General features: G+C 49.2%; 3 protein-coding genes across 11 annotated transcripts in view; 1 reads left to right on the plus strand and 2 right to left on the minus strand.

The window, feature by feature from the left end:
* The first annotated feature begins 9,425 nt into the window (after positions 1-9,425).
* Positions 9,426-145,300, plus strand: LOC140404390 (uncharacterized). Of its 3 annotated transcripts, XM_072492841.1 has the most exons (33): positions 9,426-9,625; positions 22,894-23,036; positions 31,351-31,672; positions 32,383-32,480; positions 42,947-43,079; positions 48,428-48,553; positions 55,813-55,938; positions 56,937-57,041; positions 58,019-58,207; positions 60,604-60,842; positions 63,072-63,279; positions 65,220-65,296; positions 68,670-68,766; positions 68,867-68,934; positions 69,087-69,150; positions 70,010-70,150; positions 72,010-72,092; positions 74,703-74,761; positions 80,556-80,616; positions 82,709-82,826; positions 92,735-92,776; positions 94,593-94,724; positions 97,581-97,640; positions 103,020-103,093; positions 105,855-105,939; positions 107,312-107,385; positions 108,167-108,231; positions 117,081-117,163; positions 131,213-131,311; positions 134,101-134,217; positions 135,295-135,450; positions 138,131-138,191; positions 138,328-145,300. In XM_072492841.1, exons 1-33 carry the CDS (start codon positions 9,461-9,463, stop codon positions 138,921-138,923), a joined length of 4,266 nt encoding a protein of 1,421 aa, XP_072348942.1. In that variant the 5' UTR covers positions 9,426-9,460; the 3' UTR covers positions 138,924-145,300. The 3 variants fall into 3 exon arrangements, with proteins under 3 accessions (XP_072348942.1, XP_072348943.1, XP_072348944.1); XM_072492842.1 differs by lacking the exon at positions 97,581-97,640; XM_072492843.1 differs by lacking the exon at positions 48,428-48,553.
* Positions 145,301-151,577: 6,277 nt separating this feature from the next.
* On the minus strand, positions 151,578-234,690 carry LOC140404391 (synaptotagmin-4). 2 transcript variants are annotated; one of them, XM_072492845.1, is made up of 5 exons: positions 234,282-234,690; positions 163,890-164,794; positions 157,887-158,043; positions 155,376-155,542; positions 151,578-152,417 (listed from the first exon to the last, which is right to left on the minus strand). In XM_072492845.1, coding segments are annotated over exons 1-5 (1,380 nt in total). In that variant the 5' UTR covers positions 234,283-234,690; the 3' UTR covers positions 151,578-152,267. The 2 variants fall into 2 exon arrangements, with proteins under 2 accessions (XP_072348946.1, XP_072348945.1); XM_072492844.1 differs by lacking the exon at positions 234,282-234,690 and adding an exon at positions 178,462-178,574.
* A 47,447-nt stretch (positions 234,691-282,137) lies between these two features.
* Positions 282,138-288,358, minus strand: part of LOC140404392 (AT-rich interactive domain-containing protein 3A-like) — a 231,627-nt gene continuing 225,406 nt past the window's right edge. For all 6 annotated transcript variants that reach the window (XM_072492848.1, XM_072492851.1, XM_072492847.1 and 3 more), the window contains 2 exons: positions 284,812-284,901; positions 282,138-282,899 (listed from right to left, as the gene is read on the minus strand). In XM_072492848.1, the coding sequence (XP_072348949.1) occupies positions 282,760-282,899; positions 284,812-284,901 (230 nt within the window). In that variant the 3' untranslated portion in view covers positions 282,138-282,759. The remainder of the gene's footprint in view (positions 282,900-284,811; positions 284,902-288,358) is intronic.

Raw genomic sequence — 288,358 nt, forward strand, 5'->3', positions numbered from 1 at the left:
TCTTTCGCACTCTTTCGGCTCGTCCGATACTCCAAATAGTGCTAACCCCCAGCTCGGCTTAACCTGGGTGTTCACCACCTTAGACATACCCCTCGCAATACCCCTCCAGAACCCATCCAGTGCCGGGCACGCCCAGAACATATGGGTATGATTTGCTGGGCTCCCCGAGCACCTCCCACACCTGTCTTCCACCCCAAAGAACCTGCTCAGCCTCGCCCCTGCCATATGCGCTCTGTGAAGAACCTTAAATTGTATCAGGCCCAGCCTGGCGCAAGAGGAAGAATTAACCCGACCCTGGGCGTCCGCCCACGTACCCTCGCCTATCTCCTCCCCAAGCTCCTCCTCCCTTTAGCTCCTCCATCGAGGTCTCCTCCTCTTCCTGCATCTCCTGGTAGATCGCCGAGACCCTGCCCTCTCCAACCCACACCCCCGCGAGCACCCTATCCTGGATCCTGAGTGCTGGAAGCAGCGGGACCTCCCTCACCTGCCGTCTTACAAACACCCTTACCTGCATGTATCTGAAGGCATTTCCGGGGGGAAGCCTGAATTTTTACTCCAGCGTCTCAAGACTCGCAAACGTCCCATCTAAAAACAGGTCCCCCATCCTTCTAATTCCTGCCCTGTGCCAGCTCAGGAACCCTCCATCCATTCTCCCCGGGACGAACCAATGGTTCTCCCGGATCGGGGACCAAACCAAAGCCTCTGCCTCACCCCTGTGGCGCCTCCACTGCCCCCAAATTTTCAAAGTCGCCGCCACCACCGGACTCGTGGTGTACCTAGTCGGCGGGAGCGGCAGCGGTGCTGTCACCAGCGCTCCCAGACTTGTGCCCACACAGGACACCATCTCCAGCCTCTTCCACGCTGCCCCTTTCCTCTCCATTACCCACTTGCGTATCATCGCCACATTGGCAGCCCAGTAATACCCACACAGATTAGGTAACGCTAACCCTTCTCTGTTCCAGAAACACCCTTCTCACCCTCGGGGTCTTTTTCACTCACACAAATCCAATGATACTCCTACTGACCCGCTTAAAAAAGGCCTTAGGGATCAGGATAGGGAGGCACTGGAATATAAAAAGGAACCTCGGGAGCACCATTATCTTCACCGACTGTACCCTACCCGCCAAGGAGAGTGGCAGCATATCCCACCTTTTAAACTCCTCCTCCATCTGCTCCACCAGCCTCGTCAATTTGAGCTTGTGGAGGGCCCCCAGCTCCTGGCCACCTGGATCCCCAGGTACCGAAAACTCCTTTCCGCCCTCTTCAGTGGAAGCTCGTCTATCCCCCTTCGCTGGTCCCCTGGGTGTACCACGAAGAGCTCACTCTTCCCCAAGTTGAGCTTATACCCGGAAAAGTCCCCAAATTCCCTGAGGATCCGCATCACCTCCGGCATCCCCCCCACTGGGTCCGCCACATACAGTAACAGGTCATCGGCATACAACAAAACCCGGTGTTCCTCCCCACTCCGGACCAGCCCCCTCCAGTTCCTGGACTCCCTTAGAGCCATAGCCAAAGGCTCAATTGCCAATGCAAATAGCAAGGGGGATAGGGGGCACCCCTGCCTCGTCCCCCTGTACAGCTGGAAGTATTCCGACCACTTCCTATTCGTGGCCACACTCGCCACCGGGGCTTCGTAAAGTAGCCGAACCTAACTAATGAACCCCTCCCTGAACCCAAACCTCCTCAGCACTTCCCAGAGGTACCCCTACTCCACCCTATCGAAGGCCATCACCACGTCCATCACCGCCACTATCTCCGCTTCCCCCTCCACTGTAGGCATGATTACGTTAAGGAGCCTCCGCACATTGGTATTCAGCTGCCTTCCCTTAACAAAACCCGTCTGGTCCTCGTGAATCACCCCCGGGACACAGCCCTCAATTCTGGTAGCCAACACCTTCGCTAACAGCTTCGCGTCCACGTTGAGGAGAGAGATTGGCCTATATGACCCACACTGTAATGGGTCCTTGTCCCGCTTCAAGATCAGTGCCCTGGACATCGTCGGGGGTAGGGTCCCCCCTCCCTCGCCTCATTGAAAGTCCTCACTAATATAGGGCCCAGCAGGTCCATGTACTTCCGGTAAAATTCCACCGGGAACCCATCTGGCCCCGGTGCCTTCCCCGCCTGCATACTCCCCAGCCCCTTAGTCAGCTCCTCCAGCCCTACCGGTGCCCCAAGCCCAGCCACCTGCTCCTCCACCCTCGGGAACCTCAGTCGATCCAAAAATCGACGCATCCCCCCCTCCTCCGTCGGGGGCTCAGACCTATACAGCCCCCCATAAAAGTCTCTAAATACCCCATTTATTCCCACCGCACTCCGCACCGTGTTCCCCCTTTATCCCTAACTCCCCCAATCTCCCTCGCTGCCTCCCGCTTCCGAAGCTGGTGTGCCAACATCCGGCTAGCCTTCTCCCCGTACTCATACACCGCCCCTTCCCTTTCCTCCACTTTTTCCCGTACCAGCCTCCCCGAACAGGCGCCGGAATGTGGCGACTAGGGGCTTTTCACAGTAACTTCATTTGAAGCCTACTTGTGACAATAAGCGATTTTCATTTCATTTCATTTTTTTCATTTCACTGCTCCTCTGCCTTCTTCGTGGTCAACAGGTCGAACTCGGCCTGGAGGCTTCGTCGCTCCTTGAGGAGTCCCTCCTCGGGGACCTCTGCATACCTCCTATCCACCCTTAAAATCTCCCCCACCAATCTCTCCCTCTCTGTCCTCTCCTTCTTTTCCTTGTGGGCCCTAGTGGAGATTAGCTCTCCCCTAATCACCGCCTTCAGCGCCTCCCAGACCACCCCCACCTGCACCTCCCCATTATCGTTAGCCTCTAGATAGCTTTCAATGCACCCCCGGATCTGCACGCTCACTTCCTCATCCGCCAACCAGCCCACATCCAGGCGCCACAGCGGGCGCTGATCCCTCTCCTCCCCTAGCTCCAGCTACACCTAATGCGGGGCATGGTCTGAGATGGCTATGGCCGAATACTCCGTGCCCTCCACCCTCGGAATTAGTGCCCTGCTTATAACGAAGAAGTCTATCCAGGAGTAGGCTTTACGGACGTGGGGAAAAAAAGAAAATTCCCTGGCCCCCGGCTTGACAAACCTCCATGGGTCCACTCCTCCCATCTGGTCCATAAACCCCCTCAGCACCTTGGCCGCTGCTGGCCTCTTACCCGTCCTGGACCTGGAGCGGTCCAATGCTGGATCCAGTACCATGTTGAAGCCCCCCCCCCCCATTATCAAGCTCCCTGCCTCCAGGTCCGGAATCCGGCCCAACATGCGCCACATAAATCGGCATCGTCCCAATTCGGGGCATATACATTCACCAAGACCACCCGCACCCCTTGCAGCTTACCACTCACCATCATATACCTACCTCCATTATCTGCCACGATGTTCAGCGCCTCAAACGCCACCCGCTTCCCCACCAAAATCGCCACCCCTCGATTCTTTGCGTCCAATCCCGAATGGAAAACCTGCCCTACCCACCCCTTTCTCAGCCTGACCTGATCTGCCACCCTCAAATGCATCTCCTGGAGCATAACCACGTCTGCCTTCAGTCCCTTCAGGTGCGCGAACACACGGGACCTCTTGACCGGCCCATTCAGGCCACTCACATTCCAAGTTATCAGCCGAATGAGGGGGCTTCCCGCCCTTCCCCCTGCCGACTAGCCATCCCCTTTTCTAGGCCAGCCACGTGCCCATGCCTCCCGCACTCTCCATTCCCCCCAGCGGCAGACCCCCGCCCCGACTCTCTCTCCGAGCTCCAGCTCACCTTTGGCCAATGCAGCAGCAACCCAGTTGGTCAGGGAGGAAGTGGTCAAGGGAACCGTGGTTTACTAACGCAGTCGAAACACTTGTCAAGAGGAAGAAGGAGACTTATGTAAAGATGAGACATGAAGGTTCAGTTAGGGCGCTCGAGAGTTACAAGTTAGTTAGGAAGGACCTAAAGAGAGAGCTAAGAAGAGCCAGGAGGGGACATGAGGTGTCTTTGGCAAGTAGGATCAAGAATAACCCTAAAGCTTTCTATAGATATGTCAGGAATAAAAGAATGACTAGGGTAAGAGTAGGGCCAGTCAAGGACAGTAGTGGGAAGTTGTGCTTGGAGTCCGAGGAGATAGGAGAGGTGCTAAATGAATATTTTTCGTCGGTATTCACACAGGAAAAAGACAATGTTGTCGAGGAGAATACTAAGATCCAGGCTACTAGACAGAAGGGCTTGAGGCTTATAAGGAGGAGCAATTCTGGAAAGTGTGAAAATAGATAAGTCACCTGGGCCGGATGGGATTTATCCTAGGATTCTCTGGGAAGCTAGGGAGGAGATTGCTGAGCCTTTGGCCTTGAAGATAGCAATTGTTGTCCCCTTGTTCAAGAAGGGGAGTAGAGATAACCCCGGTAACTATAGACCAATGAGCCTTACTTCAATTGTGGGCAAAATCTTGGAAAGGTTTATAAGAGATAGGATGTATAATCATCTGGAAAGGAATAATTTGATTAGAGATAGTCAACACGGTTTTGTGAAGGGTAGGTCGTGCCTCACAAACCTTATAGAGTTCTTTGAGAAGGTGACCAAACAGGTGGATGAGGGTAAAGCAGTTGATGTGGTGTATATGGATTTCAGTAAAGCGTTTGATAAGGTTCCCCATGGTAGGCTACTGCAGAAAATACGGAGGCATGGGATTCAGGGTGATTTATCAGTTTGGATCAGAAATTGGCTAGCTGGAAGAAGACAAAGGGGGGTGGTTGATGGGAAATGTTCAGACTGGAGTCCAGTTACTCGTGGTGTACCACAAGGATCTGTTTTGGGGCCACTGATGTTTGTCATTTTTATAAATGACCTGGAGGAGGGCGTAGAAGGATGGGTGAGTAAATTTGCAGATGACACTAAAGTCGGTGGAGTTGTGGACAGTGCGGAAGGATGTTACAAGTTACAGAGGGACATAGATAAGCTGCAGCGCTGGGCTGAGAGGTGGCAAATGGAGTTTAATGCAGAAAAGTGTGAGGTGATTCATTTTGGAAGGAATAACAGGAAGACAGAGTACTGGGCTAATGGTAAGATTCTTGGCAGTGTGGATGAGCAGAGAGATCTCGGTGTCCATGTACATAGATCCCTGAAAGTTGCCACCCAGGTTGAGAGGGTTGTTAAGAAGGCGTACGGTGTGTTAGCTTTTATTGGTAGAGGGATTGAGTTTAGGAGCCATGAGGTCATGTTGCAGCTATACAACACTTTGGTGCGGCCGCATTTGGAGTATTGCGTGCAATTCTGGTCGCCGCATTATAGGAAGGATGTGGAAGCATTGGAAAGGGTGCAGAGGAGATTTACCAGAATGTTGCCTGGTATGGAGGGAAGATCTTATGAGGAAAGGCTGAGGGACATGAGGCTGTTTTCGTTGGAGAGAAGAAGGTTAAGAGGTGACTTAATTGAGGCATACAAGATGATCAGAGGATTGGATAGGGTGGACAGTAAGAGCCTTTTTCCTCGGATGGTGATGTCTAGCACGAGGGGACATACCTTTAAATTGAGGGGAGATAGATATAAGACAGATGTCAGAGGTAGGTTCTTTACTCAGAGAGTAGTAAGGGCATGGAATGCCCTGCCTGCAACAGTAGTGGACTCTCCAACATTAAGGACATTCAAATGGTCATTGGATAGACATATGAACAATAAGGGAATAGTGTAGATGGGCTTTAGAATGGTTTCACATGTCGGCGCAACATCGAGGGCCAGGGGCCTGTACTGCGCTGTAATGTTCTATCTATCTATCTTCTATTTTTCTGATGCAGAACCGCCTTAGCCCGATTGTAGCCGGCCCTCTTCTTGGCCACCTCCGCGCTCCAGTCCTGGTATATACGGACCTCTGCATTCTCCCACCTGCTGCTCCGCTCCTTTTTTGCCCATCTTAGGACACATTCCCTGTCCACCAAGCGGTGGAACCGCACCAATACCGCCCGCGGCGACTCGTTAGACTTGGGCCTCCCCGTCAGGACTCGGTGGGCCCATCCAGCTCCAGAGGCCTCGGGAAGGCACCCGCGCCCATCAACGTGTTCAGCATCATGACCACATATGCTCCAGCATCCGACCCCTCCACTCCTTCCGGGAGACCCAGAATCCGCAGATTCTTCCTCCTCGACCGATTCTCCATATCCTTGAACTTCTGCATTTTTTATGCAGCGCCTCGTGCGCCTCCACCTTCACCGCCAGGCTCAATATCTCGTCCTCATTCTCCGAGGCCTTCTGCCGCACCTCCCGGATCGCCGACCCTTGGGCCTTCTGGGTCTCGACCAGTTAGTCGATCGAAGCCTTCATCGGTTCCAGCAGCTCTGCTTTCAGTTCCGTGAAGCAGCGCTTGAGAAACTCCTGCTGCACCTTGTGCCCACGCTGCCTGGTCTCCACCCGCCGCCATCTTGGCTTTCCTCCCTCGCACTTTTCGCTGCACCAGAATTACTTTTTTCTCCACTCCTGGTCCAATCCATACAGTGCCGGGGACATCGTACTGTCACCTTCCCACACAGGGAACCGTCGAACAAATGCCGCTGGGGCCCCTCAAAAGAGCCCAAAAGTCCGTTTCTAGCGGGAGCTGCCGAACATGCGACTTAGCTCAGCATAGCCGCAACCGGAAGTCCCTAACTCCAGGTGGGGAAATTCCAGGTGTTCCCACGTGTCTGCTGCCCTTGTCCTTCTAGTGGTTGGGGGTTTGGAAGGTGCTGCCAAAGAAGCTTTGCTGAGTTGCAGTACACCTTGCAAATGGTACACATGGCTGCTACTGTGTGTCAGTGGTGGAGGGAGTGAATGTTGAAAGCGGTGCCAATCATGTGGGCTGCTTTGTCCTGGATGGTGTCGAGCTTCTGGAGTGTGGTTGGAGCCACTCTCATCCAGGCAAGTGGAGAATATTCCATCACAATCCTGACTTGCACCTTGCAGATGGTGGACAGGCTTTGTGGATTCAGGAGGTGAGTTACCCTCCTAAGAATTCCCACCCTCTGACCTCTTGCAGTTAAAGGATACATATGGTTGGTCCAGTTCAGTTTCTGCTCAATGGTAACCCCCAGGATGTTGATAGTGGTGGATTCAGTGATGGTGATGCCATTGAAAGTCAATGGGAGATGGTTAAAATCATAGAATCCCTACAGTGCAGAAGAAGACCATTCAGCCCACTGAGTCTGCACCATCCCTCTGAAAAAGTACCCTACCTAGACCCTTGTCCCCACCCTATCCCCAAAACCCCACCTAATCTTTTGGACACTGGGACAATTTAGCATGGCCAATCCATCTAACCTTCACATCTTTGGGCTGTGGGAGGAAACTGGAGCACTCGGAGGAAACCCATGCAGACGGTCACCCAAGGTCGGAATCAAACCTGGTCCCTGGTGCTGTGAGGCAGCAGTGCGAACCACTGTGCCACCGTGCTGCCATTCTCTCTTGTTGGAGACGATCTTCACTGGCACTTCAGTATCAGCCCAAGCCTGAATGTTGTCCAGGCCTTGCTGCATGTGGGCATGCACTGCTTCAGTATCTGAGGAGTCACTGACATAGCTTTACAAAGCCAAAGTGTGACTCAAGTCTGACTCCAGAGCAAACCACACTGATATTACCTTTGAAAAATGAGTGATTTCCCAGACATGTGGTAGACTGTAAGGTAAAGGGGAGTCTTCAGACCTTGAAGGGTTGAATTGTCACAAACGACCCAATTCCATGCAAGACATATCAGTAAACTGAGCAATGCGGTAATGAATGCAACTTGTAAAAAATACAGGTGTTGGGGGCTATGTAGAGGGCATTGTGAAATGTCACTCACCACCCTGACTTGGAAATGTATCACCGTTCCTTCAGTGTCGCTGGGGCAACATCCTGGAACTCTCTCCCTAAAAGCACAGTGAATGTACCTACACTTGAGGGACTGCAGCGGTTCAAGAAAGCAAGTCACCACCACCTTCTGAAGGGCAACTAGGGATGGGCAATAAATGCTGGCCTAACCAGCGACGCCCACATCCAGTCAATTAATTGTTCCACTGTATGTCAGTGTCAGCTATGGGTGGGTGAATAGCCGTGGTCACATTGGGAGATCAAGACATAGACATATAGACATAGAACATACAGTGCCGAAGGAGGCCTTTCGACCCATCAAGTCTGCACCGACCCACTTACGCCCTCACTTCCATCTACCCCCAGAACCCAGTAACCCCTCCGAACGCATTTTGGTCACGAAGGGCAATTTATCCTGGCCAATCCACCTAACCTGCACGTCTTTGGACTGTGGGAGGAAACCGGAGCACCCGGAGGAAACCCACGCAGACACGGGGAGAACGTGCAGACTCCGCACAGTGACCCAGCAGGGAATCGAACCTGGGACCCTGGCGCTGTGAAGCCACAGTGCTAATCACTTGTGCTACCGTGCTGCCCTTTGCTACCGTGCTGCCCTTATAATGATTGAACCTGCAGATTTGTTCCTCTACATCATTTCCACGAGTTGGCGGTCTATAAACGACACCTTTTTATTCCTTCGCTCCATTCAAATTGATTCTGTTCTTGAACCCTCTGAGGCATTCCCTTTCTCCAACACTTCTCCAACACTTCAATGCTCTCCTTAATCAACACCGCCCCCTCCTCCTTTTCTAAGACCCATTCGAGAACCTGAGAACGACATTCATAGCTGGTACTCTGATGTAGCACCAAGGGAGTGCGGCACTGCCAGAGGTGCAGTCTTTTGTCTGAGATGCTCTGCCTCCCCCTCCAAGGTGGATGTTAAAGATCCCATGGCATTAGTTTGAGGAAGGGCAGGGGTGTTCTCCTGTGATACGAGGGAAGGGGGGCAAGGTAACTAAGAAACAGCCGGTTGGCTACCACGATCATCATCATCACGTTGCTGCTTTGTACAAACCGGGCCTCCCGAGTCCACAAGAGTGACTTCCCTGAGCTGGACAGGGAGGGAAGGGCAAGTCTTATTTGATGTGAGGGGCGAAATTCCCGCCGTTCCCCGCGCCGCCGGGGGCTGGCCGCGCAGGCGCAGTCCGCCTGAAATCACAAGGACGCTGGATACATTGTAACTGAAAGTTACCGTTTCCAAGTGGATGCGTTGTCGCGGGGTTCGAGGGAAAGTATCCAGTGTCTGGGATACTGTGAAACTCACTGTAAACGGGGAGGGGGAGACAGACCACCTCAAAACCTGCCACAAAGAACCCGGGAGGGAGGGGAAACTGGGGGGGTCTAGCTGCAGTTGCGGCTGTGTTTCTGGTAACTGTGGACGCGGAAGGCGGGGTATTTCAAAGTGAACAACAGAAGAATGATTCCTTCCAGGAGTGGCAGGGGTTTTGATTTGAAGCGTCTTTCATGGAGTTGGGAATAGGGAGGAAGAGAGTGGCAGGCGGGTTTGGGAGCTGATTGTTCCCTCCCGGATTGCTGCATGTGGGTTTGTTTGGGGTTCAACCCCCCCCCCCCCCCCCCCCCGGGCAGCGCGTAATTGACAAATGGTTGATTTCAGCACAAGGCGGTGGGACCGGCGACAGGGGCTGGGGGCAAGCGGGAGTTGGCACGGTCAAGGGCTCCTGCCGTCCCCACCCCTCACCCTCTCCGAGCTGGCCAGGAGCCCCGAAGGACTGCACAGGGCCAGGAGTTCTCCCCTCCGATTTCAGGTAATGAACATTTTCTGAATGTTTCTCTCCCCCCCCCAAATCATCTTTGGCAATGATCAACTGTGTAAGTGGTGGTTACCTGGGGGAGTGACCAAATTATACCTCAACTTCTGAAATCGTGGGTCTGGCACCTTGGTCGATGGTAGCGCTGAAGTAGTAACTACCTGGAGCTGTCACATTTGGCAGCGAGGTGTGGTAATGCGACTGTACAAGTAATCAAGAGGCCCAGGCTATTGGGGCAAGGATTTTAACTCCCGCCATGGAATTTATCATGGGCGGCACAGTAGCACAGTGATTAGCACTTTTGTTTTACAGCGCCAGGGTCCCAGGTTCGATTCCCGCTTGGGTCACTGTCTGTGCGGAGTCTGCACGTTCTCCCCGTGTCTGCGTGGGTTTCCTCCGGGTGCTCCAGTTTCCGCCCACAAGTCCCGAAATATGTACTTGTTAGGTGAATTGCACATTCTGAATTCTGCCTCAGTGTACCCGAACAGGTGCGGGAGTGTGGCGACTAGAGGGGTTTCACAATAACTTCATTGCAATGTTAATGTAAACCTACTTGTGACACTAATAAAGATTATTATTACCGCGTCTTTCCTTTCCTCACCTGCTGTATGTAAAGCACGTGCCTACCGTTAGATATGAGCAGTATCTGTTTATGGGTTTATTCAGAAGAGGCAGGAAATTGAATATGTAACCTGGAGGAAACGAACCAATTGCAATATTCCATATGTTGCTCTGGATAAGACCAGCTGACACAGGACGAGATGTGTTATATAACGTGATCTAACCCAACACCTATCTAGCCATGTTGTATATATATCTTGTATATGTTATGTTGGAAAAAGCTTCTGTCTTACCCCAATTGGATAGAGGCTAGGTTTTTTTTCTAATGCTTGCATACAAACATCATGTCTGTTTGCGTTTTTGCAGATTGTTTTTTGAGACACAACGTTCTAATTTAGATCTTTCACAATTAGTGGACACGGTCTCATGTTTCAGGATGACAATGTTGGTCACCTTACTGGTTGTTATATCGCATGCAGCACTCACCATCAGGATTGCAATGGTTCAAGAAGGCAGCTCCCCGTCACCTCCTCGAGGGAACATAGACAGTCAGTCCTGCAAGCCTGTCCCGCCATTTAGTGAGATTATGGTTGATGTGTGACCTAACTCCATATACCTGCTTTTGGCCCATCTCCCTTAATATGTTTTCTAAACAAAAATCTAACTTGGATTTAAAATTAACAACTTTTCCAGCTTCAGCTGCTATTTATGGGAGAGAGTTCCAAACCTCTACCATCCTTTGAGTGAATAAGTGCTTCCTAACATCTCTCTTGGATGATCTGGTTCTAATTTTGAGACTAGTTTTAGAATCTCCAACCAGTGGAAATAGTTTATCTTTATCTGCCCTGTCTTTCCCTGTTAATATCTTGAATACTTCAATCAGATCACCCCTTAACCATCTAAAGTTTAGCAAAAACAGGCCTAATTTGTGTAATCTCTCCTTGTAACTCGACCCCTGTAAATCCAGGCATCATTTTAGTAAACCTACGTTGCACTCCCTGCAAGGCCAAAATATCCTTCCTAAGGTGTGGTGCCCAGAACTGCTCACAGTGACTCCCAAGTGGGGTCTAACCAGGGCTGTGTATAGCTGCAGCATAGCCTCTTTCTCTAGATATAAACCCGAGGAAGGAGCAGTGCTCCGAAAGCTAGTGATTTAAAACAAACCTGTTGGACTATGAAACGAAAGAGAAAGTGATGGAAAATCTCAGCAGGTCTGATAGCATCTGTAGGGAGAGAAAAGAGTAACGTTTCGAGTCCAATGACTCTTTGTCAAAGCCTGTTTGCCTACCCTGTTGGACTTTAACCTGGTGTTGTAAGACTTCTTATTGTGCTTAACCCAGGCAACGCCGGCACCTCCACTTCTAGATATAAAGGCTAACATTCCATTAGCCTTTCTGATTATTTTCTGCTCTTGTTCCTTGCATTTTAAGGATCTATGGAACCCCCAAGTCTCTTTGGACATCCACTGTACCTAACCTCTTTCCATTCAGAAAGTACTCTGCTCTATACTTTCCTTCGTCTGAAATGGATAACCTCACACTTGCTTACATTGAATTCCACCTGCCACAATTCTGCCCATTCACCGAGTCTGTCAATATCATCGTGCAATTCTATGCGATCGCCGAGGCTGTCTACAATGCCGCCTAACTTTGTATCATCAGCAAATTTGGATCTGGGACTTTCTGTGCCATCATCTAAGTCATTAATGAATAATGTGAATGGGCAACAAGGAATGGGCAATACGTGTCAGTCTTGTCAACAATGGCAATGAATGAATTAAAAAATTTTTTAAAAAATCACTCGCTTTGTTTTTAAGCGAAGATCATCCATTTGCATTAACGATATGAGCAGGTCGCATGAGGTTTGCTACAGTGTCAGCTCTTCATTGCACCCTCTATTCGAAAGAAACGTGCCCTCGGGCATTTTACTTGACTGACCGAACCCTATTAACCAAGAGTACGGGGTGTACAAATTCTATTGGTTGTTGCAGCATTGACCTACGAAACAAATTAGGAGCAGGAGCTGGCCACTCGGCCCATCGAGCCCATTCCGCCATTGAATAAGATCATGGCTGATCGGTTTGTAAATTCACCTCCACGTTCCCACTTTATTTATTTTCAGCTTCAAGGCCCTGGCTAATTCGGCAATGTATCTGTTCTGTATTCGGACCTTGTGCCAGTCAAGGTGTTCATTTTAAAAAGTTTGATTCCCAATCCTCTGTGGCCATCACTGGCAAAGCCTACATTTATTGCCCCTGAGAAGGTAGTGTTGAGCTGCCCTCTTGAACTGCTGTGGTGCATGCAATGGCTGTGTTCTGAGGAAGGGAGTTTCCGGATTTTGACCCAGCATTGACGGAGGAATGACCAATATATTTCCAAGATAGGATGGTGTGTCACTAGGAGACCTCGCATGTGGTGGTGTTCCAATCTGTTTCCTACCTAGGTGGTACAGAGATGTATGTGGGTTTTGCAGGTGCTGTTTGTAGAAGTCTTGGTGAGCTACTTTAGTCCACCCTGTAGGTGTTACACACTCTGCCGGTGATAGAGGGAGTGGATGTTGAGGGTGGTGGATGGGGCACCAGTCAAATGGGGCTGCTTTGTCCAGGATGGTGTCGAGCCTCTTGAGTGTTGTTGGAGCTGCGCTCATCCAGGCAAGTGGGGAGTATTCCATCACACTCCTGACTCGTGCCTTGTAGATGGTTGACAGGCTTTGGGAAGTGTTAAGTCGAACTACTAGCTGTAGAATTTCCAAACTGTGATCATAAAATTTACAGAGCAGAAGGAGGCTATTCGGCCCATCAAGTCTGCACCGGCTCTTGAAATGAGCACCCTACTTAAGCCCACGCCTCCACCCTCTCCCTGTAACCCAGTAACCCCACCTAACCTTTTTGGACATTAAAGGCTATTTAGCATGGCCAATCCACCTAACCTGCACATCTTTGGACTGTGGGAGGAAACCGGAGCACCTGGAGGAAACCCACGCACACACGGGGAGAACGTGCAGACTCCGCACAGACAGTGACCCAAGCCGGGAATCGAACCTTGGACCCTGGAGTTGTGAAGCAACCGTGCTAACCACTATGCTACCATGCTGTGATCTGCTCTTGTAGCCGCAGTGTTTAAATGGCTGGTCCAGTTAAGTTTCTGGTCAATGGTGGCGCCTAAAATATCGATGGCGGGTTTCAATTACAGTAATGCCATTGACTGGTGGTTGCACATTGCTTGTCGGAGATGGCCACTGCCTGGCACGAATGTTGCCTGCCACTTGTCAGACAATGTGACGCTGAGGGTTTTTGAAAGCTCCCCATATCTAGGCTTCGCAATCACCAGAAATCTGTCACTGATGCTGAAATCGGCACACGAGTCACAGAGGCTGCAAACTGAGTGAGAGTGTAGAATAACTAAGAACACCAAACTGAGTGTACCAAGCCTGAGGCCTCCGAGCACTCGTCTACACTACTGAGGCCTGGACAACAGATGCCAGTCAGAAGAAAAGGCTGGCCAGTTTCCACCTTCGCTATTTACAGTGTCTTTTGGTCGGACAAGGTCACCAGCTCGGGTCCTGGAGTGAGCCATTTCCATCTTCATATGCTTATTGCTAAGTCAATGATGTCTGTGCTGGCTCGGTCACGTTCATTGGATAGACGATGCCTGTGGACCCAAAGACCTTCTGTCCGGTGAACTGGCCATTGGGCTATGACCCCTTTGGTGTCCATCCCTCAACTCCAAGGACGCCGTCAAAGTGAGATGTGAAGATGGGTGGACACTGAAAACTGGGTGATAGCCGCTGGTGACCCTGACCTCCGCACGCTGACTGTTTGGAAAGGAATTGGAGGAAGCAAGCAGAAATGCGGCACGGTAACACAGTGGTTAGCTCTGTTGCTTCACAACTCCAGGTCCCAGGTTCGATTCCCGGCTTGGGCCACTGTCTGTGCAGAGTCTGCACGTTCTTCACGTGTCTGCGTGGGTTTCCTCCGGGTGCTCCGGTTTCCTCCCACAGTCCAAAGATGTGCAGGTTAGGTGGATTGGCCAATTTCCCCTTGGTGTCCAAAAACGGTTAGGTGGGGTTACTGGGTTATGGGGACAGGGTGGAGGTGTGGGCTTAAGTAGGGTGCTCTTTCCAGGAGCTGGTGCAGAGTCGACGGGCCAAATGGCCTCCTTCTGCACTGTACATTCTATGAATCTATGAAACGAGCGGCTCAGCTGATCGACAAGAGAAGACAGTGATGGGCAAATCGGCGCACCTTCTCGGCCCATAGTCTCCCTCGGCTGTAAGTGCGGCAGAGTCTGCCATGACAAAATGGGTCTCCTAAACCACCATGCTTAACACGGAACAGCCCCACCTTTGACCTTCTAATGGGAGAGAAGGTCAGTGATGAAGCATCTGGCCTGAGGAGCACATGCAGCAGAGTCCCGGAGGTGAGATGCTTGGCCTCCAAAAGCTACAACCATCTTCTTTACTCGGGCATTTAGATGTTACAGTTGGTCAAATACTGCCTCGTGTATGAGGAGCGCTTGAGGGCCTGTACTAGATGGAGTTTAGACAGGATGGATCTCATTGAAACTTGCAGGATACTGCGAGGCCTGGATAGAGTGGACGTGGAGAGGATGTTTCCACATGTAGGAAAAACCAGAAGCAGAGGACACCATCTCAGACTAAAGGGACGATCCTTTAAAACAGAGATGAGGAATTTCTTCAGCCAGCGGGTGGTGAATCTGTGGAACTCATTGCCAAATCACTGAGTGTCTTTAAGACCGAGGTAGGTAGATTCTTGATTCAGGGGTGATGGGGAGTGATGTGTTAGGCAGGTTGGTTCGGTGTGGACCGCACTTGATGCAGTGATGCTAGAAACAGACCTCTTAACACTGGAGAAGATCCAACACGGTTTTATTGAACGATAGAACTAATCTACATATTCAGCTGTGGGTCGACACTATACTGAACTGACTGGAGACCTTGTAGTAGCCTGACCAGACTTACTAGCTACCGCATGGTGTTCGCACTGTGCTAGCTCGTGGACTCTGACTGTCTCAGTGGCTGGGTCCCGAGAGAGCGGGATACCTAGTGCCCTCTGGCTTTATAGTGGTAGTGTCCTGTCTGGTGCTTACTGGTCATCCTGTGTGTCAATCACTGCCTGTCTGCACCTCATTATCTACATGAGTGGATATTATGATAGGGAGAAGGCAGCAGAATGGGGATGAGAAACATATCAGCCGCAATTGAATGGCGGAGCAGACGTGATGGGTCAAATGGCCTAATTCTGCGCCTATGTCTTACATAGAACATAGAAAAAACAGCACAGAACAGGCCCTTCGGCCCACGATGTTGTGCCGAACCGTTGTCCTAGATTAATCATAGATTATCATAGAATTTACAGTGCAGAAGGAGGCCATTCGGCCATTTGAGTCTGCACCGGCTCTTGGAAAGAGAACCCTACCCAAGGTCAACACCTCCACCCAACACTAAGGGCAATTTTGGACACTAAGGGCAATTTATCATGGCCAATCCACCTAACCTGCACATCTTTGGACTGTGGGAGGAAACCGGAGCACCCGGAGGAAACCCACGCGCACACGGGGAGGATGTGCAGACTCCGCAGACAGTGACCCAAGCCGGAATCGAACCTGGGACCCTGGAGCTGTGAAGCAATTGTGCTAGCCACAATGCTACCGTGCTACCCTTAAGAACAAATTAATCTACACTATATCATTCTACAGTAATCCATGTACCTGTCCAATAGCTGCTTGAAGGTCCCTAATGTTTCCGACTCAACTACTTCCACAGGCAGTGCATTCCATGCCCCCACTACTCTCTGGGTAAAGAACCTACCTCTGATATCCCTCCTATATCTTCCACCATTCACCTTAAATTTATGTCCCCTTGTAATTGTTTGTTCCACCTGGGGAAAAAGTCTCGGACTGTCTACTTTATCTATTCCCCTGATCATCTTATAAACCTCTATCAAGTCGCCCCACATCCTTCTCCGTTCTAATGAGAAAAGGCCTAGCACCCTCAACCTTTCCTTGTAAGACCTACTCTCCATTCCAGGCAACATCCTGGTAAATCTCCTTTGCATTTTTTCCAAAGCTTCCACATCCTTCCTAAAACGAGGCAACCAGAACTGTACACAGTAGTCCAAATGTGGCCTTACCAAAGTTTTGTACAGCTGCATCATCACCTCACGGCTCTTAAATTCAATCCCTCTGTTAATGAACGCTAGCACACCATTGGCCTTCTTCACAGCTCTACCCACTTGAGTGGCAACTTTTAAAGATGTATGAACATAGATCCCAATATCTCTCTGCTCCTCCACATTGCCAAGAACTCTACCGTTAACCCTGTATTCCGCATTCATATTTGTCCTTCCAAAATGGACAACCTCACACTTTTCAGGGTTAAACTCCATCTGCCACTTCTCAGCCCAGCCCTGCATCCTATCTATGTCTCTTTGCAGCCGACAACAGCCCTCCTCACTATCCACAACTCCACCAATCTTCGTATCGTCTGCAAATTCCCTCATCCAAGTCATTAATGAAAATCACAAACAGCAGAGGACCAAGAACTGATCCCTGCGGTATGCCACTGGTGGGATCCAGGCTGAATATTTGCCATCCACCACCACTCTATGACTTCTATTGGTTAGCCAGTTCGTTATCCAACTGGCCAAATTTCCCACTATCCCATGCCTCCTTACTCTTCTGGTGTCAACAGCGGTTACTCGCCTCAGATCTGGAATTCCGCTCTTGCGTCCATTTCTTTTTGGACTAGGACTGTAATAAAGTCTGGAGAACAGTGGCACCTAAACGTCTTCTGAGCTGAGCGTCAAAGCTCGAGGCAGCTTACTCCACCACAGCCACACCTAGGTTACGGTTACTTGTTGCAAATATTGCTCAACCGCAGTTTAAGTTGTAGATCTTCAAAGGGTGAATAGTATGCCGCAGATGCCAATTTATTGTCATGCATGGAAGGTTGTATGCAAGGTTACTGTTGCAAAGGCCAGAGTGTTCCTTGTAAAGCACTTCATCAGCCAGCATTAAGTAAATGTTCAGTGTTTCCAATTTGCATTGTCATTGTACCTTTGATGAAAAATCACCCTTTATTGAAAGCACCTTGCACTGCCAACAGGGCTGTGCTCCTATGAATGCATTAGAATAGCATATGTGCATCTGTGCTTTAGAAAATTGTTATACTGATTGAGCAGTTTCCTTCCCTCACTGACATCTCCTGCTCAGTGGGGAACTCAGTTGCCTCCCAAGTAAAAAGGTTGTTGGTTCAAGTCCCACTCTAGGTACTCGAGCACAAATATCTCGGCTAACACTCTGGTACTGTACTGAAAGAAGGGCTGCACTGTCGGAGGTGCTGTCTTTCGGATGAGGATTTAAAACGAGGCCTTGTCTTGGGTACGCACGAGGAATCCCATGGCGCTACTTTGAAGCAAAAACAGGGAAGTTCTCCCTGCTGTTCTGGCCAAATCCTGCCCTATAACCCACCAAAATAAAATTACATTCCTATTTTCAATAAATCAAATAACCAATTAAACTAAATCAAATAAACTGAGGGATAAATTAAATGGGCAAATGGATACTGTATGAAATAAAAAGCAAATGAAACTTAAAAACATTAAACCAAAATATAATAGGGTCAAAAAGGCACCCCAGTCCCCATGGTGCATGGAAGGAAACAAAATTATATTGTTGTTTGTGGGGCTTAATGTGTGCAAATTGGCTGTGCATTCCCCACATTACAAGCGACCTACACTTCATGGACAGGAAAGCCCTTTGGGATATCACGCAGCTGTGGAAGTCACTCCAGAATTGCAAGTTTGTCTTTTTTTCCTCCACAGCTTGTCTCGATCGCTAGCCAAAGAAAAACTCTGTTCCATTGCACACTTCTACCTACTGTTCAAAGTGTGAGGCTCTGAGAGAAAAGCAGATGAATTAGGATAATTTGGTGACCAGAAGCTTGATGGTCAAGGATGATAGGAAAAAAGGGTTTAGCGAGGAGGGGTTCAGGTTTTGCTCAGTATTGGGATCAAGTAACACTGGAAGAGGACATTCAGCCTGATGTCTATGCTGCCACTTGAAAGAAAAATCTAATTACTCCTCTGCTCTTTGCCCCCCCCCTCCTTCCCCCCACCAGCCCTGCAAACTTTACTTATCCGTTTCCCCTTCGAAAGTTATTCATAGCATCATAGAATTCACAGTACAGAAGGAGGCCATTCAGCCCATCGAGTCCACACCGGCCCTTGGAAAGAGCACCCTACCCAAGCCCATGCCTCCACCCTATCCCAGTAATCCCACCTTACCTTTTGGACACTAAGGGCAATTTAGCGTGGCCAATCCACCTAACTCTCACATCTTTGGACTGCGGGAGGCAATCGGAGCACCCGGAAGAAATTGCTGGGTCTGCTGTCACCACTATCTCAGGCAAAGTATTGCAGATCCAAACCCATGGTGTAAAACACATTCTTCTAATCCGTGGCTCTTTGGTCAGTTATCTTAAACCTGTATACTCCGGCTCCCAACAATCCTGCCAGTCGATCCATTTATCCCCCCCCCCCCCTTATTAAATGCCGAAACAAACCCTTTGAGAACCAGGGAATGAAAGATTAGGACTGCAAGGTTTTGCAACAGTTGGGATTTCAGTGCAGTGACGATACGCTGAAGAGCATGTGGAGCTTGTGGTTGTTAGGGACGAACCTGGAAGACATCCAAAACCTAGTGGGGTGTGAGTGGGGGGGGAGCGAGAGGAGTGTTGAATGATCTGATGTTTCGAACTAGAATTTTTAATGTATAAACCTTCCATGGGGCTAACTGTTGACTTGGTGAGCAAAGACTAGAAAGATGTGTTGCTTTGGTTACAGTGGTTGCTATAACAACCAGTTGGATGATTCAGGGACTGTCATGAAATCCCAAATTATTTTTTAAAGCCAAGGATAAACGATGTAGCTTTTTATTTAAAAAAAAATAAAAATCTCTGGTTTATTGTCCTCTAGACTGGAGTCCATTCTCAAAACATTAACAGGCCATGACCACTTTTGAGATTTGATTCAGATGTTCAAAATCATGATGGGGCCTGGACAGATAGCGAAAAACTGTTACAGTTCACGAGCGGGTATGTATTGAAAGGTGATTTGCAAAGAAGGCAAATGTGATGTGTGAGACCAAGTGGAATACAAGAGCAGGGATGTACTGCTGAGGCTGTATAAGGCTCTGGTCAGACCCATTTGGAATATTGTGAGCAGTTTTGGGCCCCGTATCTAAGGAAGGATGTGCTGGGGCCTTGGAAAGGGTCCAGAGGAGGTTCACAAGAATGATCCCTGGATTGAATAGCTTGTCGCATGAGGAACGGTTGAGGACTCTGGGTCTGTACTCGTTGGAGTTTAGAAGGATGAGGGGGGTTCTTATTGAAATGTGCAGGATACTGCGAGGCCTGGATAGAGTGGACGTGGAGAGGATGTTTCCACTTGTAGGAAAAACTAGAACCAGAGAGCACAACCTAAGACTGAAGGAACAATCCTTTAAAACAGAGATGAGGAGGAATTTCTTCAGCCAGAGGGTGGTGAATCTGTGAAACTCTTTGCTGCAGAATGCTGGGGAGGCCAAATCACTGAATGTCTTTAGGGGTGAGATAGATAGGTTCCTGATTAATAAGGGGATCAGGGGTTATGGAGAGAAGGCGGGAGAATGGGGTTGAGAAAAATATCAGACATGATTGAATGGTGGAGCAGACTCAATGGGCTGAGTGGCCTAATTCTGGTCCTATGTCTTATCATCTTATGGTCTTATGATTGAATGGCAGGGCAGACTCGATGGGCCGAGTGGTCTAATTCTGCTCCTATGTCTTATGGTCCAGGTCTGGAATGCATAGCCTGGAGGTGTGGTGGAGGCAATATCAATCGCATTCAAGAGGGCATTAGATTGTGTGCAGGGGACATGGGGAAAAGGCAGGGAAACGGCGCAAAGTAAATAATGCCCATTTGACAAGTGGACACGATGATCTGAAGGCCAGGCTTGTGTTGAGCATGGACTCATTGACCAATATGCCTGAGCATTTACAGATATTGTTGGCAGGCTGTTTGACTGTGGCGAGGCGTCACATCATGGGAGACCGTCTCCTGTGCACGTGCACACTTACAAATTCTCCATCAGGGATCACTGGGTGACTATCGGGCATGGAGTCTGGATTTTCCATCTTCCTTGCCGCTTCCTTGCCGAGGAGTGCTGCGATTGATTGGCGTATTCCATTGCTGTCTCGGATTAGATCAATTTAACTCCATTAAACCTGGGGTCTCGCTGGTCTGTGATCTTCAGGACAGCCCCGCGTGGTACAAAGATCTATTGAGCCACTGGGGAACTCCGATGAAGTTCCTGATAGCGGAGACCCGCACAGGTTTGTCAGACACGGCTGGCTAAATGTGGCAATGATTGAAATCCAGCGATAACCATCTTGGCAGGTGTAGGCATGTTAATAGATATTTGAATTCTTGTGGTTAACCCTTCATTTTCCAATTATTTTGCCATGGTATTGTCTCAACGAGAAAAACACTCTATTTTATTTATAAAGATCGTGTGCGATGATATACATCTATGTACCCAGAGCATCGCTCATGCACTAAAGGAAATCATCTCTTCCGCTGATGTCCTTGGGTAACGCCAAAGTGTGTTCACCAGTGAACTCGAGGAACATAATAAAACGCAAGAACAGTCGGCCATCAGGCTGCACAGTGGTTGGCACTGCTGCCTCACAGCTCCAGGGACCCCAGTTCAATTCTGGCCTCGGGTGACTGTCCGTGTGGAGTCTGCACGTTCTCCCCGTGTCTGCGTGGGTTTCCTCCGGGTGCTCCGGTTTCCACCCACAGCCCAAAATGTGCAGGTTAGGTGGATTAGCCATGCTAAATTGCCCCTTTGTGTCCAAAGAAGATAAGATAGGGTTACGGGGATAGTGTGGAGGAGTGGGCCTAGATAGGGTACTCTTTATTAGGGTCGGTGCAGATTTGATGGCCCTCTATAATTCTATAACTAAATTCTATAATTCTATGCATCCCCCTCACACTCCAACTCTCCCATTGTATCATCCAGTCCCTAATGCCTCCGTTGGGCATATTTCTTCCCGAGGTCTGTTTTCAATTGACCTTTCACAGATTTTAAATTTCATGCCCTTTGGTCCCACTAGCCGGTTTTGCTTTAATGTTCCGTGGGTTCCCCTTACTGAACTGTGCACCGAATTTATTGCAGACACCGAATGAAGTCCTGCCCTGCCTCGCATCCTTCGAGACTGATGTGTGAAGCTCAACATTTATCATGGAGATGTAATATAACGCATTGCTGTGCCACATACCTGTGACACCGCTACGCCACTCCCCAATCTGATCAGAATCGTCACCAAGGGATCATTCGCCCATTGTGTCAGTGCTGGCTGTTTGAAGGAGCTATCCAAATTAGTTTCGCATACCTAAGCAGCGGCTTAATGAGCTGCTGATTTGCTTGACACTTCACCCCAACACACATTGGGCCCTGCCCAGCGTGCAACCCCGTGGCGCCTCCTTTCAGTTGGCTGTCTGTCACACCTGTCGGTAAGCATGAGCGTGCTATTTGACTGGGGGGGGGGTTAGGGGGAGAGGAGGTATCCCTCATGGCCACACCTCTGATCTGTATGTCGTCCAACAGCTCCACACTTTCCAATTGTCCAGCAAAATAATGGTTGGGACTGGAACCCGACTGAATTTAAACACCTCCCCCACACTGCGTCCCGTCCCCCACCCTGCCCTGGCCACCTCCAGCTCAGGGGTGCCGAGTCCACTTCAACCCTACCTGCTCCCCAATACCGATCCCCTTGCACTGTAGGATGGATAGTGCACAATAGAATCATAGAATGTATAGAAGCATAGAATTTACAGTGCAGAAGGAGGCCATTTGGCCCATCAAGTCTGTACTGGCCCCTTGGAAAGAGCACCCTACTTTTTATTTTATAAATTTAGAGTATCCAATTCATTCTTTCCAATTAAGGGGCAATTTAGCGTGGCCAATCCACCTACCTTGCACATCTTTGGGTTGTGGCGGCGAAACCCACGCAAACACGGGGAGAATGTGCAAACCCCACACGGTGACCCAGAGCCGGGATCGAACCTGGCACCTCAGCGGCGTGAGGCAGCAGTGCTAACCACTGTGCCACCGATCTGCCCAAGCGCACCCTACTTAAGCCCACGCCTCCACCCTATCCCTGTAACCCAGTAGCCCGACCTAACCTTTTGGACACGAAGGGGCAATTTAGCGCGGCCAATCCACCTAGCCTCCGCATCTTTGGACTGTGGGAGGAAGCCGGAGCACCCGGAGGAAAACCACGCAGACCCGGGGGGGAGAGAGTGCAAACTCCACACAGACAGTCACCCGAGGCCGGAATTGAACCCAGGACCCCGGAGCTGTGAGGCAGCAGTGCTAACCACTGCGCCACCATGCCGGACCGCAGCCAAATGTGTGAGAACCTCAGCGTGTGCTGTGGCGAGTCTTTAGTAATAATTTGTCTCCCTATTTTGACCATGTTATGTAAGCAGTGTGGCTTTAAATAAGCTGGCAAGCTGTCATTTTGATACTGTGTGCACGGAAGCCAATAGCATCTGACTCTGAGCTGGTGTGGGAGGAAGATCTGCTGAGGGCTGAACATCTCCTCGTCGATTTAATCTAAGCCCCTTCCTTTTGTTTTAGGACTCCCTGCCCGAGGACCTGGAATGCTTCGATCCGCTCTGCCCCTGCCGTGGTGTGAGGGTGCCGGGGTCTGTTAACCCATCACGAGAGGAGCCCCTGCCATTAGCACGGAGGCTTTTTTATGATCCGTCTGATGGCGTCAGGTAGGGAGCGTGGATTCGACGGACAATTCCGCTGTGTTGCTGACATGTATCATTATTTTTTTGATTCCTGCTTCAATTTGTCCCAGGAAATTAAAGCAATCAAATTTGTGATCTCTCCCCGTCATCTCTTCCCTTCCATAAGCAGCCGAAACCGAAGTAAACAGGGCCAGTAAAGATTTAGCATGACTTGCTTTTGGGAAGGAGTTAACAGCAAGGCAGTAGGGGTTGTGTAAAGGGGCATGACTGAGCTGGGGCAAGGCAGCCAGAGAGGGGCGTATCGTCCAGTTGACACAGGCATGGGAAGAGATGCAGCGGTTTCTTTTGTCGAGGTTTATCTAGCAGCTCGGTGACGCAGGACTCTGTGCCCCAGTGTTTCCAGTCACGCGCACCCAGATGTGCATCAACCGCTGCTGGGGGACCATTAGCTCGGCGAAAGATGCCCTTTAGCCTCCCAGCCCAAAGAGTTGTGGACGGTCAGGTGTTGCAAGATTCGGGGCCACGTGCTGAGGGGCGGGTCCCCAAGCACGGGTTAGCCGCCACAGAGGCTCAATAGGGAAAGGTGACCGTTCTGCGTCCGTCCATCATGAGAGGCTGCATGCCCTGTCAAACCCCCTCAGGCCCACACATTTGATAGTAAATCTAACCTGTAATTGTAAATGCAGTGTGGCACCTCAACAGAGCCACATGCTATGTTGAAAGAAATTGAGCAGTATTGCACAAAATGAAATGTCAAATTTGAACGGTTACGTAACATACCCTATCGATAACATTTTAGAAGTACATTTTTAGACAAATGGAACTCCCAGTGCCTGAACTGAGGGGGGAGGGGCTTACTGTCGGGGAATGCCATCTTTTGGGTGCGACATTCAAGCTAAGCCCCATGTGCCCCCGGGGCGCTATTTTGAGGAGAGCAGGAACGTTTTCCCAGCGATCCGACCAATATTTATCCCTCGCTCCACGTCGCTCAAAGCAGCTCATAATCCTGCGGGTGACACGGCGGCACAGTGGTTAGCACTGCTGCCTCACAGTGCCAGGGACCCGGGTTCGATTCCCGCCTCGGGTGACTGTGCGGTGTCAGCACGTCCTCACCCCGTGTGTGCTTGGGTTTCCTCCGGGTGCTCTGGTTTCCTCCCACGGTCCAAAGGTGTACGGTTTAGGTGGACTGGTCATGCCAAATTGCCCGTTAGTGCGCAAAGATGTGTTCGGAGATAGGGCCTAGGTCGGGCGCTCTATCCGACAGCCGGTACAGACCTGATGGGCTCAGTGGCCTCCTTCTGCACCGTAGCCATTCTATGTTTGTGGGAGCTTGCTGTGCACAGATTGGCTGCCACGTATGTGGCACGACAATAGTGACTGCACTCAGAGGAGAGTAAAAATGATTCACTGGCTGTGCAGGGATTTGGAGACCCCTGAGGTTGTAAAAGGTCCTGTATAAATGCAGATTCATGAGCCAAAGTCAGTATTGGATGGGTTGCTTTGGATCGAAGGCTGTGATCAATACTTGCTGGACTGGCTGATTCATCTGGGCCGGTGGATATCAAGCAATAGTCACTGTGATCATTAAATCATTTGGCAGACAAACAGTAAAACCAACTCCCAGAGTACTGCTCTTCTTTTCTCCAGGACCAGTCCGAATAAAACTGAATGTGACACGTTATTTATATAATGATTATCAAGGAGCCAATTTGCCTTGTGATGCCCTTTGATATCCATCTTCCCTCCTGAGGAACCCTCGATGCAAAATCTTGTAAGTAATTCTGCAACTCAACCGCTTGTTACTGAGGAGCGTGTCCGCCCATTCCCCAGTGGGAAATGGAGACCATCCCACAGTCCCAAGTCACCATTAACCTTTCTGCCCAACATTAAACTACCGCTTTTTTTCAAAATAAGTGTTTCTAATTTAACACTAATATTTCTGGCACTAACACTCGACGCAGGAAGGTGCTGAACTGTGGAATTCTTTGCCCTTTGCTCTGGAGATTTCCCCTGGCACCAGTGGCCTCCCAGCCCATTGCCCTCGCAGCCAATGTTCATACTGCGTGTGCCAGTCAGGGGCGGCACGGTGGCGCAGTGGTTAGCACTTCTGCCTCACGGGGCCGAGGACCCGGGTTCGATCCCGGCTCTGGGTCACTGTCCGTGTGGAGTTTGCACATTCTCCCCGTGTCTGCGTGGGTCTCGCCCCCACAACCCAAAGATGTGCAGGGTGGGTGGATTGGCCGTGCTAAATTGCCCCTTAATTGGAAAAAAAAAAGAATTGGGCACTTAAAATGTTTTTAAAATATCTTTGGGTTGTGGGGGTGAGACCCACGCAGACACTGGGAGAATGTGCAAGCTCCACACGGACAGTGACCCGGGGCCGGGACTCGAACTCTGGTCCTCGGTGTCATGAGGCAGCGGCGCTAACCACTGCGCCACCGTGCTGCCCGTCCCACAACCCAAAGATGTACAGGGTAGAAGGATTGGCCGCGCTAAAGTGCCCCTTAATTTAAAAAGAAATGTGCGTGCCAGTCCGGCAATGGTTGGTGGGCTATTCAACCTTGGAAGGCATCAGAGCTGAGCCCTCTTGTTGTTGCCCCCGTTTAGAGCAGACAGAGAGGGGCAAAGCCGTGGAGGGATTTGAAAATGAGGATGAGTGCTTTTAAAATCGAGACTGATGCCGGACTTGCAGCCTTCCCTATCCACACCCCTGCCCCCCCAACCCCTCCTCGTTCAAGAAGCTCCGATGACTTTATCCAAATATTTGCCCACCTCTCCTCAAGGGAGGCAGTGTTGAATTTATTTTGCCTGATATCACACTGTTGGAACAATTCGGAACTTTTAAGGATGCTTAATGGAAATCGGCAGACTACCAGCCGATATTGACCAGCGCGCACAAGTGATTGGCGGGTGAGACTTGTTGGGAGTTTGTTTCAATTTATTTTGTTTGGTTTGAAAGATTGTTTTCTCTAGCCGGGGAGTTTAAAACCCCGGGGGAGTGGAGTGGAGTGGAGTGGGGGGGGGGTGGGGGTGGGGTGGGGAGGGGGGGGGGGGGGGGGTGGGGGGGGGGGGGGGGTGGTGGTCGGGGGGGGGGGGGGGACTGGGGGCAGGGCGCAGTCCCAGGATAAGGGGGATTGGGAGCGATCATTTGGGACTGAGATGGGGAGAAATTCTTTGCTCGAAGGGTGGTGAATCTTTGGAATTCTCCATCCCAGAGTGTTGTGGGTTCTCCATATATTTAAGGCTAGGATAGGCAGTCTTTTCGTCTTTTTATATTCTTTTAGGCAGAGGAGTTGTTGACAATTAGGTAGCCGTCCGATGAGAAGTGGGATGCAAGATGTTGCCGACTATGTTACTGATAAATACGAAGCATACTCAGAATCATTATTACGGCAGGAGGTTAAATGATCATTTCTGCCCTCTCGATGAGGCTTCACTAGGCTTAGATTGTTACCATAGTGACAGCGGAATCGTGACTCTAAATGGAACGGTTGCCAAACACAAGTCCAGTGGCCCCGGGCAGTTAGTTTTCAATTGGTTTCAAAGGTGAAGCCCTTCACATGGAGAACTGTACCTCAGAATGCACACAATTTGCTGCAATTCGAGATTAAAAGTGGCTGTGGCCTCGGATTGTGCTGACATTTTGAGTCCTACAAATGGGCTTGCTTGTTCACCCGCCGAAAGTTTAGGATCGAGAAGACTGGAGAATTGTCCTTCGCGCCTGTAGGTGACAACAGTGAAGAGTGCGTGCAATCTGTTTGCGCTTAAGCTTGGTATGGAGCTCATGATGAATGCCATACCATATTGTTGGTTATAGTGGGTCACGCGATGATGATGTGTTTCTTTCACATTGCACATCAGCCAAGCGAAGTTAATTAATGAGGTCTGTGCGCTCAGAATTAGCTCTTTGACTGAAGAATGGCTAGAATGCTGGACCCGCTGCCACTAGGGTCGATGGATGGAGTTTGTTTATTGTCAGGTGTACCGAGGTACAGTGAAAAGTATTTTCCTGCGAGCAGCTCAAACAGATCATTAAGTACATGAAAAGAAAATGAAATAAAAAGAAAATACATAATAGGGCAACACAAGGTCCACAATGTAACTACATTGACACCAGCATCGGGTGAAGCACACAGGGGTGTCGTGTTAATGAGGTCAGTCTATAAGAGGGTCGTTTAGGAGTCTGGTAACAATGGGGAAGAAGCTGTTTTTGAATCTGTTTGTGTGTGTTCTCAGACTTTTGTATCTCCTGCCTGATGGACAAAGTTGGAAGAGTGAGTAAGCCGGGTAGGAGGGGTCTTTGATTATGCTGCCCGCTTTCCCCAGGCAGCGGGAGGTGTAGATGGAGTCAATGGATGGGAGGCAGGTTCATGTGATGGACTGGGCAGTGTTCACGACTCTCTGAAGTTTCTTGCGGTCCTGGACTGAGCAGTTGCCATACCAGGCTGTGATGCAGCCCGATAGGATACTTTCTGTAAAAGTTGGTAAGAGTCAGTGTGGACATGCAGAATTTCCTTAGTTTCCTGAGGAAGTATTGACACTGTTGTGCTTCCTTGGTGATAGCAGCATTGACGTGGGTGGACCAGGACAGATTTTTGGAGATGTGCACCCCTCGGAATTTGAAGCTGTTTACCATCTCCACCTCGGCCCCGCTAATGCAGACAAGGGGTGTGTACAGTACTTTGCTTCCTGAAGTCAATGACCAGCTCTGTAATTTTGCTGGCATTGAGAGATAGATGGTTGTCGTGACTGGCACGGATACACTTAAGGGGCAGCTGGGCAACCCGATGTCGGAGAAGAGACTTGTATTTGTGGCCTTTAACGGCCACAGAATACCCCCAAGCATGTTCCAGCCAGTGGAGTCCTCTTTGAAGTGTGGTGGCTATTGCGATGTAGGAAACGCAGCAGTCGATTTGCACTGAGCAAGCCCACTCAAGCTAGCAATGTGACAATGACCAGGTCATCTGCTTCTGTTATACTGATTGAGGGATGCTTATTGGGTCGGACGCCAGGGAATAAAAGCGGGACGGTCTGACCCAGTCATTGCACAATTCATTCTGTGAGCTGGATTGAGCTGTGAGCGCTATACAGGTGCCGGAATGTGGCAACTAGGGGCTTTTCACAATAACTTCATTTGAAGCCTACTTGTGACAATAAGCGATTTTCATTTCATACCTGTGAGCAAGGCGATGGGAGCAAGGATGATGCTATTGAGCCCCTTTAGCCTATTTGGCAATTCACTTAGATTATCACTAATCTGTATATTAACTCCATTTACCCGCCTTAATTCCATAACCCGAACAATTCTTCAATCTCAATTTGGCTATTTTCAGTTGACCCCCAATTCTCAGTTCGAGTGGGTTTCACATTTTCGATACCCTTTCATATGGGGAAGTACTTACCCTGACTCTAATTTTAACGTTAGGCTCCCTAGTGGGGAAAGTTTCTGTCATTGCTCTCTGAACATCGTTAATTATCATAAACACCTCAATGAGATTACCCCGAAATCTTGCATACTCGAGTGAATACAAGCATTTTAAAAATCTTTTTCATGGGATGTGTGTCACCAGTCAGGACAGAATTTGGTCCCCTCCCATAATTGCCCTTGAACTGAATCATAGAATTTACAGTGCAGAAAGAGGCCATTTGGCCCAGCGAGTCTGCACCGGCTCTTGGAAAGGGTATTCTACTTAAGCCCCTGCCCCCGTAACTCAGGAACCCTACCTAACCTAAGGACAATTTTTGCACGGCCAATCCACCTAGCCTGCACATCTTTGAACTGTGGGAGGAAACCGGAGCACCCGGAGGAAACCCACGCAGACACGGAGAGAACGTGCAGACCCCGCACAGACAGTGATCCAAGCCGGGAATCGAACCTGGGACCCTGGAGCTGTGAAGCAACTATGCTAACCACTGAGCTACCGTGCCATGACTGGCTTGCAAGGCCAATTCAGCGGGCAGGTTGGATGAGCTGTGGGGTCGAATGGCGGCCAGACAGGGTAAGGGCATACGTGAACCCAATTGGCGATAGTTTCATGGCCACCATTGCTGAGAGTTTTCCATTTTAGGTTTCCTGCGACACCTAATATTCCAATTGCCAATGTCCCGTTATTCCAATAGCTGGAGGGGCTGGTTTAGCACAGTGGGCTAAACAGCTGGCTTGTATTGCAGAACAAGGCCAGCAGCGCGGGTTCAATTCCCGTACCAGCCTCCCTGAACAGGCGCCGGAATGTGGCTACTAGGGGCTTTTGACAGTAACTTCATTGAAGCCTACTTGTGAAAATAAGCGATTATTATTATTATTTATTATTATTATCTACTAATGGTGTAATCAAACCAGCTTCCTTGGTGGGATTTGAACCCGTATCTCACAGCCTGGGCTTCTGGATTACTGGCCCAGTGACTTAACCACTAAACCAGCATCTCTATCCAATCTGCCCTCCTAATTTAACCCCTTTAGCCCAAGATTAAGATACTTGTTTGATCTATATCAGAATTAATAATAATAATCTTTATTGTCACAAGTAGGCTGAAATTAACACTGCAATGAAGTTACTGTGGAAAGCCCCTAGCCGCCACATTCCGGCGCCTGTTCGGGTACACAGAGGGAGAATTCAGAATGTCCAATTCACCTAACAAGCTTGTCTTTAGACTGTGGGAGGAAACCGGAGCACCCGGATGAAACCCACGCAGACACGAGGGAGAACGTGCAGACTCCGCACAGACAGTGACCCCAGCTGGGAATCGAATCTGGGATCCTGGCGCTGTGAAGCAACAGTGCTGCCCCTAATAGCATTCTTGTTTAACTGAGGCTGATGAAGGAAAATCTTTGAATGTATCAGTCAGCCTCCCAATAGAAATATGTTTTTTCTGTGTTTAATTAGCTGATCTTGTCTCGGGTGGAAGTGACAGCATTGATGCAATTATTTTCAGCGACCATGGCTCGAGCAGAGAATATTTGGTCAGCCCGTCTTCATTTTCCCGCTGTCCAGTGACCTTGGCTGGAAAGTAATAATGCATCGCCATCATGGTGAGAATCTGCTCTGGCTTCACTATGGTGCCATTAATGGCCAGGTTTCTCATTGATCCTCATTCTCGAGGTTGATGTGTGAACATTGCGTGTTGGAGCCAGATATCGGATAACCGGAGGAACCAGAACCCAGCTTCCCTCTCAGACAACTGCTCGTCTGTCAAATGGAGTCACTTTAGAACAGAGATGAGAAATTTCTTCAGCCAGAGAGTGGTGGGTCTGTGGAATTCATTGTCACAGAGGGCGGTGGAGGCCGGGACGTTGAGTGTCTTTAAGACAGAAGTTGATAAATTCTTGATTTCTCGAGGAATTAAGGGCTATGGAGAGAGAGCGGGTAAATGGAGTCAAAATCAGCCATGATTGAATGGTGGAGCGGACTCGATGGGCCGAATGGCCTTACTTCCGCTCCTATGTCTTATGGTCTCAAATGGAGGTCTGGAGGCCTCGAAGGAGCAAATTGCCAGCTCAGGCTCAGGTGGTAGCCCCCTCGCCTCAGAATCACCAGGTTCTGGGTTCAAGTCCAACTCCAGAGCTTGAGCACAGAAATTGAGGTGGACATTAAGTGCAGCACCGAGAGAGTGGTGTGCTGTTGCAGGTTCCCTCCACTCCGACAGTATCTCCCGCTCCGGCAGTTCTCTACACTCAGACACTGGCCCCCGCTCCGACAGTTCCCTACGCTACAACAGTATCTTCCGCTCCGGCAGTTCCCTACACTCCGACACTGGTCCCCGCTCCGGCAGTTCCCTACACTCCGACACTGGTTCCCGCTCCGGCAGTTCCCTCCACTCCGACAGCAGCCCCGCTCTGCAGTGGTGTAGTGGTAATGTCACTGGACTCGTAATCCAGAGTACTCTGGGGTCGCAGGTTCAAACCCCACCACTGTATTCAATAAAATATCTGGAATTAAAACAAGTCTAACGATGACCTTGACACCATTGTCGATTGTCGTAAAACCCCATCTGGTTCACTAATGTCCTTTAGGGAAGGAAACCTGCCGTCCTTACCCGGTCCGGCTGACCTTGTACTGCAGACCCACAGCAACGTGGTTAACTCTTAACTGTCCCTTAAAGGGCAATTAGGGATGGTCAATAAATGCTCGCCCAGCCAGCGACAGTCTCCCCCTGCTCCGGCAGCCTCCTGTTGGAAAGTATTTGTTGGTTAGAGAGCACTTTGAGATGTCTCGCGATAGTAAAAGGCACTGTGCAAGTCCAAGTCTGTTTCGAATACAGTGCCAACATTTGTTGCCAACACACTAACGGTTGTTCCTTGCCTTCACCTGACATTGTGCCCCTCCTGTTTCTCTGCTAGCGCCCCTCTCACAAATGGAGCAGTGGACCTTGGGCCCTATGATTGGATGACAGCCAGAAGACGGTACTCTTTATCCCGCCTCCCGGACACCTCCCAAGCCGATGATCCTCTCCGCTCGTCCTCTCCAGGGCTGACTGTGGGCCACTCCGACGTTAACCTCAAGGCCTGCCTTTTCGACAGCGGGAAAAGGCGAGCACAGTTGGTGGACCGCCTGAAAGAGGCGCATGTCCTGATCGAGGGGCAGTCTGTGGAACTGCGGAAACGCGAGGATCAACTGCTGGAAAGCAAGGCCAAGATTGAGTTGCTGTCTGTCAAGCAGAAAGTGAGTGGCGTTTTGTTTTCTCTCCGATACATTGAAAGTGTATTTTCAAATTTAATTAGTGCTGTGGGAAAGTTCAAAACTAGGTCCAAATCGTGACTTTCACCATCTAGAAGGACAAGGGCAGCAGATACCTAGGAACACCACCACCTGGAGGTTCCTCTCCAAGTCACTCACCATCCTGGCTTGGAAATATATCACCGTTGCTTCACTGTCGCTGAGTCAAAATCCCAGGACTCCCTCCCTAACAGCACCGTGGGTGTGCCTACACCATGCGGTCTACAGCGGTTCAAGAAGACGGCCATCACCACCTTCCCAAGGGCAATTCGGGGTGAGCAATAAATACTAGCAATGCCCACATCCACTGCAATGAAGTTACTATGAAACGCCCCTAGCCGCCACACTGTTCGGGTACACTGAGGGAGAATTCAGAATGTCCAATTCACCTAACCACGTCTTTCCGGACTTGTGGGAGGAAATCGGAGCACCCGGAGGAAACCCACGCAGACACGGGGAGAACGTGCAGACTCCGCGCAGACAGTGACCCAAGCCGGGAATCGAACCTGGGTCCCTGGCGCTGTGAAGCAACAGTGCTAACCACTGTGCCACCGTGCCGCCCCTAACAACTTCAGCACGAAGTTGTAGAGAAACTTCATTCCCCAGAGAATTTCTTTTTTGCTTGTGAGTTGATTGTTCTTATTTTTCATTTTTAGCAATTGGAAAATTCTATTTCTCATCTCGAAGGGGAGAAGAACATGCTGGAAATGTCGCGACTTGAAGATCAAAAGAAAAGTGGAGCCCTGCAAAATAAGTAAGACTGGTAAATGTGTTGTGTGTAGCTCTGTGTCTGTGGGTAGAGGCCCAGCCCATTGTCTCAACGCTGCTCATTGCTGGAGCAATCTGAGACAAGTTACACAACCCCTGTGCTCTGCTCAAAGCTTTGACTCTTTGAGCCTTACAGCACAGAAGGAGGCCATTTAGTCCATTGGGCCTGTGCTAGCTCTTTGAAAGAGTTATCCAATTAAGTCCCACTCCCTGGCTCTTCCCCCATAGCCCTGAGAATCTTTATCTTTGCAAGTATTTATCCAATCCCCTTTGCAAGCTCCTATTGAAACTTTCAAGCAGCTCATGAAAGATCATCGTAAGTTTTTTGTTTTGAAAAAAATCTCCTCCTCTCTGGTATTTTTAAAAACCTTTCTTCCCTGGTTAGCAACCCAACCTCCAGAGGAAATATATTTTCCTTTGTTGCGCTATCAAAATGGCTCATAAAGGGCGGCACGATAGCACCGTGGTTAGCACTGTTGTTTCACAACTCCAGGGTCCCAGGTTCGATTCTGTGCGGAGTCTGCACGCTCTCCCCGTGTCTGCGTTGGTTTCCTCCGGGTGCTCCGGTTTCCTCCCACAGTCCAAAGATGTGCTTTGTCCTGGATAGTGTTCAGCTCCTGAAGTGTTGTTGCTGCTTCATTCATCCAGGCAAGTGGCGAGTATTCCAACACACTCCTGACCTTGAGCCTTGTAGGTGGTGGACAGGCTTTGGGATGTCAGGAGTTACCAGCTGCAAGATTCCTAGCCTCTGACCTGCTCTAGTAGCCAGAGTGTTGATATGAAAAAGAACAAAGAAAATTAAGGAACAGGCCCTTCGGCCCTCCCAGCCTGCGCCGATCCAGATCCTTTATCTAAACCTGTCTTCTATTTTCCAAGGATCTACTTCCCTCTGTTCCCCGCCCGTTCATATATCTGTCTAGATGCATCTTAAATGATGCTATCGTGCCCGCCTCTACCACCTCCGCTGGCAAAGCGTTCCAGGCACCCACCACCCTCTGCGTAAAAAAACTTTCCACGCACATCTCCCTTAAACTTTCCCCCTCTCACCTTGAAATCGTGACCCCTTGTAATTGACACCCCCACTCTTGGAAAAAGCTTGCTGCTATCCACCCTGTCCATACCTCTCATAATTTTGTAGACCTAAATCAGGTCCCCCCTCAACCTCCGTCTTTCCAACGAAAACAATCCTAATCTACTCAACCGTTCTTCATAGCTAGCACCCTCCATATCAGGCAACATCCTGGTGAACCTCCTCTGCACCCTCTCTAAAGCATCCACATCCTTCTGGTAATGTGGCGACCAGAACTGCACGCAGTTTTCCAAATGTGGCCTAACCAAAGTCCTATACAACAGTAACATGACCTGCTGACTCTTGTACTCAATACCCCGTCCGATGAAGGCAAGCATGCTGTATGCCTTCTTGACCACTCTATCGACCTGCGTTGCCACTTTCAGGGTGCAATGGGCCTGAACTCCCAGATCTCTCTGTACATCAATTTTCCCCAGGGCTCTTCCATTGACCGTATAGTCCGCTCTTGAATTAGGTCTTCCAAAATGCATCACCTCGCATTTGCCTGGATTGAACTCCATCTGCCATTTCTCTGCCCAACTCTCCAATCTATCTATATTTTGCTGTATTCTCTGACAGCCCACCTCGCTATCTGCAACTCCACCAATCTTAGTATCATCTGCAAACTTGCTAATGAGACCACCTATACCTTCGTTCAGATCATTTATGTGTATCACAAACAACAGTGGTCCAAGCACGGATCGCTGTGGAACACCACTAGTCACTTTTCTCCATTTTGAGAAACTCCCTTCCACCACTACTCTCTGTCTCCTGTTGCCCAGCCAGTTCTTTATCCATCTAGCTAGTACACCCTAAACCCCATAAGACATCACTTTTTCCATCAACCTGCCATGGGAAACTTTATCAAATGCCTTACTGAAGTCCATGTATATGACATCTACAGCCCTTCCCTCATCAATTAACTTTGTCACTTCCTCAAAGAATTCTATTAGGTTTGTAAGACATGACCTTCCCTGCACAAAACCATGCTGCCTATCACTGATAAGTCTATTTTCTTCCAAATGTGAAAATATCCTATCCCTCAGTATCTTCTCCAACAGTTTGCCTACCACGGACGTCAAGCTCACAGGTCTATAATTCCCTGGATTATCCCTGTTACCCTTCTTAAACAAAGGGGCAACATTAGCAATTCTCCAGTCCTCCGGGACCTCACCCGTGCTCAAGGATGCTGCAAAGATATCTGTTAAGGCCCCAGCTATTTCTTCCCTCGCTTCCCTCAGTAACCTGGGATAGATCCCATCCGGACCTGGGGACTTGTCCAATTTAATGCCAATTAGAATACCCAAAACTTCCCCCTTCCTAATGCTGACTTGACCTTGAGTATTTAAACATCCATCCTTAGCCTCAACATCCGTCATGTCCCTCTCCTTGGTGAATACAGATGCAAAGTACTCATTAAGAATCTCACCCATTTCCTCTGACTCCATGCATAAATTCCCTCTTTTGTCTTTGAGTGGGCCAATCCTTTCTCTCGTCACCCTCTTGCTCCTTATATATGAATAAAAGGCTTTGGGATTTTCCTTAACCCTGTTAGCCAAAGATATTTCATGACCCCTTTTAGCCCTCTTTATTGCGCGTTTGAGATTTGTCCTACTTTCCCGATATTCCTCCAAAGCTTCATCAGTTTTAAGTTGCCTAGATCTTATAGGGACAGTGTGGCTCTGAGGCAGAGCAGACAGGGAGAAGTTGCTGAACACAGTGGGTCTGGTGGCCTGAAGTGCATATGTTTTAATGCAAGAAGTATTACGGGTAATGCAGATGAACTTAGAGCTTGGATTAGTACTTGGAACTATGATGTTGTTGCCATTACAGAGACCTGGTTGAGGGAAGGGCAGGATTGGCAGCTAAGCGGTCCAGGATTTAGATGGTTCAGGCGGGATGGAGGGGGATGTAAAAGGGGTGGCGGAGTTGCGCTACTGGTTAGGGAGGATATCACAGCTGTACTACGGGAGGACACCTCAGAGGGCAGTGAGGCTATATGGGTAGAGATCAGGAATAAGAAGGGTGCAGTCACAATGTTGGGGGTTTACTACAGGCCTCCCAACAGCCAGCGGGAGATAGAGGAGCAGATAGGTAGACAGATTTTGGAAAAGAGTAAAAACAACAGGGTTGTGGTGATAGGAAACTTCAACTTCCCCAATATTGACTGGGACTCACTTAGTGCCGGGGCTTAGACGGGGCAGTTTGTAAGGAGCATCCAGGAGGGCTTCTTAAAACAATATGTAGACAGTCCAACTAGGGAAGGGGCGGGACTGGACCTGGTATTGGGGAATGAGCCCAGCCAGGTAGTAGAAGTTTCAGTAGGAGAGCATTTCGGGAACAGTGACCACAATTCAGTAAGTTTTAAAGTGCTGGTGGACAAGGATAAGAGTGGTCCTAGGATGAATGTGCTAAATTGGGGGAAGGCTAATTATAACAATATTAGGTGGGAACTGAAGAACCTAGATTGGGGGCGGATGTTTGAGGGCAAATCAACATCTGACATGTGGGAGGCTTTCAAGTGTCAGTTGAAAGGAATTCAGGACTGGCATGTTCCTGTGAGGAAGAAGGATAAATACAGCAATTTTCGGGAACCTTGGATAACGAGAGATGTTGTAGGCCTCGTCAAAAAGAAAAATGAGGCATTTGTCAGGGCTAAAAGGCTGGGAACAGATGAAGCCTGTGTGGAATATAAGGAAAGTAGGAAGGAACTTAAGCAAGGAGTCAGGAGGGCTAGAAGGGGTCACAAAAAGTCATTGGCAAATAGGGTTAAGGAAAATCCCAAGGCTTGTTACACATACATAAAAAGCAAGAGGGTAGCCAGGGAAAGGGTTGGCCCTCTGAAGGATAGGCAAGGGAATCTATGTGTGGAGCCAGAGGAAATGGGCGAGGTACTAAATGAATACTTTGCATCAGTATTCACCAAAGAGAAGGAATTGGTAGGTGTTGAGTCTGGAGAAGGGTGTGTAGATAGCCTGGGTCACATTGAGATCCAAAAAGACGAGGTGTTGGGCGTCTTAAAAAATATTAAGGTAGATAAGTCCCCAGGGCCTGATGGGATCTACCCCAGATTACTGAAGGAGGCTGGAGAGGAAATTGCTGAGGCCTTGACAGAAATCTTTCGATCCTCACTGTCTTCAGGTGATGTCCCGGAGGACTGGAGAATAGCCAATGTTGTTTCTCTGTTTAAGAAGGGTAGCAAGGATAATCCAGGGAACTACAGGCCGGTGAGCCTTACTTCAGTGGTAGGGAAATTACTGGAGAGAATTCTTCGAGACAGGATATACTCCCATTTGGAAGCAAATGGACGTATGAGTGAGAGGCAGCATGGTTTTGTGAAGGGGAGGTCATGTCTCACTAACTTGATAGAGTTTTTCGAGGAGGTCACAAAGATGATTGATGCAGGTAGGGCAGTGGATGTTGTCTATATGGACTTCAGTAAGGCCTTTGACAAGGTCCCTCTGTTGCTCTTTCTAGCTTTATTCTATTTGCTCTGTTTCGGTCACCTTTGCTCATGAGTCGCCAGGCATCTTTATGATACCGCCACGTGGTTCAAGTTTAGGTTATGATTTATGACACAGCACACCGCTGAGTAAGGATTAAAACAACGGTCATTTATTATATACAACAAGCAATATTAATACCCTAATACTACTTTCTATATAACAAACCTATCACTACTGCCCAATACTTAACTTAGGAAGAGCCCACCAGGTCAGGGAAACAAATGGCTTGCCCAATCAAATCTGGCCCGCGGGATTCAAAAGGGCTGCTACAGGTGGCTAGGTGTCTCTACTGGATAGCGATCGTTGGATTCACACTTACTGCTACCGGTGGCTGGTCTCCCGAAGGTCTCGAGCAGGCGAAGATGAGAGAGAGAGAGATCTGAACTTGGACCTTTACTTTTATGGGGCCCAGGGGCTTCCCGCCTCCCGGGGCGGCCCTTGACCCTGAGTCCCAAGTGATTGGATTCTGTCCCCAATCTCTGGGGTCGATGTGTCCAATGTAGATAGCCTGGGTCACATTGAGATCCAAAAAGACGAGGTGTTGGGCGTCTTAAAAAATATTAAGGTAGATAAGTCCCCAGGGCAATTCCTTGATCGGGGGGTGGTCGCTCACCTGTCTTTGTTTCGGCCACTGCAGGCGCCGACAGGTCTGGCCTGGTATTCAATTGCTAATATGTTGCAATTGTTCCCGGGGATAGCCAATTTAACTGTGGATGTCTGAGTTGATTAGGTGTAAACAGTCCTGAATGAAACTGCAGATACCTGGGTTGAAGGGCTGTTGATAGCCCAGAGTATCGATCTGGGCTATGTTCCCAGAGCTGAACATGCGAACCTGTCTGCAGCTGCCTGCTTGTGTCTTCTTGGCTGCTTTTCCCAGCAGTTTTTCGGGTTAGCCATATTAAACTGGGTTTTGGCCAGATTAATCGGAACGCAGCCATTTTACATGGCTACACCTCATGGTAGACTAGTACAAAAGGTGAAGTCACACGGGATCAGGGGTGAGCTGGCAAGGTGGATACAGAACTGGCTAGGTCATAGAAGGCAGAGAGTAGGAATGGAAGGATGCTTTTCTAATTGGAGGGCTGTGATCAGTGGTGTTGCGCAGGGATCAGTGCTGGGACCTTTGCTGTTTGTTGTATATATAAATGATTTGGAGGAAAATGTAACTGGTCTGATTAGTAAGTTTGCAGACGACACAAAGGTTGGTGGAATTGCAGATACCGATGAGGACTGTCAGAGGATACAGCAGGATTTAGATTGTTTGGAGACTTGGGCGGAGAGATGGCAGATGGAGTTTAATCCGGACAAATGTGAGGTAATGCATTTTGGAAGGTCTAATGCAGGTAGGGAATATACAGTGAATGGTAGAACCCTCAAGAGTATTGAAAGTCAGAGAGATCTAGGAGAACAGGTCCACAGGTCACTGAAAGGGGCAACACAGGTGGAGAAGGTAGTCAAGAAGGTATACGGCATGCTTGCCTTCATTGGCCGGGGCATTGAATATAAGAATTGGCAAGTCATGTTGCAGCTGTATAGAACCTTAGTTAGGCCACACTTGGAGTATAGTGTTCAATTCTGGTCGCCACACTACCAGAAGGATGTGGAGGCTTTAGAGAGGGTGCAGAAGAGATTTACCAGAATGTTGCCTGGTATGGAGGGCATTAGCTATGAGGAGCAGTTGAATAAACTCGGTTTGTTCTCACTGGAACGACGGAGGTTGAGGGGCGACCTGATCGAGGTCTACAAAATTATGAGGGGCATAGACAGAGTGGATAGTCAGAGGCTTTTCCCCGGGGTAGAGGGGTCAATTACTAGGGGGCATAGGTTTAAGGTGAGAGGGGCAAGGTTTAGAGTAGATGTACGAGGCAAGTTTTTTACACAGAGGGTAGTGGGTGCCTGGAACTTGCTACCGGAGGAGGTGGTGGAAGCAGGAACGATAGTGACATTTAAGGGGCATCTTGACATGAATAGGATGGGAATAGAGGGATACGGACCCAGGAAGTGCAGAAGATTGTAGTTTAGTCGGGCAGCATGGTCGGCACGGGCTTGGAGGGCCGAAGGGCCTGTTCCTGTGCTGTACATTTCTTTGTTCTTTGTTCTTATGTATGCTTCCTTTTTCATCTTAGCTAGTCTCACAATTCCACCCATCACCCCATGGTTCCCTAATCTTGCCATTTCTATCCCTCATTTTCACAGGGACATGTCTGTCCTGCACTCGAATCAACCTTTCCTTAAAAGACTCTCACATTTCAAATGTGGATTTACCCTTAAACAGCTGCTCCCAATCCACATTCCCTAGCTCCTGCCGAATTTTGTTATACTTGGCCTTTCCCCAATTTAGCACTCTTCCTTTAGGACCACTCTCGTCTTTGCCCATGAGTATTCTAAAATTTACGGAATTGTGATCGCTATTCCCAAAGTAATCACTGACTGAAACTTCAACCACCTGGCCGGGATCATTCCCCAATACCAGACCCAGGATGGCCCCTTCCCGAGTTGGACTATTTACATACTGCTCTAAAAAAAATCTCCTGGATGCTCCTTACAAATTCTGCTCCATCCACGCCTCCAACACGACATGAGTCCCATTCAATGTTGGGGAAGTTAAAATCTCCCATCACGACCACCCCATTCCTATATTTTTCAATAATCTGTCTACATATTTGTACCTCTACTTCACGTTCGCTTTTGGGAGGCATGTAGTAAAGTCCCAACAATGTTGCTGCACCCTTCCTATTTCTTAGCTCTACTCGTATTGCCTCAGTGCTCGAATCCTCCATCGTGCCCTCCTTAATCACAGCTGTGATATCATCTCTGACCAGTAATGCAACTCTTCCACCCCTTTTACCTCCCTCTCTATCCTCCTGAAGCATCTATAGCCTGGGATATTTAGTTGCCAGTCTTGCCCTTCCCTCAACCAAATCTCAGTAATACCAATAACATTATACTCCCAGGTACTAATCCAAGCCCTAAGTTCATCTGCCTTACCTGCTACACTTCTCGCATTGAAACACATGCACCTCAGACCACCTGTCCCTTTGCGTTCATCATCTGTTCCCTGTCTACTCTTCCCCTTAGTCACATTGAGTTTATTATCTAGTACCTTACTGGCTTTAGTTGCTGCCTCTTTACTGACCACTAACTTCCTAATCTGGTTCCCATTCCCCTGCCACATTAGTTTAAAACCTCCCCAACAGTGTTAGCAAAAGCACCCCCTAGGACATTGGTTCCAGTCCTGCCCAGGTGTAGACCATCCGATTTGTAATGGTCCCACTGCCCCCAGCAGCGGTTCCAATGTCCCAAAAATCTGAACCCCTCCCCCCTGCACCATCTCTCAAGCCACGTATTCATTCTGACTATTCTTGAATTTCTACTCTGACTGTCTCGTGGCACTGGTAGCAATCTGAGATTACTATCTTTGAGGTCCTACTTTTTAACTTAACTCCTAACTCCCTAAATTCTGATTGTAGGACCTCATCCCGCTTTTTACCTATATCGCTGGTGCCTATATGCACCATGACAACTGGCTGTTCACCCTCCCCCTTCAGTATGTCCTGCAGCCGATCTGAGACATCCCTGACCCGTGCACCCGGGAGGCAACATACCATTCGGGAGTCTCGTTTTCGACCACAGAAACGGCTGTCTACTCCCCTTCCAATTGAATCCCCTCTGACTATAGCCCTGCCAGTCTTTTTCCTGCCCTTCTGTGCAGCAGAGCCAGCCACGGTGCCATGAACCTGGCTACTACTGCCTTCTCCTGGTGAGTCATCTCCCCCAGCAGTATCCAAAACGGTACACCTGTTTTGGAGGGAGATGACCGCAGGGGACACCTGCACTGCCTTCCTGCTCTTTCTCTGCCTTTTGGTCACCCATTCCCTGTCTCCCTCACCAATCCTAATCTGCGGTGTGACCAACTCACTGAACGTGCTATCCACGACCACCTCAGCATCGCGGATGCTCCAAAGTGAGTCCATCCGCAGCTCCAGAGCCGTCATGCGGTCTAACAGGAGCTGCAGCTGGACACACTTCCCACACACGAAGGAGTCAGGGGCATCGGCCGCGTCCCTGAACTGCCACATTGAGCACGAGGAGCATAACACGGGTCTGGGATCTCCTGCCATTTTTCCACTTTATCTTAACTGATTACAAATATAATATCAAATAATGAATAAGTGAAAGGAATAAAGATTTTACTTAACAATCACAATACTTACCAATACACAATGAGTTAAATTCCTCCCAGCTACTGCTAATTGGAGCACTTTCCTTACCAGCCAATCAGATCACTGCTTTGCTGTGATGTCACTCTTCAAGGTAAGTTTTTAAAGAGGAAAACTTACCTTCCCGACAGACCCCTGGCCACTGCTCCTGCCTAAAATCTGAAGGCCGCTTCTCCGGCAACTGTGTCCCCACTCTCCTCACGCTCTTTTATCCTGTGTCCCCGCTGCTCTCCTAGTGCTCTTTTATCCTGTGTCCCCGCCGCTCTCCTCGCGCTATTTCACTGAGTCCCCGCCCCTCTCCTCGCGCTCTTTCACTGCAGGCTGTGATGTCACAGTTCAACTTCTTTCCACTACTACCTGCCCTCGAGTCTCCCTCTTGATCTTTACTCGGCTGGGATCCTTACAGTGATTGTCTTTTTTTTTTGGTTAGAGGGGGAGGTAGGGAGGGAAACACTGAAGAAGTGTTTCGGGTTTAACTGTCACTTGACAACAGCTCCTCCACAAACCACCTTCAAGATACGTTGACCGCAATGCACTGATGCAAATTTTCCCTACAACAGCCAATCAGCAGCTCCTTTTTACTGCCCTCTGCTGGATGCTTGCCTTGACTTGAACGCCTAGGGTGTCTTGCTCAGGTACACTTTCTGGATGCAGTGACCGTAATGCACTGATGCAAATTTTCCCTGCAACAGCCAATCAGCAGCTCCTCTCTACTACCCTCTGCTGGGTAGTCCAGTTCAGATTCTGGTCAATGGTAACCCCACAGGCTGTTGAGAGTGGAGGATTCAGCCATGGTAATGCCATTGAGTGACAAGGGACGGTGGTTGGAGTCTCTCTTGTTGGAGATGGGCATTGCCCGGCACTTGTGTGACATGAGTGCTACTTGACACTTAGCCCAAGCTTGAAGCAGTTATCAAAGTACTGCACTTTAAGATGTTGCAATGTAGGAAATGGCAGCCAATTTGCTGCAAACAGTAACGTGATAATGAGCAGCTCATCTGTTTTGTAGTATTATAATATTAATAACATCTTTATTATTCTCACAAGTGGGCTTACATTAACACTGCAATGACGTTACTGTGAAAATCTCCTCGTCGCCACACTCTGTCGCCTGTTCGGGTACACTGAGGGAGAATTCAGAATGTCCAATTCATCAAACAGCACGTCTTTCAGGACTTGTGGGAGGAAACCGGAGCACCCGGAAAAAACCCATGCTGACACGGGGAGAACGTGCAGACTCCACACAGACAGTGACCCAAGCCGAGAATCGAACCTGGGACTCGTTGGGGAATAAATATTTGGCCTGGACGCTGGGGATAAGTCCCTACTGTTCAAAGTAGTGTCACAGGATTTTGTCTCTGCATCTGAGAGAGCAGAGAAGGTTTTGGTTTAACATGCCAGCTGGAAGACAGCAGCTCTGAGAGTGCAGCATTCCCTCAGTGCTGCAAGGGGTAGGTCAACATGGATTAGATGCTCAGGTCCCTGGGGAGGGACGGGGACGGGGGGGTGGGGACTCGAACCCAAGCGTTCCTGCCTCGAGGTAAGAGTGCGACTCACTAAACCCGGAACGATACCTGACAAGGGAGTATTAAGTTCTCTGTCCGGCAGCCAATGTACTATTCCTGAGCAATGAAAAAAATCTGTTTGTTCTGTTCAGGGTTTCACATCTGGAGGCTGAAATGGCGAAAACAAAATCGTCACTGGATTTGATCAGCCACAGCCACGGGACTAACCCGTCGCAGACCTCCCTGTTCTCCTTGACAAAATTGGAAGATGGGCCACTGAAGCAGGTGAGCACTGTAAAGGCGGTTTATCACTGCAACCATTGTCATGTTTGATCGTTAGCGAGCTGATCTGCCTTGTGCAGGGGCATTGTTGGGGGCCACGCGGTGAGTCCTGTGAACGGTTTTGGGCCCCTCACTAACATTGATTGCAGTCCGTTCGAAGACTCACTTGGCTGACGGGTCTGTCCCGTGAGAAAGACAAAGCAGGTTGGGCCTCTTTGCTGTTTGGGAGAATGAGAAATGATCTTATTGAAACATATAAAATGTTTCAAAGGGCGGGCTCGACTGGATCGATGCTGAAAGATGTTTCCTCTCGTGGGGGGGGGGGGGGGGGGGGGGGGGGGGGGGTCTAGAAATAGGGACCACAATTTCAAATTAAGGGGCTCCTCTTCTTTTTAAGATGGGGAGGAGGGGCGCAGTGGTTAGCACTGGGACTGCGGTGCTGAGGACCCGTGTTCGAATCCCGGCCCTGGGTCACTGTCCATGTGGGGAGTTTGCACATTCTCCCCATGTCTGCGTGGGTTTCACCCCCACAACCCAAAGATGGGCTGGTTTAGCTCAGTGGGCTGGACAGCTGGTTTGTGATGCAGAACAAGGCCAGCAGCGCGGGTTTAATTCCCGTACTAGCTTACCCGAACAGGCGCCGGAATGTGGCGACTAGGGGCTTTTCACAGTAACTTCATACTTGTGATAATAAAAGGTTATTATTTTTAAAAAATATTTAGAGTACCCGATTAAATTTGTTTTCCAATTAAGGGACAATTTAGCGTGGACAATCCACCTGCCCTGCACATCTTTGGGTTGTGGGTGTGAAACCCACGCAGATACGGGGAGAATGTGCAAACTCCACACGGACAGTGACCCAGGGCCGGGATTCAAACCCGGGTCCTCAGTGCAGCAGTTCCAGTGCTAACCACTGCGCCACATGCCGCCTATAAAAGGTTATTATTAGGTGTGCTAGTTAGGTGGATTGGCCACACTAAATTGCCCCATAATCTGAAAAATAAAAATAATTGGCTACTCTAAATTAATAAAAAGAACAGAAAAAGTTTTAAGATGGGTTTGAGGAGGAATTTCTTCTCTCGGAGGCTATTAGCGTGTCGAATTCTCTCCCGCAGTGAGCATTGGAGGCTGGGTCTTTGAATGTATTCAGGGTTGAGGTGGACCGATTTTTGAGTGTCCTGTGGGGGGGGACAGGCAGGTAAGTGGAAACCACAATCAGATCAGACCTGACTGGCGGAACAGCTTTGAGGGGCTAGAATGACCGACCCTTATTCCTTATGATCGTATGACCGAGTATTTAGAGGGGAGGGGTTAAAGGGCAAGGGTTAATTGGGCTAGAGCTGCACAAAGGTCATCCAGAACCCATTTGAAAATGCACCTCCTGTCTTTTAAATGAATGCATTTGCTACGGATTCTACAGTCTCCATTTCTGCACCCTCTCTAAAGCCTCCACGTCCTTTTGGTAGTGTGGCGACCAGAATTGAACACTTGGGGTATAGTGGTCAATTCTGGTGGCCACACTACCAGAAGGACGTGGAGCCTTTAGAGAGGGTGCAGAAGGGATTTACCAGGATGTTGCCTGGTATGGAGGGCATTAGCTACGAGGAGCGGTTGAATAAACTCGGTTTGTTCTCACAGGAACGACGGAGGTTGAGGGGCGACCTGATAGAGGTCTACAAAATTACGAGGGGCATAGACAGAGTGGATAGTCAGAGGCTTTTTCCCAGGGCGGAGGGGTCAATTACTAGGGGGCATAGGTTTAAGGTGCGAGGGGCAAGGTTTAGAGGAGATGTACGAGGCAAGTTTTTTTACACAGAGGGTAGTGGGTGCCTGGAACTCGCTGCCGGGGGAGGTGGTGGAAGCAGGGCCGATAGTGATGTTTAAGGGGCATCTTGACAAATACAGGAATAGGATGGGAATAGAGGGATACGGACCCAGGAAGTGCAGAAGATTTTAGTTTAGTCGGGTAGCATGGTCGGCGCAGGTTTGGAGGGCCGAAGGGCCTGTTCCTGTGCTGTACTTTTCTTTGTTCTTTGTATTTCTTTTTAAAAAAATTTAAAGCAGGCAATTATTTTTTTCCAATTAACGGCCAATTTAGCATGGCCAATCCACCGAACCTGCACATCTTTTTGGTTGTGGAGGTGAAACATACGCAGACACGGGGAGAGTTCTTTGTATTTCTAACGGGGACTATCCGCATCAGCCTGCCATGCTGCAGGTATAGCTCCCAGCAGCCTGATCGCATCCGAGGCCTGCCGCTGGAGCACGGAGGAGGGGGAGGGGGATAGTGAATCTGCTTTCCTTCGCGATTGGGACTCTGGTACAGGAATGAAGCTGGCTATCTGCGCCGACTCTGCCCGCCCATTAACGTGGTTGGGCAGAGCAGGAGCAAAGTCGGGGTGCATTTTGCCCCGTGCACAAGCTGATGGACGCTTGTCACTCCCTCCCCCTCAAAGCGGGGCTGGTTTCGCACAGTGGGCTAGATAGGTGGTTTGTAATGCAGAACAATGCCAGCAGCGCAGGTTCAATTCCCGTACCAGCCTCCCCGAACAGGCGCCGGAATGTGGTGACTAGGGGTTTTTCACAGTAACTTCATTGAAGCCTACTTGTGACAATAAGTGATTATTATTATTGTTATTTATCAACTTATTGGTGAATTCATACAGCTGCCTCATGGCACTTTACCAATTATTGAATTGTAGTCACTGTTGTAATGTAGGATATGCAGCAGCCCAGTAAGATCCCACAAATGGCAATATTATAATGGCCAGGTGTACTGTTTATTTGTGATGTCGATTGATAGGATAAATGTTGGTTGTTTAGCACAGGACTAAATCGCTGGCTTTTAAAGCAGACCAAGGCAGGCCAGCAGCACGGTTCGATTCCCGTAACAGCCTCCCTGAACAGGCGCCAGAATGTGGCGACTAGGGGCTTTTCACAGTAACTTCATTTGAAGCCTACTTGTGACAATAAGCGATTTTCATTTCATTTCATTTTCAAATAGTGCCACGGGATGGTTTGCTCCCAGCCCGGCAGGCAACTGGGATCTTGGTTCGCCCGATAGACAGAACCTCCGACAGTGCTGCACTCCCTCAACACTGGGATTTATCCTAAGATTCTCTGGGAAGCTAGAGAGGAGATTGCTGAGTCTTTGGCTTTGATCTTTAAGTCATCTTTGACTGCAGGAATAATGCCAGAAGACTGGAGGATAGCAAATGTTGTCCCCTTATTCAAGAAGGGGAGTAGAGACAACCCCGGTAACTATAGACCAGTGAGCCTTACTTCTGTTGTGGGCAAAATCTTGGAAAGGTTTATAAGAGATAGGATGAATAATCATCTGGAAAGGAATAATTTGATTAGAGATAGTCAACACGGTTTTGTGAAGGTTAGGTCGTGCCTCACAAACCTTATAGAGTTCTTTGAGAAGGTGACCAAACAGGTGGATGAGGGTAAAGTAGTTGATGTGGTGTATATGAATTTCAGTAAAGCGTTTGATAAGGTTCCCCACGGTAGGCTACTACAGCAAATACGGAGGCATGGGATTCAGGTTGATTTAGCAATTTGGATCAGAAATTGGCTAGCAGGAAGAAGACAAAGGGTGATGGTTGATGGGAAATGTTCAGACTGGAGTCCAGTTACTAGTGGTGTACCACAAGGATCTGTTTTGGGGTCACTGCTGTTTGTCATTTTTATAAATGACCTGGAAGAGGGCGTAGAAGGATGGGTGAGTAAATTTGCAGATGACACTAAAGTCGGTGGAGTTGTGGACAGTGCGGAAGGATGTTACAAGTTACAGAGGGACATAGATAAGCTGCAGCGCTGGGCTGAGAGGTGGCAAATGGAGTTTAATGCAGAAAAGTGGAAGGAATAACAGGAAGACAGAGTACTGGGCTAATGGTAAGATTCTTGGCAGTGTGGATGAGCAGAGAGATCTCGGTGTCCATGTACATAGATCCCTGAAAGTTGCCACCCAGGTTGAGAGGGTTGTTAAGAAGGATTATGGTGTGTTAGCTTTTATTGGTAGAGGAATTGAGTTTCGGAGCCATGAGGTCATGTTGCAGCTGTACAAAATTCTTGTGCGGCCGCATTTGGAGTATTGCGTACAATTCTGGTCGCCGCATTATAGGAAGGATGTGGAAGTATTGGAAAGGGTGCAGAGGAGGTTTACCAGAATGTTGCCTGGTATGGAGGGAAGATCTTATGAGGGAAGGCTGAGGGACTTGAGGCTGTTTTCGTTAGAGAGAAGAAGGTTAAGAGGTAACTTAATTGAGACATACAAGATGATCAGAGGATTGGATAGGTGGACAGTGAGAGCCATTTTCCTCAGATGGTGATGTCTAGCACGAGGGGACAGAGCTTTAAATTGAGGGGAGATAGATATAGGACAGATGTCAGAGGTAGGTTCTTTGCTCAGAGAGTAGTCAGGGCGTGGAATGCCCTGCCTGCAACAGTAGTGGACTCGCCAACACTAAGGGCATTCAAATGGTCATTGGATAGACATATGGACGATAAGGGAATAGTGTAGATGGGCTTTAGAGTGGTTTCACAGGTCGGCGCAACATCGAGGGCCGAAGGGCCTGTACTGCGCTGTAATGTTCTATGTTCTACTGCGCCAGAGCATCGGTGTCGATTTGTGATCCCTGGCATGGACTTGAACCGGGAATCTGGCGGCTAGGAGGCTGGCGCCCTGAGCTGGTGCGTGCTGGCAGGCTCATGGCTCGCTTCGTTCCCCAGCCCTGTCCAACATCCGGGCACGTCCACGCAGACTAAATGGCCCCGTCTGTTTGGCTTTGCTCCTCAGTTTGAGCGTCAAAGGCAACGACAATGGCCCTAACTCCGCCCTGTCTGAAACGAGGGCAGGCCAGACAATTGCTCAGTCCATGCTGACAAGCATGTAAGTCATCAATGAGTCACCAGAGATTGCCCAACTGTGCTTAACAAGTATGTCAAGTTCCTCATTAGCTGCAATAGCACCCCCCTAAGGTCTTATTTCTGTTATTCAGCTTTGTTAAGGTAATCCTACCTTGCAGAGCAAGTGAGGAGGGTTTGTGTCTTTTTCTGGAGGGCAGCCTGTTCATACACAGCCAGGCATGTTGAGACTTGTTCCTCCTGAAAAAGGCTGACCTGCTGGGCTTCAGCATTCTCTGGCAAGCAGAGAAGCGCCGTGTCGTTTGCAATGAAAACCTAATTTTAATCGTCTACATCTAGATTTTGATCAACTCTTGACTTGCAATTTTTTTTGGTTTTTGTTGTTGTTGTGTGCTCTTAACCCCCTCACCCCCCATCGCCCTCTTTGCTGTTTCTTTCATTCTCTCCGGGGCTTTGGGGGTGTGGGGTGCGGGGTTCGTCAGGGGAAGGACCGCTTGTTACGGGAGCTGCAGTCTGTACGGGAGACTCTCCGTGTTTACCAGGATCGGATGAGGAGCCTAGAGGAGGAGCGCGATAAAGCTAGCGAAGACTTTCGGAACTTTCGGGAGGTGGGTCAGCTTTTTACGTGATGTCCCGTTGTCGGGGTCTTTTTTGGGTTTCCTAAAATGCTGCGCTACATAAGGACGTCAGCCCCAAGAACAAATTACCCAATAACCTGCAAATGTATCCCATTTCCTATTCAATACATATCCAATTCCCTCGTCCAATTTGGTACAAAATAAGCAATGCACTCTAGATCCTATTAATGATGTAAATTCCCTCTGTATCTCCTCTGCTATGTTTACTAATTGTCTTTGAAATCTGTGTCCTCTGGTTACTGATCATCCTGCCATGGAAATGAAATGAAATGAATGAAAATCGCTTATTGTCACAAGTAGGCTTCAAATGAAGTTACTGTGAAAAGCCCCTAGTCGCCACATTCCGGCGCCTGTTCGGGGAGGCTGTTACAGGAATCGAACCGTGCTGCTGGCCTGCCTTGGTCTGCTTTCAAAGCCAGCGATTTAGCCCTGTGCTAAACAGTATCTCCACAGTATACAGACCGTTAGACATAGGAGCAGAATTAGGCCACTTGGCCCATCAAGTCTGCTCCGCCATTCAATCATGGCTGATATTTTTCTCATCCCCATTCTTCTGCCTTCTCCCCATAACCCCTGATCCCCTTATTAATCGAGAACCTATCAACCTCTGTCTTAAAGACACTCAGGGATTTGGCCTCATCAGCCTTCTGTGGCAAAGGGTTCCACAGATTCACCACCCTTTGGCTGAAAACATTCCTCCTCATCTCTGTTTTAAAGGGTCGTCTCTTCAGTCTGAGGCTGTGCCCTCGGGTTCTAGTTTTTCCTACAAGTGGAAACATCCTCTCCACATGCACTATCCCGGCCTCTCAGTATCCTGTAAATTTCAATAGAATCCCCCCTCATCCTTCTAAACTCCAACAAGTACAGACCCAGAGTCCTCAGCCGCTCCACATATGGGACCCTCTCTGTCTCCAGTGATTCCTGAAAGAGCCCCACCAACGCCTCAAAAATCTCTTCAGCTATCTGGTCCAGGTAATTTATCCACCTCCAGTCCTTTCAGTTTCCCCAGAATCTTCTCCTTACTGATGGCCACTGCACTCACCTCTGTCCCCTGATTCTCCTGAAGTTCTGGCATCCCACTGGTGTCTTGCACTGTGAAAACTGATGCAAAGTAATTATTCAATTCCTCTGCCATTTCTTTGTTTCCTATTACAACTTCTCCAGCCTAATTTTCCAGTGGTCCAATGTCTATTCTTGCCTCTCTCTTTTATATATTGAAAAAACTCTTGCAATCTTCTTTTACATTACTAGCTAGCTTACACTCATATTTATTTCATCTTCTCCCCACTTATTGTTTTTTTTTTTTAGTTGTCCTCTGCTTGCTTTTAAAGGCTTCCTAATCCTCTGGCTTCCCACTAATGCTCGCCACCTTGTATGCTTTTTCTTTTTCTTTTATGCTGTCCTTGACTTCCCTCGACAGCCATGAATGCCTCGTCCTCCCCTTAGCATGTTTCCTCCTCCTTGGGATGAATTTCTGTGTGTCTCTCAAATAACCCCCAAAAACTCCTGCCATTGCTGTTCCACTGTCTTCCCTGCTAGGCTCCTTGTCCAATCAACTCTGGCCAGCTCCTCCCTCATGTCTTTGTAGTTGCCCTTATTTAATTGTAATACCGTTACATCTGATTGCAGCTTCTCTCCCTCAAACTGCAGGGTAAATTCTATCATATTGTGGTCACTGCCCCCTAAGGGTTCCTTCACCTTAAGTTTCCTAATCAAGTCTGCCTCATTACACATCACCAAATCCAGAATTACTTGTCCCCTAGTGGGCTCTGTCACAAACTGCTCCAAACAAATATCTTAGACATTCCGCAAATTCCTTTTCTGGGATCCACACCGACTTGATTTTCCCAGTCCACCTGCATATTGGAGTTCCCCATAATTATTGTAATATTGCCTTTCTTGTATGCCTTTTCTATCTCCTGATTAATTTTCTTTAAAAAAAATTTTTTTTTTTTATTCTCCTCCATTTTCACATTTTCTCCCACATTTACATCCATCAACAATAATCAGCAAGATATGTCAGTCCCCATAATAACAACAACGATCCCATCTACCCACCAACCCCCAAACCTCAACCCACATGTTTACATAAACAAATGACAAAAAGGAATCAGGGATTACCCGTAGTCACACTTAATCTTACACAGCTCCCACCCCCCCACCCCAAGTCTCCAGCTCCTCCCGTCCACGGCCTCTTGTAAAACTCCTCCCCCTACCCTCGGTTCCTTCCCCCCCAACTTTCCACCCCGGCTAGACCACTCGTACCCTGTTCTGCCACGCTCCGATGGCCGCAGCCCCTCCCCCCACCTCACTCCCGTTCACTAGCCGGCACACACTGGCCAGCGTGGAGGCCCCCGCCCGGGTCCCTTTCCCACTTGCCAGGCCCCAGGAAAGCCCAAAGATCCCCTTTTAGCACACAAACCCCACCTATCCACCTACACCCCAATGAACTCTCATTTTGAGTGAAAGTTCCGTCCCTTCCCTTGTCCAAATATATACCACCTTGGCTCCTTTAATCTCTACACCCGCGTGCAGTGATACAAAAAAGAAGAAAATACAGTCATGAGGTTACATCGGCACATGGCCATTCCTCAATTTGTCAGTTCTGCCACAGTCCTTCTGCTTTCGCAAACTCCTCCGCTGCTTCCGCCGTTCCAAAATAAAAGTCCCTGAGCTTGTAAGTCACCCTCAGCTTCGCTGGATATACAATGCCGCACCGCACCTTGCTAATGTACAGTGCCCTCTTCACCCGGTTGAAGGCAGCCCGCCTCCTTGTCAGCTCCACCGTAAAGTCCTGGTATGCACGTACACCAGCTCCAGACCACTGCATCACCCGCATCTGCTTGGCCCAGCTCAGGACCTTCTCCTTCACACTGTACCTACGGAAGCACAGAATCACTGCCCTTGGCGGCTCACTCGCCTTTGGTACAGGCCTCCACGACCGATGAGCCCAATCCAGTTCATATCGGGAGGGGTCCTCCCCCTCCCCCAGTAGTTTTGCCAGCATCGCGGCAAAATACTCAGTCGGCTTTGGTCCTTCAACACCTTCGGGCAGCCCCACAATCCTCAAGTTCTGTCGCCTGGATCTATTTTCCAGGTCTTCCATTAATCCTCGCAGATCCTTGTTAGTATCCTTCACCTTCCGCATCTCTTTCCCCATCGAGGCAAGTTGATCACCGTGCTGCAATAACATCTCCTTCACTTCCTTCAGCGCCTCCCCTTGCTCTCGCACCTCCGCCACTGCGCTCGCCACCTCCGTCCTCACCGGGGAAACCGCCTCCTCCACCAGCACACTCAAAACCTCCCTCATCTCCTTCCTCACCGTCTCCATGCATTTCGCAATCTGCGCCAACTGCTTTTCAAATTCCGCAGCCATCACCGTGGTTATTTCTTCAGCCGTAAGCAGTGCGGCCTTCCCTGGTGCTCCAGCCTCCATTTTTCCTGGTGACCCCGCGGTGACCTTTCCACTCCCCGACGGACCTCCAGCTGGTTTTTTTTTCGGCCGTTTTTTTGCTCACCCTCGACACTTTTCTTTGGGGTTATTTTCCCTCCTGTGTCTTCTCAGTGCCTCCTCCGTGCCTTCCCCCTGCTTCTGCCGCCTCCGCGGACCCTGGGACCGGGCTTAAAGCCCCGAAATTGCCGTTCACGAGCGGGGGCTCTCCATTGTGCGGCTGCCTCCCGCCCGCCGTCACCGGAAGTCCTCCTGATATATTTTCTGCCCCACATCCTGACTACTCCTAGGGGGCCTGCAATTCCTCAACTTTACCCAAACAGATTCTATGCCTTCTGATCCTATATCGCTCCTTGCTATCGATTTAAGTTAATTCCTTACTAACAATGCAACCCCGCCCCCTTTGCCCATCTGCCTGTCCTTGCGATAGGACACATATCCTTGGATATTTAGATCCCAGCCCTGATCCCCTTTCAGCCATGTCTCTGTGATGCACGCAACATCATACACGCCAATTTCAATGTTTTTATAATCTTTATTGTCACAAGTAGGCTTACATTAACACTGCAATGAAAGTTACTGTGAACAGCCCCTAGTCGCCACACTCCGGTGCCTGTTCGGGTACACAAGAGAGAGAATTCAGAATGTCCAAGTCACCTCACGAACACCTCTTTGGGACTGTGGGAGGAAACCGGAGCGCCCGGAGGAAACCCACACAGACCCGGGGAGAACGTGCAGACTCCGCACAGACAGTGACCCAAGCCGGGAATCGAACCTGGGACCCTGGAGCTGCGAAGCAACAGTGCTAACCACTGTGCTACCGTGCTGCCCAATGTGCACAACAAGCTCATTTACTTGCCCCATCTCTGTCTTCATGGCCTCCTCGAGTTTGTGGAGCTCCTTCTCTTCAGGCTTTTTTGTTGCCTTTTCTGTTCTTCCGGCCCCGGAGCTGCTGCTTGGCATGTCTTGTCCGGAGGGTGTTGGAGGAAGGTAAGGGGTGTCTTCTCCCGATTTAAGCGGACTATTTTGGGCTTAAAGTGCCTAATTCCAAGATGAGAGTCACCTTCCTTGCGGTCCACGCAGCACGTCCCCACCACCGGAACATCCAGGTGGTTTTTAAAGGATGTGAGGCAACCCGCCTCTGCCACCCTCCCAGGCAGCGCGTTCCAGACCCGCCTCTACCACCCTCCCAGGCAGCGCGTTCCAGACCCGCCTCTACCACCCTCCCAGGCAGCGCGTTCCAGACCCGCCTCTACCACCCTCCCAGGCAGCGCGTTCCAGACCCACCTCTACCCCCCTCCCAGGCAGCGCGTTCCAGACCCGCCTCTACCACCCTCCCAGGCAGCGCGTTCCAGACCGTCACCACCCTCTGGGTAAAAACTCTTTTCCTCACATCCCCCCTAAACCTCCTGCCCCTCACCTTGAACACTGTGTCCCCTCGTGACTAACCCTTCAACTAAGGGGAGGAGCTGCTATCTATCCAGCCTGTCCATGCCCTCATAATCTTGTGCACCTCGAACAGGTCACCCCCTCAGTCTTCTCTGCTCCAGCGAAAACCACCCTAGCGTATCCAACCTTCTCTTCATAACTTAAGGGTGCTCTTTCAGAGGGTCAGTGCAGACTCGATGGGCCAAATGGCCTCCTGCAGTGTAGGAATTCATGTGGTTCTAATGTTATCATTTATTGTGAGGGTAATTTATTACAAAAGTATATAGAACACTAATGAGACCACATCTGGAGTATTGGTCACCTTATTTAAGGAAGGATGTTAATGCGTTAGAACCCGTTCAGGTTTACTGGACTCATACCTGGAATGGCCAGGTTGACTTATGAGGAAAGGTTGGACAGGTGAGGCTTGTATCCGCTGGAGTTTAGAAGAATAAGAGGCGACTTGATTGAGACATACAAGATCCTGAGGGGCATTGACAAAGTACATAGATGCATAGACATATAGAGAAGAGGAGCAGGAGGAGGCCTTTTGGCCCTTCGAGCCTGCTCCACCATTCATCACGATCATGGCTAATCATCCAATTCAGTAGCCTAATCCTGCTTTCTCCCCATAGCCTTTGATCCCATTCTCCCCAAGTGCTACATCCAGCCGCCGCTTGAATATATTCAAAGTTTTAGCAGCAACTACTTCCTGTGGTAATGAATTCCACAGGCTCACCACTCTTTGGGTGAAGAAATGTCTCCTTTTCTCTGTCCGAAATGGTTTAACCTGAATCCTCAGGCTGTGACCCCTGGTTCTGGACACACCCATCATTGGTAGCATCTTCCCTGCATCTACCCTGTCTAGTCCTGTTAGAATTTTATACGTCTCTATGCGATCCCCCCTCATTCTTCTGAACTCCAGCGAGAACAATCCCAACCTAGTCAATCTCTCCTCATATGACAGTCCCACCATCCCTGGAATCAGTCTGGTAAACCTTCGCTGCACTCCCTCGAGAGCAAGAACATCCTTCCTCAGAGAAGGAGACCAAAACTGCACACAATACTCCAAGTGTGTCCTCACCAAGGCCCTGTGTAATTGCAGCAACACATCCCTGCTTCTATACTCAAAACCTCTTGCAATGAAGGCCAACATACCTTTAGCCTTCTTTACCGCCTGCTGCATCTGCATGTTTACCTTCAGCGACTGGTGCACAAGGACACCCAGGTCCCGCTGCACACTCCCCTCTCCCAATTTACAACCATTCAGGTCATAATCTGCCTTCCTGTTTTTGCTTCCAAAATGAATAACCTCACAATTATCCAAATTATACTGCATCTGCCATTGGTTTGCCCACTCGCCCAACCAATCCAGATCTTGCTGTAGGATCCCTGAATCCTCGTCACAATTCACCCTTCCACCTAATTTGGTTTAATCTGCAAACTTTGAGATGTTACATTTTGTTCCCTCATCCAAATCATTAATATATATTGTGAATAGCTGGGGTCTTAGCACCCATCCCTGTGGTACCCCACTAGTTACTGCCTGCCAATTTGAAAAGGACCCATTAATCCCTACTCTTTGTTTCCTCTCCGCCAACCAGTTTTCTATCCACCTCAATACATTTCCCCCAATCCCATGCGCCTTAATTTTGCACAATAATCTCTTATGCGGGACTTTGTCAAACGCCTTCTAAAAGTCCAAATATACCACATCGACTGGCTCCCCCTTGTCGACTGTACTGGTTACCTCGTCAAAGAATTCCAACAGATTTGTCAAGCATGATTTCCCCTTCATAAATCCATGCTGACTCTGACTGATCCTGCCACTGCTTTCTAAATGTTCCGCTATAAAGTCCTTGATAATGGATTCAAGCATTTTCCCCACTACCGATGTTAGGCTTGGAGATGGATGTGGAAAGGATGCTTCCTCTTGTGGGAGAATCTAGAACTAGGGATCACTGTTTAAAAATAAGGGATCCCCCATTTAAAACTGAGATGACGTGAAATTGTTTTCCCTGAGGATTGTACGTCTTTGAAACTCTTACTGAAAGTGTGGTGGAAGCAGAGTCTCTGTATAGTAGAGGTGGATAGATTCTTGGTAAGAATGGGGGTGATTGGTTATCGCGGGTAGGCGGGATGCAGATCTGGGGTTACTATCAAATCAGCTACAATCTTATTAACTGGCGGGCAGGCTCGAGGGGCTGAATGGCCTCCTCCCACTCCTTGTTCATATGCTTTGTATATAATATAATATAATATGTTACACAATTGACATGTACTTTAACTATAAAAGCACAGATTGTCCATGGAACTGTCTCAATTTATCTTACGAGTTTCCTTCATTCAGGTTCAACATTCGGTGCTCATGAAAACCAATGAGGCCAATCAAAGGCTGACCGATTCCTTGCGAGTACAGACGGGCCTACACGATGAGGTGAATGAGCTGCGTCTCAAGTACAGCAAAGCCAGTCTGGTAAATACACTTATTGACAAAGTATTACTCTAAGACGGTGTTTTTCAAACTATTTTTTAACCTGGGACCCGTTTTTACCAACTGACCATCCTTCGCGACCCACGCCGGCCGACCTTCGCGACCCACGCCGGCCGACCTTCGCGGCCCACCATTTCCTCTTCCCTTTAATGCGAGAAGCGAGCGTGGGCTTATATTCTGTTGTCTAGAGTAGCGAAGAATGAGAAATGACCTTAAGAATTACTTAACTCAAAGCATTGTGAATCTTTTTAATCTCTAAAATTCACTATCAAAGAGAGTTCTGCAGACTCAGCCATTGAGAATATTCAAGACAGATGCAGTAAGACTGAATTGAATTTTTAAAACAGTCTTCTGGGTCAGCGCGCTGATGTCAGGAGGAGGCGGTGTACCTCTCTGGTCTCCGGGCATGCACACTGATGAGCGGGCACGCATGCACAGCGCGCCCGCATTCTTAAAGCCGGTTGCAGCGGCCGTTGCGCCTGAATTCCCATGATCGGGAATGCCGCAACGGATGCTTCCGCGACCCTCCCGCCACCCGCCCGTGGGTCGTGACCCCCATTTTGAAAATGCCTGCTCTAAGGGCTGTCAAAGTGTCCCAGTGGCTGGGCCGAGTTGCAGAACGCTTGGGCAGTGTCTCGCTCTCTTCCTCTTCACTCGCGGCTGCTTCCATCCCCACGGAACCTGTTCTCCATTTGGGCTCGCCGGGTAATGGTAAGGGATCGCTAACTTTGCTCTGCCGCTCGAAAAGCCCAGGGGGAGGTGAAGGACCGGAGACTCACCTGAGTCCTTGTTCACGTCCGAGCCTCCATCTCCCCACGCAGCACAATGGCCCTTTCGAAAATAGAAGGGTGGGGGATGGTGGGGGGGGGCCGGGTTGGGGGGGGGGCGGTATCCGATTGCCCAAGGGTTTGTCCGAGGGGGGATGATTGTGGGAAGCTATGCCCCCATCTCACCTGCACAACGTCCACCTGTCCTTGCAGGAGAAGGATGTGCTCTCCTCGAAATCGGTGAGACTGGAAGAGAGCGTTGCCAACCTGAGGACACAACTAACAAGTGCTGCGACAAAGAAAGAACGGTTCCTGCAGGTACAATTTTATTGTGGACATGTTTTTCCACGGAGTATAATTTAATCAGAGAGAAGGAGGTCAAAGTCTACCCACTGGGCCATTTTGGCTTACATTAACGCTGCAATGAAGTTACTGTAAAAATCCCCTAGTCGCCACACTCCGGCGCCTGTTCGGGTACACTGAGGGAGAATTCAGAATATCCAAATTACCCAATAGCATGTCTTTTGGGACTTGTGGGAGGAAACCGGAGCACCCGGAGGAAACCCACGCAGACACGGGAAGAACGTGCAGACTCCGCGCAGTGACCCAAGCCGGGAATCGAACATGGGACCCTGGCGCTGTGAAGCCTTAGTGTTAACCGCTATGCTACTGTGCTGCCCATGGTATTATTATGGCTGAGTGTGTCTATGATATCCCCAGAAAATAGTACATGTGAAGTAAAAAGAAGAAATGATCACCTGAAAATCTTGCTATTATTTTGTTGGCGGTGTCATAATATATATCTATGTATACAATGGAGTGCAGACAGGCAGTGATTGACACACAGGATGACCAGTAAGCACAAAGAACAGAGCAGCCAATCACCAGACAGGACACAACCACTATAAAGCCAAAGGGCACCAGTTTTCCCCCTCTCTCTCGGGACCCAGCCTCTGAGACAGTCAGAGCTCGTGAGCTAGCCAGTGCCTACACCATGTGGTAGCTAGGTTAGTCTGGTCAGGCTAGTGTCAGGTCTCCAGTCAAGTCAGCATAGTGTCAACCCACAGTTGAACATGTATAATAGTTTGGATGTTGAATAAAATCGTGTTGCATTTTATCAACTGTTGGAGGTCTGTCTCTCGCTACACTGCATCAAGTGCAGTTCACCTCGACCCAGTCTACCCAACACATCATGGTACCAGCTGAGTGACCCAACACATCAGGCGGGGAGGGTGTGACGTCGGAGAAACGTTGACATAATGGTTTAGCGAGTGTTGGTTTCCCACATGTTACAGGAGAAGCTGGATTTACACAAGCAGGTTCAGCACTTGACCCTCGAGTTGGAGCGAGCCCTGAGGGGGAGGGAAGGCTTCGATGACCAGGTCGCTGATCTCCACACGGAGTTGGTGAGCACCAAATCTCAGGCCAACAGACAAGACCAGGAGAAGGTCTTACTGAAGGAAAAACTAGCAGCCGTCAAACAGGTATGCCGTCTGTCCTTTATTAAAAATAAATATTGAATGTAGCAATGCAGGTTCATAATGATACATTTAAAAACAAAAGTCAACCAAAACACCAGGGTTCAATATTAGAGGGACAGAACTGAACAGCAGAGAAGTTCTAAACTTGCATCAAATCTTTGGTTAGGCCACATTTGATGTGGGCAATGTCTGGCACGGTGGTTAGCACTGCTGCCACATAGCATAGAACATAGAACATAGAAAAATACAGCACAGAACATGCCCTTCGGCCCACGATGTTGTGCCGAACCTTTGTCCTAGATTAATCATAGATTATCATAGAATTTACAGTGCAGAAGGAGGCAATTCGGCCCATTGAGTCTGCACCTGCTCTTGGAAAGAGCACTCCACCCAAGGTCAACACCTCCACCCAACACTAAGGGCAATTTTGGACACTAAGGGCAATTTATCATGGCCAATCCACCTAACCTGCACATCTTTGGACTGTGGGAGGAAACCGGAGCACCCGGAGGAAACCCACGCGCACACGGGGAGGATGTGCAGACTCCGCAGACAGTGACCCAAGCCGGAATCGAACCTGGGACCCTGGAGCTGTGAAGCAATTGTGCTATCCACAATGCTACCGTGCTGCCCTTAAGAACAAATTAATCTACACTATATCATTTAACCGTAATCCATGGTAATCCATGTACCTGTCCAATAGCTGCTTGAAGGTCCCTAATGTTTCCGACTCAACTACTTCCACAGGCAGTGCATTCCATGCCCCCACTACTCTCTGGGTAAAAAACCTACCTCTGACACCCCCCCCCCCCCCCCCCCCCCCCTATATCTTCCACCATTCACCTTAAATTTATGTCCCCTTGTAATGGTTTGTTCCACTTGGGGGAAAAAGTCTCTGACTGTCTACTCTATCTATTGCCCTGATCATAGCAGCAGGGACTTGGGTTCAATTCCGGCTTCGGGTGACTGTGTTGACGTGGGTTTCCTCCGGGTGCTCCGGTTTCCTCTCACAGTCCAAAGATGTGCAGGTTAGGTAGATCGGCCATGCTAAATTTCCCCTGAGTGTCCAAAGGATGTGTGCAGGTGAGGTAAGATTATGGGGTTACAGAGATCAGGCGGGGGGGGGGGGGGGGGGGGGGGGGGCGCATGAGTAGGGCGCTCTTTCAGAGAGTCGGTGCAGGCTTGATGGGCCGAATGGCCGCCTCCTGCACTTTAAGAATTCTAGGTTTCTATTCTAGGTTTCTATTGACTGAGCACAGTTCCGGCCACCACATTACAGGAATGATGTGGATGAGATTTGGGGGAACATTGCAAGGCAGGACTGAGAGATTATAGATATTAGGATGGATTGAACAGGCTGGGTTCTTTTCTCTGGGAAAGTGAAGTGTGAGGGGCGATTTGGTAGAAGTCTTCATAATTATAAAACTGGCTGAAATGGCAGGTCTCCAGCGGATCGGGGGAAACAAAACTAAGTGTCATAAATATCGGATAGTCACTTAACATCTGTAGGGCGAGAAAACAGAGTTAATGCTTTGAGGCCCTCTAACTCTTCCTCAGAACTAAAGAGAGAGAAATTATGATTATATATAAGAGGGGGTGGGACAACTGGAGCAGTGATTGGTGGGAGCTGGGAGAGATTGTAACAACGATGTAGCAAAGCTCAAGAACAAGTGACAGATGGCCCAGTGGGGGAGTTTTTTTTTGTTGCATCGGAACAAAAAAAAATGCTTGGGATAGTATAAAATAAAGGTAAAGATGGAGGAGAAAGGTCACCGTCTAAACGTTGAGTCCTGAGAGCTGTGACATGCCTAATTTGGAAGATGAAATGCTGCTCTTCCAGTTAGCGTTGGGCTTCACTGGAGCGTTGCAGCAGGCCAAAGGCTGACACGTGGGCATGGAGAGGAAGGTGCGGAGTCAAAGTGGCGAGCAACAGGAAGGTTGGGGTCATGCCTGCAGGCTGATCGAAGGTGTTCCGAAAAGTGGTCACCCTGTCTGAGTTCACTCTCCCCAGTGTAGAGGAGACCACATTGGGAGCAGCGACTACAGGAGACCAAACTGAAGGCGGTGCAAGTGAAAAGTTGCTTAACCTGGAAATGGAACGTACTGCCATATTGGTTGAGACGACCGAGATGGGTGTATTTACAGGGAAGCTGTGGGAACACATGAGGGAGAAAGGACTAGAAGGATATGTTGGCGGGGTTGGATGAAGGTGGGTGGGAGGAGGTTCACATGGAGCATAATCGCAAGCATGGAATCGGATGGGCTGAATGGCCTGTTTCTCTGCTGTAAATCCCATGGGAATGTATTGTAATCCTCCCTCTACGTAGCTGACACCCGTTTATCCAGCATTCTGAGCACCGCTGGCCGCCGCCACCTCACCGTGCTCTTTCCCTTGCCAGGTGAACGAGAAGCTCACCTCCGAGCTCGGCGAGTCCCGCCGGCGATTGGAGCTGTGCCAGGACCAGCTCCACCAGCTGCAGGCCGAGAAGAAGATCGTCAGCAATCAGATCGAAGCTCTGGAAACGGAGCGTGGCCAGCTGGTCAGCGAGAAAGAGATGTTGCTGACCGCCGTGCAGTCAGATGACAAAGCGCATGAGGACGAGCTTCTCGCTCTGAGGCAAAACTGCAAGGAGCTCTGGTAAATATGGGACGTTGGTCGGGGAAATCCAGTGCGGACAATGGCAATCATCTATTTTTCCCAGTAAATTGTGTGAAGAATGAGTCTGTCTTCCCAGCACATACAACAACAACATTTTATAGACGGGAGATGGTGGAGTAGCGGTGATGTTATAGGAATAGTGATCCAGAGACCCAGGGATCGCGGGTTCAAATCCCACCACGGCAGCTGGCGGAATTAAAATTCAATTAAAAACCGCATCTGGTTCACCATCACAGAATAATACAGTGCCAAAGAGGCCCTTCGAGTCTGCACCCACACATGAAAAACACCTGACCTGCCTGCCTAATCCCACTTGCCAGCACTTGGCCCGTAGCCTTGAATGTTGTGATGTGCCAATTGCTCATCCAGGTACTTTTTAAAGGATGTGAGGCAACCCGCCTCTACCCCTCTCCCAGGCAGCGCGTTCCAGACCGTCACCACCCTCTGGGTAAAAATGTTTTTCCTCAAATCCTCACTAAGCTTCCTGCCCCTCACCTTGAACTTGAGTCCCCTCGCGACTGACCCTTCAACTAAGGGGAACAGCTGCTCCCTATCCACCCTGTCCATGCCCCTCATAATCTCGTCCACCTCGATCAGGTCGCCCCTCAGTCTTCATTGCTCCAGCGAAAACCACCCAAGCCTATCCAACCGCTCTTCATAACTTAAATGTTCCACCCCAGGCACCATCCTGGTGAATCACCTCTGCACCACATCCAGTGCAATCACATCCTTCCTATAATTTGGTGACCAGAATTGCACACAGTACTCCAGCTGATGTGTTATGGATCCAGACCAGAACCCCAATTTTGATTAAGATCCTGGACTAGAACCCAGCAATTTGCGTTTGGTAAAAGTGTGAATAAATGCTATTACACCACAGGACTGACAACACTGACCAGTAGACAGCTTTTATATTAAAACAAACTTTAATTTGAACACCGAATTAAGCACATTAGCAACAAAGAAATAGCTTTACAGTTAACAGGTACAACATCTTAACTTGCTTCCTGAAATCTGCCTCTACATTCCAATTAAGCAAACTCATATATGTTGTTATGGGCCAGGGTTTAGAGAACCCCAAAAGTGTATCATGGAGTTCATCTGACCCACAACTTTTAATAGATTGTGGTATGGGGAGCACACGGCCCACTCTACAGGTGTGGGACAGCAGAAATGGAAAAGTATTTTTTAAAGCAAAACAATGTTTATTCTATGAACTCAAGTTAACCTTTTTAAAACATACAGTGAACATCTTCGCAACCATCAATTCAAATATAACTCCCAAAGAATACAACACCAAGTAATCCTTAAGCAGGCCTTTTAACTTCCAAAAGACTTTTTAAAAAAACCTTTAAACAGAAGCACACCAGGTTAAAGTCACTACTGAGAGCAGTTATTAGTTTTACATCACCAAAGGATCGATTTACAGTCTTTAGATTACAGAGAGAGAGACTCCTACACCTTCTGGCTGTGACTGCAGCTATCCAACTCTGAAAACGAAACTAAAACACACCCTGCAGCAAACAGCCTAAAACGAAAGTAAAAAGCTGACAGACCGCCCAGCTCCACCCACACTCTGACATCACTGATAAACACCCATTTCTTAAAGGTGCTCGCACGTGACAATGTATAAAGTTAACAACTTGGTTTTACTTGTTGCTCTTGGTGCAGAGTCCATGGAGAGAGAAGCGTTTTGGGACCGGACTGAAAATTAGCTGCCTTTACAGGCAAAGCTGGCCCTTCCCATTAGCTATTTTGTTACACTCAAAGCACACAGCATTCATATGTCTCCTGTTACAGGATATGCGTTGACTCTAAAATGAACTGATCATTAAACTGACCCTCGCATGACGAGGTGGAGGTGACAGATCCCATGGCGCCATTTTGAAGGAAAGTTGGCCCTCGTGTCCTGACCCAATATTTATCACTCAATCAACGTCACAAAGAAAGAGAGTCTCTGGTCATTTATCACATTGCTACTTCTGGGAGCTTGCTGTGTGCAAATTGGCTTCCTTGTTTCCTACTTCACAGGAATGATGACAACGGCACTTTGGGATGCCCAGTTAGACATGCGAAGTATGATGTAAATACAAGTCTACTTCTTTCTGTCACTCCATAAATGGTTGTTAACCAGCCACTCGCCATAATTGCGACTGTCCATCAGTGTTGAACCTTTCCGATTCACACCCTGGTTTTTCTTTTCCTCAGGGCCTCTGAAGCTGACTTGAGGGAGCACCGGGGGTGCCTGGAGGCGGAGTTGGAGAGGAAGGCCGAGGAACTTGCTGCAATTACTCTGGAGCAGCATCAAGTAGCTCAACACTGGAAGGAGAAATGGCAAGAGACTGCCGAGGCTCTGAAAGCCAAGGAAAAGGAACTGCACTTGGCGACTGTGAAACCACAGGGAAAGAATGAGAAGGTATGGCCATTTTACCGGGAGAGCAACAGTTGGCTTATGTCCAGGGGAGACGTTTACCTGAACGGTTTCAGTGGTAAAACGATCGTACTGACACTATACTGAGGCATGTGCAATAGGGGTCAACCAACTAAACCACCATAATTCACTGATGTGCTGTGTAAGGTTCTGTTTTATTAATATGTTGAAGTGTTGCGGTTATACAGACCTCAGTCAGATATCCTGTTAGGATTTTGATCAGACCAATTGTTAAAATTATTTTGGGTTATCAATGACAACAGGGGGAGGAGACGATGGCGGAATGATAGAATCATAGAATTTACAGTGCAGAAGGAGGCCATTCGGCCCATTGAGTCTGCACTGGCCCTTGGAAAGAGCACCCTACTGAAGCCCACACTTCCACCCTATCCCCGTAACCGAGTAACCCCACCTACCCTAAGAGAAATTTAGCATGGCCAGTTCACCTAACCCGCACATCTTTGGCCTGTGGGAGGAAACCGGAGCACCCGGAGGAAACCCACGCAGACACCGGGAGAACGTGCAGACTCCACACAGTGATCCAGCGGGGAATCGAACACGGGATCCTGGCGCTGTGAAGCAACGGTGCTGACCACCGTGCTACTCTACCGCCCATAATGATAATTCACAGTGCTAGAAAGGCAGCTGCCTTTAAGGGTAAACCAGGACTTGCTTCAGAGTGAATGGAGAGCGGGTGACGTTCATTGAAAGACTGCTTCAATTGAAGAATTGGAGATTTCCCCAGTTGGGGAGGCCCTTGGACAGGGAGAGGATCCAGAAGGGAAGAGTGGAAACTAGTGGAACTGCAGCTTCGCAATAAAACAGTTGTGAATCATCGAAATATCTGCTGCCTAATTCGGTAAATGGCTATTCACCTGTGTAACAATAATGTCACTGGGCTGGTAAGCTAGAAGGCCAGGCTAATGACCTGGGAATATGGGTTCAAATCCCGCCACGGCAACTGGTGGAATTAGAATTTGATTAATAAAATCTGGAATTGAAAACTAGCCTCCGTAATGGTGACATTTTGAAGTATCATCGATTGTCGTTTTAAAACCCGTCTGCTTCCGAACTGAGTGACATGCTCATCCACTTCAAAGGGCGCTTAGGAGCCAACCATATTGCTGTGTTACATATAAATCAGCATTAGTCAGTACAGTAAGTGAAGTCACCACAGTCCCAGATGACCACTGGCTGCGTTCCCCTTTGAGGGGGTAGAGCTGACTGGTGGCGATTTAACCGGAGGATCACCGCACCTCAGGTGAGGGGCAAGGTTGAGAAGGCGGAGCCTTCATCAATAACCTCAGCCAGGTACGGGAATCGAACCCACTCTGTTGGCCTTGCTCTGCATCACGTACCAGGTGTCCAGTCAACTGAGCTAAACCGGAGGGAGGAAATCAGTACTACGTAAAGTAGCATAAAGGGTTAATGTAAAATATGTAGTCTACATCATTGTTGACTTAGGATCACATGATAACAGGGCACGGAGAGCGATGGTTCTATGTTGAGTCTCGTGCAGAGTGCACCTTGTAAATAGCTAGCATAATGTTCAATACAAGGTAGAGTTTGCTCACCGTATTTCCTCCAGCCTTGTCTTTGAGTCCAGATCCATAACTACCGCTTTCCGGATTGAAAAAAACAACAGTAACAGAATCGACTGATTTCCGTCCCTAAAGGTAACCACTTTGGGTTTTTAATGTCTATCTGACAGCTACGCGGTCGCGTTTACTGTCACCAACGTTTCATTTCCAAATGGCAAATTCCCAAAGCGGGATCTATAATTCACATTCTCGAGATTTACTGGCCCATTGCCAGCCCGCCGCTGTACCCTCAACATTTAGGTTTTGGGTTAAAAGCGAGGTAGGACCTGTTTCGGACGACTGTCGGCTTTTTCTTTTTGAGATGGAACCTTTACTCCTTTGCAGGCTGACCTGTCGGGGGGTTGTGAGAGTTTTGCGGCTGACCTGGAAGAGCTGTTGGAGCTGAGGGCCACATTAACCAGGTACAATTGCGTCAGTCACGAAGAGGCTTTCAAATGTCACTTCTGTCTTTGTTAGTGATGTTGCATAGCTTCGAGAACTCTGACCTGTAGAGGTTTTTATTAAAATCACTGTTGACAGTACTTTGCTGCAACGTTAATAATGATTTTGGTCATGACAAGTCGCATATAAATTACAGCTCTGAAACAGAGTGTCCCGCTCATCTGTGTTTGTATTCTGCACAAGTCCTCTCAGAATATCCTTCTATTTTTTTCTCCCTTGTATGTTTATCTCTCACCCCCTTAAAGCCATCTCTGCGACTCACCTCAACTCAATATTGTAGCAGGTTCCATAGCCTCGCCCTCCCTGGGTAAAGAGACTATCCCCAATTTCATATTGGGTTTATAAGCGACCATCTTATATTCATGGCCCTCAGTTATGCACTCCCCCACAAGCAGTGACATTTTCTCCATGTCTACCCTATCAAACCCTGTTCATAATTTTAAAAGCCGCTTGTAGGAGAATCCAGAGCTGGGGGGGGTCACTGTTTAAAAATAAGGGGTCATTTAAGAGAGGGATGAGGAGAAATTATTTTTTCTAAGGGCTGTGAGTATCCGAAACTCTCTTCCTCAAAAGGTGGTAGAACGAGAATCTTTTTTAAGGCAGTCAGCTACAGTTGTATAGAACCTTGGTAAGGCCGCCCTTGGAATATTGCGCACATTTCTGCTCGCCACACGACCAGAAGGATGTGGAGGCTTTGGAGAGGATGCAGAGGAGGTTTACCAGGATGTTGCCTGGTCTGGAGGGTGTTAGCTATGCGGAGAGGCTGAATAGACTCGGACTGTTTTCATTAGAACGACAGAGGTTGAGGGGCGACCTGATAGAGGTCTACAAGATTATGAGGGGCATGGATAGAATGGATGGGCAGGCACTCTTTCCCAGGGTGGGGAGGGTCAGTCAGGAGGGGGCATAGGTTTAAGGTCCGTGGGGCAAAGTTTAGAGGAGATGTGCGAGGCAGGTTTTTTACGCAGAGGGTGGTGAGTGCCTGGAACGCATTGCCAGGGGAGGTTGTGGAAGCAGATACATTTACGGAGTTCAAAAGGCATCTCGACAAACACATGGATAGGATGGTTCTAGAGGGATATGGCACAAGGGAGTGCTGAGGGTTTTGGCCAAGGATGGTACAGGCTTGGAGGGCCTGTTCCCGTGCTGTATTGTTCTTTGTTCTTGACTAACAAGGGGGTTGGAAGGCTATCGGGGGTCGTGAATAGTGGAGCAGGCTTGAGGGGCTGAGTGGCCTACTTCTAATTGGTATGTTGGTCGCGTGTTCTTCACCATCCTCTACTTTCTCTTTCCTTGTGAACAGAATTGCAATCTACTCGGCCTTTCAGGGTAGCTGTCTGAATAGGTTTAGAATCAATTGATTTCTAACTTGGTAAAAGAATGGGAACAAAGTTTGTGTAAAATGAGGCTGATGGGGTTCAATAGAGCAATGGCCACATTGTCAAATCATCAACAGCTCGATGTTTGAAAGTAAATCGCTGCGTTATTTGTCTGTTGTTTCATTCAAGAAAATATTTTCCCCCCAAATACCCAATTAATGGGAAATGTGTCCCCTGCCAGTGTACACATTTTATTCCATTTCCAGGGCATCTGATTGCTTTGACTGCCATCAGTTTTCTCTCGTGTTTTAAAAAAAAATGTAAGCACCCAATTTGTTTTTTTTCCAATTAAGGGGCAATTTAGCGTGGCCAATCCACCTAGCCTGCACCTCTTTGGGTTGTGAGGGCGAAACCCACGCAGACACGGGGAGAATGTGCAAACTCCACACGGAGAGTGCCCCAGAGCCGGGATCGAACCCGGATCCTCAGCGCCGTGAGGCAGCAGTGCTAGCCACTGCGTCACCGTGCCGCCCAGATTTTCTCTATTGGTATCTCGTTGCAGTTCTCTCGAGCATCCACCACCTCCTTCGAGCACCAGTCTACAATTGAACCGTCACACCGCTCTAACTCCTCATCCACTATTTCATAGATCTTCTCACAGTGAAGACTTTCCTTTTTGTTGAATGAGGTGACTGGTGTCCACGTCGACACAGACCACTATGTCCCTTCAGGGTCCGCAATCGGTGGTGAACGATATCGGGATTGGGGTGCAGGGTGGCACCTTTTTGGGTTCGATGGGACCACTTCCTTGGAAGGCGAGGAACTAAATGGAATTTGAGAAAATGGGTATATAAGTCGCTGGAAGGGTGGGTGAAAATCCAAATGGTGGACAGGGTTTCATTTCTATTGGAATAGAATACAAATATTGGGGAGTTAGTGTGAATTTTCTTTTGAACCTTGGGCCAGGCCATGCTTGCAGGATGCGATCCAAAGAGAGACATGATGTGCTGGTTGAGTGGATTGGCCATGCTAAATTGCTCTTTCGTGTCCAGGGATGTGGAGGTTAGGTTAAAGGGTTATTGGGATAGGGCGGAGAAGTGGGCTTGGGTGGATTGCTCTTTCAGAGGGTCGTTGCAGATTCGATAGGCCGAATGGCCTCCTTCTGCACTGCAGGGATTCTTTGAGTTCCTGTTTCCCAATTATAAAAAAGGGAGAAATTGCAGGAAATATTTAGAAGATGTCACCAGAATTGAGAAGATGTGACCACCAAGAAAGGCTTTCTTAAAAACTGTACATCGAAACGTTTATTTGGAAAGTACTTTGAACGTGATGAGACGTTATAAAGAAAGGTTTCAGGGCAACACGGTGGCGCATTGGTTAGCACTGCTGCCTCACGGCGCCGGGGTCCCAGGTTCGATCCCGGCTCTGGGTCACTGTCCGTGTGGAGTTTGCACATTCTCCCCGTGTTTGCGTGGGTTTCACCCCCACAACCCAAAGATGTGCAGGCTAGGTGGATTGGCCATGCTAAATTGCCCCTTAATTGGAAAAAATGAATTGGGTGCTCTAAATTTAGAAAAAGAAACGTTTGACACCGAGTGACATAAGGCGGGTAGACAAAAGCTTGGTCAATGAAGTCGGTTTTCAGGAGCATCTTTTGGGAAGAAAGGGGTGTGGAGAGTTTTAGAGAGAGAATTCCTGAGCTTGAAGCAGAGGCAGCCAGAGCTGGGAAAAGGAAATGTTGGAGGCACATAATTGGCTGTGGTGTCCCGACACACAACACCCTGATTGGCTGCGGTGTCCCGACACATAACACCCTGATTGGCTGTGGTGTCCCGACACATAACACCCTGATTGGCTGTGGTGTCCCGACACACAACACCCTGATTGGCTGGGGGGCACTTGGGGACGTCCAGGAACTGAGGTGACTTGGCGCCACCATCAGTTTGACCTTTTGATAGCTGGTGCGCTGGTGCGACCCGGGCTGTGATTGGTCACCTTCCTCTCCTGGTTTCAGAATGACGGCGGAGAGGGTGCAATCGAGAAAGCAGCAAGAGGAGAGTGAGCGAATCATTCACCTCCTCCAGCTCCAGAGAGACATCAACAGCGAGTCGGTAAGTATCACCGCCTGCAGCCCGTTGAGCGAACTTTCCATTTCGACTGATCGCTGGTTCATCGCCTGTCTCCCTTTCACCCCCCCCTGCCCCATGCCAGACGCTGCAAGGTTCTCCGAGTTTCGCCGGTAAGCTGGACGATCTCCACGTTGAACTCCAGCGGAGCCGGTAAGTTCCTGAATCCACGATGGGCGATTCGCCCTCTCTCCTTTCGCTGTGAAGTTTGAATTGAAGGGGTTGGGGGTTGGGGGCGGGGTCTTGGTGGAAAAATCAAGGGGTTGAAGTGAAGACATTTACAAATTCCTCTTGTTTTCACGCAGTGACAGAATACATGAACTCGAGAAAGAGAAGGTTGAGATGGAAAAGGAGTTGAAGAAATTTAAGGTAATCTGTGGAAAGAAAAACGCAAGTCGGTTTGGAATAATTGTCCTTATCGATGTGACCCAGTGATAACTCCGCATTATAATGGTGAGAGTGCGTGTGTGTCCTTGGGCTCGGGTATGAGTGCCCATACCCATGTGTGCAGGGGCACATCTGTCCACAATATATTTTCAGGACTGTACCTGATTACATTGATTTCCCAACTTCTTTCTCGACGCAAAAGAACAAAATACCGCAGGCACTGGAAATCTGAAATAAAAATAAAAATTGCGAGAAATACTCAGCAGGGACGTTTCACGTCGAAATGACCTTTCATCGGAACCAACCAATTTAAGATGGTCAGTTGAGTTCACAACATGGCTCATTTACACTTGCTGGAAGCGACATAGGTTCGTACACGCGGACCCGTTCCATGCAAACAAAAGAAATATGATCAAGCTTCATATCTGTCCTGAATTAGCCGCAGCTCGGGCAGCCTATAGTTTCCTGTTGCATTGGCCGTGACCAATCAGAGGCAACATGCCAACCAATCAGCATCCTTTTCTCCTGAAGTATAAATTGCCGTGATTGTTTGAAATTTGGCATTCTTGGATTTTTCCTGATGACTGCAAGGCTTAAACCTTCGGAAACATGCCCCTCTTTCCAGCAATATTCAAATTGATCAGTTGTTAATCCTAAACGTGAGATTGATAGATATTTGTCAACCAAAGACATTGAAGGCTATTGGTACAAAGGTGGCGAGATGAGTTCAATCATAGATAAGCCACAATCCCACTGAATGGTAGAACAGGTTCGAGGGGCTGAATGGTCCACTCCTTCGCCTATTTGGTGTGTGTAACCTGACAGCTCCCTCTGTTTTCAGTTGGAGAGTACACCTCTCGCCCGTGTGGAGCTGCACGCCTGCAAACAAGAGCTGGAGCTTGAGAAGATTCGGAGCCAAAAGCTGCAACATCAGGTTTGCGATCTGAAAAGGACCACCCAGCTCCAGAACCAGTCAAGCCAGGTACGTACCCACTCTGCCCTTGAGAATCCTCGGAGCCCGTACCCAGGGAAATGCCAGCAGAGCAATCATGCAAAGTAAATGAAGTTTTCATTAAAGTATTAGGGCGGCATGGTGGCACAGTGGTTAGCACTGTTACCCCACAGCGCCAGGGACCCGGGTTCAATTCCAGCCTGTGCGGAATCTGCACGTTCTCCCTGTGTCTGTGTGCATTTCCTCTGGGTGCTCCGGTTTTCTCCCACAGTCCAAAGATGTGCAAGTTAGGTGGATTGGCCGTGCTAAATTGCCCCTTGGTTAGGTGGGGTTACTGGGATAGGATGGAGGCGTGGGTTTAAGTCGGGTGCTCTTTCAAGAGCTGGTGCAGACTCGATGGGCCGAATGGCCTCCTTGTGCACTGCACATTGTATGATTCTATGACCGTTTGTGTGGAGTTTGTACTTTCTCCCTATGTCTGCGTGGGTTTCCTCCGGGTGCTCCGGTTTCCTCCCACAGTCCAAAGATGTGCAGGTTATTTGAATTAGCCATGATAAATTGCCTTAGTTTCCAAAGGCTTAGAGGTGGGGTTGCTGGGGTAGGATAGGGGAGTGACCTCGATAGGGTTCTCTTTCAGAGGGTCGGTGCAGATCCGATGGGCCGAATGGCCTCCTTCTGCACTGTAGGGATTCTATGATATTCTCATAAGAAATCAAATTAAAAATAAAATGAGACCCATATAACGCACTATCATGATGAAGTGGGGAAAGGTGATGTAGTGGTAATGTCACTGGGCTACTAATCCAGAGGCCAAGGGCTAATACTCTGGGGGACATGGGTTCAAATCCCACCACGGCAGCTGGTGGAATATAAATTTGATTAATAAAACTGGAATTAAAAAGCTAGTCTCAGTAATGGTGACCATGAAACCATTGGCGATTGTCATAAAAAAACATTCTGGTTCACTAAAGTCCTTTAGGGAAGGAAGGAAATCGGCCGCCCTTACCCGGTCTGGCCGACACGTGACTCCAGACCCACAGCAATGTGGTTGACTCTTACCAGCCCCTCTGAAATGGCCGAGCGAGACACTCAGTTCAAGGGCAATTAGAGACGTGCAAAAAAGCAGATCACCAAATACCCCAAAGTGCTTCTTTGAAGGAAAAGTGCTGTCATGTAGGATCTGTGGCAGCTGATTTTGTGCACCGTAAGATCCCACGGATCAACAAAGTGATCCTGCTTTATCTGTTTTCGGGATGTTGATCGAGGGAGAAATATAACCCCGTGTAATATCGGAGCTGTGCAGATACTGGGTCAGCACATCAGCTCGGCTGCGTGACTTTGAATAATGTGTCGGATGTCTTATGCCCCCCTTGGAAGGGAGTAAACAGAGGATGTTGTGCTCCACTCTCTGGAGCGCGTCTCCGACCCCCCAACATTCCAGACTGGGAAGGATCATGAGCGTCGCAGTTCCTCCGCATAACCGGGACAGCTCGGTTGGATTGCCAGGATGGCTCGGTCTTCCGTATTTCTGGCGTTAGCTGGTGGGGCTCGACGGGCAGGACCTGGGTGGCCTCATTAAGTCCTGGGCCGGTATTTGAGCCTTGGGTCATCACCGCTGAAACGAGATACCCCGCTCGTGATCTTGCTGTGCTCAAACTGGCTGCCGCCTATCCTGAATTGCGGAAGTGACTGCGCTTCCAAAAAAAAAAGCTAGCGAGCATCCCAAGGATGAGATGGGCGCAATATAAATGCAAGTCTTTCTCGGCGGCAAGCCAAAGATCCCTCTTTTGCCTTTGGCGTACGGGAGGGGCTGAAGAGGGTCTCTTTGATCAACAGAATGGGTTGGGTGCTGCCCTCCGTCTATAACCGCTTGTTGGATTGCTTCGCAGGCTGCAGCGGCCCACCAGGTTCGAAGGAGGCAGATTGCGGCGTCGGAGGGGAAACCGTTTTGCCTGGATCCCGATGGCATCTGGTCCGTTCCGTTTAACAAATATAATTCTAATTCACTTGCTTTACTATCATGTGTTAACGGTGCTAACTCTACTATTGAACATCGCCCTTATCATGCTTTAAATGTCAAGAGTGTATCTGGCGAGCTCTAATGTATGACAGACAAATGGAATAAAAGGGTTGGCACACTCTAATGAATCATACCTTTCTCCATCGGGTCCTGTTGGGTGAGACAACATTTCGCGTCAATAACTGCTCATCCTTTATTGGCTTTCGTGCTTTGAAATGATTGAGTAACCCGACTTCATTTGTTCCCCCAACTCAGATGTTGCCACTCGGAGAGTTCCAATCATAAAACGGCGGGAGCAATTGTTTCTGGTATTCCCATTATTTGCAAGGCGTTAGTGTAGGCCCAACCCTTTTGATTGAACTCTATGGACCACTCACCATCCTGACCTGGGAATATATCGGCCATTTCCTTCACTGTCGCTGGGTTGTCGAGCTCCTGGGACTCCCTCCCTGACAGCACTGTGGGTGCACCTCTACCGCATGGGGCTGCAGCGGTCCAAGATGGCGGCTCTCCACCAGCTGTGCGAGGGCAATTGGGTTTGGGCAATAAATGCTGGGGATGGGGGGGGGGGGGGGGGGGTGTCTTGTGGTGCAGTGGGTAGTGTCCTTGCCCCTGAGCCGGAAGCTTGGGGTTGCGCCCCCCCATCCCGGACTTGACAGCCGAGGAAGGTACGTTGATAACGTGGCCAAATATTTCCAAACACAAGATGGCTGGCAGTAAGGGGGGGCCTGGTCAGCCGTGCTTGATGTGGAGTGACACCCCTCAAGCTATAAGCCTCTGGCGATCGGCTAGCGACCTGTTCCAGGAAAAGTCGAGCGATGGCGACAGACGCAAGTATATGCTCTCTCTACCTCGTGTGCCTGGAGGCACCTGAACAGACATGGAATAAATCCTGGCCGAACTAACGCCCACACCTCATGAATGAATCTAATAAATACAATCAATCAGCTCTCTCCGCTTTCTCATTGTCTCCCTCCCATTACTGCTCCTCTTTGAGTCTTCCGCTTTTCACTTGCCTTCCTACTCCTTCTGTTCTCCCTCTCTCTTGCATCTCCCCCTCTCTCTCACATCTCCCCCTCTCTCCCGCGTCTGCCCCTCTCTCCCGCGTCTGCCCCTCTCTCTCACATCTCCCCCTCTCTCTCACATGTCCCCCTCTCTCACGCGTCTCCCCCTCTCTCTCGCATCTCCCCCTCTCTCTCACATCTCCCCCTCTCTCCCGCGTCTGCCCCTCTCTCTCGCGTCTGCCCCTCTCTCGCGTCTGCCCCTCTCTCTCGCGTCTGCCCCTCTCGCGTCTGCCCCTCTCTCTCGCGTCTGCCCCTCTCTCTCGCGTTTCCCCCTCTCTCTCGCGTCTCCCCCTCTCTCTCGCGTCTGCCCCTCTCTCTCGCGTCTGCCCCTCTCTCTCGCGTCTCCTCCTCTCTCTCGCGACTCCCCCTCTCTCTCGCATCTCCTCCTCTCTCTCGCATCTCCTCCTCTCTCGCATCTCCCCCTCTCTCTCGCGTCTCCCCCTCTCTCTCGCGTCTCCCCCTCTCTCTCGCATCTCCTCCTCTCTCTCGCGTCTCCCCCCCTCTCTCTCACGTCTCCCCCTCCTCTCTCTCACGTCTCCCCCTCCTCTCGCATCTCCCCCTCTCTCACGCGTCTCCCCCTCTCTCTCGCGTCTCCCCCTCTCTCTCGCGTCTCCCCCTCTCTCTCGCCTCCCCCTCTCTCTCGCGTCTCCCCCTCTCTCTCGCGTCTCCCCCTCTCTCTCGCGTCTCCCTCTCTCTCTCGCGTCTCCCCCTCTCTCTCGCGTCTCCCCCTCTCTCTCGCGTCTCCCCCTCTCTCTCGCGTCTCCCCCTCTCTCTCGCGTCTCCCCCTCTCTCTCGCGTCTCCCCCTCTCTCTCGCGTCTCCCCCTCTCTCTCGCATCTCCCCCCTCTCTCTCGCGTCTCCCCCGCTCTCTCTCGCGTCTCCCCCTCTCTCTCGCGTCTCCCCCTCTCGCGTCTCCCCCTCTCTCTCGCGTCTCCCTCTCCTCTCTCTCGCGTCTCCCCCTCCTCTCTCTCGCGTCTCCCCCCTCTCTCTCGCGTCTCCCCCCTCTCTTGCGTCTCCCCCTCCTCTCTCTCGCGTCTCCCCCTCCTCTCTCTCGCGTCTCCCCCCTCTCTCTCGTGTCTCCCCCCTCTCTCTCGCGTCTCCCCCCTCTCTCTCGCGTCTCCCCCCTCTCTCTCGCGTCTCCCCCCCCTCTCTCTCGCGTCTCCCTCTCTCGCGTCTCCCCCCTCTCTCTCGCGTCTCCCTCTCTCGCGTCTCCCCCCCCCTCTCTCGCGTCTCCCCCCCTCTCTCGCGTCTCCCCCCCTCTCTCGCGTCTCCCCCCCCTCTCTCGCGTCTCCCCCCCCTCTCTCTCGCGTCTCCCCCCTCTCTTTTGCATCTCCCCCTCTCTTTTGTCTATCTGCCGCACGTACTCTGTTTGCTTGTCACTTCTTTACTTCTCTTCCCTTGTTCTTTTCTTTGTCTTCCTTTTCCTCTGTCACGCTCTCTCTATTTGAATTGCTGAACATATTCGCTAATACAATCTGCTTATTGTCTTATCTTGCCAGCACTAAGGACAATGAAGACACAATGTCATTTGAAGGTCACCTTCCCTCACAGATGGCAGGTAGGTATTTTATATTTTGCATAAAAGATTCCTCAAGGGGAAATTTGTTATCAGTATATTTGCCCTTTTAAAATCTACACAATGTTGCTTCTCTGAAAGGCCTTTCAGTTCAGAATTGATGAGGGTTAATCATTTTTTATAAGTCACTCATTACTCTCTGTGAAATAATTAATGGCAATGGTCACTGTGATTAAATTGTCATGTTTTCTATTCTATACTTTTTGCAGTAATGTTATTAAAACCTGGGGTAAGTTGCATACAGACCAGAGCTGTGATTAATGTGCCGTAAATGTGAGGTAATCATTGATTTTTCAGGTGAAGTGTTCTGCAAATAGATCTTGAGAACCATTTTCTTATTTACAGATAGCTAGCTAATAGAATATTGTTTAAAATAAAAGCGTTTACTGCCGACACTGGAATCTGAAACAAAAGCAGAAATATAGTGGATAATCTCAGCAGGTCTGACGGTATCTGTGGAGAGAAAGGGGAGGTACCGTTTTGAGTCTGGATGCTTCCTTGTCAAAGCCCTTGTTTAATTTGAAGGATCCCTGGAGTGCAGATAATATATGAGGGGTATTGTATTTGGTCCTGGCTAAACAAGAAAGGGAGATCGTGTAAGAAGGGAGACCAAAGAATGCCTTATGCTTTGGGTACAGATGATGTAATTAATGGGAGGAGCCACGTCTGCCTGAAAAGTCAGATGGTCCGAGAACTCTCATCTGAACAGGGGTATTTCAGTTTGGCCCTGAATAGTTCTCCCTCCATAGATTCTGCACAAAGAAAAGCAAGTAGAAACCTGGTTGTTAACTTTATTCACGAGTGGTATTTGAAATATATTGTTTTGCTTAATTGGAATGTAGTGGCAGGTTTAGGAAGTAAGATAAGGTTTTCTCTTTTGAACTGTTGTAACTGTTTACTGTAAATCTATTTCTTTGTTGCTAATGTGGTTAATTCAGTGATTAAATTAAAGTTTGTTTTAACATAAAATATACCTTTTAGTCAGTGCTATCACTCCCATGATGCAGTATCATTACCTCATAGTTTTACAAATTGAAAATAGTTAGGTCCTTTTCCGGGATCCTAACCGTCACAAAAGAAAGATTGAACTTGCATTCATGTAGCACCTTTCACATTTTCAGAACATGCTGCTGCACTTTACAGTTACTGAACTGTATTTGACATGTAGTCACCATTGGAATATAGGCAACACAGTAGTCAATCTTCACTCAGCCACCCCCACAGAAAGTAATGTGAGAAATGAGCAGATAATCTGTTTCTTTTGCGTGATGTTGGTCAAGAGGTGCGGGCACTGGGCAGAACTTCCTGCTCTTCTGCAAATGGTGCCATTGGATCTTCTATGTCCACCCAAGAAGGCAGGTTGGGGCCTCTGTCTAACATGACTGTCTGAAAGACGCCACCACTGACGGTCAGCACTCCCTCATTGGCAGTGTCAGCCCTGGCAGTTTGTGTTCGGGTATCCGGAGCGGGAATCGGACTCGTGACCTTCTGACTCGAAAGTGAGATAGTTTCTTTAATTGAGCCATGGTGGAAGGGGCGGCGTAAATGCCTGGATGCAGCCTGTTCCAAGATGGAGCCCCCCCCCCACTCTGCAGTGGATCTCTGGCCAGCAGTGGTGACCATCAGGCATCGGAGCAGAAGTAGGCCATTCAGCCCGTCGAGTCTGCTCCACCACTGAACGCGATCACGACCGATTTGATACGATAACGATGCCCAAAGGCATCAAGATGGTGGGCAGTGGGGAGAATCCCAATTCGAGAATGATCCCAGCGGCGCTAACCATCGAGGTCCATTATCGCATTGCCGTTTATGGGAGCTTGCCGCGGCAAATGCGATGCGAGGGAGAACGTTTTCGCTCAGCGAGTGGCCGGTGTTCTGGAAAGCGCTGCCTGGAAGTGTGGTGGAGGAGGGTTCAATCGAGGCCTCCAAGAGGGCGTTGGATGATTTGTGAAGGGGGTACAGAGAAAAGCAGGGGGGTGGCATTAAGCCACGATACCCGTGGCTGCACCTTTTATTTAAAAAAAAAAAGAATTATCGCTCATCGACTGCAAAGCACTTTGCGATGTCCTGTGGTTGTGAAAAGTGCGATATGATTGCAATAAATGAATAAAGGCAAGTCTTTGAAAATGAAAAAAGTGAAATAACAATCACTTATTGTCACAAGTAGGCTTCAAATGACGTTAAGTTACTGTGACAAGCCCCTAGTCGCCACATTCCGGCACCTGTTTGGGGAGGCTGGTACGGGAATTGAACCGTGCTGCTGGCCTGCCTTGGTCTGCTTTCAAAGCCAGCGATTTAGCCCTGTGCTAAACCCTATTAAATGAATTAACATAGAATTTACAGTGCAGAAGGAGGCCATTCGGCCCATCGAGACTGCACCGGCTCTTGGAAAGAGCACCCTACCCAAGGTCAACACCTCCACCCGATCCCCATAACCCAGTAACCCCATCCAACACTAAGGGCAATTTTGGACACCAAGGGCAATCTATCACGGCCAATCCACCTAACCTGCACATCTTTGGACTGTGGGAGGAAACCGGAGCATCCGGAGGAAACCCACGCACACACGGGGAGGATGTGCAGACTCCGCACAGACAGTGACCCAAGCCGGAATCGACCCTGGGACCCTGGAGCTGTGAAGCAATTGTGCTATCCACAATGCTACCGTGCTGCCCAAAAAGAATTGACACTTTTTTTTTGATAAAATGAATGACTAGAGAGGATGATTTTTCTCTTGCAGAAAGCTGTGTATCCTTTGTGGAAGTACTTTAAAAAAAAATTTTTAATTAAAAATCTTTCCTCCCCCTGGTTTCTTGGTCCAATGTTATCTGCTCCGACTAGGGTCGCCACTATCACTTTCTCAATCCCCATCTTCAGCCTCTGGTGTTAGGTTGCTGCTGTTGCCTGAAAGTGGCAGCAGGTGGCAGCACCGCTCAGCATTCGCTCGAGGTACCTGCAGAACATTGTGTGTGTGTGTGTGTGTGTGAGTGTGTAAGAGAGGTTTCCTGCTTCCAGCTGGGGGTTTGTTGTCCAGGTAACCTGAAGAAAACTTCAAATTCTCCTTCAACAATCCACTTGACTTTCCTCCGGCTCCACCCCCTGACCCCCGACTTCCCTTCCCTCTTGTCCATCTCCCTTCCCTGCTAAAAGGTACCCAGTCTAACGCCGGCATCTCCACATCATTGCTGAAAGGAAGATCGAGCTAACATTCAGCAGTGGGAATCCGATTGTATTTACCCTCTTCCACGGCCAAGGGGCATATCTGGGGGTAGTGCTCACAAATCTACTGTTGTAGAGAATGATACAATGAACTCCGGTTGGAGGATTCACCTGGAAACTTTTTTTTCCCGCGTGACGTCTGTGGAGGAGGACATTTGGTCAGAGGACACTGCCGAGAATGCCCCTGTTCCTCTTCAAACTGCTCCCTTGGGCTCCTTTCTCTTCACCTCAGGGGGCAGACGGAGACCTGGGTTTAGCATCCCTCAAGACAGCTCGACCCCGGAGTGGCGAACACTCCGAGCCGTTCCCGTTTCCGAAACAAGACCAGGAGAGCTCCCACATCTCCCTGGAAAATGCCAAAGCCTTGCCTGAACATCTTGGCCGACGGTCTAGACCAGACCAGCAAAGCTACGAGAATCATCTCCGAGTGCTGTTTGTCCGGCCTCTCCTGGAGACGGGGGCCGTTTACCCCTGGATATGTTACCTCCTCGCGCATTGTAGCCAATCAAAGCAACTTTTTTTTGAGGAAGTTATATTTATTGAGATTTTGCATTTCAAAGAGTTATGCAGCAGAAGTCACAAAATAAACCATCCCCATGCACATGAGCACAGAGTGTAACCAGGTCACAATTCGCTCGATACGATCATTAGACAGGATTAGATATTCCGATAGCAGGGGCAGCACGGTGGCGCAGTAGTTAGCACTGCTGCCTCACGGCACCGAGGTCCCAGGTTCGAATCCCGGCCCTGGGTCACGGCCCGTGTGGAGTTTGCACATTCTCCCCGTGTTTGCGTGGGTCTCGCCCCCACAACCCAAAGATGTGCAGGGTAGGTGGATTTATAAACACGTTCGGGTTACGATCATGCCAAGGGGGCCTCCCAGAGAGAGAACAACGAGGAGGAGAACCATAGAATCTCTACAGTGCAGAAGGAGGCCATTCGGCCCACCAAGTCTGCACCGAGCCTCCGAAAGAGCACACTCCCTAGGCCCACTCCCCCGCCCTATCCCCGTAACCCCACCTAACCTTTGGACACTAAGGGGCAATTTAGCATGACCAATCCACCTAACCTGCACATCTTTGGACTGTGGGTGGAAACCGGAGCACCCGGAGGAAACCCACGCACACACGGGGAGGATGTGCAGACTCCGCACGGACACTCAAGGCAGGAATTGAACCTGGGTCCCTGATGCTGTGAGGCAGCAGTGCTAACCACTGTGCCACCCTGCCGCCAACAAGGGAATGGGAGCCAAATGCCCCTCCTGAATTCCGAACCCACCCATGAAGAGAGAGAGAGAGAAAAGAAACTCTGCCTCAAGTGGGAGTCGGAAAGAGCTCCGTCCTCCCCAGGATAAAGTCATTCTGCCCAGGCCATCGCAGGATAAAGACATGGATTCTTAAATTCAATCATTCTTTACTTTGTTTCTTTTTGAGTTAATTCCAGAAAGAAACCAGGAACGGATTAGCTCGAACTGGGAGGGCTATCCTCAATCTCAGAGAGGATGTAACAAACCTACCAACCAAACACCCACTCACCCCTCTCTCTCTCTCTCTCTCTCTCTCTCTCACTCTCTCTCCACCCCCGCTGTCCTCTCTCACCCTCCCTCATCCTCCCCAATAACCACGAGGAGTGAAACTGTCCACAAATCACATTCCTCGTAATTGACTCAATATAATCCTGCTAGGCCGGGATAATCAACGGCACGGGCCTGTCACGCTGACATTTCACACCTCCCTCCAGGAGATAAGACAGCATCAAATATTCAACATGATCGCCAGGAGGCGAGGTCCAGGATTACAGAAGAACCACGGGGCCATTTGCAAGATAAAGACACCTTCCATACTGCACAAGACGGCGGAGGATAAGGCAGGATCGACGAATGCTCTTCAGGATCTCTCGAGGATTCCAATGATCGAGGCATCACTTCCACCCGGTCCTCTCCGACACCCAGGCCGTGCACAGCCTAGGCCCCAGCTGGGGGCCATGACTCAACCGGCTAGGCCACCTCCAACCCCTCGCAACAGGCATTTGGAACATGGTCAATTTATCGATGGGCCAGACGACCTCTGGCCTCGAAGACTGGATTTGTTGCGCTCCATCGAATCAGGATTCAAGCACGAGGGTATAGTCCAAATCTTTGAAATTAGGAAACACTTATATTTGCACACAAACAGGCTTTTGGAGTTTGGAACTTTTTCCATAAATAGTAATTGATGCCAAACTGTTAATTCAAAGCTGTTGTTGATAGATTTTTGAATGCGTAAGGACTTTAGGGATCTGGTAATTAAATGGAGCTCGGTTCCAGATCGGTTAAGATCTCGCTGAATGACTGGAGAGTCTCGAGGGGCTGAATACTGGGTTACGGAGATAGGGTAGATACGTGGGCTTCAGTAGGGTGCTCTTTGTAAGGGCCAGTGCAGACTCGATGGGCCGAATGGCCTCCTTCTGCACTGTAAATTCCATGATTCTATGAAAGGCCTCCTCCTGTTCCCGTGCATATGCATTGTTGAGGGATGTGTGTTCAGAGTATTACTGACATCTTTGTCCTGTTTTGCAGACAAGGCGATGCCAGAAATTCACATCAACGACCAAAAGCGCTGCGTTCTCTCAATGCACAGGTAACTAGCATTAAACTAACAAGCCGCCGAGAGGATTCGAACACATCGTCCAGGAGAGATTTTGGTGTGAGATAGGGATAGCAAAAAAAATCCACACCCCTCACTGTAACACTCTGATATACCCCACACCCCTCACTGTAACACTCTGATATACTCCACACCCCTCACTGTAACACTCAGATATACCCCGCACCCCTCACTGTAACACTGCTATACCCCGCACCCCTCACTGTAACACTCTGATATACCCCACACCCCTCACTGTAACACTCTGATATACTCCACACCCCTCACTGTAACACTCTGATATACGCCACACCCCTCACTGTAACGCTGATACACACCACACCCCTCACTAACACTCTGATATACCCCACACCCCTCACTGTAACACTCTGATATACCCCACACCCCTCATTGTAACATTCTGATATACCCCACACCCCTCACTGTAGCACTCTGATATGCACCACACCCTCAGTGTAACACTCTGATATACCCCACACCCCTCACTCTAACACTCTGACATACCCAGCACCCCTCACTGTAATACTGATATACCCCACACCCCTCTCTGTAACACTCTGATATACCCACACCCCTCACTGTAACACTGATATACCCCACACCCCTCACTGTAACACTGATATACCCCACACCCATCACTGTAGCACTCTGATATGCACCACACCCTCAGTGTAATACTGATACACCCAACACCCCTCACTGTAACACTCTAATGTACACCACACCCTCACTGTAATACTGATACACCCCACACCCCTCACTGTAACACTCTGATATACCCCACACCCCTCACTGTAACACTCTGATATACCCCACACCCCTCACTGTAACACTCTGACATACCCCACACCCCTCACTGTAACACTCTGATACACCCCACACCCTTCACTGTAACACTCTGATACACCCCACACCCCTCACTGTAACACTCTGATATACCCCACACCCCTCACTGTAACACTGATATACCCCACACCCCTCACTGTAACACTCTGATACACCCCACACCCTTCACTGTAACACTCTGATACACCCCACACCCCTCACTGTAACACTCTGACATAGCCCACACTCCTCACTGTAACACTCTGACATACCCCACACCCCTCACTGTAACACTCTGATACAACCCACATCCCTTATTGTAACACTCTGATAAACCCCACACCCTCACTGCAACACTCTGATATACCCCACACCCCTCACTGTAACACTCTGATATACTCCACACCCCTCACTGTAACACGCTGATACACTCCACACCCCTCACTGTAACACGCTGATACACTCCACACCCCTCACTGTAACACTCAGATATACCCCACACCCCTCACTGTAACACTGATATACCCCGCACCCCTCACTGTAACACTGATATACCCCACACTCCTCACTGTAACACTGATATACCCCACACCCCTCACTGTAACACTCTGATATGCACCACACCCTCAGTGTAATACTGATACACCCAACACCCCTCACTGTACCACAAATAACCCCACACCCCTCACTGTAACGCTCTAATGTACCCCACACCCCTCACTGTAACACTGATATACCCCACACCCCTCACTGTAGCACTCTGATATACCCCACACCCCTCACTGTAGCACTCTGATATGCACCACACCCCTCTCTGTAACACTCTGATATACCCCACACCCTCAGTGTAATACTGATACACCCCACACCCCTCATTGTAACACTCTGATATGCACCACACCCCTCACTGTAACACTGATATACCCCACACCCCTCACTGTAACACTGATATACCCCACACCCCTCACTGTAACACTCTAATGTACACCACACCCTCACTGTAACACTGATATACCCCACACCCTCACTGTAACACTGATACACCCCACACCCCTCACTGTACCACTCTGATATACACCACACCCCTCACTGGTAAACTCTCTAATACAATACAATGCAAATAATCAAACACCTGTCTTTATAGAAATGACTTGGTTTTGTGTCAAAAGTTTAAATTTGGATCTTTGCAAAATGCTAAAGCAATTTCTCTACCGTTAACTAATAATGTGATCTCTTCCAGCCAACCCGTGCGTTTACCACAGGAGCTGCTGCCTCAGGTCGCTTCTCTCCTGCAAGAGCTTAAAGATGCCAAAGTTATTCAAAGGCAGCAGAACGCCATTATCCAGGGCCTGAGGGAGGTGAGTGAAAAGTGTCGAGGTGGAGGGAAATAGTGATTTGACGCAGAATCGATTGGTCTCCCTCCTGTGGCCAAAACACGATTGTCTGAAATACTCCCTGTCTTTAAGTCAACATTTCGATTTTCTAACCCCCACCCCCCCTCTCCCAATACCCTTTGATTTTCATTGACTGGAATTTGTTTTGAGGGGGGTCGATCACGAGATTTCGGAGCAGGAGTTATCCATTCAGCTCCTCCAGCCTGCTCTGCCATTCGATATATCATGTCCGATCTGCTTGTGGTCTTCTGACTGTTCCCCCCCACCCACCTCCCATTGCCCCCGCCTCCCTTGTCGATCAAAAATCCGTCTAACCCAGCCTTTAATAAATTCAGTAGACCAGCAGCACCCATGCGGAAGAGCGTTCTTTGAAAAAAAAAATTAAAACAAAATTATTCGGGCATTTATGTAAACAAACGCGGAAGAAAATTCCACGGACTAACCACTCTCTGAGAGAACTTAAGGGGCGGGATTCTCCGACCCCCCGCCGGGTCGGAGAATCGCCGGGGGCTGGCGTGAATCCCGACCCTGCCGGTTGCCGAATTCTCCGGCACCGGATATTCGGCGGGGGCGGGAATCGCGCCGTGCCAGTTGGCGCCCCCCCCCCCGGCGATTCTCCGGCCCGGATGGGCCGAAGTCCCGCTGCTGGAATGCCTGTCCCGCCAGCGTGGATTAAATCACCTCTCTTACCGGCGGGACAAGGCGGCGTGGGTGGGCTCCAGGGTCCTGGGAGGGCGCGGGGCGATCTGGCCCCGGGGGTGCCCCCACGGTGGCCTGGCCCGCGATCGGGGCCCACCGATCCGCGGGCGGGCCTGTGCCGTGGGGGCACTCTTTTCCTTCCGCCTTCAGCGGAAGAGACCCCCTCCACTGCGCATGCGCGGGGATGCTGTGAGCGGCCGCTGACGCTCCCGCGCATGCGCCGCCCGGCAATGTCATTTCAGCGCCAGCTGGCAGGGCACCAAAGGCCTTTCCCGCCAGCTGGCGGGGCGGAAATCAGTCCGCCGCGGGCCTAGCCCCTCAAGATTAGGGCTCGGTCCCTCAAGAGGCGCAGGATTCCGCACCTTTGGGGCGGCGTGATGCCGGACTGATTTGCGCCGTTTTTGGCACCGGTCGGCGGACATCACGCCGATTACGGAGAATTTCGCCCACGGTTTTCCTCATCTCCGTCGTAAACGGGAGATGCCTAGTTTTCAAATCATGTAACCTCCTAATCACTGAGTAAATTAGCAATTGAACAAGTTGCTTTTCCATTTTTGAGTATTGAGCCTCTTGATGATTGCTTTGATGAGGATGTTGTGATTCTGCAAAGGGATACAGTTCGATTGGGTGACTGGGCGAAAATCTGGCAAATGGAGTTTAATGTGAGATAAGTGTGAGGTTGTGCACTTCGGTAGGAGGAATCGAAAGGTAGATTATTATCTAAATGGAGAGAGACAGCAGGTGAGTGAAGTACAGAGGGATCTAGGTGCTCCAGTGCACGAATCACAGAAAGCTAGCAGGCAGGTCCCACAAGTAGTTAAGGCAAATGTCATTGTGGCCTTCATTGCAAAGAGGTTGAAGTTTAAGAATAGGGAGGTTTTGTTGCAATTGTACCTGGTGCTGATGAGGTCTCACCTGGAATACGGCGCACAGTTCTGGTCTCCTTACCTAGAAAAGGATACAGTAGCGGGGCGGCATGGTAGCACAGTGGTTAGCACTGTGGCTTCACAGTGCCAAGGTCCCAGGTCTGATTCCTGGCTTGGGACACTGGCTGTGCGGAGTCTGCACGTTCTCCCCTTGTCTGTGTGGGTTTCCCCCGGGTGCTCCGGTTTCCTCCCACAAGTCCCGAAAGATCGTGCTGTTAGGTAATTTGGACATTCTGAACTCTCCCTCTGTGTACCCAAACAGGCGCCGGAGTGTGGCGACTAGGTGCTTTTCACAGTAACTTAATTGCAGTGTTAATGTAAGCCTACTTGTGGCAGTAAAGATAAAGGTTATTCTATTCTATTCTGACTTTAGTTGATAACACTCCTATCTGGTGCCTCTATAAAAAGTTTTGTTGCAGTGACGGTAACGTTCCACAGGGTGGCTTACCGTTTGGTACAGGAAGTTTTTAAAATATAAATTTAGAATACCCAATTCATTTTTTCCGATTAAAGGGCAATTTAGTGTGGCCAATCCACCTAGCCTGCACATCTTTGGGTTGTGGGGGTGAAACCCACGCAGACACGGGGAGAATGTGCAAACTCCACACAGACAGTGACCCAGAGACGGGATCGAACCCCTGGGACCTTGGCGCCGTGAGGCACCAGGGCTAACCCACTGTGCCACCGTGCTGCCCTATTGGTACAGGAAGTTGCAGGAAATATTATTATTGTAACATTTAAGGCAGTACAAAGGAGATTCAGCAGGCTATTTCCTGGGATGAGTGGGTTGTCCTATCAAGAGAGACTGAATAGCCTGGGTCTGTATTCCTTGGAGTTTAGAAGAGTGAGAGGTGACCTTATTCACACAAAGAGGATCCTGAGCAGGCTTGACAGGGTAGATGTTGAGACGTTTTCAGTGGGAGAGTCTCGATCAAGGGGACAAAGCCACAAGATAAAGGGCCGGTCATTTAATAATAATAAGCTTTTATTGTCACCAGTATGAAGTCACTGTGAAAAGCCCCTAGTCGCCACGTTCTGGCGCCTGTTCAGGTAAGCTGGTACAGGAACTGAGATGCGTAGAAATTCCTTCTCACTGAGGATCTCTGGAATATCCTGCCCCGGAGGCTGGTGGAGGCTGGATCTTTAGAAGTAATTAAAGTGGAGGTGGATAAATATTTGACAGATCGAGGGATAGAGGGCTAAGGGGAAATGGGGCAGGAAAGGAGTTGAGGCTGGCATTGATCAGCCAGGATCATACCCATGGCCTACTCTTGATTCTATTTCTTGTGCTCTTGTCTTTTAGTCTCGAGTCTTTTAGTCTCGAGTCTTTTAGTATTGTTTGAGTATTGGGTTGGTCTCTCAAACTTGGTATAGAGAAGCTCGGTCCATTTATCCAGTAGGTCCCTGCAGGCCTCAAATCAATTGCAAACTAATTGTTGTACAATTCCGCTGTCTTTGCTTTCACTTCATGTATTGATCATTCTTTTGCAAATATCTCACACCGGGTTCGGAGCTGGACAATTAGCCCATTTCAAAATTCCCTCCCTGAACCTTTCTGTCTCTCGAAGACCCTCTCCAAACTCTTTAAAGAAAAAACAATCTAACTTTTTTTGACCCAAGTTTTCAGTTGTCGATTCAGTATCAAATTCTGTTTCATAATGCTCCTCTGAACGAACCTGGTTGCAATGCCCTCTCTGACTATCTTGGTGCAGTGTGTGGGTGATTTTGTTTCAGTGTGTGGCCCTTCTGTTTAAAGGGGCCAAATTGTGCATGACCTGTTTGGGGACTTTGGGGTTGCCGCACGACTTTGAGGGAACGTTGCTTTACAGGTTTGGCGGCTTCAAAAGGCACTATGCAAATGCAAGTCATTTACCTTGTGGCAAAAGAGATTGAGTTGACATTGGAACAAGGGGGTTTCAAGGTTAACAACAGGCTTAGATAAGTAGTCAAAGATAAGCTGATCCCATTGGCCGATGGTACACGCACCAGGGACACCGATTTAAGGTTTGAGGAGAGAGATGGGGCGTGGGGGGGTGGATGTTGGGGATGGGTGTGGGGTGTGGGGGGGGGAGGCTGGGGGGAGGTTGGGGATGGGGGAGGGGGGGATGGGGTGGGGGTGGCAGGGGAGGTTGGGGTGGGGAGGTTGGGGATGGGGGGGGGGAGGTTGGGGATGGAGTGGAGGAGGTTGGGATGGGGATGGGGGTGGGGGGAGTTTGGGGTGGGGATGGGGATGTGGGGGGGGATGGGGGAAGGTTGGGGTGGGGATGGGGTGGGGGGAGTTTGGGGATGGGGGGGAGTTTGGGGATGGGGGGAGTTTGGGGATGGGGGGGAGTTTGGGGATGGGGGGGAGTTTGGGGATGGGGGGGAGTTTGGGGATGGGGGGGAGGTTGGAGATGGCAGGATGGGGGGGAGGTTGGGGTGAGGATGGGGGGGGAGGTTGGGGTGAGGATGGGGGGGGAGGTTGGGGTGAGGATGGGGGGAGGTTGGGGTGAGGATGGGGGGGGAGGTTGGGGTGAGGATGGGGGGGGGAGGTCGGGGTGGGGATGGGGGGGGGAGGTTGGGGTGGGGATAGTCAAAGATAAGGTGATCCCATTGGCCGATGGTACATGCACCAGGGACACCGATTTAAGGTTTGAGGAGAGAGATGGGGCATGTGGAGGGGGGGGATGTTGGGGATGGGTGTGGGGGGGAGGTTGGGGATGGGGGAGGGGGGGATGGGGTGGGGGTGGCAGGGGATGTTGGGGTGGGGAGGTTGGGGATGGGGGGGGAGGTTGGGGATGGGGTGGGGGGAGGTTGTGATGAGTATGGGTGTGGGGGGAGTTTGGGGTGGGGATGGGGATGTGGATGTGGGGTGGGGATGGGGGAAGGTTGGGGTGGGGATGGGGTGGGGTGGAGGTTGGGGATGGGGGGGGGGAGGTTGGTGTGGGGATGGGGCGGGAGGTTGGGGTGGGGATTGGGGGGGGAGGTTGGGGTGGGGATGGGGGGGAGGTTGGGGTGGGGATGGGGGGGGGATGTTGGGGTGGGGATGGGGAGGTTGGGGTGGGGATGGGGAGGTTGGGGTGGGGATATGGGGGGGAGGTTGGGGGGGGAGGTTGAGGTGAGGATGGGGGGGAGGCTGGGGTGGGGACGGGGGGGGAGGTTGGGGTGGGGACGGGGGGAGGTTGGGGTGGGGACGGGGGGGGGAAGGTTGGGGTGGGGATGGGGGAGGTTGGGGGAGGGATGGGGGGGAAAGGGGGGGTGGGGGGGAGGTTGGGGTGGGGATGGGGGGGAGGTTGGGGTGGGGATGGGGGGGGAGGTTGGGGTGGGGATGGTGGGGAGGTTGGGGTGGGGATGGGGGGAGGTTGGGGTGGGGATGGGGGGGAGGTTGGGGTGGGGATGGGGGGGAGGTTGGGGTGGGGATGGGGGGGTGGTTGGGGTGAGGATGGGGGGAGGTTGGGGTGGGGATGGGGGGGGAGGTTGAGGTGGGGATGGGGGGGAGGTTGGGGTGGGGATGGGGTGGGGTGAAGGTTGGGGATGGGGGGGGGGAGGTTGGTGTGGGGATGGGGCGGGAGGTTGGGGTGGGGATTGGGGGGGAGGTTGGGGTGGGGATGGGGGGGGAGGTTGGGGTGGGGATGGGGGGGGGATGTTGGGGTGGGGATGGGGGAGGTTGGGGTGGGGATGGGGGGAGGTTGGGGTGGGGATATGGGGGGGAGGTTGGGGGGGAGGTTGAGGTGAGGATGGGTGGAGGCTGGGGTGGGGACGGGGGGGAGGTTGGGGTGGGGACGGGGGGGGAAGGTTGGGGTGGGGATGGGGGGAGGTTGGGGGAGGGATGGGGGGGAAAGGGGGGGTGGGGGGGAGGTTGGGGTGTGGAGGGGGAGGTTGGGTGGGGATGGGGGGGAGGTTGGGGTGGGGATGGGGGGGAGGTTGGGGTGGGGATGGGGGGGGAGGTTGGGGTGGGGATGGGGGGGAGGTTGGGGTGGGGATGGGGGGGTGGTTGGGGTGAGGATGGGGGGGGAGGTTGGGGTGGGGATGGGGGGGGAGGTTGGGGTGGGGATGGGGGGGGAGGTTTGGGTGGGGATGGGGGGAGGTTGGGGTGGGGATGGGGGGGAGGTTGGGGTGGGGATGGGGGGGAGGTTGGGGTGGGGATATGGGGGGAGGTTGGGGGGGAGGTTGAGGTGAGGATGGGGGGGAGGCTGGGGTGGGGACGGGGGGGGAGGTTGGGGTGGGGACGGGGGGGAGGTTGGGGTGGGGACGGGGGGGAAGGTTGGGGTGGGGATGGGGGGGAAAGGGGGGGTGGGGGGGAGGTTGGGGTGTGGAGGGGGAGGTTGGGGTGGGGATGGGGGGGGAGGTTGGGGTGGGGATGGGGGGGAGGTTGGGGTGGGGGTGGGGAGGTTGGGGTGGGGATGGGGGAGGTTGAGGATGGGGGAGGTTGGGGATGGGGGTTGGGGGAGGTGGTATTGGGGGGGGATGGGGCTGCGGTGTGGGGATGGGGGGAGGGTGGGGATGGGGATGCGGGGATGGTGGGTTGGGGATGGGGGGGAATGGGGTGGGGGTGGAGATGGGGGGGAGGTTGGGGATGGGAGGCAGGTTGGGGAGTTTTGGGATGGGAGGGGGAGGTTGGGGATGGGAGGGGGAGGTTGGGGCTGGGAGGGGGGCTGGGGATGGGAGGGTTGGGGTGGGAGAGTGGGGGAGGTTGGGGATGGGAGAGGGGGGAGGTTGGGGATGGGAGATGGGGGAGGTTGGGGATGGGGGGTTGGGGATGGGAGTGGGGGAGGTTGGGGATGGGGGGTTGGGGATGGGAGAGGGGGGATGGAGGAGGTTGGGGATGGGGTGGGCGGAGGTTTGGGATGGGGATGGGGATGGGGGGAGGTTGTGGATGGGGGTTGGGTGGAGGAAGGTTGGGGATGGGGGGGAGGTTGGGGATGGGAGGAGGAAGGATGGGGGGTGGTTGGGGATGGGGTGTGGGAGGTTTGGGATGGGGTGGGGGGAGGTTGGGGATGGGGAGTTGTTGGGGAAGGGGGAGGTTGGGGAAGGGGGGAGGTTGGGGAAGGGGGGAGGTTGGGGATGGGGGGAGGTTGGGGATGGGGGGAGGTTGGGGATATGGGGAGGTTGGGGATGAGGGGAGGTTGGGGATGAGGGGAGGTTGGGGATGAGGGGAGGTTGGGGATGAGGGGAGGTTGGGGATGGGGGGAGGTTGGGGATGGGGGGAGGTTGGTGTTGGGGGGAGGTTGGTGTTGGGGGGAGGTTGGTGTTGGGGGGAGGTTGGTGTTGGGGGGAGGTTGGTGTTGGGGGGAGGTTGGTGTTGGGGGGAGGTTGGTGTTGGGGGGAGGTTGGTGTTGGGGGGAGGTTGGTGTTGGGGGGAGGTTGGTGTTGGGCGGAGGTTGGTGTTGGGGGAGTTTTGGGATAGGGGGGCGGGGAAGGTTGGGGGGCGGTGGGAGGTTGGGGATGCGAGGAAGAACATTTTTTTAATGCAGAAAGTGCTAACCACCTGGAGCTCTCTGCCAAGGAGGGCAATGGAAGTGGGGACGGTCAAAAATTTCAATTGGATATTGGAGGGAAATAAACTTGCAGAGCTACAGGGATAAAACAGAGCAATAGTATTGAATGGGTTGTTCTGCAGAGAGCTAGCATGGAATCGATGGCCCGATAGGCCACAATTAATGCTGTAATGCAAGTTCTTGTCATGAATCAGTTAGTCAAGTGTAGTGTTTGAAACGCGAGGATTGGGACTGAGTGCTATGATAGAATATTCCCATCAATCAAGTTCACGGGGAGATGTTCCTGAGTTCAAATGCCCAATGACCACAGCCTTCTGGGCAAGTGTATCTCTGCATTGAAATAAGTCTGGAAACAGGAAATTAAAAGGATGTACTTGGGTGTTTTGGGGGAGACGGGGAATATTGACGCTCCCCTCCTTTAGGTTCTCCAGTCGGATGATGGAGAGAAGTTGTTTGAGGTGAGAGCAGTTCCCACCCTCCGAGGGAAAGGCAGCCGATGGTCATCTGGGACTCTGGCAACTTTACTTACTTCACCTACCAGCAGATGTGTCTAATGCTGTGTGATCAGGGAGTTAGTTCGTTCAGTGCCCAGAGTCACTGTTGCGGATGACAAATCGAACAAATTTTTGGTCAGGACATATTTCTGAGCTGCCACTCGGAATGAAAAGGTTTTGTCGAGTCTATCCTCGTAGTGGATCTGGATAATTCGGAGGCTCATATTGATATTGATTCCATAGTTTGGACTGCAGGTATTTGGAGTGGGAGACAGACTGCGCACAGGTCTAGCAGATGGAGCCAGGGGAGTTGCAACCAAAGGCCAATCAATCAGCCTGCCAGCGGCCGAACACAGCGATTGCATGTTGAGTGAAATCGCACTCATCGATCAGAACGCTGCGTGCTTAGCAAGCGGAAAACCCGGTGGCCCTGGGACGGGGCGCAGTTCGTTTCTGTCAACAGTGCTTTTCTCTGCGGGGTGGAGGAGCAGTGGGCTGACATGAAAAGAATAAGCAAACCTGCGCTGAACCTTGAGGGGTTTCTTTGGTCTGTTGGCTCTGTTGAAGGTGCCTTTCCCACTTGCACGATTTAAGTAAGAGGTCAACCACCAAGGTCACAGTAAGCCAGCCCATGTTAGTGAGCTTCTGTGATCCCTGGCAACTCACAAAGTTCACAAAGTTGTGGGAAAAGTGGCAACTTTTACATTAGAATCATTGGGTCTGATTTTAACCCATTCAGAAGCCTTCCAGCTGCATGGCGTTAAAAACCGGGATGTTTAGTAATTACAGGCCATTCAGCCCATCCAGCCTGTGTGGGTGCTAGCCTTTTTTCAGATGTCTCCTCTCCATGCCACGGTCCTATTCCCAGAAAGGTCGTGGAGATTAGTGTGCCAATGAAATCAAATTGTTTCGTTTACTCTTAATGTGTCCCAAGACCCCACCAAGGGATTGGGGCCTTTGATGAATGGGTTTGTCTAATGACATGAACAGCAAGCTGATGGACAGTGTAACCGGCTGTGCGGTGCAAGAGCCCACACTGGGGAAGATCCTCACTGCTTTGGTCGGCCGTTTAAAGGATCGCAGGGTGGTTAGCACTGCTGCCTCACAGTGCCAGGGACCCGGGTTCAATTCCGGCCTTGGGTGACTGTCTGTGCGGAGATTGCACTTTCTCCCGTGTCTGCGTGGGTTTCCTCCGGGTGCTCCGGTTTCCTCCCACAGTCCAAAGATGTTCAGGTTAGGTGGACTAGCCATGATAAGGCAATGTTGAGACAATGGTACAAACAGAGATCAGCACTCGAAATGCAATCGGGGAGGAAGTGTTATGGGCCAGGGTTTAGAGAACCCCAAAGTGTATCATGGAGTTCAGCTGACCCACAACTTTTAATAGATTGTGGTATGGGGAGCATACGGCCCACTCTACAGGTGTGGTACAGCAGAATGGAAAAGTATTTTTTAAAGCAAAACAATGTTTATTCTATGAACTCAAGTTAATCTTTTTGAAACATACAGTGAACATCTTAGCAACCATTAATTCAAATACAACCCCCAAAGAATACATCACTAAGTAATCCTTAATAACTTCCCAAACAACATCCAGAAGACAAAAGAAACACCTTTTAACAGAAGCACATCAGGTTTACATTCACTACTGAGAACATTTATAATTCTGAATTGACCAAATGATCAAGAGATAGTCTTTTCATGGCAGAGAGAACAGCAGTACACTTGCTCTGTCTGGCTTCAGCTCCAACACTGGAAACAAAACTAAAACACCCCCTGCATCAAACAGCCTAAAACAAAAGTAAAAAGCTGACAGACAGCCCAGCTCCACCCACACTCTGACATCACTGATAAACACCCATTTCTTAAAGGTACATTTCTTAAACACCCATTTCTTAAAGGTACTCTCACATGACAGAAGGCTCTTGCAACGTCTGATATCCTCCCATTGAATGTCTTACCTTAAAACACCCAACAGGCACTATCGCTGAGGGTGCCCCGCAATGGCAGCTGAACCATAACATTGATCTGCACTTAAAGCAAATCATAAACTCCACATCGTGACCATTTGGTATGAAAATCAGAGGTGCCAGATTACCCAGGGAAAGATTTCTTAAATGTTATTTAATTTTTTTTTAAATTAAAGTTTATTTTTATATTTCAATGTAAAATTAAAATTGAATGTCAAATAATTTTTTTAAAATTTAATTAACATTTTTTATTTGTAATTTTTTTTCCTTTTCTTATTTTCTGATCCTGTTCTTATCTCGGTCTAGGAACTGGAAGAAGCCAATTTAAGCAAACCAGGAGAAATTAAGGTAAGTGCCTGATGTCGTTTTGAAAGAATTGCTGTCTCTTACTGTAACAAAAGGAACAGATATGATCACATAAACATCTATCTGTGCCCACACAAGACTGGTCAGAGAGCAGTCAGGATTTTTGCAATGCACTGTTGCCTTATCGACTGGGATGTGGAAGAGTAAGAGTTTGAAACGTTGAAGTTCCTACAGTGCAGAATGAGGCCATTCGACCCATCAAGTCTGCACCTACACTTTGAAAGACCACCCTTCCTCGGCCCAATCCGCCGTCCTATTCCTACAAACCTACCCGAAGGGGCAATTTAGCATGGCCATCTTTGGGTGGTGGTATTGACAGGGTGGATGTGGAGAGTATGTTTCCTCTTGCGGGGTAATCTAGTATTAGTGGGGTCACTGTTTAAAAGTAAGAGGTTCCCATTTAAGACGGTGATGAGGAGAAATTATTTCTCCGAGGGTCGTGAGTCTCAGAAACTCTCTTCCTCAAAAGGCACTGGAGGCAGAGTCTTTGAATATTTTTAAGGCCAAGCAGGATAGGTTCCTGATGAGCCAGGGAGAGAAAGGCCATCGGGGGTTAGTGGGAGTTTACAATCCGATCAGCCATGATTGTCATAATATACACCAGTATATCATGGTACAGACACACACACTGATGGACATGCAGTGGGACCAATCAGCATACACAACACCGCAGCCAGTCACCAGTGAGAGCACACGCACTATAAAGACAGGGGACAGGAGAGTTCCCGCTCATTCTAGTAGCAGCCAGCTCGGAGCACAGAGCTCACAGCCTGCAACACAGACATTCACCATGTGCTGAGTGCATCACCTGGTTAGGACTAGGCAAGGGTCAACAATTAAAGCTGGTATTGCATTTACCCACAGTTCAAGTATGTTAATATAGTTAACCTCATAATAAAATAGAGTTGCACCACTTCCAGTGTTGGTGACCTGTTTGTGATCCAGAACACCCAACACATCAATGATCTTACTGAATGGTGGAGCAGGCTCGAGGGGCCCAGTGACCTACTCCTACTCCTAAATCGTCTGTTCCTATTCAAAAATCTTTTACATAAGAACTACTCGCTGCTAATTCTTTTGAAAATAGGTTTCATTTGATGTCCACCTCTGCTTCCACTTCAGCCAATGCTGCTTGAGTTGGCTTGTGTGAACTGGAATCTTGCATAAACATCATGAAACAGTAAATAAATTAGGAGCAGGGGTGGACCATTCGGCCCATTGAGCCTTCTGTCCGTTCAAGCGGATCGCGGTTGATCATCTACCGCTGCCATTTTCCCCCAATCTACTGATTTCTGATAAAAAGCAAATTACTGTGGATCCTGGAATCTGAAACCCAAACAGAAAACGCTGGACCATCTCAGCAGTCTGACAGCATCCCTTGGAGAGAGAACGGAGCTAACGTTTCGAGTCTGGATCTACATCTTGCTCCCCGCCAGTGATGGAATCCCGGTATCGGGTCCAAAAATCTTTGTTCTGCTCAGGGATGTTGGGACTTCTATTTCTGCTGATGTCTTGTTCTGTATTTTCATCAACTGGTCCCACGGGAGGGTTGATAGGGGGAGGGAGGGGCGTGCAGGGGATCACGAGCGGGGGGGGGGGGGGGTGCATGGGATCACGAGGGGGGGGGGACTGGCGGGGCAAGGGGGCGGTCCGGGGTGGGGGAGAGGAGGAGTGGGGTCTGATTAGATAGCTCTTTCAAAGGGCTAGCACAGGCCCCGTGAACTGAAATGCCTCCTTTGGTTCTGTGTTCTGATCCTAACTCTGCCTGCGCCGTTTGAACTGGTGCTTGTATTTGCAGGCCTCGCTGGAAGAAGTGGACGGCGAGCTCTTCCTGGTGCGAGAGGAGTTGCAGAAGGTTTGGGACATGCTGCACATTCGGAATAGCGAGCTGGAGGAACAGCACCAGGAACTGGAATCCGCCAGGGGCCAGGTCAGAACGTACAGCTGGTAGAGAGAGGGTGGGAGATTTCCGTTCGCTCCTCGCACCAGAGGGCAGAAGGACGGTCACAGGAACAGGAGGAGGCCATCCATCCCCTTGAGCTTTTTTTTGTTTAAACCAAATAAAACCTTCTTGGAATGAGGGCACGGCTGGTGAGGCCAAACCAATCGCTAATTACCCTCCTGAGCGTTGTGATAGATCATTTCAGAGGGTAGCTAACCGCATTGCTGTGGGTCTGGAGTCACATGTAAGCCAGGCCGGGTAAGGGTGGCAGATTTCCTTCCCAAAAGGGCCGACCAGATGGGTTTTTACAACAATCGGTGATGGTCAGACGGTCACCATTAGCTTTCAATTCCAGATTTAATTAATTGAATTTGAATCCCCCCAGCTGCCGTGGTGGGATTTGAACCCATGTCCCTGGAACATTAACCTGGCTCTCTGGATTACCAATCCAGTAACACAATTGCTGTGGTACCCATCCCCTGTTCTGCTCGTCAATGACTGATCTGCATCGTAACCTCCATCTATTGGCCTCGGCGCCATTACTCTTGTCCAACAAGAGGTTATTAATCTCAGATTTGAAATTTTCAATTGATCCCCTTCCCCAGCCCCAACAACCTCTTGGGGGGAGCAGCGTGTGGGCGGCACGGTAGCACAGTGGTTAGCACTGTTGCTTCACAGTGCCAGGCTCCCAGGTTCGATTCCCGGCACAGCTATGGCACAGAAAGAAACCATTCAGCCCATTGTATCTGCACCAGTTGAGAAAGAAAACCGTAGAATAAAACTAGCCGCCCGTCCCAATCCCACCCACCAGCACCCGGTGCGAGGCCTTGCAGGTTACAGCACCTGCAGAGCAGATCCAGGTACGTTTTCAGTGAGCTAAGGGTTTCATTTTTGGTTTTATTTATGGGATGCGGGGGTCACCGGCTGGGAAAGCATTTATTGCCCATCCCTAACCGCCCTCCATTTCAGAGGGTTGGAGAGTCTGTAGGTCTGGAGTCACATGTAGGCCAGGCCAGGATGGCAGGTCGGAGAAGCAAATGGGGTTTTCCCGCAATCGACACTGGTTTCGGTCGACTCTTAATTCCCAATTTTTATTGAATTCGAATTTCACCACCGGCCGTGGCGGAATTTGAACCCGTGTCTCCAGATCCTGTCCTAGGCCTCTGGATTACCAGTCTTATTGATTAGCCGAGTGACATCTATGCTCCCCTAATACCTCCACCAACAAACTAGGCAGCGAACTCCAGCCGGCCCCCCAACACCCTGGGTGAAGACGTTTTTCTTCTATGAGGCCCCCCCCCCTCCCGCCCCCCAAAAGCCGTGACTGACGAATGACATGAATCGTGGGTGTAAAGTTTGCATGTGGTGCAAGGGGTGACCCATTTCCCCTCAGAATATCCAATCGTGACTTACAATTCCACAGTGCCCTGTCCCATCGCCCCCAACGCATCTGAAAGTGACTTAACTTATGGGTATAGTGATTACCACTGTAAGAACGAGGTAGTCGGAGAATTTTAATAACCTCGGGCTTTAACTAACTCATTTTTCGCATTGGGACAAATGCTCGGGTTATTACCTCCATTCTCTCCACCTGTCCGCAAGTATTTTCCTCCTCTTTCCCACACTGGCTGGTTGCCGAGGTTTGGCTCCGTAGTCCCCCGTGGCATTTGAAATTTGCCGCCCTTTCCTGAAGCCGGTCTCGGCCGTCGATGTTGGCAGCCATGCAGGAGGCATCGTGACTAGGCCCAAGCCTTTGGCCAACACAAAGCCATTGAGTTGTGCGTTTTCCAGCCGTGGCCACTAGGTGGCAGCCTGCCTGGAATTGTAGCCTGAAGCAAGATGGGGGTAATGGAGGTAGGTGGCACTGCCAATGGCTGAGGCTTGATGATGTTGTGATCGTGTGGGTGTCTTGGGATTCGACATGTATAAAGGACTGCCTTTAGGGGAAGGGTAGTCACCCAGATTTTATACTAGCTGCTTGGTTATTGTACGGCACTAGTTGTACTTAATCATTAACATGGCTAATATTTGGCAAGAGTAGGACGAGGTGAATTGTAGAGAGACACCACCGACACGATGGACCGAATGGCTTCCTCCTGTGCTGTACCCGTCCTATAATCTCGTTAAACCCATGTGCAGGAGTCAGAGTTTGAGCCGTTCGGTTAGCAGTGGGCGACACCCTTGTGTTGCCACCGCATCCAATCGCAAGACCCCTCTGGTTCAGAATAAAAGACCATGAGAAATAGGAGCAGGAGGGGGCCATTCGGCCCCTCGAGCCTGCTCCGCCATTCGGCAATGTCATGGTTGACCTGATTGTGGCCTCGACTCCACTTGCCTGCCTGTCCCACATAACCCCTGCCTCCCTTGTCAACCGGAAATGCGCCTAAGTCAGCCTGGAATATATTCAGTGACCCACAGCCCCCACTGCGCTCTTTGGGGGGGGGGGGATTCCGAAGACTAACGACGCTCTGATAGAAGAAATTCCCCCTCATCTCCATCTTAAGTGGGAGACCCCCTTATTTTTAAATCGTTCTAGATGCCCCCAGGAAGAAAAACATCCTTATCAACATCTACCCTGTCAATGCCCCCTCAGGCTCTTGTATGTTTCAGTCAGATCACCACTCAATCTTCTCAACTCCAATGCCTGTCAGCCAAATCTGCAATCCAATTTTGGGCCTTCTGATTAGGACCCCATTCAGCCAATGACTATTCCGGCTTTCCTTGGTGGATGCTGAAGGAATTTTACTCATTTGTTGCCTGACTAAATTAATGTCCAAGGGAAAAAGAAGAAAAAAAAAAAACCCTGTCTCTCCCTTTGTTTTCTCTGTTGGTCTTCTGTGTTAGGTTGATTATTGGATGGTGAAGAGTTCATTGATGACTGTCGGGAATGGCCCCAAGTATACAGTGAGACAACATTACAATGATTCTCTTTGACTCTCACTTTCTCTCTCTATAACTGATCCGATGGCACAGGCATAATTTCAAAAGCTACCGATGTCATGTGTCAAGTGTACTCTGCATGAAATCCTAATTCAACAAAACCTGGACGCCAGTGGTTAATTTTCTTGCCCAGAACTTCTGGCGTGCCTCTTTTTCAATTTCTCTTGGCCTCCTCATTTATTACAGTCAACTCCATCGAGACTTCCCGTCGCCAAAGACCCTGAGGAAATAATTTATTTCCAAAACATCTCGAGGACTGTCAAAAAGGCAGTGCACCAGTTGTACCAATTCTGTTTGTGGTATTATGGGCCAGGGCTCAGAAACCTCAAAGTGGATTATGAAGCTCACCTGACCTATAACTTTTATGTTGAATTTGGCTAGGATGAGCATAGAATCATAGAATTTACAGTGCAGAAGGAGACCATTCGGCCCATCAATTCTGCACCGACCCCACTTAAGCTCACCCCATTCCAGTAACCCCACCTAATCTTTTTTGGACACTAAGGACAATTTATCATGGCCAATCCTCCTAACCTGCACATCTTTTGACTGTGGGAGGAAACCCACGCACACACAGGGAGAACGTGCAGACTCCGCACAGACAGTGACCCAAGCCGGGAATCGAGCCTGGGACGCTGGAGCTGCGAAGCAACTGTGCTAACCACTGTTCTACCATGCTGTCCTTTGTGGTACCATGCCGCCCTAGCATAAGAGCCTTCACTTCAGATATGATTCATCAGACTTCCTCGGCGCTTTTATCAAAACAAAGTTTATTATAGGAATGTAGTTAACATATATAAAACAAGAATTTGTTATCAATTACAAACATGAAACAACAGCTACAGTAATCTATGTATATAAGTCTTAATGAATCCCCCTTAGTAACTGTTCCAATTCAATATGAAATCCAATAAACCAAAACCCTTTTCAAGGGCGTGGCCCAGCACACGGTAACCTCACTTGAATGGGGCTGGTCCTTTCCATGAGATTCTGATCCAGTGGCAACCAGCAGATTCAAAACTCCTTCTGGGAAGCAACTCTATCTTTAAAGTTACCAAGGCAGTTTGTCACACCCAATGTGCTTTCAAGTTCATGGGAACAGCTTTAAAATTAAAAACAGAGACAACAGGGAAACTTCTTGCAGTCCAAAGCAAGAAACCAAAACTGAAACCCAAACACTAAAACCCTCTCTCACCTGACAGCCACAGCCCAGCTCCACCCACAAATGACATCACTGAAGCCGTGCTACAAGCCATGTGGTAAGAACAAAACCTTTCTTAAAGGGACATTCACATGACAGTGGGCATACAGCCCAAGTTGTCTGGAACTTGAATGTTAGGTGTTTGCTACTTATCCTCCACTAGAGGTTCCCAGGATTTCTCAGCAATTGCCCAGAAAGGTCAAACTTCCGTTGGGCAATTACTCTGTTGTGGAAGCTACGCGAAAATGCAATTTGAGTTGCAAACGTTACCCAGGAAATTTTTTAAGAATTAAAACCACTTCTAACTCCCGAGATATTTATAGTACTGCCATCGATCCCTCCCTCCCCCGCAACTATCCCCCCAACCACCAATAAGCCCCCACTCAACCAGCTACCCTTCCGACCACGCCACCCTCTCCCGATCGCCCGATTCCACCCAGCTGTCTGGCTGCCCCCATCCCATCCCGCCCATTCCACCCTCTTATCGTACAAACTTACCTGCTTTATGGCAGTTCATGCTGCAAAAACGAGGGGGTGGCTTCCTTACCTCTGCTGCCCCCGACACAAGGCCTTGTGAATTCACTGCAGTCGGCCATTCTCGCCTGGTCCGAGTAAGAATGTCCGGACTTCAGGGCTTCAACACTAGGAGCGGAGTGGCAATCTGACTGTGTCACTCCACAGACGTTCAGGACCAATATCTTTTGTTTGACTGGGCATTACTGAGAAAACATTTGAATTGACATACTCCTTTAAAGAAACATTACCTTCCCCTTTAATTCAGGATTTTAGTCTGAATTTATTAAGGATTAAAGCTGAATGTAATGCAAAAAAAAGAACTGATGTTTTAAAAATGTTATACATCTTAATTTATACACTTTCCCCCCACAATTCCCTTGTTCATTTTGCCTCTTCCCAATCTCTCTTTCATTCTCATTGGCTCTTTCTCTTACTCTCTTTCACTTATTAATCTTCTTTTCCTCGCTCTTCCCTCACTTGTTCCCTCCCTCCCTTCCCACACTCGTTCCCTCCCTCCCCTCACTCATTCCCTCCTTCCCTCCCCTCACTCGTTCCCTCCCTCCCTTCCCCCACTCATTCCCTCCCTTCCCTCACTCGTTCTCTCACTCGTTCTCTTACTCGTTCCCTCACTCGTTCCCTCACTCGTTCCCTCCCTCCCTTCCCTCACTCGTTCCCTCCCTCCCTTCCCTCACTCGTTCCCTCCCCCACTCGTTTCCTCCCTTCCTCACTCGTTCCCTCCCTTCCTCACTTGTTCCCTCCCTTCCTCACTTGTTCCCTCCCTTCCTCACTCGTTCCCTCCCTTCCTCACTCGTTCCCTCCCTTCCTCACTCGTTCCCTCCCTTCCTCACTCGTTCCCTCCCTTCCTCACTCGTTCCCCCCCCTTCCTCACTCGTTCCCTCCCTTCGCTCACTCGTTCCCTCCCTTCGCTCACTCGTTCCCTCCCTTCGCTCACTCGTTCCCTCCCTTCCCTAACTTGTTCCTTCCCTCACTCGTACCTTCCCTCCCTTCCCTCACTCGTTCCCTCCCTTCCCTCACTCGTTCCCTCCCTCCCTATCCTCACTCGTTCCCTCCCTCCCTTTCCCCCCTCCCTTCCCTCATTCATTCCCTCCCTTCCCTCACTCGTTCCCTCCCTTCCCTCACTCGTTCCTTCCCTCCCTTCCCTCACTCGATCCTTCCGTCACTCGTTCCTTCCCTCACTCGTTCCCTCACTCTTTTCAGGAAGGTAATTCCAAAGACAAACTCCCCTCGAAGAGAGAAACATTTCTCCTCTTCTCCATTTTAAATGGAGGACCTCTTACTTTTAAACAGTGACCCCTGGTTCTAGATTCTCCCACAAGAGGAAACATCCTCTCCAGAACCACCTTGTCAATACCCCTCAGGATCGTGTACGTTTCAATCAAGTCGCCTCTTACTCTTCCAAACCCTAGTGGACGCAAGTCTAGACTGTCCAACTTTCCTCATACGGCAACCAAACTTGCTCATTCCCGGTATTAATCCAATAAACCTTCTCTGAACTGCTTCCAAAACATTTACATCCATACCTTTTCTTACTCGTTGGAATGTATCTATTCCGTATATTCTGAAATATCCGCTTGAATGTTTGCCGTTGCCTCTCTATTGATATAATTTGCCTGTTTGCTTTAGCTAGCTCTTCTTTCATATCTTCATAATTACCCTTCTGCAAAAGGACCCACTCCTCCCGCCCTCACCCTCGAACTTTAAAATCCAATCGTGCTCTGGCCGCTGCCACCTCGGGGTGCCTTCGCTATGAGATAATTAATTACTCCCATCATGCTGCACAGTGCCAGGACTCGTGCAGCCTGCTCTCTGGTTGGCTCCAGAACAAGCTCTTCCTCACTCTTCACTCCTTGCCTCCTTTTCCTCCTCCACTTTGTTTATCTGTTCCTTTTTAAAATATTTGGAGGAACTCTTACTCTCGTTTTTTTATATCGCTGGCTAACTTTCTCTCATACTCTAATTTTTCCTCCTTATTTTCTTTTAGTCATCCTTTGCTGCTCCTTATATTCTGTCCAATCTTCTGACCACCTTTCCTGACTGCACAATTATGTACTTTTTCTATCAGTTTGATACTATCTTTAACCTTTCCAGTTAATCAGTGATGATGCATCCATCCCCCTTAAATGTTTGCCACTGCATCTCTATTGATCTATCCCTGAACCTATTTTGCCTGAAATTCCCTCACAAATAGCACTGGCACTGTGTCGTACAATTGTTTTTATTTTCTGGCCTTTATTCTTTTTTTTTCAGAAATATTTTTATTGAAGGCTTTTTTCATATATACTAAATTACATAAGCCAAACCTTGGCAACAGGTAACAAAACTAACAATCCACCCTTCCCATTTGACCCCCCCCACTCCCCACCCTCCGACCCTACACCCCCCTGCCACCCTAAGCCCGCCTCCTTTTTCCCCCTTGTAATGGGCCATGGTTTATGGAACCCCAAAGTGTATCATGGAGTTCACCTGACCCACAACTTTTACTAGATTGTGGTATGGGGAGCACACGGCCCACTCTGCAGGTGTGGTACAGCAGAAATGGAAAAGTATTTTTAAAAGCAAAACAATGTTTATTCTATGAACTCAAGTTAACCTTTTTAAAACATACAGTGAACATCTTAGCAACCATTAATTCAAATACAACCCCCAAAGAATACAACACTAAGTAATCCTTCAAGCTTTCCTTTTAACATCCATACGACTTAAAAACAAAACCTTTAACAGAAGCACATCAGGTTAAAGTCACTTAGACAATGACTATTGGATGATCACAACCAACCCTCTTCTCATCTGACATCCTCACACTTTCCAGTAAGTTGACTCCGGATCAATCAGAAAGGCTGTATTAGTTGTTTGTCCCCCTCCTATTCCAGCCTTTCCACCATTGCTCAAAGTGAGCTACACTTAACCCTATGTCCTACAGGTCAATATCCATTTATTGAATAACGCAGCAGAAGACATTCTTTAAAAAAAAATTTAGAGTACCCAATTCATTTTTTCCAATTAAGGAGCAAATTAGCCTGGCCAATCCACCTACCCTGCACATCTTTGGGTTGTGGGGGTGAGACTCCCGTAGACACTGGGAGAATGTGCAAACTCCACACGGACAGTGACCCAGAGCCGGGATCAAACCTGGGACCTCGGCGCCGTCAGGCATCAGGGCTAACCCACTGCGCCACCGTGCTGCCCCAGCAGAAGACATTCTAATGGTTCACAACCGTTTCATTGCGAAACTACAGTTCGGTACACGCCCACTGGTTTCCTCTCTACCCTCCTGGATTCTCTCCTTGTCCAGAAGCAATGCCCCAACTGGGCATAAACCCAGCTCTTAAATACAAACCAGTGCGTATCACCTTGCTCTCAATTCACTCTGAAGCTAGTGCTGGTTTATTCTTAAAGGGATCTGCATTTCTAACATCTCTCTGAGGATTTAACTGGGACCCATAACCATACAGGTCAGTATTTATCCATCTCAGCCATCAGTGAGAGTCAACCAGTCTCTATTTGGCCAAAATCACACATGCCCGTCAAAACCCACAGGTAATTTGATTTTGACGTCGGGTCTAGTCTCTCTGAAATTAACAGTGCACGTTTTTGCTCCCCCACAGTATACAGAATGTAGCTCAGAGAATCAGAGACTGGAGTTCCTGGTCACTTCGCTGAAGCAACAAATTTCAGAAAAGTAAGTCGAGGCTTTTAAAAAAAATTAATTTAGAGCACTCAATTATTTTTCCCCAATTAAGGGGCAATTTAGCGTGGCCAATCCACCTAGCTTGCACCTCTTTGGGTTGTGGGGGCGAAACCCACGCGCACACGGGGAGAATGTGCAAACACCGCACGGACAGTGACCCGGGGCTGGGATCGAACCCAGGTCCTTGGCGCGTGAGGCTGCAGTGCTAACCACTGCACCGCCATGCCACCCCATAAGTTGAGTCAATCATAACGCTTCACCCCCATCTCATTGCGTTATTGCGTGGAAAGTGTGTCAGAACTGTCTAGAAAATTCTGCGTGTTGTTTCTCCTCGTACGTGGGGTGGAGCCTAAGCTCTCGGATTCAAACCGGTGGATTTAAGATGCTTACAGGTTGTGGAGCAATAACGTTTCTTTTGCTAATGGCCTACTTTAAGAACGGTTTCTCCGAATGTCAGTGAGTGAATTAGCACAGCTCAGTCAAAGGAATCAATGCTGCTGTTGGATTAATATTAACTGAATGACTCATCTGTCCAAAGTAATTTGAATATTAATCTCCTAGAGTAAACGCTGGAGAAAAATCACAGGGACATCAGAAAAAGTGACTTTGTTTTTCAATTCCTTGGAAAACGTCTCTCTGTTGTAAATATATTGGTGACAGAGAGAGTTGTTTTACCGGGTGGTTGGCGCCATGAGGTCATGTGAGGAAACTTCCAGAATTACATCCAAACGGAGCTGGTGGCCCAGTTCCAACTAGGCTACCGGCCTAAATGGGTTATCAAACTCTATCCTGAGGAAAAGGCAAGAAAGACATCAGCTATTATCCAGCTTTCCTGGCATGGCGAATTCCACGTTTGATGTGACGTACAGGTGTAATGTTCAATTGTTTGATGTTTGATTATGCGAGTCTGGCAACTGATCTGTGCTCACTGTGCTTGATTGGTTACGCCTGGGTGTTGACTCAGCGTTGAAGTGAACAGGCACCACAGAGGCTATAAATAGCTGGAGCTAGGATAAGCCCGAGTGCAGACATTTTGTGATTGCGGAGTTTTCATAAACACCGTGAATGAGCTTGTTGCACGTTTTCTGTGCCGTTTTCACAATGTTCTGAGATTTCTGAAATTCACAACAAATTGGAAAGAAGGCACTTCCAGTCTTAACTATCAGGAGGACAATGCACGAGGCTGAGTAACCAGTAACGGGAGATTATTGTATAAATTGCCCTCTGCATATCCCAGATAATGGCAAGTCTTTCTTCACTGGAGAACAATGCTTTGAATGGTGGGGGTCGTATTGGAGTGACCGGTGAACCAGTCTGATTGGGTAGCCAGGAGCGATACAAATGTGCAGGTATGGATTATGCGAGTGTGAAATACAAATGCCTGAAATATGCGTCCTGGCAGCATATGACCGAGGAGGGACAATGACCTCAATAGTGGGGACATAGCCCTTGAAAATCAGGATTGGCTGGTCACCCTGGATGTAACCTACACGTGTCACTAGCGATCCCCAATTCATTTCCAGCAGCCGCATCATAGGTCACTTCTTCAGCTATGCCCATGTCGACGTGGCCCTGGTGTTAATGCTGCGCAGAAATCATTGCGAAGCCTGGGTGACAGGTAAACACCTATAGGCCCCGAGATTGGAAAGTGCAGGAAGGCAAGTAAATTGAGAAGTAGTATCAAGCTTCGAGTGTTAAGAGCCTTGCTGCATGGAATAGTGAGGAACCATGGAAGCCATTGGAAAGGGTGCAGAGGAGATTTACCAGGATGTTGTCTGGTATGGAGGGAAGATCTGATGAGGAAAGGCTTGAGGCTGTTTTCGTTAGAGAGAAGAAGGTTAAGAGGTGACTTATTTGAGGCATACAAGATGATCAGAAGATTAGATAGGGTGGACAGTGAGAGCCTTTTTCCTCGGATGATGATGTCTAGCACGAGGGGACATAGCTTTAAATTGAGGGGAGATAGATACAGGACCGATATCGGTAGTAGGTTCTTTACTCAGAGAGTAGTAAGGGCGTGGAATGCCCTGCCTGGAACAGTAGTGGACTTGCCAACATTAAGGGCACTTAAATGGTCATTGGATAAACATACGGATGATAATGGAATAGTGTAGATGGGCTTTAGATTGGTTTGACAGGTCAGCGCAACATCGAGGGCCGAAGGGCCTGTACTGCGCTGTAATGTTCTATGTTCTATGGAATGGGGAGGGAGGCGGGGGACAGCATCCGACCCTTGGTGCCTGGGGGAAACAAGAGCTAATTGGTTCATTCAATTCCCTTGGACTGTGCTGGAGGTACGGAACATTGGTTTATCATGCTGCTAGCCATGAATGGTCTTGTCCATGTTGTCTATTTTGGAAGATGAGTCCAGAAAGGTTATTGACTTCACATCAGGGGTTGAAGAAAATTGGAGAGGATGTTGAACTCTGGAGAACCCCTGGCCATCTCTTAAAAGTTCTGTTTCTTCATTGTCGCTGGGGCAAAATCCTGCGACGTTCTACCTAACAGCACAGTGGGAATACCTTCTAAACGCAGATGGCACAGTTCAGAAAGAAGGTTTACCACCACCTTCTCAAGGACCACCAGGGCTGGGCAATAAACACCAGCAACACCTCCAAAATAAATATTCTAAAAGTCTTGGCAGTAACCTCGTGGCTGGGGAGTGATGACCACAGACGCACATCTCAAGAGGTGATATATTGCTCCAGGATGTTTGACTAACTGGGTATGAATCTCCTTTCTGTGGCCACAGGGAACAAGCATTGAGACAACTCGGGAGGCTCCGAAATACTGAGAAGACTGAACTAGAAATTAAGATTTCATCATTGGAGTTGAAGGTTTGTTACTTACATTTTACTTCCCCTCCTTGTGTTTCTCCATTCTGTGATGCATTCTCTCCCTCTGTCTCTGACAGTGCTGATGCATAGTAGGATTGGGTAGCATGGGTTCTGCAGCTGTCCATGAGCTGGCCAATTTCCGTGAACGCGGGCGATTTGGCCATGGTGGGGGTGGCTATCGTAGCCAAGACTGATGGCTGGTCTCGCCCCCAGGTCCACACATGCTCAGAATTGGGGATAGGGTTTATGATTCCAGGTAAAAGTATGGAACCTTAAAATAGTCACTTTGATGGTGGACTCAAAGTCGGAGTGCCAGGTATCTACTTACAAGTCCTGTCGAGGGAAGTTGTGCAATTGAAACCGGGTCGATTGGTAGACTTTGGGGGCTGGATTCTCCGATTCTGTGGCTATGTCCCCACGCCAGCTTGGGAACGGCAGACAAAATGGCACAAAACGGCCACTGATTCCCCGTTTTGCTGGGGGCCAGCAGGACGATAGCACAGAGCACCCGGCTCTAGCTGCCGTTACACCCCGGAGAATTGCCGGGCCTGTGGCCGCGCATGCACACGGCGGCGGCCGCGCCGTGCTACATGGCGGACGCAGTCCGCGGACCCGGCCCGCGAAATAGTGCCCCCCCTTTGGCTGGCTCGCGCGCCCCAGACCGCCCCCCCTCCCCACAGTGCCCCCCAGCCCCGAATAATGACCGCCCCCCCCTGCCCGCAGACCGGCTCTCCCCCGACTGTGGCGGCGCTGGACTGAGTCCGTAGCCGCCACGCCGAGTTCCCGACGGATGAGACCATGAAAGACCCACGCCTTCGGGAACTCTGCCGGTCGGGGACGGAGCATCGGGAGCCGGGCCTCAAATGTCCTGAGGCCGTCAATATGTGGGGCAGCGTTGTCTCCGAGTACGCGGCTTTGGAGGGGGCGAAGCATCGTGAAATCGGCGCCGTCCCCGATTCTGACGTAAGTTTGGATTCTCTGGCAGACTGCCGAACGGGATTTCGGCGACGGCACCCTTGAGAAACCAGCCCTGGGTCTTTTGAGTTCCTCCAAACCTGAAATCTCGCGCTCCTCCAATTCAGGCCTTGCATCCATCCCTGATTCATAACCACTCCGCCATTTATGACCGTGCCTTCAGCTACCTGGGCCCTGGGTCCTCTTCCTCCACACTCCTTAAAAAACTTACCTCTTGTGACCAAGCATTTGGTCACCTGACCTATTATCACCTGGTGTGTCTCAGTGTCAAACCCTGCTCCTGTGTGGTACCTGGGCAGATCTGACACATTTTTAGGGCGGCAGCCTAAACGCGAGTTGTGGAAATTGATGGTGTGTGATCCCGGAAGGATGCCGATCTGTCCTTGTTGTTTTGCAGTTGGCAGAGGTGGACGTTTTGGAAGAGATTCGGCAACAGAGGAGCCATGGCGAAGAGTCTGAGAAGCAGCAGAGGTGGGGCTGTGAGTCATAACGCTCCCCCCCACCCCCCCACCCCAAACCCTAGACAGAAGGTCCAATGATCAGGAAACGTGGCAGGCAATTTGCACTCCGCAATATCTCACACTGGCCAGATTGTTCAGCTGTTGGGTTGAGTATTAAATTGTTGGCCAGGGCAGTTTGGAGAACCCTTCTTTGAAATAGTGTCTTGGGGCCCACCTGGGAGGTCAGGCAAGGCTGTCTGATGTCTAATCTGAAAGACCCCCATCCCTGCCAGCGCAGCACTGCATTTGTGGTTCAGTCTTGATGTCTAGTCTCTGGAGCGAGGTTTAAACTCTTATATCCTAACCAACAGCTGGACCTGCCCGAAATGCGAGTTGAAAAGCTCAACAGTTCTTGGCTTGACAAAACCAAAATGCCCAATCCTAACCTGTCATGTTCTGCACAATAATAATCGTTATTGCCACAAGTAGGCTTACATTAACACTGCAATGAAGTTACTGATAAAAATCCCCTCGTCGCCACATTCCGGCGCCTGTTCGGGTTCACTGAGGGAGAATTTAGAATGTCCAATTCACCTAACAAGCACGAAACCGGAGCCCCCGGAGGAAACCCACGCAGACACGGGGAGAACGTGCAGACTCCGCACAGACAGTGACACATGCTAGGAATCGAACTCGGGTCCCTGGCGCTGTGAAGCAACAGTGCTAACCACTGTGTTACCGTGCCACACCATCACTGGAAGTAATTTCTATCCCATCAGAAAGTGTTAACTCTTCGCTTCCTTCCATTGCAGTTGCCCCCTTCAGAAATGCACTCGTTGCGACTCCTTCCTGGAACAGATGAGCACCAAATTGCAAGGTACAGTTTGTGCGATTTACACCCTGGGTAACACTCTCTTATCTCCCTCCTCTTTAACTCCTGACTCCATGGCCGACACACAATACTGGCTGGATATCCCTGCCATGAAATCGGATGGTTCTGGTCCTGTGTTATTGTGGTTCCAGCGTCACTGTTATATTGTGCATTTTTCCATAAGACCATAAGACATTGGAGCAGAATTAGGCCACTCGGCCCATCGTGTCTGCTCCGCCATTCAATCATGGCTGATATTGAGGGCGGCATGTGGCGCAGTGGATAGCACTGGGACTGCGGCGCTGAGGACCCGGGTTCGAATCCCGGCCCTGAGTCACTCTCCGTGTGGAGTTTGCACATTCTCCCCGTGTCTGCGTGGGTTTCACCCCCACAACCCAAAGATGTGCAGGATAGGTGGATTGGCCACGCTAAATTGCCCCTTAATTGGGAAAAAAATAAATAAATAATCGAAATTTTTATTTTTTTAAAATCATGGCTGACATTTTTCTCATCCCCATTCTCCTGCCTTCTCCCATAACACCTGATCCCCTTACATAGAACATAGAACATAGAACGATACAGTGCAGTACAGGCCCTTCGGCCCACGATGTTGCACCGACATGGGAAGTCAAAAAACAAAAGCCATCTAACCTACACTATGCCATTATCATCCATATGCTTATCCAATAAACTTTTAAATGCCCTCAATGTTGGCGAGTTCACTACTGTTGCAGGTAGGGCACTCCACGGCCTCACCACTCTTTGCGTAAAGAACCTACCTCTGACCTCTGTCCTATATCTATTACCCCGCAGTTTAAGGCTATGTCCCCTCGTGCTAGCCATTTCCATCCGCGGGAGAAGGCTCTCACTGTCCATCCTATCTAACCCCCTGATCATTTTGTATGCCTCTATTAAGTCTCCTCTTAACCTTCTTCTCTCTAACGAAAACAACCTCAAGTCCATCAGCCTTTCCTCATAAGATTTTCCCTCCATACCAGGCAACATCCTGGTAAATCTCCTCTGCACCCATTCCAAAGCTTCCACATCCTTCCAAAATTAGGTGACCAGAACTGTACGCAATACTCCAAATGCGGCCGTACCAGAGTTTTGTACAGCTGCAACATGACCTCATGACTCCGGAACTCAATCCCTCTACCAATAAAGGCCAATACTCCATAGACCTTCTTCACAACCCTATCAACCTGGGTGGCAACTTTCAGGGATCTATGTACATGGACACCGAGATCCCTCTGCTCATCCACACTTCCAAGAACTTTACCATTAGCCAAATATTCCGCATTCCTGTTATTCCTTCCAAAGTGAATCACCTCACACTTCTCTACATTAAACTCCATTTGCCACCTCTCAGCCCAGCTCTGCAGCTTATCTATGTCCCTCTGTAACCTGCTACATCCTTCCGTACTGTCGACACCACCGACTTTAGTGTCGTCTGCAAATTTACTCACCCACCCTTCTGCGCCCTCCTCTAGGTCATTTATAAAAATGACAAACAGCAATGGCCCCAGAACAGATCCTGTGGTACGCCACTTGTAACTGAACTCCATTCTGAACATTTCCCATCAACCACCACCCTCTGTCTTCTTTCAGCTAGCCAATTTCTGATCCACATCTCTAAATCACCCTCAATCCCCAGCCTCCGTATTTTCTGCAAGAGCCTACCGTGGGGAACCTTATCAAACGCTTTACTGAAATCCATATACACCACATCAACTGCTCTACCCTCGTCTACCTGTTCAGTCACCTTCTCAAAGAACTCGATAAGGTTTGTGAGGCATGACCTACCCTTTACAAAGCCATGCTGACTATCCCTAATCATATTATTCCTATCTAGATGATTATAAATCTTGTCTCTTATAATCCCCTCCAAGACTTTACCCACAATAGACGTGAGGCTCACCGGCCTATAGTTGCCGGGGTTGTCTCTACTCCCCTTTTTGAACAAAGGGACCACATTTGCTATCCTCCAGTCCTCTGGCACTATTCCTGTAGCCGATGATGACATAAAAATCAAAGCCAAAGGCTCAGCAATCTCTTCCCTGGCTTCCCAGAGAATCCTAGGATAAATCCCATCGGGCCCCAGGGACTTATCTATTTTCAGCCTGTCCAGAATTGCCAACACCTCTTCCCTACGTACCTCAATGCCATCTATTCTAATAGCCTAGGTCTCAGCATTCTCCTCCACAACATTCTCTTTTTCCTGAGTGAATACTGACGAAAAATATTCATTTAGTATCTCGCCTATCTCTTCAGACTCCACACACAACTTCCCATCCCTGTCCTTGACTGGCCCTACTCTTACCCTAGTCATTCTTTTATTCCTGACATACCTATAGAAAGCTTTTGGGTTTTCCTTGATCCTACCTGCCAAATACTTCTCATGTCCCCTCCTTGCTCGTCTTAGCTCTCTCTTTAGATCCTTCCTCGCTACCTTGTAACTATCAAGCGTCCCAACTGAAACTTCACACTTCATCTTCACATAGGCCTCCTTCTTCCTCTTAAGAAGAGATTCCACTTCTTTGGTAAACCACGGTTCCCTCGCTCGACGCCTTCCTCCCTGCCTGACCGGTACGTACTTATCAAGAACACGCAGTGGCTGTTCCTTGAACAAGCTCCACATATCCAGTGTGCCCAACACTTGCAGCCTACTTCTCCAACCTACCCCTCCCAAGTCATGTCTAATGGCATCATAATTGCCCTTCCCCCAGCTATAACTCTTGCCATGCGGGGTATACTTATCCCTTTCCATCACGAACGTAAACGTCACCGAATTGTGGTCACTGTCCCCAAAGTGCTCACCTACCTCCAAATCTAACATCTGGCCTGGTTCATTACCCAAAACCAAATCCAATGTGGCCTCGCCTCTTGTTGGCCTGTCAACATATTGTGTCAGGAAACCCTCCTGCACACATTGTACAAAAAACGACCCATCTAATGTACTCAAACTATATCTTTTCCAGTCAATATTTGGAACGTTAAAGTCTCCCATAATAACTACCCTGTTACTTTCGCTCTTATCCAGAATCATCTTCGCCATCCTTTCCTCTACATCCCTAGAACTATTTGGAGGCCTATAGAAAACTCCCAACAGGGTGACCTCTCCTTTCCTGTTTCTAACCTCAGCCCATACTACCTCGGAAGAAGAGTCCCCATCTAGCATCCTCTCCGCCACCGTAATACTGTTCTTGACTAGCAGCGCCACACCTCCCCCTAGAATCATAGAATCATAGAATCATAGAAGTTTACAGCATGGAAACAGGCCCTTCGGCCCAACCAGTCCATGCCGCCCAGTTTTTTACCATTAAGCTAGTCCCAGTTGCCCGCACTTGGCCCATAACCCTCTATACCCATCTTACCCATGTAACCATCTAAATGCTTTTTGAAAGACACAATTGTACCCGCTTCTACTACTACCTCTGGCAGCCCATTCCAGACACTCACTACCCTCTGAGTGAAGAAATTGCCCCTCTGGGCCCTTCTGAATCTCTCCCCTCTCACCTTAAACCTATGCCCTCTAGTTTTAGACTCCCCTACCTTTGGGAAAAGATGTTGACTATCTACCTTATCTATGCCCCTCATTATTTTATAGACCTCTATAAGATCACCCCTAAGCCTCCTACGCTCCAGGGAAAAAAGTCCCAGTCTATCCAGCCTCTCCTTATAACTCAAACCATCAAGTCCCGGCAACATCCTAGTAAATCTTTTCTGCACTCTTTCTAGTTTAATAATATCCTTTCTATAATAGGGTGACCAGAACTGCACACAGTATTCCAAGTGTGGCCGTACCAATGTCTTGTACAACTTCAACAAGACGTCCCAACTCCTATATTCAATGTTCTGACCAATGAAACCAAGCATGCCGAATGCCTTCTTCACCACTCTGTCCACCTGCGACTCCACCTTCAAGGAGCTATGAACCTGTACTCCTAGATCTCTTTGTTCTATAACTCTCCCCAACGCCATACCATTAACTGAGTAGGTCCTGGCCTGATTCGATCTGCCAAAATGCATCACCTCACATTTATCTAAATTAAACTCCATCTGCCATTCGTCGGCCCACTGGCCTAATTGATCAAGATCCCGTTGCAATCCTAGATAACCTTCTTCACTATCCACTATGCCACCAATCTTGGTGTCATCTGCAAACTTACTAACCATGCCTCCTAAATTCTCATCCAAATCATTAATATAAATCACAAATAACAGTGGACCCAGCACCGATCCCTGAGGCACACCACTGGTCACAGGCCTCCAGTTTGAAAAACAACCCTCTACAACCACCCTCTGCCTTCTGTCGTCCAGCCAATTTTGAATCCAATTGGCAACCTCACCCTGGATCCCGTGAGCTTTAACCTTCTGCAACAACCTACCATGCGGTACCTTGTCAAAGGCTTTGCTAAAGTCCATGTAGACAACGTCTACTGCACTACCCTCATCTACCTTCTTGGTCACTCCCTCAAAAAACTCAATCAAATTTGTGAGACATGATTTTCCACGCACAAAGCCATGCTGACTGCCCCGAATCAGTCCTTGCCTCTCTAAATGCTTGTAGATCCTGTCTCTCAGAATACCTTCTAGCAACTTACCTACTACAGACGTTAGGCTCACTGGTCTGTAGTTCCCAGGCTTTTCCCTGCTGCCCTTCTTAAACAAGGGCACAACATTCGCCACTCTCCAATCTTCAGGCACCTCACCTGTGGCTGCCGATGATTCAAATATCTCGGTTAGGGGACCCGCAATTTCCTCCCTAGCCTCCCACAACATCCTGGGATACATTTCATCAGGTCCCGGGGATTTATCTACCTTGATGCGCTTTAAGACTTCCAGCACCTCCTCCTCTGTAATATGCACACTTCTCAAGACATCACTATTTATTTCCCTTAGTTTCCTAACATCCATGCCTTTCTCCACCGTGAATACCGATGAGAAATATTCATTCAGGATCTCACCCAACTCTTGTGGCTCTGCACATAAATGCCCTTGTTGATCCTTAAGAGGCCCTACTCTGTCCCTAGTTACTCTTTTCCCCTTTATGTATCTGTAGAATCTCTTTGGATTCTCCCTTGCATTATTTGCCAAAGCAATTTCATGTCCCCTTTTTGCCCTCCTGATTTCCCTCTTAACTCTATTTCGACAATCTCTATACTCTTCAAGGGATCTACTTGATCCCAGTTGCTTATGTACGTCATATGCCTCCTTCTTCTTTTTGACCAGAGTCTCAATATCTCGAGTCATCCAGGGTTCCCTACTTCTACCAGCCTTGCCCTTCACTCTAAAGGGAATGTGCTTACCCTGCACCCTGGTTAACACATTTTTAAAAGCCTCCCATTTACCAGCCGTCCCTTTGTCTGCCAATAGTCTCCCCCAATCTACCTCTGCAAGTTCCTGTCTGATACCATCAAAATTGGCCTTGCCCCAATTAAGAATTTTAACTCTTGGGCCAGACCTATCATTCTCCATAGCTATCTTAAAACTAATGGAATTATGGTCACTTGTCCCAAAGTGATCCCTCACTAGCACTTCTATCACTTGCCCTTCCTTATTTCCCAAGACGAGGTCAAGTTTTGCCCCCTCTCTAGTCGGTCCATCCACATACTGAATGAGAAATTCCTCCTGAATACACTCAACAAATTTCCCTCCATCCAAGCCCCTAATGCTATGACTGTCCCAGTCAATGTTGGGAAAGTTAAAGTCCCCTACTACTACCACCCTATTATTCTTGCAGCTATCTGTAATCTCCTTACATATTTGCTCCTCAATTTCCCGCTGACTATTTGGGGGCCTGTAGTACAGTCCTACCAAGGTGATCTCTCCCTTCTTATTTTTCAGTTCCACCCATATAGACTCAGTGGGCGAACCCTCGGACATATCCCCTCTAAGTACTGCCGTGATGTTCTCCCTAATCAAAAACGCCACTCCCCCTCCTCTCTTACCTCCTGTTCTATCCTTTCTATAGCATCTGTAGCCCGGAACATTGAGCTGCCAGTCCTGCCCCTCCCTTAGCCATGTTTCAGTCATAGCTATAATATCCCAGTCCCATGTGCCCGTCCATGCCCTGAGTTCATCCGCTTTGCCCGTCAGGCCCCTTGCATTGAAATAAATGCAGTTTAATGTAGACCTTCCTTGCTCTCTGCCCTGCTTTCTCTGGTCATGCTTTACACACTCTCCCTTCCTGCCTTTTGTTTCTGTCCCCACTGACTTCCTACATCGGTTCCCATCCCCCTGGCACATTAGTTTAAACCCTCCCCAACTGCACTAGCAAACACCCCCCCGAGAACATTGGTTCCGGTCCCACCCAGATGCAGACCGTCCGATTTGTACAGGTCCCACCTCCCCCAGAATCGGTCCCAATGTCCCAGGAATTTGAAACCCTCCCTCTTGCACCATCTCTCAAGCCACGTATTCATCCTAGCTATCCTGTCATTCCTACTCTGACTATCACGTGGCACTGGTAGCAATCCTGAGATTACTACCTTTGAGGTCCTACTTTTTAGTTTAACTCCTAACTCCCTAAATTCAGCTTGTAGGACCTCATCCCGTTTTTTACCTATATCGTTGGTGCCTATATGCACCACGACAGCTGGCTGTTCACCCTCCCCCTCCAGAATGCCCTGCAGCCGCTCCGAGACATCCTTGACCCTTGCACCAGGGAGGCAACATACCAACCTGGATTCTCGTTTGCGTCTGCAGAAACGCCTGTCTATTCCCCTTACAATTGAATCCCCTATCACTATAGCTCTGCCACTCTTTTTCCCGCCCTTCTGTGCAGCAGAGCCAGCCACGGTGCCATGAACCTGGCTGCTGCCATCTTCCCGTGGTGAGCCATCTCCCCCAACAGTTTCCAAAACGGTAAATCTGTTTTGGAGGGAGATGACCGCAGGGGATCCCTGCACTGCCTTCCTACTCTTCCTCTGTCTGTTGGTCACCCTTTCCCTATCTGCCTCAGTAATTTTAATCTGCGGTGTGACCAACTCACTGAATGTGCTTTCCACAACTTCCTCAGCATCGCGGATGCTCCAAAGTGAGTCCATCCGCAGCTCCAGAGCCGTCAAGCGGTCTAACAGGAGCTGCAGTTGGACACACTTCTTGCAGATGAAGGAGTCAGGGACACCAGAAGGGTCCCTGACTTGCCACATCTCACAAGAGGAGCATGACACGGGTCTGAGCTCTCCTGCCATGACTTAAACCTGAAGTTAAATTTGAACTACACTACACAGCTAGGAGAAAGTCAAAGAGAGAGAAATCACTTACCAGTTACAAGCCAAACACTTACCTGCTGGCTGTGATGTAGTTGCTCCAGAGACTCCCTCACAGGTCTGCTTCTCTGCACCTACTTCAGGTGAGCACCAAATTCCCTTAACTAGTTAATTACTTTACTTAATTAAATTTTTTTTTTTTTTTTTTTTTTGTCACTCCCCTCTTACCCGAACTCAGCCTTACCCAAACTCAGATACACTCTGTTTGCCTTCAGCACTCTGTTTCTAAAGGCACTTCAGCCACACCCTTTGTATCCTTCCTGATTTACAGTCAGCCAATAGGCCTGCTCCCAAAACTGATCTCTCTCCCGAACAGCTGACCTGCAAGGTAAGGAAGTGGTTATGCAGTACTTACCTCACCCACAGCGCGCCCTTTTAAACTGTCCCCTCTGCCTCGCAGCTCCCGCGCTTTTTGAAACTCCCGCGCTGTTTCCAAGGTCCTGGCTCCCTCTCTCTCCCGAACAGCTGACCTGCAAGGTAAGGAAGTGGTTACCTTTGCCTCCTTCTCTGAGCTTACTAAAACTAAAACACCTAAACCCCGGAACCTGCAACATCCATTCCTGTCCCTGCTCTATCCATGTCTCCGAAATGGCCACAACATCGAAGTCCCAGGTACCAACCCACGCTGCCAGTTCCCCTACCTTATTTCGTATACTCCTGGCATTGAAGTAGACACACTTCAAACCACCTACCTGAACACTGGCCCCCTCCTGCGAAGTCAAATCTGTGCTCCTGACCTTTATACTCTTATTAACCAAGAACCTATCTATCTCTGGCTTAAAGACACTCAGTGATTTGGCCTCCACAGCCTTCTGCGGCAAAGAGTTCCACAGACTCACCACCTTCTGGCTGAAGAAATTCCTTCTCATCTCTGTTTTAAAGGATCGTCCCTTTAGTCTGAGATGGTGTCCTCTGGTTCTAGTTTTTCCTACAAGTTCTGCCATCCTTACCCTACATGTGAGCCCAGAGCCACAGCAATGTGATTGGCTCTCAATTGCCCTTTGAAATGGCCCAGCAGTGGAATGTGGTCGGCCTGTTTATTATAATAATAATAATCTTTATTATTGTCACAAGCAGGCTTACATTAACACTGCAATGAAGTTACTGTGAAAATCCCCTAGTCGCCACACTCCGGCGCCTGTTCGGGGACACAGAGGGAGAATTCAGAATGTCCAATTCACCCAACAAGCACGTCTTTCTGGACTTGTGGGAGGAAACGGGAGCACCCGGAGGAAACCCACGCAGACACGAGGGAGAATGTGCAGACTCCGCACAGACAGTGAACCAAGCCGGGAATCGAACCTGGGGCCCTGGCGCTGTGAAGCAACAGTGCTAACCACTGTGCAGGAGGCCAAGTGTTTTTTCATCATTTGCATCCACTCAGAAACCAGCACTAACTCTTGCCCGATATAAATTTTGAATTCGAATCATATTCAACGAAGATAGAAATTTGAGGGTTGCTGACCTGGTGCATATCACTTTCCCGACTTGTCGCCTCGAAACCGCTTTTCCGACATGCTTTTTTTACGACCATCTGTGTTTAGATTTTTACAAACCCCGAGTGTTTCTTCTGTTCCTCAGATTACAGCGCCAAAAATAGCGAACTCCAGGAAGAGAGAAACACAGCTCTGAAATCGTTGAATGATGTGCAGGTTCTCACACAGGTAGGTGGAACTCCATTGCAGATCTTGATTGGGAACCTCCCCCAGCTTGCGATGGCTCTGGTTTTCATACAAGTACAAGGAACGGGCCAACATCATTCTTTTCAACTCCAGAGAATATAAGCCCAATTTTACTCATCATCGGACAACACAGTCTTTTTTTAAAAAAAAACATTTTACAGTGTGTGGGCATTGCTGTCTAGACCAGCATTTATTTCCCATTCCTAGTTGTGGTGATGAGCTGCCTTCTTGAGCCGCTGCAGTCCATATGGCGTAGGTACACCCACAGTGCTGTTAGAATGGGAGTTTGAGGTTTTTGACCCAACGACAGTGAAGGAACTGCCGATTATATTTCCAAGTCAGGGTGGTGAGTGACTTGGAGGCGAATCTCCAGGTGGTGAGGTTCCCAGGTATCTGCCACCCATGTCCTTCTAGATGGTAGTGGTCGTGGGTTTGGAAGGTGCTGCCTAAGGAGCCTTGGTGAGTTCCGGCAGTGCACCTTGTAGATGGAACACACGGCTGCTACTGTGCGTCGGTGGAGGGAGTGAATGTTTGTGGAAGGGGAAGCAATCAAACAGGCTGCTTTGTCCTAGATGATGTTGAGCTTCTTGAGTGTTGTTGGAGCTGCACTCATCCAGGCAAGTGGAGAGTATTCCATCACGCTCCTGACTTGTGCCTTGTAGACAGATTTTTGGGGAGACAGGAGGCAAGATCCTTGCCACAGGATTCCTCGCCTCTGGCCTGCTCTTGTAGCCACAGTATTTATATGGTTAGTCCTGCTCAGTGTCCCAGGGGCAAATTTAGTGAACCTTCATTGTATCGCCTCCAAAGCAAATATTTCCTTTCTTAAATATGGAAACCAAAACTGCACACAGTATTCCAGGTCTGGTCTATCCAAAGCCTTGTACAATTGTAGAAAAACGCAAGGGAAACTGGCAGGTACATTAGTGAGTCTGGTGCTTCATGGGCTGTGACATCGGAATTGGCTCTTTAATGCGTCATCTACAAGGCTCAAATATCCTTCTTCCATTGGCCACCCCTTAGTATATTCCACAATTCCCCAATGTTGCACTCAATGCCACCTGTACCAATGTAGCAGAGGCCTTAAATCTGCTGCAAATGTTGCGGGCACATCAGAACGAGGGGTCAGTGCTGGTGATTGTGGTACCCACCAGGTAGGGGTTTGGACACAGCCGGTGAGTGATTGGGGGGGGGGGGGGGGGATGTTGGTTTGCTATTCACATTTTTTCAGGTTAATTTAATTGGTGGTTCTTTCGAATTTCATTGGTCTGAGGCTTTTGTTCCATGCTGTCTTCCCTCTGGAATTTCCTCTGTCTACCTCCTTCTGGGTGCGAGGGAGGCTCATGTGAAGCATGGACACAGGATCCGAGGTTTCTCCACAAACCGGAGACTGATGTGTTGGGTGTTCTGGATCACATACAGGTCACCAACACTTGAAGTAGTGCAACACTATTTTATTAAAAGGTTAACTATTTAAACATACTTGAACTGTGGGTTAATGCGATACTAGCTTTAACTAAAGAGCTTTGCCTTGTCCTAACCAGTCGATGCACTCAGCACATGGTGAATGTCTGTGTTGCAGGCTGTGAACTCTGTCCTCCTAGCTAGCTGCTACTCGAATGAGCGGGAACTCTGATGTTCCTTGTCTTATAGTGCGTGTGCTCTAACTGGTGATTGGCTGCGGTGTTGTGTATGTTGATTGGTCCCACTGTGTGTCCATCAGTGTGCGTCTGCACCATGATATACTGGTGTATATTATGACGGAGACAATTTGGCTCATCTTGTCCATGGCCTCTCTCTCTCTCTCTCTCTCTCTGTCTGGCTCTCTGCCTGTCTCTCTCTCTCTCTGTCGCTCTCTCTCAGTCTCTCTCTCTGTCACTCTCTCTGTCACTCTCTGTCTGTGCTCTCTCTCTCTCTGTGCTCTCTCTCTCTCTGCCTCCTATCTCTTTTTCATTAAATTTAGAATACCCAATTCATTTTTTTCCAATTAAAGGGCAATTTAGCGTGGCAAATCCACCGAGCCTGCATATCTTTGGGTTGTGGGGGCAAAACCCACGCAAACATGGGGAGAATGTGCAAACTCCACATGGACAGTGACCCAGAGCCGGGATCGAACCTGGGACCTCGGTGATGTGAGGCTCCTGATATGGGGAATACACACGCCCTGTATAAAACCAGAGGACCATGAACTGTGTGCTGGTTCCGGTAGTGGAGTAACTGCTCTATACTCTTGTTCTGTTGCATTAAACCTTTTTCCTTTGACCCAACCTGTTTAGCTTGATGCGGACTCCTCACCGGACCTTATAACACCCCTAACCCTTCACATTATTGTTAATCAGAAACCTATCAACCTCTACCATAAATATGCTGAGCTTCCACGGCAATCCGGGATAGAGAATTCCAAAGATTCACAACCATCTGCGTGTAAATAAATTTTTCCTCATCTCTATTCTAAGTGGCGCATGCCCCCTCTTATTTTTAAATTGTGCCCCCTGGTTCCTGACTCCCCAACCAAGGGGAGTCTATTCCTGTTAGAATTCTGTGTCCCTTCACCATTTTGCGACAAAAGAGTCCTTGAACAGGGTGACAATGGCTTTAAAGTGAATCTCCTTCCATCTTCCCACTCGTCACAAAAGCGGGGGATCAAAGTTATGCAAAGGTTTGATGTAGTCACCAAAGGCCCCTAATTACCTTTGATCTCGTCAACAACCCCACTGTTTGTAGTTGCGATGAGAAGTGGTGAGAATGGACGTTGGGCTGAGGAGGCTTTAGCCTCTGAACACAGTCACGCGTCTTCTAATTAAGCTCGAATATCCGAGTCTATGCCTCGCAATTTAAATACCCAAGCTTATTCCTGGCTACGTAAAACGTTGAATAAATAAAACGTTAAGAATCAGCAGAAATCCTCATCCACCACTCGCAACATTTTGGATGACCTCAATTTATCCCATTTGTCCGCTTGCCGTTCTTCAAACTTCATTGGAAAGTTCAATATATTTATAAAGTTTATTGACCCCTGTAGGAGATCCAGCCTGTCTAATGCTTAAACCTGAATAATCATATCAGATATGAGGCAGCGCGGTAGCATTGTGGGGCAGCACGGTAGCATTGTGGATAGCACAATTGCTTCACAACTCCAGGGTCCCAGGTTCGATTCCGGCTTGGGTCACTGTCTGTGTGGAGTCTGCACATCCTCCCCTTGTGTGCGTGGGTTTCCTCTGGGTGCTCCGGCTTCCTCCCACAGTCCAAAGATGTGCAGGTTAGGTGGATTGGCCATGATAAATTGCCCTTCGTGTCCAAAATTGTCCTTAGTGTTGGGTGGGGTTACTGGGTTATGGGGATAGGGCGGAGGTGTTGATCTTGGGTAGGGTGCTCTTTCCAAGAGCCGGTGCAGACTCGATGGGCCGAATGGCCTCCTTCTGCAGTGTAAATTCTATGATAATCTATGATAAGTGACCTTTCCTGTTGCCCACCCCCCCACTCTAATCCGGCCTTGCTATTGCTGCTACAGCCTCTGCCCCTGATGCTGTCACACTTTGCGTATTCAGTCCCACCGTCAACCCATTAGATACGAGATGATGATGTGGATGGCAGTGTCACTGGGCTATAGCCCCTGTCTAATGCTCCGGAGGCTATAATGGGTGGAATTTGAATTCAGTTAATAAATCTGGAATTGAAAGCCAGTCGCAGTAATGGTGATCATGAAATAATCTTCCTTTTTTAAAATAAAAGGAGTACCCAATTATATTTTTCAATTAAGGGGCAATTTAGCGTGGCCAATCCACCGACCCTGCTCATCTCTGGGTTGTGGGGGTGAAACCCACACAGACATGGGGAGAATGTGCAAACTCCACACGGACAGTGACCCAGGGCCGGGATTCGAACCCGGGTCCTCAGCGCTGTAGGCAACCGTGCTAACCACTGCCCCACCGTGCTACCCTGAAATAATCTTTAGTAAATGAAATGAAATGAAAATTGCTTATTGTCACAAGTAGGCTTCAAATGAAGTTACTGTGAAAAGCCCCTAGTCGCCACATTCCGGCGCCTGTTCGGGGAGACTGGTACGGGAATTGAACCGTGCTGCTGGCCTGCCTTGGTCTGCTTTAAAAGCCAGCGATTTAGCCCAGTGTTCTAAACCAGCCCCAGGTATTATTGTCACAACTAGGCTTACATTAACACTGCAATGAAGTTACTGTGAAAATCCCCTAGTGCCCACATTCTGGCCCCTGTTTGTGTACACTGAGGGAGAATTCAAAGCCTTGCAGGGAGTAACTAAGGGTTTATGTGCACCAAACTATTTCTGGACTTAATATAATCAGAAACCTGTCAAATGCCTGTGGCTTCTTTGTGATTTATACAACATTTAAACCCCTTTTTTTCCCCCAAAGAAAAGGTTGGTACTGATCCAGTGGCTTTTATAGCCTCCAGACATCCCATAGAATCAGATGGTCAACTTTCTGATGTGTAGTCACTGTTGTGATGTAGGAATCGCAGCAGCCACGCTGGGCACAGCAAGCTCCCAAAAGCAACAGTGATTTGTTTGTGTGCTGACTGAGGGATATCTAATGGCCGTGTGTAGGGACTCTTATCTTACCATCTAATAAGAATCGGTAGTCCGGTTGGTGAGAGGTGTCTAAATACGACTTCATTGTTGTCAATTACAAACAGTGATTGGCTACAGTGCGGAACAAGGGGCCAAACAAAGCAAATACATGAGCAAGAGCAGCATAGGGCATCATGAATGGTGTTCTTACAGGGAACAGATCAGTCCGAGGGGGAGTCGTTGAGGAGTCTTGTAGCTGTGGGGAAGAAGCTGTTCCTATGTCTGGATGTGCGGGTCTTCAGACTTCTGTACCTTCTGTCTGATGGAAGGGTCTGGAAGAGGGCAATGCCTGGGTGGGAGGGGTCTCTGACAATGCTGTCTGCCTTCCTGAGGCAGCGGGAGGTGTAGACAGAATCAATGTGGGGGTGGCAAGCTTGTGTGATGCGTTGGGCTGAGATCACCACACTGCAGTTCAATAACAGGTTTCTGACATTCTCTAATTCTACATTGAGAACAAACTAATTCAAATTACTGCAGCTTAACTCTCCATCATCCTATTACTGTACTAAAGACGCGAGAATAGGAAAAGACTTATTGACAATCTGAACTTAAAGCAGTGAGTACTGGAAATAATACTAATAATCTTTATTAGTGTCACAAGTAGGCTTACATTAACACTTCAATCAAGTTACTGTGAAAATCCCCTAGTTGTCACATTCCAGCGCCTGTTCGGGTACACGGAGGGAGAATTCAGAATGTCTAATTCACCTAACGAGCACGTCTTTCGAGATTTGTGGGAGGAAACCGGAGCACCCGCTGGAAATCCACGCAGAGATGGGTAGAATATGCAGACCCCGCACAGACAGTGACCCAAGCCAGGAATCAAACCTGGATCTCTAGTGCTGTGAAGCAACAGTGCTAACTACTGTGCTCCCGTGCCACAGCCAGTAGAAAGAAAAAGTGTTTTTAAATTAAATTTAGAGTACTCAATTCAATTTTTCCAATTAAGGGGCAATTTAGCGTGGCCAATCCACCTACCCTGCACATTTTTGGGTTGTGGGGGCAAAACCCACGCAAACACGGGGAGAATGTGCAAACTCCACACAGACAGTGACCCAGAGCCAGGATCGAACCTGGGACCTCGGTGCCGTGAGACTGCAGTACTAACCCACTGCGCCACCTTGCTGCCTGCAACATGGGATTTTTATTCTTTCATGGGAGGAGGGGGCTTCGGGCAAGGCCGGCATTTATTACCCATCCCTAATTGCCCCTTGAGAAGATGGTGGTGAACAACCTTTTTGAACCGCTGCAGTAATGTAGGTACAGCCACTGTGCTGTTCGGGAGGGAGTTTCAGGAAGTTGATCAGAGTGCGGCTTGGAGAGTAATCTGCAGGTGGTGGGGCCCCCATGTGTCTGCTGCCCTTGTCCTTATAGGTGGCAGCCTTTGGGGCTTTGGAAAGTCACAGGAACCATGGTGAGTTCCTGCAGTGTATCTTGAAGATGAGACACACAGCTGCCTCTGCCAGTGTCGGAGCGAGTGGGTGTTTATTGTGGTGGAAAAGGTGCCAATCAAGAGGGTTGTTTTGTCCTGGATGGTATTGAGCTTCTTGAGTGTTGTTGGAGCTGCACTCATCCAGGCAAGTGAAGAGCATTCCATCACACTCCTGACTTGTGCTTTGTAGATGGTTGTCAGGCTTTGAGGAGTCAGGAGGTGAGTCAATTGCTGTAGAATTCCCAGCATCTGACCTGCTCTTGTAGCCACAGTATTTCTGATGGCTGGTACAGTTCAGTTTCTGGTCAATGGTAACCCCAGAATTTTGATAGGACTACAGTCGTATGGAGACCAGAAGGGGTCAGAATTGCAGGTTCCAATTCCCGAGGAAAGAAGGACTTGCATTTATATTGCACTTTTCATGACCACCGGATGTTTCAAAACTCTCCACAACCAATTAATTACTTTTTAAAGTTATAATGTTGGAAACTAATTAGCATTGAGCAAACTACCGCAAGATGCAATGTGCTCATAAACAGGTAATCTGGAGGGGGTTTCTGGGATGTTGATTGAGTGAGAAATAATGTCCAGGACACTGAAGATAACTTCCCTGTTCCTCTTCACAATGGGATCTTTTATATCCACCCAAGCAGACAGATTGATTTAATGTCTCATTCAAAAGATGGCATCTCGATGGAACTAGCACTCCCTCAGTATCGCAATGGAGCGTCAGCCTTGATTTTTGCACTCGAGCCCTGGAGCGGGACTTGAACCTGGAGCCTGGTGAGCCAGAGACAAAGCTGCTACCAACTGAGTGATGGCTGACACCCAACTGGACATTAGTGAACCAGTTTGGTTCCTAATCGAATGGTGCCAACACCGTTTGAACTTTTTTTCCATTGCCGCCGTCCCCTAATTAAATCCATGGTGTGATCTGACCCCTGGGGCCTTTGAACCATAATCACGATCCCAATGGAGGCACTCTCCAATAGACAGGCTCCTGTAAATTAATTGGGTACTTAAAATTTTTTTTAAACCCCAAAGAAATCCCCTGTTGTACAGTTGGTTCTTCATGTTCTCTGATTAAAACCAATGGTCACCAGGTTCTCAGGGTAGCTCCGAACTGGCGACAGATATGGGCTTATTAGTGTTAACTGTGTCCTTGGGACAAATAGAACATAGAACATAGAACAGTACAGCACAGAACAGGCCCTTCGGCCCTCGATGTTGTGCCGAGCTTTGTCCGAAACCAAGATCAAGCTATCCCACTCCCTGTCATTCTGGTGTGCTCCATGTGCCTATCCAATAACCGCTTGAAAGTTCCTAAAGTGTCCGACTCCACTATCACAGCAGGCAGTCCATTCCCCACCCTAACCACTCTCCGAGTAAAGAACCTACCTCGGACATCCCTCCTATATCTCCCACCCCGGAGCTTATAGTTATGCCCCCTTGTAACAGCTACATCCACCCGAGGAAATAGTCTCTGAACGTCCACTCAATCTATCCCCCTCATTATCTTATTAAGTCGCCTCTCATCCTCCTCCGCTCCAAAGAGAAAAGCCCTAGCTCCCTCAACCTTTCCTCATAAGACCTATCCTGCAAACCAGGCAGCATCCTGGTAAATCTCCTTTGCACCCTTTCCAATGCTTCTACATCCTTCCTATAGTGAGGTGACCAGAACTGCTCACAATACTGCAAATGTGGTCTCACCAGGGTCATGTATAGTTGCAGCATAACCCCGCGGCTCTTAAACTCAAGCCCCCTGTTAATAAACGCTAACACACTATAGGCCTTCTTTACGGCTCTATCCACTTGAGTGGCAACCTTCAGAGATCTGTGGACATGAACCCCAAGATCTCTCTGTTCCTCCACATGCCTCAGAACCTTGCCGTTGACCCTGTAATCCGCATTCAAATTTTTTCTACCAAAATGAATCACCTCGCACTTATCAGGGTTAAACTCCATCTGCCCTTTTTCGGCCCAGCTCTGCATCCTATCAATGTCTCTTTGCAATGTTAAACAACAACAATGTTAAATGTTTTCTCTTTTCTAACTCTTGACGCACCTATGGTGCAGAAAATGTTGGATAAACACTTGATATCCGTGTATGCTATAGAGCTGTGTGCCAATGAAAGGGTTAACAATCAGTGGGAGTATCTGATGCTGCTGTAGAATGCCTATCAAAGCAATCTTAGTCATTTTATATTGGGATGCTTGAGAAAGTGCAGCATAATATTGATAATTAGGGGACTGTGTTCTTGTATAGATGCGAACATAACCCCATCAGCGGAGGATGTTTAATACATTAACTTCTGGGCTCACGGGGGAGGTTTGATAATGGATTCGCTCTGACAGCTAAAACAATGCAGCCGAGTCTCGTTATTGCAAATGAGTACATTGACATTTCAAACCTCTTTTTACCTGAATGATTCACTAATCTAACTGGAAGCTCTATGGCGTTAGTCACTTTATTGTGTGCGGTGGTAAGGAGACAAATTACCCTTCAGACATTTTGTGTTGTTGCTCTGTGACCTGCAGTAGTCTTTTGAGTTGTGTGTCGAGGTCTCTGTCAGTGATTTCCACCCCCGCCCCCCCCCCCCCCCCCCTCAATCCACCTCCCATCTCTCCTGAAAACTCTCCAAAGGCACCGGCAAACTCCATTGATTCCCCCAAATGAGTGGGCAAGTGTGCGCTGTGATTGACTGCAGGCTATTTGAATGCGCATGCTCGATCACGTTCCCCGCCAACCCACTCCGAAACCTTTGGCCGCTGTTACTTTGCACTGTCTCCCTAAATCCCTCGCCCCTTGCTGCACCTAGTCCTCACCTTCGAAAGGAGCTTGTAAACCCATCTCTTCCTCCCTACCCCCTATCATTGCCCAGTTCCGGATTCCTAGCTGCCCCCAGTCTCTGAAGTGCCTTGGGGTACTTTGCTAAAGGTAAGAATACTTTAATTTTCGATAGTACTTTGAACAACAGTAGCGTAGGCCTTGGCATAGTGGTGTTGTCACTGGACTAGCCGTCCAGAGATCAGGGTAATGCTCTGAGGACCTGGTTCGAATCCCACCAGGGCAGATGGTGGAATTTGATTTCAATAAAAAAAGATCTGGAATTAAACGTCTAATGACCAGCCTGAAACCATTGTCAATTGTCATAAAAAACAGCTGGTTTACTAATGTCCTTTAGGGAAGGAAATCTGCCGTCCTTACCCGGTCTGCCTACATGTGACTCCAGACCCACAGCAATGTGGGTTGACTCTTAGATGCCCCCAGTGATGGGCAATAAATGCTGATCCAGCCAGCAACGCCCACATTTCGAAGGGCTTTGAAGCCCGGTAGCACAGTGGTTAGCACAGTTGCTTCACAGCACCAGGGTCCCAGGTTCGATTCCTGGCTTCGGTCACTGTCTGTGCGGAGTCTGCACGTTCTCCCCGTGTCTGCGTGGGTTTCCTCCGGGTGCTCCGGTTTCCTCCCACAGTCCAAAGATGTGCAGGTTAGGTGGATTAGCCAGGCTAAATTGCCCTTGGTGTCCTAAAAAAAAAGGTTAGCTAGGGTTACGGGGATAGGGTGGAGGTGTGGGCTTAAGTAGGGTGCTCTTTCCAAGAGCCGGTGCAGACTCGATGGGCCGAATGGCTTCCTTATGCTCTGTAAATTTTTTAAATCTATGATGATTCTATGAAAGCCAATGAAGTACTATTTTTTAAACATAGTGTAGTCACTGCTCTAATGTAGGAAATGCAAAACATTCCACCAAACAGGAAATGCTTTTGGGAATGTTGATTATGGGATAAATATTGGCCAGGATGCCAGGGATCGCTCTCCTGCTCTTCCTCAAAGCAAGTGTGATGAGATCCACCCAAATAGGCAGGTAGGGCCTTGGGTTTAGTGTCACATCCAAATGATGGTGCCTCTGGCAGTACAGCACTCCCTCCGTACTGCATTGGAGAGTCGGCCTGAGACTGTGCTCGAGCCCTGGAGTGGGACTTGAACCCAGAACTTTGTGATTCAGAGGCCAGGGAGCTAGCAGTTACCTACGCTGTGCTATGTCAAGGATGCCCTTTTGCCTTAGGCGCAGATGGCACCTCTACATTTGTGCTTGACAGCGGGGAGTCGCTTGAGTAACAATCCCTTCCAGAATCATTGGTTAATTTTTTATTTTCTCTTGCCTTGCTGAAGGGCATGAGGTCAATGAAAACTTGACCACCCCCCCCTCTCCTGTCCCCTCAACCCCTGCAGCTGAAGCAAGCTCGCCCACCTTCACGCGAGGCTGAACCTGCGACATTTCTGTCAGTATGACTGAGTTCTGCAGGGAATAATCCCTCTGTGCATTGGGTCGACAGAGGAGCTGTCGGAGCTGTGGTTAGTCATTGCTGATCGTCTCTGCAGCAAAGCTAATGGTTCAGAGAATCTAATTCTATTCCAGTTGTTCAACAGAAACGGAGCATCGAGCAATCTGCCTGAATTGCTGTTCTGATTAACTGTTTCACGGAGCTTCTTTTCCAGTTCTGAAAGTTTTTTGGGGAAACTTTTCTGCTGTTTGAAGCACTGGGGAGGGAGGAACTCACCTGAATGGTCAGACTCAAAATATTAAGTTAGTTACAAAGGAAGGAAAAATCATTTTTCTTTAAAGCAGGTGACCAAATGCCCAAGATTCGAAAGACATTCGGTACTCCAAAAGGTTTGTTTCCTCTACTTAATTCCGGTGATCCGTGCAAATGGGATAAGCACTTGGCCCTGGCTATTGTTTTGTTTTTAAAATTGCAGTTCGCTGCCGTTGTGACTAATTTACTCAAAGCACTCCCCCTTTTTCTGAATCTGGTAGCACATTAGCAAAGCCAAGAATTTGAACTTGCATGGAATTCCCCTCCAAAATACTGAGATGCAGAGTTAAATGTCCCTTAACAAATGCACCCCCCCCCCCACCCATTTCCCACCGCTGTAGCGGGATCCCCTTTTACCTCCACCCCCGTGGGCTTCTACCAGGCTTGGCACCCCGTCGCCCAAGCCCCACCACTGCCCGGGTGATCCTCTCTCTCTCCGGTGGATTCTCTTCCACCTGCGCCTGCTTCACCTGAGCAGCGCCCCCAAGAGAGAGAGGAAAGGAAAACCTCTGCCCACCTGTACCTGGCAGCCTTTCCTGAGTGAGCGGGTTCGAATCGCCCAGGGATTTCCCTCAGTTCTCGACACCGGATTTATGGTAAGGAGTATTTTAATAGAGTGACTTGGCTAGAGCTCGTTGGTGAGGGATTGAAGGAATTGAGACAGACTCTAATTCCAAAATTCAAACACATATATTTATTAATTGCCCAGATCAACCACAACCAAATACAGAAAACACACAATTATCTTATACTTTAATGACTATTACTATGGAAGGAATACTATCGCAGCACAACGTAAAACTTACATACACAATTTTAGCAATCTTTTAAAAGGACAAAATAGGAGCATGCACCCCCTTTCCCCAAAGCCTCAACCGTACTCCACAAGTCCCGGGAGCTTCGCAAGCTGCTGCGGGATACTTACAATCCAAGGCTGATGTTGTAGGAGCAGAGAGTTCAGCACGAGCAGAAGATCCTAAGAGATCGAATAGCCGTTTGACCACCCTTTTTATCGTCCAAAATCCAAGTTTTTTTCGCTCCAGTCCAGCTTCTTTTGTGTGAGCATGTCAGTTAGCATTTCAAAGTTCCCGCAGGTTCCGCCCCTTCTCCTGATAGGTCCAGGTAGCCAGCTCCAGTCTCCGGGCAGTTTCCCTCCAGGGTAAACTGCTTCCTGCCCGCTCCATTGTCCGGGGAGATCGCAATCTTCCACACCTCGTTAAGAAGATGGGATTTTCGAGTCTGCCATTCGCTCGAGATTGCTGCCATTATGACCTGATTATGCTGATGAGTTTTTCAGCTCCGATGGAGACAAGGTCATTATCATATGTAAGGAGTTCTTACCAACACATTGTTTCTTGGCTGGGGGAGTTTCAGGGCTATTAGCATTCCCATTGTGCTCTTTGCTGATCCAATTAGTGCTGTCTGTCTACTGATGAGTTGTAAGTCCGGGGGGGGGTTGCTGCAAACATTCCTTTCACACTCACAGACAGCCCTGCAAGCCAAGCTTGCTGGGAAAATTTTGGCCAAGAAAGGTGTCCATTTTACAGTTTCTGAGGTTAAAGTCCGGTTTTGCAGTTCAAGGGGACCAGGGGTTGCCCGAGATTCTTACTCCGCCGACTGCGTCATTCTCGGGCACAAATTCATGTGCATAGCGCCCTTCGCTACCCCAAGAGGTTCTCATGGGAGTGTCTCTTTAAGAATGGTATGTGTCTTATCACATGCCTTTGGTGATGTCATTTTGGGGGTGGAGCTGAGCTGTGGCTGTGAGTTGTTTTTTTTTGAGTTCCATTTTTAGTTTGACTGCTGTGCGCTCAAAGGGAGAAAGAATTTTTTTTTTCCAGCCTTGCTATGGCTTTGTTTTAAAGAGTTGTTCCAGTTTGAAAAGAAACATCGATTATCGCTAACTGCTTTGGTAACTTAAAAAGTATAGTTTGCTTTCCGGAAGGAGTTTATATCTACTGGTGAGACGAGGTCAGAATCTCAGGGAAAGCCAGTCTTATTCAAGTGAGAATGTAGTGCTGGGCCACGCCCTTGAAAAAGGGGTTTTGGTTTATTGGATTTTTTTTAAAAATTGGAACAGTTAAGGGGGAATTCATTAGGTGTTATACATAGATTACTGTCGCTGTGTGGTGTCTTTATGTTTGTAATTGATGAGAATTCTTGCTGTGTGTTTATATACATACATACATATATTTTTATATATATATTGTTATTTATACAACACTCAGTAATCCTTTAAGCTTTCCTTTTAACATCCATAAGACTTAACACCCTTTACCAGAAGCACATCAGGTTAAAGTCACTACTGTTATTAGTTTTAAATCACCAGGATCGATTTACAGTCTTTAGATTATAGAGAGAGACTCTAATACACCTTCTGGCTGTGACTGCAGCTATCCAGCTCTGAAAACTAAACTAAAACACACCCTGCAGCAAACAGCCTAAAACAAAAGTAAAAAGCTGACAGACAGCTCAGCTCCACCCACTCTCTGACATCACTGCAATAGTAAACAACCATTTCTTAAAGGTAATCTCTCTACAGATATTTATATACACACCCATTTATAAACACCCATTTCTTAAAGGTACTCTCACATGACAATATATTTTATATATATATACATATAATAAATATATATATAATATATATGTTAACTAAGTTCTTAGAATAAAGCTTATTTAGATTAACGTGTCTAGGAAAACTGGTGAATCACACCTGAAGTGAAGCTCTTGTGCTCATCCTAGTCAAATTCAATATAAATGTTGTAGGTCACTTTGGAGTTTCTAAGCCCTGGCCCATAACAAAATCTCCAGCCTGTGTCGCCCTGTTGAAGTGTAGTCGCTGTGGCAACGTAGGGAGTGCATTTATTCTTTGATGGGATGTTGGGGGCGTCACCGCTAATGCAAGAGTTGCTCTTGAACTGAGTGTCTCGCTGGGGCCATTTCAGAGGGCGGTTAAGAGTCAACCACCTTGCTGTGGGTCTGGAGTCCACCGGTAGGCCAGACCAGGTAAGGGCGGCAGATTTCCTTCCCTAAAAGGAGCATTCATGAACCAGATGGGTTTTTATGACGATCCACAATGGGCAGCGAATACTGGCCCTGCTCTCGAGACCCACATGAAAGAAGAAGTGGAAAATAATCGGTGTTCCGTGTGGACTCTATGCGTGTCTGCACAGCAGGCCGGAAGGTCCTGCACAAACTCTCCCGTTGAAGACACCGCTCCAAACAATTTAAAGCTACCAAACACTGAGATGAACAGGCTGCACATAGAAACAAAATACATTTTTTTGAGGGACGTTGGTGTCAGTTCAATAATTGGGTCGCTTTTGATGACCTTTGACTGAGCAATTAATTGGAACGAGATTGCAGAGGTCACCTCTACTCATCTGTTTTGAAGGGGCTGGAGGAGACGATGAAGCTGGAAGAGCATTTCTCGCAAACTCTCCAGAGGGAGAACCAGAGCTTCAGCAGATGCAGCCGGCTAATGACTGATCAGGTAAGGGCCTCCGCAAATATTCCTCGGCTGAGCAATCTTTGAAGACTTCCAGCGGGTGACCCACGTGAGCTATTAGCCTGAGAAACCCGATCAACTTTGGCCCGTTGCCGATGATCACTCGCGTTGAACTGGCGTGTCTCATGCGGCCATTCCTCCGATCACCTCCCAAAGGGGAAGAGCAGGAGGTGGAGGGAGCGAAAAGTTGGAAAACAGGCTGGCGCCAAAGAAACGGATAAAGAAGAGAGATTTTGGAGGAATGGGGAAACGTGGCCAGCAAAATGGCCTTGCGAGGGAGTTCTGCAATCATCAGGCATTGTGACTGAAGGTGTCCGCCCCCCCCCCCCCCCCCCCCGCCCCCCCGTGCTCTCTTTCCTCACCCCCCCAACCCCAGAGTGGGGGGAGGGACCAAGTGATAGAGCAAGGACGGAAGGATGGTGGCTCTGAGCTGCGTTCAAACATTGTCTCAGGACAAAGTTGCAGTTCCGCTACGGTCTTTACTGGGACTAGGCTAGATAACGGAGAAGGGGAGGGGGGGGGGGGGGGATCTTATTGCACTATTCAGGAAGGAAAATGGCACAGAGTCAGAAAATTGTATTCCCTCCAAATAATAACGAAATGTGGCCATTCACACGCCATTGGTCGCCTTATTTAAGGCCAGCATTTGTTGCCCATCCCTAATTGCCGTTGAACTGAGTGGCTTGCTGAGCTACTTCAGGGTAGTTAAGAGTCAACCACATTGCCTTGGGTCACATGTCAGCCAGATAGAGAGTTGACCCCATGGCCCCAAATCATTATCCTGGGCTTGTGGCTTACTAGCCGTGTGACATTACCACTAGCCACCATCTCCCCCAAAACGCACTTGCGTCGGAGGCAATTTGGAGAGGTTTATTAGGTCGATCCCTGGGGTGAGGTTAGATGGAGGAAAGGTTGAGTAGGTTGGGCTTATGCTCTTTAGCATTTAAAGGAATGAGACTTGACTTTAATGAAACGTATAAGATTCTGAAGAGACTCGACAAACTGGATACTGAGAAGATGTGGAGCAGTCTAGAACTAGGGGGCACGGGTTTCAAAATAACAGTTCTCCCATTTAAGACTGAGGAGTCATTAATCTTCGGAATTCTTCACCCAGAGCGCGGAGGAGGCTGGACCATTGATGCATTCCAGGTGAGTTAGTCAGACTTTTAATCAACAAGGGAGTTGAGCGTTTATGGGATCACGCAGGAAAGTGGAGTTAAGGCCCCAGTCGTGTGAGCCATGGTGGTGAAGCAGGCTCGAGGGGCCAAATGGCCTGCTCCTGTTGTTGTGGATTGCTCCAGCAATATACTGGGGGGAGGGGGTGGAGGAAGATAGCACATCACCCTGCAAACCACGTCACCACTAAGACGACTGACTCTGTCCCGCTGGCCCACCCCCTCCCCCCGAGAGACTCTTCTGCTCCTCAGTGGGGCAGGTGTCCAGCTCTCTGGAGCTGCCGGCCTATCTGATAGGCCCCAAAGTGCTGGCAGTGCCAAGAGGCCTCGAGTGGCAGATGCTGGGATTGCAGCTGAAGAGAGAAGCCTCGGGCCTAGAATCCTCCGGAGCAGGTAGGTCCGAGGTATTGGGGCCGGCAGGGTTTGGGAGTGTTAGGGACAGGGGCAGTCATGGGTGGGAGGGTGGGTTCAAGGGAGAGAGCGGGTAGGAAGGTGGGGGTCTCAGTGGGGCAGACCTGTGAGCGGCAAAACCTGAAGCGTCACCCCCACCCCCAACCCCACTTCCTTCCCGCCATTTAACCACTTGAAGTTACAAATCTGATTTCCCGTTCCCGCCCTGCCACTCATGCTTTGGGCAGCCTATTAATAGGGTCACTCAGGCGTGGTGACAAGCCTAATTGAATTTTTAAATAAAAATTTTTTTTTTAAATCCCCAGCTAATGACAAATTTAGCGCGGCCAATCCACCTAACCTGCACATCTTTGGGTTGTGGGGGTGAAACACACGCAAACACGAGGAGAATGTGCAAACTCCACATGGGCCTAATTGAATCTTAAATGTGTCATTATGTGCAGACTCACAGATAATGATATACAGGCAGGCATTGACAAGTAGCTAATGGACACAGAGAACAGACATGACCAATAAGCAGGCAGGACACTCAGGGGTGGGATCTGCTCTTTCCACGGATGAACATCGAGAGAGTCAGTCAAGGGTGTTATTACAATCTCACACCTCCACCACGTGGCTAAGAGTTAATCTGGTTCAGTCGGACAGAGTAACCACACTTAAGTTAGCAGAGAGTCGAACTCACAGAGAACTGTGCTACCTGTGCTATTAGTTCAATAAACCTGATTGAACTAACTTCAAGGTCGGGAGTATATTTTTGATCTAAGCTGCAGCCGGTTGCAGCCAGTGTTATACCAGTGTACCTAACACGGCAAAATGGTAATGTAAATAGGGCGGGCAAGCGTCGATTGTGGTGCCAGCCCGCACCTCATATCGGGGTGAGCGGGAAGGTGGTGGGATGGGCGCTCGGGCGTGCCTCCAATCCCCCTCCCCACAGGAAACCCTGGAGGCGCACAAAATTCCGCTGAATGGGCAGAACGGCTGCCTTCTTTGCTGTAAATGTTCTGATTCTGGTACAAGCGAGGTGCGATTTAATTGCATGTTCCAGTTGAGATTGTTGAGTTACTGAGCATTCATTCTGGGTGGCGGGTGGGAGAGGCGGGGGTGGAGAGGGGACAAACACTTCTTTTGCATCGGGTTTATCAACAACATTAAAGCGGTTATCATAATTTTCCTCCCTTTATCAAACAGTTGGCCACTTTGGTGAACGAGCAAGAGGATTTGACAAAAGTTTACAAGAAGCTCCCGGAGAACAGGAAAGGCAATGCCTCTCTTGAATACTGGGCTCCCAGATCGCATCTCGTTCAGGTAAACATGCTCCGTAATGTCTAATGCAAACCTCTTAAGCAAGCAATAGTTCCAACTTACCATTAGATGTTTTTAAAAAATCCTCACTCAAAGTGACAAAACGGAATGTTTAGAAGGGAATGAGCACTTTTATTAATCCCCCCTTTGATAAAGTGAACAGCCACTGTGAGCTCAATGGGCAGGCTCACTTTCATTGCGAAAGGTGGGACACAGGGACTAGGTTACATCACGATGTTGTCTGCAGGCAGTCGCTCATTGTCCCAGGCACTTCAGAGTTCCTTTTGACGGGTTTGCAACACTGCGGGAGGGGATCACGCTCAGCTGTTGTTGAATATGGATCTTCCAGGGCATCACGTTGGTGCAGTGGTTAGCACTGCTCCCTTACGGCGCCGAGGACCCGGGTTCGATCCCGGCCCTGGGTCACTGTCCGTGTCGGGCTTGCACATTCTCCCCGTGTCTTGCGTGGGTCTCACCCCCACAACCCAAAGATGTACAGCGTAGGTGGATTGGCCACGCTAAATTGGCGGCACGGTAGCAGAGTGGCTTCACAGCTCCAGAGTCCCAGGTTCGATTCCCGGCTTGGGTCACTGTCTGTGCGGAGTCTGCACGTTCTCCCCGTGTGTGCGTGGGTTTCCTCCGGGTGCTCCGGTTTCCCCCCACAGTCCCAATGCGCAGGTTAGGTGGATTGGCCGCGCTAAATTGCTCACAGTGTCCAAAAAAAGGGTTGGGTGGGGTTACTGGGTTGCGGGGATGGGGTGGAGATGTGGGCTTGGGTGGGGTGCTCTTTCCGGGAGCGGAGGGTGGACCCGATGGACTGAGTGGCCTACTTCTGCACTGCAAATTCTATGATTCTATGAAACTGCCCCTTAATTGGGACAAAAAAAATGAATTGGACTCCCGGCTGATTCTATTTTGCTTTCCTGGGTGTTGAGGGTCTCCGTCACTCTGCAGGCACCATCCTGCCCCGTAGCTGCGTCAATGCGGTGTCTCAGGCCAGAGGACCGACTTGGCACCCGCCTACTCTGCACAGGCCTCGCGTGATTAACTTGCTGCTCTCTCCCTCTCTCCGCGTGGCAGAATGTGGTGGAAATGGTGAAATCCCAGGAGGGGCAGCAGCTGCAACTGGAGGAAGAGAATCAGCGGCTGAAAGAGGCCCAGGGCTTCCTGAGCTTTCAGAAGCTGGAGGAGGAGATTCACAGCCTGCAGCGACACCTGGATTCCAAAACAGAAAAGGTAACCGCAACATTCTCCGAAATCTGCCAAGCGACCAGCAAAGTGTCTGGAGTCAGGATCCATTGTTACACTGCTGTTATGGGCCAGGGTTTAGAGAACCCCAAAGTGTATGATGGAGTTCACCTGACCCACAACCTTTAAGAGATTGTGGTATGGGGAGCACACGGCCCACTCTCCAGGTGTGGGACAGCAGAAATGGAAAAGTATTTTTTAAAGCAAAACAATGTTTATTCTATGAACGCAAGTTAATCTTTTTGAAACATACAGTGAACATCTTAGCAACCATCAATTCAAATACAACCCCAAAAGAATACAACACTAAGTAATCCTTTAAGCTTTCCCTTTTAACATCCATAAGACTTAAAACACCTTTTACCAGAAGCACATCAGGTTAAAGTCGCTACTGTTATTAATTTTAAATCACCAGGATCGATTTACAGTCTTTAGATTACAGAGAGAGATTCATACACCTTCTGGCTGTGACTGCAGCTATCCAGCTCTGAAAACGAAACTAAAACCCACCCTGCAGCAAACAGTCTAAAACGAAAGTAAAAAGCTGACTGACAGCCCAGCTCCACCCACTCACTGACATCACTGCAGTAATAAACACCCATTTCTTAAAGGTACCCCGTCTACAGATATTTATATACACACCCATTTATAAACACCCATTTCTTAAAGGTACTCTCACATGACACTGCTGTCGGCAATATATTCTTGATCTTTTCAGCTTTTCTAACAAAACGTTCTTCAAAGAATCCAAGTGCGAAAACCCTGACCATTGAGGGGTTCTGACCAAAGGTTGGCTTCCCAGGTGTTAGAACCCAGAAAGCCAGTTGATGAAGGGTGAGACCGGAGCCAATTTTTACTGTGTCTTGCATTTATTTGCAGGCTGAAATATCACAAGCATACACCTCCGAACCCAACCACTCCAGAGCTTGGATAGGTGTCTCTTTGTATGTGCTGCCGTGAAACCCCAATTAATGCAATTAAATGCAATTAACATGCACTTTAATTGGCGGCTGAGCATACACATGCCACAATCCTAAACTTTGGAATTCTCTCCCTAAACCTCTCCACCTTTTAGCCTTGCTTTCCCCCTTTAAGACTCTCCTTAAAACCTACCTTCGACCAAGCTTTAGGTCCTCTGTCCGAATATCTCCTTGGGTAGTTCAGCATTGTATGATGCTGCTCCTGTGAATTGCCTTGGGACATGTTACTATGTTAAAACTGTGATTATAAGTACACCGTATGTATGTAATATACGTGTGCAAACATGTGAATCCGGAGGAGTGGGCCATTCGGCCCCTCAAGCCTGCTCCGCCATTGGTTTATCAGGCTGTGGCCTCACTGGCACTATCCTGCCTACCAGCCCGATACACCTAGGCTCTTGACTAACGAGGGAATCAATCTACCTCTGCCTTATTAAATATTCAGTGACCCCGCTGCGACCACTCTCTGGGGAAGAGAGTTCCACAGACTCACCACTGTCACAGAGAGAAAAGCTCTCCTCATCTCCATCTTAACTGGGAGCCTGCCTATTAAATGGTGTTCCTTAGTTCTGGATCTGTATGTGTACATGTATGTGTGTATATAAATATAGTGGTGTTTTCAGGATGGATGTCGTAGTGTTCACAAAGACCACAGAAGCTAAGTTCATTAACGAAGCTAACATTTATTTGCACAACTTTTAAATTAAGCTCGACCACTTACTCCTATTGTAAACAATAATTACAGTAACCTGCACTCTACTAACACTAGCCTCTACACTCTTCCTCTAACTGTACTCTATCCTCTCTAGATCTCTCCTTTGCACTCTACTCCAGCCTTCACTCTCTCCCAGAAGTCTGAGAGTCAGTGCTTTCTATAGTACTTCATCTAGCCCCATCTAGTGGTTAATTGTAACATGACATTAACTCTTTTTACACTGAACATTTCGATAATGTCACATATATATGTGTGTGTGTGTATAATATATATATATATATATTTGTGTGTATATTATTACGGGCCAGGATTTGGAGAACCCCAAAGTGTATCATGGAGTTATCCCGACCCGTAACTTTTAATAGATTGTGGTTATGGGGAGCACAAAGGCTCACTTTACAGGTATGGTGCAACAGAGAGCTAAAGTACTTTTAAATTAAAACAATGTTTATTTATAAATCCAGTTAACACTTTATAAACCCACAGTAAACATCGTAACAACTATCAACACCAATAATCCCCACAAAGAATACAGTACTCTATAAGTAACCCTTAATCGTTCCTTGCAGCATCCATAAGACAAATACCCTCTTCAACACAGACATCAGGATTAAATTCTCTATTGAGAGCAGTTATCACTTTTAAATTAGCAAGTGATTTGAAGACATTCCTTTCATGCAGAAAGAAGTCAGAGTTACACCTGGTTTTGCCAGATGCAACTCCCAATCTGCAAAACTAAACTAAACACACCCTGTAGCTGCGCGCTCAAAGCGAAAGTAAAACAGACCGACAGCCCAGCTCCACCCACACTCTGACATCATTGCAGCGGTTTGATAACACCCATTTTTTAAAAGTACACCCACTACAGCTATTTGATAAACACCCATTTCTTAAAGGTACTCTCACATGACAATATATATATAAAACAGTAAGTTACTTGATTGACTTGTCGAGCTGCATAATCTCATTCTAGATGTCCACTATGGCATGCGAGATGGAAGCATTGAGGGAGAAGAACGAATGCCTCATGAAAGGTAAACCTGCTTCCATTTTCTTCCTTTGTTGGATGGCTTGCTACCATTTCCTTTAAGGCTGGTGCTGACCTTTGACACTGTCTTTCTCTCTTCCCCCCCCCCCCCCCCCCCCCCCACCCCGCCTGCCCCCCAACAGCAAACGTAAAGGATTGGCAGCAGGTTCAGAGTCTGAGGGAACAAAGTAAAGACTCGTTTGTTGCTACACCGGAATCTGTGGCTGTTTCCAGGCTATCCGATGGGCAGCCCTCCAATCCGTGGGCGAGGCATTTGCTGCAGGGGCTTCAGCCTGCCAACCAAAGGGACAGAGACCCTCCCCCGCGCCAAATGGGGGACATGGCCTTTCCTACGGCGACCAACGCCCCCAGCGTGAGGGATGAGCCACTGTGCTTGGCCTCTGCGCTGCCTGGCCAAGGCGCCCTTAACTCTCAAAGTGCTCCCCGCACTGAAGCCTGGCTGAGCGGGATTTCAGCAAGCCAACTGCAGCCAAACCATTCACCAGCCCAGTCGTCAGCCGCTTTGACCCAAAGCAGGACTCCGTCTCCGCCCAGGTCCAACTGTCCGGACCCACCACTGAACGTGAGCAGGTCATCGCTTGATTTCTCCTCGGCTTCGGAAGGTCCAAGTGAGGACGAGAAGGCGCAGGGGAGGACAATGCCATCGGCAATGAAATGTTCACTGCTGTTGTCCCCTCGACCCTTTCGGTTGCACAGGATGAACAGGAATAAAAAATGACAGCCTTTGGAAGAATCAGAGATATTTTTAAAAGAAACTTGCATAATTATTGTATTTTTGAAGCACAGAGAAATGATTGGAACTTGTTGAGAGGCCCGGTCTCTATGTAATAATGTATGACATCGATATAATGGAGCATTTTGTTTTGGAAGGGCTCCGTCTACTCCAGTGCACCTTTGAGTTTGTTTGCGAAGCAGATAGATTTGGCAGATGTTTTTCCATCTTGATGAACTGCGGCAGCCTTTGTGAATGAGTGAGCCTGAGTTGCATCAAAAACGTTGGATTCTGCGACGCGCGTGTCAGCGAGGAGCAAAGCTTCAAAGTTACAGGAAACTGGCTTTGGCAAGTTGGTTATAAAGTGTCTGTAAATGACTGCGGTTCGCATGGCAATTATCCGCCGTTTGCATCACTGAATTCTCTTTGTCGTCCCTTATTGACCCCCTCCGCTGTTGGCTCTGAACTCTACGTTCTCCCTGGGTCCGTGGGGGCTGGGGAATAGGGCCGCAGTTCTATGGCACGCTTGCCGGGTGGTTAAGGAATTATGTGACTGGCGGGTTGTCCCTCTGCAAATTAACCAAATGGACCCATAGATATTTTGATTGTGACGGGCTGAATGGCCCCCTCCTGTGCTGTAATGACTCTGCCTCTAAAGCCCTGTGTGGTCGAGCAAAATGCGGACCAACAGTTGGCAGAATTGAGTTAAATGGCTCCATTGGACGGGGCGTCGAGTAGAAAAACTGGCAAGGCATGCTACACTTGTATAGAACCTTGGTAAAACCGCGCTTGGAATATTGCGCGCAATCCTGGTCGCCACACCACCAGCAGGATGTGGAGGCTCTGGAGAGGACGGGAAGGAGGTTTACCAGGATGTTGCCTGGTCTTGAGGGTGTTAGCTATGTGGAGAAACTGAATAGACTCGGACTGTTTTCATTAGAACGACGGAGGCTGAGGGGGGTGACCTGATAGAGGCCTACAAGATTAGGAGGGGCATGGATAGAGTGGATGGGCAGGCACTCTTTCCCAGGGTGGAGGGGTCAGTCACCAGGGGGCATAGGTTTAAGGTCCATGAGGCAAAGTTTAGAGGAGATGTGCGAGGCAGGATTTTTACACAGAGGGTGGTGAGTGCCTGGAATGAGTTGCCAGGGGAGGTTGTGGAAACAGATACATTAACGGTGTTCAAAATGCACCTTGACAAACACATGGATAGGATGGGTATAGAGGGATACGGCACGAGGAAGTGCTGAGGGTTTTGGCCAAGGGTGGTACAGGCTTGGAGGGCCGAAGGGCCTGTTCCTGTGCTGTATTGTTTTTTGATCTTTTGTAATGTTAATGTTGCTGGTATGTCACCTAAAGCTACCCTTCTGTTGCCTTGGTACCGTTGCTGGTCTACAGGGCAACACCAAGCTTGTCTTTATAAAGCAGATGTAACATGGGAAAATATTCCATCACTTCTCAGAATGTAATCCGATAAATGTTGACACTGCGCCAAAGAAGGAGGTGCTGTTTTAGGAGGGCGGACTAAAGGTTTGGTGAAAAAGGTAGGTGGGCTTTAAAGGAAGAGGTACAGGGAGGTTCAAGGAGGAAATTCTAGAGTTTAGGACCTTTACAAGTAAAGGCAGAACCACCATTATTTAGGTAAGTAAAGCTTGGGAGGTCAGATTGAGGTCAGTGCAGAGTTCCTGGGAGGGTTGCACACTGGATAAGTATATGGGGTCAGGGAAGATGGATGAATTTGACTGCATGGGCGAGTTTTTAAATGTGAAGTTGTAGAGATCGGGAATGCAAGTCAATCAGCCAATACAGTGTGGGGGTGTGTGGGATGGAATATATGGAGGCAAATTTTGCGTGGTGGGTGGAAGATGGGAGGCCGGCCAGGAAAGACTTGTCGTCAAGTCACTCCTCGATTTAAAAAGTAAGGACCCAAGGCATTGGGTGAGTCTTTCATCTGCCCATGTGTTGAAGTAGGGACTGAGTCGGCCAATATTACAGTGGTGAAAGTTGACGGTCTTTCCGATATGTGCTTAGAAACCGCTCGCGGTTAAAGGGTGCACTGAGGGTGCGAGAGGTTGGAATGGTGCAGGTGGGGAGCTGGTGGTGGGGTAACTGTTGAAGACTTTGTCCTTCAGTGTTTAACTGGAGGAGATGGGATCTCCAGCAGAATGTGGGATAAACCGCGTGTTCTGACAGAGAAGCCGCTCAACTGTGGAGTGCAGTGCCATTGGATAAAGCTGCTTTTTGAATATGCCGTTTAATACACGGATGGCCCAGTCTTGCTTTACTGTATTGATGGGTCTTTGGCAATGAATGAGAAATTACTCAGTAAAAATGATTACAGATAGATAAAGATCAAACCGATCTTTGCCAGTCCAACATGAATAATAACGATACATCCAACAGCCATCCCGCCAATCAACTTGAATGGGTATATGTTTTTCTCTACGTTTTCAGTCATGTCTTTTCGAGAGCTATGGTGGTGCCAGTCTTCTTGTACTGAAGCTCTGTCTGCCTGTTCAGAATAATGTGAGGGGCACGAGTCATTTTGCTGTTTTGTTCGCTCAAATGTGCTGAGTATCACTTGTCACCCCCCCCCGCCCCACCCCACCCACACCTCCCGTAAATTGACCAGTTCGCCATTTGCCTCCGCAGTGGTTCCTGGGGCATTCGCGATGTGCAAATTAGCTGCCGGGTTGGCCGGTGTAAGTGACTGCGCCTCAGAACGGTTCGTTGGATGTTGGGGCAACTCGAGGGCGTGAAAGGTGCCACAGAAAATGAAAGTTTGCCCTTTCTGGGCCACGCAGGTTTGCACAGAATGTGGCTTTAGGGGATCACACCCAGCTTCGTGGTATTTTATCCCCAATGGTGCCAACTTGCCCGTGATCACTAGAAAAATGATGAAAAGCAGGAATCCAAATTGCAGCAAACTTAAATTGATAACTGTATGAAATGGATTCATGCCAGATAATCCCTCTAGGACAATCCTATGGTTTGCAATTTAAAACAATATATATTTCATGGGATATGGATGACACTGGAAAGGGCAGCATTTGCTGCCTCTCTAATTTCCCTTGAACTGAGTGCCTTGCCATCGCCATTCCAGAGGGGAGAGCCAACCACCTTGCTGCGGGTCTGATGTCACATGTAGGCAGGCCAGACAAGGATGGCAGATTTCCTCCCCTAAAGGGGCATTAAACGAGCACAGATGGGCTTATTAGGCAATCGACAACAATGTCGCGGTCGTCAGTCAGACTTTTAATTCCAGATTTTTATTGAATTCAAATTCCACTCCCGGGCATGGTGGGATTCGAATCCAGGTTCCCAGAGCATTGCCCCCCCCCCCCCCCCCCCAAAAATCCAGAATGCAGTGTGTGAAGGAGACGAGGGAGGCTGGGATGGTTTGCCCCCGGAGCAGAGAAGGTTACGGGGTGATTTATTGGCGGTGCCCAAAATGATGCGGGATTATTTTTTTTTTTTTTTTTAATTTTTAATAGAATTTACAGTGCAGAAGGAGGCCTTTCGGCCCATCGAGTCTGCACCGGCTCTTGGAAAAAGCACCCTACCCAAGGTCAACACAACCACCCTATCCCCATAACCCAGTAACCCCACCCAACACTAAGGGCAATTTTGGACACTAAGGGCAATTTATCATGGCCAATCCACCTAACCTGCACATCTTTGGACTGTGGGAGGAAACCGGAGCACCCGGAGGAAACCCACGCACACACGGGGAGGATGTGCAGACTCCGCACAGACAGTGACCCAAGCCGGAATCGAACCTGGGACCCTGGAGCTGTGAAGCAATTGTGCTATCCACAAGGCTACCGTGCTGCCCTATGGTAGAGTCATGAGGGTAAAACTGTTTCCACTGCCGTTAGCCATAGGATTCACAGTTAAGCGATTTGGCTAAAGGACTGTTGGGGAAGGGGGGGGGGGGGTGGGGGGAGAGGAGAATCCGTTTCGCCCAGGCGCTGTTCCGATCTGGAATACCGCTCCCTGAAAGGGTGTCAGAAGTGGGTTCAACAGGAGTTGGATAAATGCTTGAAAAGGACATGATCCATTGATAGGAAAATGAGGGAAGGGGAGTGGATCTAACTGGATGACTTCTGAATAGCCGGTAAGGAACGCCGGGCCGAATGGCATCCTTCTATGCTGTACGATTGTATGTAATATTACCCGTGAAACCCCGTGCGAATGACACACTCTTGACTCTTGCACCAGCTCGCTGGGAGACGGCAATCCAATACGACTGGTTGGTTGTACCCCTCATTGATGGATTGATTTGTTAGCTCAGAGAGTTGGGGATTATGGAGCCCAGGCTGGTGGACAGAGTTCAGATACAAATCAACCGTGAGCCCATTGAATGGTGGAAGAGGCTCAAGCTGCTGAACGGACTCCTCCTGTACCCGCATTGCCAGGGTGTTAATCGTACGCACGTGCACCCGTGTACCAGGCAACTAAAATAAAATAGCGATTAGTGAAGTTATGCTTCCCTGGTTTACAATTCCTACGTGCCAATCTAATTCTTTTTTAAGTTCAAACTGTAGGACCTCTCAGCTCAGTGATGAAAGAAGGTTGCAATAATTGACTTTTGTTCTTCCTCCTGCTGTGAAGGGATGAAGCTTCTGCCAATGGAAGCAATCTGCCACCGATAACCCCAATCAGCCCTAACAGTGCCTGTTTGGTGCATTCCTGGCTTAATAGGCTACAGTTCTCTTTTGTTCTGAGTTGACTAGCCTGTAGAAGGCGCAACCAGCGGATTCCAACTACTGTTAGTGCAAGCACTAGAAGGGCCGAGTGGCCTACCGCTCCTGATTCGTACGTTCTTAATGCTTTTCTTATTGGGCAGCCAGGTGAGCCGTTCGGTTAACCTTGATGGTAAAATGGAGGAAATTATACACCCTTGATGATGACGCCTGAGTTGCAAGTCCCTAATGAACTGCTGATCTTCTCACTCAAGCTAGTGTTAGTTCCCAGTGTTTTTAAGATTCTCTTCCCCCCCCCCCCACCCCCCCCCCCAATCCCCTGCTTTCCAAAAATAAATTCCACCCACCTCCCAAACTCAACGTAACAGCATCTTCATGATAAATGACGGGATGTAACTGATCACAGAATCGTTACAGCGCAAGAGGAGGCCATTCAGCCCATCGTGACTGTACCAGCTCTCCAAACGAGCATCGTGACTTAGTGCCACCCCCCTGCCTCTTCCCTGGACACCGTCTCTCTCCAAGCAATCATCTGATGTGGCACGGTAGCACAGTGGCTAGCACTGCTGCTTCGCCGCGCCAGGGTCCCGGGTTTGATTCCCGGCTTGGGTCCCTGTCTGTGCGGAGTCTGCACGTTCTCCCCGTGTCTGCGTGGGTTTCCTCCGGGTGCTCCGGGTTTTTCCAAGAAGTCCCGAAAGACGTGCTTGTTAGGTGAATTGGACATTCTGAATTTTCCCTCTGTGTACCCGAACAGACGCCGGAATGTGGCGACTGGGGGCTTTTCACAGTAACTTCATTGCAGTGTTAAAGTAAGCCTACTTGTGACAATAATAAAGATCATTAATAATGCCCTCTTGAATGCCTTAATTGAACATGGAGAATCCATACTCTCTAACCATCCTTTCATAAAATACACATATCACACATTTATTTATAAAGATCTAGATACTAAAAAATCTAGTAATTCAAAGTCTTGGACAGAGTTTGCAATTCAATTTAACGGACTGGGATAAAGTAAATCACTTTTTTTTCTCTCTCTCCAATTCCCCGTTAATAAAATTGAGGGAATTCTTTGCTTTGAGCTATGCAATCACATGAGAAAGTTGTTCAAAGAACTGCGAATAATGGGACATTTTCCTTTTGGATGAATTTTGCTTTTTGCTGCAGGCAATTGTGCAATGTTGGGGCACATGATTGTCCTCAACTGGAACACTGTCAATTTAATGTCGCAATGGGGTGAGGGGTATCGAAGTTCTATCCAAAAAGGAGTTAATCTGACACACACACATGCCGCACGCACCCTCACTGTCACACATACACCCACACACCAGGAATTGTGACTGAGTGAAGCATAAATTCTTAATTTGAAATTTACTTCCATTTGCCACGCAGGCTGGTACATAGTTTGCCCTTTCACATATGTCAAAATGGGAACAGAAATGGACCATTCAGCCTCTCGAGTCTGCTCCACCAATCATTGAAGTCATGTTTGCGACAATCATACTGGTGATGAAATGTGTGCTTGATTGCTTTTATATTGTAAAGGTACAGAATTGGCATGAGATTTTTTTTTGTAATTGTGTTATATACTTAATAACCAGAGCTGTATCTATATTGATGTATCATATTGTGTTTTACTGAACTATTCATTGCTTTATGATAAAATGCTGGATAATATTCATGCAAGTAATTTTAGTTTTCTTTTCCCATCTCCTGAAGTTGACACCTTGCACTTGGAAGCAAAATATGACTTTTTAATGCCCTACATATACTTCATGTCGGATGTTCTTTTCATTCCTGGGATATGGGCATCATTAGCTGAATAAGCATTTGTTGCCTGTCCCTCATTACCCTTGAACTGCGTGGCTTGCTGAGAGACCATTTCAGAGTTAACCACATTGCTGTGGGCCTGGAGTCACGTGTAGGCCAGACCGCGTAAGGACGGCAGATTTCCTTCCCTGAAGGGGCAAGGCTGAACCCGGTGGGTTTTTCTGACAATTGATCATAGAAATTACAGTGCAGAAGGAGGCCATTCGACCCATCGAGTCTACACCAGCCCCTGAAAGAGCACCCTACCTAAGCCCACACCTGTACCCTGTCCCAGTAACCCAGCAATGCCACCTAACCTTTGGACACTACATTGAGCGTGACCAATCCACCTAACCTGCACATGCTTGGACTGTGGGAGGAAACCGGAGCACCCGGAGGAAACCCACGCAGACACGGGGAGAACGTGCAGACTCCGCACAGACAGGGACCCAAGCCGGGAGTCGAACCCGGGTCCCCAGCCGCTGTGAAGCAACAGGGCCAACCACTGTGCTACCGTGCCGCAATGATCGATGAAACGATGATCGTTTCATTACCGACGACTAGCTTTCAATTCCAGATTTATTCATTGAATTCAAACTCTGCCATCTGCTGCGGTGGGGTTTGAACCCCACATCTTCCGAGCGTTAGCCTGAGCCTCTGGTCCAGTTATGTTACCACCGCACCACCATCTTCCCCTCCTGTTGCAAGGTTGAAAATCTAGATTTGTTTCTGACGTCATTTTAGACCCACATATATATTTGGCTCCACTCTCTCTCCCATTCGCCCTCGGGATTAAGATGATATCCTGCTTGCTGTTAAATGAAGGAGAGTGGGGCGCCTGCTCGGGCACTGTATAAAGTCATTGCTGTTCGTGACCCTAACAACCATAATTCCTCTATTTCTTTCTTCTCCCTATTGTATTTCAAACTTTTTGATACCTGAATCGTTGTTGTTGTGCTTCCCAGCACCTGGTATAAGGCTCAAATGTTACCGCTATGTAACAGCGAGTGGAATATATTTGGACGTGTGCCATCCCAGCACAGAATCTGTGCAGAACTGTTAAACAGCAAATCGCGTTTATTGCCCCTTTTAATGCGGGTGTGAAATTCTCACTCACGTGTGAGGACTTGGAGCCAGCGAGGGTGAGATGTACACCTGGAGGGACCCATTCCTGACCGAGGCATCTTTTTCATTTGCAGATACCACCTGGTCCTTTTAATCTGCTGGACTGGCTCTGGGAACCTAAAGAATGTTTCCGAGAGGAGTTTTCCAAAGCTTTGTATCTCCTCTAGGCTTTGGGGAGGAGTGGAGGGTCGTATATATAACTAAGTGTCGAGGCTTACTTTGATGTCACTTTTCTCCCCCATTTAACATCTTTTACGCTTCTGTGAGAACCCCTTACCCTCCACCTCCATTGGTTAAACGAGCACAAATTTCTCCACTTTCCACTTGTTTCAATCTCTAGACATTGGAGGCCATTGTGGCTATTCTCTATCCCCCCATTGGCTGGAATGGTTTCCTTTTCGGATGGTGATGATAAAGGCGAGTGCTGTCCTCACTTATTTCCATTCGGAAAGCAAATTGATGCAATGGTTTGGGGGGGGGGGGGGAGAGGGTGTATAATATAACCAAAATGATTGAGGTTGGAGTCGGAGATGCAAAGACAGCAGGACCAAGAGGACAGGGAAGGAATGGCCCATTTGACTGGCACAGCGGTGCTGCATTACCCACCTGACACCGAGTTGTGGATGACCCTTCTGCTGCTCAAGGCCAGCTCAATCGTAGACATCCACCTTAACCCCCCCCCCCCCCCACGAGAAACACTGATGTCTAACTCAATTCATAAATACGGTGTGCAAACGTGATACCAAACTTGTTTGATCTTCGATACAGTGGGGGGGGGGACGTAAGAATTACAGGAGCGAAGGGGGGGGGGAAGGTGGAGTATATCACGGAGAATGCAGGAAGGAGAGAAATGGTGGAGATCAACTTGTTCCTCAATTTTAAAATGTTTCCTTGGGACATGGGTGTGGCCTGCATTTGTTGCCCATCCCGAATTGTCCTTGGACTCTATGATTCTAACTGGATGGCTTGAGTGTGCTGCTGGCGGACCGGAGGACCCCACCGACGGGAGAGTTAAAAGTCAACTGCATTGCTGCGGGCCTGGAGTCGCGTGCAGGCCAGACCGGGTAAGGACGGACGATTTCCCTTCCCTGCAGGACATTAGTTTTTACGACAATGGCTTCGTGGTCACCATGATTGGAGACTAGCTTTCAGTGCCGGGTTGATTAACTGAATTTAAATTCTCTCGGCTGCTGTGGTGCATGACCCAGAAGCCTGGGCCTCTGGATTTCTAATCCAGTGACCTCGCCAACACGTCATTGTCTCCATTGATTGGTTTCCCCGACCATTTCGGAAGGAAGTTAATAGACGGCTATTTTGCTGTGGGTGACATGTCGGCTGGACCACGTAAGGATGGCAATTTTCCTTCCCCCCCCAAAAGGCCTTGCTGAACCAGATGGTCCTTTACAACAATCAGTGATTGTTGTCAATGGCCACCATTACTCAGACTGGTGTTACATTCCAGAGTTTATTATTGATTTTAAATTCCGTCAGATGCTGTGGTGGGATTTAGACCTGTGCCCTGAGAGCATGAACCTGGGCCTCTGGATTAATAGGCCACGGCACCACTCAACCAGTAAGGGGCTGGTTTAGCACACTGGGCTAAATAGCTGGCTTGTAATGCAGAACAAGCAGCGCGGGTTCAATTCCCGTACTGGCCTCCCCGAACAGGTGCCGGAATGTGGCAACTAGGGGCTTTCCACAGCAACTTCATTGAAGCCTACTTGTGACAATAAGCGATTTTTATTATTATCATTTACCCCGCCCACTTTTATTAATCATAGTTATTCCTGCTGGAAGTTTTTTGTGTCCATCTTGGGTGTGAACAACATCAGGCTTGGGTTTCAGGCCGTTTAATGCTCACTTCTAGGCCAGTTGGTTACATAGCAGAGGACAGGAGTAAGACATAGAATCATAGAATTTACAGTGCAGAAGGAGGTCATTCGGCCCATCGAGTCTGCGTTGGCCCTTGGAAAAAGCACCCTCCTGTTGCCCACACCTCCACCCTATGAAAGATCTGCAGCGGAATTCTCCGTCGGTGGGAATCCCCCGGTCCGCCAGAAGCGCACCCACGCCCGCCCATCTCCCGACGGCGTGGGGTGGCCGCAATGGGAGAATCCCGCTGCCGGCAGGGGCACGCAGTGATGCAAAGTGGGGCTGGCGGACCGGAGAATCCCACCCCTGTACTCTTGTGGGCGGCACGGCAGCACAGTGGCTCGCACTGCTGCTTCACAGCGCCAGGGTCCCGGGTTCAATTCCCGGCTTGGGTCACTGTCTGTGCGGAGTCTGCACGTTCTCCCCGTGTCTGCGTGGGTTTCCTCCGGGCGCTCCGGTTTCCTCCCGCAAGTCCCGAAAGACGTGCTTGTTAGGTGAATTGGACATTCTGAACTCTCCCTCTGTGTACCCGAACAGGTGCCGGAGTGTGGCGACTAGGGGCTTTTCACAGTAACTTCATTGCAGTGTTAATGTGAGGCTCCTTGTGACAATAATAAAGATTATTATTAATTAATATGCATCAGGAAATGGGAGAATCAAAACTCAGGAAACAAGCCTAAATTGATGTGCGCTACACAGGGACCTCTGTGGACAGGGAAATGCACTTGACAAGTCAAGAGGCAAAATTTGCATTTTTTAAGATTTAATTTTGAGACAACATTTACACAAAATATTGGTGAAGTAAACAACCTATAAGCAAGGCTTCAAAAATATACATATATATACATATACTGACCACAATCATTCACTTTTTAAAATTGATATCTGGTTGACAGGATGCTTAGCTATCAATGACCAATCAACAAACACATTTGATATTTCTATTAGTGAGCCAGTTAAGCCTGTGATATTTACATTCTCTAAGTGAGCATAATGTGGAATAAATAATCACCACTGCATGCTGTCAGTCACTTAATGGACCCTGTCGCTGGCACAAATAGATGGCAGTGACTTGGGAGAAGGAACGGGTTGTAATCACGAGGGGCTCTCTGTAATCCAGCCGGGTCAATTCTTTCCCAATCGCTTTGGGCAATGCATCCGGCAGAAGGTGTGTCATTGTTCTATTTGGGAATGGAGGACTTGAGGAGCAGGTCTCGACCGTTTGACCCTTTTGAGTCTGTTCCACCATTCGATAAGATCGCGAACGATCGGAGTGTGGTCTCGACTCCACTTCCGTGTCTGTCCCTGCGTAACCTTCGACCCCCTTGCCAATCAAAAATCCGCCCAACTCAGTCTTGAATAAATTCAAGTGACCCAGCCTTCTCTGCTGACTGGGGAAGAGAGTTCCACAGGCGAATGGCCATTGGAGGGCTGGGGGGGGGCTCTTATTTTTAAAATGTGTCCCCAAGTTCTCGTCAGCCCCACAACAAGAAACATACTCTGATATCAAATCCCCTCAGGGTCTTGTAACTTTCAATCCATCTAAAATCCAATGGTTATAGGCCCAATCTGTTCAACGTTCTTCATTGGACAAGCCTATCGTGCCAGGAATGAGTAGAGTGAACTTTCTCTAAACTGCTTCTAACTCAATTATATCCAGGTTCAAATAAGGAGATCATAAGTGGGACCAGTACTCCAGACATGGTCTCACCAAAACCCTGTACAACTGCAGTAAAATATCCCTACTTTTATATTCCATTCCCCATGCAATAAACACCAACAATCCATTTACCTTGCTAATCACTTCTTGTTCTTGCATACTAACTTTGTGCACCAGGACACAGGTGACACAGCGATTAGCACTGCTGCCTCACAGTGCCCGGGGACGGGTTCTCCTTACCGGCCTTGGGTGACTGCCTGTGTGGAGTTTGCACTTTCTCCCCGTGTGTGCGTGGGTTTCCTCAGGGTGCCCCTGTTTGCCCCCCACAGTCCAAAGATGTGCACGTTAGGTGGATTGGCCATGCTAAATTGTCCTTCAGTGTCCAAAATGTTGGGTGGGGTTACGGGGATGGGGAGGGGGAGTAGACCAAGGTGTAGAGAGGGTTTGTGCAGTCTCCATGGGCCAACTGTACTGTAGGCATTCTATGACACCCAGATTCCTCTGTATCGCTGAGTTATGGAATCATTCTCTATTTAACTAGCACACGTTAAAAGAAAATCTTCCTGTCATTTATCAAAAGAAGTCTTTCTATATAATCTGACATGGCAGCTTAAGATACGAGTTGCCATCGACTATTAAAAATATCAAGAGTACCAGATTGTACTGGGCATTCGGCCCTAAGCTTTGTTATTCCTATCAGTAGCATAACCAATCCACCTAACCTGAACTGTGGGAGGAAACCGGAGCACCCGGAGGAAACCCACGCAGACACTGGGAGAACGTGTAAACTCCACGCAGACATTGATCCAAGTCGGGAATCGAACCTGGGACCCTGGTGCTGTGAAGCGACAGTGCTAACCACTGTGCTACTGTGCTGCCCTGGATGTGACACCAGTCTGCAATGGGTAAGTAAAGCTCCTGTAATGCTGAATGACGCTATTAAACTGCAAATCGCTCCCAAATCGCTACCAGCTCCCAATGAAGAGATAGATGGCAATAATTTACCTGTGTTTGTAAAACTAAAGAACATTAAAAAAAAACCCAGCTCTAATTTGTTTATGATTGTAATTTGTTCATAATTGAGCTTTGAAAGGATTAATGTTCTTTAACCGTAGGTGTGTGCTATCTCTTATTGGATGTTTATCTCGGGTCAGTTGGACCTGATATTAGTTGATAACACTTGCCTAGTGCCTCTATAAAATCTTTTGTTGTAGTGACGGTAACATTCCACAAGGTGGCGTACCGTTTGGTACGGGAAGTTGTAGAAAATGTGGTTTTCCTGCCCAACCTTCCAACTTGCATTAAACATGAGCTCATCCAGAACGCCACTGGTTGAATCCACTGAGCCTCATTCATCCATCATCCTAGTTTTCAAGTCCCTCCATGGCCTCGTCACTCCCCATGTCTCTAATCTCCTCCAGCCTGACAACGCAATGATGCATTTGCGCTCCCCCCCCCCCCCCCCCCCCAATTCATTCACATCCATGATTTGTGCTCGTGCCCCGGCCTCCCTCCCCCCGTCAACATTGCGGACGATGGACTATGTATCTTCAGCTGCCAAGGCCCTAAATTCTGGCATTCTCTCCGCCTTTCTTTTCCCCTTACCTTCTAAAAGTAACCTAACCCTGGGCACAGCTCTCCTGATGCGTCCAGAGGTGGTCTTCTGTCAAATTTTGGTTGGTGACGCTCTTGCGAAGCGCCTTTGAAATGCTTCACTCTGTTAAAGGTGCTATGTCAATTCAAGTTGATGTTGTGGTCATGTTCCCCCCCCATGCAACCCCCCCCCCCAACAACCAACCACATTACAACCGCATGATATATTTATTTCACTCTGTGAAGAATGTCTTTTTCAGCAGTTCTCAAACGCTTTCAATCTCCCAGTGTAGGATCAGCAGCGGCAAATACGTTTACAGTGCAGACTGTGGCCCTCTGGTGTCAAAGCTCAGCTGATCATGTGCCCCTTAGCAACCAGCCATCAGTGACAAAATGGCTGCCAACGGTTACCACGCATGTAGGCCTAGGTCAGGGAAGCGAGAGAGTCTGGAACTGTTTACCTTGCTCCTGCAACACTAAGCTCCTAAAGGACATAGGGTTTTTAGCACATTGGTTTTCTTACGTTTCACTGAATAGGTTAAGAGGAGTTGGGGGATATACAAAACACATGCGTACGAGGTGTATCTAGAAAGTGTCCGGCTGGATGGTGTGCCATCTGGCCGATTCCACGTGCCCCCGGCTGGACATCTCCTTCCAATGCGTCCGTCCCGTCTCTGAAGCATTTGCGCCGATGAGCACGTGGCCAAGGGCGCCGCTGCGGGTGTAAATGCGACCCTAGAAATCAAGAAAAAAAGACACTTGCATCGAGTGAACCTGCACTGGATCCAGCTTTCCACTCCTTCACAAAACTTGTGCTTATCAAAGTCGGGAAGAATGGCGCCAAACGCGAGAACGCCATGCGTCCGTTCCGAGGCTATGCCCACATGCCGACGTCCCTGAGGGGGCAAGTCCAAAGTGTCTCCAGCTACGGCCCAAGGCCTTTAACGAACGCTCGGCAACACTGGGACCTGCCTCTGTGTAGTTGATAAGAAAGGAAAAATTACGGTTTTAATAAGTTCAATCAGAACGTGGAGTTATTTTAATGAGATGGTGCTAGAATTGAAGAATTTGTGGAAAATGGGTTGGGGGTGGGGGTGGGGGTGGGGGGGGCTGCAGGATAGGATGGTTGGTTGTCCTGTGTCTGAATGGACAGATGACAACCCCTTCGTAAATAAAACTGCAAAAGAAAACAAACTGGGTCCTCGGTCTGAACAAACTGCTCTAAATTTATTTTAAAAAAGAAAGAAAAAACAAAACAGTCCCCGTAATAAGAATTCAATATCTGGAAGACCATAAATGATACACCTTCCAAATTCCCAATATGCACTCATGTCACAAAAGATTCTTCCATGAGGAGCACAAATTTGATAAGAATTCCATTCTCGGATATTCACCCCTCCTCCAGGAAACCATCAGGGGCTGAACCCTCCACGGGTGGGAACCTCCGTTTCTCCAGCAGCGCACTCACGCCCGCGGATTTCCCAACGACGTAGGGGTGCCAACAATGGGAAACCCCATTGGCCGGCTGCGGGGACAGAGAATCTCCGCTACCCACCGGGGGCGCGCTGCACCCGCAAAATAGGTGCAGCGGGTTGCAGTATCCTGCCCGATTTTCCTTTCAGCTGTTTAGTTCATTTGAATAGGGTGTTGGTGAGGCCACACCTGGAGTATTGTGGGCAGTTTTGGTGTCCTGATCTGAGGGAAGGATGTTCTTGCTATGGAGGGAGTGCAGCGAAAGTCTGCCAGGCTGATTCCTGGGATGGCGGGACTGTCATATGAGGAGAGACTGAGTCGGTTCGGATTGTATTCATTGGAGTTTAGAAGAGTGAGAGGGGATCTCATAGAAACTTACAAAATTCTCACAGGATTAGACAGGGTAGATTCAGGAAGAATGTTCCCGATGGTGGAGGAAGTCCAGAACTAGTTTGAGGATAAGGGGGTTAAACTTTTAGGACTGAGATGAGGAGAAATTTCTTCACCCAGAGAGTGGTGTATCTATGGAATTCACTACCACAGAAAGTAGTTGAGGCCAAAATGTTGTGTTACTTCAAGAAGGAATTGGGGCTAATGGGATCAAGGGGATTTGGGGGAAGGCGGGATAAGGGTATTGAACTTGATGATCAGCCATGATCATAATGAATGGCTGAGCAGGCTCGAAGGGCCGAATGGCCTCCTCCTGCTTCTATATTCTATGTATGAAGCTGACAATGGACTGATGCTTCTGCAGCACATTTGTTGCAACTGTATCAAACCATCGCATCCTATCTGCCATGAACTAACTTCTTGACTGTATCAAATTCCTAATTAAAAGCCTTCATCCTTAATTCTACAATTACAATGTGGTTCTATTCTATGATGACCCTGCCATCCGGGATCTTTACTCTTGTAAGATAATAATGTTATTCGACCCTATGAAGATTGCTGAAAAGAGAGACAATTTGCCAAAGCTTTTTTGTCTCGAACTCATCAAGACAAATGCAAGAAAGCCAAACAAAATGCCCACTGTTAGATGTAATTCCCCAATTGGGGCAGCGCTTGCTGAACAATCATGAGTGCGCCGACAGCTACACTAACAAACGATTTAAGATAATCAATTGAGCTTGTAGTGTGGCTTATTTGCCAGAAGTGATATACATTCAAAAACAAGGCTACATTCTCTTCAAACAACAGGAATATGTTCACGCTTTACACCTTTTTCGAATTACCTGGGAAGCTTGAGGAACATATTGTCCGCCGTGGCAAAGCCTCGGTCAATCAGAATCAAGTTGTCAACTAATCAGGACCCTTTTCTGCTGTCGTATAAATTGTCGTGGTTGTTTGAAATTTGGCATTCTTGTGTTTGTCCCGATGAGTGGGTGGCACAGTGGCAAGGGTGGCAGTGTGGTTAGTACTGCTGCCTCACAGCGCCAGGGACCCAGATTAGATTGCAGACTTGGGTGACTGTGTGGAGTTTGCACTTTCTCCCCAGTGTCTGCGTGGGTTTCCTCCGGGTGCTCCAGTTTCCTCCCACAGTCCAAAGATGTGTAGGTTAGGTGGATTGGACATGCTAAAATTGCCCCTTCGTGTCCAAAGGATGGATGGGGTTCTGGGGATGAGGCAGGGGAGTGGGTGTATGTGTTCCTTCAGAGGGATTCTAGGAGTACGAGATGAAAACTGCCATAGCCCCCATGAGACAAAGCTTAAACAAAGGCCCAAGACAGTGACCGGTGAGACCTATTCTCCCAGTAGGGCCTACACTGGGAGTGCGATGCTGTGTAAAGTTTAACCTGAATATATGTAAATAACCTTTTCACAGTAACTTTATTGCCGTGTTAATGTAAGCCTACTTGTGACACTAATAAAGATTATTATAAAAAGTCCACCTTTGTTTCTGACAGTTTCCTTTGGAGGATTATGAAAAGCTTCAGCACCATGTCTCTCTTTCAACAATATTCTAGTTCTGTGCTGCCAAATCTCTGAATCCCGACCCTGACACTAACCACTGTTCATAAGATCGTCATGTTCCGATGGGGAAAGAGCGAGATCTGTTTGCGTTGTTCCACTAATTGGCCTTTGTGCCCTTAAATTGGGTCAATTTGGCTGCATGGTTTCACAACATTGAGCCTACCAACCTTGGCTGGACAAGACCTAATGTTGGGCGTTAAGCTGTTCAAAGCGACAAGTTAGACACATTTAGTTTGCCACTGCCCTTACCTGCATGACTATAAACTCCAAAGAGAGCTGCAGACCTTCAATGTCTCCCGGAGGGACGTCAAACAGAAATGGGGCGTTCCACACTGGGTTGTAGCCGCTTGCCGTTTTGGTTTCCTTTGTTGAGAGGACTTTGCCACCTTGGTGGAGGTTTATAATGACATAGTGATCTACAAAGGAAGATAGGGAGACGAGCAATGGCGGATACCTTATTAATCAGTGGGTTAAGCACGCACCCCTACCCCCCCAGCCCCAGTCCAGCCACCCAATGGGGAGGATTAACTCATTCGCTGCATCGTTTGGCACTAAGACACTCGTCCTCTGAAACGGCGAACGTCAGCACCGAGGGCATCAACCATTATCCTCAACAACTCAGATCACCCCAAATGCCTGAAAACACAATGGCCGAATACTTAGTGACAAGCACGCCCTGGGTGAAGGCGGCAGCTGAGCACCGGAGCTGTCTATCCCTTGCTGCTTCTGCGAAGCGCACTGCGTCGTCTAACTCGCGTTTGGCGGCCGTCCAGTTTTCACGCCATCCGAATTATCCAATTGATTGACACCCTGTAAATTTGAACTGGTTCCGTTAAGCGCTACACTGGCGGATTACTGAAGGGTGGTTGGAGAAAATGCCCCTTGGGCCTATCTCAAACAAAGCAACTTGACCAGGAAAAGCTGGTGAGCAAACCCGTTCAGGCGAGCTGACGGAAGTACACGTGTGGGAATAGACCTGACCACTGCTGAGGCGCCCACTGTTTGCGGGAGTATTGGTCACCTGAGATGAGGTATCACAGCGTGACCATTACTGGTGCGATTGTCCTCGAGTGAGGACTCACCCTCAGGTGGAGAGAATGAATTATCATAGAATTTACAGTGCAGAAGGAGGCCATTCGGCCCATCGAGTCTGCACCGGCTCTTGGAAAGAGCATCCTACCCAAGATCAACCACCTCCACCTTATCCCCATAACCCAGTAACCCCACCCAGCACTAAGGGCAATTTTGGACACCAAGGGCAATTTATCATGGCCAATCCACCTAACCTGCACATCTTTGGACTGTGGGAGGAAACCGGAGCACCCGGAGGAAACCCACGCACACACGGGGAGAACGTGCAGACTCCGCACAGACAGTGACCCAAGCCGGAATCGAACCTGGGACCCTGGAGCTGTGAAGCAATTGTGCTATCCACAATGCTACCGTGCTGATTTGAAAAAATATATGCACACTCTGCAATTTAAATTTTTGCGTAAACGGCGCCTGCTCACCCCCAGCTTCCATCACCCCGTGACTGGCGCCACTTCCATCAGCTTCCTTGTTCGGAGACTCAGACTCCACCTCTCTCCTTCGCCTCTTTCTCCCTCTTTAAGACCTAACTCTTTGACCAAGATTTCGATCATGTTATCTTATGTAGCCTCAGCGTCAGATTTTGCTTCGTAACGTTTTTGTTTGGGGCCTTGGGAACATTTGGCTTCATTCCAGGCCCTGTATCAATGTGAGCTGTTTTTCACACCAGGGAGAAGACATGTGTGAACGCCGTGTAGCTGTAGTTAATATCCCAAGCGTGTTGAGAGGCCTGAATTTTTGTTGTGACGTGTGCACCAAAGTCGGGAAGGGCCCAATCTCTCCTCGGCTGACGTACCTCCAAGAGGCCATTTTCTCAATCGGTCTGTTTATCTCGCTGGCTTCCCTGTCTGTCATGACCAAGAAAGTTTAGAGACAGAGAGACAGGCACACAAAATTGGGAATGTTCCTTCTAGCCAAAGGCCCAAAATGTTCTTTAACAGTGATACACTATGTTCAGTTTTGGTCACCTTGCCAGAGGAAAGATGTTATTAAACTGGAGAGAGTGCAGAAGAGATTCACAAGGATGTTGCCAGGACTCGAGGGACTGGGTTACAGGGAGAGATTGGACCGGCTAGGACTTTTTTCTTTGGCGCGTCAGAGACTGCGGGGTGATCTTATAGAGGTGTACAAGATCATGAGAGGCATGGGTAAGGTGAATGCACTCAGTCCTTTTCCCAGTGTTGGGGAATCGAGAGCTAGAGGGCAACAGGTTTAAGTTAAGAGGGGAAAGAATTCATGGGAACCCGAGGAGCAACTTTTTTTTTTTTTACACAGAGGGTGGTACGTGTGTGGAATGAGCTGCCGAAGGAAGTGGTGGAGGCAGGGACATCGGCAACATTTAAAAGGCATTTGGACAGATACATGGAGAGGAAAGGTTTAGAGAGGGATAGGGGCCAAATGTAGGCAAATGGTGTTAGCTTAGATGGGCTTTATGGTTGGCATGGACCAGAGTGGGCCGAACGGCTGTCTCCGTGCCGTAGATTCTATAATTCAGTAACAAGGAGAGTTTTAGAGAGGCATTTTGATATAGAAACTAGTTGCCTGCTTGAACTAACTTGGCACAGACTGACTGTCTGTGCTGGAACGGTTAAATTCGAGGCCCACCTGATATTAGGAATCGGCCTAATTTTACACCAGGGCAGTGACCTGCAGACCCCTGCAACCTCTCACCTGGTGAGCCTGGCATGCGGGTCAGCTTGCCCAGGGTCTCGGCCTTTCGAACCAGGACCTTGATTCGGTTAGCCAGGGTCTGGTACTGGAGTAGGATGAAGAGTTGGCCCAGCAACTTGCTGCTTGTTGGATCCACCACGTCCTGCGAGCTGAGACACTGAAAATAATGCAAGGATTCTTAGTTATGATGGAAACATTAAAGCGACTCAAAGCACGGAAGGCGGCCACTTGGCCCATCGCGCTATGCTGGCTCCTTGAAAATCCCATCATGCTCTATGCTCAATGATCCCACCTCACTGATTTGCAACCAATAGGCTCCTCAACCTCATAAAGCTATTTATGGAATCAACATCTCTTTTTTTTTTTTGGATCGATGTCTCCAAACCTTGACACACGAATAAAAATGGTTGCCTTGTTTCCCTTCTGGATCTTTTGCCAAAGATTTTTATTTCCGACCTTGAGTTATTGACTAACATACTGGAGGAAATAAGTTTTCTCCAGGTTCTGGGCGGCATGGTGGCACAATGTTTATCACTGCTGCCTCACAGCGCCAGGGACCCGGGTTTGATTCTGGCCTTCTGGTGACTGTGTGGAGTTTGCACATTCTCATCGTGCCTGCGTGAGTTTTCTTCCTGTACCCCGATTTCCTCCCACAGTCCAAAGATGTGCAGGATAGGTTACAGGGATGGCGAGGGGGAGTGGGCCTAGTTAGAGTGTTCTTTGGAGGGTTGGTGCAGACTTGATGGGCCGAATGGCACTGTAGGAATGATATGGATTCTCTATCATAATTTCTTGTCATCCTGAAAACCTCAATTAGTGCCCCCTTAACCTTCTCTATTTTAATGCATATGAGAGTTAGTGGGGTGGCACAGTGGTTAGCACTGCTGCTTCACGGTGCCAGAGACCCGGGTTTAATTCCGGCCTTGGGCAACTGACCGTATGGAGTTTGCACATTCTCCCTGTGTCCGCATGCTCCGGTTTCCCTCCACTGTCCAAAGATGTGAAGGTTAGGTGGATTGGATATGCTACAATTTCCCTAGGAGGGGTTACATGGATAGGATGGGGGATTGGACCTAGGTAGGATGCTCTTGCAGAGGATCAGTGCAGACTCGATGGGCTGAATGGCCTTGTTCTGCACTGTAGGGATTCTATGAGGTTGAGGATCGTATTAGATTATCGAAGCGCTATATAATGTTGCAAAGAATAGTTTGAGGATTTGGAATGTTTTAGAAACCAACAAAGTTGATAAAAAGGGAGAAACGTAGACTGAGAGAGGAACCTGACCCGGAATATATCAACTGATTAAAAGAGCTTCCACAAGTATATTGAAAGGAAGAGAGTAGCTAAAGTAATCTTTAGTCCCTTAGAAGTGGAGACAGGTGAAATTAAGTTAATGTGGAGGAAAGCAGGATATTCCTTGAAAAGGTGTGATATTTGGAAATGTTAATGTTCAGACAGACTTGCGTGCACTCGAATAATAAAATTGGCATGCAGGTAGAGAAAGCATTTAGGAAATGGCGGAGGGCAGCACAGTGGCGCAGTGGTTAGCATTGCTGCCTCTCGGCACTGCGGACCCGGGTTTGATCCTGGCCCCAGGTCACTCTCCGTGTGGAGTTTGCACATTCTCCCCGTGTCTGCGTGGGTCTCACCCCCACAACCCAAAGATGGGCAGGGTAGGCGGATTTGCCACGCTAAACTGCCCCTTAATTGGAAAATAAAATGGGTATTATAACTTTAGTTAAAAAAGAAAGGAAAGCAAATGACATGTTGGACTTTATTGCAAGGGGATTGGAGTACGAGAACAAAGCATAATCTTTAAAAGAATCGTTGAAACGATAACACACGAGGGAAGCATTGTGATTCCTGTGCGTTTATTTACAGGTTGCACTGTAGCAACTGCCCAAGGTTTCTCCGACCGCACCTCGCGAACCTACGACCTCCACCACCTTGAACGCCAAAGGCAGCGAGCCCATTGGGAATGTGTTCCAATTCAGCTGATCACAGATCACAGAATTTACAGTGCAGAAGGAGGCCATTCGGCCCATCGAGTCTGCACCGGCTCTTGGAAAGAGCACCCTACCCAAGGTCAACACCTCAACCCTATCCCCATAACCCAGTAACCCCACCCAACGCTAAGGGCAATTTTGGACACTAAGGGCAATTTATCATGGCCAATCCACCTAACCTGCACACCTTTGGACTGTGGGAGGAAACTGGAGCACCCGGAGGAAACCCACGCAGACACGGGGAAGGTGTGCAGACTCCGCACAGACAGTGACCCAAGCCAGAATCGAACCTGGGACCCTGGAGCTGTGAAGCAATTGTGCTATCCACAATGCTACCGTGCTGCCCGATAAACACCAATGCCAATCCCCTGTGAATCAAGTTAGTTCAGTCGACGTCCAGAATCCACCGTTTAGTATGGATGTTCAATCTCAGTGATCAGAGGGCGACTGGTGTGGGAAATGGAAAACCCCTCAATCACACGGGTTGGTTTTAAGGTACAGCGCCTGTTGGAGTGGGGTACAGGAAACGTGACTCTTCTCATCACTAGTGCTGGGCGTAATTCATGCTCACACTGAGAGCTGGAAATCGAGTGCTACATTACTGCTCCCTTTGATGAGTCTCACATTAATATAGATAAATGGCCATTCAAATGCAATGGGGCAGAATTGGAACATAACCAGAAATCAAGTCAATTGCGTCACAAATGTGGATTTATGTTTCTTGTTATCAACTTACTGCTGTCTGGCATGAGTCAAGCTGATTGATAAAAGATAGTGTGCGCGCTTTCTAAAGTTAAACAGTCACTGGCTAATCATTCATATTGCGTCTGCAATTATGAAATATTTACACAAACTGATGCGCACAAGGGCAAGTTACCAATCCGGTGGAGTGACACGCAGTAAGGGAAAACAGTGGGCTTAAATTATCATCCCATGCTCGCGTACAAGTACATTCACATGAGCGAGGGTATTGGTGACAAACACACGGAGGAAATGGCATCTGGTGAAAATAATCCGTCCCAGCCTCCCCGAACAGGCGCCAGAATGTGGCGACTAGGGGCTTTTCACAGTAACTTCATTTGAAGCCTACTTGTGACAATAAGCGATTTTCATAATCTGTTGCCAAACACCGCTTGCTTCAACTAGTGTTCAAATCTCTGCACGGTCTAGCTCCATCGCTATCTCTGCCACCTCCTCCAGTCCTACAGCGATCCGAGATCTCCACGCCTGTCCGATTCCAGTTTTATTGCGCAGCCACTGTATTCATCCCTACACCATTGGTGGTCGTGCCTTCAGCTTCCTGGGCCCTAGGCTCTGGAGCCCCTTCATAAAGCTCTCCTCCACTCGGACGTTCCTTAAAACCAACCCGTGTGATCGAGGGCATGATTTAATGGGGGCAAAAAAAACCCAAGAGGCCTGTTTTGGGCGTTTCCCGGCACCTGCAGCTCCAAGAACGACCCTGCTATCAAACTGGACTCTGTTACATTTTGGCTTCGGTGAGGAACGCCCCGCCAAGGCTGCAATTATCCTTGACCAGCTCATCTCATCATTTTTAAATGCCACCCCGATATCTCCACCTCCCCCTACCGTGGCCTCCGGATCCCCCTCAACACCTCAACTTACCTGTTTTGGGATCCTCGAGCCAGCACCCCCACACCCCAACTCATAAAGGCACCCCGGGCCTGATCTCTGCACGGACAACCTGGTACCTGGGTACTGCCATCCTGGGTGGTAGTGCCAAGGTGCCTGGGTGGCAGTGTTTGTGCCAGGATACCCCACACATCTTTGGGTTGTGGGGGTGAGACCCACGCAGACACGGGGAGAATGTGCAACCTCCACACGGACAGTGACCCGGGGTCGTGATCGAACCTGGGACCTCGGCGGCGTGAGACAGCAGTACTAACCACTGCGCCAGCATGTCGCCCCTTCTTGCGAGATTGAATGGCCTCGCTGTGTCACCGGGTAGGGCGACGAGGCCGTTTGATCACGCCCTGAGCCTTTCAACCCCTTTTTAATAATCTTTATTGTCACAAGTGGGCTTACATTAACACTGCAATGAAGTTACTGTGAAAATCCCCTTGTTGCCACATTCTGGTTATAAAGGGAGCGGTTGTTCAGACTATCCAGTAGGGGAGGTTGGGGAAGGAGGATGGGAGAGGGTCAATGGGTGAAGCATTAGGGCAAAGGAGAGTTAAAGAAACAAGCAGGGCCCGGATAATTTAGAACACAGAACAGAAGGAGGCCATTTTGCCCCGACCCACTTAAGCCGTCACTTCCACCCTATCCCCGTAACCCAATAACCCCTCCCAACCTTTTTGGTCACTAAGGGCAATTTATCATGGCCAATCCACCTAACCTGCACGTCTTTGGATTGTGGGAGCAAACCGGAGCACCCGGAGGAAACCCACGCAGACAACGCGCAGACTCCGCACAGACAGTGACACAGCGGGGAATCGAACCTGGGACCCTGGCGCTGTGAAGCCACAGTGCTATCCACTTGTGCTGCCTAGTTTGTATCATTCCTTGTTTGTTGTGAATGTAGCTTTAACTGTGGGCTGTTTAACTTGGGTCTGACTGTGCTAACTGGTGGATTCATCGCTTCCAGCAGGAAAATCAATCAGCCAGCAAGAAAAGTCAATTGGGTTCTCTCACTCAGCTGCCTCGAACCCAGCCAGAGTTCCTGCTGAACGAGGCTGACCCAGCAAACATGGAAAACAAAAGACGTGAGGAACTTATCTCCGTAATGCCCGCCTGCAGCGTCCTGGCGCCGTAGCTGCCAGTTCCAGCTGACTCCTGATGTCTTACCCACTTCCCAGACCATCCACTCGTTCCCTGTCTCAGCCCTTTGACTCGATCCTTACCTCTCTATCCCGTGGCTGTACCTCAGCTCTGACCTTACATTCAACCCATGACCGGAGAAGATTTCTCGAGGACCACACCAGTATACCTAAAGCGGATTTCTCACTGATTTGCAAAGTCATTTTGATTTGGTTGGTTATCTATTCACTGTTCATCAAAAAAAAATTTAGATTGAGGGTAAGTCAATTTTCTTTTTCTTTATTCTTTCACGGGGTGTGGGCATGTCTGGCTGGGCCGGGATTTCTTGCCCATCCCTAATTGCCCTGCAGCTAAGAATCCTGCTGGGCCACTACAGAGGGGCAGTTAACACACGTTGCTGTGAGTCTGGAGTCACATGTCAGCCAGACCGGGTAAGGATGACAGATCTCTTTCCCTAAAGGACATCAGTGAGCCAAAGAGTGTCATAGAATCGACAGTGCAGAAGGAGGCCATTCGGGCCATCGAGTCGGCACCGGCCCTTGGAACAAGCGCCCCATCCAAGCCCACGCCTCCCCCCTATCCCCCGTAACCCAACCTAACCTTTTTGGACACTATAAGAGGCAATTTAGCATGGCCAATCCACCTAACCCTCACATCTTTGGACTGTGGGAGGCACCCGGCGGAAACCCACGCAGACACGAGGAGAATGTGCAGACTCCGCACAGTGACCTAAGTCGGGAGACTCCGCACAGACAGTGGCCCAAGCCGGGAATCGAACCTGGGATCCTGGCGTTGCAAAGCAACAGTGCTAACCACTGTGCTACCGTCCTGCCCTTTGGGTTGTGGGGGTGAAACCCACGCAGACACGGGGAGAACGTGCAAACTACACGCAAATGGGTTTCAAATGCTTCGTTCTGGAAACAGCATCTCCGACAGTGCAGCATTCCCATGGTACTACAGGGGAAATTTCAGTATTATTTTAGCTTAGGTCTTTGGAGTGGGAAGTGAACTCACAACCTTGTGGCTCGAGAGGCGAGAACAGGACCCATCTGGGTCCTGTTTTGTTTTCAGATTAAGCGTTAGCCAGCAGGGGGATGGACTCTGAGAGTTGGTCAGTCTGGCTGCAAACACAGGTGGAGTAACTAAACCATGCCACCCTTGCCCTCCTGCCCAAACACTTAAAATTGAGCCCACACAACCAGCTTTTGGAGCCTCTTACCTTTTTGAGCTTTGTCTTGGAAGAGGCGAGTTCCCTGGTATAGGTCGAGGGAACATCCAGCTTCCAGTCTCCCTGCTCACAGGCAAAAAGCACCTCGCCAACAAACGTGTCTTTAAAATTGTGAAACTCTTTGATGTAGGCGGCAAAGCGAAGGGTGAAGCACCTGGTCTCCTCCAAGGTGCATCCCGAGAATTGAAAGCTCTCTCGGTATTCCGGATTCAGGCTCTTCCTGCGGACGGCGGTCTGCTGTGGCTCCATGAACCTCGGGAGCAGGTAGACCTTCACGTAGGAGTCGCAGCTGGTGCCGAATTTCTTGGGCAGTTTGGTGATGCCCAGGACCGCCACCGTCAAGGTGGCCTCATAAGCAGAGTAGAAGAGCGTGAAGTGCAAGAGCGGCCTCTGCTTCGTCTTGGCGCCCGCCAGCTCGTCAGGCGTGGTCTGGGATTGGCCCAACCTGGGGCCCAAGGTCTTGGAAGCTGCGCTTCGAAAGGTGCCGTGTTCGGTGAGGAGGGAGCAGTCGCCCGAGACCGTGCAGCGCCGCTCCAGAATTCTCCTGGTTTTGCTGACCAGGCCGGCTTTCTGGATGGGCGGAATGGACGGAAGAGAGGCTCTGCCATGGGGGCCAGGTGTGTAGTGGGCGTCGGGCTCAAAGTCCGCCAGGGCACTCACATCGCACGCCGGATAGTCCAAGACCAGGCCGTGTACCTCCTCATACTGCTGCTTGATGGGCGAGCTGGTGTTCCCCGGCAAAGGCAAGCTGGTGTCCATCACGATGCGCTCCAATGCCTGGTCTTTGATGTCAGCGTAACCCCGCTGTTTTCCTCTCCGCCAGCAGATTGCGCAGCCAACGATCAGACAGAAGCAGAGAAAGGCAAGGCCAGCGCCAAGGAGCACCTGCAGATGCACTGAACCAAAACAGAGATGTTAATCACAAAATCACAATGTTACAGCGTACAAGAGGCCCTTCGGCCCATCGAGTCTGCACCGTTGCATGAAAAACACCTGACCTGCCCACCTAATCCCATTGGCCAGCACTTGGCCCGTAGACTTGAATGTTAAGACGCAACCCGCCTCCACCACTATCCCAAGCAGCGCATCCCAGACCATCACCACCCTCTGGGGAAAAATGTTTTCCCTCAAATCCCCCCTAAACCTTCTGCCCCTCACCTTGAACTTGTGTCCCCTCGTACCTGACCCTTCAACTCGGGAACAGCTGCTCCCTATCCACCCTGTCCATGCCCCTCATGATCATGTACACCGTGATCAGGTCACCCCTCCAATCTTCTCTGCTCCAGCGAAAACAACCCAAGCCTATCCAACCTCTCTTCATAATTTAAATGTTCCATCCCAGACAACATCCTGGTGAATCCCCTCCAGTGCAATCACAACCTTCCTATAATGTGGCGACCAGAATTACACACAGTACTCCAGCTGTGGCCTCATCAAAGTTCCAGACAGCTCCAACATGACCTCCCTGCTTTTGTAATCCATGCCTTGATTGACAAAGGTAAGTGACCCATATGCCTTTTTTACCACCCTATTAACCTGTCCTTCTGCCATCAGAGATCTATGGACGAACACGCCAAGGTCCCTTTGTTCCTTGGAACTTCCCTGTTTCAGGCCATTCATTGAGTACTTCCTTGTCACATTACTCCTTCCAAAGTGCATCACCTCACACTTTTCAGGGTTAAATTCCATCTGTCACTTTTCTGCCCATTTAACCATCCCGTCTATATCTTCCTGTAACCCAAGATACTCAACCTCACTGTTAACCACCCGGGCAATCTTTGTGTCATCCACAAACTTCATGATCCTACCCCTCCCCCATATCGTCATCGCTTATTGTCACAAGTAGGCTTCAAATGAAGTTACTGTGGGACCACATTAGCTGTTCTCCAGTCCTCTGGCACCTCCCCCAAGACCAGAGAGGAATGACAAATTTGGGTCAGAGCCCCTGCAAACTCCTCCCTCGCTTCCCACAGGATCCTGGGACACAATTCATCGGACGTGGAGATTTGTCCACTTCCAAGCCTGCCAACACCTCAAATAAGCAAAGTACTGTACACACCCCTGTCAGCATCAACGGGGCCGAGGTGGAGATGGTTAGCAGTTTCAAATTCCTAGGGGTATACATCTCCAAAAATCTGTCCTGGTCCACCCACGTCGACGCTACCACCAAGAAAGCACAAGAGCGCCTATACTTCCTCAGGAAACTAAGGAAATCTGGCATGTCCGCATTAACTCTTACCAACTTTTACAAATGCACCATAGAAAGCATCCTATCTGGCTGCATCACAGCCTGGTATGGCAACTGCTCGGCCCAGGACCGCAAGAAACTTCAGAGAGTCATGAACACAGCCCAGTCCATCACTTGAACCTGCCTCCCATCCATTGACTCCATCTACACCTCCCGCTGCCTGGGGAAAGCGGGCAGCATAATCAAAGACCCCTCCCAACCGACTTACACACTCTTCTAACTTCTTCCATCGGGCAGGAGATACAAAAGTCTGAGAACACGCACGAACAGACTCAAAAACAGCTTCTTCCCCACTGTCACCAGACCCCTAAACCACCCTCTTATGGACTGACCTCATTAACACTACACCCTGTGTGCTTCACCTGATGCCGGTGCTTATGTAGTTACATTGTATACTTTGTGTTGCCCTATTATGTATTTTCTTTTATGTATTTTCTTTTCTTTTATTTTCTTCCCATGTACTTAATGATCTGTTGAGCTTCTCGTAGAAAAATACTTTTCACTGTACCTCGGTACACGTGACAATAAACAAAATCCAATCCAATACCTTGTCACTCCCTATGACGATTTGTTCAAGAACCTCAGAATGTCTCTCCCCGAGTTCTATAATGAGCTCTATAATGCACTACTATAAACGGTCACTCCCTCCACCCACTTCAACATTCGCCCCATCCCCCACAATAAACATTCACCACCTTCAACATTCACTCCCTCCACCACCGACGCCCAGTGGCAGCTGTGTGTACCATCTACAAGACGCACTGCAGCATATCAATGGTGCCTTAGGCACACCTTCCACACCCGCGACCACCACCATCTAGTAGGACAAGGGCAGCAGACATATGGGAACGCCACCTCCTATTGAAAATATGGAAAGATGTGTCATTTGAAACATGGAAGTCTGGCAATATCTGGTCTGAGAGAAACATGAGAGAATAGAGGGCAAGATCCCACAAAGGGTTAACAGCAGCTGCAAAGAGCAGGATTGTAAAATGCAGATAGCCTTGGTCAAGCAGGTTTAGCAAACAAGACAAACAGGATTTTGAATGAAGCCAAAAACAATGGCTCACACCTTCATTGAAAGTAACTATCTTAGTAAACATCTGGAAAAGCATGGATGAGGTTCAGTTGAATTTGGTGATAATTCTAGGTGTGAAAATTTGCTAATACTGGGTAAATTAAAGAAAACTGGAGACTATCAGTCTATGAGAAACATAATTCAAAGCCAAAATCAAAGTCAAAATTATGAGCTGAGGACACAATTGGAGAATAAAACTATAGAAATGACAGGAATTAGAAGTAACACCTCTTGAAGTCAAAGCATTTTGAACATCACAAAGGACACAATGTAATCAGCCATGATTGAATGGTGGAGTGGACTCGATGGGCCGAATGGCCTTACTTCCGCTCCTATGTCTTATGGTCTCAAATGGAGGTCTGGAGGCCTCGAAGGAGCAAATTGCCAGCTCAGGCTCAGGTGGTAGCCCCCTCGCCTCAGAAGCCTGCATCGGAGTCGGGGAGTGAGAATTCCTGTTCACCATTTAGAATATCAACCCTTTTTTTGGTATAGGGCGAATTCTAAGAATAGTGGTGAGTTTTTAACTTCACACCACTTCGCTGTTTCTTCACTGTGGCTGGATCAAAGCCAAGGAACTCCCTCCCTAACAGCACTGCGGGTGTACCTATAGTCTATATGGACTGCAGCGGCTCAAGGCGGCGGCTCACCACCACCTTCTCAAGGGCAATTAGGGATGGGCAATGAATCCTGGCCTAGTCGGCGATGCCTACAAATATTAAACAAAACCCAACACCTTTCACATGAGCCCTCATCACTCGACCATTTGGAAATGTCAACGGATATTTGCAGCTTGTTAAAGATGGCTCTGTTTCAGATATTCAAAAGCAATCGCTCTTCAAAGGAAAATCAGTTGACAAATACTGAGAAACGTTACTTACAAATTGTGGCTCATCTTACCATGGCCAAGTTGGTGCCTTCAATGTGAAATGTGCCGATGTGATTTACGGAACTATGGACACTGAGTCATGTAAGGAGATTTACGGACAGGTGACCAAACGCAAATAGGTTTTAAGGAACGTCTTGTTGGAGGTGTGAGAGTTTGAGAAGTGGAGAGGTTTAGGGAGTGAATTCTAGGGCGTAACTCCGAGGCAGGTGCAGGCATCTTTGGTGGATTCATCCAAATCAGGACTGCGCAGGAGGTTAGACTGGAGGGGCGCAGATTTCCTGGGAAGTTGTACGGCTGAAGGAGAATACAGGGAATATTTAGCATTTGACTATTCATGCTTGCGAGCATCACAGCTTTTAAACACTCCACCTTTGGTGCCCATTTCATCAGTTGCCTGGGCCTCAGCTCCGAAATTTCCAGCCTAAACTTCTCCATCTCTATCCTTCTTTCCTCCTCAGAGACATCCTTTAAAACTGACGGGTGGAATTTTCCACGGGTTTGATTTTCCACTGCAGCCAAAGTCAATGAACTTTAGAATGGCTTGGACACATTTTCCGATCACACCCGGAAAACACAGCCCTCTCTTGACCAAGCTTTTAGTAATCTGCAGTCATATTGCCCAAAGTGCCTCAGTGTCTAATTTTGCTTCCTAATTCTCTTGTGAAGAACCATGCGGCATTTTAATACATTAGAAGGTGCTATATAAATACAAGTTGTTGTCAGAACCATCAAACTCCTATAGTGCAGAAGGAGGCCGTTCGGTCCATCGAGTCTGCACCGATCCTCTGAAAGAGCATTCTACCCAGGCCCACTCCCGCTGCTCTATCCCCATAACCCCATCTAACCTGCACATGTTTGGACTGTGGGAGGAAACCGGAGCACCCGGAGGAAACCCACGCAGACACGGGGAGAACGTGCAGACTCCGCACAGACAGTCACCCAAGGCCAGAATTGAGCCCCGTCTTCAGCAGGAAAGATCGGTAAATCTCCGCCCTACGTGTAACGCCATTTTCTAACTGGGCACTGCCATTTTGCTTACAAAGTCCTTCCCTGGTCAGCGCGAACCTGGAGTCTAAACCTACACAAAACCAGCTCACAAAAGTCTCTGGCTGGGATTTCCCAGCCCCTCTCGCTGGTGGAATCTTCCTGTCCCTCTGGCTGTCCAGCTGCATCCGCTGTGACGAAACCCGCGGTGCCGGACCCGCAAGATCCCAGCCTCTGGATTTGTACTTTGTTGGCTAACCCCACTGGATTGTCTTAATCCTGCAGAATATCAGAACCCATTCACTTTGAAGCAAACCTGCAGGCTTCATTCTCATTAGAATCCAAAGAGTGCAGAAGGAGGCCATTCGGCCCACCGGGTCTGCACCAACCCTCCGGAAGAGCACCCCAACTAGGCCCATTACCCCACCACAACCCCGTAACCCCATCTAATCTGCACATCTTTGGACACTGGGGGGAAATTCTAGCATAGCCAATCTACCTCACCTGCACATCTTTGGGCTGTGGGTGAAAACTGGAGCACCCGGAGGAAACCCGCACAGTCACGGGGAGAAAGTGCAAACTCTGCACAGGCAGTGACCCAAGGCCGGAATCGAACCCATGTCTCTGGCGCTGTGAGGCAGCAGTGCTAACCACCGCGCCACCATTCCGCCGTAAGAAAATGCCTTCCTTAAATAATTCACTTAAACATGCAATTGAAGAATCTGTGCTTTCTCTTAATATGGGGAGACCCGACGTAGTTACTGGATTAGTCATCCAGACACCCAGGCTGATGCTCTGGGGACATAGGTTCAAATCCCACCACAGCAGCTGGTGGAATTGGAAATTAATTAATAAACCTTGAATCGAAGAGCTTGGCTCAGTGACAGTGGCCATAAAGCCATCAGCAATTGTCACAGAAGCCCATCTGTTTCACTTTCGGGGGGGAAATCTGCCATACTTGCCCGGCCTGGCCTACCTGGGAGTCCAGACCCACAGCATTGCGGTTGGCTCTTAGCAGCCCTCTGACCAAGGACTGTGAATGCTTTTGTCGAGATTTGAAGCATAGGATCAAGATGGGTTTGATGCGTCTCCACTGGAGGATCACCTGGTGATCTGGTGACGTTTTGCATCTTGGCTGATGGAACTACATAATGAGCCATTAATTTACATAGTATCCCCATAAATTGTAAAGTTATGGGCCGCTTCAGTTAAAGCACTCTGTAACATAAGGGTCTGGCCCATTGAGGGTTAATGTGTGGCTGGGTACAGTGCCGCCCACACCGTGATGCAAGAAGGCACATGACTCAGAACTTGAGCAGTGACGTTCGCAGACGTAGGCGTGGCGACAGCCCTTGCCTAGCCCGTTACTGTATATAGAACAACAAAGAACAAAGAAACGTACAGCACAGGAACAGGCCCTTCGGCCCTCCAAGCCCGTGCCGACCATGCTGCCCGACTAAACTACAATCTTCTACACTTCCTGGGTCCGTATCTCTCTGTTCCCATCCTATTCATGTATTTGTCAAGATGCCCCTTAAATGTCACTATCGTCCCTGCTTCCACCACCTCCTCCGGTAGTGAGTTCCAGGCACCCACTGCCCTCTGCGTAAAAAACTTGCCTCGTACATCTACTCTAAACCTTGCCCCTCTCACCTTAAACCTATGCCCCCTAGTAATTGACCCCTCTACCCTGGGGCAAAGCCTCTGACTATCCACTCTGTCTATGCCCCTCATGATTTTGTAGACCTCGATCAGGTCTCCCCTCAACCTCCTTCGTTCCAGTGAGAACAAACCGAGTTTATTCAACCGCTCCTCATAGCTAATGCCCTCCATACCAGGCAACATCCTGGTAAATCTCTTCTGCACCCTCTCTAAAGCCTCCACATCCTTCTGGTAGTGTGGCGACCAGAATTGAACACTATACTCCAAGTGTGGCCTAACTAAGGTTCTATACAGCTGCAACATGACTTGCCAATTCTTATACTCAATGCCCCGGCCAATGAAGGCAAGCATGCCGTATGCCTTCTTGACTACCTTCTCCACCTGTGTTGCCCCTTTCAATGACCTGTGGACCTGTACTCCTAGATCTCTTTGACTTTCAATACTCTTGAGGGTTCTACCATTCACTGTATATTCCCTACCTGCATTAGACCTTCCAAAATGCATTACCTCACATTTGTCCGGATTAAACTCCATCTGCCATCTCTCCGCCCAAGTCTCCAAACAATCTAAATCCTGCTGTATCCTCCGACAGTCCTCATCGCTATCCGCAATTCCACCAACCTTTGTGTCGTCTGCAAACTTACTAATCAGACCAGTTACATTTTCCTCCAAATCATTTATATATACTACAAAGAGCAAAGGTCCCAGCACTGATCCCTGTGGAACACCACTGGTCACAGCCCTCCAATGAGAAAAGCATCCTTCCATTGCTACTCTCTGCCTTCTATGGCCTAGCCAGTTCTGTATCCACCTTGCCAGCTCACCCCTGATCCCGTGTGACTTCACCTTTTGTACTAGTCTACCGTGAGGGACCTTGTCAAAGGCCTTACTGAAGTCCATATAGACAACATCCACTGCCCTACCTGCATCAATCATCTTAGTGACCTCCTTGAAAAACTCTATCAAGTTAGTGAGACACGATCTTCCCTTCACAAAACCGTGCTGCCTCTCACTAATACGTCCATTTGCTTCCAAATGGGAGTAGATCCTGTCTCGAAGAATTCTCTCCAGTAATTTCCCTACCACTGAAGTAAGGCTCACCGGCCTGTAGTTCCCGGGATTATCCTTGCTACCCTTCTTAAACAGAGGAACAACATTGGCTATTCTCCAGTCCTCCGGGACATCCCCTGAAGACAGCGAGGATCCAAAGATTTCTGTCAAGGCCTCAGCAATTTCCTCTCCAGCCTCCTTCAGTATTCTGGGGTAGATCCCATCAGACCCTGGGGACTTATCTACCTTAATATTTTTTAAGACACCCAACACCTCGTCTTTTTGGATCTCAATGTGACCCAGGCTATCTACACACCCTTCTCCAGACTCAACATCTACCAATTTCTTCTCTTTGGTGAATACTGATGCAAAGTATTCATTTAGTACCTCGCCCATTTCCTCTGGCTCCACACATAGATTCCCTTGCCTATCCTTCAGTGGGCCAACCCTTTCCCTGGCTACCCTCTTGCTTTTTATGTACGTGTAAAAAGCCTTGGGATTTTCCTTAACCCTATTTGCCAATGACTTTTCGTGACCCCTTCTAGCCCTCCTGACTCCTTGCTTAAGTTCCTTCCTACTTTCCTTATATTCCACGCAGATTTCGTCTGTTCCCAGCCTTTTAGTCCTTTTTCTTTTTGACGAGGCCTACAATATCTCTCGTCATCCAAGGTTCCCGAAAATTGCCATATTTATCCTTCTTCCTCACAGGAACATGCCGGTCCTGAATTCCTTTCAACTGACACTTGAAAACCTCCCACATGTCAGATGTTGATTTGCCCTCAAACATCCGCCCCCAATCTATGTTCTTCAGTTCCCGCCTAATATTGTTATAATTAGCCTTCCCCCAATTTAGCACATTCATCCTAGGACCACTCTTATCCTTGTCCACCAGTACTTTAAAACTTACTGAATTGTGGTCACTGTTACCGAAATGCTCCCCTACTGAAACATCTACCACCTGGCCGGGCTCATTCCCCAATACCAGGTCCAGTACCGCCCCTTCCCTAGTTGGACTGTCTACAAATTGTTTTAAGAAGCCCTCCTGGATGCTCCTTACAAACTCCGCCCCGTCTAAGCCCCTGGCACTAAGTGAGCCCCAGTCAATATTGGGGAAGTTGAAGTCTCCCATCACCACAACCCTGTTATTTTTACTCTTTTCCAAAATCTGTCTACCTATCTGCTCCTCTATCTCCCGCTGGCTGTTGGGAGGCCTGTAGTAAACCCCCAACATTGTGACTGCACCCTTCTTATTCCTGATCTCTACCCATATAGCCTCACTGCCCTCTGAGGTGTCCTCCCGCAGTACAGCTGTGATATTCTCCCGAACCAGTAGCGCAACTCCGCCTCCCCTTTTACATCCCCCTCTATCCCGCCTGAAACATCTAAATCCTGGAACGTTTAGCTGCCAATCCTGCCCTTCCCTCAACTAGGTCTCTGTAATGGCAACAACATCATAGTTCCAAGTACTAATCCAAGCTCTAAGTTCATCTGCCTTACCCGTAATACTTCTTGCATTAAAACATATGCACTTCAGGCCACCAGACCCGCTGTGTTCAGCAACTTCTCCCTGTCTGCTCTGCCTCAGAGCCACACTGTCCCTATTCCCTAGTTCTCCCTCAATGCTCTCACCTTCTGACCTATTGCTCCCGTGCCCACCCCCCTGCCATACTAGTTTAAACCCTCCCGTGTGACACTAGCAAACCTCGCGGCCAGGATATTTATGCCTCTCCGGTTTAGATGCAACCCGTCCTTCTTATACAGGTCACACCTGCCCCGGAAGAGCTCCCAGTGGTCCAGATAACGGAAACCCTCCCTCCTACACCAGCTGTTTAGCCATGTGTTTAGCTGCTCTATCTTCCTATTTCTAGCCTCACTGGCACGTGGCACAGGGAGTAATCCCGAGATTACAACCCTCAAGGTCCTGTCTTTTAACTTTCTGCCTAGCTCCCCGAACTCCTGCTGCAGGACCTCATGCCCCTTCCTGCCTATGTCGTTAGTACCAATATGTACAATGACCTCTGCCTGTTTGCCCTCCCCCTTCAGGATGCCCTCTACCCGTTCGGAGACATCCTGGTCCCTGGCACCAGGGAGGCAACATACCATCCTGGAGTCTCTTTCACGTCCACAGAAGCGCCTATCTGTGCCCCTGACTATAGAGTCCCCTATTACTATTACTGTTCTGCGCTTTGACCCTCCCTTCTGAACATCAGAGCCAGCCGTGGTGCCACTGCTCTGGCTGCTGCTGTTTTCCCCTGATAGGCTATCCCCCCCGACAGTATCCAAAGGGGTATACCTGTTCGAGAGGGGGACAACCACAGGGGATTCCTGCACTGACTGCCTGCCCTTTCTGGTGGTCACCCATTTCTCTGCCTGCACCTTGGGTGTGACCACATTTACATAACTGCGATCTATGACGCTTTCCGCCACCTGCATGCTCCTAAATGCATCCAATTGCTGCTCCAACCGAACCATGCGGTCTGTGAGGAGCTCCAGTTGGGTGCACTTTCTGCAGATGAAGCCACCCAGGACACTGGAAGCCTCCCGGACCTGCCACATCTCACAGTCAGAGCACTGCACCCCTCTAACTGACATTGCGTCAGTTAATTAAAATTTAAATTTAAATTATTTTTTAAAAAATATATTTTTTTAAATTTCAAAGTTACTGTTAACTATGTTTGCTAGCACTAGTTTCTATATGTATCTAGTCACAAGTAGCCAATAAAGACTTATTGTTAACCACTGAAGGCAACTTCTGTAACCAACCCTCCCAACACTTTCAAAAGGGAAATGGACAGATTCCTCCATCAATAGTTCTCCCTGTGACTGCGTGTGTTTCCTCCGGGTGCTCCGGTTTCATCCCGCAGTCCAAAGATGTGCAGGTTAGGTGGATTGGCCGTGATAAATTGCCCTTAGGGTCCAAAAAGGTTAGGTGGGGTTACTGGGCTACGGGGATGGGGTGGAGGCGTGGGCTTAAGTGGGGTGCCCTTTCCAAAGAGCCGGTGCAGACTCGATGGGCCGAATGGCCTCCTTTTGCACTGTAAATTCTATGAATAGGACGTTAAAGAGTACAAGGCAGGAAGCAAGGAGAAAAAGTTATTTTTGTTGGACCTAAGCATGGCCATGCTCAAGGAAGTGAGTGCGTTGGGAAATCTTGAGATCGTGAATGGTGCTGTGCTACATCTGGGTGAGCTGCTGATTCAGACGGTCGGTGCAAACTCGATGGGCCGAATGTCCTCTTTCTGCACCATGGGGATTCCATGATAAATTCGATATTTGAAGTGGGGGCCTAAATGACAGATTGACCAGATAGATCCTGGATCCCATTTTGTTTAAACATATATTGTCTGGTTTTATCCCTTACTATAAAATATACTTTATTTTGCTTTGCATTCAAAGTTTCGAATTTCTGGAACCATTCTTTGATTGAGGGAGGGGGAAGTGGGCGCAGGTACTTACACTGCCCCTCGTTCTTGTAGCCACCTCCTATCTGGAGATCTGCTGTTGTGGTGTGCCACGCTCGCCCGCACTGCCCCAACCTCACACATCCACTATATCTCATCTTCAACCACTATGTGACGCCTGTTAATCAGCTACACGTAGTTCGACCCCTCTTTCTGCTACCCTCCACTTTGCACCCGAGAAGAGATCTCTGCCATTTTTTTCGGTTCTGATCAAATAGCTAAAATACTGACACTTTTTAAGATTTCTTGTTGATCGCGATATCGGGAGCACCTTTTCAATTGGTCGAATTCTACAAACAAATGTCTTGGCGTCCACATTTCCAAGACCTCTACTGTCATGATATGCAGTCGGCGGTATGATGGCGCGGTGGTTAGCACTGCTGCCTCACAACGCTGAGGACCCAGGTTCGCTCCCGCCCCACTGTCTGTGTGGAGTTTGCACATTCTCCCCGTGTCTGCGTGGGTTTCACCCCCACAACCCAAAGATGTGCAGGTTAGGTGGATTGGCCACGCCAAATTGCCCCATAATTGGAAAAATATAATTGGGTACTCTAAATTTATTTTAAAAATGTAATGATATGCAGTAACAATGTACATAAAAGTGAAGATAGCCTCCGACCGCTAGGTGTCATGCAAGAGGACAAGGGCACTAGAACCGGACAGAAGCAGTCATGATCAGAGTTATAGGAGCTGTTAGTAGCATGGTTTAGAGATCCACAGCTTGGTTAACAATAGTTTATTCAACGTTAAATATCTAGTCTTGAACTGATGTTCTGTCGGACACTGATTCATTTATTATCATAGTGCACAAACATAACACTCTATTTTCGTCCATGGATGTTTACATATTGCCCAGTAAGGATAGAGAAAACCAGAAAAAATTCTGTGAAGATGCGTTAACAGCAGCAAAACGCAAGCTTGTAACACGGAAACGACTCGTAAGATGTTACGTTCTATTCACTCTCACCGTTGCAATGTTACATCCACAGGGTAAGATTTTCCCGTCCTTCACGCTGACGGGATCTTCCGTAGGCGCTTGGGGGGGACCGGCAGATCCCGCAAGCAGCCAATGACGAGCCTGCTCTGCCACCGGAAGACCCATCGCGGGGGAGAGGAGGGGGGGGGGGGAAATCCCACCCACAGTGCATTTCAGGGGCATTAAATGGGCTCGAGATCTGTAATCCAGACATATTAAATATCCAATCTGTACGCAACCAAATTCCGATCTCTGCTATTTAAACAGAGACTTTTCCAAATGCGTATTCCCTCCTGTTTACAGTTTCTTAAATTATCCAGACAATTCAAAATTGTATCAATGGAAAATAATGGAAGTTTGCACTTTTAAGGCAGGAAAACAGATACATGAATAGAGCGAACGTCACTCGTTAAAGTAACATCCGTCTTATGTTGCCATTTCCAGTTTACATATTAAATATCAAGTATGTAACAACGGTCTCTTTTTCTCATTCATAAGAGCAAAAGGTTATTAAACTGCACATATTCTTCTTTTTTTTTGCCTCTTTCGATGCAAAGACCCCTCTGTCCAACTTTCCACCAGATCCTTCGATCTGCTTTAACCCAGAAAGATGTGAAAGTGGACTTCAACCCATGTGAGGATGTCGAGCTGCGAGGCCGACACGACTAATGCGCAGCCTTGCTGATGAGGGGACTGGCCTGAATCAACGCAATAGTCCTACCTTGGGCCCGCTGGTCATCATCTAACCTGAGTAAATTTGAACTCTCCTGTACCAACTTCCACTCACCCTCCCTGGCCTGCAATGTCCCAGCCTTGCCTTCAATCCCCTCTTGATCCCACTCCTTCCTATTTCTGTAACCTGACCCAGATCCACAGTCCCTCCCTTTTACCCTCGTGTTGGTGGCCATGTTCAGGCCCCACGCCAATGGATTTTCTCTCTAAATATCTCCCCTACCCATTCTCTTTAAACCGCCCCCTTTCCCTATGACCTTTGACCGAACCGCCCCCTTTGCACTTGGCACGTATTTTTCTGATCCCGTTTCTGTGGGGCGCGTCGAGGCATTTTTCTGTGTTAGAAATATTAAAGAATGTTTTTCTTGTGCCCACTAACTAAAAAAAAAAGCAAGGCCTGCATTGGGGCAGCACTGTAGCACAGCTGCTTCATAGCTCCAGGGTCCCAGGTTCGATTCCTGGCTTGGGTCACCGTCTGTGCGGAGTCTGCGCGTTCTCCCCGTGTGTGCGTGGGTTTCCTCCGGGTGCTCCGGTTTCCTCCCACAATCCAAAGGTGTGCAGGTTAGGTGGGTTGTCTATGATGAATTGTCCTTAGTGTCCAAAAAAGGTAAGGTGGGGTTACTGGATTACGGGGATGGGATGGGCTTAAGTGGGGTGCTCTTTCCAAGGGCCGGTGCAGACGCGATGGGCCGAATGGCCTTCTTCTGCACTGTAAATTCTATGATTTATATAGCGCCTTTCCTGACCACTGGATGTTTTACAAACAAGGAGGTACTTTTGAAGTGTAGTCGCGGTTGCAATGTAGAAAACCTGGCAGCTGATTTGTGCACAGCAGTAAGAAGCAGGTTGTTTTCTTTTGTGATGTTGATTGTAGGTTGAATGTTGGCCAGGCCAATGGAACTCCCATCATTCTTCTTACTTTGAAATACTGCCAAGGGATCTTTAACATCCACACGGGCAGATGAATGGAGCCTTGGTTCAATGTTTCATCTGAAAGGCAGCAATTCTGCAGCGAAGCTCTCCCTTAGTACTCCCCCTGTACTGCGCTGGAGTCTCAGTCGCGACTTTTGCCTTGGGCTGGTGCCTTGTGACCAATAGACTTGCATATAATCCCCACAGTGCAGAAGGAGGCCATTCGGCCCATCGAGTCAGCATCCACCCTCCGAAAGAGCACCTTACCCAGACCCACTCCCCCATCCTATCCTCATATAATACCCTGCACATCTTTGGACGCCAAAGCGCAATTAATCGTGGCCAATCCACCTAACCCGGAGGAAACGCTCGCAGACACGGGGAGAACGTGCAGACTCCACGCAGACAGTCGCCCAAGGCCAGAATCGAACCCGGGTCCCTGGCGCTGTGAGGCAGCAGCGCTGACCACTGCGCCAGCCTGCCGCACAAACTCACATCTTTAACTTACTAAACAAATTACACCATAGCTTTTAACTTTGGAAGGGGTGTGATCACCCAGAGCCCAGACTCCTACCTGCTGTGGCAAAGTGTGCAGCTTGTGCCATCTGGCTCAGGTTAAAGGAGCACCGTTGAGCAGGTACATGTTACGGCGATCTGGGTCGGTGGGATGGAAGGAAACCTTAGCCAAGGGTAAGTAAGCACTATAAAAACTCACACGCTGGTATCTGCCAATCATTACATCAGCAATCCCTGTGAAAACCTTCAGCTGTTGCTCCGGCATATGGTCATATCAGCACAGCCAATGGAAAAGTAATTCACTGCCTCGCAGAGAAGAAAAGTGCCCAAATGAAATTATGTTCGGAAATAACTGTGGATGGAATGAACCCACTCAGCATTCCCAAGACCGAAACAATTAAAGAACACAAATTCTTCTTTTTGGTTTGAAAGCGAAAGGAAAGTTGGTTGGTGGTTCTAAAACAGTTTTGACCTTCTTCCGACTTCCACATGGTAATTATGACTATCATTTTAATGTATAATTGCGTCCATAAAAGTGAGTGTTAATATTTACAGATCAAATCTAGGGCAAACTAAATTTCAAATGCTTAAAGCCTCTCAGCTCCATTGATGAGTCATTGTGTGAGAGTTACAGCTTGGCACAGGCTCCATTGTAAAATTCTTCTCCTTGTTTTCCAAGAGCCTCGTCCCTCCCCCTCTCTACAGTCACCTTCAGCCCAGGAATCGTAGGTCATAGAATTTACAGTGCAGAAGGAGGCCATTCGGCCCATCGAGTCTGCGCAGGCCCATGGAAAGTTCACCCTATCTAAGCCCACACCTCCACCCTATCCCCGTAACGCAGTGGGGTGTAAGAGTTCGCACAACTGACTTCCTGTGGCGTTCGCGAACGCAACGGCCGCAGCAAAGAGGCTCCCCCAGGTCCACAAAGTTGCGGCTTTTTTCGGGGGGGGGGGGAGGGGGGCGGTTTCCCGACGGGTTTTTAAAAAAAATTAAAGTCCCGCGAAATCGGCCCTGCCTCCCTCGCCCTGCCCAGGCGGCCAAAGCTCCGATCCATGGAGCTGAAGAGGGAAAAAAAGAGGACAGACTAGTCCTGGTGTGCTGCACGTGGAGGAGGAGTGGGGATCGCGACTAAGAAACTGTCTGAAAGTCGGAACACGGAGAGGATAAGACAAAAAAAATAAAAAAAAAATTTTAGTCAACTTTTCTTTTTCTTTCCTGAAAAGTTAAAAAACTTTTTAAAATGTTAAAAATCGGGGGGACGGCGAGATGTAAGAAGGAGCAGCAGCGAAGGCGAAGGAAAAAAGCAGGAGCTGCAACCGCGCAGAAAAGCTGGCGAGCCGAGCAGCGGAGCAGGAACAGGACGCGGCGACCATTCGCGCCCCCCCCCCCGCCGCACAGGGGGAGGAATGGAGAAGCGTGCCGAAAATGGAGATAAACGCCATGAAGGAGGAGATAAAAACGGAGATAAACGCCATGAGGGAGGACGGAGCTCCACACAACGATGAAGGAGATGCTGGCGGAGACAACGGACAAAATGCAGCGAACCATCGACAGCCTGGAAAGGAAGGTGGAGGTGCAGGAGAAAACTATTCAGGAGTTGGAGAGGGCCGCCTCGGACCAGAGCGACAGGATGGTAACTCAGGAAACCGAGGTGAAAAGGCTGGTAACGACCCAGGGGAGCCTAAGAGGAAAGGTAGAGGACCAGGAAAATAGGTCCAGGTGGCAGAATGTTAAAATAGTGGGTCTGCCAGAGGGGATGGAGGGCAGAGACCCAACAAGCTACGTCACCCAAATGCTGGGCAAGCTAGTGGGAAGGGAGAAATTTCCAAACCCCCCCCAGAAATCGACAGGGCGCACAGGTCGCTCCGACCCAGGCCGAAAGCCGGGGAGCAGCCCAGAGCGATTATCGTGAAGCTGCACAGGTTCCAAGACAGGGAAGAAATCCTAAAGTGGGCCCGGCAGATGAAAGCGAGCACGTGGGAAGGGAAGACCATAAGGGTGTACCAGGACATTGGGGCGGACCTGGCCAAAAGAAGGGCGTTTGTGTGTGGAGGGTAAGAACCCGAGAATTCCCAAACAGACACTGCAAAGAAGGAAAATCAAAGGGAGCTTGGCCTTACCAAACCTACAATACTACCACTGGGCAGCAACGGCAGAAAGAGTGAGGGGATGGGTACAAGAACCTGACACAGATTGGGCACAAATGGAGGAGGCATCCTGTAAAGGAACGACCCTCCGGGCCCTGGCCACAGCAGCACTCCTATCCCCCTCAACAAGATACACAACAAGCCCAGTGGTAGCGGCCCCGCTCAGAACGTGGACCCAGCTGAGACAATACTTTGGGATAACAAAATGTCCCCCGTGGCCCCCAGCTGCGGCAATCACAGATTCCCCCCAGCCATGCTAGATACCACCTTCAAAAGATGGAGGCGGGACGGGGGCACACTGAGGATCGAGAACTTCTATGTAGGGCACAGACTGGCGATGCTGGACGAACTGACGAGGAAGTGGAAGCTAGCAAAAGGACAGGAAATGAGACACCTCCAAATAAAACACTTCCTCCGCAGAGAGACAGTAGGGTACCCTGGGGCCCCAGAAAGCACACTACTAGAGGACCACCTGATAGGCACAAGCAACGAGAAGGGGGGGGGCTATGTGGGAAAATATACGGACAGCTATTGGACAGAGCCCGGACTCCACTGGACGAGATCAGACAAAAATGGGAGGACGAACTGGGGACAGAGGTAGGATGGGGACTGTGGAGCGAAGCACTGAGCAGGGTGAACTCCACCTCCCCCTGTGCAAGGCTAAGCCTAATGCAGCTCAAAGTGGTACACAGAGCGCACCTGACCAGAACCCGAATGAGCAGGTTCTTCCCGGAGATGGAGGACAAATGTGAGCGGTGCCAGAGGGGCCCGGCCAACCACACCCACATGTTTTAGGCTTGCCCCAAGCTTGCTGCATCCTGGACAGCCTTCTCCGAGGCAATGTCCAGGGTTGTGGGGGTGAGGGTGAAGCCATGCCCGATTGTCGGAGCAGCCAGGGTTACACATGGGGAAGGGGCCAACTTCCCTAATCGCACGCCGGAGAATCCTGCTCGGCTGGCGATCGGCAGCACCACCCACAGCTGCAGACTGGCTCACTGACCTCTCAGAATTTCTCCACCTGGAGAAGATTAAGTACGCCACCCGAGGGTCGGAGGAAGGATTCCTGGATACTTGGGGGCAGTTTGTCGGTCTGTTCCAAAACATGTTCGAGGCCAGCAACGAGGAGTAAACTAATAAGAACTTTGAAAAAGAAACACCAAGATAGGTGAGGTACCAAAAGACTGCGCAACCCGGATTGGGGTGGGCGGGGGGGGGGGGGGGGCTGGCGGAAGGAAGGTGGGGAAACCACAAGAGATGGGGGGGTTCCATTTTGTCCGGAAAAGAAAAGAAAAGCACAGCCGAAGCAGGGGGGGAGGGGAAGAGGGAGGGAGGGGGTGGAGGGAGGGAGGGGGGTCAACGGGAAAGGGGGAGGAACCCTAGACCGATCCAGAGGGCAACGAAATGCACATCGGGTCAGTTAAACGAAGGACAAACTAAACCACTCTCTATAATAAAGGAAATTAGTGCGGGCGAGAAAAATGTGATGTTTATATATACAACTGTTTATAAATATGGGAAGTGCCAATAAAAAGATTTTTTAAAAAGAGCTCGCACAACTGTTATGTTGAAGAGGTGCAGGCGATTTACCCCCCCCCCCCCCACAGTGTGCTGGGCCGATACTTATACTTCAACCAGCAGTTATTAAGGAAAAAACACTCCAGTTAATATAATAATAATGATCTTTATTGTCACAAGTAGGTTTACATCAACACTGCAGTGAAGTTACTGTGAAAATCTCCTAGTCGCCACACTTCAGCGCCTGTTCGGGTACACGGAGGGAGAATTCAGAATGTCCAATTGACCTAACAAGCACGTCTTTCAGGACTTGTGGGAGGAAACCGGAGCACCCGGAGGAAACCCACGCAGACACGGGGAGAACGTGCAGACCCCGCACAGACAGTGACCCAAGCCGGGAATCGAACCTGGGACCCTGGCGCTGTGAAGCAACAGTGCTAAACCACAATGCTACCGTGTTGCCCCTAAAATCACACTATTGTTGTGGATCAATGTGGAAATTGGCCGTCATTGCTGGGCTTCAGAAAAGTACTGTGGATTCCTGAGGTCATGAAATCCACAACAGAATTCCAAGTTTTGTTTCTTTTTCCACCTAGAATGGCAAAGACAGCCGATACATGGAACAAGCTGCATTTCCTGTCCAAACCACACACCATATCAACCATTCCCTCACTCTCGCAGGGTCGAATTACTGGAACTCCCTTCCTAACACCTCGGTGGATGGATCCACACCAAACAATTCCTGAGAGACCATCAACTGGACTAAAATCCCCCAATCTCTTCCAACGGAGCAGAGAACCCTTTCGGGCAGACTTGTGAAACCACCACAGAGGTTGTTGTCCCTTTGAAAAATAAATTCAAGTTGGAAACTTGAAGGGGGATAAGTATTATAATGGGATAAATCGGAGACTCAGGGGGATATGTAGTATAATGGGATAAATTGGAGACTCGAGGGGATATGTAGTATAATGGGATAAATTGGAGACTCGAGGGGGGATGTGTAGTATAATGGGATAAATCAGAGACTCAAGGGGATATGTAGTAGAATGGGATAAATCGAAGACTCGAGGGGATATGTAGTATAATGGGATAAATCGGAGACTCAGGGGGACATGTAGTAGAATGGGATAAATCGGAGACTCAGGGGGACATGTAGTATAATGGGATAAATCGGAGACTCGAGGGGATATGTAGTATAATGGGATAAATTGGAGACTCGAGGGGGATGTGTAGTATAATGGGATAAATCAGAGACTCAAGGGGATATGTAGTAGAATGGGATAAATTGAAGACTCGAGGGGATATGTAGTATGATGGGATAAATCGGAGACTTGAGGGGGGATGTGTAGTATAATGGGATAAATCGGAGACTCGAGGGGGGATATGTAGTATAATGGGATAAATCGGAGACTCGAGGGGGGATATGTAGTATAATGGGATAAATCGGAGACTCAGGGGGATATGTAGTATAATGGGATAAATCGAAGATTCGAGGGGATATGTAGTATAATGGGACAAATCGGAGACTCGAGGGGATGTGTAGCATAATGGGATAAATTGGAGACTCGAGGCGATATGTAGTCGAATGGGATAAATCAGAGACTCGAGGGGATATGTAGTATAATGGGATAAATCGGAGACTCGGGGATATGTAGTATAATGGGATAAATCGGAGACTCAGGGGGATATGTAGTATAATGGGATAAATCGGAGACTCAGGGGGACATGTAGTATAATGGGATAAATCGAAGATTCGAGGGGATATGTAGTATAATGGGACAAATCGGAGACTCGAGGGGATGTGTAGCATAATGGGATAAATTGGAGACTCGAGGCGATATGTAGTCGAATGGGATAAATCAGAGACTCGAGGGGATATGTAGTATAATGGGATAAATCGGAGACTCGGGGATATGTAGTATAATGGGATAAATCGGAGACTCAGGGGGATATGTAGTATAATGGGATAAATCGGAGACTCAGGGGGACATGTAGTATAATGGGATAAATCGGAGACTCAGGGGGACATGTAGTATAATGGGATAAATTGGAGACTCGAGGGGGGATATGTAGTATAATGGGATAAATTGGAGACTCGAGGGGGGATGTGTAGTATAATGGGATAAATCAGAGACTCAAGTGGATACGTAGTAGAATGGGATAAATCGGAGACTCAGGGGGACATGTAGTATAATGGGATGAATTGGAGACTCGAGGGGATATGTAGTACAATGGGATAAATTGGAGACTCGAGGGAGGATGTGTAGTATAATGGGATAAATCAGAGACTCAAGGGGATATGTAGTAGAATGGGATAAATCGAAGACTCGAGGGGATATGTAGTATAATGGGATAAATCGGAGACTCGAGGGGGGATATGTCGTATAATGGGATAAATCGGAGACTCGAGGGGGGATATGTAGTATAATGGGATAAATCAGAGACTCGAGGGGGGATATGTAGTATGATGGGATAAATCGGAGACTCGAGGGGGGATGTGTAGTATAATGGGATAAATCGGAGACTCGAGGGAGGATATGTAGTATAATGGGATAAATCGGAGACTCGAGGGGGGATATGTAGTATAGTGGGATAAATCGGAGACTCAGGGGGATATGTAGTATAATGGGATAAATCGAAGACTCGAGGGGATATGTAGTATAATGGGATAAATCGGAGACTCAGGGGGATATGTAGTAGAATGGGATAAATCGAAGACTCGAGGGGATATGTAGTATAATGGGATAAATCAGAGACTCGAGGGGATATGTAGTATAATGGTTTAAATCGGAGACTCGAGGAGGATATGTAGTATAATGGGATAAATTGGAAACTCGAGGGGGGATATGTAGTATAATGGGATAAATCGGAGACTCGAGGGGGTATGTAGTATAATGGGATAAATCGGAGACTCGAGGTGATATGTAGTATGATGGGAAAAATCGAAGACTCGAGGGGATATGTAATATAATGGGATAAATCGGAGACTCGAGTGGGGATATGTAGTAGAATGGGATAAATCGGAGCCTCGAGGGGATATGTAGTATAATGGGATAAATCGGAGACTCGAGGGGATATGTAGTCGAATGGGATAAATCGGAGACACGAGGGGGATATGTAGTATAATGGGATAAATCGGAGACTCGAGGGGATATGTAGTCGAATGGGATAAATCGGAGACTCGAGGGGATATGTAGTATAATGGGATAAATCGGAGACTCGAGGGGGGATATGTAGTATAATGGGATAAATCGGAGACTCGAGGGGGATATGTAGTATAATGGGATAAATCAGAGACTCGAGGGGGGATATGTAGTATGATGGGATAAATCGGAGACTCGAGGGGGGATGTGTAGTATAATGGGATAAATCGGAGACTCGAGGGAGGATATGTAGTATAATGGGATAAATCGGAGACTCGAGGGGGGATATGTAGTATAGTGGGATAAATCGGAGACTCAGGGGGATATGTAGTATAATGGGATAAATCGAAGACTCGAGGGGATATGTAGTATAATGGGATAAATCGGAGACTCAGGGGGATATGTAGTATAATGGGATAAATCGAAGACTCGAGGGGATATGTAGTATAATGGGATAAATCAGAGACTCGAGGGGATATGTAGTATAATGGTTTAAATCGGAGACTCGAGGAGGATATGTAGTATAATGGGATAAATTGGAAACTCGAGGGGGGATATGTAGTATAATGGGATAAATCGGAGACTCGAGGGGGTATGTAGTATAATGGGATAAATCGGAGACTCGAGGTGATATGTAGTATGATGGGAAAAATCGAAGACTCGAGGGGATATGTAGTATAATGGGATAAATCGGAGACTCGAGTGGGGATATGTAGTAGAATGGGATAAATCGGAGACTCGAGGGGATATGTAGTATAATGGGATAAATCGGAGACTCGAGGGGATATGTAGTCGAATGGGATAAATCGGAGACACGAGGGGGATATGTAGTATAATGGGATAAATCGGAGACTCGAGGGGATATGTAGTCGAATGGGATAAATCGGAGACTCGAGGGGATATGGAGTATAATGGGATAAATCGGAGACTCGAGGGGATATGTAGTATAATGGGATAAATCGGAGACTCGAGGTGATATGTAGTATGATGGGAAAAATCGAAGACTCGAGGGGATATGTAGTATAATGGGATAAATCGGAGACTCGAGTGGGGATATGTAGTAGAATGGGATAAATCGGAGACTCGAGGGGATATGTAGTATAATGGGATAAATCGGAGACTCGAGGGGATATGTAGTATAATGGGATAAATCGGAGACTCGAGGTGATATGTAGTATGATGGGAAAAATCGAAGACTCGAGGGGATATGTAGTATAATGGGATAAATCGGAGACTCGAGTGGGGATATGTAGTAGAATGGGATAAATCGGAGACTCGAGGGGATATGTAGTATAATGGGATAAATCGGAGACTCGAGGGGATATGTAGTCAAATGGGATAAATCGGAGACACGAGGGGGATATGTAGTATAATGGGATAAATCGGAGACTCGAGGGGATATGTAGTCGAATGGGATAAATCGGAGACTCGAGGGGATATGTAGTATAATGGGATAAATCTGAGACTCGAGGGGATATGTAGTATAATGGGATAAATCGGAGACTCGAGGGGATATGTAGTCGAATGGGATAAATCGGAAACACGTGGGTGATATGTAGTATAATGGTTTAAATCGGAGACTCGAGGGGGGACATGTAGTAGAATGGGATAAATCGAAGACTCGAGGGGATATGTAGTATAATAGGATAAATCGGAGACTGAGGGTGATATGTAGTATAATGGGATAAATCGGAGACTCAAGGGGGATATGTAGTATAATGGTTTAAAACGGAGACGCGAGGGGGGAAATGTAGTAGAATGGGATAAATCGGAGACTCGAGGGGGCACATGTAGTATAATGGGATAAATCGGAGACTCGAGGGGATATGTAATCGAATGGGATAAATCGGAGACACGAGGGGGATATGTAGTATAATGGGATAAATCGGAGACTCGAGGGGGCACATGTAGTATAATGGGATAAATCGAAGACTCGAGGGGATATGTAGTATAATGGGATAAATCGGAGACTCAGGGTGATATGTAATATAATGGGATCAATCGGAGACTCAAGGGGATATGTAGTATAATGGGATAAATCGAAGACTCGAGGGGATATGTAGTATAATGGTTTAAACCGGAGACTCGAGGGGATATGTAGTATAATGGGATAAATCGAAGACTCGAGGGGATATGTAGTATAATGGGATAAATCGGAGACTGAGGGTGATATGTAGTATATTGGTTTAAACAGGAGACTCGAGGGGGGAAATGTAGTAGAATGGATTAAATCGGAGACACGAGGGGGGACATGTAGTCGAATGGGATACATTGAAGACTCGAGGGGATATGTAGTATAATGGGATAAATCGGAGACTCAAGGGGTTATGTAGTATAAGGGGATAAATCGGAGACTCAGGGGGATATGTAGTATAATGGGATAAATCGGAGACTCGAGGGGATATGTAGTATAATGGGATAAATCGAAGACTCGAGGGGGGATATGTAGTATAATGGTTTAAATCGGAGACTCGAGGGGGGACATGTAGTCGAATGGGATAAATCGAAGACTCGAGGGGATATGTAGTATAATAGGATAAATCGGAGACTGAGGATGATATGTAGTATAATGGGATAAATCGGAGACTGAGGGGATATTTAGTATAATGGGATAAATCGGAGACTCGGGGGGATATGTTGTAGAATGGGATAAATTGGAGAATCGAGGGGGATATGTAGTATGATGGGATAAATCAGAGACTCGAGGGGATATGTAGTATAAGGGGATAAATCTGAGACTCGAGGGGGGATATGTAGTATAATAGGATAAATCGGAGACTCGAGGGGGGATATGTAGTATAATGGTTTAAATCGGAGACTCGAGGGGGGGCATGTAGTATAATGGGATCAACCGAAGACTCAAGGGGATATGTAGTATAATAGGATAAATCGGAGACTCGAGCGGGGATATGTAGTATAATGGGATAAATCGGAGACTCGAGGGGATATGTAGTATAATGGGATAAATCGAAGACTCAAGGGGATATGTAGTAGAATGGGATAAATCGGAGACTCGAGGGGATATGTAATCGAATGGGATAAATCGGAGACTCGAGGGGGGATATGTAGTATAATGGGATAAATCGGAGACTCAGGGTGATATGTAGTATAATGGGATAAATCGAAGACTCGAGGGGATATGTAGTATAATGGGATAAATCGAAGACTCGAGGGTGATATGTAGTATAATGGGATAAATCGGAGACTCGAGGGGATATGTAGTATAATGGGATAAATCGAAGACTCGAAGGGGGATATGTAGTATAATGGTTTAAATCGGAGACTCGAGGGGGGACATGTAGTATAATAGGATAAATCGGAGACTCAGGGTGATATGTAGTATAATGGGATAAATCGAAGACTCGAGGGGATATGTAGTATAATGGGATAAATCGAAGACTCGTGGGTGATATGTAGTATAATGGTTTAAATCGGAGACTCGAGGGGGGACATGTAGTAGAATGGGATAAATCGAAGACTCGAGGGGATATGTAGTATAATAGGATAAATCGGAGACTGAGGGTGATATGTAGTATAATGGGATAAATCGGAGACTCAAGGGGGATATGTAGTATAATGGTTTAAAACGGAGACGCGAGGGGGGAAATGTAGTAGAATGGGATAAATCGGAGACTCAGGGTGATATGTAGTATAATGGGATAAATCGAAGACTCGAGGGGGGATATGTAGTAGAATGGATTAAATCGGAGACACGAGGGGGGACATGTAGTCGAATGGGATAAATCAGAGACTCAAGGGGATATGTAGTATAAGGGGATAAATCGGAGACTCAGGGTGATATGTAGTATAAGGGAATAAATCGGAGACTCGGGGATATGTAGTATAAGGGGTTAATTCCAACTGTGATATGCTAATGAGGCACATTATTCATTATCAGAGAGAATAATGCAATTCCTCATAATCTCGCTTTCACTCGTGGAACAAGATGGAGCCTCACTACAGCGGATTCTGTAAATATTCCGCATTTATACCATAACATTTAAGAGCCGTGAGGTGATGATGCAGCTGTACAAAACTTTGGTAAGGCCACATTTGGAGTACTGTGTACAGTTCTGGTCACCTCATTTTAGGAAGGATGTGGAAGCTTTGGAAACTGTGCAAAGAAGATTTACCAGGATGTTACCTGGAATGGAGAGTAGGTCTTATGAGGAAAGGTTGAGGGTGCTAGGCCTTTTCTCATTAGAACGGAGAAGGACGAGGGGCGACTTGATAGAGGTTTATAAGATGATCAGGGGAATAGATAGAGTAGACAGTCAGAGACATTTTCCCCGGGTGGAACAAACCATTACAAGGGGACATAAATTTAAGGTGAAAGGTGGAAGATATAGGAGGGATATCAGAGGTAGGTTCTTTACCCAGAGAGTAGTGGGGGCATGGAATGCACTGCCTGTGGAAGTAGTTGAGTCGGAAACATTAGGGACCTTCAAGCAGCTATTGGATAGGTACATGGATTACGGTAAAATGATATAGTGTAGATTTATTTGTTCTTAAGGGCAGCACGGTAGCATTGTGGCTAGCACAATTGCTTCACAGCTCCAGGGTCCCAGGTTCGATTCCGGCTTGGGCCACTGTCTGTGCGGAGTCTGCACGTCCTCCCCGTGTCTGCGTGGGTTTCCTCCAGGTGCTCCGGTTTCCTCCCACAGTCCAAATATGTGCAGGGTAGGTGGATTGGCCATGCTAAATTGCCCTTAGTGTCCAAAATTGCCCTTGGTGTTGGGTGGAGGTGTTGAGTTTGGGTGGGGTGCTCTTTCCAGGAGCCGGTGCAGACTCGATGGGCCGAGTGGACTCCTTCTGCACTGTAAATTCAATGATAATCTATGATTAATCTAGGACAAAGGTTCGGCGCAACATCGTGGCCCGAAGGGCCTGTTCTGTGCTGTATTTTCTATGTTCTATGTTCTATAACACGAAGAGTATTATAAAAGCCGCTCCTTCTGCAGGATGTCTAGAGGCTATCCTATGTTCTGCAGGATCACCTCATGATCCTGCGATCTCCATACCAGGAAGAAGGACATCAGCTGGATGAAAATTCCAAAATATCCAGTTTCTTTAACGTTACATGACGACTTGCAAAAATGTCACCGTTCATTCATCATCGCATGTATATCTGGATTAGATCTGTTTCTTCACAGGTCAATAGTTGTCTTAAATTCATCTAGAGATTTTGTTAAATGACCTTAAGAAGCCTTGTTACTTTGAGACAGTGACTACACTCAGAAAAATACCACCTTGGCTGTAAAATGCTTCAGGATATTCAGTGATCATGAAAAAAACTTAGTGCCCAAATTGTCCTAGGGCAGCACAGTAGCACAGTGGTTAGCACCATTGCTTCACAGTGTAATTTGGACATTCTGAATTCACCCTCTGTACACGAACAGACGCCAGAATGTGGAAACTAGGGGCTTTTAACATTATCTTTGCAATGAAAGCCTACTTGTGACAATAAAGATTATTATTAAATCTTGATCTATAGTAACAGCCTTTGGGTGGGATTATGACACCAGGGGCGTCATTCTCCGACCCCCCGCCGGGTCGGAGAATGGCCGTTGGCCGCCGTGGATCCCGCCCCCGCCGAAGTCTCCAGTACCGGAGATTGGGCGGGGGCGGGAATCGGGCCACGCCGGATGGCGGGACCCCCCGCTCAACTCTCCGGCCCGGATGGGCCGAAGTCCCGCCCAGAAATTGCCTGTCCCGCCGGCGTAAATCAAAGCTGGTATTTACCGGTGGGACCAGGCGGCGCGGGCGGGCTCCGGGATCCTGGGGAGGGCGCGGGGGGATCTGACCCTGGGGGGTGCCCCCACGGTGGCCTGGCCCGCGATCGGGGCCCACCGATCCGCGGGCGGGCCTGTGCCGTGGGGGCACTCTTTCCCTTCCGCCTCCGCCACGGCCTCCACCATGGCGGAGGCGGAAGTGACTCTCCCCACTGCGCATGCGCGGGAAACTGTCAGCGGCCGCTGACGCTCCCGCGCATGCGCCGCATTTCCGCGCCAGCTGGCGGGGCAACAAACGCCATTTCCGCCAGCTGGCGGGGCGGAAATCCCTCCGGCGTCGGCCTAGCCCCTCAATGTTGGGGCTGGGCCCCCAAAGATGCGGAGCATTCCGCACCTTTGGGGCGGCGCGATGCCCGTCTGATTGGCGCCGATTTGGGCGCCAGTCGGCGGACATCGCGCCGTTGGGGGAGAATTTCGCCCCTGATTAGAAATTGATTGATGATCCCATCCATACGTCCTCAGAATTATTCCCACTGAATGACAGCAACTTGTCAACAGCAGGGCAAAAAGTTAAGCCTGTCTTTCTGAAGTTTTGGACCTTTAAAAAAAACAAATGAATGTTGGTCCTCGTCTAACTATTTCAAGGTAGACATTTCACTAGAAGAAATCTGTACCGTGATGAATAATTGTGCGTGTAGACCTTCAAACTTGAGGTCAGCGACAAGAAACCACCTCATTCTTCTCCACCCCACCCGCCCAGTCAAATATGGTCAGTACAAATAATTCTTATCAAGTAAACAGCGTGAAAGGGTTTGGTTTGTGCAACACTTTGCCTCAGTTTGGAAGTACATGAACTGCAGGTGGCACCAGAACTCCAAGAACAATATCATGACTGTTGTTACAACTGGAAAGCTTGAAAGACCAAGGTCACCTATACCATTGAGATGCTGCTGGCCCCTCTCAATGTAATTTTCACCAAAGTAAGTTAGAGCTAGATCGATTAATAATGGGTGTGGTGTTCTGTAGGACATTGCGTATACCGAGTCCAAAGATGTGCAGGTTAGGTGGGTTGGCTATGCTAAATTGCCCCTTAGTGTCCAAAGATGTGCAGGTTTGGTTAAGGGGGTTAATTGGGATAGGCAGGGGAGTGGGTTTGGGTGCAGTGCTTTTCCAGAGGGTCGGTGCAGACGCGATGGGCTGAATTGCCTCCTTCTGCACTGTAGGAATTCAATAGTTCTATGATTTCCATTTACCTCTCCAGACTATCCATAAGCTGCAATCCATTGAGGTTTTTTTATCAATTGAGAATGTAAACTAGCCTTCTCTTTGCGTCAGGTTTCAATGTAGGTCAGATTCAAGAGTGGTGACTTTATCAGTAAGTAATCATTGCATGTTCCAATTCTATCCATGTTTGATCATCGTTTGTTTTGTTGCTTTATTGTTTCCACAGCCTCAGAGGGGATTGACTGGGATAACTGGGAACCAAACTCAGGGTTTGCCATTGTGAATCCAATGCGTTAAGGTTGTACACTCCACCTTATGCCGATCAGGAAAAAAAGGCTTGCAGTTACATAAGATCTTTTGCAAGATCTCAAACACCTCTCCAAGCATTTTACAATCAGTGAAATGCTTCTGATGTGTAATGTAAGGAATGCACACAGCCAAGCAGAATTGTGATAATGATCAGATTGCCTGTGTTAGGGCTCGATTCAGCCAATTGGGAACAAAGTGCCATAGCGTGCGCGTTTAGCCCCGTGTTTACCTGCGCTCGCAGCGCCGAGAAACACATGGCTATTCAACGCATCTCGTGTTGTTTAAGGGTCCTCAGTGGGGAATGCGTAGATGAGGCCGCACATACCCCCGTTTTCTACACCGGGGAGCTCCGCTCGCCAGAACTCCCCAAGTGTAGCAAGAGATCGGGATACCATTTAAAAATGGTATCCCAATCTCCAAGGACCCCAAAGTGACCTCCAAACCCCCCCCCCCCAGACCGAATGCACTATGGGAGGGTTTCCAGCTGGCAGTGCCCATGCCAGCTGGCAGTGCCACCCGGGCACCTTGGCAGTGCCCGGCTTCCACCCAGGTGGCACTGCCAGGGAGCCAGGCTGGCACTGCCAGGGTGCCCAGGTCGCATCAGCAGGGCCAAGCCGCCCCACTGCCTAAAGGGCATGGGCTGGGGGCCTGCGGTCCCCTGGGAGACCTCCAATAGTGCTTGTTTATGGGAACCAGTTTTTTTTTTTATTCAAAAAATATATACTTTATTCATAAAATTTATCATAAGCATTACAGAGCATTTCGAATTGTCTTGACTGTACATTTCCGTCAGAGCTACACGTTGCCTTGACTTTCTTCCATTCAATTTTGATATTATTATACACATATCACTCTTTACATTACAATTCCTTCTTAAATATTTACATTGCCATGTTTGTTTTATACATTGGAGTGTTGGTGGCCCAGACCGAGGGGGGTTTTACACTGTTACCCACCCCTCGGTGTACATTTGCTGGAAGACCTTACACAGTGGTCTTTCCCCATTGCGCCTTGGCGGCAGCTGCCCCAAGCTTGAGTGCGTCCCTCAGCACGTAGTCCTGGACCTTGGAATGTGCCAGTCTGCAACACTCGGTCGAGGACAGCTCTTTGCACTGGAAGATCAGCAAGTTTCGGGCAGACCAAAGAGCGTCTTTCACCGAGTTGATGACCTTCCAGCAGAAGTTGATATTTGTCTCGGTGTGTCCCCCTGGAAACAGTCCGTAGAGCACAGAGTCCTGTGTCCCAGATCTGTTCGGGATAAACCTTGACAAATACCACTGCATCTCTCTCCAGACCTTCTTTGCAAAGGCACATTCCACAAGGAGGTGTGTGACCGTCTCATTTCCCCCACAGCCACTCCGAGGGCAGCGTGCATTGGCGCAGAGCCTTCGGGTGTGCATGAAGAATCTGACGGGGAGGGCCCTTCTCACCACCAGCCAAGCTAGGTCTTGGTGCTTGTTTGAAAGTTCTGGTGATGAGGCGTTCTGCCAGATGACTGGCAGTCTGCTCAGGGAACCATCCAACGTCCTCCACGGTCTCCTTTTCCCTGAGGGCCTCGAGGACATTACATGCTGACCACTGTTTCATTGCCTTGTGGTCAAAGGTGTTTTTCTTCAAAAACTTTTCAACGAAGGACAGGTGGTACGGTACGGTCCAACTACTTGGAGCGTTCCGCGGCAATGAGGCCAGGCCCATCCTTCGTAACACCGGGGACAGGTAGAACCTCAGTATGTAGTGACACTTGGTTTTTGCAACCAGTGCTGAACAGCGCTCGCCCGAGGTTTTACGAGGCGAAGGGGATGACTCCCAAAGCCTCGGGTACCCTGGGAATCAGCACATTAAAATGAGACTAAAATGAGTCTCTAGCCAAGAACAAATGTGCTTCCCACTGAGCACAGGTGACACCTTACGGTCAACACAAGGGAGATGTCCAATAACTTGACATTAATACCTTACTGATATCCCTTCCTACATCTAAACCTGTGCCGCAACATTGTGTTCGGGTGATGAATGCTCGTACACTTATCTATCCCTCATTACTGTACTTTATAGTCGTGATAGAATTTAATTGGCGACACTTGGGCTCCGACACACTTTATAAATAAACTCATAAACAGCTGGGCAACGAGAAATCCTTCAATCTCGTCCCAATCTGCCACATGACAATGACCCTATCAGTTGTTTGTTTATGGAACCAAACAATTAAACACACCTTCAGCCCACAATTGGTGGAAAAACCGACAACCTTTACCGATACTGTGGTGACATAATCCCTTTCGGTTAGCCAAGGTAAGATAGGCATTGAAACTGTTAGCAACAAGGCCAGCGGATTCTCAATGCCGATCAGCTGTTCACTAAACAGATGGAACTTAAAGAATCAGTCAGTGGGAGTCATGGCCCTGCTCATAAGTTGTTGATTTCATCCATTTATCACGGAGCGTAAGGTTGAATGAGGACAGCAACTTGTACCAGAGCAATGTTGACTTTCGAACTAGGATATGATTCCAAAAGTGTTCGGAAAGTACGATCGTACCATTGTTAAATTGATATTATCAAAGATATCCGGAGGAGCTGGAACTACCGACAAGACAGGAACTTAAGACACTTCCAGGTAAAGCACTTTCTCCGCAAGGACACAGTAGGATACCCCAGGGCCCCAGAGACCACATTAGAGGACATGATAACACGGACAGTAAGAAAGGGTTGAAACTGATGGAAAATCTCTGGACAGCTACTGAACAGGGCGAGACCACCACTGGACAAAGCCATACGCAAATGGGGAGTCGAACTGTGGTGGGGACTCTGGAGCGAAGCACTGAGCAGGGTGAACTCCACCTCCTCCTGCACAAGGCTAAGCCTGATGCAGCTCAAAGTGGTGCACAGAGCGCACCTGGCCAGAACCCGAATGAGCAGGTTCTTCCCGGAGGTGAAGGATAAATACGAATGGTGCCAGAGGGGCCCGGCCAACCACACCCATTGTTCTGGGCTTGTCCCAAACTTGCAGGGTTCTGGACAGCCTCCTCCGATGCGACGTCCAAGGTCGTGGGGGTGAGGGTGAAGCCATGCCCAATGGTGACAATCTTCGGGGTACCTGAGCAGCCAGAGTTACACATGGGGAAGGGGGCCAACGCCCTCGCTTTCCTAATCGCACGCCGGAAAATCCTGCTCGGCTGGCGATCAGCGGCACCCCCCACAGCTGCAGACTGGCTGGCAGATGGCAGAATCTCTCAACTTGGAGAAGATCAAATACACCATCCGAGGGTCGGAGGAAGGCTACCTCAAAGCATGGGGACAATTCGTCGGCCTGTTCCAACGCCTGTTCGAAACCAACGCCGTGTAGGGAAATAAAGTGAGAGATGGGAGAAGACGGACAGGAACACACAACTCTGGGGGGGGTGGGGGGGGGAGGAGAGGAGAGAACTTAGGGGAACCACAGGGAGTGAACAGAGTAAGGGGGAGGGGGCGGAAGGCCTCCCCCCACCCCCACCACAACCCGCAAGGCAGGCAGCAGAAAACATAAAGGGGTCGGGGGGGGGGAAGGGGAGATTAGGAGCTAGGGGCCAGTGCACCCTGAACGAAAAAGGGGGATACCAAAGATGGCGGGGGTGGGAGCGGGGTGGGGGGGGGAGAAAAGGGAATGGGGGGGCAGGGAAGACCCGCCGAGACAGGTAATATCAATATCAATATGTATATAAGAACTACACGTGTTGCAAATAATAAATGTAAAGTGCTACTGTGTATAAATTAAAAATACCAATAAAAATATATTTTTAAAAAAATCATAGAAAACAACAACTTGTATTTATATAGCACCTTACTGGTGGGGTGTTCTGGCCATTCCCGCCGGCGAGATCTCCCCATCCCGGCGATGGCGTTCCCCAACCCGTGGGCTCCCAGGTGGAGGGTGCGAGCAATGGGAACCCCCTATTGACAGTGGCAGGACAGGAAGACCCATGGCCAGCCAATGGCGGACCTCCTCTGCCTCAAAACATACAGTGGGGGTGAGGCAATCTCACCCTGAATATAATGAAATATCTGTGGTGTCACCAGGGACTGTAGTGCTGGAAGGGAGATACTTTTGTCATCATACTCTCCAGTTTCTTGACAGGATTTCCTCCGGCCAAAATGGCCGCAGGAGGTCAAGCCGGAAGTCACATGGCAGGCCGAGGGAAAAAAACCCTATCAGGAATCAGTGCATCCAGGATCAGCTGTGTAGCCTTTACCAGACTGTATAAGCAGAGGACTGAGCCCTGTTAGGGGGCGGAAGACAACTTGGTGAAGGTGAGGATGGTGAGGCGGAGAATGAAGGATTTGCTGTTCATGTAACTGTGTGTTTGTGCCTGGCCCCGGACTCTATGGAAACCCAGATTTAGATTGAACCGTATGGGAACCCAGTTTGGTGATCTAACCTTCTTCATCCGCATCTTGACCTTGCCACTGCGATGCCCTCCTGAAGGACTGTCGCTATTGTGTGCCGTGTCGCGTTCTCCCTGGGGAATGGATATGGGCGTCTAGGTTTAGGTGTGTAAAGTTAGGCTGAAAGCCATGAGGTCATGTTGCAGCTGTACAAAACTCTGGTGCGGCCGCATTTGGAGTATTGCGTGCAATTCTGGTCGCCGCATTATAGGAAGGATGTGGAAGCATTGTAAAGGTGCAGAGGAGATTTACCAGAATGTTGCCTGGTATGGATGGAAGATCTTATGAGGGAAGGCTGAGGGACTTGAGGCTGTTTTCGTTAGAGAGAAGAAGGTTAAGAGGTGACTTAATTGAGGCATACAAGATGATCAGAGGATTGGATAGGGTGGACAGTGAGAGCCTTTTTCCTCGGATGGTGATGTCTAGCACGAGGGGACATAGTTTTAAATTGAGGGGAGATAGATATAGGACAGATGTCAGAGGTAGGTTCTTTACTCAGAGAGTAGTTAGGGTGTGGAATGCCTGCCTGCAACAGTAGTGGACTCGCCAACACTAAGGGCATTCAAATGGTCATTGGATAGACATATGGACGATAAGGGAATAGTGTAGATGGGCTTTAGAGTGGTTTCACAGGTCGGCGCAACATCGAGGGCCGAAGGGCCTGTACTGCGCTGTAATGTTCTATGTTCTTTATATTTTCTGCTTTGTAAAGAAAGTGATCCTAGTTCTTAAAGGGTTAAATACAGGAGCTGCATGCTCATCTGAACCCGTGGCAGGATGTTCAAACGTTTCCGATGCGCAATAATGAAATGAACACCTGTGTGTCACGTGACGTGGGCCACATAATCAGCTGCCACAATTGTCTTTCATGTCGACCTGATTCATCTCTTAATGCGTTTATCTCCCCACTTGAAATCAAAGGTTGTTCCTGCTTTTGAGTTTTGTGTGAATGCTCCCGATGACGAGCTATTCCGATGCCATTAGCAATTCTGGCCAGCGTTAAAGAGAAATGTCATGGCAGGGTTATTAATGAATGCATAGGATGTGAGTCAACACTTGCATTCGTTGCGTTTTGCTGTCAAAACACGCGCTGGGATTTTAAACGCCTCGGAACGGCGGGTACCCTGTTGCTGTCTGTTCGCCCACGTCCAATCTGGCTCTTGCAGACTTTCAAAGTAAGGGCGTCATTTATTTGAGAGGGAGATGAGGTATAACATATAGATTGAGGAGGGTTTGACAGGGAAGATGCTAAGAGGATGTTTCCCCGTCTTGGGGGAATCTAGAACCAGGGGGCACAGTTTGATAATAAGGAGTCTATTTTTTAACCACCCCTCAGAGGGTGGTTAGGGTTTGGAATTCTATTCCCCAGGGAACAATGGAGCCTTTGAATATATTCAAGGTTGACTCAGACAGATTTTCGATTGATAAGGGAGTCAAGGTTTATGGGAAACAGGCAGGAAAGTGGAGCAAGGCCTTAGCATGATCTTATTGGCTGGTGGGGCAGGTTTTGAGGGGCTGAATGGGCTACTCCTGCTCCTATTTCTTGCATTCCTATGTTCCTTTCCACCGAGCGATGCCAAGGGTCATCAGAGAAAGTTGCCCAGGATTATCCAATCTATTTATTAGTAGCTGCAGATCTCCACTGCAAACATTCTCGTATATTGGGCATGGTTTTCAGGCCTCTTGGTGCGCGCAAATCCCATTATGGCTACAATCACGCAAGAGGGCCATAATGGGATTTGTGCCGGCAATAGCTCAGTTTGAGATCTTCCCCGACCTTGTCGGTGAGGTGATGGGCGTGACCCTGACTTCCAAGGATGTGCATGCATTGAAACCCCTTTAGAACATAAGAACTAGGAGCAGGAGTAGGCCATCTGGCCCCTCCAGCCTGCTCCACCATTCAATGAGATCATGGCTGATCTTTTGTGGACTCAGCTCCACTTCCCGGCCCGAACACCATAACCCTTAATCCCTTTATTCTTCAAAAAACTATCTATCTTTATCTTAAAAACATTTAATGAAGGAGCCTCTACTGCTTCACTGGGCAAGGAATTCCATAGATTCACAACCCTTTGGGTGAAGACGTTCCTCCTAAACTCAGTCCTAAATCTACTTCGCCTTATTTTGAGGCTACGCCCCCTAGTTCTGCTTTCACCCGCCAGTGGAAACAACCTGCCCGCATCTATCCTATCTATTCCCTTCATAATTTTATATGTTTCTATAAGATCCCCCCTCATCCTTCTAAATTGAGTACAGTCCCAGTCTACTCAACCTCTCCTCGTAATCCAACCCCTTCAGCTCTGGGATTAACCTAGTGAATCTCCTCTGCACACCCTCCAGTGCCAGTACGTCCTTTCTCAAGTAAGGAGACCAAAACTGAACACAATACTCCAGGTGTGGCCTCACTAACACCTTATACAATTGCAGCATAACCTCCCTAGTCTTAAACTCCATCCCTCTAGCAATGAAGGACAAAATTCCATTTGCCTTCTTAATCAGGTCGTTGTACATATTGGTACTAACGACATAGGCAGGAAGGGGCATGAGGTCCTGCAGCAGGAGTTCAGGGAGCTAGGCAGAAAGTTAAAAGACAGGACCTCGAGGGTTGTAATCTCGGGATTACTCCCTGTGCCACGTGCCAGTGAGGCTAGAAATAGGAAGATAGAGCAGACAAACACGTGGCTAAACAGCTGGTGTAGGAGGGAGGGTTTCCGTTATCTGGACCACTGGGAGCTCTTCCGGGGCAGGTGTGACCTGTATAAGATGGACGGGTTGCATCTAAACCGGAGAGGCATAAATATCCTGGCCGCGAGGTTTGCTAGTGTCACACGGGAGGGTTTAAACTAGTATGGCAGGGGGGTGGGCACGGGAGCAATAGGTCAGAAGGTGAGAGCATTGAGGGAGAACTAGGGAATAGGGACAGTGTGATTCTGAGGCAGAGCAGACGGGGAGAAGTTGCTGAACACAGCGGGTCCGGTGGCCGGAAGTGCATATGTTTTAATGCAAGGAGCATTACGGGTAAGGCAGATGAACTTAGAGCTTGGATTACTACTTGGAACTATGATGTTGTTGCCATTACAGAGACCTGGTTGAGGGAAGGGCAGGATTGGCAGCTAAATGTTCCAGGATTTAGATGTTTCAGGCGGGATAGAGGGGGATGTAAAAGGGGAGGCGGAGTTGCGCTACTTGTTCGGAAGAATATCACAGCTATACTGCGAGAGGACACCTCAGAGGGCAGTGAGGCTATATGGGTAGAGATCAGGAATAAGAAGGGTGCAGTCACAATATTGGGGGTATACTACAGGCCTCCCAACAGCCAGCGGGAGATAGAGGAGCAGAAAGGTAGACAGATTTTGGAAAAGAGTAAAAACAACAGGGTTGTGGCGATGGGAGACTTCAACTTCCCCAATATTGACTGGGACTCACTTAGTGCCAGGGGCTTAGACGGGGCGGAGTTTGTAAGGAGCATCCAGGAGGGCTTCTTAAAACAATATGTAAACAGTCCAACTAGGGAAGGGGCGGTACTGGACCTGGTATTGGGGAATGAGCCCGGCCAGGTGGTAGATGTTTCAGTAGGGGAGCATTTCGGTAACAGTGACCACAATTCAGTAAGTTTTAAAGTACTGGTGGACAAGGATAAGAGTGGTCCGAGGATGAATGTGCTAAATTGGGGGAAGGCTAATTATAACAATATTAGGCGGGAACTGAAGAACCTAGATTGGGGGCGGATGTTTGAGGGCAAATCAACATCTGACATGTGGGAGGCTTTCAAGTGTCAGTTGAAAGGAATACAGGACAGGCATGTTCCTGTGAGGAAGAAAGATAAATACGGCAATTTTCGGGAACCTTGGATGACGAGTGATATTGTAGGCCTCGTCAAAAAGAAAAAGGAGGCATTTGTCAGGGCTAAAAGGCTGGGAACAGACGAAGCCTGTGTGGAATATAAGGAAAGTAGGAAGGAACTTAAACAAGGAGTCAGGAGGGCTAGAAGGGGTCATGAAAAGTCATTGGCAAATAGGGTTAAGGAAAATCCCAAGGCTTTTTACACGTACATAAAAAGCAAGAGGGTAGCCAGGGAAAGGGTTGGCCCACTGAAGGATAGGCAAGGGAATCTATGTGTGGAGCCAGAGGAAATGGGCGAGGTACTAAATGAATACTTTGCATCAGTATTCACCAAAGAGAAGGAATTGGTAGATGTTGAGTCTGGAGAAGGGGGTGTAGATAGCCTGGGTCACATTGTGATCCAAAAAGACGACGTGTTGGGTGTCTTAAAAAATATTAAGGTAGATAAGTCCCCAGGGCCTGATGGGATCTACCCCAGAATACTGAAGGAGGCTGGAGAGGAAATTGCTGAGGCCTTGACAGAAATCTTTGGATCCTCGCTGTCTTCAGGGGATGTCCCGGAGGACTGGAGAATAGCCAATGTTGTTCCTCTGTTTAAGAAGGGTAGCAAGGATAATCCCGGGAACTACAGGCCGGTGAGCCTTACTTCAGTGGTAGGGAAATTACTGGAGAGAATTCTTCGAGACAGGATCTACTCCCATTTGGAAGCAAATGGACGTATTAGTGAGAGGCAGCACGGTTTTGTGAAGGGGAGGTCGTGTCTCACTAACTTGATAGAGTTTTTCGAAGAGGTCACTAAGATGATTGATGCAGGTTGGGCAGTAGATGTTGTCTATATGGACTTCAGTAAGGCCTTTGACAAGGTCCCTCATGGTAGACTAGTACAAAAGGTGAAGTCACACGGGATCAGGGGTGAACTGGCAAGGTGGATACAGAACTGGCTAGGCCATAGAAGGCAGAGGGTAGCAATGGAGGGATGCTTTTCTAATTGGAGGGCTGTGACCAGTGGTGTTCCACAGGGATCAGTGCTGGGACCTTTGCTCTTTGTAGTATATATAAATGATTTGGAGGAAAATGTAACTGGTCTGATTAGTAAGTTTGCAGACGACACAAAGGTTGGTGGAATTGCGGATAGCGATGAGGACTGTCTGAGGATACAGCAGGATTTAGATTGTCTGGAGACTTGGGCGGAGAGATGGCAGATGGAGTTTAATCCGGACAAATGTGAGGTAATGCATTTTGGAAGGGCTAATGCAGGTAGGGAATATACAGTGAATGGTAGAACCCTCAAGAGTATTGAAAGTCAAAGAGATCTAGGAGTACAGGTCCACAGGTCATTGAAAGGGGCAACACAGGTGGAGAAGGTAGTCAAGAAGGCATACGGCATGCTTGCCTTCATTGGCCGGGGCATTGAGTATAAGAATTGGCAAGTCATGTTGCAGCTGTATAGAACCTTAGTTAGGCCACACTTGGAGTATAGTGTTCAATTCTGGTCGCCACACTACCAGAAGGATGTGGAGGCTTTAGAGAGGGTGCAGAAGAGATTTACCAGAATGTTGCCTGGTATGGAGGGCATAAGCTATGAGGAGCGATTGAATAAACTCGGTTTGTTCTCACTGGAACGAAGGAGGTTGAGGGGCGACCTGATAGAGGTATACAAAATTATGAGGGGCATAGACAGAGTGGATAGTCAGAGGCTTTTCCCCAGGGTAGAGGGGTCAATTACTAGGGGGGCATAGGTTTAAGGTGAGAGGGGCAAGGTTTAGAGTAGATGTACGAGGCAAGTTTTTTACGCAGAGGATAGTGGGTGCCTGGAACTCACTACCGGAGGAGGTAGTGGAAGCAGGGACGATAGGGACATTTAAGGGGCATCTTGACAAATATATGAATAGGATGGGAATAGAAGGATACGGACCCAGGAAGTGTAGAAGATTGTAGTTTAGTCGGGCAGTATGGTCGGCACAGGCATGGAGGGCCTAAGGGCCTGTTCCTGTGCTGTACATTTCTTTGTTCTTTGTTGTTCTAATCACCTGTTGCACCTGTAAACCAACTTTGCGACTCATGCACGAGCACACCCAGGTCTCTCTGCACAGCAGCATGTTTTAATATTTTATCATTTAAATAATAATCCCTTTTGCTCTTATTCCTTCCAAAATGGATAATCTCACATTTGTCAACATTGTATTCCATCTGTCAGACCCTAGCCCATTCACTTAGCCTATCCAAATCCCTCTGCAGACTTCTAGTATCCTCTGCACTTTTTGCTTTACCACTCATCTTAGTGTCGTCTGCAAACTTGGACACATTGCCCTTTGGCCCCAACTCCAAATTGTGAACAATTGTGGGCCCAACACTGATCCCTGGGGGACACCACTAGCTACTGATTGCCAACCAGAGAAACACCCATTAATCCCCACTCTTTGCTTTCTATTAATTAACCAATCCTCTATCCATGCTATTACTTTCCCCTTAATGCCATGCATCTTTATCTTATGCAGCAACCTTTTGTGTGGCACCTTGTCAAAGGCTTTCTGGAAATCCAGATCTACCACATCCATTGGCTCCCTGTTATCAACCGCACTGGTAATGTCCTCAAACAATTCCACTAAATTAGTTAGGCACGACCTGCCCTTTATGAACCCATGCTGCGTCTGCCCAATGGGACAATTTCCATCCAGATGCCTCGCTATTTCTTCCTTGATGATAGATTCCAGCATCTTCCCTACTACCGAAGTTAAGCTCACTGGCCTATAATTACCTGCTTTCTGCCTACCTCCTTTTTTAAACAGTGGTGTCACGTTTGCTAATTTCCAATCCGCCGGGACCACCCCAGAGTCCAGTGAATTTTGATAAATTATCACTAGTGCATTTGCAATTTCCCTAGCCATCACTTTTAGCACTCTGGGATGGATTCCATTATGGGCCAGGAGACTTGTCTACCTTTAGCCCCATTAGCTTGCCCATCACTACCTCCTTAGTGATAACAATCCTCTCAAGGTCCTCACCTGTCATAGCCTCATTTCCATCAGTCACTGGCATGTTATTTGTGTCTTCCACTGTGAAGACCGACCCAAAAAAACCTGTTCAATTCCTCAGCCATTTCCCCATCTCCCATGATTAAATCTCCCTTCTCATCCTCTAAAGGACCAATATTTACCTTAGTCACTCTTTTTTGTTTTATATATTTGTAGAAACTTTTACTATCTGTTTTTATATTCTGAGCAAGTTTACTCTCATAATCTATCTTACTCTTTATAGCTTTTTTAGTAGCTTTCTGTTGCCCCCTAAAGATTTCCCAGTCCTCTAGTCTCCCACTAATCTTTGCTACTTTGTATGCTTTTTCCTTCAATTTGATACTCTCCCTTATTTCCTTAGATGTCCGCGGTCGATTTTCCCTCTTTCTACTGTCCTTCCATTTTGTTGGTATAAACCTTTGCTGAGCACTGAGAAAAATCGCTTGGAAGGTCCTCCACTGTTCCTCAACTGTTTCACCATAAAGTCTTTGCTCCCAGTCTACCTTAGCTAGTTCTTCTCTCATCCCATTGTAATCTCCTTTGTTTAAGCACAAAACACTAGTGTTTGATTTTACCTTCTTACCCTCCATCTGTATTTTAAATTCCACCATATTGTGATCGCTCCTTCCGAGAGGATCCCTAACTATGAGATCCTGAATCAATCCTGTCTCATTACACAGGACCAGATCTAGGACCGCTTGTTCCCTCGTAGGTTCCATTACATACTGTTCTAGGAAAATATCACGGATACATTCTATAAACTCCTCCTTAAGGCTGCCCTGACCGACCTGGTTAAACCAATCGACATGTAGATTAAAATCCCCCATGATAACTGCTGTACCAATTCTACATACATCAGTTATTTCTTTGTTTATTGTCTGCCCCACCATAATGTTAGCCTATAGATTACTCCTATCAAAACATCGGTCTCTCTCGCCTCCTGCACTCCCGGCTCATCTGCAACCCCAAATATAGCCAACCTCCAGCTTGGTTTGACCCGGACCCCCACCACCTTCGAGATCACTTTTGCCACACCCACCCAGAACCCATGCAATACCGGACATGACCAAAACATGTGGGTGTGGTTAGCTGGGCTTCCCGCGCATCTCCCGCACCTATCTTCCACTCCAAAAAACCTACTCAGCCTAGCTCCCGTAATATGCGCCCTGTGTAGAACCTTGAATTGTATCAGGCTGAGCCTGGCACACGAGGACGAAGAGTTTACCCTACTTAGGGCATCTGCCCACAGCCCCTCCTCAATCTCTTCCCCCAGCTCCTCCTCCCATTTTCCCTTCAGCTCCTCTACCATCGTCTCCCCCTCATCTCTCATTTCCCTATATATATCTGACACCCTACCATCACCCACCCATGCCCCCAAAATCACTCTGTCCTGGATCTCTTGCGCCGGGAGCTGCGGAAATTCCCTCACCTGTTGCCGCACAAATGCCCTCACTTGCATATAGCGAAATGCGTTCCCAGGTGGCAACCCATATTTTTCTGTCAGTGCTCCCAGACTCGCGAACGTCCCGTCTAAGAACAAGTCCTGCAATTTCGCAATTCCTGCTCGCTGCCAAGATTTAAATCCCCCATCTATCCTTCCCGGGACGAACCTATGGTTGTTCCTTATCGGGGACCACACTGAGGCACCCGTCACTCCCTTATGTCGTCTCCGGATGTCCTCTTTAAATAACAGAGCTACACCACCTCCCTTACCATCCATTCTGCCCTTCCAAATAGTTTGATACCCTCGGATATTTAACTCCCAGTCGTGACCATCCTTTAACCATGTTTCAGTAATGGCCACAAATCATTGTCATTCACGATAATTTGCCCCATCAACTCATTTACCTTATTCCGAATACTACGAGCGTTCAGGTAAAGTACACTTATGTTGGCTTTTTTGCCTCTGTTCTGAATCTTAACACCGTGATCAGTAACCTCTCCTAAGTTATATTTCCTCTTAACTTTTCTCCTAATTTTCCTTGTCGTTGAACCCATATCTTCATGTAACAACTTGCCGCGTCGCTTACCATTCATGTTTTTACTTCCCATTTTATTCCTTTTAGTATTCTTGGTCCTATTCACTGAGCTCCCCTCAGTCACTGTACCTTGTACAGTCACCCTTTTTGATTTTTGACTATGGCTTCTCTGCCTTACACTTTCCCCCTTACTGCCTTTTGTTTCTGTCCCTGTTTTCCAACTTCCTGCATCAGTTCCCACCCCATGCCACATTAGTTTAAACCCTCCCCAACAGCTCTAGCAAACATCGGTTCCAGTCCTGCCCAGGTGCAGACCGTCCGGTTTGTACTGGTCCCACCTCCCCCAGAACTGGTCCCAATGCCCCAGGAATTTGAATCCCTCCCTCTTGCACCATCTCTTGAGCAACGCATTCATCCTATCTATCCTGAAATTCCTACTCTGACTAGCTCGTGGCACTGGTAGCAATCCTGAGATTACTACCTTTGAGGTCCTACTTTTTAGTTTAACTCCTAATTCCCTGAATTCAGCTCGTAGGATCTCGTCCCATTTTTTACCTATATCGTTGGTGCCTATGTGCACCACGACAGCTGGCTGTTCACCCTCCCCCCCAGAATGTCCTGAAGCCGCTCCGAGACATCCTTGACCCTTGCACCAGGGAGGCAACATACCATCCTGGAGTCTCGATTGCGTCCGCAGAACTGCCTGTCTATTCCCCTTACGATTGAGTCCCCTATCACTATAGCCCTGCCATTCTTCTTCCTGCCCAGCTGCGCAGCAGAGCCAGCCACGGTGCCATGAACCTGGCTGCTGCCGCCTTCCCCTGGTGAGCCATCTCCCTTAACAGTATCCAAAGCGGTATATCTGTTTTGCAGGGAGAAGACCGCAGGGGACACCTGCACTGCCTTCCTACTCTTGCTCTGTCTTTTGGTCACCCATTTTCTATCTCCCTCAGTACCTTTCACCTGTGGTGTGACCAACTCGCTAAACGCGCTATCCACGACGTCCTCAGCATCGCGGACGCTCCAAAGTGAGTCCATCCGCAGCTCCAGAGCCGTCAAGCAGTGTAACAGGAGCTGCAACTGGACACACTGCTTGCACGTGAAGGAGCCAGGGACAGTGGACATAAATGGCTTTATGCCTTAATCGTCCTGTTCCGTGTGACGTTCAGCCTCCAGTGGCGTGACGTTACACTGGCACGATTCACTATTGGCTTTCCCAATTGAAAACCAGTCCTGATGGCCATGCCAGGTTGCGGAGGTGTCAGGAAGTCCCACTTTTGAGAGGCGAGGCTGGGTGGTGCCCCCTAGCGCCCTGGCATGGGTTGGGGGAAACGCCGGGGATACTGAGAGGGGGGCAAACCCTTCTCCATTGGGGGTAGGGGGCTTCCTTTTATGTGTGGTGGAAGAGATTGGGGTGCATGCTGGAGAGCCCATGGGAGGGGAGAGGTGGCCAAGAGTGTCCCCCATGGTGGGGAGTTTCCCCGAAACCTGTGGAGCCTTCCATGACTGGGGGTGGGATTTGGAGGGAGTCCCATGTTCTAGCTGATGGGAGTGCCCTTTAAAGATGGTGTCCCCGATCTTTGTGAAACAGGCTTGCCGGCTCCACGGGGGCTCGGCCCGTCAAGCATGACAACGTTAAACACGGCCACCGATCTTCTTCTTCTCTGACAAAGTGTCAGAAGATCTGGACAGAAAACCTGGCTGTGTTTCTGGGTAGAAAAAAGCCGGTTTTCTGTCAGAACGTGACACTTTGCCATTTTTGCAAGGGGCTGGTTTAGCACACTGGGCTAAATCGCTGGCTTTGACGGCAGGCCAGCAGCACGGTTCAATTCCCGTACCAGCCTCCCTGAACAGGCATTGAAATGTGGCGACTAGGGGCTTCTCACAGTAACTTCATTTGAAGCCTACTTGTGACAATAAGCGATTTTCATTTCATTTTGGGGGGGAAATTTTGCCCATTGTGTCTGCGGGAAACGTTCATGCTGCTCATTGACTTTCTATTTATATTCCTTTTGCCATTGTCACATTGGAGAGTACCAAAACAGTTTGAATGTGTGGCTTTAAGATGTCTTATCTATTGTCCTTCCCCAATTGCCCTGGAGGAGGTGCTGGTCAGCCATTTTCTTGAATTGGTCATGGTTTTTGGTGTCCGTACCCACATTGGTGCCAAAGATTTTGACACAGCAACAATGAATGGCAGGGCGGCTGGTGGCCCTGTGGTTGACACCGGTGCCTTACGGCGCCGAGGATCCGGGTTCAAACCCGGCCCTGGTTCACTGTCCGTGTGGAGTTTGCACATTCTCCCCATCTCTGCGTGGGTCTCAGCCCCCTACAGCCCAAAAGATGTGCAGGGTAGGTGGATTGGCCACGCTAAATTACCCCTTCATTAAAAAAAACGCTGAAGGTGTCATGATATCCACATTAACATATCGTGGTGCAATCACACACACACTGATGGACAGGTAGTTGGACCAACCAACACACACACATCGCAGCCAATCACCAGTGAGAGCACACGCACTATAAAACAGGGAACACCACAGTTCCTACTCATTCTACCAGGAGATAGCTCAGAGCACAGAGCTCACAGCGCGCCACTTAGACATACACCATGTGCTGAGTGCCTCACTAAGATAGTGCTAGGGCTGGGTCCACAGGTTAGCTGGTGAAGTACGAACCACAGCCAGAAGTTAATAGTTATTATTGCACAGAATAATAAAACAGAGTTGTACCATCTACAACCGTGTTGGTTCGTTTGTGTATCGGAACACCCAACACAACAGAAGGAACAGCGATTATATCCTTTATCATGTCAGGTGCCTAGACCATTGCTCAGTTGGCCGTCAAATTTTATTCTCATTGAACCTTTTCCCAGGGGTGACATTTGAACAGTAAAGAGATAGCCGTCCTTAAAGGCGATTGGGACAGAGACTGAAAGGCTCCAAATGGACATTCGTTGGCTGGTTTGATGGTGCATGTTGCTGGATTAGGCAGGTTTGTTTGACTGGACTGTCTTCCACCGGCCTTTGTTGTAATACTGGATGAAAGGCATGGGATTCTCGATTTTGGAGTTCTTGAGTTAGAGCGGAAAATGGCAAAAGTAGTATCGATTTCAGTCTATGAATGGATGGGAGCAATGAAAACGAAATGAAATGAAATGAAATGAAATGATCAATTGTATCGTGTTAAAAAGTTCCAAATGTCTTTTGTACGGTGGTTTACTTTTGTGCACATTAGCTGTTTACTGACTCTTGGACATCCAAAGCTAACATTACTTTATTATCTACAGTAATATCCTGAGACGTCATCCAACCAATTCAACAAAAGTAACATGATTTATTAGATTTGATTCTTGAGATACATGGGTTAAAAAAAAGGAAGGAATGACTTACATTTAGATGGTGCCTTTCACAACCTCAGACCATCCCTTTACTGCCGAGGAAACATAGTCACTGCTGTAATGTTCGGAAAAGTGGCAGCCAAGGTGCACACAGCAAGATCCCACAGACAGCCACGAGATACTGATGACATAATCTATTTTTTTGGTGTTGATTAAGGGGTACCTATTGGCCAGGATGATTTCCCTTGTGCCACAGGGTCTTTTGCGCTTACCCGGAGTGCCTCGCTGAGCTCAGCGTCCACCCGAAAGGCAACACTCACTCACCGTGTCAGCCGACATTCTGTGCTCAGGTTCCTGGCTGGCACTTGAACCCACAACCTCCTGGCTCTTGAGGTGAGAGTGCTGCTAACTGAGCTCTGGTAACCAACTGGGAGGACAGTGGCGGCAAAGAGAAAGTGGGGTCGTTCAAGAGGCAATTTGAAGGCACGATGCCCTGCCCATTGATCTCTCTGTAAGTATGAAGTAGATGGGCCAAATGGTCCCCTGCAGTAATGTGGTAGTCACCACTGTTGTATTGTATATACTGCATACAAGGGTACTACGGTAAGGCCCCTGTACTACAGGTACGGGGGTAGATCCCTGCCTGCTGTCCCCGCCCAGTAGGCGGAGTATAAATGTGTGGGCTCTCCGAGCTGCACCCATTTCGGCAGCAGCTGTGGGAGGCTCCACATCTCTGCGTAATAAAGCCTCGATTACTCTCTACTCTCGTCTCGTCGTAATTGATAGTGCATCAAGTACTTCGCGATCTTTGTAATCCCCCTTTTGTTTCCTTTTAAGCAGACTCCGCATGAATAAGGCACATAAGACTGTAAGACGTAGGAGCAGAAGTAGACCATTCGGCCCATCAAGACTGCTCCACCATTCAATGAGATATTGACTGATCTGATGTGATGATCCTCAACTCCACTTTCCTACCTTATCCCCATAACCCTTTGATTCCTTTATTGATTAAATTAAGTTACGAATGCTCATGAGAAAGAGGCAGGATCAGCATCTGTGAACATTAACGCAACCCACAGTGAACATTGACCTCACTAATAAAAGTTCATGAGCAATGATCAAAGTAACAACCAGGGGCGGGATTCCCCCCTACCCGGCGGGGCAGGGGGGGTCCCAGCGGGACGGCGTGGCGTGAACCACTCCGCCGTCGGGCCGCCCAAAGATGCAGAATCCTCTGCACCTTCAGGGGCTAGGCCCGCCTCGGAGTGGTTGGCGCCAAGGGGCTTGGCGCCACGCCAGCTGGCACCGAAGGGCCTCCGCCGGCCGGCGCGAGTCGGCGCATGCGTAGGAGCGCCAGCGCGTGCTGCCGTCATCCTCGCACATGTGCAGAGGGATTCGCTACCGCACCAGGAATGGCGGATGACCACGGCCTCCGGTGCAGAAGGACAGAGTCCCCCCACGGCACAGGCCCGCCCGCGGATCGGTGGGCCCCGATCGCGGGCCAGGCCACCGTGGGGGCACCTCCCGGGGCCAGAGCCCCCCGCGCCCCCTCAAGAAACCCGGAGCCCGCCCGCGCCGCCAGGTCCCGCCGGTAAGGGACCTACTCCAATTTACGCCGGCGGGACCGGCAACAGACGGGCGGGACTTCGGCCCATCGCGGGCCGGAGATTTCGGGCAGTCCCGGCACCCATTGAGTCGCGCCGGACCCCGCCATTCTCCGATGCAGGCGGCGCGACTCACACCGGGCCGGTTTTTGGGGGGGCTGGAGAATTAGGAGGACGGTGGGTAGGGATTCACGCCGACCCCCGGCGATTCTCCTACCCGGCTGGGGGTGGGAAAATCCCGTCCCATCTCCCCATCAGTTGAAGTGAGAGATTCGGTGACTGAGATTTATCTTGAACTCCTTGTCATATGAAATGTTTTGCAAAAGGATTATTGGTCTGTGATGACCGCACTGTCTGCTAGTCAAAGCTTTACAATGAGCTGTGAAATTCTGGTTAGCTTTTTGGGTTAAACTATTTGATTTAAGTCCAGGAAGAGATCAGCCATGATCTGCTCCAGATTCCTCTGTTCCTAAGTACAAGTACAGAGTATTGAAACGTTGAGTTCATTGTGTTTATTGAAAGAATTAAGCCAGGCCCTATTACCGCCATAGTTCTCAACGTCTCTTAACGAGGCAAGGTGGCCCAGTGGTTAGCACTGCTGCCTACAGTGCTGATGACCCACGTTCGATCCCGGTCCTGGGTCACTCTCCGGGTGGAGTTTGCACATTCTCCCCTGTCTGCGTTGGCTTCACCCCCACAACCCCAAAGATGTGCAGGGTAGGTGGATTGGCCACGCTAAATTGCCCCTTAATTGGGGAAAAAAGAAATAATTGGGTACTCTAAATTTTTTTTTTTAAAGTCTCTGATGATCCACCAGCTTCCACATATTTATAACTTGATCACTTTTTTTAAGGTCTGTAACTTAAATAACGAGAAACGACTCACTGCTTCTTCAGCATCGCGCGCGCACTGTCCACACTGCATAGGGCAGCACGGTAGCATAGTTGCTTCACAGCTCCAGGGCCCCAGGTTCAATTCCTGGCTGGGTCACTGTCTGTGCGGAGTCTGCACGTTCTCCCCGTGTCTGCGTGGGTTTCCTCCGGGTGCTCCGGTTTCCTCCCACAGTCCAAAGGTGTGCGGGTTGGGTGGATTGGCCATGCTAAATTGCCCTGAGTGTCCAAAAATGTTAAGTGGGGGTTGCAGGGTTACGGGGATAGAGTAGGTATGTGGGCTCGAGTTTGGGTGCTCTTTGTAAGGGCCGGTGCAGACTCGATGGGCCGAATGGCCTCCTTTTGCACTGTAAATTCTATGATTTCCTGAAACCCATGTTGAGAAAATGGTGTTGTAAGGGTAGCACCGTACATTCGAGGGCAATTCTTTTCACCCGGAGGCTGCTGTGGGTGCGGAGACTCACTGCCTGAAAGGGTGGTAGAGGCAGAAACCTTCATTGCATTTAAAAGAAGTTCTTGGGAAAGTCAGAAGCGACAGGGCGATGGGCCAGGTGTTGGAAAGAGGGATGAGCTAACTTATGGGTGGGTGGAAGGATGATGGGCCGAATGGCCCCCTCCCCCTCCCCCCTATGTTGTAAGTTTCTCTGATGCTATGGAAAGCTAATGACGGACGCCTGTCACAGAAATAATGCCGGGTACCGGCGTGAAGGAGGATGACAAGGTAAAAATGAAAGATAGACTTACTGCCACACACATAAGGCACTGGAGCTGAAGATTCTACATCTGAAGTCAGCCACAGGGATGGAGGTAGCAGGACTAGTACTTATCAAACACGGACAGCAAGCACGAAGGTCCGGAAATATTACACCAAGGGAAAAATGCACCAAAATAGCCAGATTTGCAGTAGAACAAGTGGGCCACTGTATGACGCATTTCAGAAACTTGATAGATGAAACTTTGGCCTGAATGTTTCTGCTTTTGCAGGTAATTTAATAAGATACGCTCATTGGAGAGAGTGGCCCCTCAGTCCTGCTGGATGCAACCAGTGTCGAGACGAATGAAAAAAGATCATCTCAGTTTCTCCATCAGGAACACACAGTAGCAAAGCACATTCTTTCAAAGTAAAAGCCAGCCCTGGCTGATATAACCAGGTGAGTGAACATCCCATCCCTTCCCCACCTAGAACTGAGTTGGCTAAGGCTGGAATTAAGATTAGAGGAGGAATAATTGCTCCTGGATTCGAAGATGGCTCAATCACTGCATTCGTATACAAAGAACGGCCAATTCAGCACAGTGCCAAGATTGTCAGTGTAAGGGAGAATGCTGGAGAGATAGACATCTTTCTTCGATAGATCTAAATCAATGAGTTTGCGGCTAGATCTTCACAATTGTCTGACGGTTTTAAACGTATGTAAACACTTGCCGCATATACCGGCCTTCAAGTCAATCCCATGTCACAGTTAGCTCATGATTCTTTGCTGTGAAATGTTGTAGCTTTTCATATACCCCATAGAATTTACAGTGCAGAAGGAGGCCATTCAGCCCATCGAGTCTGCACTGGTCCTTGGAAAGAGCACTCTACCCAAGCCCACACCTCCACCCTATCCAAGGGCAATTTAGTACGGCCAATCCACCTAACCCGCACTTCTTTGGACTGTGGGAGGAAACCGGAGCACCCGGAGGAAACCCACGCAGACACGGGGAGAACGCGCAGACTCCGCACAGACAGTGACCCAAGCCGGGAATCGAACCTGGGAACCTGGAGCTGTGAGGCAACACTACCACCCACTGTGCTACCGTGCCACCTCATGTAAACATTGACCTTACTACTTCAAGGGAGAGAGACCCCCCAAAAAAATCAGGACCAAAGTCTAATCCTGCTGATGTTTCAAATGGTTTAGGATGTTAAAATCACTGAAATTGTCGAAGTGCATTTCACCCCATTCATTCCTCTGTACCTCCTTTTTATATCTGTCTCCCAATCAGCGATGCGAGTTGTGATGATGGCATCGCTGGCAAGGCCAACATTTGTTGCCCGACCCTAATTGCCCCGAGTGTCTCGCTTTCATCACCGTGGATCTGGAGTCACGTGTAGGCCAGAACGGCACATTTCGTAGAATCCCTACGGTGCAGAAAGAGGCCATTCAGCCCATCAAGTCTGCACCGACCCTCTGAAAGAACACCCCCAGTCTCCGCATATTCTTACTGTCTCAAGCCCAGTTGGTAGGATTTCGCAAGCCCAGATGATGGGGGGGGGGGGGGGGGGGGGGGGGGGGCTTGCGAAATCTTAACAACTGTCCTGACTTGAGACAATACACACCTCTTTAACCTGTGATTACCCCTCTCTCCAGTCGCCCCGTCTGGACCTGTAAAGACTTAATTACCTGCAAAGACTCACATTCAAAGTATCATCTTGCATCATTGACTTTGTCTATATATGTGAATCTGGAACTCACCACTTCATTCACCTGAGGAAGGAGCTGCGCTCCCAAAGCTAGAGATTCAGAACAAACCTGTTGGACTTTAACCTGGTGTTGTAAGACTTCTTACTGTGCCCACCCAAGTCCAACGCTGGCATCTCCGCATCATCACTTATACTAGATCACCTACTTCTAATGTCCACCCAATTCTTGTTGAACCATGATTCTTCTTTTGAACACTTTTCTTTGCTTCCACTCTCCCTGCCAAATTGGGAAACAATGCCTACCCATCGCCAACCTGGCAGCGGTAAGTAACCCCAGTGGTCATGTGTGGCTTTGTCCTATGGTGAATGAGACACCGTGCCAATTTTGTCTTGCTTTTTTCATGGCTGCCCTAACGTGTGTACAGTAGTCTCAGCGAGTCCATTCATTGAGGTGATTACTGTGAAAAGCCCCTAGTACCTAGTATTCTGGCACCTGTACAGGCACACAGAGGGAGAATACAGAATTCTCAGCTGGTACGGGAATTGAACCTGCGCTGCTGGCCTTGTTCTGCATCACAAACCAGCTGTCCAGCCCACTGAGCTAAACCAGCCCTGGTCTGAAACCAACACCTCCGACAACGCATGGGTGGCAAAGCTTTGCCTTAGCCTTTCCACTGTAGCAAAATAAGGTGTGGACTTGATTTCAGAAATATCCAGCCGGTTTGAGTGTTCGTCTACTAGAAGTTTGATTGATTGATATTTATTGTCACAATAAGTACAGTGAAAAGTATTTTTCTGCGGCCAAGGGAACGTACACAGTACGTACACAGTAGACAAAAGAATAATCAACAGAGTACATCGACAGTGATGCATCAACAAATAGTGATTGGTAACAGTGCGGAACAAGGCCAAACAAGAGCAGCATAGGGCGTCGTGAATAGTGTTCTTACAGGGAACAGATCAGTTCAAGGGAGAGTGGTTGAGGAGTCCAGTAGCTGTGGGGAAGAAGAAGTGGTAACATTGTCTCCATAAAGTCCACGTGAATTCTCAGCCATGGCCAACCCAACCATTTCCAAGGGTGCAACAGGGCTGCAGATGGTAACTTTTGTTGCACCTGGCATTGGTCACATTGCTTAACCATGCTTTCGGTGTCTGCATCTATCCCAGGCCACCAAAACGTAGCTGCGAGCCAACATTTGCAACTCAGATACACCTGGTTGGGCTCTGTGTAATTTGTCAACTGACAACTTCCTGTCAGGCATGGGGCCGAGCACCCTCGTTCCCCACAGAAGGACACCATCCTCACCATTCATTTCATCCTTGTTTGAAAATGTTTTATCTGTTCAGACATTAACGCCAGTCACGATGAATCATTTTGTTTTACTTTGGATAATACTGGATCTCTTCCAGTCCAGTATCTGATCTACTGTGCAAACACAGGTAATGCATCGAGCAAATTTCAGGCTAAAATAATTTCTTGTGGCACTGCTGCAAGCGACTTCCTTTCCAGCAACGGGAGATGGCTCGAGGTGTCTGCACATTGATGCACGTGTCCCTGGCTGGTATTTGGAGGTGTATTCATAGGTGACCAACAATAAAGCCCAACGCTGTATTCCCTGCAGACTCTATTAGAGGGATTGACTTATCTTCTCTAAACAGTCCTAGTAAGGCTTTACGATCAGCCATTATGATAAAATGCCGGCCATAAACACATTGGTGGAATTTTCTCATCCTGAAAATGAAGGCCAAACCCTCTTTCTTGATCTGTGGGTATGCCTCCTCTGCATCAGTTAGGGTCCTTGAAGCGTAGCCAATGGGCCTTTCTGACCCATCATTAAGGGTTAGGGTTAGGGTTATATGCAACAGAACAGCTCCAATCCCATAAGGAGCTCATCACAAGTGAGAATGACTTCTGTAGAAGGATCGAAGTGGACTGAGAGGTAGGTTGACTGTAGGGCTTGCCTCACTTGTCTGAAGGCTTCTTTTTGCTATGTCTTCCAGTACCATCTTTGTTTTGTTTTAAATAATGCATGTAAAGGTGCCAGCATCATAGACCAGTTTGGAATGAACCTCCCCCGGTAATTTACCATTCCCAGGAAAGATTAGCTCCCATGTATTCTTCGGGGCCGGTGCTTTCTTAAGGAGCCTAATCTTCTCTTCAATCAGATGCAATCCTTGCACATCCACTCGAAAACCCAAATAGGACACCTTATTCGCCAGGAAAGTACACTTCCCTCTTTTTAGCTGTACCCCAGCTTTCTGGAACCTTTTCAAAACCTCCTCCACATTAGTTAGGTGCTTCTCTTCTGCGGCTCCCATAATTAGCACATCATCCAAGTACATGACTACCTTAGGCTAATCTTATGATAGGCTTTCCATTGCGCATTGAAAAATTGCACAAGCAGGCAAGACCCAAATGGCAATCTGATATAAATTGGCCCTGGTGTGTACTAATAGTGGCAAACTCCCTGGAAGCGTCATCCAGCTCAAACATGACTCATGTATAACATAATGTATGTTAGACCCCTCCCCAAGCCAACTTTGGAATGAGCCCTCTATTTCAGGTATAGGATACCTGTCTAATTTTTCTGCATGCTTTATCATTACTTTGTAGTCTCCGCATATTCTTACTGTGTTATTCAGCTTGACCACTGGCACAATGGGAGCTGCCCACTCTGCAAATTGCACTTGCATTACAATACCCAGGTCTTCTAATCACCCAAGTTTGGTCTCCTACTTCTCGTGCAACGAGTAAGACACAGGTCTGGCTCTATAGAATTTTGGTTTCGCCTGCGGATCCACATGTATTTTGGCTTTTAAGCCTTGGATTTTGCCCAACCTCTTGGTATCTTCTGAGGACTTCATGTAGGCTCCCTTCATTAATTTTAAAAACTTCTAGCCAATTTAGTTTAATGTCCTGAAGCCAATCTCGGCCCATCAAGTTTGGTCCTTGGCCCGCAGTTGGGCAGTTTGGGCCTGTAATTTAAAGGGTTTGTTATTGGTCCCAATATCTGTACAGCTTCATCCATGTACATAGACAACTTGATGGCGGTGGTTTTTTTCATCTCAGGAATTGGGACTTTCCCTGCAGGTATCGATAGATTTGCCCTCCCACTACTGTGCGGATGTTCCTGCGTCTATCTCCATTTTGAGTGGATGACCATTTTGCTTTTTCTACTCGCTCTTCAAAAGTTCTAGAGTCAGGGGCTTCTAGAAGCCTTATTGGCTTCTAGGTTTGGGAACCACAGATTGTGAGCAGTATTACCCTCCTCTTCTCCTCCCCCCCTCCCCAATTTTGTTTGCTTTGAAAAAGCATTGCAAGCGTTCAACGTACTGAACCCAGTCTTCCATATTACGGCCAAAGGACTCTAATTTTCCGAAAAGAGGCATTGTAGTAACGTACCGAGTCTCAATGGACCCACCTTGAAAGACTTGAACACGAGCTCTGCTTTGTCTTTCTTTGTGGCGACTTGAAGGCACTCCGGTTGATCCTCGTCGCCAATGCAATGAGTCAAGGATGGGCGACCACCATGTTTAGTAACTAAACAAGCGATTTATTATAAGGAATAAACTATGTAAAGCGTATAAGAAAGCTATTTCCCACTACTTGGACTCCAGTCCCAGATTGGCTGGGAAAAGCCATACTCAGCTTCAGGATTCGCTCTGTGGCCTGATTGGCGAGACGCCCCCCCCCCCCCCCAACGCCGAAAACTTGCTTCCTTAAAGGGCCTCGCTACTACAGTTCCCAAAGTAAAAATGCCATCGTTGATTGGTTAATAGTTCTCTTTGCAATAAACCAAATTGCTAACCTTTTGGCTGGTACGTACTGCCTGACTAACTTTGAGAAGTAGGTTCTTTTAAAATCGAGCTGTTGATCAATCCATTGTAAGTATTAAAGAGCCTGACAAGCTCGGGGTGGCATGGTGGCGCAGTGGTTAGCACTGCTGCCTCACGGCGCCGAAGACCCGGGTTCGATCCCGGCCTTGGGTCACTGTCTGTGTGGAGGTTGCACATTCTCGCCGTGGATGCTTGGGTCCCGTCCCCACAACCCAAAACAATATGCAGGGTACATGGATTGGCCACAATAAATTGCCCTTTAATTGGAAAAAAACGTTTTTTTTTTTAATGGTTTGAAATTTGGCATTCTTGCATTTGTCCTGAGTGTGCAAGATGTGAAACCTGGGCCATATTTATCTCTTTTCAGCACTATGCGAGTTCTGTATTACCAAATGACGGCATAGTCACTTTGGGAGCTGAAGGAAATCAATATTAGTAAGGAAATGATGTCGGGGGAAATTGATGAGATTGAAGGTCGATAAATCCCGAGGGCCTGATAATCTATATCACAGAGTTCTTAAAGAAGTGCCCCTAGAAATAGTGGATGCATTGCTGGTCACCTTCCAAGATTCCATAGGCTCTGGAACAGTTCCTACAGATGAAATGAAATGAAATGAAAATGAAAATGAAAATCGCTTATTGTCACAAGTAGGCTTCAAATGAAGTTACTGTGAAAAGCCCCTAGTCGCCACATTCCGGCGCCTGTTCGGGGAGGCTGTTAAGGGAAGCTTGGAGGGTAGCTAATGTAACCCTTCTATTTAAAAAAGGGAGGTAGAGAGAAAACAGGCCAGGCAGTAGTGGGAAAAATGCTAGAATCCATTAGAAAAGATTCAATAGCAGAGCCCTTGGAAAACAGTGACAGGACCCAACAGAGTCAGCATGGATTAGAGTGTAAAATTAAATTAATGGGATTCGGGGTACTGTATTGAGATGGATAGAAAACTGGTCAGCAGACAAAAAGCAAAGAGTTGGAATAAACGGGTCTTTTCCCAAATGGCAGCCAGTAACTAGTGGGTACAGGAGAGATCCGTGCTAGGACACCAGCTATTCACAATGCATATTAATGACTTATATGAGCTAAAGGTAATATCTCCAAATTTGAGATGACACAAAGCTGGGTGGGAGGGTGAGCTGTGTGGAGGATGCAGAGATGCTTCAGTGGGATTTGGACAAGCTGAGTGAGAGGGCAAATGAATGGCAGATGCAGTATAATTTGGATAAATGTGGATAAATCCACTTAGGTAGCAAAAACAGGAAGGCAGATTATTATCTGCATGGCTATAGATTGAGAGATGGGGAATATGCAACGAGACCTGGTAACCTTGTACACCAGTCCCTGAAGGTAAGCGTGCAGGTGCAGCAGGCAGTAAAGAAGGCCAATGGTATGTTGGCCTTCATAGCGAGATGATTCGAGTACAGGAGCAGAATTGTATTTCTGCAATTATACAGGTGAGGCCACACCTGGAGTATTGGGTGCAGTTTTGGTCTCCTTATCGGAGGAAGGATATTCTTGCTGTCGAGGGAGCGCAGCGAAGGTTTACCAGGCTGATTCCTGGGATGGCGGGACTGACGTATGAGGAGAGATTGAGTGGGTTAGGATTGTGTTCGCTAGACTTTAGAAGAATGAGGGGGGGATCTCATAGAAATCTATAAAATTCTAACAGGACTGGACAGGGTAAATGCAGGAAGGATGTCTCTGACACTGGGGGAGTCGAGAACCAGAGGTGACTGTCTAAGGATATGGGGTAAACCATGTGTGGAGTTTGCACTTTCTCCCCGTGTCTGCGTGGGTTTCCTCCGGGTGCTCCGGTTTCCTCCCACAGTTCAAAAATGTGCGGGTTAGGTGGGTTGGCCATGATAAATTGCCCCTTAGTGTCCAAAAGGTTGGGTGGAGTTGCTGGGTTGCGGGACTGGGGTGGAGGTGTGGGCTTAAATGGGGTGCTCCTTCCAAGGGCTGGTTCACACTCGATGGGTTGAATGGTCTCCTTCTGCACTATAAATTCTATGTATGAGGGGAAATTTCTTCACTGCCACGGAAAGCAGTTGAGGTCAAAACATTGTATGTATTCAAGAAGGAGATAGATATAGCTCTTGGGGCTAAAGGGATCAAAGGATACGGGGGGAAAACGGGGAACAGATTACTGAGTTGGATGATCAGCCATGATCATAATGAATGGCGGAACAGGCTCGAAGGGCCAAATGGCCCCCTCCTGCTCCTATTTTCTATGTTTCTATGTTGTAATGCAGAAAACAAACTCCCACAAATAGCAGTGTGACACTGGCCAGGTTACCGATTTTTGTGATCTTTTGACTTGGGATGGAGGATAAATATTGGCCAGAGCAGCAGGGAGAGTTCCCAAGCTCTTCTCTACCATGAGAGCTGGCAGGCGGGGCACTGAAGGAGTGTGCCTTGGGCAGGGCAGCACTCCCCTCAGCACCGCACAGGAGTGTCAGCCTCGAATCCGATGCTCCAATCTCTGGAGTGGATCTTGAGCTCAGAAGCTCGGGGCAGAGGGCGAGGGTGCTGCCCACCAAGCTGTGGCTAAAGCCACTATAGGGTTGGTTAGCAAATTAATATTTCGCCCAACGACGACCCTGCACACCGAAACTGGCTCCACCTCCAGGTCACAATAATGAGCAGGGTGAGCTTCTGTGCAGCCCGGAGTAGAAGCTTAGAGGAATTGAGTGCGGTTTTTGCACCCGCGGGTACCTTTTAAAAGTTTCACATAGTTTAAAGTTGAATGTTTTCTTCATCATAACTTTTCAGTTTGTAGATGCAAAGCAAGTCGATTATTATTGCCCTGTCTCTGCTGCCAATAGAATTGCCAGAAATGAAATCGATTATTTTATTTGATTCATTCATGGTTCTTGGATTCTGTTGGCTGCCCCGACATTTACCCCCCTTCTCTCATTGCCCTCGACAGGGTGATGGTGAGCTGCATTCTTGAACCATGAGGCGTAGGTACACCCACAGTGCTGTTAGGGAGGAAGTTCCAGGATTTTGACTCGATCACAGTGAAGGAACTTGCATGTCAGGAGAGTGAGTGGCTTGGAGGGGAACTTGCAGGTGGTGGCGTTCCCAGGGTCTCTGCTGCCCTTGACCTTCTGGGGAGTATGGGTTTGGAAAGTGCGACTGAAGGAGCTGAAGGAGCCTTGGGGAGCTGCTGCACTGTATCTTGTAGGTGGTGCACGCTGATGCCACTGTGTGCCAGTGGAGGGAATGAATGGCGAAAGGGGTGCCAATCAAGTGGGCTGCTTTGTCCTGGATGTCCTTTTTTTTTTTAAATTTTAGAGTACCCAATTCATTTTTCCAATTAAGGGGCAATTTAGCGAGGCCAATCCACCTACCCTGCACATCTTTGGGTTGTGGGGCGAAACCCACGCAAACACAGGGAGAATGTGCAAACTCCACACGGACAGTGACCCAGAGCTGGGATCGAACCTGGGACCTCGGCGCCGTGAGACAGCAGGGGCTAAACCACTGCGCCACCGTGCTGCCCCGATGCCCTGTTTCTTGATGGAGATTCATTATCCCGGCCAAGTGGGAGATTATTCCATCACACCTCTGATTTGTGCCAGGCTTTGAGGAGGCAAGAGGTGCGTTACTCGCCATCGCGTGCCTATCATCTGGCCTGCTCTTGTAGCCAGAGTATTTATATGGCTGGTCTGGTTCAGTTTCTGGTCAATGGGAACCCCCAGGATGTTGATGGTGGGGGTCTGAACAATGATAGTAGCATTGAATGTCAAGGTGAGATGTTTAGATGCACTCATGTTGGAGTTGGTCATTGCCTGGCACTTCGTTGGCGCGAATGTTACTTGTCACTTAATATTAATAATCTTTATTGTTACAAGTAGGCCTACATTAACACAGCAATGAAGTTACTGTGAACAGCCCCTAGTCGCCACATTCCGGCGCCTGTTCAGGTACACAAAGGGAGAATTCAGAATGTCCAATTCACCTAACAGCGCGTCTTTTGGGACTTGTGGGAACAATCCGGAGCACCCGGAGGAAACCCACGCAGACACGGGGAGAACGTGTAGACTCCGCACAGACAGTGACCCAAGCCGGGAATCGAACCTGAGACCCTGGCGATGTGAACCAACCGTGCATAAGCCCAAGCTTTAATGTCACCAGATCTTGCTGCATATGGGCAAGGGCTGCCTCAGTATCTGAGGAGTTGCGGATTGTGCTGAACATTATGCAATCATCCGCGAACATTCTCACCTTTGACCTTATGGGGCGGGATTCTCCCCTACCCGGCGGGGCGGGGCGTTCCGGCATAATGGAGTGGCGGGAACCACTCCGGCGTTGGGCCGCCCCAAAGGTGCGGAAGTCTCCGCACCTTTAGGGACCAAGCCCTTACCTTGAGGGTGAGGCCCGCGCCGGAGTGGTTTCCGCTACGCCGGCTGGCGGGAAAGGCCTTTGGCGCCGCGCCAGCCGGGGCCGAAAGGTCTTTGCCGGGCAACGCATGCGCGGGAGCGTCAGTGGCTGCTGACGTCATCCCCGCGCATGCGCAGGGGAGGGGGTCTCTTCCGCTTCCGCCATAGTGAAGACCATGGCGAAGGCGGAAGAAAAAGAGTGCCATCACGGGCCAGGCCACCGTGGGGGGCATCCCCCGGGGCCAGGTCGCCCCGCACCCCCGCAGGACCCCGAGCCCGCCTGCGTCGCCTTGTCCCGCCGTTCAAAAGGTGGTTTAATCCACGCCGGCTGGAGAGCGTTGACAGCGGTGGGACTTCGGCCCATCGCGGGCATGAGAATCGCCGGGGGTGGGCCTGCCGACCGGCGCGGCGCGATTCCCGCCCTCGCCGACCGGCGCGGCGCGATTCCCGCCCTCGCCGACCGGCGCGGCGCGATTCCCGCCCTCGCCGACCGGCGCGGCGCGATTCCCGCACTCGCCGAATCTCTGGTGGCGGAGAATTCGGGACACGGCGGGGGCGGGATTCACGCCAGCCCCCGGCGATTCTCCGACCCGGTGGGGGGTCGGAGAATCGTGCCCCATGATTTCCAAAGAAATTAAAGAAAAACAGGGTAACTTACATTCCAAAAGGCAAGGGAGAAGTTCATTGTTCAGCATACTGTACTACATGTTACGGTAGCGATCGATTTGTTGCGTAGGAAAAGGCAGGGTGAGACAAAAGGACATTGAGAGCATTGATAAATCAAGAGTGTTATTGTTAATGTAAAAGCTTTGATGCTCCGCCCTCATGCACAGAGCTCCCGGGGCACAATCTTTTTAAAAAACAGGTCAAAAATGTTGGGTAGCAAATGCCTGTGCTGAATACAAGCACCAATTCTCTCCGGGCCTGCGTGGGTCTCACCCCTACATCCCAAAAAGATGTGCAGGGTGAGTGGGTTGGCCATGCTAAATTGCCCCTTAATTGTGAGGAGGGGGGGTGGGGGGAGAGAATTGGGTAGTCTAAATTTATTTAAAAAGACACCAAAATGGAGCAGGTCAGACAGCACTGTGGAATTCTGCTGTGTACAGCAAAGTAAAATGATTTATAATCTCATTTATACAATCAGGAGCGATTGTGCGCTGCCAATGTCAAAAGTGATTAGCTTTGATATGCATTTTGGCGTTTAAGGGTTTGAATGGTACTACTGCAATCACTGCGTATTTTAGCGCGAATGTATCCTTACCGCAGCAGTAATGTCATTATTCTGAACCCTTTTCAGGGGGTTTGAACATTTTCAGAGATTGAACTTAAAGAAATGATTACTTTGCTGAGATTTAACGATTATTTGCGAGCGTAGCTTAACCACTAAAATGCCATCTTCCAGCTGTGTCTGGAGCAACCTTGATACATTGCCAGCTAATGATTGTTGAGAGAATGTCTCTCAATGGCACATTCAGGCAACGGCGTGGGTGACCCTGAAGTACGAGCATGCAATTCCCCACCAGTTCATTAGGCATGCGCCCTGACCAATTAACTCCATTCACTGCTTCCTTTGACCTGATCTGACAGGTATGGCTGAAGTCACTGTTTATGTTGGCATTAGTTATGCTCTTGTGGATGTAAAATATCCTGTGGCACTCGGATGCCTTGACAGTGAGTATTGGAGATGAGCCAAATCTAACAGGCATCCAGTATACACTCCTTCCTAACAGGCCTTGAGACAGGAGCGGGGTCCAGGCCCAATGTTCCGTGCCTTAACCTGAGTCTAAATGTAGTAGCCCTACTCCAGCACTGTGGAAAATTGCTAGCTTTGCTTTATCGGGAAATGGGTATTGTCCCTGGACTAGTAATCCAGGGTAATCCTCTGGGGATCCGGGTTCGAATCCCAGCATGACAGATGGTGGCATTTGAATTCAATAAAAATCCGGAATTAAAAACCATGAAACTATTGTCGACGGTCGTAAAAACTTGTCTCGTTCACTAAAGAGCTTTTAGGGAAGGAAATCTGCCATCCTTACCCGGTGACTCCAGACCCACAGAAATGTGGTTGACTCTTAAATGGTGTCTTGTGAGCGTCCCTTTAAGAAAGGTTTGGGTCTTACCACATGAATGTGGCACGGCTTCAGTGATGTCATTTGTGGGTGGAGCTGGGCTGTGGCTGTCAGGTGAGAGGGGGTTTAGTGTTTCAGTTTCAGTTTCGGTTTGTTGCTTTGGACTGCAGAAGAGAAGCAGTGTTTCCCGGTTTTCATTTCAAAGCTGTTCCAGGGTACTTGAAAGCACATTGGGTGTGACAAACTGCCTTGGTAACCTTAAAGATAGAGTTGCTTCCCGGAAGGAGTTTTGAATCTGCTGGTTGCAACTGGATCAGAATCTCAGGGAAAGGACCAGTCCCATTCAAGTGAGATTACAGAGTGCTGGGCCACGCCCTTGAAAGGGGTTTTGGTTTATTGGATTTTGTATTGAATTGGAACAGTTACTAAGGGGGATTCATTAAGAGTTATATACATAGATTACTGTAGCTGTTGGGTGTTGTTTCATGTTTGTAATTGATGACAAATTCTTGTTTTATATACGTTAACTACATTCTTACAATAAACTTTATTTTGATAAAAGCCCCTAGGAAGGCTGATGAATCACACCTGAAGTGAACGTTCTTGTGCCCATCCTAGCCAAATTCAACATAAATGTTATGGGTCAGGTGAGCTTCATAATCCACTTTGGAGTTTCTAAGCCCTGGCCCATAACAATGGTCTTGCAAGACACTCTATTCCAGGGCAGTTAGGGATGGGTAATAAATGCTGGCCTAGCAAGTGATGCCCATCTCTTGATTGAATTTTAAAAAATTATTTTGGACTCGGATTTAAAAAAATATTTTGGACTATCACACATTTAAAAATTACATTGAATCATACAGCACAGAAAGTCATAGAATTTACAGTGCAGAAGGAGGCCATTCAGCCCATTGAGTCTGCACCGTCCCTTGGAAAGACCACCCTACTTAAGCCCCACGCCTCCACCCTATCCCCTTTATCTCCGTAACCCAACCTAACATTTTTGGACACTATGGGCAATTTAGAGCAGCCAATCCTCCTAACCTGCACATCTTTGGACTGTGGGAGGAAACCGGAGCACCCGGAGGAAACCCACGCAGACACGGGGAGGACGTGCAGACTCCACACAGACAGTGACCCAAGTCGGGAATCGAACCTGGCACCCTCGAGCTGTGAAGCAACTGTGCTAACCACTATGCTACCGTGCTGCCCTCATTTAGCTCATCATGGTTTTGCCTGCTCTTTGTAAAGGTCCAGGTTTTAAGATGGGAGTTCGAAACACTTTTTTATTCAGTGTTTAGAAACTGTTTTCAAATTTGGTGCCTTTTTGTTTTTGCTGCCTGACGTCACGTGAGGCTTGTAATTATATTAACGTGTTTTCCTTCACGCTGCATGTTAGCCCTGCAGAACAGGATGCCTTTCATAGCAATGAATGGAGGGAAATGTCAGATGATAATTAGCAATTAGATACAGAAAGCACACACCTTAACGAGATGAAAATATCAAGCATCAAGGGACTTGAGAATGACTTTCTAAAAATAGACTTCATTCAAAGGAACATGCGTTCCTGATTGGTCTCCCAGACACTACTATGAGCACAATAGGAGATCATTATGGTTGTCAGAACCCAAGTCCCACGGAGATCTCTACAAAGCTGTGCCATCTTTGCTTCAAGTAGAACTGTCGAAAGCCGTGAAGGGAATCGGCAAAGAAAATGGTTCTTTGCGCTGAAGGGTTGATGTACCAGAGTTGAGGGTGGGGGACCGCAGGGGGTCGGGTGGCGGGTTGCGGAAACATGAGGGTGCATTCATGGAGGGCAGGTAAATAGTCGGTAAATGGGGAATGGGTTGAATTTCTTTTCGCTGGAGGATGGACAGCGGAGGTTTGAGAAAGCGGCTCATCACCACCTTGCTCAAGGGCTAGCCGTCCAGCCAACAGTGGCCCCATCGCATGATAGAATAAAACAAAGCCCAGAGTAGCAGAGCTGTAGGCAGCTGACGAGGTGAATGGATCCTCGCGACAATAAGGGCAACCTACCTTTGAAATGTAAAGTCTGAGAGATGTACAGCTAACTGGCTTTTAATCCAATATTGCCAAAGTTCAAAGGACACAGCGATTGAACAGCAACTTTCAAAAGGCAATTGGGATAAATACTTGAAGTAACACATTCGTAAGGCAAAGGAAAAGAGCAGGGGATGGGATTGATGGGCTAGCTTTACAAAGGGGTTAGCACAGACACAATGGACCACATTTTAAAATTCTATACACTCGGCCCTTTGGCTAAGGCCAAGAGTAGTATCAAACGGGAGATCAGGTGTAATGCCTGGCCTTGTCAGCTGTGATGTCTCGCTTGTGGGGCCCATGAATTGCATTCCATTTGAATTGGTTTCTGGAGCAATGAGGGAGATGGGTCCGGTGCTCAGCCCATGCACTCTGCGCATGGGCTCCATAACTCCGAGAAAGGAATAACATTTAGAAAGAGATGCAAGTAAACATTATTTTTTTCAGAACTTGGGCCATTGACTCAGTGGGCCAACTCTGTCATTTGTAGCCATGTAAAATGGCTACGTTCCGATTAATCTGGCCAAAACCCAGTTTAAAATGGCTAACCCTTGGGTTTCCTCCGGGTGCTCCGGTTTCCTCCCACAGTCCAAAGATGTGCAGGTTAGGTGGATTGGCCATGATAAATTGCCCTTAGTGTCCAAAATTGCCCTTAGTGTTGGGTGGGGTTACTGGGTTATGGGGATAGGGTGGAGGTGTTGACCTTGGGTAGGTGCTCTTTCCAAGAGCCGGAGCAGACTCGATGGGCCGAATGGCCTCCTTCTGCACTGTAAATTCTATGAAATTCTATGAAAAAACCCGAAAGACTGCTGGGAAAAGCAGCCAAGAAGACACAAGCAGGCAGCTGCAGACAGGTTTGCATATTCAGCTCTGGGAACATAGCCCAGATCGCTACTCAGGGCTATCAACAGCCCATCAACCCAGGTATCCGCAGTTGCATTCAGGACTGTTTACACCTAATCTACTCAGACATCCACAGTTAAATCGGCTATCCCCGGGAACAATTGCAACATATTAGCAATTGAATACCGGGCCAGACCTGTCGGCGCCTGCAGTGGCCGAAACAAAGACAGGTGAGCGACCACGCCCCGATCGAGGAATTGCCTCACCATTGGACACATCGACCCCAGAGACTGGGGACAGAATCCAATCACTTGGAACTCAGGGTCAAGGGCCGCCCCGGGAGGCGGGAAGCCCCTGGGCCCTATAAAAGTAAAGGTCCAAGTTCAGATCTCTCTCTCTCTCATCTTCGCCTGCTCGAGACCTTCGCAAGACCAGCCACCGGCAGCAGTAAGTTTGAATCCAACAATCGCTATCCGGTAGAGACACCTAGCCACTGACCTGTAGCAACCTTTTGAATTCCGTGGGCCTGATTTGATTGGACAAGCCATTTGTTTCCCTGACCTGGTGGGCTCTTCCTAAGTTAAGTATTGGCCAGTAGTGATAGGTTTATTATATAGAAAGTAGTATTAGGGTATTAATATTGCTTGTTGTATATAATAAAAGATCGTTGTTTTAATCCTTACTAAGCGGTGTGCTGTGTTATTAATCATAACCTGAACTTGAACCACGTGGCGGTATCATAAAGATACCTGGCGACTCATGAGCAAAGGTGACCTAAACAGAGCAAATAGACTAAAGTTAAAAAGAGCAACATAATTGGCGACTCCGCCGGGACCCGACTGAGAAGTGGAAAACCACTCCGGGAGAACCCCAACATTTTGAATTAGAATCCAATCGGAAACAAAAAAAAAAACCACAAGTGTTCAAGCGGTTCTGGTTAATAATTCACAATTCGGAAGGGTGTATATGCATGCGTAACTAACAGGGTTATAAGGCAAAACTGATAGATTTTTTTGTTGCATCAAAACTATTGGCAGTTGGTATTTTGGAAATTAGCGCAAGCCGTACCCGCATCTACCACACCACCTTGGCCCCCTGTTCCAAATTCGAACGTACCGAGCAGATAAGAGAGAGCCATGCAGGCAATGCAAGTGATGCAGCGCCTCATGAACCCCGAAGATTTTGCTGTCGCACCAGTCAGCAGCGTAGGAGCTGTTTGGGGTTAGCACAGACACAATGGACCACATTGGACCTCAGTGTCCCGTTTGGGAGGTGGAAATCCGCAAATTTCTGCAGGGCAAAGGATTGCCCATGTGGAAGGATTTCTGCAATAACGACGACTCAGGTCCTGGAAGTATAGGGCATACTTGGTGGGAGAACCTGAGTGAGATTCACAGAAAGAGTTTAGCAAAAGCGCGCAAGCCGATGGCAATTGTGTCCTGTCTGGCACAATTGCGAGGCACAGAGGAGCTCGTCAGGTCGCTCCGCAAGGAAATAGAAGACATACATCGGATAAGTAAAACCGATATATGCAAAATTGAGAAAGAGAACCAGGAATTGAAAGGGAAATTAGCAGCAAAGGACCAAGAGGTGGCTGACGCCAAACGGGGTCACCAATCTTGTCTGGCGCACTTGAGTAGTTTCCAGTCACAATATGAGAAGGCTTATCAGGACCTGCTGCGTGCAGTCCTGGTAAAGAAAGAAACAGAAAACCAGTTAGAGAAGCTCCAGAAACAATGCAGTGATCTCAAGGCAGCCTTGAGAGCGCTCCACGCCACAACAACGGAACAAAGGCAGAGTACTTTAGACCATGCAAAGTGCCGAAAGCAGGTTGCAGACTTGAAAGCACTGCTTTCTGTCCAAAAGGGATTCCAAGAAACCTTTGGGGCAAGTTTAGAACAGGAAGACGGCCCTGATTGGGAAGAATTGCAAGAGACAGCGCAGAGATCAGGGAGCATGTGCGCAGGGAAAACCCCAAAGGAGGAAAGCACCCCTACCCCCCACACAACAGATAATACAGGCTCCCATGAACCCTGTAACAACCCACCGCACCGCCACAGCAGACGAGGCGGAGGTCTTATATTCCACCCCCCTCACAGTGACCCAATTACGGGATGCGTGTGCCAAAATCACACCGTTCCTCCCCGCTTCAGACCCACACCATTTCTTTGCCACCATCAAACACCAGGCAACCATGTACGGCCTGGATGAGAAAGAGCAGGTAAAGCTCACGGTCCTCAGCTTAGACCCAGCGGTCGCAGCAGCCCTTCCCGACCCACAGAATGTAGGGGGAGGCACCCTTGCAGAAATGCATACCGCGATCCTGGATGTGATCGGGTACAACCGGGGCGACCCCATAGACGGTCTGAATAAATGCAGACAGAAAAAGTCTGAACACCCCACAGTGTTCGCAGGACGCTTGTGGATTCATTTTGAAGCCGTTTTCGGCAACGTAGATCGTGCCCATTTGTCCCCAGACAATATGGCCAAGTGGACCCGCATCATAATCTCCCATGCCACGGAAGCAGGACAGAATGCCTGTAGCAATTATGACCCCTCGGAGGAGGCTCATAATGAGAAGTGGGTGGTCAAGAGATTGTCCCGCGTTTGGGAACAAGCGGCTCACGGCAAATCAGCAGCTAGAACACCCGAGGAAAACCAAGCCGCCGCAGACGTGCAGGCAGTAAGAACCACTCTTCACAACCCCCGCCTGGGTAAACGAGGGAAAGAACAGCCCCCCAGCCAAACCGCAAGAGTGCTACAATTGCGGCCAATTGGGACATTTTGCTAGGGAATGCAAAGGCCCTAAGAAACCACAGAGAGCCCAACCGACAGGCACTCTCGATAAGAAAACGGCAGAGCCCTCGCGACTGAGAACTGAGGTGTCCACATGATGATTTAAAGGAGACACTTGGTGAAAAGTGTTGTCCTTTCTGATGGAACCTGCAGAATGTTTTACGTTGTCTGTCTGTTGGTTAAATGTTTTATGTTGTCTGTCTGTTTGTTAAATGTTGTTCGTCCTACAGGAGAATGTTCTCACCGCCCCACACCCATTCACCTGAACTTTTTAACCCACCCACCGCGGCCACACGCCCATTCGGCTGATACCTCTGAGGATTTGCCTCAGACACCCACCAGACCAGACGCCCGATCGTAACTACTCTTCTGATTTGATGGTAGAATCAGAACAGTAACCCCGCCATGATGCAGCGCCTCATGAACCCCGAAGATTTTGCTGTCGCACCAGTCAGCAGCGTAGGAGCGGGACAGTGTCCCGTTTGGGAGGTGGAAATCCGCAAATCTATAGAACATGACAGCTGAAGAACAAATTTTGAGCCAACAGGGCTATTAACTCTGCCTGGGGGATGTAGCGGGGAGAGAGCGTGTGGCCACTCAAAGCTTTTGGGAGGGGGGAGGGAGGTCTCTGACACAGTTCGAATTTAGGTAGCACTTTGAATCAACCCGATCCTTTACCATCTTCCAGATCTATAACTCTGTATTAACTTGCAGGGAAAGATATCAGCCATGATTGAATGGCGGAGCAGACTCAATGGATGGGCCGAGTGGCCGAATTCTGCTGCTATGTCTTATGGCCTTATGATCTTTTCAGAGAATGGCAGAGCTTTCGGAGAGCTAGCACGATATAATGGGCAGAGCGGCCTCAATTCCGGTCACACAGAAGAACACAATTAAGAACGGGAGTGGGCCATTCGGCCCCTCGAGCCCGCTCCGCCGTTCAATAAGGTCATGGCTGATCTCGCTGTGGCCCCACCTCTACCTTCCTGTCTGTCCCCCTAAACCCTTGACTCCCCTTGTCGATTAAAAATCCAACTTGGTCCTGAATATGTTCAGGGACCCACCCTCCACCTCTTGCTGGGGGAGAGAATTCCACAGCTCAACGATTCTCTGAGAGAGAAAGAGAAATTTCCCCCGTCACAGCCTTTAAACTGTATCCCTGAGATCCCCCACAAGGAGAAACATCCTCTCCGAGACAACCCTGCCAAATCTCCATAAAATCCTAAACAAGGACAGAGGGCGACGGAAGACCTCAACAGGCTTGGCAGCGTCTGTAGGGAGAGAGGTACAGCGTTAACATTTCGAGTCCGTATGACTAATCCTCAGAATCTTAAGTTCCAATAAGATCAATAAGCCCAACAACATCTCCACTTCCTATGGAAGCTAAATAAATTTGGCATGTCTGCATCGACTCTCACAAACCTCTACAGATGTGCGATAGAGAGCGTCCTATCCGGCTGTCTCACAGCCTGGAATGGCAACTGCTCGGTCCAAGATCGCAAGAAACGGCAGAGTGTGGTGAACTCAGCCCAACGCATCACACAAGCTTGCCACCCCCACATTGATTCTGTCTACACCTCCCGCTGCCTCAGGAAGGCAGACAGCATTGTCAGAGACCCCCCCCCCCTCCCACCCAGGCTTTACCTTCTGCCAGACCCTTCCATCAGGCAGAAGGTACAGAAGTCTGAAGACCCGCACATCCAGACATAGGAACAGCTTCTTCCCCACAGCTACTCGACTCCTCAACGACTCCCCCTCGGACTGATCTGTTCCCTGTAAGAACACTATTCACGATGCCGTATGCTGCTCTTGTTGATGTGTTTGCTTTGTTTGGCCCCTTGTTCCGCACTGTAAACAATCACGGTTTGTCGATGTTCCATTTGTCAATTGGTTATTGATTATTCTTTTTTTTGCCTACTATGTACGTACTGTGTACGTTCCCTTGGCTGCAGAAAAATACTTTTCATTGTACTTTGGTACATGTGGCAATAAATCAAATCAATCAATCAATCACCTCTCGTTCTTCTAAATTCTGAACTCTGAAGTGTATCAGGCCAACCTGCTCGATCTTTCCTCATAAGGTAACCCCCTTTACCCAGCAATCAGTCAAGTGAACCTGCTGAGAACTGCTTCTAATTCAATTATATCCTTTATTCAAGAAGGAGGCTAAAAACATGCACCAGTCCCCAGATGCAGTGCTGTAGTGGTACTGTCACTAGACTAGAAATCCAGGAGACGCAGGGTGAAGCTCTGGAGATCCTGGTTTGAAACCCACTACAGCAGATGGTGAAAGTTGAATTCAGTGAAAATCTGGATTTAGTCTAATGATGACAATGAAACCATTGTTGATTGTCGTTAAAAAAAAAAGGGAGTTTTTTTGTGCAAACCACTGGGGCTGGTTTAGCACAGGGCTACATAGCTCGCTTTTAAAGCGGACCAAGGCAGGCCAGCAGCACGGTTCAATTCCCGTACCAGCCTCCCCAGACAGGCACCGGAATGTGGCGACTAGGGGCTTTTCACAGTAACTTCCTTTGAAGCCTACTTGTGACAATAAGCGATTTTCATTTCATTTCATTTCAGGCGGTGGCGTAGTGGTATTGTCACTGGACAAGTAAACCAGAGCCCCAGAGTAATGTTGGCGGCACGGTAGCACAGTGGTTAGCACTGTCACTTCACAGCTCCAGGATCCCAGGTTTGATTCCCGGCTTGGGTCACTGCCTGTGCGGAGTCTGCACGGTCTCCCCGTGTCTGCGTGAGTTTCCTCCGGGTGCTCCGGTTTCCTCCCTGAGATACCCTCAATTACGACTCAGGAGAGGAGTTCGATAATACAAAGGCTTTAATAACCAGAAAACCAGACAGCTGCCGAGAAGTATGCTCACTGCACTCTGCCAACTGAACGTAACCTTATATACAGCTTTCTGGGGGCGGAGCCAGAGGCGGAGTCCCCCAGGGTTCCAAACCCTGCCTTAAAGGGGCCTACGCATTAAGGGTACATATGTATACAGATATCATTCACCACACTCCCACAGTCCAAAGATGTGCAGGTTAGGTGGATTGGCCATGCTAAATTGCCCTCAGTGTCCAAAAGATTAGGTGGGGTTACGGGGATAGGGTGGAGGTGTGAGCTTAAGTTGGGTGCTCTTTCCAATGCATGACGCAATGGGCTGAATGGCCTCCTTCTGCACTGTAAATTCTATGATTCTAAGCAGCCTCTGTACAACTATAGCAACATCTCCCTACCCTTACATTCGGTTTCCCTTATAATACATGCCAACATTCCACTTGCCTTCCTAATCACTTGTTGTACCTGCATATACTAACACTTTGTGATTCACGCACCGTGACACCCAGGCCCCCCCCCCCCCAAGGTCTCCTTTCTCCTGCTAGCTATTATCTGTTTAAAAATTTGCTCCAGCCACGACCGGGTAATATCTTTTTTTTTTACTTAGAGGATTGCCTTGCTGTTCACGTTCTGTTCTCCCAACAGGAAAGTACTTCCTTAAACGGTGCTTAATGCCTAGGACAGACAGACCCGAGGGATGTCAGTGAAAGAGTTAAGCACTGCACCTCTTAGTGATATAGAAAGCAGCCACCTAATGATAAGTGCGTACTTAAAGGGCATGATCGAAAGCACATCACAAACTTACTTCCCCAATTCTCGTAATACCACTGTCTTATTTCAAACCACTGTATAATCTTCATCAGTGTCACAAGTAGGCTTACATTCACACTGCGATGAAGTTGCTGTGAAAAGCCCCTAGTCGCCATACGCCGGCGCCTGTTCGGGTACACAGAGGGAGAATTCAGAATGTCCAATCCACCTAACAGCACGTCTTTCGGGACTTGTGGGAGGAAACCGGAGCGCCCGGAGGAAACCCACGCAGACACGGGGAGAGAATGTGCAGACTCCGCACAGGCAGTGACCCAAGCCGGGAATCGAACCCGGGTCCCTGGAGCTGTGAGGCAACTAGAGTTAACTGTGAAAGATTCACCACAGATCTTGAAAAGCAACAGAAAGATTCTTTGTTGAGGTAATCAGATACAAGGGACTCAGCACGCAAGAGATTAATAATTATGTTTACATATATTCCAGGCCGCTACTACTGCAGGAAACAATGCCCCTCAATGTATTAACTGCAGCTGGGCTGCACACTTTAATACGTATTAAAGCTGAAATAATTGATAGAGATTCTACTGATTGTAAACCCATCACAAACTATTATTGCATCTCTCACAAATGTACATATCCATCAGTTTTAAAACAATGCATTCACATGACAACCGTCCCAGCTAAGTCACACATCATTGGACATTTAAGTCCACGTTACTTACTTGTTCGTACTGAAGGAGCTTCACACTTCGCAATGAGCTAAACTTTAATCTTCCAGCTCACAACTGACAAGAAGTTGACGAAATGTTCAAAGCAAAAGACGCAGGCCAGCAATTGCTTGTGTGGGGTGGTGGGTGGGGGGGGTACGCCAGCCCCTGAGCTTACCCACCTCTGCTCCTCTGAGTAAATGTGCTTTGATATTTAAAAGGCAAACCAGGCTAATGCCTCTGATCACCATGGCGTTGAGGTCTGCCTATGTCCAATTGATTTTCATTCAGTAGCTTTTCAGCAATGATTTGGACAAACCAGTGGGAGGTTTAGACAAACAGCAAAGTATGATTCATCCTCTCCTCGACCCATTCTCTCTTTCGTTTAGAGAGAATGTTCCGACGGCAAAGATAGAGGGGCAGTTCTCCTATTGCATTCATTCATCCCACCAACGTTTAACCATTAAAAAACCCAGCCGATTGGTCATTTATTATCTCTTGCCTTCCGCTAAAGGTCGAATTTAAAGGGTTTCAATAGTCGCAAGTCCACAAGGCACTTATTTAATCAAGCATTGTTGGAATCATTTTTTTTTAAAGGCAGCCAGGCTTTGCAAGTATAAAAGAACATGATGGAAGCGCACACAACAGGGATAAGAGCATCTGAAAAGAGAAAGGTTCGAATTACAGGTCAGGAGTTCAGATAAAGCAGGCTGCACTGAAAATAAGATTTTCCCCCTATTTGTTTCTGACGATGCACATTTCCAACATCCTTATTTTTATTTTACTCTCCTAGAGGTGGATTTTCAGGTAGGGGAGGGCAAGTTGACATCGTTATCACACCTATCTCGGTCGCACAGTGGTTAGCACTGTTGCTTCACAGCGCCAGGATCCATTCCCAGCTTGGGTCACTGTCTGTGTGGGAGCCTGCACGTTCTCCCCGTGTCTGCGTGGGTTTCCTCCGGGTGCTCCGGTTCCCTCCCACAAGTCCTGAAATAATAATAACCCTTTTGTTGTCACAAGTATGAAGTTACTGTGAAAAGCCCCGAGTTGCCACATTCCGGCGCTTGTTCGGGTTAAGCTGGTACGGGAATTGAACCCACGCTGCTGGCCTTGTTCTGCATTACAAGCCAGCTGTCTAGCCCACTGAGCTAAACCAGCCCCGAAAGATGTGCTTGTTAGGTAATTTGGACATTCTGAATTCTCCCTCTGTGTACCCGAACAGGCGCCGGAATGTGGCGACCAGGGCATTTTCACAGCAACTTCATTGCAGTGTTAATGTAAGCCTACTTGTGACACTAATAAAGATTATTATTATCTTATGCAAGTGATCCCAACAAATATCTCATTGCTCTCAGACATTGGTGGAAGCAACGTGCAAGAGTTCCTCCTGTTTATTTTCTTTTTCCCATTTATTTTATTTTTAGCCGTGGATGGGCCTTTAAGCAGAAGACCCAAAGTGAGCCTGCTCGCCAAGGCATTGGGCGGCTTTTACCGACTATCCCGCAACGTGTTTTTCAGCAGGGAAGGCGGCCCGCCAGTGGGATCTACCAGTCTGCCGTTGTCAACAGGATCTCCCGTTGACAGCGCCCCTCGTTGCCGGGAAACCAGTTCGCTGGCGTGAGAACAGAATTTCTCTCTCTCTCTCTCTCATAAATGGACATTACTCTTGCAGAGTAAACGAATGGGTTGTGTGTAGGACGTTTATGCTTCTCCATCAGAGGGTGTGTGTAAGGATTATGACGAAGTAAGAAAGACTATTCTGGCCGCATATGAATTAATTCCAGAGGCATATTGCAAAAGTTTGGGAATTTAAGGAAACAGCTGGGACAGACTTATGGTGAATTTGAAAAGACTTTGGTTCGGCCACATTTGGAATACTGCATACAGTTCTGGTCGCCACATTACCAAAAGGATGTGATGCTTTGGAGCAGGTGCAGAAGAGGTTCACCAGGATGTTGCCTGGTATGGAGGGCGCTAACTATGAAGAGAGGTTGAGTAGATTAGGATTATTTTCATTAGAAAGACGGAGGTTGAGGGGGGGACCTCATTGAGGTCTACAAAATCATGGGAGGTATAGACAGGGTGGATAGCAAGAAGCTTTTTCCCAGAGTGGGGGACTCAATTACTAGGGGTCACAAGTTCAAGGTGATAGGGGAAAAGTTTAAGGGAGATATGCGTGGAAAGTACTTTACGCAGAGGGTGGTGGGTGCCTGGAATGCATTGCCGGCGGAGGTGGTAGAGGCGGGCACGATAGCGTCATTTAAGATGTATCTAGACAGATACATGAACGGGCGGGGAATAGAGGGATACACATCCTTAGAAAATAGGCGACAGTTTTAGATAGAGTATCTGGATTGGCTTGGAGGGCCGAAGGGCCTGTTCCTGTGCTGTAATTTGTCTTTGTTCTTTGTTCTTTGTTCTACTGCGGATGCTGGAATCTGAATGCAAAAAGAAAATTCTGGAAAATCTCAGCAGGTCTGGCAGCATCTGTAGGGAGAGAGAAGAGCTAACGTTTCGAGTCCAGACGACCCTTTCTCAAAGCTAAAGACAGAGAAAGTGGGAAATATTTATACTGTGGAGTGAGAATGAAAGATGAGTCATAGCCACAGAAACCCAGGGAAACGGGGGTGCTAATATCCACAGAAAGCAAGGGGAAAGAGTGTTAATGGCAGTCCCTAGAGAGAACAAAAGATGTGAAAGGCCAAACTGCAGAGAAACTAACACCAGAGGGTAAACTGTGATAGATGTAGATGTGGGGGAGGGGAAGGGGGAAGCAAAGGGGAGAAAGGATAAGGAAAGGTGGATAAGATGGGGGGGGGGTTGAATATATATAAAGAAAGACAAGAAAGAAAGAAATGGTAAAAGACAGTTAAAATGAAATGGGATGAAAACAAATGGGTCGAGGTGGGGTAGAGCTAATCATCTGAAGTTGTTGAATTCGATGTTCAGGCCGGAAGGCTGTAGCGTGACTGACCGGAAGATGAGATGTTGTTCCTCCAGTTTGCGTTGAAAGCACATGAGACTTGTAGGGGTTCATAAGGAGGATTCGGAAAAGGAAACAAAAGCGCAGAGTACTACACGGCAGACTGTAGCTCGAGCGAGAACGAGGAGACCTGAGGTAAACACAGCTGCTGAAGTGAAATAATTGCTCTATTGTTCTAACAGCAGCGAGTCCTCGGCCCGTCCTTTGCTGTGCACCTGAAATGGTGCTGAGTCTGCAGAGAAGGTAGACAACCTTGGCAGCGAAAACCATCTCAAGCCTGGAAGGAAGAAGTACCAAAACAAAAGCCTGAACTTCAGAAAGACATTGACTGGAAGCCATCCCAGTGCATCAAAGATCCTTATTCCTACATTGTTATTCATATTTTCTTTCCATTTCCACCACCGTTTCCCCTCTGTGTTATTTGTCTGTGTGTGTGGGTGTGTGGATGGAGAGAGTGAGGGTAGTTAGGAATGGGGAGGTGTTAGGAAAGGTGTATTAGATAGTCCGTTACATTTTCTGCCTGTTTAATTATAATACTGTAAATAATAAAAGGTAACTTGTGTTAAAGTTACAAAATCTGGTGGCTGTAGTTTATTGGGGCTCAACTAAGGACCTCCGATATTTTAAATAAAATTGAATTTCACCTGTGTTGCAACACAGGGTTAAGTGGGGCTGGAATTGACCAGGCGAACTAGCCCAGGGTGTGGTGACAAACTGTTGGGACTGCCTGCTTCTCTCAAGATGTTCATTCCCTCAACACACACATGCATATATACACATGTGCCCAAGCACTCACATGAAAACGCATACATATACACGCACCTTGCATATTTGCATCTGCAAATAAACATGCACAGATACATACACATGCATAAGACCATAAAACATAGGAGCAGAATTAGGCCACCCGGCCCATCGAGTCTGCTCCGCCATTCAATCATGGCTGATAGTTTTCTCATCCCTATTCTCCTGCCTTCTCCTCATAATCCCTGATCCCCTATCTAGCCCTGTCTTAAAGACACTCAGTAATTTGGCCTCCACAGCCTTCTGCAGCAAAGAGGTCCATACATTCATCACCCTCTGGCTGAAGAAATTCCTCCTCATCTCTGTTTTAAAGGATTATCCCTTTAGTCTGAGATTGTGTCCTCCGCTTCTAGTTTTTCCTACGAGTGGAAACACCCTCTCCACGTCCACTCTATCCAGGCCACGCAGTATCCTGTAAGTTTCAATAAGATCCCCCCACATCCTTCTAAACTCCAATGAGTACAGACGCAGAGTCTTAAACCATTCCTCACATGACAAGCTCTTCATTACAGGGATCATTCTTGTGAACCTCCTCTGGACCCTTTCCAAGGCCAGCACATCCTTCCTTAGATATGGTGCCCAAAACTGCTCACAATACTCCAAATGGGGTCTGACCAGAGCCTTATACAGCCTCAGAAGTACATCCCTGGTCTTGTATTCTAGCCCTCTCGACATGAATGCTAACATTGCATTTGCCTTTCTAACTGTCGACTGAACTTGCATGTTAACCATAAGAGAATCGTGAACAAGGACTTCCAAGTCCCTTTTTGCTTCTGATTTCCTAAGCATCTTCCCATTTAGAAAATAGTCTATGCCTCAATTTCTCCTTCCAAAGTGCATAACCTCACACTTTTCCACATTGTATTCCATCTGCCGCTTCTCTGCCAGCTCTCCTAGCCTGTCCAAGTCCTTCTGCAGCCCCCTTGCTTCCTCAATACTACCTGTCCCTCTACAGATCTTTGTATCATCTGCAAACTTAGCACAGTGCCTTCAGTTCCTTCCTCCAGATCATTAATATATACTGTGAAAAATTGTGGTCCCAGCACAGACCCCTGAAGCACACCACTAGTCACCGACTGCCATCCTGAAAAAGACCCCTTTATCCCCATTCTCTGCCTTCTGCCAGTCAGCCAATCCTCTATCCATGCCAGGATCTTACCCATAATGCCATGGGCTCTTAACTTATTTAACAGTCTCCTATGCGGCATCTTGTCAAAGACCTTCTGGAAATCTAAATAAATCACGTCCACTGATTCTCCTTTGTTTAACTTGCTTGTTACCTCCTCAAAGAACTCTAACAGATTTGTCAGACATGACCTCCCTTTGACAAAGCCGTGCTGACTCAGTCCTATTTTACCATGCACTTCCAGGTACTCCGCAATCTCATCTTTAATAATAGACTTGAAAATCTTACCAATGACCCAAGTCGGGCTAACCGGCCTATAATTTCCCATCTTCTGCCTCCCTCCCTTCTTAAATAGCGGTGTTACATTAGCCACCTTCCAGTCCTCTGGGACCTTTCCCGCCTCCAGTGATTCCTGAAAGATCATTATCAATGCCTCCACAATCTCCTCCGCTATCTCTTTTAGAACCCTGGGGTGTAGTCCATCCGGTCCAGGTGACTTATCCACCTTCAGACCTTTCATATCCTCACACACACACAAAAACATTTTATTCGCCTGCTTCCTGCCTGCCTTCTGCCGCAACTAAATTTCCAATCTAAGAACCCTTTTCCAAAGCTTTTCTGTATTAATTCTGCTGCATCCGCACTGGCAAATGTTCATTTTGGCACGGTAGCACAGTGGTTAGCACTGTTACTTCACAGCGCCAGGGTCCCAGGTTCGATTCCCAGGTGGGTCACTGTCTGTGCGGGGTCTGCACGTTCTCCCCGTGTCTGCGTGGGTTTCCTCCGGGTGCTCCGGTTTCCTCCCACAAGTCCAGAAAGACGTGCTTGTCAGATGAATTGGATATTCTGAATTCACCCTCTGTACCCGACCAGGCGCCGGAATGTGGCGACGAGGGGCTTTTCACAGTAACTTCATTGCAGTGTTTTTTTAAAAAAAATTTTTTTTTAGAGTACCCAATTTTTTTTCCCCCCAATTAAAGGGCCAATCCACCTAACCTGCACATCTTTGGGTTGTGGGGTTGAAGCCCACGCAGACATGAGGAGAATATGCAAACTCCACACGGACAGTGACCCAGGGCTGGGATTCGAACCCAGGTCCTCAGCGCCGCAGTCCTAGTGCTAACCACTGCGCCACATGCCACCCTTCTTCATTGCAGTGTTAATGTAAGCCTACTTGTGACAATAATAAAGACTTACTTATAATAAAGATTATTATTACCGGCAAGGTTTTGGTCCAATGATGCGCAGACACTTTTTAAAAAATAAACATTTTATTGAGGTATTTTTTGGTCCTATAACAACAACACAATAAACAATGTACTTGAAACCATAAACATAGTGCAAAAGCCGTCTCCCTCCCTTACAGGTCCCACCTTTATTAACCCCCTACTCTAAGCTAAACTAACCCCCCCCCCCCCCCCTCTGCTGACGATTAATTTTCCGCGAAGAAGTTGATGAACAGTAGCCACCTCCGGGTGAACCCTAACATTGACCCTCTCAAGGCGAACTTAATTTTCTCCAAACAGAGAAAGCTAGCCACGTCCGATAGCCAGGTCTATGACTTCGGGGGCTTTGAGTCCCTCCAAGCTAATAGTATCCATCTCCGGGCTACCAGGGAAGCAAAGGCCAGAACGTCTGCCTCTTTCTCCTCCTGGATTCCCGGGTCTTCCGACACCCCGAAAATCGCCACCTCTGGACTCAGCGCCACCTTTGTTTTTAACACCGTGGACATGACGTCCACAAACCCCTGCCAAAATCCCCTAAGCTTCGGACATGTCCAGAACATGTGGACATGGTTCGCCGGTCCTCCCGCACAATTTGCACACCCCAAAGAATCTGCTCATCTGGCCCACTGTCATGTGAGCCCTGTGAACGACCTTAAATTGTATCAGGCTGGGCCTGGAACATGTTGCGGACACGTTGACTCTACTCAACGCGTCCGCCCACAGACCATCCTCTATCTCTCCTCCCAGCTCCTCCTCCCACTTGCGCTTCAGCTCTCAGTCTGCGTCTCCTCTGACCCCATAAGTTCCTTGTAAATGTCTGAGACGCTCCCTTCTCCTACCCACCCTCTGGACACTACCCTGTCCTGAATCCCCCTTAGCAGTAGGAGCAGGAAGGTTGACACCTGTTTATGTAGGAAGTCCCACACCTGCAGATACCTGAATTAGTTTCCCCTCGCCAACCCAAACTTTTCCAGCGCCCTCATACTCGGAAAGCTCCCCTCTATAAACATACCCTCCATCCTCTCAATCCCCGCTCTCCGCTATATCCGGAACCCTCCCATCCATATTTCCCGGGGCAAACCGGTGATTATTACAGATCAGAGACCAGACCGATGCTCCCCCTCTGCTCCCACATGTCTTCTCCATTGCCCCCAGACACTCAGGGCCGCCACCACCACGGGGCTGGTGGAGTACCGTGGCGGCGGGAACGGCAGAGGCGCAGTTACCAACGCTCCCAGACTGGTGCCCTTGCATGAAGCCGCCTCCGTACGCTCCCATGCCGACCCCTCCCCCACCACCCACTTCCTGATCATGGCTATATTCGCCACCCAGTAACAGTTACTAAAATTTGGCAGTGCCAGCCCGCCCTCTCCCCGACTCCGCTCAAGCATTACCTCCCTTACCCGCGGGGTCTTGCCCGCCCAGACAAAGCCAGAGATCACTTTGTTGACCCGTTTAAAAAAGGACCGCGGAAAAAAAAGATGGGGAGACATTGAAACACGAACAGGAATCTCGGGAGGACCGTCATCTTCACCGTCTGCACCCTCCCAGCCAGTGACAACGGGGGAACGTCCCAGCTCCGAAAATCGTCCTTCATTTGGTCTACTAGCCGGGCCAGGTTTAATTCATGCGGCCGGTCCCATTCCCGCGCCACTTGAATGCCGAGATACCTAAAGCTTTCCCCTACTAATCTAAATGGCAGCTCTCCCAGTCGCCTCTCCTGTCCCCTCGCCTGGACCGCAAACATCTCACTTTTCCCCATATTTAGCTTATACCCCGAAAACCGGCCCAATTCCCATGATTTCTTCCATCCCCTCTAATGGGTCCGATACATACAGAAGCAGGTCATCTGCATAGAGCAAGATCCGGCCCCGTAGGGGATTCCGACTTGTACAGCCTACTGTAGAAATGCCTAAACGCCTTATTCACCCCTGCTGAATCACCACCCAGGTTCCCATCTCCGTCATTTACTTTCCCTATCTCCCTGGCTGCCTCCCTCTTTCTAAGCTGCTGTGCAAGCATTCTGCTGGCCTTCTCTCCATACTCCTAGATCGCCCCCCCTCGCCTTTCTCAGCTGCTCCACTGCCCTCCCTGTGGTTAACAAGCCGAACTCCGCCTGTAGCCTCCGCTGTTCCCTTAAAAGCCCTACCTCTGGGGTCTCCGCATACCTCCTATCGATCTGTAGTATCTCCTTAACCAGTCGGTCCGTCTCTGCCCTGTCCACCTTCTCCCTATGGGCCGGTATCGAGATCAGCTCCCCTCTGACCACCGCCTTCAGTGCTTCCCACACCACCGCTGCTGAAATTTCCCCCGTGTCGTTGACCTGCAGGTAGCTCTGATTACATTTCCTCAGCCGCTCGCACACCCCTTCGTCAGCCAAAAGTCCCACATCCAACCTCCATTGCGGGCGCTGGTTACTGTCTTTACTAACCTGCAGGTCGACCCAGTGCGGAGCATGATCTGAGATTGTGATCGCCGAGTACCCCGTGTCCACCACCCCAGCCAACAAGGCCCTGCTCAAAATGAAGAAATCAATCCGGGAGTACACTTTATGCATGTGTGAGTAGAAAGAGAACTCCTTAACCCTCGGCTGCCCAAATCTCCATGGATCCCCCCCCCCCCCATCTGCTCCATGAACCCTTTTAGTTCCTTTGCCATTGCTGGCACCCTGCCCGTTTTCGAGCTTGACCGGTCCAGGCCAGGGTCCATAACTGTGTTGAAGTCCCCTCCCATGACCAACCTGTGCGAGTCCAGGTCCGGTATCTTCCCCAGCATCCTCTTTATAAACTCCACATCATCCCAATTTGGCGCATACACATTTACTAATACCACCTGCACCCCCTCCAGTTTCCCACTGACCATAATGTACTGACATTCCACATCCGAGACTATTCTACCCGCCTCAAACACCACCCGCTTATTGGTCAGGATCGCGACCCCTCTAGTCTTTGAATCCAGTCCCGAGTGAAAGACCTGGTGACCCAGCCTTTCCTCAATCTAACCTGGTCAGTTACTCTAAGGTGCGTCTTCTGTAACATTACCCCGTCCGTCTTCAGTCCCCGAAGATGCGCGAACACACGTACCCTCTTGACCGGCCCATTTAATCCTCGAACATTCCAGGTGATCAGCCTAGTTGGGGGGCTCATTGCACCCCCCCCCCCCCACTTCGCCGATCAGCCATCCCTTTTTATGGGCCCGCCTCCAGCCCATGCTCCACACCTCCACCGGCCCACCCCCAGGCAGCCTCCGCCCCCAACCTTCCCCTCTGTCCCTTGGCCCAAGTCCCTCCCTCATCAGCAGAACATTTCCCCCCCCCTTCCCCCCCCAAGTAACAAAACTCTGTCACCCAACCGCTTTGATAAACTGAACATATGCACACACCCCCACTGTGCTTCTGTGAGCTAGCCCACCCAGATAGCTTGGTGGCCCCCATCCCTGGCGCCGGGTAGTCTCCCACCTATTGTTTCCACCCCACCTCCCCCCCCCCCCCGCCCATACAAACATACTCCAACATCAAACAATCCCCACACAATTGCGCGTCAGAAAAACACCAAAATCTAAACAAGCACACCCCCATCCCCCAACAGTGCAAATGAAAACCTTAACTCACTCAGCTCTGCGATTGGTTCCAAATCAATACAGAAGGTATTACAAACAGCTTCCACAAAACGAAAAACGAGAAACTTATTTTAACGAGCAGAGAAACAAAAAGAAAAAAAAACATGAACGTTGCAGCAAAGTCCTTTCCTTGTGACGAAGTCCAGCGCGTCTTCAGGCGACTCATAATAAAAGTGCTGTTCCTCGTACGTGACCCAGAGACGGGCCGGATACAACAGTCCGAACTTCACCTTTTTCTTAAAACGGATCGACCTAATCTGGTTCAAACCTGCTCTTCTCCTGGCCACCTCCACACTCAGGTCTTGGTAGACCCGCAGGATACTATTGTCCCACTTACAGCTCCGTGTCTGCTTGGCCCACTGTAGAATGCGCTCCTTATCTAAGTACTTGTGGAATCTCACCTCCATTGCCTTTGGGGGGTCTCCCGTTCGCGGCTTCCTCACGATTGCTCTGTGAGCCCTGTCCACCTCCAAGGGTCGGGAGAATGCTCCATTCCCCAGCAGATTCTCAAACATATCTGCGATGTGTGCCCCAGCGTCCGCTCCTTCGGACCCCTCCGGGAGCCCAATGATTCTCAAGTTCTGCCGGCGGGACCTATTCTCTAGGTCCTCCACCTTCTCCAGGAGCTTCTTCTGCTGGTCTCTCAGCATCCCCACCTCCAACTCCACCGCAGTTTGATGTTCCTCCTGCTCAGCCAGCGCCTTCTCCACCTTCTGGATCGCCCGATCTTGGGCTTCCAATCTAAGCTCCAGCCACTCAATTGACTCTTTTATCGGGTCCAAGCAGTCCCGTTTCTGCTTAGCGAAGCCTTCCTGAATAACCTGCATCAGCTGCTCTGTTGACCGCTGGGTCGCCAAGCCAGAGGTCCGGTCCTCCGCCATGCTGTCTCCCGCTGCAGCTTCAGCCCAAGCCTTCTCTGTCTTTCTGTTTCTGCCTTTACGAGCACGTCTAGTCCTCCTCTCCATGCACCGATGTGGGAATTCAGTACACAATTACCTCTGGTATCAGTTTTATAATTCAAGTCTAGTAGAAAATCGGGGGAAAAGGTCCAAAAGTCCGACCCGAGTGGGAGCCCCAAAAATGTGCGACTTACTCCTTCATCGCCGCCACCGAAAGTCGCGCAGGCCCTTTTAATAAATGAGAAGCCACTTAACGACTCAGGGGTACAAGCCCTCTTGCAAATGGAGGCGGCTCAGTGTTAAACCTGTCCTCACAGTGTATGTTCAGAAATAGTCCATGCACATGTGCCTCAACATTTGGTATTCTGTGTCATGATATCCACATTAACATATCATGGTGCAATCACACACACACTGATGGACAGGTAGTTGGACCAACCAACACACACACAACATCGCAGCCAATCACCAGTGAGAGCACACGCACTATAAAACAGGGAACACCACAGTTCCCGCTCATTCTACCAGGAGATAGCTCAGAGCACAGAGCTCACAGTGTGCCACTCAGACATACACCATGTGCTGAGTGCCTCACTAAGATAGTGCTAGGGCTGGGTCCACAGGTTAGCTGGTGAAGCACGAACCACAGCCAGAAGTTAATAGTTATTATTGTACAGAATAATAAAACAGAGTTGTACCATCTATAACCGCGTTGGTTCGTTTGTGTATCGGAACACCCAACACGACATTCTGAGGCGAATGGGAGACAGCAGTGCCTCCATTAGTAAAACTGTTAAGTTCCTATTGTTAATGGCTTCCTTATGCATGCACCAGATACTTCATGTCTTAGATAAGTCCCCGAACATTGAGCAGCTGTGCCCTCAGCTGCCGAGGCCCAAAGCAATGGAAGCCCTTCCCTAACCCTCGCCACTTCATTTTCCTCTTTTTAGTCGCACATTGAAACCCCTCTTGTTAATCAGACAGCTGGCCCACTAACTCCTCAAAGTTAGATCCTGACTAATATGCAAAGCATATTTGACAACGTTAATGCCACCACATAAGCACAAGTTATTGGGCTGAATTCTCCACGTCCCAACGCCATCGGGGAAACTGTGGTCCTTTACGCCAGAACAACTAGCGTCAAAAGGCCACAGATTCCCCGTTTTGCTTGGGGCTAGCAGGCACCTGTCATGGAGCTCGCAGTTCTAGCTGCCAATACGCCCCCCCCCCCCCCACTTCCGGGTCAGAGGCCACGCATGGCGGTGGCCTCCAGCGACCGCGCCGTGCTCCATGGCGGACTGAGTTTGGTGGCGGGGGGGGGGGGCAGCGAATCCAGCCCATTGTGTTTCCTGCTTCCAGGCCTGTACGAATGATACTCCCAAATCTACCTTCAGGAAGCAAAGCACAAGATCATTCCAAACCCCAGGGAAATGCCTTCCGAAAACCCCCAACCCTGGTTTGTCAGCAGTTCAGTAGACTTCCCATCTTTTTCTTACTTTTCCAAATGGCACAAGACTAAGCATCTGACCAGTTAGAAGCCACAGGTTCAGATCGGCACTCCAGTCCAGTAATGTTTCTCGCACTTTGTTATTTAGGAGCCCCAAGTTCAATGTTCGATACCCATCCAACTCTTCCACCCCCAGCAACCTCCCTCGGCAACCCCTCAACATTTCTTCTGGATGGCTTCTTGAGTGTTGTTGGAGCTGCACTCATTCTGGCAAGTGGAGAGTATTCCCCCCCCCCCCCCCCCCCGTATTGTGCCTTATGCCCCAAGGCAAGATCTGGCCTCTCTCTCCATCAAGGTCAACGTCAAAACCCTACTACAAAGAATCCAGCACACGTTTGCAGAGTCAAACAGGAAGTAACTTTATTTACAACAATATGTACACAGCAGCAGAAGTTCGCCACTGCTTCCTTCAACAGCCGGTACCACACTCGCCAGCTCTATTTATGCAGCTGCAACTACTACTGAGTGCCCCAACCCCCCCCTCATTGGGGGAGCGCATACTCCTCAAGAGTCATGGGACAACCAATTGTCCCCAGCCAGTAGGATCCGGGAAGGTTATAACACCTACCAAAGATGGAACAATTCCCCTACCTGGAGAGCCACCTCTCCTTTAAGGTTGACATCGATGCGGGGATCCAACATTGTATCCAATACGCGAAGCCTCTTTCAGACGCCGAAGGACAAGTGTCTTTGTCGACCGCGACGTCCGTGCTGACACCAAGATTCTCGGGTACAAGATAGTCGGCCTCCCAACTCTTCTTTGCGACTCGGAAACTTGGACGACGTACAGACGCCACCGCAAGGTCCTGGAGAGGTACCGTCAACGGTGTCTGAGACGGATTCTCCCCATCAGCTGGGAGGGCATCAGCGTTTTAACATCAGCGTCCCTGAAGGAGCCAAGAGCAGCAGAATCGAGGCCATGATCATCCAAAACCAACTCCACTGGGCTGGCCATGGATGTCAGAGTCTTCTTCGCCCAGCTCAAGCAAGGCTCCCGGACAAGAGGGGGGGACAAAGGAAGCGCTTCAAAGGCACCCTGAAGGCTTACCTCAAGAAATGCAACATAGACATCAACGCCTGAGAGACCCTTGCTCAGAAGAGACCTACTTGGAGGAACCTCCTGATTGAAGGCACACAATCCTTCGAGGGCACCCGATGGTAAGAGGGAGCCCGGAAAAGGAGCCTGGGAAAGGAATAATAGCGATCCCGAGCACAAGGAGCAATCCCACCTCCCGGAAACAGCTGCCAAGTGTGCAGTCGGAGATGCTGCTCTGCCCCCGGCTCATTAGCCATGCAAGAACCCACGGTAGCTCAGAGTTTCTTCGGTGGACAATCATACTCGTCAGCGAGCGATTGCCAAAGAAGAAGGTGGTGGATAGTCTTTGGCAAGTCAGGAGGTGAGTAACTCACTGCAGAATTCCCAGCTTCTGACCTGCTCTTGTAGCCACAGTGGCTGAGCCAGTTCAGTGTCTTCCCATCTTTCAAGTGTGATACCAAAATTAGGTTAGATCTATCGGGAACGTTTAACAGTTTTGGGCTCTTTCCTCTACAAAGTAGATGTCTGAAGGATCACCATGATGGACGACTTTAAAATTATGAAGGTGTTTGGCAGCGTAGACATGTAGAGGATGCTACCCCAGTTGTAGGGGAATTTAAAACTAGAGACCGAAAATATAAGTTAATCAACGATAGATTCTGAAAGGAATACAGGAGAAATTTATTTGCCCAGATAGTGGTTAGAACATGGAATATGAGCAATTTTTTTTTCTTTCTTTCTTAGAAATTTAGAGTACCAATTCTTTCTTTCCAATTAAGGGGCAATTTATCGTGGCCAATCCGCCTACCCTGCACATCGTTTTGGGTTGTGGGGGTGAGGCCCATGCAAACATGGGGAGAATGTGCAAACTCCACACGGACAGTGACCCCCCCCCGGGGCCGGGATCGAACCCGGGTCCCCGGCGCCTTGAGGCTGGACTTCAGTCATTGAGGCAATTAGTGGAGTTGGCTTTCGGGAGGGAGCTGGGCAAGCCCATGAGAAAGAAGAGTTTGGAAGGGCACACTGACGGGGAGTGAAGATGGGATTAGGCTTGTGTGGAGCGGAAACACTGACAGGAGCCAGTAGTGTTGAGTGTCCCATTTCCGTGCTGTAGGGTCTACGGGCGGGAGTTCTCACGTCCTCTCCGCGGCGCGATTTCTGGCAGAGAAGATTGCCCCCCATTAGCCGCTGGTGGCATCTTCCGGTCCTGCTGATGTCGATGGCATCTTGTGTGCGGGAAACCCGCTACATTGGGCAGGAGGGGGGGGGGGCTGTTTACAGCGGGATCGGAATATCCTGTCAGCGGCAAGGGTTGGAAAATCCCGCCCAATCTATTTTTACCTGTGCTCTTCGGACTGTAAACCTGGATCCCAGAATGACGGGATCGGGAAAACCACAACGCGCCTCTGCCACTGTTAGCTCTACCGTACATCATTTGTTCGCTAACTCTTCCTCCTCACCCAAACCCGTGCAGCATCATTCGAGCCCAAGCAGGTGACCGACCCCACGTCGAGGTTTACGGGATCTTGCTGTGCACACGTCGAGTGCCGTGCTCTTTCTATGTGATGGATTTGGCTCGGGCTTAATAAAAACGTAGTTCATCGGCTGGAAAGTGCTTCGGGACATCATGAGGTGGTATAAATGCCACTCCGTTCTTCTTCCCGCATATCCCACTACTGTGGGTGGGAAACCTGGGAAAAATCCCACTGGTGCCGGGCTTCCTGGTGATCCTGTGCGGAGCCACAGCGGGAGATGTCTTCCTCGGTGTCTTCGGTTCGAAAGAAAGCCTCTTTGAAACATCGCAACTCGTTTTCGTTTCTCGGGATGTGGGTAAGGGCCAACGTTCGTGGCCCATCCCTAATTGCCCCTTGAGCGGGCGGCCGTTTCAGAGGGGCGGTGAGGAGTCAACCACATGGCTTTGGGTCTGGAGTCACATGTAGGCCAGACCGGGCAAGTCATGTGGAGGTCAGACCGGGTAAGGACGGCAGATTTCCGTCCCGAAGGGCACATTGGTGAACCAGATGGGTTTTTGTGACAATGGTTCGTATTACTGAGACGAGGTTTTACATTCCATGGTTAAGCATGTGGGTGCAGCAGGTGGTAAAGAAGGCTAATGGTATGTTGGCCTTCATTGCGAGAGGTTCTGAGTGCAGGAGCAGGGATGTGTTGCTGCAATCACACAGGGCCTTGGTGAGGCCACACCTTGAATATTATGTGCAATTTTGGTCTCCTTCTCTGAGGAAGGATGTTCTTGCTGTCGAGGGAGCGCAGCGAAGGTTTACCAGACTGATTCCAGGGATGGTGGGACTGTCATGTGAGGAGAGATTGACTAGGATGGGATTGTTCTCGCTGGAGTTCAGGATAATGAGGGGGGGGATCTCATAGAGACTTACAAAGGTCTAGCAGGACTAGACAGGGTAGATGCAGGGAAGATGTTCCCGATGGTGGGTGTGTCCAGAACCAGGGGTCACAGCCTGAGGATTCAGGGTAAACCATTTCGGACAGAGATGAGGTGACATTTCTTCACCCAAAGAGTGGTGAGCCTGTGGAATTCATTACCACAGGAAGTAATTGATGCTAAAACATTGAATATATTTAAGAGGCGGCTGGATATAGCGCTTGGGGAGAATGGGATCAAAGGCTATGGGGAGAAAGCAGGATTAGGCTATTGAGTTGGATGATCAGCCAAGATTGTGATAAGAACATAAGAACTAGGAGCAGGAGTAGGCCATCTGGCCCACGAGCCTGCTCCGCCATTCAATGAGATCATGGCTGATCTTTTGTGGACTCAGCTCCACTTTCCGGCCCGAACACCATAACCTTTAATCCCTTTATTCTTCAAAAAAACTATCTATCTTTATCTTAAATCTTAAGAAAAATGGCGGAGCAGTCTTGAAGGGCCAAAAGGCCTCCTGCTCCTATGTATCTTCTATGTATAATTCATTAGTTGAATTTGAATTCTGCCAGATGCTATGGTGAGATTTGAACCCATATCCCCAAAGCATTAGTCAGATCCTCTTGATTACTAGCCCAGAGACATAACCACTACGTCACTGTCTCTACATACCCATATACTTATATATGCATGGTTTATATATGTATCTATAATCATATATAATCAATCCTAAGGCCTGTTGATACTAATATTATCAGCTAAGGAAGTTATTGACTGAGTTCTGAATAGAACCGGGGACAATGCATTGACTTGTTTATTGTGGAATATGTCTTGAGTCAGTAACATTGCTGAAAAGACCTCCTCCCTCACCCTTTTTATAGTTTTGACACTACTGACGTGTGACAGGCAGGAGCCAAGATGTGGGGCAACGGCCAACACAGCAAGCCAGCAAATAATTGTGATGAATTCGAGCCAAAACGGACAGACCACTGACAGCTCAATCAAGGACCCTGATGCACCAGGCCTGAAGCACCGGGAGTCTCGCCCGCTCACTCTGCTAATGCAGCAACAAGGGCTCATTAATTCCAATCAGTTGATGACATCTTTCCCCAGCAGGATCCTCGAGCATTGATGTCATTCACAGTGGTCTCCATGGTAGTTCAAGCCATTTCCTGTCTATTAATGTGCCTGATTGTTCAATGGAATTGTTATGAATGCGTGCAGGATGACAGCCACCTTTGGCGTGAGCTGTGAGGCTTCAGTTAAAGGCAGGGCTCTAATTGATGCCGGGAATCTGTGGCATTGGCAAGGGAGCCTCTGAGGTTTTCTTTATCTTTATTTTTGATTTTCTTTCGTTTCTTTCCCGAAGGTGCTCACTCTTCGAATCAAAGAAGCTAACAGCGCACAGGGAGTTAATCCGCCCCCTCCTGCCAGTGCTGGCTCTTTGAGATGAGAGAGACTTGCATTTGTGTAGCGCCCTTCACGACCTCAGGACTTCCCGTGGTGCTTACAGCCAATGGAGTGCTTCTGAGGAATACAAAGAAAAAGGCTAGCATTTATCTTGCTCTTCTCGTGACCTCGCAAAGTGTGTTTGGCCAAAGGACCACATTTTGATGTTGGGGGCGGGATTTTCCCACCATCCCGACACGTGTTTTTTTGGTGGCGGAGGCGGCTCGCCAGCAGAATCCACCGGCCCCTGCTGTTGTCAATGGAGTTTCCCCGGTGACTGCTACCCTCGGCACCAGGAAACCCACCCGCCGGCTTGAGATTGTAATTTCCCGCCAGTAGCTTTTTAAAAATTAATTCACGTGATATGGCCGTTGCTGGTTCAGCCAGCGTTTATTGCCCTTGAGAAGGTGGTGGTGTGCTGCCTTCTTGAGCCGCTGCAGTCCATGTGGTGTAGGTACAACCACTGTGCTGTTAGGGAGGGAGTTCCAGGATGTTGCCCCAGACAGTGAAGGAACGGGCGATATATTTCCAAGTTGGGGTGATGGGTGGCTTGGAGGGGAGCCTCCAGGTGGTGGGGTTCCCAGGACAGTACTGGTACTTCACAGCGCCACGGTCCCAGGTTCAATTCCCGGCTTGGGTCACTGTCTGTGCGGAGTCTGCACGCTCTCCATGTCTGCGTGGGTTTGCTCCGGGCGCTCCGGTTTCCTCCCACAAGTCCCGAAAGACGTGCTGCTAGGTAATTTGGACATTCTGAATTCTCCCTCTGTGTACCGGAACGGGCGCCAGAGTGTGGCGACTAGGGGCTTTGCGCAGTAACTTCGTTGCAGTGTAAATGTGAGCGTACTTGTGACAATAAAGATTATTATTATCTGCTGCGGTCGTGGGTTTGGAAGGTGCTGCCTAAGGAACCTTGGTGAGTTGCTGCAGTGCATCTTGTAGATGGTACACACGGCTGCCACTGAGCATCGGTGGCAGAGGGTTTGAATGTTTTTTGTTGTTCTTTGGGTGTGGGCTTCGCTGGCTAGGCCAGCATTTGTAGCCTATACCTAATTGCCCTTGAACTGAGTGACATGCTGGGCTATTTTAGTGGGCAGTTAAGAGTCAACCATGTCACTGTGTGGGTCTGGAGTCACATGTAGGCCAGACCAGGTAAGGACGGCAGATTTCCTTCCCTAAAGGGCATTAGTGAACTGGATGTTTTTTTTTTGCAACAATCGAGAATGGTTTTGTGGTCGTCATTAGACTTTTAATCCCAGATTTTTATTGAATTCACATTTTACCATCTGCCCCGGTGGGATTCGAACCCAGGGCCCCAGAGCACTACCGTGGGTCACTGGATTACCAGTCCAATAACAATACCACTACGCCACTGCCTCCCCTCCCTTTGTGGAAGGGAGAGCAATCAAGCGGGGCTGCTGTGTACTGGATGGTGTCGAGCTTCTTGAGTGTTGTTGGAGCTGCGCTCATTCAGTCCCTGTTGAAATGTAGGAAATGGGACAACAAAGGCACATGCCAATCTCCCACACGCACAGAACTGCGGTAACAACCAAATAATTTGTCTTTGCGGCGTTCACTTGAGGGGCTGAATGGTGGCACAGTGGTGTGCGACCGTGCGTACCATCTTCAAGATGCACTGCAGTAGCTCGCCAAGGTTCGTTGGACGGCAGCACCTTCCAAACCCTGATCTCCACCATCTAGAAGGACAAGAGCAGCAGATACCTGGGTACCCCACCACCTGGAGGTTCCCCTCCAAGTCACCCACCACCCTGACTTGGAAATATATTGGCCGTTCCTTCACTGTCGCTGGGGCAACATCCTGGAACTCCCTCCCGAACAGCGCCACATGGCGGTTCAAGAGGGTCACCACCACCGTCTCATTTAAAAAAATAAATTTAGAGTACCCAATTATTTTATTTTCCAATTAAGGGGAAACTTAGCGTGGCCAAGCCACCTACCGCGCGCATATTTTTGCGTTGTGGGGGTGGGACGCATGCAGAGACGGGGAGAATGTGCGAACTCCACACGGACAGTGAGCCAGGGCCGGGATCCTTGGTGCCGTGAGGCAGCAGTGCTAACCACGGTGCCACCGTGCCGCCCTGCGCCACCACCTTCTCAGGGGCAATTAGAGATGGACAATAAACCCGGGCCTAGTCAGCGGTGCCCACATCCTGTAAATGGATTTTTTAAAAATGGCCTAAGTCCCTTTTGAAATGTATTGTTGAACTTGCTTAGGGCAGTTCATACCAATGCACAGCACAAAACATTCTCCCCTCACTTCCGGTTCAACTGGAAAACTATCTGAAAACTGTGTTGCCTGGTGTTCGGGGATTCGTGCTCGGGAAACAGATTCCCCCTATTTACTCTGTCTAAACCTTTCATGATGTTGGGCACCTTTACAAAGTCTCCCTTTGACCTTCTCTGCTCTATGCAAAGTTTCTGGAATACAATACCTGATTCCATGGTCTGGTCATAGAGTCATAGATGTTTACAGCAGGGTCAAGTGTGCTCCATAAGAAGTTGGCACGTGGCACAGTGGGACTCCGGCGCTGAGGTCCCAGGTTCGATCCCCGCCCTGGGTCACTGTCCGTGTGGAGTTTGCACATTCTCCCCGTGTCTGCGTGGGTTACGGCCTCACAACCCAAAGATGTTCAGGTTAGGTAGATTGCCCCTTAATTGGAAAACAAAGTAATTGGGTACTCTAAATTTATAAAAAGGAAGCGTGCTCCATAAGATGTAGAAGCAGAAGTAGGCCATTCGGCCCATCGAGTCTGCTCCACCATTCAATGAGACCCTGACTGATCTGATCTGTAATCCTCAATTCTGCCTGATAGAGGTTTACAAATTTATGATGGGCATAGACAGAGTGGATAGTCAGAGACTTTTCCCCAGGGTAGAGGGGTCAATTACTAGGGGGCATAGGTTTAAGGTGCGAGGGGCAAGGTTTAGAGGAGATGTACGAGGCAAGTTTTTTACACAGAGGGTAGTGGGTGCCTGGAACTCACTACTGAAGGAGGTGGTGGAAGCAGGGACGATAGTGACATTTAAGGGGTATCTTGACAAATACATGAATAGGATGGGAATAGAGGGATACGGACCCAGGAAGTGTAGAAGATTTTAGTTTAGACGGGCAGCATGGTTGGCACAGGCTTGGAGGACCGAAGGGCCTGTTCCTGTGCTGTACGTTTCTTTGTTCTTTGTTCTCTCCCACCTTCACTAACTCCCCAACCCTCTCCCCCACCTTCATCAACTCCCCAACCCTCTCCCCCACCTTCATCAACTCCCCAACCCTCTCCCCACCTTCATCAACTCCCCAACCCTCTCCCCCACCTTCATCAACTCCCCAACCCTCTCCCCACCTTCATCAACTCCCAACCCTCTCCCCACCTTCATCAACTCCCCAACCCTCTCTCCCACCTTCATCAACTCCCCAACCCTCTCCCCACCTTCATCAACTCCCCAACCCTCTCCCCCACCTTCATCAACTCCCCAACCCTCTCCCCCACCTTCATCAACTCCCAACCCTCTCCCCCACCTTCATCAACTCCCCAACCCTCTCCCCCACCTTCATCAACTCCCCAACCCTCTCCCCACCTTCATTAACTCCCCAACCCTCTCCCCCACCTTCATCAACTCCCCAACCCTCTCCCCACCTTCATCAACTCCCAACCCTCTCCCCCACCTTCATTAACTCCCAACCCTCTCCCCCACCTTCATCAACTCCCCAACCCTCTCCCCCACCTTCATCAACTCCCAACCCTCTCCCCCACCTTCATCAACTCCCCAACCCTCTCCCCACCTTCATTAACTCCCCAACCCTCTCCCCCACCTTCATCAACTCCCAACCCTCTCCCCCACCTTCATCAACTCCCCAACCCTCTCCCCACCTTCATCAACTCCCAACCCTCTCCCCACCTTCATCAACTCCCCAACCCTCTCCCCACCTTCATCAACTCCCAACCCTCTCCCCCACCTTCATCAACTCCCCAACCCTCTCCCCACCTTCATCAACTCCCAACCCTCTCCCCACCTTCATCAACTCCCAACCCTCTCCCCACCTTCATCAACTCCCAACCCTCTCCCCCACCTTCATCAACTCCCCAACCCTCTCCCCACCTTCATCAACTCCCAACCCTCTCCCCCACCTTCATCAACTCCCCAACCCTCTACCCCACCTTCATCAACTCCCCAACCCTCTCCCCCACCTTCATCAACTCCCAACCCTCTCCCCACCTTCATCAACTCCCCAACCCTCTCCCCCACCTTCATCAACTCCCCAACCCTCTCCCCACCTTCATCAACTCCCAACCCTCTCCCCACCTTCATCAACTCCCAACCCTCTCCCCACCTTCATTAACTCCCCAACCCTCTCCCCCACCTTCATCAACTCCCCAACCCTCTCCCCCACTTTCATCAACTCCCAACCCTCCCCCCCACCTTCATCAACTCCCCAACCCTCTCTCCACCTTCATCAACTCCCCAACCCTCTCCCCCACCTTCATCAACTCCCCAACCCTCTCCCCCACTTTCATCAACTCCCAACCCTCTCCCCCACCTTCATCAACTCCCCAACCCTCTCCCCCACCTTCATCAACTCCCCAACCCTCTCCCCCACCTTCATCAACTCCCAACCCTCTCCCCCACCTTCATCAACTCCCAACCCTCTCCCCCACCTTCATCAACTCCCCAACCATCTCTCCACCTTCATCAACTCCCCAACCCTCTCCCCCACCTTCATCAACTCCCCAACCCTCTCCCCCACTTTCATCAACTCCCAACCCTCTCCCCCACCTTCATCAACTCCCCAACCCTCTCTCCACCTTCATCAACTCCCCAACCCTCTCCCCCACCTTCATCAACTCCCCAACCCTCTCCCCCACCTTCATCAACTCCCCAACCCTCTCCCCCACCTTCATCAACTCCCCAACCCTCACCCCACCTTCATCAACTCCTCAACCCTCTCCCCCACCTTCATCAACTCCCAACCCTCTCCCCCACCTTCATCAACTCCCAACCCTCTCCCCCACCTTCATCAACTCCCCAACCCTCTCCCCACCTTCATCAACTCCCCAACCCTCTCCCCACCTTCATTAACTCCCCAACCCTCTCCCCCACCTTCATCAACTCCCAACCCTCTCCCCCACCTTCATCAACTCCCAACCCTCTCCCCCACCTTCATCAACTCCCAACCCTCTCCCCCACCTTCATCAACTCCCAACCCTCTTCCCCACCTTCATCAACTCCCAACCCTCTCCCCCACCTTCATCAACTCCCAACCCTCTCCCCCACCTTCATCAACTCCCCAACCCTCTCCCCCACCTTCATCAACTCCCCAACCCTCTCCCCCACCTTCATCAACTCCCAACCCTCTCCCCCACCTTCATCAACTCCCCAACCCTCTCCCCCACCTTCATCAACTCCCCAACCCTCTCCCCCACCTTCATCAACTCCCCAACCCTCCCCCCACCTTCATTAACTCCCCAACCCTCTCCCCCACCTTCATCAACTCCCCAACCCTCTCCCCCACCTTCATTAACTCCCAACCCTCTCCCCACCTTCATCAACTCCCCAACCCTCTCCCCCACCTTCATCAACTCCCAACCCTCTCCCCCACCTTCATCAACTCCCCAACCCTCTCCCCACCTTCATTAACTCCCCAACCCTCTCCCCCACCTTCATCAACTCCCCAACCCTCTCCCCCACCTTCATTAACTCCCAACCCTCTCCCCACCTTCATCAACTCCCCAACCCTCTCCCCCACCTTCATCAACTCCCCAACCCTCTCCCCCACCTTCATCAACTCCCAACCCTCTCCCCCACCTTCATCAACTCCCAACCCTCTCCCCACCTTCATCAGCTCCCAACCCTCTCCCCCACCTTCATCAACTCCCCAACCCTCTCCCCCACCTTCATCAACTCCCCAACCCTCTCCCCCACCTTCATCAACTCCCAACCCTCTCCCCACCTTCATCAGCTCCCAACCCTCTCCCCCACCTTCATCAACTCCCAACCCTCTCCCCACCTTCATCAGCTCCCAACCCTCTCCCCCACCTTCATCAACTTCCAACCCTCTCCCCCACCTTCATCAACTTCCAACCCTCTCCCCCACCTTCATCAACTCCCAACCCTCTCCCCCACCTTCATCAACTCCCAACCCTCTTCCCCACCTTCATCAACTCCCCAACCCTCTCCCCACCTTCATCAACTCCCAACCCTCTCCCCACCTTCATCAACTCCCCAACCCTCTCCCCCACCTTCATCAACTCTCCAACCCTCTCCCCATCCCCAATCCCACTCAGGCATCACACAAAATCTGAGGCATTAAAATTGAGTCACTTTCAGTCAAGATTGGATTGGATTTGGATTTGTTTATTGTCATGTGTACCGAAGTACAGTGAAAAGTATTTTTCTCCATGCAGCTCAAACAGATCATATAGTACATGAAAAGAAAATACGTGATAGGGCAACACAAAGTGCCAAGCGATGCGTCCCACTCAGCTGAATCACTCTATAAGATGCTAATATGTCATAGCGGTGACTCTCACACTGTGATTCATGGGCTCCTGGGAGAAACTGTTCCCTGAGTGGATGCGGACTTTAAGGGTGTGCAAAGGTGGTGAAGTTTGGGGGCTGCAGGGGCTGCGGCTGGGGGTGGGGGGGGGCATAATTGTTACCATCCCAGTTGATGTAACAACTGGACAGGAAGATCCCTGAATGGAACCCTGGCTCAAATTACTGTCAATTACACTTGCTTTTTTTTAACAAAACATGGATGAAACAGAGTCACTGGACATTAGTTTTGACAACAACCAAATAAAATTATTATACATGAAAAGTTTGATTACGATACAATACAGCTTTGCTACCCCTTAGCATCACAAACATACACAGATTTTGAGGTTAACATTGATTAGAACTTACATCTTAGGCTGTACTGGTCTCAGTAACCCACAGTTCCTTTAAGCACACTGACTGGCTGTGGTAAGACACACACTCCACTCTGAATGAATGTTCATTGTGTCACGGTGGCACAGTGGTTAGCACTGCTGCCTCACAGTGCCAGGGATGCAGATTCAATTCCTGCTTTGTGTGACTGTGTTGAGTTTACACGTCCTCCCCGTGTCTGCGTGGGTTTCCTCCGGGAGCTCCGGTTTCCTCCCACAGTCCAATGATGTGCAGGTTAGGTGGATTGGCCGCGCTAAATTGCCCTTTAGTGTCCAAAGATGTGAAGATTAGGTGGGGATACGGGGTCCTTGGTAGGGTGCTCTTTCGGAGGGTTGGTGCAGATTTGATGGGCTGAATGGCCTCCTTCTGCACTGTGAGTCCATGAAATTATATCTCCTTTTTGCTTGAATTCTCCTGGACAGTACCTTGTTCAACTTCTTGGTCTCTGTTCCCTTAACATCTGGCTTCCTCACACATTCTCTCCCAACTCCCTGGTTGTCTGGACTTTGTCCGGTTCTTTTTTGAAGCTCCTTTAACCTGTCCAATTTTTCTTCTGGCAGAGCTAACAAATGTTCACCCTCTGGCTTCCTATCTTCAACTGCAAAATATCCAACTAAAAACTAAACTCAAAAATCCTTCCCACCTTAAAGGTGCCCCCGGTTGCTAAGCAATAACTTACGCTTCTGCAAGCTTGTTTTCTTTTCACCGTAACCCCCTCTAAGCACAATAGAAGGACAGTTTGAACTTAGCCGACACCACACACACAAACATCTTTGCCCGGCATGAATTTATCGGTTTACCCTTCCTTACACAGAAAGACTAAATTAAACCCACTTAAAGCTATACCTTATTTCTAATATTCAGCAGTACAAATATAAATCCTTTCAAACTACCTGTTTTCCTGATACAATGTTCATCAGTGAGGAAATGCATCGTGACTGAGGGCGGGCTTTGCGCAAGTTCGGAGGCAGCAGGGGAGAGTGTCAAACGTTACACCAAGTATCAACAGATTCAGTATTGAGGCACACCCGTTACTCTGATATCTGCAAGCAATTACCTGTTTTCTCAAAAATATAATAATAATAATAATCTTTATTCGTGTCACAAGTAGGCTCACGTTAACACTGCAATGAAGTTACTGTGAAAATCCCCTCGTCGCCACATTCCAGCGCCTGTTCGGGTACACAGAGGGAGAATTCAGAATGACCAATTCACCTAACAAGCACGTCTTTCGGGACTTGTGGGAGGAAACCGGAGCACCCGGAGGAAACCCTCGCAGACACGGGGAGAACGTCCAGACTCTGCAGACAGTGACCCAAGCCGGGAATCGAACCTGGGACCCTGACGCTGTGAAGCAGCAGCGCTAACCACTGTGCTACCGCATATTTATTATTAAAGTAATTAATAACTTATTATTTATCAACTTATTATTAAAGTACTCTAAATTAAAATATTAAAATTAAAATGTGCTGCTCTTTCATTATAAGCATAAGGTCATTTTGTTGGGGTGATTCTTAATCCATTCCATAAACAGTCCATTAACTAAAGTGGTATGAGCACCACCGCACCATGCTATTGTTTGTATGTTACAACATTGATCCGTTTCGGGAGATTAATGGAATTGAGGGATATGGTGTTGAGGTAGGAGATCAGCTATGATCTAGCCGAATATTGAAGCAAGCTTGATGGGCTGAATGGCCTACTCCTGCTCCTATGTCCTGATGTCTCCTAAAATGGTATTGATATGAGGTGGCATCATGATGGCGCTGCCCATGGTGCTGACCAAGAACCTTCATAAGAAGTCAGAATGAATGTGAGCATCATTGGCAAAATCCGGCATTTGCGGCCCATTACTAATCGCCCTTGGGAAGGTGGTGGCGAGCTGCCTCCTTGAACCGCTGCAGTCCCTGTGGTGTAGGTGCACCCATGGAGCTGTTAGGGAGGGAGTTCCAGGATTTTGACCCAGCGACAGTGAAGGAACGCCCAATCTATTTCCAAGTCAGGGTGGTGAGTGGCTCGGAGGGGAACTTGCAGATGGTGTTGTGTCCATGTGTCTGCTGCCCTTGTCCTTCATGGTGGGGCGGTGCAGGGGTTTGGAGGGAACCTTACAGAGTTGGGGCAGTGCCTCTTGTAGGCAGTACACTGTCCAGGGAGGTGGAGGGATTGAATGTTTAAGGTGGTGGATGGGGCGCCAATCAAGTGGGCCACTATTCTGGGTGTTGTTGAGCTTAACGGAGCCCATTTGGCCCATCGTGCATGCACCGGCTCTCCCATTCCCATTCTCCTGCCTTCTCCCCGTAACCCTGGGCAGTCTTTCTTTTCAGATAACGGCCTAATTCCCCTTCGAATGCTTCCTGAGTGTTGTTGGAGCTGCACTCATCCAGGCAAGTGGAGAGTATTCCATCGCACTCCTGACTTGTGCCTGGTAGATGGGGGGCAGGTTGCGGGAAATGGGAAGAAATTCCCACATTTGACCTGCTCTTTGACGTCATTTACGTGACTGGTCCAGTTGAGTTTCCGGTCAATAGTATAACTCTTAGATGTTAACTTTCTGCTAGAGGAGGCTATCTCTGTTCCCGTCACGAGCTCCGTCTCGAAGGGGACCCACCATACCAGCCGGCAGCTCATGCCAGAGGCTCACAACTCTCGGGATGAAGACAAAGAGAAGCCAGATCCAGGGATGCGCTTGCTCCACGCGAATGAGACACTTTTAACACATCAAGGATTGTATGACAGCCTTTTTTTGTTCACTCTGGGAAAACCAGTGCCCACTGCAAATGAATCACCACGTCAAACACAGCGCCAGATACACGTTTGCAAAGGAAAATGACACAGTAACAAAACTTGCAACACAAAAAAAAAACCCTTGGCCTGCCTCTTACCCGGCACATTTGCTGCTGAACCGGTATTGGTGTCGCCGAAACAAAGGGTTGCGTTTGACTTTACAGCCACTGGCATTTAGGAAACTTGATCTTCTTGACATGGGAAGGTGTGAACTGGAGACAAAAATCGCCTGCGGTTCAGGCAGTTACTTACTCAGCCCCGTCAGGGAGAAGCATTCAGTCCATTTCAAGTGGCGTTGAACAATATACTAGTCAAAATAAAAATAATGGACAATAAAGCTCGACAAACAAACCGCCCTCACTCGGCTGTTTACTCTGGTTCCCTCACGTGGTTTCGGAGAGGTGTCACTGAGAGCAGCTGACTGAAGAGAAGCAAATATGTTTTCGAATCCCCCAGTGTAATCTGACCTGCTGCTCGCCCTCCAAATCCTCTTCCTTTTCAGGCAGAAGCACACGGCTCCACCACAACAGAGCAGAGGCCAAGCCTTTGGGCAGCCGTCCGCACAGGAGGATTGCAGCCCAGTGGTTGCCGGTGCTTGGGACGGCACGGTGGTTAGCACTGCTGCCTCACAGCGCCAGGAACCCGGTTCAATTCTCGCCTTGGGTCACTGTCTGTGAGGAGTCCGCACGTTCTCCCCGTGTCTGCGTGGGTTTCCTCCGGGTGCTCCGGTTTCCTCCCACAGTCCAAAAGATGTGCAGGTGGATTGGCCATGATAAATTACCCTTCAATGTCCAGGGTTATGGGATGGGGGTGTGGTCTGGGTAGGGTCAGTGTAGACCTGATGGGCCAAATGGCGTCCTTCTGCACTGTAGGGATTATCATAGAATCATAGAATGTACAGTGCAGAAGGAGGCCATTCGGCCCATTGAGTCTGCACCGGCCCTTGGAAAGAGCACCTCCACCCTCCCTGTAACCCCACCTAACCTTTTGGACACTAAGGAAAATTTAGCGTGGTCCACTCCACCTAACCTGCACATCTTTGGACTTCTGGGAGGAAACCAGAGCACCAGAGAAAACCCACGCAAACACGGGGAGAACGTGCAGACTCCGCACAGACAGTCACCCAAGCTGGGAATCGAACCTGGGACCCTGGAGCTGTGAAGCAGCAGTGCTAACCACTGTGCTACCGTGCTGCCCACGGTATATGATTTTATGATAGTCCCCTACTATTACTCTAGAAACTGCCTTCACCCTTCACTTCCCCATTACCCCAACTTCACCCTCTCAACTCCCCCTCCTTCACCCCCTGCGTTTCCTCTACTTCAGACCCCATTTCCCCCCTTCACCCCCACTCCTTCACCTCACTCTCCTCTCCCATCTCCTCCGCCTTCACCTAACACCTCCCCCCCCCATCCCCCCTCCCACCCCCAAGTCCACCATGCAGGGACTTGATGAAACAGCTGATTCTCTCGAAACAAAACGACCACGTGCCTATTCAGTCTGTTATCGCAGCAGCAATCAGGCGCCCGAGAGCAGCAGTCCGTTCGACCGCCCCCACCAACAAAAAGAATGAGGACTTAAAGGACCCTCGTAGCTCTCAGAAACCGATCCATGGTTCGCAGCAGCCTTTGGCGTCTCGGAGCGTGTGACCCCAAGATCTAATCTTACGAGCCCACTGGGGGTCCCGACCCTCACCTTGCGAAGCCCTGAATTAAGGATCCGTCTGCCTTATCGGTTATGAAAATATTGACGCTGATGGGGGAACAAAGGCTGTCTGACTGGGGAGAGCGGTTGGAGGGGGGGGGGGAGGGGGAGGGGGGGGTCGCGTGATGAGTCGGCAAACCCGGTGTAGCTAGCAGAGGAAGGGAGCTCGGAGTCTGGAAGCTCGGAGTGAGAAGGGAAAAAACAAGGGGTGAATGAGAGGCTGGGGAAGGCGATAGGAACTGACATTTATGAATTAAACCAGGGGCTGGTTTAGCACAGGGCTAAAGAGCTGGCTTTTAAAGCAGACCAAGCCAGGCCAGCAGCTCGGTTCAATTCCCGTACAAGCCTCCCCAAACAGGCGCCGGAATGTGGCGACTAGGGGCTTTTCACAGTAACTTCATTTGAAGCCTACTTGTGACAATAAGTGATTTTCATTTCATTTTCATTTTCATTTTCAGAATTAAGTGTGCATCGACCTAGAGGTGACTGATATATTTATTGCTTGAAGTGTGATAGGATCAAAGCGTTCTCCATTTGAAGAAACATTTTCTCACGGTTCAATTCCCGTACCAGCCTCCCCGAACAGGCACCGGAATGTGGCGACTAGGGGCTTTTCACAGTAACTTCCCTTGAAGCCTACTTGTGACAATAAGCGATTTTCATTTCATTTCTTGGGCCGCACAAGCTTTGACATTTTTTAAAAATCACCCATCAATCCCAGCGATAACTATGTCCCCATAATACTCTGCACCATAACAACCTCAGGACAAACACCACAACATTAGTTTGAACTTGGCTGTGGACTTTGATTAATAGTTACTGAACTTGTTACATATTGTTGTATTATCTGGAAATACCTATAAAGAGCTAGGAACTAATTAACCAGGAACTAATTGGTATGTACCAGTGGGGCCACATTTCAATGCTGGATCAGATACTCAAGTGGAGTGCAAACAAACCAATTCAAACCGGTCCTTCTCTTGTACAAGTGAGGGTGGCAAGTTGAAGATAAAGAGAATCTCTCCAAGCTTAAAGTGAGGTGATTAGCAACATCTGGGAACCAAAAGGCACCAAGAACATGTAGCAGGACTAAATATTTCAGAGTGAAATGTTAGAATGTGGTCAATATCTGCTCAGATAAAGGAAATATCGAGGCATACCTAGAATATCTCCTCCACTGGTACATTTATCTTAAAGTGGGCAGCCAACCATATTTGGTTCAATTCCCGTACCGGCTGAGGTTATTCCTGAAGGCCCCGCCTTCTCAACCTTGCCCCTTGCCTGAGGTGTGGTGACCCTCAGGTTAAATCACCACCAGTCAGCACCCCCTCCCCCTCAAAGGGAAAAACAGCCTGTGGTCATTCGGGACTATGACGTCTTTATTTACAGCAGAGGAACATGTCGACAGATCGATGGTTTGTCCTCCACAGGAGCTTCCTCCCACAGTGGCGCAGTGGTTAGCACTGCTGCCTCACGGCGCCGAGGTCCCAGGTTCGATCGCGGCTCTGGGTCACGGTCCGTGTGGAGTTTACACATTCTCCCCATGTTTGCCTGGGTTTCTCCCCTAACTAATGGTGTAGCAGTATTGTCACTGGACTAGTAACCCAGAAACCCAGGTACGCTGTGTCCTGGGTTCAAATCCCGCCATGACAGATGGTGAAATTTGAATTCAGTAAGAATCTGGAATTTAAAGGACCATGAAACAATTGTCGGTTGTACCCATCGGGTTCACTAATGTCCTTCGGAGAAGGAAATCTGCCCTCTGTCTTCCTACATGTGATTGCAGACCCATACAGCGATGCAATTGACTCTTAACTGCCCCCACCCCCGCTGAAATGACCCAGCGAGCCACTCAGTCCAAGGGCAATTAGGGATGGGCAACGAATACCACCCACATCCCAAGAATGGATTTTTGAAAAAGTAGGCCATTCAGCTTCTCAGAACCACTCCGCCAGTCTGGTTGTGGCCGTACCTCCACTTTCCTGCCCATCTCCACTGCGCCCCCCCCCCCCCGCCCCACCCCACCCACCACTCCCCTGTCGGTCAAAATCTGTCCAACTCAGTCTTCGATGTGTCCGCTGCTCTCTGGGGGAGAGAACTCCAAATACAAACAGCCGTCGGAGAGAGGAAATTCCTCCTCATTTACATCTTAAACGAGAGACCCCTTATTTTGAAAGTGTGCCCCCTTACGCTACACTCCCCCCACCCCACCCCTCCCCATGAGGGTAAACATCCTCTCAGTATCTACCCTGTCAAGGCCCCTCAGAATCTCATACGTTTCTATAAGATCACCTCAACAACTCCTTGTGGTAGCACTTTCCACATTCAGACCATTCCCGAAGTAAAGATGTTTCAGCCGGATTCCCGACTGACCTCCTTAGTGACTATTGTGGTGATATGCATCACTATAAATACGCAAGGGGTTAATGTAAATACACTGGGACTAAGTAAACACTAGAGGGAGCACCAGAGACATCATGACACACAGACATTCAACCAATAGGTCAGTAAGATAGGACACGGTCAATGGGCATTCGAGACACCCAGAGGTGACACTGCCACAAGGGGGCTACCCATATAAAAGGACAGGGCACACACGCTCTTTCTCTTTCCACAGGTGACACTCAGAGAGACAGGGGCAGATCAGAGCATCACACCCACCGCATGGATTAGAGCAGACTGGTTAGTTAGTGAAGTTACTATAGTTAGATTAGCAAGAGAGTCGAACTCAAGTAGGAGAATTGTTGATAGGTTAATAAACGTGTTAAAGCTATCTCCAAGTCTGAACATTCCTTTGTTAGAGTATACATAGAGGAAGCAGCTTATGCTACATCAAGGAGCAGAACACAACAACTATCGCATGAAGAAATCTTACCCTCAGTCTCTCCTTTTGGTGGTGCTGACTCTGGCTGGGGTACAGTATTTTGATATCCGCAAATGCCCAGAGGCTTACTAGGCATGTTGTTCATAATACGCAAGGGTTCTTCATCTCTCTCCTCTTCTCAGATGTAGTCAGGAGACTCCGAGTAGCGATGAGAAGCAGGAATCTCAGCTGACTAATTCTCCCCTCCCCCCACCCCAATAATTTATAACTCAAATAGTTCTTACGCTATCGATTTGACTGACGAAGTCACAGAATCCCTACAATGCAAACGGAAGCCATTCGGAAGCACCTACTCTCCGAAAGAGCACTCGACCTTGGCACACTCCCGCACCCTGTCCCCCGTAACCCCGCGCATTGATCGTGGCCAATCCGCCTAGCCTGCACGTCTTTGGACTGTGGGAGGAAACCGGAGCACCCGGAGGAAACCCACGCAGACACGGGGGAAAGAGTGCAAACTCCACACAGACAGTCACCTGAGGGCGGAATCGAGTCCGGGTCCCTGGCGCTGTGAGGCAGCAGTGCTAACCACTGTGCCACCCCTAATGATGAAGGAGGAGAGTAAGTTCGAATAGGAAATGGAAAGACACACACTAAGACCAGAAGAGCCTGTTATACTGACAGACGTCAAACAAATACACGGAGGTGAACACCACTCGATGATCTCAGACCATTTGTTCTTGTGGAAAGGAAAAATAGTCTGCAGCAAAACTGACCCCAAGGATTTGTATTAAATGTTCCAGACTTTCAAAGCCCTGTGAAATTATTAGAACATCACACAATCATCTGTACAAATACAGACTTAGCCAGCTTTTTAATTTGTGTATTTGTTCGCGGGATGTGGGCATCTCTGGCCCGGCCCAGCATTGTTACCCATTCCCAATTGTCCTTGAGAAAGAGGAGATGAGCCTCTTTCTTGAACTGCTGCTGTCCATCACGGCCTCCTCAAGGGCAGTTAGACTAATCCCATGAATGTTTAAAAGTCCGCATCCCCGCAAAGCCTGTCCACCACCTGCAAGGCACAAGTTAGGAGTGTGAAGGAATACTCCCCACTTGCCTGGATGAGTGCAGCTCCAACAACACTAAGAAGTTTGACACCACCCAGGACAAAGCAGCCCCGCTTGGTTTCTCTCCACATCCACTCCCTCCACCACCGCCGAACAGTGGCAGCCGTGTGCACCGTCTACAAGATGCACTGCACTAACTCGCCAAGGCTCCTCAGACAGCACCTTCCAAACCCACAACCACTACCATCTAGAAGGACAAGAGCAGCAGATACCTGGGAACCCCACCACCTGGAGGTTCCCCTCAAGTCACTCGCCACCCTGACTTGGAAATATATCGGCCATTACTTCACGTCAGTGGGTCAAAATCCTAGAAAACCCTCCCTATCAAGCGGGGCTGCTTTGTCCTGGATGGCGTCGAGCTTCTTGAGTGTTGTTGGAGCTGCACTCGCCCAGGCAAGTAGAGAGTATTCCATCACTCTCCTGGCTTGTGCCTTGTAGATGGTGTACAGGCTTTTGCTGGGGGTGGGGTGGGGGTGGTGGACAGGCTTTTGCTGGGGATGGGGGGGGAGGGGGTGGGGGGGGGGTGTACAGATTTTTGCTGGGGTGGTGGGGGGGGGGGGGGGGCGTCAAGAGGTGAGTTAGTCACTGCAGAATTGCCAGCCTCTGACCTGCTCTGGTAGCCACAGTGAAAGGTTTGTTGGGACCTGTGTTTCAGTGCTTGATGCTTGTGTACACAGACACACACACCTAATAGTGCCACACACACACACACCTAATAGTGCCACACACACACACCTAAAAGTGCCCCACACACACACACACACATACAGCGAATAGCACCCCCAAGTGGCAGTTCACACACCCTGTTAGAAATACTGTAGCGCCGGCATTGTCAAACACACGGGTGCGACCCGCGGGTGGGTGTTGGGAGGGTCGGGGAGACGTCCGTCGCGGCGCTCCCAATCGTGAAAATCTGCGCGCAGGAGCCGCAGCAGCCGGCTGTTAAAAACACCGGCTGGAAGCGGCCTTCAAAATGGCCACGAACATGTAAAAAAAATGCGTCTGCACTGCGCATGCGTGCCGGAACGCGCCAATGATCGGGCACGCATGCGCAGTGCGGCCGCTTTCTGAAAAAACGGTCGCAGCTTTTTGTTTTACAAGTTCGGAGGGGTTTTATTAATTTTATTCATTTATTTTAGTCGTTTAATTTTTTTCATTTATTTTATTCATTAAAAAATTTTTTTTTTTTTTTACAAGTTCGGGGGGGGGGTTTATTTGATAAAATTTTACAGGAAAAAAATGCAGAACTTTGGACAGATGGAGACTCCATACTTTCCGACACCGGAAGGCTTCACCTTCATCCAACAGGTTCCATTGGAGGAGCGTGTACGAGGGCCAAAGGGACCCAAAACCATTTCCTCCATTTTGTCAGCAGCAAACAAGGTAAGAGAAAATACTGAGTCGCGCACGTCGGCCGGCGTGGGTCGCGAAGGTCGGCCGGGTTGGGTCCCGAATGTTGGCTGGCTGGTAAAAATGGGTCCGAAGAAAAAAAGTTTGAAGAACATTGCTGTAGCGTACACTCGATTGCGCCACTTCACTGCTTTGAAGGACTAATCCAGCTCGGCCATTCCTCCCTTTCTTTTTCTTGTGGAGGTGTTTTTTTGCCGAGGGGAGGTGGAGGAGAAATGTTTTTTTAAAAATAAATTTAAAGTACCCAATTCATTGTTTTCGAATTAAGGGGCAATTTTAACTTTGCCAGCCCACCTAGCCTGCACATCTTTGGGTTGTGGGGGCGGAACGCACACGGGGAGAATGTGCAAACTCCACACGGACAGTGACCCAGGGCCGGGGTTCGAACCCGGGTCCTCGGCGCCATGAGGCTGCAGTGCTAACCACTGCGCCGTGCCGCCCAGGAGGAAAGATTCCCTCTTCTACAAATCGCAATTTCTTTTCCTCGCCCCGTTTTCTCTTGTCGAGCTATTGAATTGCCGAGGGTGACCTCGCTCGGGTGCATGGCGGAGCCTCGCTCACTCTTCTCCAAGTGAGGCTTCACAATGAGAGTTGTGGAGGGCTGGGGGAGATGTTGCTGGTGGGGGAAGAGGGTGGGGGAGAATTAAGAACGTTAAAGGGTGATCTAATTGAAGCTTTTGAGATATTAACAGGGAAAGACAAGAGTAGATAAAGGTAGACTATTTCCCTGGTTGGAGATTCTAAAATAAGGGGACATCATCTAAAATGTATGGCCAGACCCTTCAGGATGGATGTTCGGAAGAACTTCTTCACTCAAAGGGTGGTAGAGGTTTGGAACCCTCTCCCACAAACAGCAGTTGAAGCTGGGTCAGTTGTTAATTTAAAATCTGAGGTAGATTTTTGTTAATCGAAGATATTAAGGGATTTGGGCCAAAGGCAGGTCTATGGGGTTAGGTCACAGATCAGCCATGATCTCACTGAATGAGGCTCGAGGGGCTGAATGGCCTGCTCCTGTTCCTATGATGCCCTATTGAACTGTGGGAGGCATCATCATAGCCAAGAGCAGTGTGGGCCCCACCCGTCAACCCCTCAAGTGATCTATCAGGAGGGGAATTGTAGGCCAGCCTTCAATTATGACACTCCTTTGGCTTCTTGGCAAAAATCATAGTGAATCACAGTCTGGGGCATCAATCTGGTCTTCCAGGCTCATTATAGAATTGAAAAATGACCGCATCTGTTAATTGGGCGGCACGGTAGCCCAATGGTTAGCACTGATGCCTCACAGCGCCAGGGACTCGGGTTCGATTCCCGGCTTGGGTCACTGCCTGTGCGGAGTCTGCACGTTCCCCCTGTGGCTGCGTGGGTTTCTTCCCACAAAGCCCCGAAAGACATGTTTGTTGGGTGAATTGGACATTCTGAAATCTCCCTCGGTGTACCCGAACACGCGCCGGAGTGTGGCGACTAGGGGCTTTTCACAGTAACTTCACTGCAGTGTTAACGTAAGCCTACTTCTGACACTAATAAAGATTATTATTAATTTTTCCTTTCCACTGGACAAGGATTAAATTGGGCAACCCCGACGGAGAGCCGCCCAGTGACACATCTGCACTTCCAGCAACTGCCATGTTGCAGTCCCTGTAGACAACCACCAGGAGGCACCAGGAGTGTGTTTATACTTTTAGCATTGCAACATCTCCTCGACTGGATCTGAACTTCCCCAAACAGTATATAACAAAATAAGCACACTTTACTGGAGTTTGTTCTCAGGATACGGGCAATGTTGGCAAGGGTGCATTTTATTTTTGCCCATCCTGCTTTACCCTGAAGTGTCGGCAGTCAACTGCGCTGAGCCATCAGCAATCGTTTTGAACCGGAAACGCAACGTCAGAGGATTTAAATTGGCCAGAGGGAAATTGGAAGTGAATATCAGGAAGAACGTATTTTCCCAAAAAGGGCGCTAAACTCTTGGGGTGGACTTCCTGGCAGGCCAATAGATTAAGAATGTTTTAAAAATAGATGAATGTTTCAATGGGGATTTGAGGGATGCCAGCAGAGTAATAGCTTTGAAAGATGTCTCAATCGATAATTGCCTCCGACTACTGGGTAGATTTTGAAATAAAATTCAGAGTACCCAATTCTTTTTTTCCCCAATTAAGGGGCAATTTAGCGTGGCCAATCCACCTACCCTGCACATCGTTTGGGTTGTGGGGGTGAGATCTACGCAGACACGGGGAGGATGTGCAAACTCCACACGGACAGTGACCCAGAGCCGGGATCGAACCTGGGACCTCAGCACCGTGAGGTAGCAGTGCTAACCATTGCGCCACCACGCCATCATTACTACCGGGTGGATGAGAAGGTCTTGTTATGCAGTGGGCAGCGTCTCTGCCTCAGTCACAAGCTCCGGGTTTGAGCCCAGTTGCAGAGCCCAATGCCCAAGGAAGGTGTATTCATAACATGGCCAGGTAGGATATTATCATCCTGGAGAATCCCTTCAAAAACGCGCCAATGGCAGGCAGCAAGAGCTTAAAGAAACCCCCATCCTCGCATTTCCACAGCCCCTTTCGTGTCCTCAGCCATCCCCAAAGCACCTTATAGCCAATGAAAGGTAATCACTGTTGCAATGTATGAACCGCAACAATTGTTACACAGCAAGCTCCCACGATGGCAACAAGGTAATTGGTCAGATGACTTGTTGATGTGGGAACGATGACGGTGGAACACCCCTCTCATCCTCTTCAAACAGTGCGATAACATCTTTTGACTCCATCTGAGAGTGTAGTGGGGGCGTGGATTAGCATTTCACGGCGGCACAGTGATTAGCACTGCTGCCTCACAGCGCCAGGGACCCGGGTTCGATTCCCACCTCAGGTGACTGACTGCGTGGAGATCGCACCGTCTCCCCGCGGCTTTCCTCCGGGTGCTCCGGTTTCCCAGCCACAGTTCAAAGATGTGCAGGTTAGGTGGATTGGCCATGCTTAGTTGTCCCTTAGGGTGAGGTTACAGAGCGGGGGATTGGGCCTAGGTAGGGTGGTCTTTCAAAGGGTCGGTGTAGACGCGATGCTTTTCTGTGCTGTAGGGATTCTAGTGCAGCACTGATGGTAGTCAGTGACGCAGTTGGGAGGGTCAGCCTAGAATGCTCAAGTCTCTGGTCAGCGACTTGTACCCACAATGCCCCGGGCTGATTTTACCTCCCCCTCCCAGAAGATCCAGCTGATGGCGAACGCCCCCCACCTCCAGTGACATCTTCACTGGCAGCACATCCGGCGGGCAACGCAAACCACTGTCAATGGCGGGACTGGAAGTCCCACCTCTACCACCAGAAAACAATGGGGGCCCATTGAGTCAGAGGCCGGTAGTTTGTCAACAGGATTAAGGGACCAATTTGGGCCATTGGGTCAGGGGTCGACTGGAATCTCTCGCTTGGCCACCGGGCGGTGTCAGGAGCAATGACCAATGTTTGGGAACTGGCTCTTCCGGATCACTTTGCGGACTCTTTCCCCCCCCCCCCCCCCCACACCAAACCTGGCCTCCCCTGCAGCCCCAGGTCGCCCTGTGGAGGGTTTGGCCAACCAACCCAGGCAAAATGACTGTCCGTGAGAGGCGGGGATTGTGACCTGCAGTTGATGCTGACCTCGGGGGGGGGGGGGGGGGGTGTCCCTGATCCCAGAACGGAAGGTCCTGCCCGTCGAGCCTATGGCGCGGGAGCCGGCCATTCAGCCCATCTAGTCCAATGCTGGCAATTACGCTCCACTCAAGCCCTCCCCCTCCCTCGCGTGCATCGACACATCACCTCAACCACAGATGGGTGGGGAATGTGTGGAGAGAAACCGGTCGACGATTCAGCAAAACCACGAAACAAAAGACACACACGCGCGTCGGGAGCGGTAAAAGTTTATTTGGATAAAAAACATTCACGTGAATGTCAAAGACAGACGACCAAAATATACAGAAATATCATAAGTAGCATAATTTGAGGTATTGATGTTATCTAGTCTATTTCCCAGTCAATACATAATATAGACACAATAGTCAACACACACAAAGAATAAAAATTAATAAAAAGACTTTCAGTATCTTACTGTGTGGCCAAACTACATTCCAAATCTTGGTTGGTGAATTCTCAGATCTTATATTGCTTTCGCCTTTGCTTACATTTTTGTACATAATGTAGTGGCAACGACCAAAATCTATCTTGGCTCGTTTCTTTGCCTTTTTGTCAAGTCCCACTTTTTTTTTTTAAATTAAAAAATATTTTAAAATCTCTGAACATTATGATAAAGAGTTGTAAGAGGTAGCTATAAAACTTTTCGTCTTTCACTTCGTAAAGTTAACAGTGAAACAGAGCAACTTGTAACACTTAAAAATGAAACTCACGCGGAGGCTAGCAGATGGGTCATTCGCTGTCGTTCCCCCCCCCCCCCCCCCCCCCTCCCGCTCTCTGCCCCTGAGTACCACAAGACAGGCTTTGAAATTTGACCGGGTTTAAGCTGGGATGTGGCACCAGTCGGTTAATACACGTTTCGAAGTGCTCCCTGAATACTGGTGCTTATATTAATATTGGCTCAATGATGCCCTGCACACCGGCTAGCTCTGCTGTCAGCATGGGCCCCTATAGATGACACGACTGGTGCAAACCCCTCCCTCCTTCCACCCCATTGTGGTTTGACTACAGCCATTCAATGAGGTTTCAATGTTACTTCCCACTCATTGGCATCTATTCCAGGCTCCTCAAACCCAAAGCTCGGGGTCACCAGATCCCTGCTCCCATGGTCTACCTTGGCCCTATCCTATGGGCTGCGCCGTGGTCTTGATGCTTGAGAGCCGTGAGCACATTGGAGATACCAGAATCTGGGCCCTGGGCATTAAACTACCCAGAACTGTCATGTAAGACAGAAAGAGCCCATTCAGCCCCCTCGGGCCTCTTTGCAGGCTACCCAAGTTGGTCCCACTACCTACCCCCTGTTCTTTCCCTCTAGCTTTGTGCTTGGTCACATGAATCACAGTTAAAACGCTCAAATAGTCCTTCCCGTCGAACTAATTCCCCTGCCCCCCGCCCAACAGAAAACAAGCCTGCTGAAAACCGCCACGTCCTCATTGCAGCCACCAGGTTCAATATCCCCGTCCCATTGTAGATTGACTTGCCTCTTTCGCCATAACCCGCTGATAAGATCAGGCCTTTAATGAATTGGGGGCAGTTCAATGGGTTTCACCTACTCTGTGACATCCTCCCAATTGATAAGTGGTTTGAGTGTATCAGCTTAACAAGCTGCTCCGCAGAGTCCAATACAGCCAGTGCTGGACGTTGTGAAACATCCCATAGATTGTACCGTGTGTGTGAGAGAGAACTGGAAGACACAATGCAGCAGCTGCCCATGCCATGCGAATCGCAGTATACAAACGTCCCGCTGTGCCGACACTTCCCTTGGGACAGCCGTCACGTACAGTACAAATTCCACAATGCGCTGCCCCCACTGTCTACAGGTTTCATATTTGTTCATGAAACTTGAGAACAATCATTGCCCATCCCTGAGCTTGCACAAGGCAGGACCTTGATAATACAGTCAGCAAACGATAACAAACGGTGCACTCATTGAGTGAACGGTAATCTATAAAAAAAACCAGACGTAATTAAATTTTCATTGGAGCCAGGAAAATAAATTCGCCTTTAAAGCTGACCGAGCCTCTGGACTTGTTGGAGTTGAAGGCCACACGTCGGGAAAACCTTTCAAAATTATGGCTGCTTAATCTAGAATTGCACAAGTGCCATTAAAATTCTCGAGCTGGGCCTCAGATACCAGCCTATGTTCCCCTGAGGCCTTCTATATGACTTTAGACCTGGCGATAGCGGGCAATAGGCCGAATTAAGCTTAAAAGGAGGGCGGGGTGGGGTGAAAGTCCCTCTCATGAAAAATTGTATAAAGATGATTCCTATCTAGCTTTTGCCCTTGCTGACATTGAGGATTTGGGCTGTAGGGTTTGTTTGTAATTAATGAGCTCAGTAAGAGGGCATGGTTTTGACAAGGCCAAGGCTGAGAGGCTGCTGAATTCTGCAAACTCAGTTGAAAGGTCATTTGGGCATTGTGGCTGCTGTTTAATGGAACGGTTTTTTCGGCACAGCTCAGCCGGGGGGTTTCCCGGCGCTGGCAGCGTCGAGAACGACCCCGCTCTTTAAAGGGACCCTGCTTCTTTTCCAGGGCCCACCAGGGTCAGTTCGGGTCATTTCCTGCACTGACGGGCTCTGCTCACCCATGCAGGAAGAACTTGGGGTGCCAGATCTCTGAACCCCACAAATCTGGACTCCCGCCCCCCTCCCCCGCAATGTAACATTTAGGAGGCCCTCAAGCCCACCGCTCTCCCGCTCATAAGGGCAAGGCACCCCCCCCCTCCCCGGCACGATCCCCAGCACAGGAAAGATGCCACCTGGGCACCCCTGCCAGCACCACCTGGGCACCCTGGAATGGCCAGGGTGGCACCCAAGTGGCACTGCCAGGTGCCCGAATGGCAGTGCCACAATGCCCGGGTGGCATCGGGGGTGTCCGGGTACCACCCTGCCCAGAGCCTGACCACCCAGGATTTGGGTCTAGAGTCGGGCGTGATGAGGCCGGTAGATTGATACATTCTTGGGTTCAGTGGCTCCTCAATATTTTTTTTTTTTAATGTAAATTTAGAGTACCCAATTCTTTTTTTTCCAATTAAGGGGCAATTTAGCGTGGCCAATCCACCTAACCTGCGCATCTTTGGGTTGTAGGGGCGAAACCCACGCAGGCACGCAGAGAATGTGCAAACTTCCCCGTGCTCATGGCCATGAGTTATGGCCGACAGAGGAATCAGCGCATGTCCGGCGATGATGGCGTGGGTGGCGAGCCTCGAGGGCCAACGGTTTCTTGCAGGCGCAGGAGGCCCCATCAGGAAGAGGAGCTTCAGGACACAGGAAGAAACAACGGGAAAGCACGTGATGGATTCTCCTTCCCAGTCATATTGCTCACTGAAATTTAGAAGGGGTGGGGGGGGGGGGGGTGGGTGGCGAGGAGACTCCTACGAGCAACTGAAGAGGAAACGCAAGAGTACAAGGTGGGCAGAAATGAGCTGATGATCGGCCCTTAGGCAGACCATGCTGTCATAAATATTGCAGAAACAAAATGCTTTTCGGATGCTCCTTCTGTGCTGCACCATTCGATGGGTGAGGCCCTTCCTTACGGTCTGGTTTGCATGAGTTATGGTGAGCTAGAATTTCCACGTCCCAGCCCCATCTGTAAAGGGGAAAGGAAGAGTGTGCAAGGGGACAAGGTGGAGGGATGACTGCCCCCCCCCCCCCTTCACCCAAGTCTAAATCTATGGTACACAAGGCATGAATACACTTAGGAAAACACTCAAAATGCGGGGACCTCAGCGATGACCCCCTTCAGTCTGCGACACAGAAGCCCTGAGGCGGACTTGGTGTTTTTTTTTTTACCCTTAAAGCTCGCTGGTCTTCAACTGATAGCAAAATAAGTGGTGTACAGTGCAGTCAGTGACAGTCACAGGCGACATATAATCAAAGCTCTTTGGTGCTCACCCACTACCCCCTCCGGCGCCCGCCAAAGAGTGGGACACAAGTGGCCCGCACGCCAGCCGATCTTTCTTTTTTGGCAGCTTCTACACAAACACGCAGGAATATCGACATTGACGGAAGACAGGCCCCTCAGCCCCCTCCCCAATATCAACACTACATGAAACAAAAGTGGGGATACAATCTTTGGAGGCATTCAATAATGTTCATTTTCTTTTGTGGGGGTGGGTGGGGGGGGGGGGGGGTGAAGAGCACGGAATATTCTAGCGAGTTCTTCATAAAATCTCTTCTTTGGTGTAACCAGTTTGGAAAATGGTTAATTGTCGTAACGAACTTGCCAGCATCAAAAAGTACAACAGTAATTGACGGTTGAGGTATATATGTGCCTATGTATAGATATATATATATTTACGCGTGTGTGTGAAGAGACACGGGAAAAAAATGAGGTATTTCAAGTTTTCGTCTCTTAAGCACAGGGACCTGGATATAGCGGTGCCTCAGCACAGCATTGACAATCATTCTACTTGCCTTCTGAACAAGAAAGAGCGCAATTCTCAGTTGGCGACAACCCCCTTGCGGATCGGATGCCTCGCGAGGTAACGGTCGGACGAACCGTTACCCAGTGCGCAACGCGGCACTGAACCACTTTCCTCCCCCGGCGCCCAACAATGCGAATAACATCGGCGTCTGACAAATACGGGATTGCTGCAAGAGGATATTTAATTAATGTAGTGACCGTGGAAATTTAATCACGGCCTTTGTCGAGTTCATGACATTTGACCTCCTCCGGCTTGGTAAAGGGGGGAGATGGGGGCATTTAGACTTTGTCAGGTAATCGGGAGCAAGGCAGATAGCTCCCCGATCCACTGGTGCTCCGGGGCAGAGCTTTCTGACTCAGTCGCCCTGTCAAAGGGCGAGGCCTTAATCCCTGATCACCCCCCCCCCCCCCGTTATTATTGAATCCATGCGCCGTTATCATAGATCATAGAATTTACAGTGCAGAAGGAGACCATTCAGCCCATCGAGTCTGCACTGGCTCTTGGAAAGAGCACCCTACCCAAGCCCACACCTCCACCCTATTACACAGTAGCCCCACCTATCCCCATTACCCAGTCACCCCACCCAACACTAAGGGCAATTTTGGACACTAAGGACAATTTATCACGGCCAATCCACCTAACGCACGTCTTTGGACTGTGGGAGGAAACCGGAGCACCCGGAGGAAACCCACGCACACACGGGGAGAACGTGCAGACTCCGCACAGACAGTGACCCAAACCGGGAATCGAACTTGGGACTCTGGAGCTGTGAAGCAATTGTGCTAACCACAAGGCTACCGTGCTGCCCAAATTATCGTATTCCTTACTCCAACTGATGCGCATTCTGTTGGAAGGAGCAGGGATGAACACGCTGAGGCGACCCGGTGATTCAGGGCGGGAAATCCCAGAGCAAACTGGCCTCACCCCACCGTTAATACTCGAGCCCGTTCCTTTCACAAGTGCGGTCAGTTTGGAAGCTCTGTTTGAGATAAATCTTACCTGTATTGCCTTGTTCGGCTTCGAGCTCAACAGCGACAGGGAAAGGTCAAATATAACATTGGGGGGGAAAAAAACACATTAGTCGCCAGGCTAACATCTCCACAAGGGTTCTCTTCGAAAGATGTCCATTTCAGATATAAAAAGCGTGATTGAACAGAGACGTCTCCATTTCCATTGGCCTATCCATCATTTGAAATATGTAGGTCGGTGTTAAAATCAATTCTAACCTATGCAAACTGAATCGGACTTGCTGGGGACAACTTGATGCGCTGGCACATCTTAATCCAGTGTCCTCAAAATACTCATTGCTTCAAGCTGACTCGGGAGTTCTCGGATGTGAAATGGGAATGGCAAGGTCTGGAGAGGAAGGGCCCTGGTTAATTCACGAGGCGTTCTAATGGAGTTGGACTCTTTGGAATCACACAACTGATTTATGAATGGAGAGGGCAGTGCTCACACTTCAATGAGGGGGAGGGGCCAATTTTGTTCGGATAACTTTGTGGAGAATCAGTTGGACCCCCTAATCGCTGATTTGCTTGGCCTGGCTGGCACTACGCGTCTCAGCCTCCCATCCTCTCTCCCCACAGTTCTATAGACCAACGCCGTGCCATGCAGAGAACTAGGGCAAGGTGGGCAGTCTATTGGACAAGGTTCAGGGGTTGGGTATAGAGGGGGAGGGGAAGAACCCATTCCCCCCCCCCCATGAAAAGTATAAATCAGAGGCCTTTTTCACAGGCCTCTCTCCCTCCCCCTGTTAAAGCAACTGTAGGCCAAAGTGGAAAAATAACACTTATTAGGAGAATGCAGAAGAATGCTCACACAAACACATACACACACCTGCGCACTCAGAACGGGTATTGCAAAATTTGGCGTTGATTGAATGACTGGGGCATAGGCCGCGTGAAGAGAGGGGGGCAGTTAGGCCGCTCTGTTACCACGGAGACAGTTGGTCAGGGGCTACTCTGGCACAATTCCTGAATGGGCACGGGCAAATCCTCCTATTGCTTTACTGTACCTCTGAACTCTCGGTCCACCTGCCCAATGTCAACCGGAAACCACAAGACATTGAGTCTCCACCTACACCCGAGTCACCAGATATTGACACTCCGGTGTCCCAGTGCGGATGGAATTCATTTGAGCCCCCCCCACTATAAATCAAGAGAGACTGATTGTAGGGTTAGGCGATGCATGTTTGCAATGGGTATCTCTGTCAATAAATATCAAGCTGTGCAAAGATTGAGTCCAGTTCGGATTTTTGGAGTGACACAGACTCCTCAGCGCCCTGCAATAGAGAATTTCTCTTACATTCATTCAAGTGATGTGCGTTACACCAGCTAGGCCGGAATTTCTTGCCCATCTCTGACTACCCTTGAGAAGATAGCGGTGAGCTGCCTCCTTGAGCCGCTGCAGCCCGTGTGGTGTAGGTACACCCACAGTGCTGTTAGGAAGGGAGTTCCAGGACGTTGCCCCAGCGATATCTTTCCAGGCCGGGATGGTGAGTGACTTGGAGGGGAACATCCAGGTGGTGGGGTTCCCAGGTAGCTGCTGCTCTTGTCCTTCTAGATGGTGGTGGTCGTGGGTTTGGAAGGTGCTGCCCAAGGAGCCTTGGTGACTTCCTGCAGTGCATCTTGTAGATGGTGCACACGGCTGCCACTCTGCGTCGATGGTGGAGGGTTTGAAAGTTTGTGGGAGGGGGAGCAATCAAGCGGGGCTGCTTTGTCCTGGATGGTGTCGAGCTTCTTGAGTGTTGTTGGGAGCTGCACCTATCCAGGCAAGTGGAGAGTATTCCATTACACTCCTGGCTTGTGCCTGACAGAGGGTGGACAGGGGGTCAGGAGGTGAGTGGCTCGCCATAGAATTCTGAGCCTCCGACTAGAATTGCAAAGGAGACACTCGGTTGTCTCTGAATCGACGCCCCTCCCCACCATCAAAATAGAAACATGCCACCCAATTTGCGCACAGCAAGATCCTGCACAGCAACATTGTGATAATGGTCAGATAATCTAGTTTGTGCGATGTTGGGTGAGGGATAAATACAGACCAGGACACCTGGGATAATTCCCTTACTTCTTGTTTGAATCGATGGGATCTTTCCCATCCCACCGATACGGGCAGGAGGGGCCTCAACCTTTTAACATCGCACATCAGGGAGACGGCACCCGCAACCGCACAGCACCCCCTCAGCACTGTGCTGGAGCGTCAGCCCGAATACACCCTTGTGCTCACGGCCCCGAGTGGGATTCGAACCCAGGACCTTGCAACTCAGAAGCAGCAGTGCTGAGCCACAGCTGCAAAAGGTAAAGGACGGGGTTTTGTTTTTGTTTTTGAGGACCGGTTTCTACGGTGGGGTTTCGATGGGGGTTGCCGCTGCCTTCAGTCAAGTTGCCCGAAAGTAAATGTCCCTTTCCCACATACGGGTTTTGTGAAACGTCAGCATCATTCCCGCTGGTCCCCTCGTACTCAGGCCAGCAGACGGGACTCCCCTTCGGTGGCAAGTACTCGGGAAAATCAGGCCTCGGGTGTAAGTGGCCCGTTAGCAGCGTGAGAGTCGGGTCCTTTTGCGGAACCTAGAGATAGCTTAGATCTCGCTCATGCACAAGCTAGGGTTGCCAACGCTTCCAGGATTGGCGTGGGGCATACGGGAATTTAAAATTCTCCTCCAGGATACTGCTGCAAGAAAAGGCCAGGAGATGTGGGCACTTTTCCAGGAGTTAACAAACAAAGCTGGCGGCTTGTCTCGTTTGCAGGCGACTTGGGCGGGGCCAACAAATTGGTTTGGAGTAATCCCTTTTGAGCGACGATATCCCTCCTGTTGACGGTTCGCACAGGGTTCAGGTGAAGGGGCATAGGCGGTGGGTGACTACGTTAAGACTTTGGGCAACCTGGTTTGGAATCCAACACCTCCCATGACATTTTCCATTCTGGCTTTTTGGATTCCTGCCCGGATTGGACCGCTGACACTTCCTTCAGGCCTTACCAGACGCGCCGATCGAGCCGTCTCCCCCCCCCCCCCCCGCCTCCCCCGCCACTGACGCAAAGTGACTCTCGGGGGTCCTCCTGGGTGTCTGACCATCTCCCGTAAGGAGCGTCGGCACATCTACATTGCCAAGCTGCTGTCTCAGACTCTGGACTAAAGGCCTCTCACCCGACGGCCATAGGGAACTTCCCCCCCCCCCCCCCCCCCCACTCCCCCAGTGATAAAAGGCTAATCAAGTGATCGCAAAACATGATTTTAAAAAATATATATATAAACGTTATGCCCCCCCCCCCTTCTGCAATATAAGTGCCATGTCACGAAAAAAAAGGGACGGGGCTTGTTTCATTAATGTTTGCCCACCGTACACTCTCTGCACACAGATTCTGTGCACTCATCTGTGTACATCCAGCAGTGGGTACCCATGATGTGGGAATGCTGTGCACACAATGTATTTATCTTGTCCCCAGTCCCTCCTCCAGCCCTCCAAAGCAAAAAGACAAACTCGCACGGTGGTTAGCATTGCTGCCTCACAGCACCGTGGACCCGGGTTCGATCCCGGCTCTGGGTCACTGTCCATGTGGAGTTTGCACATTCTCTCCGTGTCTGCGTGGGTCTCGCCCCCACAACCCAAAGATGTGCAGGGCAGGTGGATTGGCCACGATAAATTGCCCCTTAATTGGAAAAATGACTTGGGTACTCTAAATTTACAAAACAAAAAGCACTCTCGGGTGACTGTCCGTGTGGAGTTTGCACTTTCTCGCTGTGTCTGCGTGGGCTTCCTCCGGGAGCTCCAGCTTCCTCCCACAGTCCAAAGATGTGTGCAGGTTAGGTGGGTTGGCCATGCTAAAATTGCCCCTTAAGTGTCCAAACGTTGGGTGGGGTTACGGGGACAGAGCGGGGGAGTGGGCCTGGGTAGGGTGCTCTTTCGAGGGGTCGGAGACTTGATGGGCGGAATGGCCTCTTTCTGTGCCTATGACTCCATAAACTATGGCTTCCCTGTTGGACCAGAAGTTAAGAGCACCAGGCCATATTCAATCTAGGTCCTCGGCATTCCCAGCTACCGCTCGCATCAGCATCCAACCCCCCCACCACCATGGGCTAATCAAGGGTAATGAGCCAGAGTGTCTCCTCCTGATCGCTAACTAGTGACCTCTGGTGGACATACTGGGTGAGAAAGAAAGATTTATCTAGTCCCGAGCGCTACTGCAAAGCTTCTCAACCAAGGAAGTCGTTTTTGAAGTGTAGTCAATTTGCGGGCAGGAAGTTCCTTCAAACAGCAGCAAGATCATGAATAGGGAATCTGTTTTTGTGATGTTGGTTGAGGGATAAATATTGGCCAGGGTGCTGCGTGGAGAACTCCCCCTCTCTCCCGCCCCCCCCCCCCCCCCCCCCACCCCCCGCTCTTCGTCTTCTCAATGGTGGCCACGTGATCTTCCGCAACCACCCGAGTGAGCAGGCGGGGAATTCGGTTTTGGGTCCCGTCCGAATGACGGCACCTCTGGCAGTGCGGCGCTCCCTCAGTGCTGCACGGGGAGCGTCAGCCTAGAATTCGTGCTCAGGCCCCAGGGGGGGGGGTCCTCGAACCGTCAGCCTGCAGGCTCAAGAGGGAACACTGAGTCACGGCAGACATCTACAGGGTGTGGGCAGGATTAGGTCCCGGTGTGATGGCTAGTGTGATGGAAGAGCCTGCCGGTACTCATTACCAGGGCTGACATGATTGGAGGGAAGCAATGCCAGTGGACACACAGCCCAGAGAAAGATCTCCTCACCACTTCATTGTTACTCTCTATAGATTGACCAATCAAATTGCAATGCGGCATTCTCCGTTTCGGAGTTATTCCCGATTGGATTTTCCAGACTGTAGTGAATAATAACCATAAATCAGGAGGTCACAATCTCACCCTGGACCTCCTCCCCTTTGACCTTTCAACAGTTGTCGGAAGCCAACAAAAAGGGACACTGTCACTTTCAGGTAAAGTCAAATTAAAATCACACATATAATTGGCTGTATATTTATATAATATATTAAAAAAAAAAAAATCTTACGTTGGCGTGCACTTCCTGTCAGCCGTTTCCATTATTAATCCCTATGGCCATCTTTATAATGGGAATGATCCATGTAAACACGTCACGCTGTAATTACACCTTCCTACCAGTGGTGGCCCCGCAGCGCCACTACTGGCCAGAGGGTGTAGCTGCCGAGTGGCCGCCTGACATTGGGCAGGTCCCATTATAAATGTGGACGTATAAATGTATAATGGATATATAAAAAATATGAACTGTACATAAAACGGGGAGGGGAGAGAGTTACGTCTACACACCCAGGTCGTATTAACCTCTGCCCCCTTTTTAACCTGAAGACGGTTTCGACCTCTCCCTGTGCAACGCCATAAGAGATCGGCTAAACATTCTAAAATGAATTGTCGCGTTAAGTTCCTTGAGCTGAAAAGATCTGTGCAATCCTTTTCTGTTCTCTTTTTATTTTTCCCTGCGTCTTTCTTCCGCTCTCTTCTTCTTCTCTCCCTGCCCTTATTCTAGAAAAATACAAATCGGGACAAGTTCATTTGCCGACGCCGTGGCGGCCGGGTGCCACCTTCAGGGGGAGCCGCTGGTGGAGGGCTCGGCGGAGGTGGGGCCCTTGACGGAGGTAGGACTGGAGGTGCTCTGTGAGCCAGAGGTGCTGCTGCTGGGCCCTGCGATCACGTGCACAGCTGGTCTCTGGGCGAACAGCACTCCTGTGCAGGGGACAAAGATAAAGGTTTGCTCTTTTTGTTAAATTTGGGATTGTCCGCTTTAAACCGCAAGGGAAAACAACAGATTCCGAGCAAAATAAACTAAGAGAAAACCTGCATTGACGTAGCGCCTTTCGCAGCCCCAAGATGTCCCAAAGCCTTTTCCAGCTAATGCCGTTCGTCGCTGTTTTAACTTAAATGGCACCCAACGAGGTCCCACAGGCAGAAATAACCACCAGGTAAACCTGTTTGGACACAGACGATACCTTCCCCCATGCCCCCCCCCCCCCCCCGCTCTGTGTGGTGTCCTACATCTATCAGGTGTGATCATCTCCTCTGCAAGGCGGCCCCTCCGACAAGTGCGGCACTCCCTCCGCGCTGCACTGGGAGCGCCGTCTTCGATTAGTTGCTCTGGCCTCTGGGGTGTGTGACATGAACCCACGGCCACCGGACTCGAGAGGCGAGAGAGCTACCCACCGAGATGTGGGCTGCGCAATTCCCCACACACCCGTGCACCCGGCCCAGCCCTTGGGAATTCCGCGCCAGGCTTTGTTAATCTGGCGACAAACAAATTCAACCAACTGAGTCAAGGGGGAGTTGGGGCCCGAGAACGCTTCCTCCCGGGGCAGAAACCAATAAACGTTAGCAAGCCGGCGGTATTGCAATCAGGATCAAAGAGGTTTACAGTCGGTGATTTTTTTTCCCCAGGGCTCAGGGCGAGCCAGTGAGGAGAACCAGCGAGGAGAACCAGCGAAGAGAGCCAGTGAGGAGAACCAGCGAGGAGAGCCAGCGAGGAGAGCCAGCGAGGAGAACCAGCGAGGAGAGCCAGGGAGGGCAGCCAGGGAGGGCAGCCAGTGAGCAGAGCCAGTGAGCAGAGCTAGTGAGGGCAGCCAGGGAGGGCAGCCAGTGAGCAGAGCCAGTGAGGAGAACCAGCGAGGAGAGCCAGTGAGGGCAGCCAGGGAGGGCAGCCAGTGAGGGCAGCCAGTGAGGGCAGCCAGTGAGCAAAGCCAGTGAGGGCAGCCAGTGAGGGCAGCCAGTGAGCAGAGCCAGTGAGCAGAGCCAGTGAGGGCAGCCAGTGAGGGCAGCCAGTGAGGGCAGCCAGTGAGGGCAGCCAGTGAGGGCAGCCAGTGAGGGCAGCCAGTGAGGGCAGCCAGTGAGGGCAGCCAGTGAGGGCAGCCAGTGAGGAGAACCAGTGAGGAGAACCAGTGAGGAGAACCAGTGAGGGCAGCCAGTGAGGCAGCCAGCGTAGGGCAATGACCAACACGGGATTGCCATGGTCAGAACCCCTGGCACTGACGGATAAAGGAAGCGACGTTGCAGCTTTGTACAATCACGGACTGGCCAGCACCCTCTCACTTCGTGTCGCCATCCCACTTCGGATGTAAAAAAATAAAAATCACATTTTTAAAAATCGGTTCCGATACCCCTGATGGTTTTCTGAACCTCTACTGCCTCAACGTTTTTAAAAATTAAAAGCAGCATTGCCCATTTGAAAGGCCTGAAGCTGGAGGGCCTCAATGCAGCCCGAGGAATTAAAAGCCCAACAGAATTTTGTGAGGGCAGAGTGTGCACAGGGGGAAACCCAGCGGGGGGCTTGTGCGTGGGGTCTAGCACAACCGTTGGTCCACTCCCACGTCCCAAATATAAATATGGACAGATTATCTAGGTCCGAGGAGGTCGGGTCCTGCCAAAGATTGATGCCAGATATAAAACATGTCTACAATAAACTTTCTGACAATGCACTTTAGAATTGTAAACACCATAAACAGGAGAGTTTCGTTCAGAACTCCGAATTCAGCAGACCCGTACACCTCGTCAAGCTTGTCCCTTCTTAGGCATTGAAGCTAGTGCACCTGCTTAATCACCGCTGACCGTTGAACTGAACCCTATGGATTCAGGGGAGTTTGCACCTTACCTGTATAGAGGGTGCCATTAATCTCAATGGACATATTAATGCTGCTGATGCCGTTCGTCGACAAGTTCAGTGCAAGCTCCTGTCGATCGTCTGGGGGAGAACAAAACGTGGAGGGAGGGAGAAAGCAGAGACACAAGAAATTAGCAGACATGTTTCAGCCATTATGGAAGGGCAAACACCCGCTAATGTTTACTTCAAGTGTAACTAGTGTAAAGGTAAAGTGATCAATTGTACAGGAACTGTACTCTATCCTTTCCAATGTGCGCAACTTTCACGACTCAATAAACATAGAAGACCTTCCAGTAAAATAGTGCCAGTTGTCAAGAAATCCAGGCACGGCGAGATGGAGCACCACCTGAAACCTTCACTCCCTCCACCCATGACGCACAGTGGCAGCCGTGTATTCTGTCTACACTGCAGCAACTCACCAACTCACCTTCCAAACCCTTGGCCTCGACCATCTAGGAGGACAAGGGCAGCAGCTGCATGGGAACAGCACCACCTGGAGGTTCCCCTCCGCGGTGCAGACCATCCCGGCTTGGAACGATATCAGCCGCTCCTTCACCGTCGCTGGGTCAAAACCCTGGAACTCCCTCCCTGACAGCACGGTGGGGGGACCTACACCACATGGACAGCAGCGGTTCAAGAAGGCAGCTTACCGCCACCTTCTCAAGGGGCAATTAGGGATAGGCGCCAAATGTTGGTCTGCCTCAGATCCCGCGAACAAATACAACAAACATTCAGAGTGAAGGTTCCCCAACTCCCTCCCAGATTTAGCACAGGGCTAAATCGCTGGCTTTGAAAGCAGGCCAAGGCAGGCCAGCAGCACAGTTCGATTCCCGTAACAGCCTCCCCGAACAGGCGCCGGAATGTGGCGACTAGGGGCTTTTCACAGTAACTTCATTTGAAGCCTACTTGTGACAATAAGCGATTTTCACTTTCACATTAGTGTCCCAACCTCAGAAACCTGTCCATAATGTACCAACGGAAGAGTGGAGTTACCATCCACACACTAAACATTCCATATCTAAAATCGGGCTTTAACAGGCGCAGCTTTAGATAATGCGCATAAAATCACAGCTATTTATGGGTGAAGGACACCTCAGCCATTCAATGGGTTAATCGACTACAACAGGCATTATAGCTGAGCTTGGTCCTCTTCTCTCTCTCACACACACACGCACACACACACACACACACACACACACACACACATGGCAGGGAAGAACGGAACTGCCCCATCGCCTGCCTAGTCTCACTCAGCACAGAGCAGGGATTGGAACTTGAATCTTTCATTGGCCTTGGTTCAGCTTACTTCCAGCATGGAATGGGGTGGCACAGTAGCACAGTGGGTAGCCCTGTTGCTTCACAGCGCCAGGGACCCGGGTTCGATTCCCGGCTCGGGTCACTGGTTGTGCGGAGCCTGCACGTTCTCCCCGTGTCTGCGTGGGTTTCCTCCGGGGGCTCCGGTTTCCTCCCACAAGTCCCGAAAGACGTGCTTGTTCGGTGAATTGGACATTCTGAATTCTCCCTCTGTGTACCCGAACTGGCGCCGGAATGTGGCGACGAGGGGATTTTCACAGTAAATTCATTGCAGTGTCAATGTAAGCCTACTTGTGACAATAAAGATTATTATTATTAGCGTCCTCAGCAAGTGGACCAGCTGTGAGCAAAGACCGCTGTTCGAAATTGTGCAATGGTGTCCAGCAGATGAAAAATAACATCGAGTAAGCCTCTCCATTGGCAAAGAGCCCTCTGAGTGAGTCACAGCTAATGATTCGGATGGTCCATAAATGAGATTTTTTTCATTGGCTATCCACAGGATGGCGCCAAACCCTCACTCCAGCCGCAGCAACTCAAAGTTGTCACCATTCAATCGGAGTTGGGTCAGAATGGCGCCTGCCTCTCTCTGCCGCTAAAAAGGCAGCACCACAACAACAACTTAAAACGTCATGGGGCGCTTCACAGGACCGGCCGTCAGACAGAAATCTGACCCCCTGGGCCACGTGGGGAGATGCACGGAGAGCTCAAATTTCCAGATGAAGAGGGAGGCTGTGAGAGGAGGAGGGGGTTGAAGGCACTGAGGGAGGGCATTCCAAAGCCCCAGGCCGAGACCCACGGCAGAGCAATGAGAATCAAGTTTGCTGCAGGGGATCGATTGAATAGTATAATAATCTTTATTAGTGTCACAAGTAGGCTTACATTAACACTGCATTGAAGTGACTGTGGAAATCGCCTCGTCGCCACATTCCGGCGCCTGTTCGGGTACACTGAGGGAGAATTCAGAATGTCCAATTCACCGAACAAGCACGTCTTTCGGGATTTAGCTGGCTTATAATACCGAACAAGGCCAGCAGCGCAGGTTCAATTCCCGTACCAGCCTCCCCGAACAGGAGCCAGAATGTGGCGACTAGGGGCTTTTCACAGTAACTTCATTGAAGCCGACTTGTGACAATAATCGATTATTATTATTACTTGGAGGAGGAAACCGGAGCCCCCGGAGGAAACCCACGCAGACACGGGGAGAACGTGCAGACTCCCCACAGGCAGCGACCCAAGCCGGGAATCGAACCTGGGACCCCGGAGCTGTGCTACCATTGCGCCCATTATATTTCCGATTTATGAGGGCAGCACGGCGGCGCAGTGGTTAGCACCTCACGGCTCCGAGGTCCTAGGTTCGATCCTGGCTCTGGGTCACTGTCCGCGTGAAGGGTGCCGGGTCCAACTTAACGCAACTCTCTGAGTCAGTTGGGTGCTTATCAAACAATCTCACAGCTTCGTACCCTTTGGGTTCCGAGCTATTTTTTCTTTTCGTTTGCCTTCCAAATGACTCTTTAGCTGGATTCAAATTCTCAAACCGCTGTGGTGAGTCAAACAGATCTTTCCCGAGATTATTAGCCCCTGGAGCTAGACTCCAGTGACATAACCACGACTCGCACACACACTGCTTGCTTGCTTGAGGCGATATTTCTACGAGAGGGAACGTGCGCTCTCCACACTGGAGCCAACAGAACTCCAGCCAGCAACTTTCTTGCATCTCGTTCTGGAAGCACTGGCCGAGGGCCTTCGATCCTGGCTCAGGGTCACAAACAGAGTCGCTACTTTAACTTCTGCCCCGCTCTCCACAGACGCTGCCGATCCTGCCGGGTTTTTCCCAGCAGTTCCTATTCTTATTCCAGTTCCCCGACATCCGCAGTATTTTCTTTTCATGTTATTGCAGCCTTCAATCCCTCGGTATCCAAGCGACAGGCTCCGAGAATCTACTTGCGACGTACGTGGTTGTGTCTGAATTGAATTCCGTGCTCCCTCCCCTCCCCGTGTTTCAGAGACGGCAGCGGGGGTCTTTATTTATTTCGTCAGCGACTCCTCAACCACCCCGGACATGAATGGGGACGAGTCAGCATCAGGGGGCTCGGGGACAGATGGGAAACCGTCGATACAATCTGTGGTCGCAGCACGTTGGCTGCCACCGACATCGCTGGAACAAATGGGAAGGGGAGTTGGGAGGAGAGATCAATGGGGGGGAGTAAGGGTAATTTAGCATGGC

Source organism: Scyliorhinus torazame, chromosome 30 (genome assembly GCF_047496885.1).
Source record: "Scyliorhinus torazame isolate Kashiwa2021f chromosome 30, sScyTor2.1, whole genome shotgun sequence".
In the NCBI taxonomy this organism is placed as follows: domain Eukaryota; kingdom Metazoa; phylum Chordata; class Chondrichthyes; order Carcharhiniformes; family Scyliorhinidae; genus Scyliorhinus; species Scyliorhinus torazame.

What these genes read in the sequence shown, in the direction of transcription:
- LOC140404390 (XM_072492841.1), top strand. Translation starts at nt 9,461, where the DNA reads ATGGTTGATTTCAGCACAAGGCGGTGGGACCGGCGACAGGGGCTGGGG. An exon ending in GTTCTCCCCTCCGATTTCAG is followed by an intron (nt 9,626 to 22,893) that starts GTAATGAACATT and finishes CTTTTGTTTTAG; the next exon opens with GACTCCCTGCCCGAGGACCT. An exon ending in GGAATGGCCCCAAGTATACA is followed by an intron (nt 97,641 to 103,019) that starts GTGAGACAACAT and finishes GCTCCCCCACAG; the next exon opens with TATACAGAATGTAGCTCAGA.
- LOC140404391 (XM_072492844.1), bottom strand. Translation starts at nt 178,492, where the DNA reads ATGGCACAAGCTGCACACTTTGCCACAGCAG. An exon ending in CCAAGACAAAGCTCAAAAAG is followed by an intron (nt 158,044 to 163,889) that starts GTAAGAGGCTCC and finishes CATTATTTTCAG; the next exon opens with TGTCTCAGCTCGCAGGACGT. An exon ending in CCGCATGCCAGGCTCACCAG is followed by an intron (nt 155,543 to 157,886) that starts GTGAGAGGTTGC and finishes CTTCCTTTGTAG; the next exon opens with ATCACTATGTCATTATAAAC.